Here is a 288,358-nt window from a genome sequence, read left to right as displayed (position 1 = left end):
CACCACATGCATTACAGCCCAAGAAGTGGTGAAATTCATATCTGAGCACATTTGTTGCCGCTTTGGCACACTCTGAAAATAATATCTGATAGAGGGCCAGGTTTTAGAGGCAACTTGGTGGGAGAACTGATGAAAAATCTAGGCATCACACGCAGACATTCCACTCAATACTATCCACAGTGCAATGGTCTAGTGGAAAATGTGTACGGCATGATCTGTAAGATCATCAGAAAGCAGGTGAATAACCACACAAGTGATTGTGATAAACATCTCATGACCGCTCTTTGGGCCTACCGCACGACCTTTAGAACATCACTAGGTTTCACGCCTTTCCATCTGGTATATGGAAAAGATGCCATTCTACCCATTGAGGTACAGATAGCCATCTTGAGAGTCATGTCTAGTCAGCTAGAGTGCCCAATTCCCATCTTCGCAACCACACCTTGGATCTAGAAAGGCTTCAATTATACAGGGAAGATGCGATCACCTACTACACAACGCAAGCAAAACAACACCGAATCACATTCAACCAAGGGCTTAAAGAAAAGGGTCCTAAGAAAGGCATGTTAATATTGAGATACGTCAACATATTCGAAACTAGGATGTTACCATATACATGTGGTAGTGATGTGTGTGAACACACTAGGACCGCGAGGCATTTTTTCCCTCTTTAGGAGGTTTTTTCCCCCGAGCATTGGATATACGCCCATCACTCTAGGGCTATCTATCTTTCCATTGCATGCCTAGTAACACACTCTCTATTGTGAGCCATGAGCTTCCTTTGTCTTCTCCAAGCGTTTCTCTGCACCCCTAATTCCATCAATTGGTATCAGAGTAGGTTGCGTACTCCCGGGCTTAGTCTCCAACTGATCCAGCACACGCCTGCTCACTTTCTCCGATTTCAGTGAGCTTTGGCAAGCGGTCACAGGTCGACAAAAATTTCGGGCTCATTTCGACCTTTGTTTCCACTACAAGCAGTATTGCACATGCTATTTTGCCATTTTGTGCAGAGTTTCAGTTAGTGCCGTTTTTCTGCAGAACATGTGCCTCATAGTCTTCTACAGTTTGTGCTATATAGCACGTGTTGTTCCCACTCCATTTCTCCTATTTTCGGGCAGTTTTCACATCCGGTGTAACATTTACCATGGTTGACAACAACACAGATGTGTTCAAGATTTTGCTGCTGAGGACATGTTGGATGGGGACAACTACCCTATGTGGGCTTATATGATGCAACATGTTCTTGTGTCAAAGGCTATCTGGAACATTGTGCAGGGCATTGATGTATGTCCTGGTTCTGAGGATGTAGGCGATGTTGAGGATGTTGCAGGTCTTGCTGCAAGGATTGCTGAGATTAGAGTTGTTTTGCCTACGACAAAACAAGCTCGTTGCGATGTAAAGGATGCGCAGGCTCATGCATTGATTGCGTTGTCTGTGAAGCACACCATTGTTCCTCACATTCGTTCACCAAAATCTGCAAAATAGGCTTTGGATATTCTAGCAGGTCTTTATGCAAGCCGCAATGAGGCTAAAATTGCTTTGTTGCGTAAAGAGCTGGAGTCGAAGATTATGCATGAGGAAGATGATATGGACACTTTCCTTCTGGTGTCAAGGATATCAATGAGCAACTTATTTCTGCAGGTGAAGTCATTTCAGACAGTTTCCTTGTGCAGACTGTTCATGATGCCTTACCAGATTCCTACCAGACTTTTGCTAGTACTTGGAGACTGATGACCCAAGGAAATCCTGAAGTTGTCAAGTTTGATGCATTATGCACATTGCTCTTGCAAGAGTCACTTTCCAAAAAAAAATGGAACTAGGCAGCGTGCAGTTGAACATGCTTCTATTGCTTCTCAAAGAAAGGGTGGTAATAGCAATGCGGCCACTTCTTATGGTTCTGCTGCGAGTGGCAAAACTTCTGTTCCTAATGCTTCTGCCGGCAGTAATTCGTCTGGATATTCTGGTGATAAGGGAAAAAAGAAGATGCATTGCCATTATTGTAAAGCTAATGATCACTTGATCAAGTCGTGTCCTAAGTTGAAGGCCAAAGAGGCTAAGAAGAAAGAGGGTGGTTCCACTGAAAATGCTGGTTCCACTACAATGCAGCCATTGTTGATTCTTCTGTGAAAGGAGACTATGTTACTGATGTTGATGCAGAATGGGCTTTTAGCGCAGAGTGAACTTACAATCCTGTTGTCCATGATTCATGCTTGTCAGTTTTGCTGCAAATTCACATGTGTGGTATTTTGATACTGGTGCTACAAATTACATTACCTCACATCGTGAATTCTTTACGTCGCTCGAGTCTGTCCCTCATGGGAATTCAGTCACTTGTGCCAACAATGCCTCTTATCCGGTTCAGGGAGTTGGAAAGATTGTACTTACTGCTGCAAATGGCAGTTCCTTCACACTTGTTGATGCACTTTATGTACCTGGGATCAAGAAGAATATCTTGTCTGTATCCGCACTTGCTAGAGTTGGACTTGTAGTCAAATTTGTGGATGACAGATGTATAGTTCATGATCTCAGTTTTGGTGATGAAATTGTTGCATCTGGCTTTTTGTGCTGTGGGCTGTATAAGCTCACTTTGTATGACAAGTGTGGATAAAATTTTGCAAATGCTGTTGCAGATTCAAGGGCTATTTCAGATGCAAAACTTTGGCATGCACAATTTGGTCATCTGAATTTTGCTAGTTTGATGCGTTTGCAGAAATTTGATATGGTTGCTTCTTTACCACCTCTTGAAGCACCTGTCAAACATGTTTGTGAAGGCTGTATTTTGGGTAAGATGCAGCGTTCTAAGTTTCCAAAGGGTGGTTCAGTTCGGGCCACTTGCAGGTTGCAACTTGTGCATAGTGATGTTTCTGGGCCCATGCAAACTCCGTTCTTGGGCAATTACCTTTACTTCGTGACTTTCATTGATGATTACTCCAGGCATGCATGGGTATTTCCGCTAAAAGCGAAGTCCGAAGTTTTTATGTGGCCCAAACAATTTCTAGCTATGGCTAAAAATGTCTCGAAATGTACTATGGGCACCCTCCATTCTGATCGAGGGGGGGAGTATATGTTTCATGAATTTAATGCATTTCTGGCTAGTCGTGGGATAAAACACCAATGTACAGTGCATTATACACCTCAACAAAATGGTGTTGCTGAGAGGAAAAACAGCTCACTGAGGAAAATGGCACGATGTATGGTCAAAATTCAAGCTTTGCCGCATTCTTTTTGGCTTGAGGCCATCATGTGTGCCACTTATGTACTTAACAGGTGTCCTACAGAAGCTTTGCAGTCTGCTACTTCATATGAAGCATGGCATGATAGAAAGCCTTCTATTGAGCACATGCGTGTTTTTGGCTGTTTGGCATATGCTTTGGTGCCACAAACACTTCACAGAAAATTGGATGATAAGGCTGTCAAATGTATTTTTGTTGGTTATAGTGCTGAAATCAAGGCTTAGAGGTTATATCATCCGTAAACAAAGTGTATTCTCGTTTCACGGGATGTAGTGTTTGTGGAAGATTCTATTCAGCCCTTGCTATCATGTCCTGGGGACAATAATGTAAGCTCACACGACATTTATGACACTCTTTGCCTCTTTTTAGTGGTGGAAATACAAATGTAATTTCCAATGAGGAAAATGTATAGCCTATGGGGGTTTTTAAAAATGTTACAGATCAGCCTATTACTGATGCAGATGTACATGATGTACTTGATGGGGAAAGGGCTGAAAATGAGTAGGCTAGAGGTATGCCAAAATGGCTGGTGCACACTTGCGTGAGAATAAATTGGATGCACCTTTGTCTAGTCGTACTTGTTCACGCTCTCCCCATGCATCTTATGCATCCGATTGTTATGCTTTGGCTGTGTCTAGCTTACATGATGTTGGGGAGCCTCTATCTTTTGATGAAGCACAGAATTCAAAAAAATGGATGGCTACCATGAAATCAGAATATGATGCACTTATAGAAAATGACACATGGACTTTATGTGATTTGCCTCCTGGCAAAAAGGCCATTGGTACGAAATGGGTTTACAAGTTGAAACGCAAGCTTGATGGTGAGATCGATCGCCATAAGGCTGGACTTGTTGTAAAGGGTTATGCACAACAAAAAGGCATAGATTATGAAGAGACTTTTTCTCTCACTTGTCGTATGACTACCGTGCGTTTTCTATGTGCATTGGCAACTCATTTTGGTTGCGATATACATCAATCAGACATTGTTACTGCTTTCTTGAATGGTGACATATTTGAGAAAGTTTATGTAACGCAGCCTCGCGGTTTTGAGATGAAAGGACAAGACGACAAAGTGTGCAGATGTAAGAAGGCTTTGTATGGGTTGAAGCAATCTCCTCGTGCTTGATATGAGAAAGCTGACACTCATTTGGTTAAACGAGGCTTTTGTAATAGTCCAACAGAAAGCACATTGTATGTAAAGCGTGAGGTTGATGTACTTCTCATTGTGGTTCTTTATGTCGATGATTTAGTGATCACTGGATCAAATGAGAGACATATTGCTGAATTTAAGGCTGATTTGTATGCTACTTTCAAGATGAAAGATTTGGGGCTGTTGCATCATTACTCGGGTATACAGTTTAAGCAGTGTGATGGTGGTATTGCCTTGTGTCAGAAAAGTTACATAGAGACATTGCTATGTAAGTTTAGACTTGAGGATTGCAAACCTATTTCCACTCCCATGGAAATAGGTTTGAAGTTGAATCTATATGATGCCGGCGATCCTGCTGATGTCACTCTTTACCAGACTGCTGTTGGCTGCCTCATTTATCAACACGAGGCCATATATTCAGTTTGCAGTCTCGCAGGCTAGCAGATTTATGCATAGCCCAGGGTCTAAGCATTGGTAGGCTGTCAAGAGGATTTTCTGCTACCTTAGTGGCACTTTACATCTTGGCTTGTTTTATCCCAAGGGGGGATCATTGCCGCCAGACTTACATGCTTTTTCGGGCTTAGATTAGGCTGGTTGTTTTGACACGCGAGTGTCCACAACTGGTTTTGTTTCATGCTTGGCAGTTCATGTATATCATGGTTGAGCAAGAAGCAACCTACTGTGGCCACTTCGAGTTGTGAAGCTGAGTACAGGGCAGTCTTCACAGCTACAGTTGAGTGTGCATGGCTCAGACGCTGTGAGCGGGATGAAAACACACAGAAAGCCTCTATAACGACCCGACACACACTCTTGTAAAGATACACACACACACACACACTATGGGGCACCACTTGGCTTACACAACACACGTGGCCGAGACAGGGAACACACCTCTGGAGTGAGAGGAGAGAGACTATCCACTTGCCCACTCCACACAGACACACACACACACAGACACACACACACCCAAAAAACTCAGCTCAAAAGAGGAGAATTTCTGATGTTTAGATACAATTGATCTTGGGCCAACACCAATGGGGCAAATACCTCACACAGTATGGGTAAAATAAGCCAGATATAATCACAAACTGGAGCAGAAACTTCGCTCATAGGAGAAACTTACACAGAAAAACAACAGAAAAAGAGTGAGGAATTTGGCAAAATGGACAGCGCCATCGCGTCCGGAACGGCCCAAAACCCCAATCTACAATGTCAAAGTGCTCATATCCGACATCGGATGAGCAGTTTACGGCCAAAACATGCTCTAAAAACCCCAAAAACACACCTGCGGATGTTCCTCCTCTCTTCTCCACGTTTTTTCTGGTCTTCTCTACATTTTTTCAGTTCCCACACTTAGCTTTATTACTTGGTCACCCTTGGTCTTTTAGATGACCCCGAACAGGCCAAAAACTGACCTTGCAGTGCATAGTTGTCACCTTTTTGCATCATCCGCACACCTGGCACTCATCTTTTCCCAATAATGCATCCCACAACCACGTGAAGTGGCCCCAAAAAGTGGTCCTCATGATGATCTTTCTGCATAAGTATCACAAGAAAACACCCACGTCGTGTCTGTACTTCTCCGCGTGCAAGTATTGACTTTATTCGACGTCCTGACGCCACTAGATGCCATCTGACGCACCTGCTTACCTCATGTCGTCGGCCCGCGGATAGCTTCCTCGAGAAGTTTTACGCGCTTCCAACTCCTCATTATTATGAAAAAACACACTGGTATTGGTAACGATGAAAATCGATGCACTATGTACATCCTGTCCTACCTGTACACATGTGGGCCCCACGTAACCACCTAGCTCTGGAAAATGGACAATCCTTTATTTGATGCACCATGCATGTGTATGTACATATGCACAATCCCTTGCTCCAAAAAACTCCTGACAACGCCTTATGGATGATTTGGGTGTTGAACAGGACACTGCCAACACTATCTACACTGACAGTCAGAGCGCATTGGCAGTTTGCAAGGAACCCAATTTTTCATGCTCGCACAAAGCACATTGAGGTGCATTACCACTATGTGAGGGAGAGGCTCTCAGTAGTAGAGATCAGCTTGGCTTATGTACCAACACAGGACAAGCTTGTAGATCTTTTCACAAACGCATTGTCTCGTGAGAAGCTTGAAGGTTTCCGCAAAGCTTTGGGCTTACTCCCCTTTAGGGATTGATCATGTCCTCAGGGCATGGCACTTCCCTTTACTCATGTGCCAGCTCTTGTTCACCGCATCACTCCAAGGGGGATTTGTTACCGTATACATGTGGTAGTGATGTGTGTGAACACACTAGGACCGCCGTGGCATTTTTTCCCTCTTTAGGAGGTTTTTTCCCTCGAGCATTGGATATACGCCCATCACTCTAGGGCTATCTATCTTTCTATTGCATACTGAGTAACACACTCTCTATTGTGTGCCATGAGCTTCATTCGTCTTCTCCAAGCTGTGTGTGTTTCTCTGAAACCCTAATTCCAACATAGGAAAGATAAGAAGTTTCAACCCAGATGGGAAGGGCCATTCATACAAAAGATGATACACCAATGGTAGCTACAAATTGATAGAGGCAGATGATCAAATTCACAAGATGAGAGTCAATGGATGAATGCTAAAAAGTTATTTCTTCAGGTTTGATCCGGAGTTCATGGTAGATATTCTAGAGGAGGGAGAGCCCTCCAACTCCATTGCTAGAGAATCAAAAGCATAGGTAGAGGCATGAATGCCTCTAGCCAGAAGGGGATGGCTAGTGATGGACGGATTCCAAAAGCCTTGGCCGTGGGAATAGACGCCAAGAGGGGAGTTTTTTTTTTTTTTTTTTGTGGGTTGTAGCTACCGCCACCCCCTCCTTGACCTAGCGCCCACAGAGGAGCCCTCCCCTTGGTACCACCCTTTACCTCTCCTCCATTATCAAGCTCACCCTCTCTCTCTCTTCCACAGCTAGCGCTATTCTCCCTCTCTCTCTCCTCCATTATCACCACCGCCCAGCTCTCTCTCTCTCTCTCTCTCTCTCTCTCTCTCTCTCTCTCTCTCTCTCTCTCTCTCTCTCTCTCTCTCTCGTTCCCCCCCCCCCCCCCAACACACACACACACACACACACACACACTCACACTCACACTCTCAGCCTCTCTCTCTCCATCTCTCCCTCTCGTTCAACCCTCTCTCTCTCTCTCTCTCTCTCGCTCTCTCTCTCTCTCTCTCTCTCTCTCTCTCTCTCTTACCATACACACCCACAAACACTTACACACACACACACACACACACACACACACACAGACACTCATACACTCACACAACCCTATCTATCTCTGGCTCTCTCACCATCGCTCTCTCGTTCAGTAAATGAAGTCCCTCTCTCTCTCTCTCTCTCTCTCTCTCTCTCTCTTCCCATACACAACACACACACTCACACTCACGAACACATACAAACACTACACGCATATGTACGTATCAACAACGCACACACACGACATGCAAAAGAAGCAACAAAGATGGATGACGGCGCATCGACAAGCGGATCAAAATCACGCGATGGCGACAACGATTTAAAGAAAGACGCCGAAGGCATGCCCCAGCTGGCACCAAAGTTGAAGAGCGCGCTACACCAACGCACCAACAAAGCTTTGCAATTTGCCAGCATCTTGTCCAAGACGCATCTCCTCAGTAAACATTCGTAGGGTAATCCATTTTTCCATTTTCAAGACAAACCTTGTAAAAATCATTTGTATAGTCCACCTCTCTCTAGATGATGGTCACAAAGGCCCACCTAGGAGAGTATCATTTTCTAATTCCTCCCAAAACAAAGCATCAGTCAACCATTTAAAACCCAGCTGCCTGCTTTGTCTCTCGAGCTTAGGGCCCTAAACCTAATGATTTTATGTTAAACTAATGCAATCTGCACCTATAAAAGAGCACTGAGAGGTCACTATCATGTGGGGAGGGGGGGGGGGGGGGGGGGGGGGGGGGGGGTCACCACTTGAGAGGAATCCAAGCACACACATTGACTCGAAGGGTTGGGATTGGGATCTCTGCACACATGAATTTTCCCTAGAGAGCGCACTATAGGCTGTGTGTGTGTGTGTGTGTGTGTGTGTGTGTGGTCACCACCTTGCCGAAATGAAGGTTTCTGTAAATACCACCTTGCATCAAATTTTCCCTCACATTCCGAGGAGTTTTCATCATCTATGTCTAAGTCTGTGTGTGTGTGTGTGTTGTGTGTTGTGATTAGTGTTATTTGCATCGCTGCTGTCTGCGTCCTAGCCGCTCAAAGCTAGGTGGTGCCCCCTGTTTACTCCTCATGACGAGTTCGGCGTGCACGGTTCTGGCGTAGAGGCTGTTGGGGTCCGTTTTGCACTTGCGATTGTCAACATGGAGGGGGTTTAGTGCACTAATGCTATCTTCAGGAAATGTTCAACTGGTTTGGGTTTAGTGCGCTAATGCTATCTTCAGGAAATGTTCAACTGGTTTTATCATACCACCTTTGGACACAAAGTGTCAATTGAATGTGCAAGGTCATCACGATTGGCAAAAGAAGCCCTTCGACTGGCCCATGTCCATTTCTCAGAGCACTGGAGATCCTCACAATGTCCAACACGGCATGCAATGTGGCGAGCATCAAGGACTACGGTGGGAAAAGTCTGGGCTAGGAGGCAGTAGATGTACTTGGAATCTCATGATAATGGAAAATTCATTGCACTTGGATGCACATGTTATCCCTGTAATATGAGCATTACAACATATCTTTTTGTGCTACAACCCTATTATTTTTTAGATCGAGTGTTTTCATTGTTCAATTGTTTACATAGTTTTTTAAGTAGACGTTACGCTTTTAACGGTTCTTTTTCACCATGCGAACCTACACTTATATGGCCATGTTATATAAAGAGGGAAAAACCCCCATCACAAACACAAAACACTCTCTCCCTCACCGAATATCACAAGCTCTAAGAAGCCCCCCTAACGCACTTTCTAGATGGCAAGGACAAAACAAACTGCAAAGAAGAATCCAAAGACCAATGAGGTGCACAAAAGGCAGACGATGCATGCAAATCGGCAACAAGAAGAGCTAGCTGATCCCGAACTCACAGAGAAGGACACGTGTGATGAGTGTCCGCTGCAGTAAGGGGAGGACATCCCAATGAATCATAGGGTGGGTGGAAAGAATTTTCCCAGAGGGATGGGCACGATGCCATCCGGCCAGGTCGCCAAAATGTGGCCGGCAAGTCACTGCCCAGGGAAATGGGTGCCATGCCTTCTAATCAACCATCAATGATGAGCGAAGCAGTGATGATGAAGATTATGATCCGGATGAAGATGTCCTCAAGCCACATCCCAAGCACCATTGCAAGTCAAAATTCTACAAGAAGCTGCAAAGAGCACGGCCATAAGGAGCTCAAAGGCCCCTACAACGTTGACCTCAAAGAGCATGATGCTTTTATAGAGTGTTTGCTGAAATCCGGCATTACCAGAAGACAATAGACGTGCGTATAAGGAAAGCACCATTTGCATGGACATGTAAGGAGGTGCTACAAAGCTACAACACAGAGCTTCAAATGTTTGATGTTTCTCTCAAATCAATTCAGAAGGTTGCATAGGCTTATTTGGTTAGTCTCTTTGAGGACACGTTCTTATGTGCTATCCATGCCAAGCGTGTAACAATCATGGGGAACAAGGGCAGAAGAATTAATTCAAATGGATGGTGTGGATGAAAGGGGGAGATAGGCGGTGTAGCTATGGAAAGCTTCCATTTGTGCTTCAGCTATGGAAAGCTTAGAGGGAGGGGGAGAAGTGGTTCAATGGAGAGCAAGGGGATAAGAAGTAGTTCAAAGGAATGGTGTGGATGAAAGGGGGGTGACAGGTGGTGCAGCTATGGAAAGCTTCCATATGTGCTGCAGTTACAAAAAGCTTGGGGGGAGAGAGAGAGAGAGAGAGAGAGAGAGAGAGAGAGAGAGAGAGAGAGAGAGAGAGAGAGAGAGAGAGAGAGGAGAAGAGGTAGAATAAAGGGTACTGCTAAGAAATGTAGTTTTTGGTCAAAGAAAATAGTTTTTTGACCATGTATTTGGTTAGGAGAGCTTTTGGGGAGTGAAAAGTGAGATTAGAGATCTTCAAAAAAAATTGAAATTTAAGGGTTACTTTATGGACGCCCATGACAATGAAGGGACCCCCCCCCCCCCCCCCCCCCCCCCCCTTTAACCCTTATCTCTCTTTTTAGGGACAAAGCTATAAAGAGGGGAACAATACAGGCCCCCACGCCTCCCTACTACCCTATCTTTTAGAGGGTATAGCTGTGGCCAACATCCTCTTCCTATTGGTCCATGCTTAATCACCCCTTAAGCTAAAGGGCCCTTTTGGGGTTCATATTTTTCCTAATGAATAGCTTTCTAAGGCTCCAGATCATCACTCAGTGTCGTTGTTGCTGATGCAAAACGCTCAATGCATATTGATTGGGATAGGGTTCATCTTGAGGTTTAGATTCTACTTTGCCTATTCACAACCAATTGCCTTCCTATGCTGATATAACAAAATCAGTTCTACAACACAACTCTCTCAAGCTCTTGTTTTGTGGGGATCAAGAAGATGCCATCCACCTCTTGATGAAGTGTCCAAAGATGAAGCCCCTACAACAAAGCCTCATCAAAGCATGTTCATCACACCATCCTTAGCCTTTCACCTTTTTGGAATTGTTGATTGGTGAATGTAAGTATCTAGATATTCCATTGTGAAATCTTTGGAAGAATTCATACATTTGGTATGCTTAGATCCAAAGATTGGATGCTCTGTACAATAGTTTTGAGTCTAGCTCCTCTTATATTTTCATAGATAAGATAAAATTTTTAGATAAATTCTCCTTTCAGAACATTAAAGATGTACCCTCTGAGCCTCTTTATGCCATTCAAAGATCTGTGCTCAATAACAAATGGAGAACAAAGCTTTTGTCCCTTTACTCCAAGGAAAGGTTTGAAATGGAAGATTCATGTAGCCTACTGTAATCCTTCTTGATGGGACCACATCTTTCCCTACCTTTTAGGCCATGTACTCTCTTTTCTCCTCTCTTTAATACAAAATTTTTGTTTTTTTCAAAAAAAAAAAACCTATACCCTACTTCCATGTGAGCAATGAAGGGGACCCTTGTCATTAAAGGACACCTCACACCTCAGGATCAAAGAACACGGGGTCTTAAACGACCCCCCAATAATGGGATCCACAGAGGAGAAGTCCAGGCACAAAAGAAAAGATGCATGGCGCCGTACAATATGGGAAAAGTAAACTTGGACAAATTTTTAAACTCAAACATCGAGAGAGTAAACTCATACAAGAATAAGTAAATATAGACACACTCACTTTCCGATGAAATACACGCATGTGCCCGATTGCCCGATTGCCTGATTAAGGCAATGGGCTGCCACAATACCCGTCTAAGTTTGAATTTGGGGGGGAGGGGAGGGGAGGGGAGGGGGACTCATTGCTAATTTTTTTAATTTTCATCGGATCTTCTCGAGATTGCCTATCCTATATTGTAATCATTATTTTTGGTACTCAGGTGACCAAAAATAAGTTTGGAAGCACTGCAAGAAGACATCAATCAAAAAGGTACTAATAGAAAACAATGGCCACCCATCAAGCATACATCTTACTTTATACTTACAATTTACTTCTCCCATGGATACTTGACAATGAATTCATAAATATAATATCTTTCTCCAAAAGATTGAAGATAATAAGACTTCAATGTCCTCTACAAAAAATTAACAAAATTAGCTAGGAATATCATAGAATATTTTAAATTGTTAGGATTTAAGATTTACCCTTCAACATAGGGGTATAATATGTAATTGCAGGTCAGCATGTCAAAATATTCAAAAAAAACTTGAAAGTCTTCCTTGCTTGTTAAATAGACACTGTGTCACTAGCGGATCAAGTATCGAAATTTGCGTAGCTATAGCCTCTGTAAGTTCTCTCATAAGACACCTGAAGTCAAAGAAAAAACATACCCCAATGAGGCCCTTGTAGGCACACATGCATTAATTAGCAAAGGGGCAATACATACCTGAGACAGATAAAGAGCACATTATCTGCAAGCTCAATGTTGGGGTTTACAAGCATACTTGTGTCTTGAGAAAATATGTCAAGGTACACCTCATTATCCCCACACATGGAGACATCTACAACCATTTGGCCTGTCACTTTTTCATAAAGGAGAGAGTTGGATGCTCTTAAAATTTTCGCTTGCTCTGTAAGGATTGCATCCTCTGACATCATGTATTGATCCCTCTCAACCTCCTTGCTTGCTTTGATATCCTGGGCCTTTCTTGTCTCATAATGATGTGTAACATCTTCAATGGCAACCCTTGAATTCTTTTGCTGCCTGGAAGGGGGGATATTTAAAATTTGGAAGGCCCTAAGATCCTCACTACGAATAATCTCAAGATCCTTCTCAAACTTGTACCTCAGCTATCATAATAATCAATATCTAATTCTCCTAAATGATTTTCTCATATTAAACTGATCATTTAATGTGGGGAAGTGCCAGGGGAGAAAAAGCTAGAATATTGGTTAGGCTAGTAGACCGGCCACAGTAGGGATCCAAAGGAGGGAAAATAGGGATCCAAAGGGGGGGCCATCTGCAAAAGAGCCATGTGCAACAATGGGCTAAAAAGACCCTAAGGTTCAGCCCATTAAGACTTACAAAATGCTAAGGTTCCAAAATTCAAAGGTTGTGTCCAAAGGGTTAAAGCTTAGGGGGAATTGGATGCTTTGTGTGCTCTCCAAAGTCAACACACATCCCTACACATGAGGGGGTGAGCCCTAAAGGTAGGGGATGAGAGAGAAATCCACACACACACACAAGCCCCCTTTACACAAAGGGAGTGAGGGCCACATGTCAGCTACCTAGGCCAGATACCCACAAGGTATGCCCAATTTCTATTGGATGACCCTTGAAGTGGACCAATGAGAATTAAGCTAGAGTAAATTTAGCCTAATTAATTTTAAAACACTTAATAAAAATAACTAATGAAAATTAATTCTCCTGGATGATTATTGGACAGCCTGAGAAGGGGTCCAATAGGAATTGAGCAGCCCAATGGGCTACTTAATTCCTATTGGTCAGAATGGGGAAAGGTCCAATGGGGATTTAATTCATTTAAATCAATTAAGTTTAATTGATTAAACTCTCACAAAAGGGGAAAGAGGGACACATGTCTGAAGGCTATCACTTATGCTGCTTAATAGCCATTGGCTGAGCTTGGCATTGTCCAATAGGGAGCCTGCAAGAGTAAATAGCAAGGGGGCTCACCCTAGAGAGAGAGGGGGGCTGATTTTTGCAAGGCATTATCCCACACACACTCACACAATCCATGTGTGAAGAAAGAGAAGAATATCTCTTCCCAAGCTTCAATGGAGAGCTCATCACCTACTCCAAGCTTGTGAGATAGAAGCCTACATCGACACCCTCTTGGCTTATGGATGCAAATCCAACCAAAAGCCAAGCTTCAATGCATGCTCATATCCTCTATCAAGGTAATTACTAAGCTAAAGCTATGCTAATATGAGTGATTATGTGAGGAGATGTACATCTTTCTCGTAAGATACTCCTTCTTCCTCTCAATCTACTCTCATACCCTGCTAACTCTCACCATCTTCGAAGGTGTGTGAGGTCTTGGGTCTGAGAACGGGGATAATTAAAGTTGTGTTTACTAAGTGTTTTGCTTAGTGCATGAAGCTTTCATCTTCATTGCACTAGCTAGTCTTGAAGGAACACAAAGAATTGTATTGTACAATGTCTCTCTTGATGGGAGAAACCATAATACAAAGCCTTTTGGAGGGGGGACCCTCAACTGTTGTCAGTAGCTTAATTTCTCTCTCTTTTGAAAGTATTGTTGATGCTATCTAACTAGGTGTTATGCTTTTTGTTGCTCTCTCCACCCAAGCACTCTTGTAATTCTCATTAGGAATCTATGCTAATGAAATGCCCACTATGTTCATGCTAATTTCCGCTACACATAAGTTTTTAGACCATTAAATGTTACATCAGCCTTGACACAAGAACAAAATCTTTGCTCATCAGTGTGACCCTGTGAGCAAATGCAGCTGCAATGTAGCTATCATTCATAAAGTCTATAAGGAAATCCTCAGCAGCCTCTTGAAGGAACATCAAGGCTTGAGATTGCCACCTTACTCAAACAAAGGTTTTGATATTCAACATGCTCACAAGTCTATCTGATATTTCTTTGACAACTCTCATGAAGGGTAGCTTTGGAATAAGAAGACAAGTAGACTTTTGTGCTTTTCTTATCTCCCTTGAAGATTTGACTTGATTTCTCTTCTTTCTTCCCAACCAATTCTTCCTGGTTGTCATCATCATCTTTCTCTGAATCTTTTGGAGCTTGTAAACTTTTCTTGCTATTTGCTTTTTCCTTGCCATTTGATGGTCGGAAAGTGCTTTGTCCTTTGCCACAAAATTAGTCAAAACAAGTCCTGCGGGAAGTTCAAGAGACTCCTAAAATATCCCGAACAATGCGATAAGAGGACCTACCACAGTCTAGAAGAGCACGCTATGAGGTCGTGAAGGAGGCTGAAGAAATATCATAGGACACGATAGGAAATCCTCCCACAGTCTGTAAGTGCCCCCTATCGTGTCGTGAGGAAACAAAGGAAATACCGCAGGAAGCGATAAGCGGTCCTCCCACAATCTGGATATGATCGCAATCGCATCGTGAGGATTCGAACTTGAACAAATACAGCAAGAAGCAATAAGAGCTCCTTCCACAGTCTGGAAGTTCTCGCTATCTCATTGCTTGGGTAGGTTAGGTGAAATATCATGAAAGAGCGTGTGTGGGTTGATGAGGAAAATGCAACATAAGATTAAAGAAGAGATGCGGAGGATGCTAGGTATGCAACGACACGAACATGTTGTTTAGGGGAGATGAAAAATGAGCACGGGACATGAGCTTTTTATACATCCGACCGTATGTATAGTGTCCATTGAAATTTTGCCATGTGGCACGTGTGCATGAGTGACACGTGTCAATAACGATCATTTTTTGACTCCTTATATAAGCTTGATCTTGTCTTTTTTTGGCGTGTTATTTTTGGTTTGTGCTGCACGATGCAAGAATCCTATAAACTTAAGCTTTCAAGCTCTCTAGTTCTCTCACTTCAACTCTATTTTAGAGCTCTCTCCCCTTATCCATCACGTTTGTCCTGCACGACATGAGGGTAGGTGCTTGCAAAGCTTGCCTCAGTGCACTATCGCTCCGTTCCGGTTTTACCTACACGACGCGATAACCGTAGCCACCAGAGTCTGGATTGTGCCTCTATCACTCCGTTTGGGCTTTGCTTCCACGGACTAAGCCACTGCACGAAGTGATAGGAGTTTATAGTAGGATCTTGGTCGTGGCTCTATCGCACCGTTTTGGTCTTGCTTCCTTCCTTCAACTCTTTTCAACCGAATCATGAGTGAAAGTTGTGAAGAGATTTTAGAGGAGAGCCCAAGTGAGAAGCTCTTGGTTGCTGTCATGGATGGTGGTGACATGGAAGGGTACAACAAGGCATATGAAATATTCAATCCTTTGTTTGATCTTGCAGGGATGCTAGACAAATTGAAGGACTTTTTGTTAGAACAATTTAAAGAGTTTGAAGAGGCAATTGAGGGTAAGTGTTTGGTTTTGGATGGTAAGACTTATTGCCATCTAACTGAATTACTACCAACTTAATTGAGAAAGGCAAAGTAACAAGGAGGTTTGGAAGATTTTCTAAGAAGACTTCATTTATTTGTCCACCTACCATTTCTTGTCAATTACATTCAAAGCCTTGCAGCCTTGTTCCAAAAGAAGTTGCCTTTCTTTTGTTCGTTAAAGTTGATATGCAAAGAAAAGGTGATGAAGTGAAAGATACAGACAAAGGGGAACAAATACAAATGTCTCCACATTCTTGCAGCTTGAGCAAAGTGAATTTCTAGAGGAGGAGGAAATTGACGCTGCAGCTGAGGAGCAGGAGAGTTCAAATTTTGATGTGGCTCAATTTAGAGCTAGTACTGTCATTGATGAGCCCATAGAGGAGGTAGAGGTGTCTGAGGCCTCCCTTATTGTTCCAAACCTTCCCTACTTCTATATGAATGGAAAAGAGTACATACCTCTCCATCATATACAATGTCTGCTTAATATGAGGGAGGACTACTATATTGCAACCATTTCTGAAGCTTTTGAGGTGGCCAAAGATTTCATTGACACAGAAGAAGAGTCAAAAGAGGAGTTTTTGGCACTTGATCTTCAAAAATCCAATAAATTATTTCTTCTTGCACCTGATGCACTTGCTCTATTTATGAAAAGAGTGGACGAGGAGAAAACTACTCTCAAAGATGAGGATTTTGAGAAGAGACTTGTTGAGCTTGGCATCCAATCTTTTGGTAGAGACTTTAAGCTAAAGGAAGTTGATAAAGATGTTGACAAAAGAGAGATGACTGGATCATGCAATCTCTTTCAAGAAAAGTAATTGCAGAGGATGAGTTGCAAAAGGTAGATTTAGTTTCACCTTGATGTCCCTTCCTAAAATCTTCCTTTTTTTCAAGTTTGTTTTTATTACTCATTATTTCTTGTTTTGTAGATTGAACTCCTTGACAAAGACAATTTTCTTGAGAGAGCTAAATGCTCAAGAGGGAAAGCAATAGAGGCCACTTCAAAAAGGGATGACTCTTGTCTCATGCACTACATGCCTACATTGGATAGTTCCACCTTTTGTGCTTTTCACATGCAACATTCTGAAGATCCTGAGTTGCCAATATTTTCCCTGAGGATATTGGCACGGTTTATGGGGTACACTCCCCTTTGAATCAATGCAAATAAGATCATGCTACTTGAGAGAGCTGCAACACTTAGAATATTTGGGTATGCTGCAGGATTCAATGCCTTAAGAGTAGGATACTTTCTTTGCTACTCTAGCTATGCATCAGCCAGCTGAGAAGAAAAATGTCAACCTTCTTGGGGGCTATAAAAGAAGAAAGTTTTTGAGATATAAGGGTGACATGCCTAGTGATACCAAAAAAAATAAAAAACTGATGTAAAAGTGACAATATTTTGCGTAAAATTATCTTTTTTGAATTTGGATTTCTTTAGAAAGACTCGGTACAAAGTTTCAAAGTGAGGCATTAATCTCCATTTGTGGTTGAGCAGCATGGTTGTTTGATCTCATTCGTTGTAATTGCCTCCTATAGAAGCAATCGAATAATTCCTTTAGTGCATTGCTCCTTCTTTGTCCCCCTCCCTTTCTCGTACATCTGAAAAATGTAGTCCTCGCTTGATAGTGAGATTTTTCCATTCCCTGAGTATTCCATGTTGCAAGGGCTCCTTGTTTTGCAAAATATGGTCCATGCAGGTACAAAATATGGTAAAAATTTAAGAAAAAAGGGTAGTTGAACTCATAGGATGCAATGTAAAATACTATCCAGAATTTAAAAAGTAATTGAGTACTCACCAAGTAATATGTGATGTCCTTTGCTCCCCAAGCATATGTCATAGCAGCTATTAAAAGCCTTATTGTCTTTTTAAAGTCGTCTGCATAAGTAGCAGAGATAACTTGTTGTCTAAAAACTTTAAAAAATTATCCAGTGTTTGCGGGTCGCCGCGACGGACGTCCATAGCATAGCTCTCATGCATCAACATAAATTATCAATACAAGGGAAGCGACTAGGATGAGGCATTGAAACTCACTAGGGTGTCAATCCTAATGAAGTGAACTTGATGAGATGCAACTACTAACTCTGCAAGAAAATCATACACACTAAAGCCAAGTAATCTACCTATGTCCTTCTACACAGCTCTACAGTCATCACGCCCGTTTACCATGCTAATCATGTCGGATTCGCACGAAACTTAAAAGGGAGCTACAGGGGACTATCAGGAGCATATCCTATCACTGTCACAACATTCTGGTGTTGGATTGTCTCCTTTACTTGAACTCTTGGCTCGATTTGAGTCCATGTTGGCTCAATCTACAAAAACTATCAATTGGCAGATTGTGGTATTGATTAACAGAATTTTTGCTGCCCGTTGTCGTGCTGTGGCACGTATATAGTGGGAACATGGATTAAACGATTTATCTTGTGACTTTTTGATGCATAAGTATACTTCATATAATACTCATATGCATAAATAAAAGCTTCCTACCATACCTTAGTATTTACCTTTGAAGTAATATAAATGTACATTACTATTAGAAAGTACTGCAAGCAAGTATCAATGATTGTACCTCTTTTTGTATGGGGGAAAAGCATTTGTATATTTCTTCTAATATCTCAGCTATACCCTACCATATATGAATTATTTTCTTATTTTCACATTTATCTAATAATATAACCCTTCAATAATGCATACCTTCTTGGATACATACAAGAGGGAAGGGCCTACTAGAAGACTTTATGAAAAGGAAGATCCAAAGCTTCTTGGACCATCCCAATTTGAAAATTCCGACCTAAGGGCGTGGAGAAAAGGCCAAAACCAAGTCAAGCTCTTTTAGTAGGCCAATTTTGCCTTTTGAAGCATGTCAATCCGAGTTACAGGTCAAAAGTTACAGGGAAACCAGTGAAAAACCCTCTCACAACTACACTGCAAGAAGAGATGGTAAACAAGTGAATCAAGTGAAAAGAGGTAATCTTGGTCTTTTTCCATAAAATAAGATATTTGGAGGATAAAAGACATAAGCATGTGAATGTGACATGTCATAATAATCAATATCTAATTCTCCAAATTGATTTTCTCATATTAAACTGATCATTTAATGTGGGGAAGGCCAGGGGAGAAAAAGCTAGAATATTGGTTAAGCTAGCAGACCGGCCATAGTAGGGATCCAAAGGTGGGAAAATAGGGATCCAAAGGGGGGGCCATCTGCAAAAGAGCCATGTGAAACAATGGGCTAAAAAGACCCTAAGGTTTAGCCCATTAAGACTTCCAAAATGCTATGGTTCCAAAATTCAAAGGTTGTGTCCAAAGGTCAACCCTAGGGAAAATTGGATGCTTTGTGTGTGCCCTAAAAGTCTTTGCACATCCCTACATGGGAGGGGGTGAGCCCTAAAGGTAGGGGATGAGAGAGAAAGCCACACACACACACACACACACACACACACACACACACACACACAGGCTCCCTTTACACAAAGGGAATGAGGGACACATGTCAGCTCCCTAGGCCAGATGCCCACAAGGTGTACCCAATTTCTATTGGATGACCCTTGAAGTGGACCAATGAGAATTAAGCTAGAGTAAATCTAGTTTAATTAATTTAAAAACATTTAATAAAAGAAACCAATGAGAATTAAGTCTCCTAGAAGACTATTGGGCAGTCTCCCAAGGGGTCCAATGAGCATTCAGGAGCCCCATGGCTTGCCTGATTCCTATTGGCCAGGAGGCAAAGGGGTCCAATGAGAGTTTAGTTTAATTATTTAATTACCTAAAGCTCTCACAAAAGGGGAAAGGGGGACACATGTCAGAAGGCTATCACTTATGCTGCTTAATTGTAATTGGCTTGACTTGGGGAGGGCCAATGAGGCTTCAGCAAGAGCAATTAGCAAGAGGGCTCGGCCAAGAGAGAGAGGGGGCTGATGTTTGCAAGGCATTATCACACACACACACACTCACACAAGCTCATGTGTGAAGAAAGAGAAGACTATCTCTTCCCAAGATTTAATGGAGAACTCATCACCTACTCCAAGCTTGTGAGATAGAAGCCTACATCAACACTCTCTTGGCATGTGGATGCAAATCCAACCAAGAGCCAAGCTTCAATGCATGCTCATCTCCTCTACCAAGCTAATTACTAAGCTAAGCTATGCTAGATATGAGTGATTATGTGAGGAGATGTACATCTTTCTCGTAAGATACTCCTTCTTCCTCTCAATCTACTCTCATACCCTGCTAGCTCTCACCATCTTCGAAGGTGTGTGAGGTCTTGGGTCTGAAAACGGGGATAATTAAAGTTGTGTTTACTAAGTGTTTTGCTTAGTGCATGAAGCTTTCATCTTCATTGCACTAGCTAGTCTTGAAGGAACACAAAGAATTGTATTGTACAATGACTCTCTTGATGGGAGAAACCATAATACAAAGCCTTTTGGAGGGGGGACTGGCTCCATGCAAATCCGGTCCTCAACTGTTGTCAGTAGCTTAATTTCTCTCTCTTTTGAAAGTATTGTCGATGCTATCTAACTAGGTGTTATGGTTTTTGTTGCTCTCTCCACCCCAACACTCTTGTAATTCTCATTAGGAATCTATTCTAATGAAATGCCCACTATGTTCATGTTAATTTCCGCTACACATAAGTTATTAGGCCATTAAATGTTACATTGGTATGAGAGCTCAAGGTTTCTCTTATCTTTCTCAAGAAGGGAGGTCCTCAAGCTAGCTACAAATGGTTGGTATTATTAATTGCCTGTGAGTAAGTAGAATAGGGATTTTTCAGCCTTGCAGTGCGCCTGCCTTCGTGCAGTTAACGGGGCATCACCGTTGAGAGCTATGGTCTTAATAGTGGAGTCCTACGGGGCTTGCCTACGGCTTAACCACTATTGAGCTATTAGAAGCTTGACAGGAGCCGGTGCTATTTTGGTGTCGAAAGACCCTGTCTTCTATTCCTTGCAATTAATGGTATTCGAGCCGCGGGTACAGTAGCTTGAGTGCTTTTTCTAAAGGGGTAAAGAGGAGTAGCAACTAGGGCTTGAAGTGCCAAAGTACACCTAAAAAGTTTACACCTAAAAGTTGTTAGAATGGCTGACAATAATAAAGAGAGTGAAATTAATGTTGATAACTTTGATTTTGCTCATGAGCAAGCTACTAATGATGCTTCAATGCTTGTTAACTATCTTGTTTCTAGGCTTCAACAAGCCATGGGCAATCCATCTCTCCAAAGTGAAGTGCAACGGCAGCTCCGTGCTCACGGGATTCTCCAAGCTCATCACCATGACGAGAGAACACCTAGGAAGCCTCCTTGTGAGACTACCAAAAGAAGTCTCTCTCCGATTTGGGAAGAAGAAGAGAATCCATATGAAGGGCTCAAGAATTTACTTCTTGATGATGCATCTCCTTCCCAAAGGAGAACTCAAGAGCCTCCACCGAAGGAACGAGAAAGAAGAGAGTCTCCCGCCACCTCGGCGGAGATGGCTCCACGAAGACGGCGGGCTAAACGCTCTCCATCACCACCAAAGCGGAGAAGACCATCACACTCTTCTCCACGCCATAATTCAAAGAGGGATGATAAAAAGCAAGAGAAGAAAAATGCGAGAAAGAGGACACCCTCTTCTCCATCTTCTTCATCCTCTTCCTCTTATGAAAGCTATGGTGAAGACGACAAAGATCAAGACAAGAAAAAGGTGAGAAAGAGGTCACCCTCTTCTCCACCTTCTTCAAATTCTTCACCTTCTGAAGAAAGTGATGGTGCAACCTTTGAACCATAAAAAAGAAGAGGCCATAGAAAATCCTATGCCGCATGGAAGAGGTCGTCCAAGTTGAAGAAATTCAAAGAGGGAGGGAAGAGTATCTCTTTCCTTACCTATGATGGTACCTTTGGTGCTACGGACAAAGTCTTGGCCTTTATCCAACAATTCGATGCGGCGTTTGGAGATGAGGGCTTCACAGAGTCCTGTAAGCTACGCCATGTAGCTATGCACTTTCAAAAGTCCGCCACACAATGGTGGTCTAGCCTATGAGCCAACGGTGAAGCTCCACGAACATGGAAAGCTTTAAGAGCTTCCATTATGAAGCAATTTTTGGCCACCGATGCCAAAGAAAAAGTACTCACCGAATGGCGAAGCTTAAAGCTCTCTCCCAATGAATCTATCCACAAATATGTAGACAAGTTTTGGGACCTACAACTCAAAGCCACTGTCTTCAAAAAGTTGGATTTTGGAGAGCAAAAGCAACAATTTTGTGCGGGCTTAACCGAAGAAATGGTGGAGTATGTCAACTCCCAAAGACCACGTACCATATCGGCGGTAATACACCACACTATGGTTGCCTCTCGAATCAATTTCCAAACGGGGGCAAAAAGAAATAATAAGCCCCCGGAAAACAAGGGTTCCAATGAGCCTAAGGGGAAGGACAATGTCCAAAAGTCTCCTAAGGGCAACTCCAACAAAGCTAAAGAGAAGGGAGTTTACAAAGGTAATAATAAACTCTCTCCTGAAGAGCTTGAGCGTTATCGTAAGGATAACCGGTGTTTCAAGTGCGGCGAACAAGGGCATGCGTACCGCGCTTATCCCCAAAAGAACAACCGCCAAGATCCTCCTAGAGCTTCCTTGGTTGAAATCCAAGAGGAGGAGACTCACCAAACTCACCACAAAGGATCTCCTCTATGCCATGCTTGGGGAAAGGTAAGAGAACATGATGCTTTTATTCTCTTTGACCCTGGTTCTACTCACAATTTTATATCTATAGAGTTGGCCACCAAGCTAGGAATACAATCCTACGAGATGGGAGATGTCCTACCCGCAGACAGTGCCTTCAAGGGGCAAGAAGTTTCAGTCACTCCCTTAATCAGGAAATTGAGGCTTCATGTCCAAGGCTATGTGGACAAAGAGGACTTCTTTATCTCTCCTCTCAAGCATGAGGATGTAACCCTAGGGGCACCATGGTTTGACCGCCTGGCTGTCGATGTTAAATTTCCTGAAAGGAGAATCTCCTTTAAGTTCAGGGAAAAGGACATGTATATAGATGCTAAGGAAATGGGTAACACCATCCCCATTGTATATACACCAGCTTTCAACAAGTCAATAAAGAGCTCTATTTCCGTGTACATGATTTTTGTTAAAGACTCTCAAAATGAACCTAATGCTTTAGCAAAAGAAAATAAAAGCAACCAAAAGGAATTAGAGTTATCCAATTTTCTCAAGGGGTTTCAAGATTTTTTTATTGACGACATCCCTTGTGAGCTACCTCCTAAACGAGGTAATGATGACCATGCAATTGAACTTCTTCCAGGAAGTTCACCGCCTAATAAACCTCCTTATAGATTTTCTGAAGCTCAACAAGAGGAGATTATGCGGCAAGTGCATGAGTTAGTTGAGAAGGGTATGGTTAGGCCAAGCTCATCTCCATTTTGCTCACCTGTGCTATTAGTGCAAAAGAAAGACGACACATATTGTATGTGTTTCGACTATAGAGCACTAAATAGGATCACTATCAAGAATAGGTTTCCCATTCCATGGGTAGAAGACCTATTTGATAAGCTACAAGGATCGACCTACTTCAGTAGGGTTGACCTAAAAAGTGGCTATCATCAAATAAGGATAGTTGATCAAGACATTGTAAAGACCGCATTTCGTACTACATTTGGTCTTTACGAATACATTGTCATGCCTTTTGGCTTGACCAATGCACCAGCCACATTCAACCGCTTGATGGAGAAGCTGTTCAGGCCTCATCGAACCTTCACTGGAGTGTTCTTTGATGATATTATCATCTACTCTAATTAATTGGAGGAACACAAGCAACACCTCCAGGTAATATTTCAAGTTTTAAGAGAGAATAAACTTTATGTTAATCGAAAGAAAAGTGAATTTTTCTTGCAAGAGATTCAGTATTTAGGTCACATTATCTCTCAAGATGGCATCCAAATGGATCCATCCAAGTTAGAGGTAATAAAAGGATGGCCTAAACCAAGGAATCTTCATGAACTGAGAAGCTTCATAGGTATGTGTGCATACTATAGACGCTTCATAGAAAAGTTCTCACAAATTGCGGGACCATTACATCACCTAACAGAGAAAAGCGTTAGGTATACATGGTCTGCTAAGGAGAACAATGCTTTTGAAAAGCTTAAAGAAAATCTTATCTCTCAACCTGTGCTTACACTACTCGATCTCTCAAAACCATTTGAGGTCCAATGCGATGCTTGTGGTGATTGCCTTGGAGTTGTTTTGCTCCAAGAAGGGCACGCCATAGGCTATGAGAGTCGAAGGCTCGACCCTGTTGAGCAAGCTCTAGGCATATACGAAAAGGAACTCCTTGGAGTTATACATGCCTTAGACACATGGAAGCACTATTTATTGGGGACTCCTTTCATTCTGCGAACGGATCACCAAAGTCTTAAGTACTTCATGACGCAGACCAAGCTCTCCGACAAACAAATGAGGTGGGCAAATTTCCTTTCGCAATTTCATTCTCATATTGCTCACATTGTTGTCAAGCATAATCAAGTAGCTGATGCACTCTCAAGACGGCCAAGAGTGAATGTGGTTTCCATAGCAACTCACAATGATCTATCTTCAATGATAGATGAGTATGCTATTGATCCCGATTTTAGAGATGTGATTTCAGCCCTTGCATTAGGGAAGAAAGAAGAACCATTTATTTTACAAGATGGTTATCTTCTCTATGGCAATAGACTATGTGTTACTAACTCACTACGTGAGAAAGTAATGTATGAATCTCATGCTCCACCTTATGCAGGGCATAGAGGGATTCAGTCTACCTTAAAGGGAATTGAAACATATTTCTATTGGCCTACCATGAAAGTGAACATACAAGAGTATGTTTCCAAATTTGTGGTATGCCAAAAGAAAAAATTTCATAGAGGGAAGCAACTTGGATTGCTTCAACCCTTGCCAATCCCTAATTCACCATGGGAGAGCATATCCATGGATTTTATCTTTGGATTGCCTAAGTCTATCCATGGGAATACGGGAATATGGACGATAGTAGACAGGTTTAGTAAAGAAGCTCATTTTATACCTGTCAAAAAGACTATCAAAGCCCATCAAATGGCAACCCTCTTTATTTCACAAATTTTCAAGTACCATGGCTTGCCCATGTCCATCGTGTCGGATAGAGATCCTAGAATGACCAGTAATTTCTGGAAGGGTCTCATTGAGAATTTAGGAACAAGGCTAAACTTCTCTTCGGCCTATCATCCACAAACTGATGGCCAAAGTGAAACAGCTAACCTAACCATTCTCGATCTACTAAAAGCCTATGTAACGGAAGTAGATCAAAGATCCCAATGGGAGAAGTACTTACCCTTAGTGGAGTATTCTTACAATAACACTGTACATACTTCCACGGGAAAAGCACCTTTCAAGGTAATTGAGGGAAGATCAAAAAGTCCCTTGATACTTAAGGTACATGGGAAGATCTTCGCTGCAGATGAGTATAGCTGAGACCTACAAGAATCTTTCCAAAAGATTAAGGATGCTATCTCTATCTCACAGCAAAGGCAAAAGGCTGCTGCTGACAAGCACAGAAGAGCCCAAGCCTTTAAAGAAAACGATTGGGTCTTGTTAAAATTTCCCAAGGCTCGATTAAGGCACACAATGGGCAAGAATCCTACGGGTCACCAAAAGTACTATGCTAAACTAACAAAAAGGTACTATGGTCCCTTTCATATTCTTAGGCCAATCAATGAGATGGCCTATCAACTCAAGTTGCCCAATCATTGGCTCATACACAATGCTTTTCATGTGAGCCTATTAAAGCCTTACAAAGGAGAGCCACCTCAAGAACCAACTATTGAAGACCCAACGGAGATCGAGGACCAAGAAGAGGTGCTGCAGCCCGAGTCCATTCTCCGACATGAAGGCAAGGTACTAAGAGGCGGTAAGACTATCCGACGATATCTTATTAAGTTTAAGAATTATCCTTTTGAAGATGCTAGATGGATGCAAGGCATACAATTAAAGGATAACCTAAACCTTGTCAATGCTTACAATGCTTCCCAAGAGTAAGAAAATGTACAAAATGTTAAAAATGAACAAAATTTTTGTCTTATAAGACTATCTTTTTCTTTATTTGTGCACAAAAATGAAGTAGTATGCATGCTTAGATCAAGTTTGCGGAGACGACGTCTCCCAAACACCAAGTAGAGCTTGTCACTCTACTATGGAAGACTGATACGACTAATGTGCAGACATGCTTGCGGCAGCCTCAGGCTCTCAAGCGCCAAATGGACTAGTCATCCATTGCGGAATGATGTCGTAGGGTAACATAGGGATCCTCTACCCGCTAAGAAAAGGACTCATGAACATGCTTTATCTTCTCTACACCATAGTCAAGGACGACTATGATTTCCAGAGAGAGGTAATGTCATAATAATAGATATCTAATTCTCCTAAATGATTTTCTCATATTAAACTGATCATTTAATGTGGGGAAGGCCAGGGGAGAAAAAGCTAGAATATTGGTTAAGCTAGCAGACCGGCCACAGTAAGGATCCAAAGGAGGGAAAGTAGGGATCCAAAGGGGGGGACATCTGCAAAAGAGCCATGTGCAACAATGGGCTAAAAAGACCCTAAGGTTCAGCCCATTAAGACTTCCAAAATGCTAAGGTTCCAAAATTCAAAGGTTGTGTCCAAAGGTCAACCCTAGGGAAAATTGGATGCTTTGTGTGTGCCCTAAAAGTCTTTGCACATCCCTACATGGGAGGGGGCGAGCCCTAAAGGTAGGGGATGAGAGAGAAAGCCACACACACACACACAAGCTCCCTTTACACAAAGGGAATGAGGGACACATGTCAGCTCCCTAGGCCAGATGCCCACAAGGTGTACCCAATTTCTATTGGATGACCCTTGAAGTGGACCGATGAGAATTAAGCTAGAGTAAATCTAGTTTAATTAATTTAAAAACATTTAATAAAAGAAACCAATGAGAATTAAGTCTCCTAGAAGACTATTGGGCAGTCTCCCAAGGGGTCCAATGAGCATTCAGGAGCCCCATGGCTTGCCTGATTCCTATTGGCCAGGAGGCAAAGGGGTCCAATGAGAGTTTAGTTTAATTATTTAATTACCTAAAGCTCTCACAAAAGGGGAAAGGGGGACACATGTCAGAAGGCTATCACTTATGCTGCTTAATTGTAATTGGCTTGACTTGGGGAGGGCCAATGAGGCTTCAGCAAGAGCAATTAGCAAGAGGGCTCGGCCAAGAGAGAGAGGGGGCTGATGTTTGCAAGGCATTATCACACACACACACACTCACACAAGCTCATGTGTGAAGAAAGAGAAGACTATCTCTTCCCAAGATTTAATGGAGAACTCATCACCTACTCCAAGCTTGTGAGATAGAAGCCTACATCAACACTCTCTTGGCATGTGGATGCAAATCCAACCAAGAGCCAAGCTTCAATGCATGCTCATCTCCTCTACCAAGCTAATTACTAAGCTAAGCTATGCTAGATATGAGTGATTATGTGAGGAGATGTACATCTTTCTCGTAAGATACTCCTTCTTCCTCTCAATCTACTCTCATACCCTGCTAGCTCTCACCATCTTCGAAGGTGTGTGAGGTCTTGGGTCTGAAAACGGGGATAATTAAAGTTGTGTTTACTAAGTGTTTTGCTTAGTGCATGAAGCTTTCATCTTCATTGCACTAGCTAGTCTTGAAGGAACACAAAGAATTGTATTGTACAATGTCTCTCTTGATGGGAGAAACCATAATACAAAGCCTTTTGGAGGGGGGACTGGCTCCATGCAAATCCGGTCCTCAACTGTTGTCAGTAGCTTAATTTCTCTCTCTTTTGAAAGTATTGTTGATGCTATCTAACTAGGTGTTATGCTTTTTGTTGCTCTCTCCACCCAAGCACTCTTGTAATTCTCATTAGGAATCTATTCTAATGAAATGCCCACTATGTTCATGCTAATTTCCGCTACATATAAGTTATTAGGCCATTAAATGTTACATGACACCTCAAAGATGCCTTGAAGGACAAGACACACAAGTTGGGACCCCCTGCTGGAGCCACACAGAAGATGCCTAGGTGGGGCCCATATACATCATGCACCCACATGGAGCCTCAACGACCAAAAATGATGAATTTCATGATATTTTGAGTCCTAATATAGCCCATTTTAAGAAATATCCAAAGAACATTTGATTTGGGCTAACTCTTTAGCCTAATCAAGTGATTATGTAAAACATGGCTCCCTCACCTATAAAAAGGGCAACCTTCTCTTCATTGGGGCAAGTTATGAGTGAGTGAGAATAGCTCAATTCCATAGTGACACACTCATCTTAGTGCCACACTTTCTCTTGAAGAAAGGCTGAAGTCTTGCCTCATTTTCTCTCTCCATTAATGTGGTGGCGATTGCTCTCATGTAAGATATATGTTGCTAGTTTTACTTTCATTTGCATATCTAGTCCAATACTTGTCTCTAACTCTATCTCTATCTCTCATTATCTATATTTAATACCACCACCACACTTAGATCTATCTCTAATTCTATCTTACTTCCACTTTGATCTCTCTTGTTGTGTCCTAGTTGTTTCATTGGAAGGTATTCAAGCAGCAACCTTGTCAATGTAATGAGTACAACCTTCTTGCGGGAAATAATTATGAGCACAAGGTTAGTAACCATATCTTCATCTTCCACAAGCATCTCTCTCTCTTAAGGTTCTCATTCTCTTCCACAAAATCTAGAATCTCCTTGCTACAGGTACTTCTTTCCCCGCAGTATCCTTATTGCCTAAGGGCAACAATAGGGCTTGGGAGAGAAACTCTCTTCTTCTTCTCCTTTCACTTTTTTCACAGCTTTATCTTTGAACATACTAGGTATATCATTGATGAATAACCATAATCCACATAGAGGTAATTTCTTTCAATTCCATTCAGTGCAATCTATTAGGGTCAACATTTGGATTAGTCGAAAGATTCACTTTCAGCAACGCATAGTGGTTCTATTTGGTCCTGAAAGGCTCAACAAAATACTTCTCTCACCAGATCCCATCATACTACCTATTATTGACTATGACTTCTCTTTTGATGTGAATGTGGTTATTTTATTATGAATCAAGAGGATTTGTACTCACAACTAATCCCAATCGCTCGACAAAACATATACATTATAGTAAGCACAAAGCTACAGTTCCAAAGAGCAATCCGCAGCTTATTTGGACAACAAAGATTAAATATCATTAACTCATCCATTAACCCTTTTATCCTACCCATGATACGATATGATCGTAATTTCGATGTTTTCATTTTTGTTTTGTTCTGACTATCTTTCATGAGTTCTCTCCATCACGTGTGTGTTTGTAAGAAAAAGTGAGCGGATTCTTTGGCTACATTTCTTCTTTAGCTCTAGAAGCTATGTTATCTACATCTTAGCTCTTTCTCATAACCCTTGAGCTTCCTCACAAACTCTCACAGCAAGAGGCCCAGTGCCTTCCTGGCAAGACCACCTACTTTTTGACATATTTTTGGTGAACCCGACGCGAACCTGCCAGGGTGAGAATGTGTGGGTAACCATGGGTGATCATGTTGAGCAACAGGGTATGCATTTTGACCCATCAACAATGCAAATGTTTCAAGCATTTGCAATGTTCATGCAACAACAACATGCCACTAAAAGATGGGAGATTTCAGCAACGAAGGCCATATAAGCGGTCGTCAACAGAATGGATCAATTCAATGGCAAAGATGTAACCAAGTACTTACGCGAGTATGTGAAGGAGATGGAGCTGCATCGCGTGTCAGAAGGTGAGATGATTCAAATCTTTGAGCTAGTTGTTGCTCCAGAAATTAGGGAGGATGTTAGGGCAATTAAAGATGGGCATGGGAGAAATTGGGAAGAACTCAAAGTAGCTTTAAAGGAGGAATATTTCATGGAGGACTCAGAGAGAGTGACCAAAAGGACATTCTTAGACTGGGTAGTCAAAAGCAAGGACTATCAATAACAGAGCTACTTAGGGAATTTGAGCGGCGCTATGCACAACTCACAAGGACAGAAAGGGCCACACTAGATGCAGAGAAGACAGATCTTTTCTTACAAGCTGCAGGTAAAGAGTTTCAAGAATATTTGGAGCTTCTTATTGAAGATAAAGATGCTTAGCAAGACTAAAGACCGACTGGAATGAGGTTGAAGGTGATGTCTCACTACTTGCCAAATGACAAAGAAGAAGGGACAAGATGGTAGTAAACACTACAAGTCCTTCCACCTCAACTTCTGACAAAATGGTAAAGCCTACTTTTATTGCTCCTAAGTTTGATGAGTCCATGCTAGATGAGCTTGTGAAGGTAATGCGTGACTTGAAGGTGAAGCTCGCAAAGCTTGAAGAAAAAGGCCAACCATCAGGGCCACTTCCTAGGCAAAGATAGCAGCCCAAAGAAGAGTTTTTTAATAGATGTATTTGGTGTGATAGTACAGACCATGTAAGAAGGGATTGTGATGATTTTAGTGATGCTTTGTCAAAAGATGTTGTCTTTTTTAAGGATGGTAAAATCCACTTAAGAGAGACAGGTCTACCCTTGAGAACTAACTTTGGAAAGGGGGGAATGCAAACCTTAGTTGAAGATATGGCAACTAACCGTGCCAACTCTTCAGTTGAGGCAGCTACTTATGGAGTAAAAATTGAGCACTTTAATGATGAAGAGGCGAGTGACCATCATGGTCAAATTTGGCCAAATGTCATGCAATTAGCTAAAAAGGGAAATCCTACAAAAGATATTCTACATGAAGCAGGTGATTGCATACGTCTAGAAACAGGATGGAATGATCTAGTGGACTCATTGTCAGTGCATGCCTACATTACAAAATGCCAACAAAATGAGGCGATTGTAGAAGAGAAGCGCAGACGTGAGAATGCTAATGAAGGACCATCAAAAAGAGCTTCCAGAAGTGGGGGAAGAAGCGACTCAATGCCTTCCCAAACACCCTCAACACAAGGAGCGTCTCCACCTGAAGTACTCATGGAGGAGTTTACAACAGGAAAGAAGAAAGAGCCAACAAAAGGTAAGACAAAAGGCCCAACTTATAAACTACAATCTGATATTGAGGTTGCTACAGATTTAAAGAAAGTCTTAAGATTGAGTTTACTCTGGGAGAAGTTCTTGGCATTGCAAAGCATGAATTCCATGAGGAGATCATTGACATCATCAAGAGGAAGAGGCAAACCCTTGCTGAAGTTTCTCGTCCACAGGTTGAAGGGGAAACCTAGAAGACACAAGGGATGCAGCTGCAAAATAAGGAGGATGATGGAGCTGTGGTAGGATGCTACCAATCTAGTGGGAGAGTGAAGCAAGTGCATTTCTCAAATGATGATGAAGAAGTTGAAGATATTCCTAGGAGTTAATATTCACGAAGTCATTGGGCAAGGGCTACTACAGAAACTTTGGTCAAGGTAGGTGATCTTGAAGAGCCATTTGTTGCCTTGATTGACCATGGTTCAGAAATAAACATAATGTCAAAGAGTCTCTACAACAAGTGCAAATGGCCGATGGACATAGATCATGGCTGGATGGTAAAAGTGGCAAACAATTCATCCGGTGAATTGTATGCAGCATGTCCAAGTGTGAAGGTAACAATAGGTGATGTAAAGATTGACCAAAACTTCTTTGTACAGGATACATCTTCATATCATCTCATCCTTGGACAACCCTACATTGTGGGAGTTTGAATGGAAACAAAGGTAATGGATGATGGTTCAGCATATGCTAGGATACGTAGCAAAGATGGTAAACGAGCTGTCCAATTTCTCACAGTTTGTGTAAACCATGAAAGAAATCGTGACAACCTCAGAGAACATCCTCTACCAAAGGTGAGCAAAGAGTTTCATGATCATAGAGAAATGATGGGTTTTGGCCAAGTACCATTGTAAAGCGAGATTGTAGTGGTACAGAAAGAAAAAGGGTCTCGCCTGATCCAAAGTTAGGTGAAACTTTTTCAACGGGCTCCTTGGTAACAAGGAATGGATCAGTATGTTTTACAAAACTTGAAGATTTGAAGAGATGTGAGAGGCAATATGTGCATAATGTACAAATAGGCATGAAAAAGAGTGGGTTGCTAGAGCCTACTGAAAATGTTTTGGGTTTGTGTGAACAAGTTTCTTTTGTAGATACTATGGGTGAGCTTGATGCTATAATGGGGTCTAATTTGCATCTTGAAAATGAAGTTGTGGAAGTTTGCTCTATGGAAATGTATCAAGTAATAGAAGCCTTTAAAGAAAGCCAAACAGTTGGCCCAGAAGTCCATGTTGAAACTAAATACAAGAGTGTAGCAAAAAGGGTGAAACCAGTAGCTTCACCCTTACCCCCCAACAACATGGAAAAGATTGAGAAGGCTTCTTTACAACCAAGTTTGAGGAATCATAAAAAGATTGGGCATACCTCACAAAGGAGTCTTTTCAAGAGTTGCAGATTGGTTGCGAGGAGTTTCTAACACAGGAGGAGACAAAGTGCTTCAAAGAAATGCTTTCAAAGCATGGTAATGCTTTTGCATTTCAGCCACATGAGATAGGATGTGTTGATCCTTCTATTGTAGCTCCAATGGTAATTTTCACAATACCTCATGTGCCTTGGAATCTGCGGCCTATTCCGGTTCCAAAGACTCATTTGCCAAAGTTAGTAGAGCTACTGAATGAGAAAATCAAAATGGGAATCTTGGAGCCTTCTTGTGCTCCATACTCAAACAGGTGGTTCACAGTTCCAAAGAAGAATGGTTCTCTACGCTTCATCCAAGATATGCAACCAGTGAACAAGGTGACAATTAGAAATGTAGGTACAGGTCCAATTGTGGATGAGTTTGCAGAGGCGTTTGCAAGGAGGGCAATCTAGTCAATGGGGGATCTCTACTCAGGGTATGATCAATTTCAACTTGCAATCGAAAGCAGATGCTTGACAATCATGAGGACACCTTTGGGTTTGGTAAGGATGGGTACCTTGCCACAGGGAGCAACCAACTCGGTTGCACATATGATGAATGGGATGAATAAGGTCTTACGTGATTTTATTCCTCAAATCACAATGCCTTTCATTGATGATTTTCCTATCAAAGGATGTGAAGAAAGTGACAAAGATGAAGCTTTGGATCTCAAGGGATGTCACAGGTTTGTGGTAAATCACATAAATGATTGTGATAAAATTTTTTCTAGGCTCGAAGAAGTGAATCTTACATTGTCAGGGAAAAAGTTTATGTTTGGTGTCAATGAAGTGCTCATTGTGGGGTACATGTGCAGGCCATATGGTAGGAAACCTTGTCCAACAAAGGTAGATGCCATCCAAAGAATGAAAGAAACATGCACTAGCATCACTGAGGTTAGAAGGTTTCTGGGAGCATGTGTCTTCTATGTTATTTGGATTCCACATTATGCACATGTAGCTGATCCTCTTTATCAGCTGCTTAGAAAGAATCAAAAGTTTAAATGGACAGAAGCATATGTAAAATCCATGAAAAAGCTAAAGGAGTTTCTCCAGTCAGCAACGACTTTGAGAAAGGTAGACTATGAGTGTCAAAGGCCAGTAATTGTGACAGTAGACACCAGTCCTACAGGGATTGGATGGGCAATAGGGCAAGATGACAAAGAAGGACACAGGTATGTGGTAAGATTTGGAGCAAAGGTACTAAGTGCTTGCCAAAGAAACTATCCACAGATAAAAAGAGAGTTATGGGGTATGGTTACAGCCTTGGAAAGTGGGAAAGAGTACCTAATTGGTGCATGTGTGGTTGTAGAAACAGATTGTCTACCACTTCTTGGGATGAATACAAGCTGCTCAATGCCAGACATTGCTATGTTGCGGTGGATTGCCAACGTTAAGTCCTTAAATCCCGAGTTCAAGCACATTGCAGGTAAAGACAATACAGTGGAAGATATTCTATCCAAGGCAAGGTATGAAGATGATTCACAGATGATTGATGAGGGAGATGATGTGGGCACAAAGTTCTATTCCATCTCTCATGTCAAAGGTAACTATGTCTGCATGACTAATACACTTGAATTGTTCTTGAAAGATCTTTATGAAGGTGATTGGCTTCTTATTGGAAGCTATTTGAGTACTCTAGCAAAACAGGATGATTGATCTGAACAAGAATTCAGGAGGATATGCAGGAAAGCATATGGGTACTTTTTGAGAGATGGTTACTTGTGGAAGCATCCTAAACAAATGGGTGCTACACCACAACGGGTTATATGTAAAAAAGAGACTCAAGTAAAGCTCATGCAAGAGTTTCATGAGAGTCTATGGGTTGGACGCAGGGGTGTGTGGGCAACCTTCTCCAAGTTGGAAGAAAAATACTGGTGGAAGGGTATGTATAAAGATGTATCTCAATTTGTAGAGTCATGTGTAACTTGTCAAATGTATTCAAATGTCCGACATCGTGATGGATTGCACCCTACATATCCACTAGCCATGCACTATAAATGGGTTGTGGATCTAGTCACAATGCCTTTAGGACTCTGGCAGATGAGATACTTGGTTCTTGCACGAGAGGACCTAACTAATCAGGTTGAAGGAAGAGCATTAAGAGCTAAAACCACAGAAGCTGTGTGCAAATTCCTTCTTGATGAGGTGATTTGCCGTTATGGTTGTGTGGGAAAGATCATTGCAGATAGAGGTGAGCTGGATACTGAGGAAGCAAGGGAGTTCTTTACCAGATTAGGAATCAAGCTTTCTCTTACCACAGCTTACAACCCTGAAGGCAATGGAAAGAGTGAAAGAGGTCATCCTCCTATCATCAAAGCTTTGGCCAATGCTTGTGAAGGAAGAGTTGGTGAGTGGCCAAAACTATTACCATATGCTTTATGGGTTGATCGTACAACACATAGCTCAGTAACTGGCTACATGCCTGCGGAGCTAATGTATGGTCAAAAGCCAATGATGCCGATTGAAGATACAATTCCCACATGGAATGTACTACCTTGGCAAGAGGGGCTTAGCAGGGAAGATCTCCTTGCACTGCGTATAAGACAACTAGAGAGAAGACCTAGAGACATTGAAGATGCAAAAGAACGACTCAAAAATGCAAGGTTGAAAAACAAGGACTACTTTGATAAGCAACATCGACTCAGGAGCAAAGCAATTGACAAAGGTGACTGGGTTTTAGTGTATGATAGTAGCCTTGATAACCATCACACAGTCATGCGTAAGTTCTAAAAAGGATGGTTTGGACCGTATGTTGTAAAGCATGTGCATGAAAATGCTACTTACAGCTTGTCCGAACTAGATGGTACAGAAGTAAAGATTCCCATTGCAGGAAAAAGGATCAAAATGTTTAAGAGAGAGGAGACAATGATGTAGAAGATGTTGATGAGGAAGAAGAGCAAAACACAGGTGAAGATCAAAGTGAACATGAAGCTCTGGAATCATCCAATGAAGAAGAAAGCAAGGAAGATGGACAAGAGCGCTGATCTTACAAAGAGACAATATGGCACATACCGGAGGATGTGCAGGTTTAGAGGGGGTGGATGCCGTGCTGTGGCACGTATATAGTGGGAACAAGCATTAAACGATTTATCTTGTGACTTTTTGATGCATAATTATACTTCATAGAATACTCATATGCATAAACAAAAGCTTTCTACCATACCTTAGTATTTACCTTTGAAGTAATATAAATGTACATTACTATTAGAAAGTACTGCAAGCAAGTATCAATGATTGTGCCTCTTTTTGTCTGGGGGAAAAGCATTTGTATATTTCTTCTAATATCTCAGCTATACCCTACCATATATAAATTATTTTCTTCTTTTCACATTTATCTAATAATATAACCCTTCAATAATGCATACCTTCTTGGATACATACAAGAGGGAGGGGCCTACTAGAAGACTTTATGAAAAGGAAGATCCAAAGCTTCTTGGACCATCCCAATTTGAAAATTCCAACCTAAGGGTGTGGAGAAAATTCCAAAACCAAGTCAAGCTCTTTTAGTAGGCCAATTTTGCCCCTTGAAGCATGTCAATCCGAGTTATAGTTCAAAAGTTACAGGGAAACCAGTGAAAAACCCTCTCACAACTACATTGCAAGAAGAGATGGTAAACAAGTGAATCAAGTGAAAAGAGGTAATCTTGGTCTTTTTCCATAAAATAATATATTTGGAAGATAAAAGACATAAGCATGTGAATGTGACACCTCAAAGATGCCTTGAAGGACAATACACACGAGTTGGGACCCCCTGCTGGAGCCACACAAAAGATGCCTAGGTGGGGCCCATATACATCATGCACCCACATGGAGCCTCAATGACCAAAAATGCTGAATTTCATGATATTTTGAGTCCTAATATAGCCCATTTTAAGAAATATCCAAAGAACATTTGATTTGGGCTAACTCTTTAGCCTAATCAAGTGATTACGTAAAACATGGCTCCCTCACCTATAAAAAGGGCAACATTCTCTTCATTGGGGCAAGTTATGAGTGAGTGAGAATAGCTCAATTCCATAGTGACACACTCATCTTAGTGCCACACTTTCTCTTGAAGAAAGGCTGAAGTCTTGTCATCTTCTCTCTCCATTAAGGTGGTGGCGATTGCTCTCATGTAAGATATATGTTGCTAGTTTTACTTTCATTTGCATATCTAGTCCAATACTTGTCTCTAACTCTATCTCTATCTCTCATTATCTATCTTTAATACCACCACCACACTTAGATCTATCTCTAATTCTATCTTACTTCCCCTTTGATCTCTCTTGTTGTGTCCTAATTGTTTCATTGGAAGGTATTCAAGCAGCAGCCTTGTCAATGTAATGAGTACAACCTTCTCGCGGGAAACAATTATGAGCACAAGGTTAGTAACCATATCTTCATCTTCCACAAGAATCTCTCTCTCTTAAGGTTCTCATTCTCTTCCAAAAACTCTAGAATATCCTTGCTATAGGTACTTCTCTCCCCGCAGTATCCTTATTGCCTAAGGGCAACAATAGGGCTTGGGAGAGAAACTCTCTTCTTCTTCTCCTTTCACTTCTTTCACACCTTTATCTTTGAACATACTAGGTATATCATTGATGAATAACCATAATCCACATAGAGGTAATTTCTTTCAATTCCATTCAGTGCAATCTATTAGGGTCAACATTTGTATTATTCGAAAGATTCACTTTCAGCAACGCATAGTGTTTCTATTTGGTCCTGAAAGGCTCAACAAAATACTTCTCTCACCAGATCCCATCATACTACCTATTATTGACTATGACTTCTCTTTTGATGTGAATGTGGTTATTTTATTATGAATCAAGAGGATTTGTACTCACAACTAATCCCAATCGCTAGACAAAACATATACATTATAGTAAGCACAAAGCTACAGTTCCAAAGAGCAATCCGCAGATTATTTGGACAACAAAGATTAAATATCATTAACTCATCCATTAACCCTTTTATCCTACCCATGATACGATATGATCGTAATTTCGATGTTTTCATTTTTGTTTTGTTCTGACTATCTTTCATGAGTTCTCTCCATCACGTGTGTGTTTGTAAGGAAAAGTGAGCGGCTTCTTTGGCTACATTTCTTCTTTAGCTCTGGAAGCTATGTTATCTACATCTTAGCTCTTTCTCATAAACCTTGAGCTTCCTCACAAACTCTCATAGCAAGAGGCCCGGTGCCTTCCTGGCAAGACCGCCTACTTTTTGACACCGTACTAGCCTAATCTGCTATCACATGTGAGTAGTGCTCCTATTCTTCTGACGGGAAGCTAATTTGCAGTGTTTGATTTTGATAAATTTCAAAAAGTTTCTTCCGCTCACAACCTTGAGTTGACTGTTTTTCTCGCTTTTTTTTTTTGGCTAATCTTCTGTTGTTTTTTGCTCAGTTTTCTCGGTTTGCGGTGTTTCCTCGGTGTGCGGTACATTTCATAGTTTTGCTTTTTTCTTTTCTGGGTCTTTTTTTTAGCTTGTTCTGGCACTTTCTGTGACTTTCTTTTTATTTTTCCTAATTATTTGTGAAATTTTGAATTTTCTAAAATTTTTGATCTTTTTATTATTTTTAACAATTTTTTTGGAAAAGTTTTGACTTTTTGTAATTTTTCTGGTAATTTTCTAAATTTTTTGTGATTTCCTTGAAGGTTTTATGAATTTTCTAGTTTTTTGGGATTTTTTTCGATCAGTTTTGTATTTTTTAATGATTTTTTTTAGTATTTATAAAATTTTTTCTATTCTAGGGATTTATCTTTGTCGCCTTTTGATTTTTAAATGATTTTTATTTATTTTTTTCTATCTTTTTAGTGAACTTTAAATATTTTTTGTGAATTTTTCATAAGGTTTTTTTAGTTTTTGGTAATTTTTATGTGAGTTTTTCTATTTTTTTGAAAATTTTAAAACCTTTTTGTGATTTATTTGATTTTCTTTTTGTATTTTTTGTACTAATATACAAATAAATGAAATGAAAGTGAGAAAAAAAAGAATATGAAATTGAAATGAAATGTAAAGGAAAAAAATGAAATTGAATTGAAATGAAACTAGTATGCCTTGATTGCCAAGCTTTGGAGGAGGTAGAGCAAGGCTTTAAGTTGGAGAGTGTCGGAATGAGTTCTGATATGTATAGTGTATAAGTTATTGAGAAGCAATAGCAAGGAATACTATTAATTTGTGTTGAAGGCAAGGTGCAGCATTTGTACATGTATAAGTTTGTTGTAAAATATATAAGTTGTTGCTACATGGTTTGTTTCTTATTTGTTGATCATTTTTTATAGAAGTATTAGACATGGAAGTTTATAGAAGGTGAGCTTGAAGAAATGTTGATAAATGGTATTGTGGTAGCGGTAGCTGGTTGCTGGAATGGATTGTCTATGTCTCTTGATGTTATTGCAAGATATCTAGGTAATGTGGACGGACTAGAATCTTGATCAGTCGTTGAGCTGCAGTACATGTTGCGGTTGAACCCTAAAATTTGAAAGCTGAATGATGTTGTAGAAAAAATTACAGAACATAAGTTAAACAGAACATAACATAAAAATTCTCACAGATTAATAGAGAAACATATCTTGAAAATTATCACAGATATTAGAGGAAAAGACTTTTGAGAAGTAGTTTAATACACAAGAGAGATCTGAATGAGAGATATTACCCTAGAACAAAGATTGAATTTCATTGCACGCTATATTTTTCTATGGTGTTTTAAATAATAGTATTTCTTGCAGTTTGGAGGATGTCCTTTCAAATTATTGTATCCTTTGGTGGAAGTTTCATCTTGAGTAATTATCTCTTGTGCTTCTAGTGCAATAACAGTGCTCCTATCGTGTGTATTGTGCAGTACACGAAACTCGAAGTTTTGAGAAAATGGTGGAAAGGACAACACATCATGTTTCATCCGTTTTGGTGGATTTGTCATGTGCGCTCTTTTCCTAGCTTCAAAATTGGATGTCATGCCTATATAAACACGGTTTTTGATTTTGCATCTAATAGAGTATACTATGTAGCTCTCTTCGTCTGTCGTTGTCTTTTAGGAGTTGGAGCGGCATAGGAACAAACTGCTTCTTCTTGTGAAGTTGTTATATTGTTGAGGATCTGATCCTTGCTGGTATCGTTGTCGTTGTCCTACACTGAAGTGGTGTGTTCAATTAGTATTAATCACATAATTATACAAATGGTTACCATATAGCAGTTCAAGCTTTCAAAATGGATCGGTTGTCTCACAAAACCAGCCATCAAAAAGTCTCTATTAAAATGCCATGTCAATTTCTCTCAATTAAGATTGCTCTCTCGTTCCCTTTGAATTTGTTTCCAAACTCTTTGACCATGTTGGAAAGTGTCTGGATTGCTGTATTCTTGTCAAGGACAACCAATTTATCAAGGGCAATTTTGTAACCGTAGTGAAGCATCTAGATTGCGTATGTGGTGATTCCAGCAGTCTTTGTGTTTAGTATTTCTTGTGCTTCTGTGTCTAGCAGTAGTTTGTTTGACTTGTCAAAATCATGCCCAACGATAGCAGTATCTCTTTTTGTAACCCTGCAGAAAAAGATAGATGTTGTAGGAGTAACCAAATTTGTCAATGTTTAGTGTTTGTAATACAAGAATATGAAGAGTTCGAAGTACCTGTTGCCAACTTTAGCTCGCTATTTCTATATTCTTTGTTCCGATTGCTGCATTTATTGATGTATGAGTGGAGGAGCTGAGTCATGCGGAACCCTTCAATGAATGTAAACGGGGCCTTGCCAGCCATATTTGCTAGTGGCATTTGATTTGAATTTGGGTATACGGAAGAACTGTTTTTGGGTTTTGAGGTAGCTGCGATGTTGATGAACCTATCAAATATTTGAATGATAGAGAAAGAGAAATATCATGGTTGAGTCTTCTAAATATTGACTGGCATAAAATGTAGCTACAAAATAGATTAATGCAAGGAATGTTTACCTGGTCGGTGTTCATGAGGAGATGTTGGAGGTTGTTACTTGCTGTGAGGGTAATCTGCATTCAAGAAAACTGTCGTCAAAGAATTGATTGTATAGTCCATGCACTGAATGAAATGAAATACCCAAAGAAGTAGAGGACTTGTTTGTGAAAATGAGGGAGGAAATGTCTAACCATTGGGGGAGTGTTTTGCTGGCTGGCTAGAACATCCTTGGGGTTGGAATGTTCAATATTTTGAGATGGCGCCTTTATGTCACACGAGAGAACATGATGTATGCCAATCATGGGGTGAAATCTTGTTTTATAACGAGGATGGCTTTATTTGATATTGTTGCTCCTTGAGATTTGTGTCCAGTGATTGCGTACACGAGTGAAAAAGGGAATGTGCTTTTGTGGAACCATTTGTAGTTGATTGCCCTTGTAACATGCTTAGTTCTTTGTATTGTCATGGTGGCATCAGTGGAAAGTAACATTACTTCTATAGCAGCAATTTGACCGGTGCAGTCATATGAATAGGAAAGTGTACGACAAGTGGAGCCATTTGCGACACCTATAGCCAAGTTAATGTTCTTTGTAATCATACATCTAGCCCCAATTGCAGTGTTGTCCATCTCATGGAATGCCTTGTCTTGGAGCCATTCCTGTAGTAATGGCTCGTTGAGAGCATTGGTCTTTAGTGGAAGGACTTTTGTAGAGTCAAGTTGTTGTACTTATATACATACTCCCTCACATTGTGAAAGCATTTCTACTATCTGTTGTTCTGTTGGTTGCTTGACACAGATCGTATCCAAGAATTGGACGTAAGCGGGGTCTGCATCGTGGTGAACTGAGAAGGTCATATTGTGGGTAGTGGCTGCAGTGATGTAAGCTGAGTTTTGTATGTTGCAAACATGGCATAATGGCTTCTGGTGATGGCACACTAGAGGAAGTTGCACCAAACCCCCAAAAAGCAAGATGAGCTTCTGACTGAATGGATTGAGAAGTGTTCCATTACTGATGTTAGCTATCTGGTGAACGACCATATTGAAGATTGCATTGATATCTTGTCTATGATAATGACACTGGCACCATGTATGACGACCAATCTTTCATCTGTGGGATGAATTGATTGCATAAAATGTTGTTTGGAACAAGGAATTCTGAATTGATAGTGGAATGTAGTTGCTAGGCTGCTAAGGCAAGCAGCCCCGCTACTCCAGTTGTTGCAGTGAGGATAACGGTCTTATTATTTTTTATGAAGCTTGAGGTGAAGAATTTTATGAGGAATGTTTTTCCACATCCTGGAACGCCTATAATGATATGGAGGCCATTACTTAGGCCTGATATACGATCAAAGATTGCTTGCTGTTGAGAGGTCAGAACTGCATTGTTGGTCTCAACGAACTCCTGTAGTAGCTTTAACATTCTAGCATGACTTTGAGATACTCCTAGTTCAACTGTGTCGTTCATTGTACAAGTGAGTGGATCTTCATGATTGAGGATGAACTTTTGTTTTATGAGGTTTAAAGTGTGTCCTTTATTTTCAAAGACGAGCATATTGTGTTGGGTGTGCTCATTTATATACATATCCAAGTCCTCATCATCAAGAATCATCCCATGGATTTTGCACTCCAAGAAGTAAGAAGAGGGTGTGTTGGTTGGTGATAGTAGCTCCATCTCATTCCTAAACGGAAGTTTTTACAATAAGACGTTGAAGAAGAATCCCTCTGTTTGATGGGCTGGATCATATTCTGTAAATCTGACGAGGTGTTGTTTCTATGTGATGCTGCTGTTGTACGCATCACAAAAACTCACTACAGGAGTGTGCTCGTGTTGCTTTAGGATTTTGTATCTTCTATGGAAGTCATAGAATGTAATATTTTCAAGATGAAGTGGCCTTGCACAAGATAAATCAATCCGGGATGCATGACTATAGTTTGATTGCTACTTTTCCGTAGTGATGGTGGAGAGGAGTCGATGTATTCAACCTGTTCACTCCTGTGATGATTGGTATCTTCAAACAATTGATTGTTGCTTCTGTTGTAGATATTGGCTTTGATAATACAGAGGCTGCAATTAATTGAAACTTTACTTTGTCCAAGCCATGAAGTCCAAGCCTTGCTGCATCATCTTTGGAGAGGTTCACTTTCCCAAGGGGTTCTGGTTTCATTGCATACTTGAGAAGGTAATGGGATATAGATGAATTTGTGACTCTTTGAATATTCATGTGTGCCTTCCATAGGAGCAAGATTGTGGGATGGTATGGGACAACATTTTGATGGTCATACCCAGGACGATAGTAAAGTCATCTAGCGATACAGACATCCATAATTGAAGTTGTGTTGTATTGTGGTTCAAATAGGAAGGCATATTTGCATAGTCTAGCTAATGCCATGACTCTGCAAGAGTCTCTGCACCTGTGTATCTGTTTTGTGATAACAAGGTTCCGCAGCTCGGTGGTGAATACGTCTTGTGATTTTGTTGGTATGTATGCAGTAATCTCGTTTATAACTCGGCACAAATATTTGTTAGAGATCCATAGTATGATATGTGTGTGCAATGAGCCTCAATTTTGCACTTCGTAGCGCACCATGTGATGCTCTACATGGCCAAGTATGTTGCTTCCATTGACGATGTATTTATTCAAGAAAGTTGTGCAAGCGGAGGTGAAATAGTGATGCACACTCAATAGGGAAATCGTTCCACTTGAAGTCTTGGTTGTAGCCTTGAGCAAGTTTTTTGATTGTGATGACTTCTTGCCATCTTTTTTGGGAAACCTCATCAACGGTGAATGTCAAGAACAGATATGGTAGTCTCCATGTGTCCACCATTGTTATGAGGTCTCTCAAGTTTTGTCGATGCCATGATGGAGTACTTGGCATTGTGGCTGGGAGACAATGTGTACATAGAGAAGAAAGTTCCAATTCTCATTCTAGTGTATTCACTAAAGTCAGATTCTCCTTGGTAGTTTCCTTTCCTGTGGGAAAGAGGAAAGGGAATATCCCTGATTCTAATGTGATATCCAACACTTCACATTCATGGGCTGGCCGGAAGTCCATTGTATTGAAAGATGACTGTCCGCTCGCTTAGATATGTGGTATCGGGTATTTGTTTGGAACCAAACTCATGTTTGTCTTTAGTAGTAAATGCAGCTCTCTTTGTTGTGCTGAATAAATTTTGCAATATGCTAATTTCACATTGTGCTTCTGCTTCCTGCATAAGTTCAAATGGATCGTTCTCTGAGTGGTCCCTTACGATATTTTTTATAGCTGATGTTGATAGAATACAAATAAATGTCGTTTTGTTTGGCTGCTCAACGATGCACCGGTACCTCTTGAGAATTGGATTATTCTTTATGTTGTATGCTAGCACTGCTGCAAGTGGCATGTTTGCAAGTAGCAAAGTTGGCCGACACATGTTTTGCTTTGTCGACCCAGCAGATTAGTGGATTGTCGAGTAACAACCTTCTATCAAGCAGGGCTTTTGCAACCGCAGTTACTGTTTTCATGATGTTGACATCGATGACGCTAAGGAGCTGCACACAATTAGTTGATTTTTGTTTAGGATGGCTTGTATGTAGTCAGGTTGCAAGATGACAACACTGCTTGTTCTTGAACTTTTTAGGCAGGCAGGACAGCAAGTCCAATTCACTTTGAGATTATGCATCGCAGTTGTTTGCAATATGGTTGCATTTGCTAGCTTCGTGCGGCTGGTGTTAAGACCATTGTTATGGGTATCTTTTTTTGATAGATTGCAAATGCCACAGCTTCTGCATATAGAAATGTTGTGAGATGTGATATTGCATTCCTCTTGCCAAGCCTCATAAATACATTGCACACTAAACCATGAAGAAGCAACAGGACAGAGAAATACTTTCCGTCTATTCATAGTTTGAAAAGTGGCGTATTCCCGGAGTCTTTTGCGGTTAGCACGTAGCATAGTAGTAATTTCCATTGAGAAGGCCTACACTTAAATTCAAATGTGAATACAACAGATATGAATTAGTGCGATTGAAATTAGAAGGGACTAATATAATGAAATTGGACGACAGGGGATTAATATAATGGAAGTAGGCGACAAATCAATGTTCAAAGAACTATTGCAAACCATAGTGGAATCTTTAGCTAATACTGAAGAAGAGCATGCCAATGTTGGAGACAAGTTGGAAGAAAAGGACAGAATCTCTATAAATAAAAAGAGCTTGGTAGTTGCGATAAATTTTCTAGGCATAGTGGAAGAAAGAAATACACATTTCAGAGATGGGACGCAAGCATTGTTCCTGGTGCATATGTAGATGTTCCAGTTCTTGATCTAAATCAGCGAGCGTCTTTCTTTCAGAGGATTCTCCAGAAGGTAGGCATTGTTGATTATATTCTGTATGGCTTGAACCTTGATAGTAGTCCTTGTTTGCATCAAGTCAAGTTTCTAATAGACACAGAATTGGCTGCAAAAAATACCGAGTTGATTGATGACCCATGCAAGTTCATACACATGAGTTGATTTTCTCCAAGGGCATGTAGATTTGGTATTTAGGAGTTCATTTGCTTGCCAAGGCCTTATGACATGCTCTTTTGGCTTGCGAATATTTGTTGGTCTTCTTTCATACGGTGGTCGAAGGGCAAGACCCTAATTTATAATGCCTACTCTTGGTATTCCCTCTCTAGTGAAGTCAAGCATATGATTGATGATGAGCCTACATTGCTGCAACTCCACTTCAGTTGGTTTTTTGTGTTTTTCATCACCCATGGCAAGTACAATTTCATTGATGCTTTCAGAAGGTGCAGGAACACACTCCATCAAATCGCCAAGGGAAGGTCCATTGAAATAAGAAAATATAAGTACCCATGGTGATTGAATTGTATGTGCAAGAGCACGCACAATACCTCGGTGGTTAAGGTCAACACTGCTCTCGATTGCGAATGATTTGAATTGTTGTTTTGATTGAGCTTTGAATTCCTTACAGCAGTATGCGTTGTTGGATGGAAGGAAAGAAATCCCTTTGATTTTGCATTCTCCATATGACCCAGATCCTAGTTTCCTTCCTCATTTTATAGCCTCAAATGGAATGCCCAAGGTGACAGAGAAAAATGAGTTCAATACAGTTTTTTGAATATGCAAACTAGACATGGATCCTCTGCTATCTTGAAGGGTCTCCTTCCGCAATTTCTTACCGAAGGTGTTCTGTGTGTCAATATTCCTTGCGCGGGTGGATTTTTCCTTTTCAACCTTCCAGCAGTTATACCAATGTTGTAATTTGTTTATTTGTATGTTCTTTGGTAAGTCACCTTGCAGGTCGACAACACATTTTCGCATTCCTTAACAATACTAAAAGAGAAGGTGCTGCACGTCACTAATCTCTGCATGCTCAAACTTCAAGGATGTTGAGCGAACCACTTCAGAGAGCAAGGCTTGCAATCGTCGCTCATCTCGCAAGGTTGTTGTTATCTCGTCCAATGTGAGGGCATCCACTACCCGCACTAATTGTGTGCATAATCTCTTTTTCAACTGCACTGCTTGTTCGGGAAGCATTTTACCTACAAGCACTGAAATGACATTATGATGTATTGTCGAGAGCATTTATCACTTTATAGCTTAAAAGGGGAGCTAGATTTTCATCAGCAATGACAAATACTGTATTGACAAGGAGGAGGGAATGGAAATCAACAAGTTGGTGTACATAAATAAATTTTTTTAATGACATCAAATATTTGATAAAGCAGTGTAGTATGTTTGGTCAAGATCCATGCTCGTAACCTAGTAGTGGCCCTCCACATACAAGGAAGTGCAATTGTTTCACATCGGATGGCATGATAAAGTTACCAACTAATGGGAATTGTGCTCCTACAATGGCGACTAACAAAAAGTGGCTCGGTATAGCACAACGACATGGGGGTCCAAAGTGATAGCCAATGTTGCAGTACGGGTCGCGATCTTTGCAGTCGGTAGTTTACACCATGGAATTGTATAAATAAATTCAACTTTACAGTTTAAAATGGAGGTGTGTACAAAGGAGACAATCACCACAATGTGTCAAAATGGGAGACAACGACATTTGCAATCGAGAGGACGATTGGTGTCAAAGTAATCATGCTTTTGGTGTGTCATACAGGTCTCTATATCTACTCTATAACATAAATACATTCAATTTTATAGTTTAAGATGGGGACGTACACAAATGAGACGATGACCACAGTGTGCTAATGGGAGATGACGACATTTGCAATTGATAAGACAATTGATGTCAAAGTGATCAGGCTTTTGGAGTGTCATACATGTCTCTATATTTACGCTAGAACAGAAATAAATTCAATTTTACAGTTTAAGACGAGGGCGTGTACAAATGAGATAATGACTACAGTGTGTGAATGGGAGACCACGACATTTTCAATCGAGAGGACGATTGATGTCGAAGTGATTATGTTTTTGGAGAGTAATACAGTCCTTCACATCTACCCAACAACATAAGTAAAAGTCAGTTTCTTCTTAATACCCTAAATTGATATGTACACAACAACGACCTCTAATCTTGGAATGACAAATTCACAATATTGAACAATATACTAGCAATCAATTGCTCCTTGGATTTGCAACAACAACATCATACTATTGCATAATAGATGAGCAACCTTGATCACCAAATCACCAAATAATGACAGAGTTTTAACGAAATATGTTTTCTTAATAAAAAAGACAATGCAAAAGTTATGCGTTAATTGACAACATGGAATTATTTGTTGCAGTATACCGTACAATAAAGCAACACGCACGTGCAAAATGCTAGTGTTTTTTGTGCAAACATCGTGCACAAAATGCTGGTGTGTTGTGGGAAAAAAACCAATACATAAGTATGGTGTGGAGTTGGCACAATCCTCCCCATTTTTTATAATACCGTAAGGAATGTGCCTTTCCCCCACCACTTTTATCCCCTCCAGTGTTGAAGGGGGACTTATTCTTTTTCTCTAGTGTTAGAGGGACTAGTCTTTTTTAGTAAAAAATAATTTAAAAAATGATGATAGTTTGTTAGCTTTGCTTTCTTGCATCTGATTCAAGGAACATTGGCAATTGCCATGAGTTCAACGTTTAGATGCTTCACACACGAAGCAAGTACGCAACATAGAAAATTTTGAAGTAGGGTTTCTATTAAAGAACTTTTTTAATTAAAAAACCAAACATTGGCTTAGACAAAGATTGTAATAGTTAAGTTCTCATCATAGGTCAATTTAACTTTTCAAGACGTTTAATCTCACAACTAATTACCAGCTCTCTCTCTCTCTCTCTCTCTCTCTCCCTCCTTCTCTATGAGGTTGTTGAAAACAGCGCGCCCACACACACACATAGATGCAAAATTACAACCTCTCTCTCTCTCTCTCTCTCTCTCTCTCTCCCGCCCTCTATATGAAATCAACTCTCTCTCTCTCTATTTTTCTCTCTTTCACTGGCACTGGCAAAGATACAACCTTTAATATCACAACTCATTACCAGTTCTCTCTCTCTCTCTCTCTCTCTCTCTCTCTCTCTCTCTCTCTCTCTCACTTGCACTGGCAAAGATACAGTCTCTCTCCCTCTCTAAAACAATGATGTCTCTCTCTCTCTCTCTCTCTCTCTCTCTCTCTCTCTCTCTCTCTCTCTCTCTCTCTGGCATATCCCGCACTCAATGCACTCCAAGAGATGACATTCTGGATAGAGGGTCCTCAATAACGTTTTGTGGTTTACAAAGCACACCACATTTGGCATACATATCGACCAAGGCATTGCCAATTACAACAATTTCTTGCAACAGTCTCTCACTAATAATCCGAGCTCTTCAGCAGCCTTAGACTAACAATATCATCGTGAATTTCTTTGTGTCGGCACATGATCCCTTTTTAGCAGTCCCTGTGTGTGTGTGTACGGCCTGCAAAGAGCCTTAGACTGACAATATCATCGTGAAATTTTTACCTTGATTTTTATGTCTATATTAGCATCGCATGCGTTTATGATGCACACATAGGTGATTGTAGATTGCAGCAGTCCCTCTCTGCAGAGCACTCTCCTCTCTCTCTCTCTCTCTCTCTCTCTCTCTCTCTCTCTCTCTCTCTCTCTCTCTCTCTCTCTCTCTCTCTCTCTCTCTCTCTCTCTCTCTCTCTCTCTCTCTCTCCCCCCCCCCCCAGTGAGCCAAAACGCAAAACACAGCTCCTCTCTCTCTCTCTCTCTCTCTCTCTCTCTCTCTCTCTCTCTCTCTCTCTCTCTCTCTCTCTCTCTCTCTCTCTCTCTCTCTCCATCCAGCACCAACATGGAAAAGGAAAGTTTATAAAGCAAACAAATACCTCTGCTCTACGTTGACGTCCTCAATTGCCTCTGCCTCTGCTACGTCAATTGCTTTGCTTGCTCTCTCTCTCTCTCTCTCTCTCTCTCTCTCTCTCTCTCTCTCTCTCTCTCTCTCTCTCTCTCTCTCTCTCTCTCTCTCTCTCTCTCTCTCTCTCTCTCTCTGCGCTAGGCGAAGATTACAACAACGCTATCACGCTGCTATAACACTTACTGGATGCCCACTTTTCGATCTCTTTTTTAAAAAACCATTGCTTTGTTGAATCTCTCTCTTCCTCTCTCTCTCTTTCTCTCTCTCTCTCTCTCTCTCTCTCTCTCTCTCTCTCTACATCCTCATTTACCAAGCCAATCGCATGTGGCCACATGGCATAGCTGGCGTTGCTCCTTTCATTAAATCTCTCTTAGATAACCAAGGTAATGAAATTTAAAAGAAATGAAAAACGAAAGAAAATGAAACTAAAATGAAATTGAAAAGAAATAAAATGAAACGAATAAAATACAAAATTCAATGACAAAAAAAAAATCAAAAGGACAAAAGGTTCCCAGCAGAAACGTTGAGAAGAGATCCCCCTTTTTTTGTGTTCTTGTGTTGTGTGTGTAAGGGTGGGTTCACACGCCATGAAGCACGAGGACGACGACGGAAGCAGAAGAAGAAAGAAGAAGAAGATTATTTTAGCGTCATAGGAAATTATCCAAAGAGACCGTAAAGATCTATCCGACGAGGAAAGTCCATGCGCCGAAAGGCACGCTCGGTAATTAAAAAAAGCTGAATTTATGCCAAAAATTAGCCAAAACGCTAAAAATCACCCGAAAATCCAAAAATTGTCAAAAAAATCAAAACAATTCCAAGAAAATTCTAGAAATCTCAAAAGGTAATCGACAATCGCAATCGAACATTCTTGACACACATAAGCACACCAGAAATAGCAGTTTTTACCAAAAATACCAGATTCGACAAAATTATCAACCCGGTCCTCGAAAATAGTAAAGTGCTCAAAATTTGGTGAATGAAGCCCCAATTGCGTTTGAAATCAAGCCAAAAACACACATTCTAAATAGCTTGTAAAGGTTGCAAAATATTAAATTTTTATGGAATTAAGCGAATATTAATACACAAATTAGCAAAAAATTACCAAACATTTACAAAAATTATCCAAAAAATACCCAAAAATTTCTAAAAATTCTCCACAGATAGGGGAATAGTGCAACTAAATAAAATCACAAAAATCTCATCAATTCAATTGCCAAACAATTTCATCAATAAAATCAAGACTAGGCAATTAAACCGACAAAACTATGTCAAAATTCGACACAATTTGAGTGTGTAAATCCCTATTTTGAGCTAAAAAACACAGCAATTAGCATTACACCCATCAATCATGCAATCAAAATACTAATCAATCATGCAAATTAAACACTTTTTAGGCACACACACACTAGTTATAAAATTAGCAATTTTACCAATCTTTAGGTGCGCACACAAAAGGGTTAAACTTGTCAAATTTGCAATGTGACTTCACAAATCATTAGTTGGGCATGACCAAAACACAAATCAATAATCACAATTGAAAAATCATTAAGCACACATTGATTTTTAGGTGCACAAACATGGGCAGAATAGTGCACACACATCTAAAATTAGGCATACACACACTCAATTAGAATGCACACACACTTGATTTTAGTGCACACACATTTGCAATTGACCATCCAAGCATGCAATTAACTCAATTAGGCACCCAATCAGCAACACACACAACACAATTAGCAATTGAAACTTGTCAAATTCATGTGCCACTAAATCTTAAAAATTTTGGCATTACAACGGCGTGAAAACGAACAATCGTAAAATTTTCAATTCAACATAGCATCACATAGCATTGCATCAACGTTATATTGCATCATGGTGGGATCTTCACACAATTTTATACATTCTTAGATTCTAGGGAGGTTGAGAATACCACCTTGATTACCTTTCCGTTGAAGATCAATTGAATCGTTGAATGCTTCAATCCTTCATAGCAAATTAGTGAGTTAGCAAAAATTAGTCAAATTAGCAAGGGGAAATTAGAGTGTGTAAACACACTATTGGCAAGATACGGTGACAAACTAGGGAATTATGAACACATTGCTTCATGCACACACATTCAAAATCCACAAAAACATAAACATACAAGTGAAGTGGGTGAGGGAATGCATTTGATTATGCCACAATTACACTAGTGTAGGCCATCGTCCCCCGTAGTGGTGCCAAATTTTGGGGGTTCCATCGTTACAATAGCTTCAATGACCAACAAAATTGTCAATATGGAGGGATGAGCTACCCAGCTAGGGCATGGAAACACTCACACGGTTAGTGAGCTAATCGTGGCAACACAAATGGTTAAATCTACGAGGTGAGCTTCTCGGCCTATGGAGGAGCTAAGCCACAATGAAGGGAAATCTCCATATCCACTTCTCTTCACCTCCAATCAACCCAATCACACACACTATGATTGCAACACACACAACACTAATCCTATCATGCAACACACTAATCGCAAGCACACACACATAGATCATCGAGCACCACACTCCAATCAAACCTACATGCACACACAAGAAAAAGAGGGCAATCACACAAGATTAGAGAGGGATTAACCACTAATTAGTGTAGATCTAGCTAATCTAAGCATCATAGGTAATCATAAGAATCATGAGAGAGGCATAGTGAGAGAGAATGAATCATTGATTAGTGTTAATCAAGTCTCATGAGCAAAGAGAAGCTCAAGGACTCCATAGCCACACAGCTTAAGAGCGAGTCACCAAAGAGTGCTCTCAACAAATGAGCTTGAGAACCCTAATTTCTATTACACACTACCTTATGTACCTAGGGTAAAAATATACAATGTCCAGCGCCTAGGCACAATAATTGACCTATTCTTTACAGCTTGGAACTCCCATTGAGCCCATAACACATTAGAAATATTACAATGGCTTGAAATAAATCGGGAATTTACAATACGTGACCATTTTGGAAAAACGTGAAAAATGTGTAACTCCAATCTTTACTGCTTCTTTACATTGATCTTTGATGTCAATTCATACGTCTTAGGTCTTTAGTAGCTCCTATTAACTAACGTTGAGTCAGTTAACACTCCACTAAGGGTAAGTACTTCTCCCATTGAGATCTTTGATCTACTTCCATTACATAGGCTTTTAGTAGATCAAGAATTGTTAGGTTAGCTATTTCACTTTGGCCATCCATTTGCGGGTGATAGGCCGAAGAGAAATTTAGCCTTGTCCATAAATTCTCAAAGAGACCCTTCCAGAAATTATTGGTCATTCTAGGATCTCTATCTGAAACTATGGACAAGCCATGGTGCTTGAAGATTTGTGAAATGAAGAGGGTTGCCATTTGATGGGCTTTGCTAGTCTTTTTGATAGGTATAAAATGACCTTGTTTACTGAACCTGTCTACTATCCTCTATATTCCCATATTCCCATGGATAGACTTAGGCAATCCAAAGATAAAATCCATGAATATGCTCTCCCATGGTGAATTAGGGATTGGCAAAGGTTGAAGCAATCCAGGTTGCTTCCCTCTATCAAACTTTGTCTTTTGGCATACCACACATTTAGAAACATAGTCTTGTATGTTTTCTTTCATGGTAGACCGATAGAAATATGTTTCAATCCCCTTTAGGGTAGACTGAATCCCTCTATGCCCCGCATAGGGAGGAGCATGAGATTCATATATTACGTTCTCATGTAGTGAGTTCGTAACGCATAGTCTATTGCCATAGAAAGATAACCATCTTGTAAAGTAAATGGTTCCTCTTTCTTCCCTAATACAAGGACTGAAATCACATCTCTGAAATTGGGATCAATAGCATACTCATCTATCATAGAAGATAGATCATTGTGAGTTGCTATGGAAACCACATTCACTCTTGGCCATCTTGAGAGTGCAGCAGCTACTTGATTATGCTTTCCAGCAATGTGAGCAATATGAAAATGAAATTGCAAAAGAAATTTTACCACCTCATTTGTTTGTCGGAGAGCTTGGTCTACGTCATGAAGTACTTAAGACTTTGGTGATCCGTTCGCAGAATGAAAAGAGTCCCAATAAATAGTGCTTCCATGCGTCTAAGGTATGTAGAGCTGCAAGGAGTTCCTTTTCATATATTCCTAGAGCTTGCTCAACAAGGTTGAGCCTTCGACTTTCATAGCCTATGGCGTGCCCTTCTTGGAGCAAAACAGCTCCAAGGCAATCACCACAAGCATCACATTGGACCTCAAATGGCTTTGAGAGACCCGGTAGTGTAAGTACAAGTTGAGAGATAAACTTTTCTTTAAGCTTTTCGAAAGCATTGTTCTCCTTGGTAGACCATGTATACCTAACCATTTTCTTTGCTAGGTCATGTAATGGTCCTACTATTAATGAGAACTTTTCTATGAAGCGCATATAGTATGCGCACATACCTATAAAGCTTCTTAGTTCATGAAGATTCCTTGGTTTAGGCCATCCTTTTATTACCTCTAGCTTTGATGGATCCATTTGGATGCCATCTTGAGAGATAATGTGACCTAAATATTGAATCTCTTGTAAGAAAAAATCATTTTTTTCGATTAACATAAAGTTTATTCTCTCTTAGGACTTGAAATATTACATGGAGGTGTTACTTGTGTTCGTCTAATGAATTAGAGTAGATGATGATATCATCAAAGAACACTCCAGTAAAGGTTCGGTGAGGCCTGAATAGCTTCTCCATCAAGCGGTTGAATGTGGCTGGTGCATTGGTCAAGCCAAAAGGCATGACCATATATTCGTAAAAGACCAAATGTAGTTCGAAATGCGGTCTTTACAATATCTTGAACAACTATCCTTATTTGATGATAGCCACTTTTTAGGTCAATCCTACTGAAGTAGGTGGACCCTTGTAGCTTCTCAAATAGGTCTTCTACCTGTGGAACAAGAAACCTATTTTTGATAGTGATCCTATTTAGTGCTCTATAGTCGACACACATACAATATGTGTCGTCTTTCTGTTGCACTAATAGCATAGGTGAGCAAAATGGAGATGAGCTAGGCCTAACCATGCCCTTCTCAACTAACTCATGCACTTGCTGCATAATCTCCTCTTATTGAGCTTGAGAAACTCTATAAGGAGGTTTATTAGGCGGTGAACATCTTGGAAGAAGTTCAATTGCATTGTCATCATTGCCTCGTTTAGGAGGTATTTCACAGGGAGTTCACAAGGGATATCGTCAATAAAGAAATCTTGAAACCCCTTGAGAAAATTGAATAACTCTAATTTCTTTTGATTATGTATATTTTCTCTTGCTAGAACATTAGGTTCATTTTGAGAATCTTTAACAAAAATCATGTACACAGAAATAGAACTCTTTATTGACTTGTTGAAAGCTTGTGTATGTACAATGGGTATGGTGTTACCCATTTTCTTAGCATCTATGTACATATCTTTTTCCTTGAACTTAAAGAAGATTCTCGTTTTAGGGAATTTAACATTGGCAGCCATGCGATCAAACCATGGTGCCCCTAGGATTACATCCTCATGCTTGAGAGGAGAGATAAAGAAGTCCTCTTTGTCCACATAGATTTGGACATGGAGCCTCAATTTCATGATTAAAGAAGTGACTGGAGTTTCTTGCCCCTTGAAAGCACCATCTGCGGGTAGGACATCTCCCATATTATAGGCTTGTATGCCTAGCTTGGTGGCCAACTCAGTGGATATGAAATGGTGAGTAGAACCAGGATCAAAGAGAATAAAAGCATCATGTTCTCTTACCTTTCCCCAAGCATGGCATAGAGGAGATCCTTTGTGGTGAGTTTCCTCCTCTTGGATTTCGACCAAGGTAGCTCTAGGAGGCTCATGGTAGTTGTTCTTTTGGGGACTAGCGTGGTACACATGCCCTTGCTCGCCGCACTTGAAACATCGGTTATCCTTGCGATAACTCTCAAGCTCTTCAGAAGAGAGTTTATTTTTACCTGTGTAAACTCCCTTCTCTTTAGCTTTGTTGGAGTTGCCCTTAGGAGACTTTTGGACATTGTCCTTCCCCTTAGGCTCATTGGAACCCTTGTTTGCCGTGGGCTTAGAATTTCTTTTAGCCCCTGTTTGGAAATTGATTCAAGAGGCCACCATAGTATGGTGTATAACTGCCGATATGGTGCTTGGCCTTTGGGAGTTGACATACTTCGCCAGTTCTTCAGTTAAGCCCACACAAAATTGTTGCTTTTGCTCTCCAAAATCCAACTTTTTAAAGACAGTGTCTTTGAGTTGTAGGTCCCAAAACTTGTCTACATATTTGTGAATGGATTCATAGGGAGAGAGCTTCAAGCTTCACCATTCGGTGAGTACTTTGTCTTTGGCATCGGTGGCCAAAAACTGCTTCATAATGAAAGCTCTTAAAGTTTTCCATGTTTGTGGAGCTTCACAGTTGGCCCGTAGGCTACCGTAGGCTAGACCACCATTTCCTGGCGGACTTTTGAAAGTGCATAGCTACATGGTGTAGCTTAGAGTACTCCATGAAGCCCTCATCTCCAAACACCGCATCAAATTGCTGGATAAAGGCGAAGACTTTGTCCGTAGCACCAAAGGTGCCATCGTAGGTAAGGAAAGAGATGCTCTTCCGTCCCTCTTTGAACTTCTTGAGCTTGGATGACCTCTTTCATGTGGCATAGGATTTTCGATGGCCTCTTCTTTTTGATGGTTCAAAACACTTTCTTCAAAAGATGAAGAATTTGAGGAAGATGGAGAAGAGGGTGACCTCTTTCTCGCCTTTTTCTTGCCTTGATATTATTTGTCTTCACCATCACTTTTATAAGAGGAAGAGGATGAAGAAGAGGGTGTCCTCTTTCTCGCCTTTTTCTTCTCTTGCTTTTTGTCATCCCTCTTTGAATTATGGTGTGGAGAAGTATGTGATGGTCTTCTCCATTTTGGAGGTGATGGAGAGCTTTTACATTAGAAAGAGGATGGGGTCTAGGAGGGCCTCTTTATTTTCCATGAGATTATGGAGGTGATTAACATTTGGACGAATAGATACATGCCATGTGTGCAAGAATGGTGGGTGTGTAAGAGAGGTGTAAGAGTGGTCAAAGGATGCACTTTTCCCCCCTAAAAAGGGGGAGGACAAATTTATGATTTTCGGCCTTCCATAACTCCTATATATGATCTCCGATTTGAGCGAAGATTATAGATCTAGAATCTACACTCCGAGCTCTTTTCATATGTATGTTACATGATATACTTTTACCCGCTAGATTTTAAATTTCATTTTGGGGGGGAAATTTGAATTCAAATAAACTAGCCATTTTACTTGTTTGAATTCAAAAGTTGTCCTTTGATTCCTTTCTTAATACTAAAGGTTTGACTTACTTAAACTGCCAAATAAAGAGGCCCTCCTAGACTCCATTCTCTTCCTAATGGCCCGCTGTCTTCGTGGATTCATCTCCACCAAAATGACGGGAGACTCACTTTTTTCTCGTTCCTTTGGTGGAGGCTCTGGAGTTCTCCTTTGAGAAGGAGATGCATCACCAAGAAGCAAATTTTTGAGTCCTTCGTATGGATCCTCTTCTTCTTTTTCTTGAATCGGAGAGATGCCTTGTTTGGAAGTCTCACAAGGAGGCTTCCTAGGTGCTCTCTCATCATGGTGGGGAGCTTGGAGAATCCCACGAGCACGAAGCTGCCGTTGCACTTCACTTTGGAGGGATGGATTGCCCATGGCTTGTTGAAGGGCAGAAACAAGGTAGTTAACAAGCATAGGGGCATCATTATTAGCCTGCTAATTAGCAAAATCGAAGTTATCAACATTAATTTCACTCTCTTTACTATTGTCAGCCATTCTAACAACTTTTAGGTGTAAACTTTTTAGGTGTACTTTGGCACTTCAAGACCTAGTTGCTACTCCTCTTTACCCCTTTAGAAAGAGGACTCAAGCCTCTGTACCCGTGGCTTGAATACCATTAATTTTGCAAGGAATAGAAGAGAGGGTCGTTCAACACCAAAACAGTACCGGCTCCTGTCAAGCTTCTAATAGCTCAATAGTGGTTAAGCCATAGGCAAGCCTCGTAGGACTCCAATATTAGGACCATAGCTCTTGACGGTGATGCCCCGTTATCTGCATGAAGACAAGGCACAGTGCAAGGCTGAAAAATCTCTATTCTACTTACTCATTTGAAATTAATAATAACATCCATTTATAGCTAGCTTGAGGACCTCCCTTCTTGAGCAAGAAAAGAGAAACCTTGTGCTATAACATTTAATGGCCTAGTAACTTGTGTGTAGCAAAAAATAGCATGAACATAGTGAGCATTTCATTAGAATAGATTCCTAATGAGAATAACAAGAGTGCTTGGGTGGAGAGAGCAACAAAAAGTATAACACCTAGTTAGATAGCACGAACAATACTTCAAAAGAGAGAGAAATTAAGCTATTGACAACAGTTGAGGATCGGATTTACATGGAGCGGGTCCCCCCTCCAAAACGCTTTGTATTATGGTTTCTCCCATCAAGAGAGACATTTTACAATACAATTCTTTGTGTTCCTTCAATACTAGCTAGTGCAATGAAGATGGAAACTTCATGCACTAAGAAAAACACTTATCAAACACAACATCAATTCCCTCATGGTATCAGACCCAAGACCTTACACACCTTTGAAGATGGTGAGAGCTAGCGGGGTATGAGAGTAGATTGAGAGGAAGAAGGAGTATTCTGACGAGAAAGATGTACATCTCCTCACATAATCACTCATATTAGCATAGCTTAGCTTAGTAATTATCGTGGTACAGGATATGAGCATGCATTGAAGCTTGGCTCTTAGTTGGATTTGCATCACAAAGCCAAGAGTTGTTGGTGTAGGCCTCCCTTCTCACAAGGTTGGAGTAGGTGGTAAGCTTTCCATTAAAGCTTGAGAAGGAGAGAGAGAGAGAGAGAGAGTCTTATTGATTTACACATGAGATTTTGTGAGTATGTAATGCAATAATTCCTTGAGAAAATCAGCCACCTCTGTCTCTTGGTCGACCCCTCTTGCTATTTGCTCATACAGAAACCCTATTGGACCTCCCTAGGCTTAGCCAATAGGATTTCAAGAGCATAAATGATAGCCTTATAACATGTGTCCCCCTTTACCCTTTTGTGAGAGCTTTAGGTAATTAATAAATGCAATTAAAATCTCATTGGACCCCTTTGCCTCCTGGCCAATAGGAATCAGGCAAGCCATTGGCTGCTGAATGCTCATTGGACCCCTTGGGAGACTGTCCCAATAGTCTTCTAGAGAGATTAATTCTTATTGGTTATTTTATTAAGTGTTTTTTTATTAATTAAACTAGATTTACTCTAGCCTAATTCTTGTTGGGATTAAATCCCAAGTGGACTCTTCTACAGATATGGCCAGCCGCCCGCCTAACTCACTTATCACTAACTCTTTGTATATACTCACATATACTTTTGTGGATAATAAGGTTTTGGGAGATAACCCTTCAAAACAATTCTCTCCGTACTGTGTAAGCTCTTTGTGTATCTTTGTGTGTGTGTGAGAGTCGATCCACGCTTCGCTCCGCGCCTTCAATTGGTATCAGAGCCAAGTTCAGTGCATATTTGTGTAATCGCATGCGCGCGCACTTTTCAGGCAGCTTCTGGATCCGAAGCTTGAAATTTCACACTCGACGTTCCGGGAGCATTTCTAGCAAGTGTGCTACGGTTTTACCCCCCTTTCTAAGCCGTTTATGCCCTCAGAATTTCGTTCTGAGCACTACAGCAGAAGATAGATTTTAGCCGCAAAGAAACCCGTCTTATGTAGATTGGCTCTATAGACCAGGTACACATATATATCATCATATATATATATATTGCAGTCTGCATTGCTACTTCTTGTGCTTGCCAGGTTCCACGGGAGGTGTGTCCATACGACGGCTTGACACCACTGGCATGTATTGCAGATTGATGTACTGTGATTGTGGGTCTTCTAGTTGTGAGTCACGCTAGCAGATAGACCGCCACAACGATCATAGGACAATGATTGGTCTATTGTGGGATGTATGCTAGTTCTGGGCAGTTTGCTGAGCCATCTGTGAGGATCGTGTGTGAGGTTTTTTGAAGCCGAGCAGTGGGGGTTGGGTTACCCAGTGTGAGGTGGATTAGGTTGCTGGAGTTCCCCTCTACACGCATCCTTTTCGGCGACTTTTACCCCATAAGATGTATAACTTTGTGTAGACACTGGATTGCATCTTATGCGTCACGCCGTTGAGGCATTGTTCAAGGTTCAGTCTCGAGACAGATACAGGTTCTGTGATCACCCAGATAGGAGACAATGTATACTTACAGGACAGCATATCACAGAGATTTTCAGATTTGTCACTGGTCAGCTATTTATGATTGGTTTTTGAGCTATCTTTTGGTTCCCAGAGCTCAGTTTACAAGGGAGACTCTGTCAAAATTTTTCCAAAATACTCACAGTTCCTGAGGAAAGGTGTTCAGCTTGTTGTTTACAGCTTGTTTACTGTGTACAGAGGCAGTTTACAGGGGAAACTCTGCCGGATTCTTCCCAGAAGTAAACAGTTTGGAAGATATGGCATCTTCTCAGAGTGAGACTCTTTACAACATAAAGAAGCTGGATGGCACAAACTTTCCATTCTGTAAGAAGCAGATTTGGCAGGTTTTGGTGCAGAAAAAACAAATGAAGCCACTGAAGCTCAAAGGGGAGAGACCAGAAGGTATGGCTGAAGATGAGTGGGAAGAGCTTGACGAGTTAGCTTGTTCCACAATCATGCTGACACTGGCAGAAAATGTTTACTTCAACGTAGCAGAAGAGACTACAGCGTATGACGTATGGCAAAAGCTATGTGGTATGTACGAGAAACAAAGTGATGCTTCTCAGATTTACTGGCTCAAGAAATTGGTGGCTTTGAAGATGAAGGAAGGGACAGCCATGTCAAATCATCTCAATGAATTTCACACAAGTTTCAACCAGTTAACAACACAGGAGATAGTCTTTCCAGATTCAGTGAAGGCTATGCTTCTCTTAATCACTTTGCCAAACAGTTGGGATACTTTTCGTAGAGCGTTAAGTAATTTTGTCGCGCCAAAAGGTCTTACAAGTGCAAATGTAGAAGGCAACTTGCTCACAGAGGAAGTGAACAGGAAGAACATTGACAAAGGCAAAGGCAATAGTGCTTTGGTCGTTCGAGGGAGACAACAGTCTAATTAGAAGAAGGGTAAGAAGGCACAAAACCGAAGTAAGTCTCGTGTCTCGAAGTCAAAGGATGACATAGAATGCTATCATTGTGGCAAGAAGGGTCACATGAAGAGAGACTGTACGAAGTGGAAACAAGAAAAAGGTAAAACAAAGAGTTCTGAGCAAGATGAAAAGAAGAGTTCAGTGAAGATTGAAGAGGTGAATGTCATAGGGTCTGGTTCAGACAGTGATTCTGGTATAGCAGCTGGTGACATCTTCCTCACAAGCAATCTTGATTCTGTTTTCTTGACTGCAGAGGATGGACATGCAATTAGTGATTGGATTATCGACTCAGGGGCATCTTTACATGTTTCTCCGCACAAAGAGTGGTTTACATCATATGTAGCCACTAAAGATTATGTTAGACTTGGCAATGAGCAGGTTTGTGACATACTTGGAGTGGGAGATGTGCAGTTGAAGTTTCAGAATGGTTCTTCTTTATGGCTCAAGAATGTCAGACATGTTCCAGCAATCCGAAAGAGCTTGGTCAGTACAGGGAAGTTGGATGATGCGGGTTATGTGACAGTTTTTGGGAACAACGCTTGGAAGATCTCCAAAGGTTCGATGACTATAGCACATGGGAGCAAGTCGGGAGCTTTGTACACTTTACATGTTTCAGAGGTTAAAAACCATGTAATTAATGTGATTGAGCAGCCAAGTGTGTCACTGTGGCATCGTAGGCTAGGACATATGTCAAAAAGAGGAATGGAAATACTTTCTCATTATGGTTATTTTCCTGGATTTTCATTTCAAGATTTCGAGTTTTGTGAGCATTGTGTTTATGGTAAGCAAACACAGGAACCGCACATATCAAAGAGGAATCGTAGGGATGAATGATTAGCTCTTGTGCACAGTGATCTATGCGGACCAATGCCTAGTTTGTCACTAGGGGGAGCATCGTACTTTTGTACATTCATAGATGACTATTCTCGCAAAGTATGGGTTTACTTCTTGAAGCACAAGGATGAGGTGTTCAAGGTCTTTAAGACATTCTTGCAGCTTGTGGAGAATCAGAGTGGTCAAAAGCTGAAGTTCTTGAGAACTGACAATGGTGGAGAGTACATTTCCAAATCTTTTCAAGACTTTTGTGAAGCAAAAGGGATTAAGCGGGAACTTCATGCACCATATAATCCTTCACATAATGGGGTTGCAGAACGTATGAATAGGACCATACAAGAGAAGGTCAGAAGCATGTTGTCAAATGCTGAGTTGCCTGATGGATTTTGGGCGAAAGTAGTGGCTACAGCAGTCCATTTGATCAACAGGTCTCCTAGTAGGGTTTTGGATAAGAGTGCAGTGGCCGAGCTATGGACAGGCAAGGCACCTTTGTATAAGAATCTTAGAGTCTTTGGTTGTGAAGCTTATAGCCATATTCCTAAGGAGTTCAGGAATAAGTTAGAACCAAAGAGCAAGAAGTGTATATTTCTTGGCTACGGAGAATCGGGCGAGATGGCTTACCGGCTTTGGGATCCTGAGTCCATAAAACTTATTCGTAGCAATGATGTGCATTTCAATGAAACCAAGTTTCACGCTAAGCCAGAGAAGACAGAGGAGATCAGAAGAGTTGTCTTCAGGGAAGATGGACCTAGTGCTAGCACATCAAGACAGCATGGTCAGGCTCAGGAACAACCTATAGTGGCTAGAGAGGCAGAATCAGTTGTGGTGAGACGTTCTGAGCATGTCTCCAAACCACCTGATCGTTATGTGCCATCTCTAAATTATGTCATGCTCACAGATTGCAGAGAACCATCTTGTTACAAGGAAGCATTACAAGTGGTTGACTCCAAGAAATGGCAGTTGGCCATGCAATCAGAGATGACGGCTCTGCATAAAAACTAGACATGGAAGCTAGTTAAATTACCACAGGGCAAAAAGGCTCTACCTTGTAAATGGGTTTACAGGTATAAGATCACCGCTCATGATAGTCAGCCGAAGTACAAAGCAAGGCTTGTTGCCAAGGGATTTAAGCAAGAACAAGGCATTGACTTTGATGAAGTCTTCTCTCCAGTGGTCAAGATGACTACATTGAGATGCTTTCTTGCATTGGTTGCCATATTGGATTTGGTGTTGCACCAAATGGATGTCAAGACAACGTTCTTGCATGGTGATTTAGATGTGGAAATTTACATGTAGCAGCCAGAAGGGTTTGTTGAGAAAGGCAAGGAAGATTTGGTATGCCAGTTGTTAACACTAGGTTGGTAACCTAACAGGACATAAAAGTGTCCTTTCAGGGTTTTGAAAAAAACCTCCAAAACCATAGTAGATCCACTCATTTTGTGAAATCCTTTCATGAGGTTATAGTTCAAGGCCTACTACACATGGAAAAAATAAGAAACTTGTAAAATTTCTCATCTTTTGGTCACACCAAGCCTCCAAAGTTGATGGACCATTACATTTTCATCAAAACAGTCATTTCTTACGTTTTGTTGCATAAAAATAAGATTAGAGATTTTTGTAGGACTTGAGATAAATTCCCTAGTTAACTTCAATGGGTTGGTGAACAAAACATATGATTGCTTCTCACTCACTATTTTTTGTTTTGCCGAAATAAATAGGTACAAAAAAGTTGAATGTTTACCATTCTGCAAACCTATCATCAAAGTTTCTATAGACACAACCTTTGAATTTTGGAACCTTAGCATTTTGGAAGTCTTAATGGGCTGAACCTTAGGGTTTTTTAAGCTCATTGTTGCACCTTGCTCTTTTGCAGATGCCCCCCCCCCCCATTGGATCCCTACTGTGGCCGGTTTACCAACTTAACCAATATTCTAGCTTTTTCTCCCCTGGCACTTCCCCATATTAAATGATCAGTTTAACATGAGAAAATCATTTAGGAGAATTAATATTAGTTATTATGACAATGAAAGTGTTGTGCTTAGCCGACAACATGTTTGGGCGGTATTCGACAAGATGATGAAGATACTACGACTTTCAAGCACAACCAGTGAGCAACAACAAGAATTTCAAAATTTGGTGGTGGAGTTCACAAAGGCAATCTTCATTGCATGGGGTGAATCGAATATTACACACTATATGGTGAGTGCTTGCTATTCCGACTTGGTTTGTACTATGCTTTAGTTTTGATCATCGATGTGTTGTGGCTTTCTGGGCAGCACATCCTCTATGCCCATGGTGCATACTTTATGAACGTTTATGGTTTGGATCTTTGGAGCACGCAAGGTGTGGAGAAGTCACACTATCATGCCAGGGGTGTCTAATTCAAGAATACAAGACATGGAGGAGGTTTAGTGCTCTCATTCAATTGGTTTTATCGCACCACCTTTGGACGTAAAGTGTCGATTGAACGTGCATGGCTCATCGCACTTGGCAAAAGAAACCCGTTGGCCCATGTTCGTTCCTCAAAACTCTGGAGATCCTCACAAGGTCCAACATGGCATGTAGTGTGGTGAGCATCAAGGACTAGGGTTGGAAAAGTTTGGGTCAGGTGGTAGTAGTTGTATTTAGAATCTCAAGAAAATGAAAAATCTACTACATTTGGATGCTGTCTGTTTTTGGATCAAGCGTTTGCATTGTTTGATTGTTTATGCAATTTTAGAAGTCTACGTTTTGCTCTATGTGTTTGAATAGTTCTCCAATTTCATGTGGTTTTAAAATTCAAAAGATTATTTTCTCGTGACTTTAGCGGCTCTTTTCCACCATGTGAACCCGCCCTTATATGGCCACCCTATATAAAGAGGTAAAACCCCCCCCCATTCTCAAACACATAGCACTCGTTCCGTCACCAAACACCACAAGCTCTACGAAGGCCCCCAATGCACTTTCACGATGGCAAGGACAAAACAAACTGCAAAGAAGAACCCCAAGACCATTGAGGCGCGTAGAAAGCAGAAGATGCGTGAAAATCGACAACCTGAAGAGCTAGCTGACCTAGATCGAACAGAGACGAACACGTCCGATGAACATGCACCATGGGAAGGGGAGGACATCCCGGTGAACCATAGGGTGGGTGGAAAGACATTGCCAGACCAAATGGGCATGAGGCCATCTGGCCCAGGTCGCCCCACTATGGCCGGCAAGTCACTGCCCAGAGGAATGGGTGCCATGACTTCTGATCAACACAACAATGATGAGCATAGCAATGAAGAAGAGGATTATGATCGAGATGAAGATGCCCCCCAGCCACCTCCCAAGTGCCATCAAAAGTCAAAATTATACATGAAGCCGCAAAGAGCAAAGCTACAAGAAGCTCAGAGCCCCCCACAATGCCGACCTCAAAAAACAAGACGGTTTTGTCGAGCGTTTGTTGAGATTCGGCATTACCAGAAGACAACAGACCTTCTTATTAGGAAAGTACCTTTTGCACGGACATGTAAAGAAGTGCTACAAAGCTACAACATAGAGCTTCAGATTTCTGCAGTTTCCCTCGAATAAATTCAGGAGGCTGCAGAGGCTTATTTGGTCAGTCTCTTCGAAGACACATTCTTATGTGCGGTCCATGCCAAGCGTGTACAATCATGGACAAGGAAATGCAACTTGCACGTTGCCTAAGGCAGGACTGATACCTTTGATGTCAAAACCTTTTTTTGTAACTAACTTTTGTATCGAAATCAATTCACTTTGGAACCCTTGTACTGGATTCAAGTTGTCTTGAGAACCCAATGTATTTTCACTTTGCGACAAATACAATCCGTCTCTTTTTGTCCAATTTTATTGTCTATTTGTCTACATTTATTTTGTTAAATGGTTGAAGGTGAGATGCTAATAAGCTGTACAAAAGGCTAATCAACTGTCAACCAAAGCTAAATAATTTTTTTGTTTGGCTTGAAATTGTCCATTAGGTAAATATTTTGCTTTGTATTTGCCAAAAACTTGCAAAGCTTGACAAATTTGTGCTTCCACAAGACAGCGAGTATTGGCCAGATAGCAGTCTTGCAAGGCCAAATCTCGCTGCCTTGTGGACACATTGAAAATTGCATGAAATGTCAGTTTCAGAGGGCACAACTAGTACCAAAAAATCTATTATTGCAATTTTTTGTGGAATTTTTTTTTCCAATGTACAAAATCAACCTTTAAACAATTTGCCTTGTCACTGAAACATAAACAAAACAGTAAATTGAACTTTGCAAAGATCATGGAGAAGAGAGATAAATTTCATTTAAAAGCTTGTACATATGGCTTAATGATCTTTTGACAGGAGGCGCATTGCAACCTCTCTATGGCATTCTATAGCGTTGGGTAGAATGGATGTCAGTACAGAAGCAACTATAGCTTCGGCACTATCAACCCCCAGGGCTTGACAAAGAGCTATGTGTGTCATGACCTTGTCGTGGAAGCCACTGCCAAAAGTGGCAATTGCAAGTGATTTTTTCACAAGAATAATTACATGGGCTGTTTGAAGGATGGTGGCTAAACAAAGGAGTGTACTTGTGGTCTTAAGCACCTTAGGGAGAAATCCTTGTGAATGATTCACACATCTTGCATTGGTAGTTTGCCAATGTAGTGTGCTAGGGCATCTTGAGGCCCAAACACCGTGGGCTCTCCCCCCTTCCGGCTAGCCCAAAGGTCCATGTCCAGAAAATCCTGCATAATTGTAATTAACCAAAAGCAAAGAAGAAAGATTGAATTATCAACGTAGAAGATGCTTAGTATTACCTCTTGTTTCTTATCCTCATCATCCATTGTTGGTGTGGCTTCAAGGTTGATAGAGTATTTGCTCTCATCAACCTTGCGGGGGCTCTGCAAACCAGGTGAATTGGGGCGGATAAGAGTTTGTTTGGAAACAACTTTGGCTTGTGTGGCAACGAACTCCTCGTCCGTGACTTTGCTCTACTCTGTAGTGAGAATATCCACTGTCAGTAGCGCAATTGTGTCAGTAAGAGAGTCCCCCAATGGAAGCACCTTGTCATCTAGAGCTTCTGGTGTAGGATCAAGGGGAAACTCCATCTTGGTGCATATGAGGCTAAGATACTCAGCTAGTCGGACACCAAAAGCCTTTTCAAGATCATGTAAGAATAAATGCTCCCCATCTTCTATAATTATGCTGCTGAGATGGCTAATCTCCACTTCAAGAATTGTAGCAGGGTCACGGCACTCGGCGTCGGGCACCTCGGAGGTTCCAGAAATATGCTCTCTTGCTGTAACTACTTCTTCCAAGCCATGGGGATATTCAGCAGCTTGTGTAGTCTTCACTCACTTTGTACATCTATACGCACGGCCTTGGGATCTTTACGATCCGCCAGCACCCCACCCACTACCAAATGCGGGATCTCCATCTCCTCCAAGGAGGGCTCCTCATTGACGAGGAAGAAGAGAGTGGCAATATTGAACAAGAAAGATTGCCCAATTTTGCGCTTCTTGAAGGAGTCTGCAACTTCCTTTGTCACTCGATGGAAGTGGTTCACCTCTTTTTCAATCGCTTCAAAGTGAGTTAGTCTCTTTGAAAATTTTGTGTCGCCCTTGTGGATGTAGCGAAGCAGATCACATGGCAACCACATCATGGAATTGTCTTCAAAGCTCACAACTTACTTGAGTATATGCGCATGCATATACTCTATGATGTTGTGAAAAGTGTCATTGTGGAGTTGCATGGTTTTTTGTAAGTCCACTGAGAGGGTAAAGAAGCCATGAAGATCACTGTGTCCAACATATTTGGTGTCCTCTAAGAAAAGAAGAAACCGCGAAAGGGGGGTGTGTGTCTCTTTCGACGCTGGTACTGTGTGGGAGGAGGATGCGCTAGCATGTGCTGCCATGGCTGTGTGTGTGTGTGTGTGTGTGTGTCTTCTTTCTGTCTCTCTCAAGTGTTGACAGAAAAGTAAGAAGCCCCTTTTCCTTTATATACCCCCCCCCCGGCAGAAAAAGACACCAACCCAAAGCTCTTTAATATACAAACACACATTTGTGCGCACACAAACACCCAAACAAAATCTAAAAAACTTAATCAACGAAGGTGATACTATAATGACAAAAAAGTTTTGAATTTTCATTAAATAGAAGCCTTTACAACGTGGCATTAGAGCCAGTTACATTGATCTATCGGATCAACTTAAAGACAACGCACTTCCAACCCTCCATTCCTCTTGCACTTTCATGGCTGCCTCCATCCGCCTACCAATCTAAAATAACAAAAATTCTTTTAATAAGACTAACAATTGGCACATGTAGACAACGTATAAACTAAATTGACCTTTTGCCGATTGACACAAAAGTAAGCATCTTTGATTTCTTCGTAGCCCAAGATAATCAAGTGTTCTCGTATGTTGGTGAGTGTCCAGTGTTCACTAACTTGCACAATCTCAGAAACACCATTTGACAAAAAACGGGCATGTCAAATGTCACAAAATTAGCAACACTAGATTGTAAGGATATCCACTTTCCACTCTTACACATCCAACGCTCATACTAAAAACGTAAGTACAAAGTAGTAAGCACTTTCAAATATCGTATCTCTATACCTGAAGCGCCCACCTTACACTTGTATTTATCTCCTTGGTGCACTCCCTCAACCATTCCCCAATTATCTCCAAATACCAGTTTTAGTGCTTCATACATGTGCTACAAAACATAGTAGGTGTGACACAGAATGGCAATGTCTTGAACACATGTACAAAACCATGCACGGGGCAGCACCAACTAAGCCCTACTGATCTGGAAGCCTTCCCAAATTTTAACTAGGAGCAAATATCGGAAAGCATCTTCTCCTTCAGTGAGAAAAGTGACCACGCATCGGGTTGTGGCCATTCCGGACTCAGTAATGAAGGTTTGTCAACAGCAATGATCTTATCATATCCATCCTTCGAGGCCGGCACTATATATGTGTGTGAGTAGAAGAAGATTCTGCATTGCAATAGAATCAAAGGTGGCGAGTTGGGAAGCATCATAACACCAATGTCCGCATGAAGAGCTTTGAAGGTTCCTATGAGACTCTTGATTGGTTGTTCCTCAACAAGTTCGGATGGGAATATATCTATGACAACACCAAAAACTATTAAATAAAAAACAAATAACAAGCATTTACAATCAGAAACTAACAATGTTTTACGACTTACAATGATTGGAAAATCTATTGAGCTTCCATTCCTCAAGCGCATGGAACACCAAGAGTACAAGTGTTGAAAAATGGCCACTGTGCCATTGACTCTATGGTTTTTGAAACAAAGAAATCTCCCCTTTCAATGTTCGTCAAGGTTGCCACGGTTTCGAACTCGATGAGGCTCGATAGCTGCAGGTTGCATGAAGATCCAAGATCCTTTAGAAAACACATACGGCACTGCAGGTTGCATGAAGATCCAAGATCCTTTAGAAAACACATACGGCATTCCCCATCAGAATCCCTAGTGTTATGCAAGAAAATCGCCTCTATCTCAAGTTTGGATTCCTTGAAGTGGAGGGGGTTGACTACTAGGACCAGAAGAAGAAGAGTTGTGGTGTTAGAGAGAGAGGCCTGTTGTTTCAGGAATGAAATGAGAAGGAATGGTTGAATGGAAAACAAAGGGGAGAAGACGTAGTTCAAATGGATGGTGTGGATGAAAGGGAGAGACAGGTCGTACAGCTGTGGAAAGCTTCCATTTGTGATGCAGCTATGGAAAGCTTGGCAGGAGGGGGAGAAGTGGCTAATGGGGAGCAAGGGGAGAAGATGTAGTTTAGAGGAATGGTGTGGATGAAAGGGGGAGACAAGTGGTGCAACTATGGAAACCTTCCTCATGTGCTGCAGCTATGGAAAGCTTGGAGGCAGAAGGAGAAAGAGAAGAGAGAAGAGGTAGAATAGAGGGTATTGCTGAGAAATGCAAATTTTGGTCAAAGAAAATAGTTTTTTGACCATTTATTTGGTTAGGAGAGATTTTGGAGAGTGAAAAGTGAGATTTAGAGACTTTAAAAAAAATAAAAAATTTAGGGTTACTTTATGGGCGCCCATGACTATGGAGGGAACCCCCCCTGTAACATTTAATGGTCTAAAAACTTATGTGTAGCGGAAATTAGCATGAACATAGTGGGCATTTCATTAGAATAGATTCCTAATGAGAATTACAAGAGTGCTTGGGTGGAGAGAGAGTCTTCTTTACTTCACACATGAGATCGTGTGAGTGTGTGTGTGATAATGCCTTGCAAAAATCAGCCCCCTCTCTCTCTTGGGCGAGCCCTCTTGCTATTTGCTCTTGCAGGCTCCCCATTGGACCTCCCCAGGGCTAGCCTATCACAATTAAGCAGCATAAGTGATAGCCTTCTGACATGTGTCCCCCTTTCCCCTTTTGTGAGAGCTTTAGATAATTTAATAATTAAACCAAACTCTCATTGGACCCCTTTGCCTCCTGGCCAATAGGAATCAGGTAAGCCATTGGGCTGCTGAATGCTCATCGGACCCCTTGGGAGACTGTCCAATAGTCATCTAGGAGACTTAATTCTCATTGGTTATTTTATTAAGTGTTTTTAAATTAATTAAACTAGATTTACTCTAGCCTAATTCTCATTGGTCCACCTACAAGGCCATCCAATAGGAATTGGGTACACCTTGTGGGCATCTGGCCTAGGGAGCTGACATGTGTCCCTTCATTCCCTTTGTGTAAAGGGAGCTTGTGTGTGTGTGTGTGGCTTTCTCTCTCATCCCCTGGAAGAAAGGCTCGCCCCCTCCCAAGTAGGGATGTACAAAGACTTTTTTGGTCACACACAAAGCATCCAATTCCCTTAAGGTTGACCTTTGGACACAACCTTTGAATTTTGGAACCTTAGCATTTTGGAAGTCTTAATGGGCTGAACCTTAGGGTCTTTTTAGCCCATTCTTGCACATGGCTCTTTTGAAGATGGCCCCCCCTTTGGATCCCTATTTTCCCTCCTTTGGATCCCTACTGTACATGTGGCCGGTCTGCTAGCTTAACCAATATTCTAGCTTTTTCTCCCCTGGCACTTCCCCATATTAAATGATCAGTTTAACATGAGAAAATAATTTAGGAGAATTAGATATTGATTATTATGATATTACCTCTCTCTTGAAATCATAGTCGTCCTCGACTATGGTGTAGAGAAGATAAAGCATATTCATGAGTCCTTTTCTTAGCGGGTAGAGGATCCCTATGTTACCCTACGACATCATTCCACAATGGATGACTAGTCCATTTGGCGCTTGAGAGCCTGAGGCTGCCGCAAGCATGTCTGCACATTAGTGCTATCAATCTTCCATAGTAGAGTGACAAGCTCTACTTGGTGTTTGGGAGACGTCATCTCCACAGACTTGATCTAAGCATGCATACTACTTCATTTTTGTGCACAATAAGGAAAAAAAGAGTCTTATAAGACAAAAAATTTGTTCATTTTTTAACATTTTGTACATTTTCTTACTCTTGGGAATCATTGTAAGCATTGACAAGGTTTAGGTTATCCCTTAATTGTATGCCTTGCATCCATCTAGCATCTTCAAAAGGATAATTCTTAAACTTAATAAGATATCGTCGGATAGTCTTACCGCCTCTTAGTACCTTGTCTTCATGTCGGAGAATGGACTCGGGCTGCAGCACCTCCTCTTGGTCCTCGATCTCCGGTGGGTCTTCAATAGTTGGTTCTTGAGGTGGCTCTCCTTTGTAAGGCTTTAATAGGCTCACATGGAAAGAATTGTGTATGAGCCAATGATTGGGCAACTTGAGTTGATAGGCCATCTCATTGATTGGCCTAAGAATCTGGAAGGGACCATAGTACCTTTTTGCTAGTTCTTTTTGCTAGTTTAGCATAGTACTTTTGGTGGCCCGTAGGATTCTTGCCTGTCGTGTGCCCTAATCGAGCCTTGGGAAACTTTAACAAGACCCAAACGTTTTCTTTAAAGGCTTGGGCTCTTCTGTGCTTGTCAGCAGCAGCCTTTTGCCTTTGCTGTGAGATAGAGATAGCATCCTTAATCTTTTGAAAATATTCTTGTAGGTCTCGGCTATAATCATCTGCAGTGAAGATCTTCCCATGTACTTTAAGTAGCAAGGGACTTTTTGATCTTCCCTCAATTACCTTGAAAGGTGCTTTTCCCATGGAAGTATGTACAGTGTTATTGTAAGCATACTCCACTAAGGGTAAGTACTTCTCCCATTGGGATCTTTGATCTACTTCCGTTACATAGGCTTTTAGTAGATTGAGAATGGTTAGGTTAGCTATTTCACTTTGACCATCCGTTTGTGGATGATAGACCGAAGAGAAGTTTAGCCTTGTCCCTAAATTCTCAAAGAGACCCTTCCAGAAATTACTGGTCATTCTACGATCTCTATCCGACACTATGTACATTGGCAAGCCATGGTACTTGAAAATTTGTGAAATGAAGAGGGTTGCCATTTGATGGGCTTTGATAGTCTTTTTGACAGGTATAAAATGAGCTTGTTTATTGAACCTGTCTACTATCGTCCATATTCCCGTATTCCCATGGATAGACTTAGGCAATCGAAAGATAAAATCCATGGATATGCTCTCCCATGGTGAATTAGGGATTGGCAAGGTGAAGAAGATGGAGAAGAGGGTGTCCTCTTTCTCGCCTTTTTCTTCTCTTGCTTTTTATCATCCCTCTTTGAATTATGGCGTGGAGAAGAGTGTGATGGTCTTGTCCGCTTTGGTGGTGATGGAGAGCGTTTAGCCCGCCGTCTTCGTGGAGCCATCTCCGTCGAGGTGGCGGGAGACTCACTTCTTTCTCGTTCCTTCGGTGGAGGCTCTTGAGTTCTCCTTTGGGAAGGAGATGCACCATCAAGAAGTAAATTCTTCAGCCCTTCGTACGGATTCTCTTCTTCTTCCCGAATCGGAGAGAGACCTCTTTTGGGAGTCTCACAAGGAGGCTTCCTAAGTGTTCTCTCGTCATGGTGATGAGCTTGGAAAATCTCGTGAGCACGGAGCTGCCGTTGCACTTCACTTTGGAGAGATGGATTGCCCATGGCTTGTTGAAGCCTAGAAACAAGATAGTTAACAAGCATCGGAGCATCATTAGTAGCTTGCTCATTAGTAAAATCAAAGTTATCAACATTAATTTCACTCTCTTTACTATTGTCAGCCATTCTAACAACTTTAAGGTGTAAACTTTTTAGGTGTACTTTGGCACTTCAAGCCCTAGTTGCTACTCCTCTTTACCCCTTTAGAAAAAGCATTGTACCCGCGGCTCGAATACCATTAATTGCAAGGGATAGAAGAGAGGGTCTTTCAACACCAAAACAGCACCGGCTCTTAACAAGCTTCTAATAGCTCAATAGTGGTTAAGCCGTAGGCAAGCCCCGTAGGACTCCACTATTAAGACCATAGCTCTCGACGGTGATGCCCCGTTAACTGCACAAAGGCAGGCGCACTCCAAGGCTGAAAAATCCCTATTCTACTTACTCACAGGCAATTAATAATACCAACCATTTATAGCTAGCTTGAGGACCTCCCTTCTTGAGAAAGAAAAGAGAAACCTTGTGCTCTGATACCAATGTAACATTTAATGGTCTAAAAACTTATGTGTAGCAGAAATTAGCATGAACATAGTGGGCATTTCATTAGAATAGATTCCTAATGATAATTACAAGAGTGCTTGGGTGGAGAGAGAGTCTTCTTTACTTCACACATGAGATCGTGTGAGTGTGTGTGTGATAATGCCTTGCAAAAATCAGCCCCCTCTCTCTCTTGGGCGAGCCCTCTTGCTATTTGCTCTTGCAAGCTCCCCATTGGACCTCCCCAGGGCTAGCCTATCACAATTAAGCAGCATAAGTGATAGCCTTCTGACATGTGTCCCCCTTTTCCCTTTTGTGAGAGCTTTAGGTAATTTAATAATTAAACTAAACTCTCATTGGACCCCTTTGCCTCCTGGCCAATAGGAATCAGGCAAGCCATTGGGCTGCTGAATGCTCATTGGACCCCTTGGGAGATTGTCCAATAGTCATCTAGGAGACTTAATTCTCATTGGTTATTTTATTAAGTGTTTTTAAATTAAGTAAACTAGATTTACTCTAGCCTGATTCTCATTGGTCCACCTACAAGGCCATCCAATAGGAATTGGGTACACCTTGTGGGCATCTGGCCTAGGGAGCTGACATGTGTCCCTTCATTCCCTTTGTGTAAAGGGAGCTTGTGTGTGTGTGTGTGGCTTTCTCTCTCATCCCCTAGAAGAAAGGCTCGCCCCCTCCCAAGTAGGGATGTACAAAGACTTTTTTGGTCACACACAAAGCATCCAATTCCCTTAAGGTTGACCTTTGGACACAACCTTTGAATTTTGGAACCTTAGCATTTTGGAAGTCTTAATGGGCTGAACCTTAGGGTCTTTTTAGCCCATTCTTGCACATGGCTCTTTTGCAGATGGCCCCCCCTTTGGATCCCTACTGTACATGTGGCCGGTATGCTAGCTTAACCAATATTCTAGCTTTTTCTCCCCTGGCACTTCCCCATATTAAATGATCAGTTTAGCATGAGAAAATAACTTAGGAGAATTAGATATTTATTATTATGACACCCCCCCCCCCCCCCCCCCCCACCCCACCTCTCCTTTTCCCCCTTCTCTCTCTTTCTAGGGGAGAAAGCTATAATGAGGGGAACAAATAGGTCCCCATGCCCCCTACTACCCTACCTTTTGAGAGGGTATAGCTATGGCCACCACCCTCTTCTTATTGGTCCATGATTAATCACCCCTTAAGCTAAAGGGACCTTTTGGGGTTCATATTTTTTCTAATGACAACATGTGCATGTGTGTAGTCTATCCGATGTGCCATTGACAATACCGATCTCCATTTATCAGCACTAAGGAATCAACGACCTTTTTGCACCATGAGGGAAAACAATAGAACTCATCACTTGCCACCCCCTTGGGGCGAGTGATGAGGCAAAGAGACAGACAGTCATCGCAGCATTTCTAGAGGATAGGGTACTAGAGGAGGAGGCACTACAAATGGTCGGTCGCACAAGTAGAGGGTTGGAGATTTTGCAATAGAGGTGTAGAGGTTGGAGAGTTTGCAGTCGCAGCTAAGACCCACGCTGAGCAGACTACGGCTCTTGGTAGTCAGCGCACCGTAGAACAGAGAGTAGTGTAGGTACCCCCGTGCTAGGGTGCATCTCGCATCGTGCATAAAGCATGTAGCTTCAGACTCTAATCTAGATTGATTTACTTATATATATTTTTGTGTTTGTTGCATTGCAATTTCTCTGTGGTTGTAGTCACCATGTTCTATTTTATGCAAACCATTTGTACCCTGTCGTTGCACGATGTGTCCTTATGATTGTAGCCGCCATGTTCTAGTTTTTGCAATTCACTTGTACCACACTTTTGTACAATCTGTCCTTACATAAACATAGTTTCTATGATTTACTCTATGTTGTCTATTTGTACCAAAACTTTGGGCTTGCCAAGGGCCTAATGGCCAAACAATTGGCAATTGTGACACCCAAGACCAACGAGACGGGAGTAGACGACCATAAAACTTTGCAGGGATGGGGCAAGCACACTAATCCCCACCCTTGAAAAGTTTCATGGGCATCGCAATCTGTCTCCATGATCTATGGCGGCATAATTGCCAACTTTTTCCCATTGGACCCTTGGGGAGCGCAAAGCCCAAAAATCGGAGATTGTGCCATCTTGAACTGACGAAACGAAAGCGGATGGCCATGAAACTTTGTAGGGGTGGAGAAATCACAAAAATCCTTGCTCGTGCAAGGTTTCATGGGCATGTTAATCCATCTCAATGGTGCACGGTGCGGCGGCACAATCTCCATTTTTTTTGCCCTTTGGGCCTTTGGCGAGCCCAAAGCCAAAAACTTGGAGATTGTGCCATCTGGGGCCGGCAAGACGAGAGTGGATAGCCATAAAACTTTGTAGGGATTGGGGAAGCACACTAATCTCTATCCTTGCAAAGTTTCATGGGCATCACGATTTTTCTCGTCAATCCAAGGCATCAGAATCGCCAATTTTTTGGGCTTTGGCATCGCTAATTAATGGCCCAATGGCCAAAAGATTGGTGATTATGATACCCAGGACCGTCGAGACAGGAGCGGATGGCCATGAACTTTGTAGAGGTGAGGAAAGCACACTAATGTTTTCCCCTTCAATGTTTCATGGGCATCACAATTCTACTTGATGGTCTACAACGACACAATCACCAACTTTTGCCCATTAGGTCCTTGGCGAGTGCAAAGTCAAAAAATTAGCGATTGTGCCACCCTGGACCCACGAGACGAAAGCAGATGGCCATGAAACTTTGCAAGGGTGAGGGAAACAGACTGATCCCTATCCCTGCAAAGTTTCACTGGCATCCCAATCTGTCGCGTTGGTCCAAGGTGGTACAATCACGAATTTTTGCCCATTAGGCCCTTGGCGAGCCCGTAGCCAAAAAATTGGCTATTGTGTTACAGTGGACCGACAAGATGCCAACAGATGGCCATAAACTTTTTGGAGGTAGGGGGATCTTACTAATTTCCACCCCTACAAAGTTTCATGGGTATCGCAATCCGTTTCGATGGTCCACGGTGGAACTATCGTTAATTTTTTTCCCGTTGGCCCTTTGGCAAGCCCAAAGCCAAAAAATTGGCGATTCTGCCACCCTGGACCAATGAGACAGGAGTAGATGGCCATGACACTTTGCGAGGGTAAGAAAAGCATACTAGTCCTCGGCCCTATAAAGTTTCATGGGCATCGCAATCCGTCTCGATAGTCCACGGTGGCACAATCACCATTTTTTTGCCCATTGGGCCTTTGGTGAGCCCAAAGTCAAAACATTGGCAAATGTGCCACCTTGGACCAATGAGACAAGAGCAGATGGCCATGAAACTTTGCAAGGGTGAGTAAATCATACTAATCCCCACCGTTGCAAAGTTTCATGGCCATCCCAATTTGTCTCATCGATCTAGGATGACACAAGCATGATTGCTAAGGGTCCAATGGGAAAACAAATGGTGATTGTGTGCCGCCGTGGACTATCTAGGCGGTTTGCAATGCCCATGAAATTTTGCAGAGGTTGGGGAAGCACACTAATTTTCTACCATGCAAAGTTTCATGGTGATCGCAATCTGACACGATGGTCTACAGGGGCACAATCACCAACTTTTTCCCATTGGACTTTTGGCGAGGGCAAAGCCAAGAAATTGATGATTGTGCCACTCTGGACTGACGAGATGAGAGCCGATGACCATGAAACTTTTCAAGGGTGAGGGAAGCACACTAATCCCGTCCGTGCAAAGTTTCATGGGCATCACAATGTGCCTCGTTGGTTTAGGGCGACACAATCGCCAAATTTTGGGCTTTGGACTTGCGAAGGGTCCAATGGGAAAAAAAATGGCGATTATGCCACTGTGGACTGTTGAGACAGCATGTGATGCCCATGAAACTTTGTAGGGACGGGAGAAGCACACTAATTTCCTACCCTGCAAAGTTTCATGGGCATGGCAATCCGACTCGATGGTCTATCGCAGCATAATCACCAACTTTTGTCCATTGGGCCCTTGGCGAACGCAAAGCCAAAAAAATGCCGATTGTGCCACCTTGGATCGACGTTCCCTATCATATGATAGAGGTGTTGAAGGAAGGTAATGAAATTTGTGAGTGTAAAAGAGAAAAAGGTGAGACAATAGATTTCATGACGCATGGTGTGAAAGCACAAACAAAGGAAGAAAAGCAACCACAAAACTATGTCATCATCGACATACTTGAAGGATCGACAAAAATTGTTTCAAAGAAGTCAACTGCAAAAAACATACAACCTAAAGCAAATGAAAGATGGCCCTTTCCAAATTCCACATGAGATGTTTAATAGGCTGGAGAAAGGGCGCCATTCTATCTCCTGAGACATATAAGTAATTGAGAGTGTTAATTGAGAGTGTTCTTAATATCATTTAAAACGCATGTTATAGAAGATTTCTTGTGCATGAACCCTCGAACATGGGCATGGGCGGTTGGGATGGATGAGCAACTTAGGCCTTCATAATAGAATCAACCTTGTGCGCGCGGACGCGCGCCTAAAACGGACACGTTCATGGACGGTTTGCGAAGGCCTTGCGAATCTGCAACAGGAAGCTGCTTCTGGTGGCCTTATACGATCAGCAGGAGCAGCAAGAGAGAAGATGGCAGCGCCGGCGGCCAATGCGGGCGGCAAGCCACCCAACAACATGCACAATAACAACAAAAAGAGCAGTAGCGGCCGGCCGCTGCCAACGGTACCACTGCCTCCAAAGAGGCGCATCAATCGCCATGGCCAGCAGCAACGCTACTACGGCCGGATGGCCTCCAACGTCACCGACTATCTCAAGAAGGTGGTGCCTTCGCACGCCCTCCATCCGTCGCTGCTGTACCGGCCGACGCCCTCCTACCACCGCAAGGCTAGCTCCATCTCTGACTACATCGAACGTCCGCCGCCGCAGAACCGCCGGCCCTACACCGCCCCCGACGTCTACTTTGGAAGGCGCGCATCCAACGTCACCGACCATTTGCGCTACATTCCGCCTGCCCATCTCGGCCTCCACGCAAACGCCAAGTCGCTCCCTTACTTCGGCCGGCTGGCAACCTCCGTTACAGACCCTTCCAAGTACGAAAGGGCCGGCGATGGAGTTGACCTTATCACCGCCCATTACTCTTGCAGCCGCCCCAGCAGTGCCCGCCTGCCTATCCCCCCCCAGCATGTTAGCAAAGATGTCCTCTTTTCGGCTCTTTCCGCCCGCGGTGACCACACCCATGCTACCGGCCGGCGCTCTACCCATATCGGCTCCCTCCTCAAGCACCAGTTCGCCCACCTCCTCGGCGCGGATGACTATCCTAGCGCTGCTGGCACCCACAGACCCGCCAATAAGCACACCAATAAACCTGCAGCTAAGCGGCCCGACACTGCACCCTCTGCCGCAATCACCAAGCAAGGGAACCCGTCGGCTCAGCTCCAGTATACAAGACATGCTTCCTCTCCTGCAGAACAAAAACAGTATCATCTTATGGTCGCCAGTTCCCCTCGCGCCAGAGATCGTACATCGAAGCTCAGTAAGCATGTAAGCAATGTGAACGCGGCGCAGGTGGAGCCTTCGCCAAGGAGTCGAAGAGCTGCAAAAGGCGTTAATACCGAGGAGGCAAGCACATGCGACAGATCAAATTATGCAGAGGAAGTGGGCAGCAGAAGCAGTAATATGCAGGTAGAGGAAGCCGAGGGCGATATTGGAGGGAGTAGAAGCGCGATGGAGGGAGAGGGAGGAGCTGGTAGTGAGGGGCAGCTAGCAGAGGAGATGGATATGGAGGGTGAACGTGCAGGCGCTGCAGGGAATGAGGAAGGAAGGGGGCAGTCGGCGATGTGTGATGATGGGTCTTCAGAGGCGACAGAGGAGCTGGGACCGGAGAAAATGGAATTTGTGAGCAAGTGGGTACAGGAGGAGCGGCCGCCTCAGAATTGGAGGAGTCCTCAGCAGCCACTCAACAAAGTTGTGGATCATTCCCGGCGTGCCACCTCTGTCACCAAGTACAACATTTGGACTTAGCCGCTGCATGGTCTCCTAATTCTACGGTCAGGTGTGAATTAGCTTCAATAAGAGATGCACTTGAGGCTAATATAATGGTATAATGATTACACCATCAATTAATCTCTTTGATTAGTTGCAATATATTCTAAGAGATTGGACACTCGATCATGTTTGTCTCAAGGTTAACTACAGTTGTTGTTACAAAATAGATCTACCAATGTATTAGATCTCACTTTTCAGTTGAAATCCTATCAATGGTGTCCCTAGGTTATGTTAAGAGATAGCTTTGTACATTTGGGACTATAGCTATACAAGCATATCTAAGATACATACGTCATACACTCTTTTGCATGTACCTCATGATTTATTTATTTTTTAAGAATTCATTCATAAATATGATGGTCATAAAAATTGGTCTATAACAATCATTTTAAAGGAATATATATAGATGAAAATTAATTTTGTGGAGGTTTTGAGGGGTAGCAAGGGGCAACTTGGGGCAAGATTGGGCATTGGATGAAACAAGCAGTAGGGAGTGGAGCGAAGGAAATTAGTGGTGTGGAATTTCGAAGTAAAACAATGTGTTTCAAATTTTTTTAGAGCCATTGGAAGAACCATTTCATGAATATATCATACCACTAGTACTCAAAGGACTTTATATCGCCTTCATTGTGAATACATTGTACCACTAATACTTGAAGGACTTTATATTGTCTTTGTTGTGGCTTCATAAACCATAAACATCTCTCTCTCTCTCTCTCTCTCTCTCTCTCTCTCTCTCTCTCTCTCTCTCTCTATCTATCTTTGTATCAATTATTTTGAGTGTAACTAATTGTTGTTGTTGTTGTGTGTGTGTGTGTGTGAGTGTGTGTGTGTGTGTGTATGTGTGTGTGTGTGTGTGTGTGTGTGTGTGTGTGAGAGAGAGAGAGAGAGAGAGAGAGAGAGAGAGAGAGAGGTGGATTCCACAAACGTATGTGTATCAAATTGTGAGTGGTGTATCCAAACTGGGTCTTTGACTTTGGTATGCTCCTTGAATACTAGCACTTGGTTCAATCTCTTCATCTTCCTTTGGAAACTTTGTTGTGATGGAAACTTTGGTTCATAATAAACTTTTTGTTTGGGTTTACGTTGCATTGCCAATGGTGTGGCTTTTGATGTAGAGGCTACGTAGGAAGTTTGATAGAGGCTCGCTGAAGGTAAATTTGAATTGCAAGATTGATCTGCTTCAGTGTCTGCCTTAGCTTTACCACTTTCTACTATGGTCGGTTGTTTCTTCTCTGCATGAGGTTGAGGTGCTTCTGGGACTATTACTATTGTTGTTGAAGCTTTTGTTGTTTTCAAAGTAAGATGTTCATCCAAATTTTGGTTAGGACCAGACTCTCTTTGATATGATGGGAGTCGATTATGTGGATAGTCTACTTGAATTCCCCATTACCTCAACATACCAAAGCTAGGAATTGTCGTATTAGAACTTGTGTGCACCATTTCTTCTAGCTCCTTGATTGGCCGCCTTCCCATCATTACCCATATGCCATAAGACATTAAATTATTTATAGCATAGGGATCTATCACATATGGACATGTGATTTTGAGTCCTGTTTCTCCACAATCTATCTTTCACCTTATCCTTGTCCTTCTCTTGATCTCTTACAAAACATACATGTGTTTTTTTTTGGGGTCATACTCACAATTGTGATTGGAGATGTTATATTGACTATGCACAAAATGTACAAAGATCCTCAATCGCACCTTCTGCCTTGAGGGGACAACCTTCCCAAAAGAGGGGCTAGTGAGTACAATAACAAGAGAGTTACTAATATTTCTAAATTGGAGCGGTCGATTTGGCCAATCTAATGCAATCCTCTACATTTTTGTTTATTTTTATTGAATAGATATGGCTTATTTTTGGAGGTGCATCTCCTCAACACTAAACACCAGGGGATATTGAATGAATTCCAAGTGGTGGGATTGATGACAATGGAGTGTTTCTCATGAAGCATGGACAACGTCTAATTTGTCCATGTTTACTTTTCTTGTTATAGGTTTACCCCCTCCCCCTTCCCTATCCGAGTTCACTTTATTAGAAAGTGAAGCAGCTTAAGGGAAAAGAAATTTCACGCGGACACATTGCTAGAGCAATGTGCTACCAAGTGGAAGGTGGTGGGGTTCAAAACTCAAACGTGAGAGGGCGATTCAACCCACTAACTTTTTTTTAAACTGCACATCGACCTGAGATTTGCAAGTATAGCCATTCGTCGTTCGATACCATCGCCTTTAGGTCATTAAGGTTTGGTGGTATAATGTTGAGGCGGTCCGGGGCGGGCAACAAGAAGAGCAACCTCTAGACACCCTTCGAGGCTCCCGTGCTGCTCAATGGGGCTGGGGCACAACACAACACAAACCAAAACAACAAACCCACAGCCAAATCCCAACTACACAAGGGGCACCACCTAGTTTAAGAGCGAACTAGGACGCAAAAGAGGAGAATCGTTAGAGCAACCCACAAACAAGCAAGGAATTTACACTAACCCTAACACCAATGGAACACTCTCACACACTAAAACACGAGAGAGAGAGAGAGAGAGAGAGAGAGAGAGAGAGAGAGAGAGAGAGAGAGAGAGAGAGAGAGAGAGAGAGAGAGAGATAGTGCTCGGGCTACTTTGAAACGTATCGGAAATGATCAAGCAAACACAACTATATATTTAAGAAGGAGAGAGAAAGGGGGAGGGGGTGCTTGTTGCATTAATACCTTCTTACAAATCTGTCATGACAAATCAAAGTGAGATTAGTATTTGTTCAACATAGCTTGCGTAAATTTCACCACAACACATCACAAGAAAAGCCACCCCAATCACTGTCTTAAGGCCAGGGGAGTCCTCTCCACCCTGTCGCCCTCTTACAGTATGTGGGATTTATGGCTAGATTGATGACAACACCAGAGACAAGCTATCAAGAACTTAACAAAAAAACACCAAGACACTTACGCATCATTGTTGTCCATTACTTCACGTTGGAAGGGAGACGAAGTATCCAAGCTTAGTCCAAATCCACCCTCCTTGATTCAGCGAATGTTGGGCTTACACTAGTAGGAGAAATGATATATTTCCTACTCTCAATTGAATGATCACTCTCTCTCTTACAATGGCATAGAGTTCTCTTGCTAATCCCCTATTACAACACATGCACATGCATAAGACAATGAGCTTCTACTCAAGAGCTCCTTCTAGAGAGGTTGAGCTTGGCTTCTCAAGCTATAGCATAGTGCTCTTGCTTATGGCTCCCCCTTTTGTGCTAGCTACACCCTCCTTTTATAGCAATTTTGAAGGCTAGGGTTACTCCTCTAACCATGGTTGGGTTAGATTTTGAGCAATTTATCTAATTTCTTTTGCTTGGAATTATCAAGAAGTTGGTGGGGAAAGAGAGAGGAGAGAAATGGAGGTGATAGGACTTTTCATAGTGGGTTAGTGTTAGTAGAGTTAGTATTAATTTACAAATGGAATTGGATATTTACAATGGGAGTATCCATGTAGGATACAAATAAGGAAGAAAAAACTCTTAAGAGGTAAGAAAAGGTGGATTTCTTACAAGGTTGATGCTCCAAGTGTCTTGAGTAGGGCCAATTTTGACGCTTGTTGACGGTCCACTAGCTTTGACGGTACATTTTTTCTCCACTCTTGACCTTCCTTGAGAGACAAGGTAATTGAAGCTGAGTAATCAACCACCATGATGCTGTCTTTTAAAAGAAGAGGCTGAATTTTGTGGTTTTTTTATAGATATGGGTAATTTGAAGGAGGAAAAATGAGACTAGGTGGTCAATTTTGGAATGGAATTGTGTGTGGGAGGTATGAGTTCACCATGGTCTCTCTTATTCTTCAAGGTTGAGGAGAAGGTGAGTAGGGTGCAGAGACGAGTGGTGAGAGAGGTGGGGATGATGAGTGGAGAAGTGTGTGTGAAAGAGGAAAATAATAAAGTGGAAGAGAGAGTGTGGCTGCATAGCATGGGAAAACTGGGGTCCACTAATAAAATCATAGCTCACAGCTCGTAGCTCAAAAAAATATGAAAAAATTTGAGTTAAAAGTTCATCCCAGGAGCTACAACTTTTATTTGTATCACCTTTTCAAATTCGGAGAGCAAGTGAACTTTAAAAATTCAGCAAAACCGACCGTTTTTTTCCACTGCACAAGGTCCTTGTGGGGTCCTTCTTTGGATGATTCTTTTGAATACCTCCAAGAGTGAGCCCTCCATAGTGCATGTATGCATGCCACCTACCCTTGACCTTATTTGGTAGGTCTATAATTGAAAATATTGTTGAGATCATGATATAAGTGAATAGTACAACTAAGAAAATCAAATATTGAGGGGTCTAAAAAATATGTACATGTCAAATATAAATAATATAAGTGGAAAAAATATAAAGGGGTCAAAAGAAATCTCTCTCATTATGAGGCTACCATAAAAAGATAAATATTTTTGGTGTTCTAATTTTTTAGAAAAAAACAAAATAGATGTAGGAAGGGAAAAATCAAAATGGTGAAAAAATATACACATAAATAAAACTAGTTTTTTTGGATTTTTGTTGGGGTGGAGTTACACCAAATATAAGAGAAGCTTACATGAAAATATTTCTATATGGAATAAAGAGTATGAAAAATGGTAAGAAAAAATTGTGGTAATGGTGAGGCAATGTACAGAGCATAAATACACACACCTAGGTAGAAATATTTAAATAAATACCAAAATAATTATGAAAAAATCTTTTATTTAAGCCCTATATATAAAGAAATATTTACATACACATGGGCCATAATATACTTATATATATATATTTTTTATTATTTTTTTTTTTTAAATTATTTTTTTTTGGCTCAACTAGCCCAATGACTAGCTAATTGAGGGTTTTTTAAGAAGATATGGGAAAAGTCCCGTGACTCACGCACGCCTATGTACAGTGAAATGGTAGGGATAGCCACAGTGTTTGGGTGATTTTGGTAGGGTGAGGTAACTCACTGTGGTAATTACAAAGAGCCGAAAAACGGCTATCAATGTCATGGGGTGCAAATATCGCCAACTACACATGGAAGATATTTTAGTGGCTGCTAGTTGAGCTTTACCAATGAATGTACTTTCAACAAGAGTGCTTAGTTACCTACATTCATATCGAAAAGTTACAGCACATAAGTTGCTATTTGTTGAGCTATATATAGTATCTCTATATATAGCACCCTGGTCCCCTCTATATAAACTCATGTCATGTAGTCATTGGACACACTTTTGGGGCTTGTACATGTTGGTGTCGTCTCTCTCTCTCCTCTTGTCTACATGCGCTGTCTCCCTCCGATTGAACATGGTATCAGAGCTAAGTAGTCTTTATCTTTCATGATAATAAGTTTATTTGTAAAGCATTGTCACACAAAATTCAAAAGCTTTTTGGCTTGCTTAAAATTAGTGAGATGGCTTTTAAAGGGTAGCGCTGCGAGGCACTCCTGCTCATGTACCACCGTGAAAGTATAGAGATGAAAGATGGAACCAACAAATTATAGCCTACTGGATTGTGTGCTCTAGGCACAGGTGTAAGCCTCGCTCATGGGTTGTCTGCCTTGCACCTCTCGTAACTCTCATGGTTGGCTGCTGGAAGCAAATCTAGATGATGATCGGAAGCCCAAATAACTCGTGGCATGTATGCCATGTGCGCCTGACTTTTCAACCTTGTTAGTGCATGCTTGCGTAATTGCAGAACTGTTGTATCCGCTGCAGAAGAGGTGTCTTGTTTTTCCATGCAAAAGAGGCAGCTGGTAACACGGTATGTAGATAATATTAGGAGTGATGAAGTATGTTGTACACTACAAGAGGTTGTGTGCTCTTGTGAGGCTGTTAGCGACAGAAATACATTGGGTTTTTATAACCCCCGGCGTCGCTAAAACCGTCGCTAAGAGCGTCGCTACGAGAGCGTCGCTATGAGCGTCGCTATAGACGTCGCTAAATGCGTCTCTATAAGCGCCGCTATATAGAGACGCTCATAGCGACGGTTATAGCGACATTTACACAGAAGACTATAGCGATGCTACAGAGCCATAAATAGCGACGGTTATAGCGACGCCCGAGAGAACTTTTTTTTGGTGACAGGGCATTGAATGCCTTGCCACCCATCAACCATATTGTACTTGATTCACTTTTTAAAAAAAGTGCAAGGGTAGATAATAGACCCAAAATAGTCACCCACAAGACGCATTGTTTGCAAAATTGACAAGCGTAAAATTGACAATTGTACACATCATAAGCAAAATGAATTGATTGGCAAATGTAATAATGACAATTGTACAACATCATAGGCATAAAGAATTGATTGGCAAAATGAACTGCGGTGACAAATGTAATAATATACATGGTTCAAAAAGACGTATAAAATCCGTCTCATGATACATAAGCTATGAGAAACCCTAAACTAATGCTATCTAGCTACGGCTAAACAAACGTCGTCTAGTCAGACGTCTCATCGCGTCCAAGCGGCGTATCTGTCGGATTCTGCAAAAAAAGACAATAAGACAACTTTCAGTAAGTATAAACATATAACGACATTTATAAAACAATACAAAAAATAGAAAAGAGTAAACCCTAATACTAACCATGCCGCCACGAGAATTGAGAATGTCCATCAGGGTGTTTAAGCCCTTCCTGCCTGCGTACTCGCGCTCGTACGGTGTGGGATCACGTCCTGTCATCGACCACTGTCAAAACATACAAAGAATTCATTATGTTAGAATTAAAAAACTCATAAACCCTAAACTATCGAACATAAAGAGCTCTGGCTGCATCCTTTTGTTGCTTCCACTTGGCAGGATTCTCGCGCGCTGCTTTCTTCGCATTCTTCCAATCTTCTTTGGCCAGCCAATCTGGCCTGTTCCGTCCCGGCAGGGGTCTCTAGCGGCGTGTCGATGGGGGTACGGACGTCAGGTGTCTCCACCGGCGTTTGGGCCCCGAAGCGAGGAGTGTCGAGTGGGGTGGCTCCTGGTGGAGTAGGTAGAGGTGTGTAGCTGCTAGGAACAGTCAGCCGTGCAAAACCTGGCGTAGATGGCGATGTTGTGGCTGGTGTGGGGGCGGGCAAAGAAGGGGAGGATAAAGAGCCTCGTCGAACACGAGGCGGTGTGGAGGCATCGGCGGCGGAATTCCCACAAAAACCGCCACCGCCACTACTAGAGCGCCGTTGTCTAGACGAGTGTGAAGACCGTCTCATCGACGCTGAAGCTTCGGAGCGCGCCGAATGCTGTGAAAGAGAGGGAGATGCGGATGGAGTAGGAACGCGCGATGATGCGCCAGAGCGATGACGCTCCACGTACCATTGTCTCTGCTGCGGTGACAAAGAAGAAAGAAACTTCTCATCATCCATACCTGCATTAAACACACGAATATTTAAACTTAATATTGAATGAATAGAGTAGACAATGACGCAAAGACCATTAAATACAATGACGTAATGACGCATATAAATACAATGACGCAATGAATTGAGTGATAGAAGAGGCAAGTCGAAAACTCAGAATTTTCAATCAAAAGATGTGAGCGCGAGTAGAAAAGAGCGTTATACATCATGGAAGGTACTTAGAGAGCCAGAGCTTTTACAACACGGAGCAAAATTGTTCAAATACAATATTTGTGGCTTTAAGAGATCTCTCTCTCATCCTCACATAACTCAGCATAACTTCCTATATCTATATAGAGCTCTCCGTTTAAACACATATCCTCTGTTTCATTTTGTAGCTCCTCTGCATGCACCCCATATAGAGTAGTAGCATCTTGATGCTCGTCTGGCACCACCGCAGCGGCTTCTGATTGAGCATCTTCTCTGATCTCCTCCATTGATGCCGTTGTGATTGGCACATGGTAGCCTTCATACGTCCTTGCACTACGAGGGGCTACCTCTATGACGTACCACCAGTTTGATGTAGACTTTGTAGGATGAAATATTACCTGCCAGAGCCACATAACTTACATGAGAGCTTTCAAGCACATAACTTGTAAAAGGGGGATGTTAACTATTTACATACTTACTTGTTCACAATGCTCTGGTAGTACGAAAGTGTCTCTTAGGTCAGTCCATTTCTTAGTAGAATCCACCTCAAGAAAACCAGACTCTCCTCTACGCACAGTAGCGTTGCGACCCTCCATGATTATCTTGAACCATTGCACGTCGAACAAGTCGACAAAAAATCATCTGTAATCGATCCTCAAAATCTCTTGCAGCGTGCCGAAGTAAGTGAGTTCCGCCACCACAGGATTTGCATCAGAGGAACGTCGTCGACTAGACTGTTCAAATTTTGCCATGATTCCACAATCTTGAGTAAAACGCTTTTTGTCGATCCGTTCCACCCTAAAATGTTGACCTTTACACCATGCTGCTGTGTATGACTTATACTACAACGAACAAAGATTATGAGTGGCCGTTCAAACGTTTAGAAATAAAGTCACTAGCATGTCGTACATTGCAAACTTACCTTGGTCGCGCAACCCTGAGAGTACTCCTACTCTTCCTCAGTCACTTCGTCACCGCATTGTTGTGCGCTTTTCAATTGGTTGTGCAACCATCATAAGCTCATAAAGGTTGGTAGGCTCTCCAGACCCGTCAGATACTGCATCGGTGGTCGTCTTCCCCGTCTCCACTCGATTCGTGCCCTTTGTCGCTCTTGCTTTGCATCCTCATATTGTGAAATCCACTTTTGCATCACTGGATTGTGAAGCATGCAAAATCGGTTGATTTTAGCCTCTAGATCTTCCGTCATCTTCTTCTCAACACCGAGATTGCACATGACAATCCCAGATATGCGCTCATCATCTATGGTTCGCCATAGCGTGTCCCGGGCTTTATCAAATCCGTCTAGCCACTCTCCAATGTACACTAGGGACTCTGATACCAACCAACCTTCTGCCATGCTACCCTCCTGACGTGCCTTTTGACGCACATATCCCTTAAGCGTTTTCATGAAACGTTCTAAGAAGAACATCCATCTGGAATGAACTGTGCCAGCTATTTCCACCTCATCAACTATGTGAACAAGAAGATGCACCTGAATGGTCAGCATGGTAGTAGGAAAATGTTTCTCAAACATGCACACAAGCTCCGCAGCATTTAGTTTGGCGAATGGTATGGAGTCTACGTTGATCTCCTTTTGTGAGATCCATTGCACCAGCTTTGCAAGTTTGTAGATTGTGTTACGGATGTCGAGAGACAAACATCCCTCAATGGCAACCGGTAAAATAAACTGTAAAGTATGTGCAGCAATGATATTAAAGTCCACATTTTATGCAATGATATTAAAGTCCAATATGAACGTACCTGACACATTTTATGCCAATCGTGTGACTTCAAACCGGTAAGCTTTCCGTCTTTAGTAAAACACGTTCGGAGCGAGTGCATTACGCCAGTGGGGGTCCGCAAAGATCGAATGGTCTCTTTTACTTTGCGTTCTTGGGCTCCTGTGAAAATCCATGGTGCTTTAGGGAGTTTTATCGATCCATCAGACGCTGTTTGCGGCCAATATTGCTCCATACGATCCACATTTCTAAGGTCAACTCTGGCTCCCAAAGTATCTTTCTTGCCGGTCGGATGGTCCCATAGTAGATTACCCACATTCTTGAATATGTGCATTGGATCGAGCAAGTGATTGATCATGAGTCGGGGCCAGTATGGTAACTCGTACCATAGAGATAGTCTCTTCATCCCTGGAGGCAATCCGTCATCGCACATCTCCTTCTGCTCTAACCATGCTTGTGCAGACATCCTTGGTGGCTCTCTTCCCAAAAATCCGTCGCGTAACACATGATTCTCTGGAAGATACACTTGATGACCTTCGTAGATTTTCTTCTTCAGTGAGGGCGCCCTACGTGCATTCAGTATAGGTCCACATGTGACACATGCTCTGTATCCGCTTGTTTGAAGCCCTGCATGTATACACATGATAATAGATCAACTATGGGAAAAAACAAGATTTACAGTGTCTGAGTGAGGAGTGTCAATAGATCACCTGAGCATTCTGTTAGCCCGGGATAGTCATGCATGGTCCACATTAGAATGCCTCTGATCAAAGCATTCCGTCGTCCTGTGTGTCGGCTCATATCCACCACCTCTATGCCAATCCACAATTGTTGTAGCTCTTCCAATAGTGGACGAAGATACACATCCATATTCTCCACTTTATATCGCCCTAGCACAATCAAGCTTAGCCATAGGTGCCCCTTCTTCGTAGTCAACCACGGGGGAATGTTGTAGTTGACTATGACAACGGGCCATACACTGTAAGATGTTGATCTTTGACCAAATGAGTTTACGCCATCCATAGCCAGGTCTAAGCGCAAATTTCGAGCTTCCCTGGCAAAATCCGACCATGTTCCATCTATATGTTTCCAGGCTACGCAATCTGCAGGAATTCGTAGCACACCATCCGAAGATTTATTCTCCTCATGCCATGATGCTAGGGCGGCCATGGACTTACATTCGAAGAAATGCTTGATGCGAGGAAGCAGAGGAAAATGTCGCAAAACCTTTTGTGGAATTTTTGTCCCGTGGAGATCTACTCGATATCTTTCAGAATCACATTTCGGACACTTGTCCATGTCTATGTATTCCCCTCTGAAAAGAATGCAGTGATTAGGACAAGCGTGGATAGAATTGTAATCCATCCCCAAGTTTCACAAAATCTTTCTTGCTTCATCTCGGGAATCTGGCATCACATTGTCAGCTGGTAGTATGTGCTCTTTAAGCAATCTACACAACATAAAAATACGATACAGTCGTGTAAAAATCTATTAGATCATTATACATTTAGAGTTTTATTAAAGTAAACTAATTGTAATAGATCACCTGAAAAGCGCTGTGACGCTAGTGTCACTCCATCCAAACTTTGCCTGCATGTTGAGAAGAACCAGGAGTGCTCTCAATCTAGACATACGTGCTCCATTATACAATGGCGTATCGGCTTCACTTTTCATATCATCATAGATAAGCCTTTCTGAATCCATGATCGTCTCGATCATTTCATCAATCTCGGGCTCAAACATTGCCTCGTTGGGAATGTGCTCTGCATGATCATCCCCCGAGCTGTCAGAGGCTACATCTTGTGGCCTCACATATGCTACTTGACCAAAGAGCCTGCGAACACGTCTATTGGGTTGCAAGATTGCTGCTTGTTGGCCAGCGTCAGAGTCCGACGAGTTATAATTGGCAACAACTCGATCTATAATAGATGGATCGAACTCGCCAAATTCCCGAACGTGCTGCAAAGAAACACGTCTTGTCCGTCGCACAGCATGCTTGCATTGATTACAAGGACATAAGACCCTCGTTGAGAGATAGGTGTTTCGGTTGGACGGACCCACATCCTCGTCACTACTCATAATGAGGATAAAAATCTTATAACCTGGACAACAAATTTAATATTCTATTGGCATTCTTCGTCTTATCTCTCTCTCTCTCTCTCTCTCTCTCTCTCTCTCTCTCTCTCTCTCTCTCTCTCTCTCTCTCTCTCTCTCTCTCTCTCTCTTTACCTCACATTCTCTAGTCATGTCCAATCCCCGCACACCTCGGTCTAGAGGTGCACGGAGATCAGAACCACCGGGTTATAATCTCGTATTTATTGGTCAATACCTATATTTGTGGGTACAAGAAATCTACAGACCCACGTCTACATGATACTGCATGTAGTGGACAAAACCCCTTTGCCTCTTCTCTAGCTGTAGCACTTCACAGCATCTTAACATCTTTTCACAGTAGATCTTTTCACTGTTCGTCTAACTCTAAACCCTAAACCGTAAGTAATTCTTGCGTGGACTCGATCTAACGTAAATAAGCGTAAATCTAAATAAACGTAAATCTAACTAAAAATAAACCTAAATCTAATTTAACGTAAGTCTACATCTAACCTAATCTTTAACGTCTTTTGGGATAGTTTCCTACGACGTTAAAACTCGCTTCTTCTTGTGTGTGTGTGTGTGTGTGTGTGTGTGTGTGTGTGTGTGTGTGTGTGTGTGTGTGTGTATGTGGGTAAACCTAAATAAACCTAAGTCTAATCTAATATAACATAAATCTAAATCTAACGTAAATTATGTTATATTAAAAACAAAGAACTAAACTAACAGGGATTATAAGAACCTTAAAACTGATTTAACACATAATTTTTCACATAACTCGGCAAGAGTTGGCATTCTCATCACTAAAGATGTGAGAGTTAACTTCCGGCGGTGACGCTGCCTCATCTCCATCCACATCTGATGACAGCAATTGGCCCTTTAGACCATTCTTGCTGTTGTTACTAACTTTGAAGTTGTTGTTGAATGACTAGAGGTTGTCTAGATGGTCATTGTGTCGGGGATGTAGTGACTCTTGCCGCCCTGAAGATCCACCTTCTTCCCTATCTTCTGAAGACATTTCACCATTACTTTTGGATCGACGAAGCCCACCATGAGTGAAGGCAGCAATACCCTATATTCCATTGAGGGCTTTCTTCACCCGCTTCATGCAGGCATCGCAGTCTATGGAGACCTAAATCTAATCTAATATAACGTAAATCTACATCTAGCGTAAATAAACGTAAATCTAATTAAAAATAAACCTAAATCTAATCTAATTTAACTTTAATAAACCTAAATCTAATTTAACGTAAGTCTACATCTAACCTAATCTTTAACGTCTTTTAGGATAGTTTCCTACGACGTTATAACTCTCTTCTTCTTGTGTGTGTGCACGTGTGTGGATGTGTGTGCCAATAAAAAGAGATAAATGGTATAACCTTTCTATCACCCATGCCAAGTATGATAGATTGGTTATGCCATTTCCCTCTTGAATAATAGGTCTTGAGTTCAACTCCTCGTCGGCTAGATCTTTAGGTCTTCTTATTTTAATTAGTTTCCTACGACGTTAAATTAGTTTCTCTCTCTTTCTCTCTCAATGTGTGTGCGTTTTTTTGGATCGTATGCATGTTTTCTCTCTCTTTTCCTCTCTGAATGTGTGCGTTTTTTGTTTATGCATGTTCTCTCTCTCTTTTCCTCTCTCAATGCGTGCGTTTTTTGTTTATGCATGCTCTCTCTCTCTTTTCCTCTCTCAATGTGTGTGTGCATTTTTTGTTTATGTATGTGTGTGTGCGTTTTTGTTTATGTTTGTACTCTCTCTCTCTCTCTCTCTCTCTCTCTCTCTCTCTCTCTCAAAAACACTATGTGTGTGTGTGTGTATGTGTGTGTGTGAGAGAGAGAGAGAGGGAGAGAGAAAGAGGGGAAGGGAACATGAGAGTGAGGAGAGGGAAGGAGCATACCTGGCCCTCCTTCCTCTCCTCGTGTGTGTGCTTGTGTTTGTGTGTGTGTGTGTGTGTGTGGAGAAGAAAAAGAGAGAGAGAGAGAGAGAGGGAGAGCGTTACCTGCTCCTTGCTTGAGGGCGCCGAAAAACTTGTTGGAATTAGGGTTACAGAGAAACACACACAGCTTGGAGAAGATGAAGGAAGCTCAAGGCACACAATAGAGAGTGTGTTACTTAGTGTGCAATGGAAAGATAGATAGCCCTAGAGTGATGGGCGTATATACAATGCACGGGGGAAAAAACCTCCTAAAGAGGGAAAAAATGCCCCGGCGGTCCTAGTGTGTTCACACACATCACTACCACATGTATATGGTAACAAATCCCCCCTGGAGTGATGCGGTGAACGAGAGCTGGCACATGAGTAAAGGGAAGTGCCATGCCCTGAGGACAGGATCAGTCCACAAAGGGGAGTAATCCCAAAGCTTTGCGGAAACCTTCAAGCTTCTCACGAGACAATGCCTTTGTGAAAAGATCTGCAAGGTTGTCCTGTGTTGGCACATAAGCCAAGCTGATCTCTCCTGCTGAGAGCCTCTCCCTGACATAGTGGTAATGCACCTCAATGTGCTTTGTGCGAGCATAAAAAACTGGGTTCCTCGCAACTGCCAATGCGCTCTGACTGTCAGTGTAGATAGTGTTGGCAGTGTCCTGTCCAACACCCAAGTCATCCATAAGGCGTCTGAGCCATACACACTCAACCGTAGCTGTGCAGACTGCCCTGTACTCAGCCTCACAACTCAAAGTGGCCACAGTAGGTTGCTTCTTGCTCAACCATGATATACATGAACTGCCAAGCATGAAACAAAAACCACTTGTGGACACTCTCGTGTCAAAACAACCAGCCCAATCTGAGTCCGAAAAAGCATGTAAGTCTGGCGGCAATGATCCCCCCTTGGGATAAAACAAGCCAAGATGTAAAGTGCCACTAAGGTAGCGAAAAATCCTCTTGACAGCCTGCCAATGCTTAGACCCTGGGCTATGCATAAATCTGCTGACCTGCGAGACTGCAAACTGAATATCTGGCCTCGTGTTGCATACATAAATGAGGCAGCCAACAGCAGTTTGGTAAAGAGTGACATCAGCAGGATCGCCAGCATCATGTAGACTCAACTTCAAACCTGTTTCCATGGGAGTGGCAATAGGTTTGCAATCCTCAAGTCCAAACTTACATAGCAATGTCTCTATGTAACTTTTCTGACACAAGGCAATACCACCATCACACTGCTTAAACTGTATACCCAAGTAATGATGCAACAGCCCCAAATCTTTCATCTTGAAAGTAGCATTCAAATCAGCCTTAAATTCAGTAATATGTCTCTCATTTGGTCCAGTGATCAGCAAATCATAAACATAAAGAACCACAATGAGAAATACATCATCCTCACGCTTTACATACAATGTGCTTTCTGTTGGACTGTTACGAAAGCCTCGTTTAACCAAATGAGTGTCAGCTTTCTCATACCAAGCACGAGGAGATTGCTTCAACCCATACAAAGCCTTCTTACATTTGCACACTTTGTCCTCTTGTCCTTTTATGACAAAACCGCGAGGCTGCGTTACATAAACTTCCTCAAATATGTCACCATTCAAGAAAGCAGTAACAATGTCTGATTGATGTACATCCCAACCAAAATGAGCTGCCAATGCACTTAGAAAACGCACAGTAGTCATACGACAAGTGGGAGCAAAAGTCTCTTCATAATCTATGCCTTTTTGTTGTGCATAACCCTTTGCAACAAGCCGAGCCTTATGGCGATCGATTTCACCATCCGGCTTGCGTTTCAACTTGTAAACCCACTTCGTACCAATGGCCTTTTTGCCAGGAGGCAAATCATATAAAGTCCATGTGTCATTCTCTATAAGTGCATCATATTCTGATTTCATGGCAGCAATCCAATTTTCTGAATTTTGTGCTTCATCAAAAGACAGAGGCTCCTCAACATCTTGTAAACTAGACATAGCCAAAGCATAACAATCTGATGCATAAGATGCATGGCAAGAGCCTGAACGCGTACGACTAGATAAAGGTGCATCCAACTTACTGTCACGCAAAGTGTGCACCAGCCATTTTGGCATACCTCTAGCCTACTCATTTTCAGCCCTTTCCTCATCAAGTACATCATGTACATCTGCATCATTAATAGGCTGTTCTAAAACATTTTCAGAAACCCCCATAGGCTGTACATTTGCCTCATTGGAACTTACATTTGTATTTCCACCACTGAAAAGAGGCAACAAAGTGTCATAAATGTCCTGTGAGCTTACATTACTGTCTCTAGTACATGACAGCAAGGGCTGAACAGAATCTTCCACAAACATTACATCCCGTGAAACCAGAATACGTTTTGTTTGTGGATGATACAACCTGTAACCTTTGCTTTCAGCACTATAACCAACAAAAATACATTTGACAGCCTTATCATCCAATTTTCTGCGCTGCACTTGTGGCACCAAAGCATATGCCAAACAGCCAAAAACACGCATGTGCTCAATACAAGGTTTTCTATCATGCCATGATTCATATGGAGTAATAGACTGCAAAGCTTTCGTAGGACACCTGTTAAGTACATAAGTGGCACACATGATGGCCTCAAGCCAAAAAGAATGCGGCAAAGCTTGACTTTTGACCATACATCGTGCCATTTCCGTTAGTGACCTGTTTTTCCTCTCAGCAACACCATTTTGCTGAGGTGTATAAGGCACTGTACATTGGTGTTTTATCCCACGACTAGCCAGAAATGCATTAAATTCATGAGACATATACTCCCCCCCTCGATCGGAACGGAGGGTGCCCATAGTACATTTTGAGACATTTTCAGCCATAGCCAAAAATTGTTTGAAGCACATAAAAACTTCGGACTTCGCTTTAAGCGGAAATACCCATGCATGCCTGGAGTAATCATCAATGAAAGTCACGAAGTACAGGTAATTGCCCAAAGACGGAGTTTGCATGGGCCCACAAACATCACTATGCACAAGCTGCAACCTGCATGTGGCCCTAACTGAACCATCCTTTGGAAACTTAGAACGCTGCATTTTACCCAGAATACAGCCTTCACAAACATGTTTGACAGGTGCTTCAAGAGGCGGCAAAGAAGCAACCATATCAGATTTCTGCAAACGCAGCAAACTGGAAAAATTCAGATGACCAAAACGTGCATGCCAAAGTTTTGCATTTGAAATAGCCCTTGAATCTACAACAGCATTTGCAAAATTTTGTCCACACTTGTCATACAAAGTGAGCTTATACAGCCTACGGCACAAAAGCCCAGATGCAACAATTTTATCACCAAAACTGAGATCATGAACTGTACATCTGTCATCCACAAATTTGACTACAAGTCCAAGTCTAGCAAGTGCGGATACAGACAAGAGATTCTTCTTGATCCCAGGTACATAAAGTGCATCAACAAGTGTGAAGGAACTGCCATTAGCAGCAGTGAGCACAATCTTTCCAACTCCCTGAACTGGATAAGAGGCGTTGTTGGCACAAGTGACTGAATTCCCATGAGGGACAGACTCGAGAGAGGTAAACAATTCACGATGTGAGGTAATGTGCTTTGTAGCACCACTGTCGAAATACCACACATGTGAATCTGCAGCAACTGACAAGCATGCATCATGGACAGCAGGATTGTAAGTGCACTCTGCGCTAAAAGCCCATTCTGCATCAACATCAGCATCACAATCTCCTTTCACAGAAGACTCAACAATGGCTGCATTTGTAGTGGAACCAGCATTTGCAGTGGAACCACCCTCTTTCTTCTTAGCCTCTTTGGCCTTCAACTTAGGACACGACTTGATCAAGTGATCATTGGCTTTACAATAATGGCAACGCATCTTCTTTTTGCCCTTATCACCAGAATTGCCAGACGAAGTGCTGCCACCAGAAGCATTAGGAACAGAATTTTTGCCACTCGCAGCAGAACCATAAGAAGTGGCTGCATTACTGTTACCACCCTTTCTTTGAGAAGCAATAAAAGCCTATTCAACTACACGCTGCCTAGTCCTGTTTTTTCTAGAAAGTGACTCTTGCAACAGCAATGTGCATAATGCATCAAACTTGACAACTTCAGGATTTCCTTGGGTCATCAGTCTCCAAGTACTAGCAAAAGTCTGGTAGGAATCTGGTAAGGCATCAAGAACAGTCTGCACAAGGGAACTGTCCGAAATGACTTCACTTGCAGAAATGAGTTGCTCATTGATATCCTTGACACTAGCAAGGAAAGTGTCCATATCATCTTCCTCATGCATAATCTTCGACTCTAGCTCTTTACGCAGCAAAGCAATTTTAGCCTCATTGCGGCTTGCATAAAGACCTGCTAGAATATCCCAAGCCTGTTTTGCAGATTTTGCTGAACGGATGTGAGGAATAATGGTGCGCTTCACAGACAATGCAATCAATGCATGAGCCTGCGCATCCTTAACATCCCAACAAGCTTGTTCTGCCGTAGGCAAAACAACTCTAACAGCTGCAATCCTTGCAGCAAGACTTGCAACATCCTCAACATCGCCTACATCTTCAGAACCAGGACGTACATCAATGCCCTGCACAATGTTCCAGACACCTTTTGACACAAGAACATGTTGCATCATATAAGCCCACATAGGGTAGTTGTCCCCATCCAACCTGTCCTCAGCAGCAAACATCTTGAACACATCTGTGTTGTTGTTGTCAGCCATGGTAAATGCTGCACCTGATGTGAAAACTGCCCGAAAATAGGAGAAATGGAGCGGGAACAACTTGTGCTATATAGCACAAACCGTAGAAGACTATAAGGCACCTGTTATGCAGAAAACGGCACTGACAGAAAATCTGCACAAAATGACGAAATAGCCTGTGCAGTACTGCCCGTAGTGGAAACGGAGGCCGAAATGAGCCCAAATCAAAATTCTGAGCTCATTGAAATCGAAGAAAGTGAGCAGGCGTGTGCTGGAGTAGCTGGCAACTAAGCCCGGGAGGACGTGACCTGCTCTGATACCAATTGTTGGAATTAGGGTTGCAGAGAAACACACACAGCTTGGAGAAGATGAAGGAAGCTCAAGGCACACAATAGAGAGTGTGTTACTTAGTGTGCAATGGAAAGATAGATAGCCCTAGAGTGATGGGCGTATATACAATGCACGGGGGAAAAAACCTCCTAAAGAGGGAAAAAATGCCCCGGCGGTCCTAGTGTGTTCACACACATCACTACCACATGTATATGGTAACAAAACTCAGATCTGAGATCTGAGTTTTTGGGCACGCTCTGTTATTTTTTTAGCCCAGTCGACTTCGCTATGAGCGTCGCAAATTTCTTTGTAAATTTGCGACGCTCATAGCGACGCCGGGAATTTTTTTTTTGAGCGTCGCTGTGTGAGCGTCGCTAATATGAATAGCCTCTTGTAGTGGTAGATTATGGTAACACGGAGCAGCAAGAAGTTGTAGAGCAGCATACAGTCGACATGAAGGAGTTTATTGCAGAGCTTATACATCCTATGAGAGTGTCTGTTCAATAGGCAATTGCAATTAAGCGTCGTGAGCACAACTCAAAGCTTTAAAAATATCAAAATCCCATAACGCTTTTGCTTGCTACCTACCTTTTGCGTTATTTTAGGAACTACCGAGGGTCTGCTAATTAATATAATTAGTGTATTAGTGGGCGATGGCGATGCTTTGCTTTATCTACAAGTGAGCGACACTTGCATTCGCTATTAGAAATCGGCACTCGGCTTTTCCATGTAGTTAGGTGGTGGTTTTGGTATGCGCGCTTGTCACTTCCTGCACATGGCAGCGCAGAGAGACACATAATATTTCTACCTTTAATAGGGTTCAATTGTAGAAGATTACGGTAGTTGCTGCGAGGGCGGCCGCTTTTGTGGTATTTTTTACTCGCTTCCAGTGCTTCTTATGCTGCATTTCACCTGTATGCGCTCGCCAACTTCGTGGCTTGTCTCTCTGCACCCCTATTTCTTCTTGTGGCTGGCTACCTACCGGCCTTGACGCTCTTCTGGGATTTCTTCTTGGGTGCATCTGCCGTTGCATGTGGGTGTGGGTTCCTTTGACTTGGAAGACATGGTTTTCTGTTCAGACTTTCAAATAAAGAGGGACCTAGCGAAAGGACGAGTCCCAAAATCCTTAGTAGAGCAATAGAACTTTGCTTCACCACCTCGTTTTGATCAAAGCTATGCAGGATAATGGTCTGAGACACCATAGATGGAAGTCGAAGCCATGGAGCTCATCTGCACGCAAGCTACTTTATTTAGAATGAGATCTCCCAAAGGCAATTTGTAGAAAGCTACGAGCTTTGCCTGGGTACCAGAGACCTTCAGTGTGTCAGAGTGTTGTGAGCTACGTTGCCTCATGACATCGGTTACAACCGCTGGCCCCAATCGACAACACATCGTGAAAGAGTGGTATTTTTAACTTGCTATTTTATGCTATTTTAAGAAAATATACCGTTTGGTTCTAAATGGCACTTCAGTATTTCTCGGTATAGCATGAGTTGTTTTTTTTTTTGGCTTTGATTACAATAGCACTAGCATGTTGTCTTTATTAAATGGATATTTAGGGATCATTGCCACTACTTCTAGTGTGAGACTCACGAAAGCTAGCAGCATTACTTTAGTTCAAGGAAACTCTATCGCTGTGGTCATTACAGTCCAAAGATAGCTTCATAACAGTCCAAAGATAGCGTCATATTAGTCCAAAGATATTTAGCAATATATCGTTAGCCAACTCGTGTATAGAAGAGCTATTTGTTTCAAATCTTGATTATATGGTTGCAGCATCATCACTGGTGGAGTTTTTCACTTATATTTGGTCAATCGATAATTTTACATCATGATTTTACCAATACTTTCCTTGAGGATGTGATAGATGATGGATGTGATAGAGACTTTGTATGTGTACTTGAGAGCTCGGTGCCTCGTTCTCATCATTGGTATTATGTTTGTGTACTTGAGAGCTGGGTGCCTTGTACCTACCATTGATATTATGTTTTATTCGTCAGAGAGCTCGGTGCCTCGTATTGACCATTGGTATTATGTTTATTTCGTCATATTTCAAGTGCAGATGTTCTCGGCATCAATGGTGAGAAATGTGACAAAGTTTATACGTACTTGGGAGCATGTTATCGTCCTCTTGATTAGTGCTATTGTTGTTATTGTCTTGTTGCACCATCATCATCATTGGTGCTATGGTTGTTATCGTCTTATTGTACCCTCGTCGTCGTCAGGGATTTGGCAGTTGTGATTATACGGCACTAGTGTTTCATACCACTTTTGTATTGTCTTGTGTGTATGTGCGTACATGTCTGCATTCTTGTTATATGTACCCGTTGCATCATTATTTGTTTCTCTGTTGTCTCTAGAGCGGCGTCGCGAACCGTCTCTAAGGACAATGTGATGTGATTATTTCTAACCTTTACATTTCGATATGTTTCTTGAGTTTATGTTGTTTACGGAATTTAAATCACATCAAGCAGTATGTATGGGGGCTCAAGCATATTGAAGTTGCTCTATGAAAGAATTTGCAGTAACTCAATTTTCTATATCTTGGATTATAAGAAGACCCTTGAAAGGGCACATTGTAAAACAGGAGTGCTGTAGCTCCTTTGAACATTGTAAATGTAAATGTAAAATATTTTAATATAACGGTGGGTATATATAGAGCTGTGGGTTTTTCCCTTGATCCCCCAAGGGTTTTTTCATCCACAGTTAGGGACCTTCATTTGAGTGGGGGTGTTGAGCTATATATAGTATCTCTATATATAGCACCCTGGTCCCCTCTATATAAACTCATGTCGTGTAGTCATTGGACACACTTTTGGGGCTTGTACATGTTGGTGTCGTCTCTCTCTCTCTCTCCTCTTGTCTACATGCGCTGTCTCCCTCCGATTCAACACTATTCATGCAATTGTCTTGAGAAGGTCAATTTGAAAAGGTTGTTGATGGGAGTCACTACAAGAGGTTGTGTGCTCTTGTGACGCCGTTAGCGACGAAAATACACTGGGTTTTTATAACCCCTGGCGTCGCTAAAACCGTCGCTAATAGCGTCGCTACGAGGACGTCGCTATATAGAGACGCTCATAGCGACGGTTATAGCGATGTTTACACAGAAGTCTATAGCGACGCTCATAGCGACGCTACAGAGCCATAAATAGCAACGGTTATAGCGACGCCCGAGAGAATTTTTTTTTGATGACAGGGCATTGAATGCCCTGCCACCCATCAACCATATTGTACTTGATTCACTTTTTAAAAAAAGTGCAAGGGTAGATAATAGACCCAAAATAGTCACCCACAAGACGCATTGTTTGGAAAATTGACAATTGTACACATCATAGGCAAAATGAATTGATTGGTAAATGTAATAATGACAATTGTACAACATCATAGGCATAAAGAATTGATTGGCAAAATGAACTGCGGTGACAAATGTAATAATATACATGGTTCAAAAAGACGTATAAAATCCGTCTCATGATACATAAGCTATGAGAAACCCTAAACTAATGCTATCTAGCTACGGCTAAACTGACGTCGTCTAGTCAGACGTCTCATCGCATCCAAGCGGCGTATCTGTCGGATTCTATAAAAAAAGACAATAAGACAGCTTTCAGTAAGTATAAACATATAACGACATTTATAAAACAATACAAAAAATAGAAAAGAGTAAACCCTAATACTAACCATGCCGCCGCGAGATCTGAGAATGTACATCAGGGCGTTTAAGCCCTTCCTGCCTGCGTACTCGCGCTCGTACGGTGTGGGATCACGTCCTGTCATCGACCACTGTCAAAACATACAAAGAATTCATTATGTTAGAATTAAAAAACTCATAAACCCTAAACTATCGAACATAAAGAGCAATGCGAAAACACTTACAAAATCGGCCTCAAATGATGCCCATCCACCGCTCCCCAAGTGGTGCGAGCTCCCTGCCTCTACTCGCGCTCTAGCTGCATCCTTTTGTTGCTTCCACTTGTTGGGATTCTTGCGCTCTGCTTTCTTCGCATTCTTCCAATCTTCTTTGGCCAGCCAATCTGGCCTGTTCCACCCATGCTTGATTGCTTTTTGCACTTCGAAACGCTTGTGTTTGCAGTATTCGCGCATTCGAATCTTCATCCGGTCTTCATTGAAGCGCTGATCCCATGTTGGAACGAGAAACTCATCATGAAGTATGCTGATGACTCTGTTTTTTAAATCACTTGGTACTTCACTCCATTTGTTTAGTATGTAGTGTCTAAACAGCTGAGAGCAAAGACCACGCATGCGCGACATCACCTTCTTGCCGTCATCATCCATGATGATGCCGCCGCTGAAGTCGACGGAGTAAGGCAAGCCCTCTGGCCAGTGACGCGTGAACCTGGGTGTCCCGGTAGGGGTCTCTAGCGGCGTGTCGATGGGGGTACGGACGTCAGGTGTCTTCATCGGCGTTTGGGCCCCGAAGCGAGGAGTGTCGAGTGGGGTGGCTCCTGGCGGAGTAGGTAGAGGTGTGTAGCTTCTAGGAACAGTCAGCCGTGCAAAACCTGGCGTAGATGGCGATGCTGTGGTTGGTGTGGGGGCGGGCAAAGAAGGGGAGGGTAAAGAGCCTCGTCGAACACAAGGCGGTGTGGAGGCATCAGTGGCGGAATCCCCACAACAACCGCCACCGCCACCACTAGAGCGCCGGTGTCTAGACAAGTGTGAAGCTCGTCTCGTCGACGTCGAAGCTTCGGAGCGCGCCGAATGCTCCGAAATAGAGGGAGATGCGGATGGAGTAGGAACGCGCGATGATGCGCTAGAGCGATGACGCTCCACGTACCACTGTCTCTGCTGCGGTGACAAAGAAGAAAGAAACTCTTCATCATCCATACCTGCATTAAACACACAAATATTTAAACTTAATATTGAATGAATAGAATAGACAATGATGCAAAGACCATTAAATACAATGACGTAATGACGCATATAAATACAATGACGCAATGAATTGAGTGATAGAAGAGGCAAGTCGAAAACTCAGAATTTTCAATCAAAAGATGTGAGCGCGAGTAGAAAAGAGCGTTATACACCATGGAAGGTACTTAGAGAGCCAGAGCTTTTATAACATGGAGCAAAATTGTTCAAATACAATATTTGTGGCTTTAAGAGATCTCTCTCTCATCCTCGCATAACTCAGCATAAATTCCTATATCTATATAGAGCTCTCCGTTTAAACACATATCCTCTGTTTCATTTTGTAGCTCCTCTGCATGCACCCCATATAGAGTAGTAGCATCTTGATGCTCGTCTGGCACCACCGTAGCGGCTTCTAATTGGGCATCTTCTCTGATCTCCTCCATTGATGCCGTTGTGATTGGCACATGGTAGCCTTCATACGTCCTTGCACTACGAGGGGCTACCTCTATGACGTACCACCAGTTTGATGTAGACTTTGTAGGATGAAATATTACCTGCCAGAGCCACATAACTTACATGAGAGCTTTCAAGCACATAACTTGTGAAAGGGGGATGTTAACTATTCACATACTTACTTGTTCACAATGCTCGGGTAGAACGAAAGTGTCTCTTAGGTCAATCCATTTCTTAGTAGAATCCACCTCAAGAAAACCAGACTCTCCTCTACGCACAGTAGCGTTGCAACCCTCCATGATCGTCTCGATCATTTCATCAATCTCGGGCTCAAACATTGCCTCGTTGGGAATGTGCTCTGCATGATCATCCCCCGAGCTGTCAGAGGCTACATCTTGTGGCCTCACATATGCTGCTTGACCAAAGCGCCTGCGAACACGTCTATTGGGTTGCAAGATTGCTGCTTGTTGGCCAGCGTCAGAGTCCGACGAGTTATAATTGGCAACAACTCGATCTATAATAGATGGATCGAACTCGCCAAATTTGCGAACGTGCTGCAAAGAAACACGTCTTGTCCATCGCACAGCATGCTTGCATTGATTACAAGGACATAAGACCCTCGTTGAGAGATAGGTGTTTCGGTTGGACGGTCCCATATCCTCGTCACTACTCATAATGAGGATAAAAATCTTATAACCTGGACAAAAAATTTAATATTTTATTGGCATTCTTCCTCTTATCTCTCTCTCTCTCTCTCTCTCTCTCTCTCTCTCTCTCTCTCTCTCTCTCTCTCTCTCTCTCTCTCTCTCTCTCTTTACCTCACATTCTCTAGTCATGTACAATCCCCGCACACCTCGGTCTAGAGGTGCACGGAGATCAGAACCACCGGGTTATAATCTCATATTTATTGGTCAATACCTATATTTGTGGGTACAAGAAATCTACAGACCCACGTCTACATGATACTGCATGTAGTGGACAAAACCCCTTTGCCTCTTCTCTAGCTGTAGCACTTCACAGCATCTTAACATCTTTTCACAGTAGATCTTTTCACTGTTCGTCTAACTCTAAACCCTAAACCGTAAGTAATTCTTGCGTGGACTCGATCTAACGTAAATAAGCGTAAATCTAAATAAACCTAAATCTAATTTAACATAAGTCTACATCTAACCTAATCTTTAACGTCTTTTGGGATAGTTTCCTACGACGTTAAAACTCGCTTCTTCTTGTGTGTGTGTGTGTGTGTGTGTGGGTAAACCTAAATAAACCTAAGTCTAATCTAATATAACATAAATCTAAATCTAACGTAAATTATGTTATATTAAAAACAAAGAACTAAACTAACAGGGATTATAAGAACCTTAAAATTGATTTAACACATAATTTTTCACATAACTCGGCAAGAGTTGGCATTCTCATCACTAAAGATGTGAGAGTTAACTTCCGGCGGTGACGCTGCCTCATCTCCATCCACATCTGACGACAGCAATTGGCCCTTTAGACCGTTCTTGCTCTTGTTACTAACTTTGAAGTTGTTGTTGAATGACTAGAGGTTGTCTAGATGGTCATTGTGTCGGGGATGTAGTGACTCTTGCCGCCCTGAAGATCCACCTTCTTCCCTATCTTCTGAAGACATTTCACCAGTACTTTTGGATCGACGGAGCCCCCCATGAGTGAAGGCAGCAATACCCTATATTCCATTGAGGGCTTTCTTCACCCGCTTCATGCAGGCATCGCAGTCTATGGAGACCTAAATCTAATCTAATATAACGTAAATCTAATTAAAAATAAACGTAAATCTAATCTAATTTAACTTTAATAAACCTAAATCTAATTTAACGTAAGTCTACATCTAACCTAATCTTTAACGCCTTTTAGGATAGTTTCCTACGACGTTTTAACTCTCTTCTTCGTGTGTGTGTGCGCGTGTGTGAATGTGTGTGCCAATAAAAAGAGATAAATGGTATAACCTTTCTATCACCCATGCCAAGTATGATAGATTGGTTATGCCATTTCCCTCTTGAATAATAGGTCTTGAGTTCAACTCCTCGTCGGCTGGATCTTTAGGTCTTTTAATTTTAATTAGTTTCCTACGACGTTAAATTAGTTTCTCTCTCTTTCTCTCTCAATGTGTGTGCGTTTTTTTGTTTATGCATGTTTTCTCTCTCTTTTCCTCTCTCAATGTGTGCGTTTTTTGTTTATGCATGTTCTCTCTCTCTTTTTCTCTCTCAATGTGTGCATTTTTTGTTTATGCATGCTCTCTGTCTCTTTTTCTCTCTCAATGTGTGTGTGCATTCTTTGTTTATGTATGTGTGTGTGCGTTTTTGTTTATGTTTGTACTCTCTCTCTCTCTCTCTCTCTCTCTCTCTCTCTCTCTCTCTCTCAAACACTATGTGTGTGTATGTGTGTGTGAGAGAGAGAGAGAGAGGGAGAGAGAAAGAGGGGAAGGGAACATGAGAGTGAGGAGAGGGGAGCATACCTGGCTCTCCTTCCTCTCCTCGTGTGTGTGTGTGTGTGTGTGTGGAGAAGAAAGAGAGAGAGAGAGAGAGAGAGAGAGAGAGAGAGAGAGAGAGAGAGAGAGAGAGAGAGAGGGAGAGCGTTACCTGCTCCTTGCTTGAGGGCGCCGAAAAACTCAAATCTGAGATCCGAGTTTTTGGGCGCTCTCTGTTATTTTTTTAGCCCAGTCGCTATGAGCGTCGCAAATTTCTTTGTAAATTTGCGACGCTCATAGCGACGCTCATAGAGATGCCGGGAAATTTTTTTTTGAGCGTCGTTGTGTGAGCGTCGCTAATATGAATAGCCTCTTGTAGTGAGTGTTTACAACACTCTAATATCCCAAGCTGATTGGTAATATCCCCTGAACAGACAATGGGGTTTGCAATGGCCGGAAGCAAGATGGGCATCGATAGAATTTTTTTTTGGAATCCACAGTGGCTGCTATCGATAGGGGTGTTCTTGTGGAAAGTGTTGTGGGGACTTTGTCGATAGGCATGAAGATTTTGGCCAGAGGTATTGGACTCAAATAGGTATTTGGGGTGCAAAGAGGCAAGTGAGAATATCCCTTATTTGTTTAAAGAGTGCATGGGCATTAGTGGCCTTGTAGGGAAGCTATGCAAATGGGTTCAAAGAACATGGGAAATAGGGTTCTATAATTAGAAAGAATTCTTTTCTAGAAGGATGGTGATGAAAAGTCAAGTGCTGTTAATTTGTGTATAAAATGTCAGGTTTTGCTACTTTCAGCATGTATGGAAGGCCGAAAACCGTCGTGTGTTTGAAAATGGCCTATCAATAGCTAGCATTACGGAGATTAATCAAGAAACTAGGGAAAATTCTTGCCCTTAGGAAAAGAAGGAACTTAAACAAGTGGAATTGGCCACTTCCTCCGCCACGAGGAGTAAGTAATTATTGGTGTTGGCTAGTTTTGGGCTAGCCCTTTGTAATATTTGGAGTGATCGAGAGACACCTCAAAGCTTAGTACGAGCTTGAGGCTACTTTGTATAGCTCTTGATTTTAATACATTTACCCACTCACCATTGTGAGCTTGGCAAAAAAAAGAAGGTCGTCGATGGGTATTAAACTACAAGTAAAAGACGAGCAGTCAACAAGTTGATCAAACAACACAAAGGCAAACAAAACTTAATAGACGACATTAACTACAAATGGTAGAAGGATGGGTGCACAAGCTTATATAGAAGATCAAGTAGACTTAAAAAAGTGAAGGTAGCAAAGATTTTCAATCAACCAAGAAGAAGAGAGAAGGGTGAAAGCATGTATAGGTGGCTTCGAAAGTAATGTCAAGGACATTGCTTTTTTGCGCTTAAAAGTGGTTGTTTTAAAAGTGCTTCAAATCTCAAAAAGAATATCACTCTCCTAAGTTACGTCAATTAAGTCTCCTAACATACCACAATTAATGAGACTCTTAACGTACCACAATTAATGAGACTAAATGTAATTTACTGCTGAACGCTGGGTTATTGTCCGCCGCTTCTTTCCCGCTACAACCTATTTGAGATTTCTTTGTCTCTGAGATCTCTCTTGGAGTTCTATCTAGCTCCTCTCTGTCTCTCTCTCACAGAGCTCTTGCTGAGATTTTTGTATCACTCAGCCCCCTCTCTCTCTCTCTCTCTTTCTCTCTCTAAGCATGGCTCCTCTTGTGTCTGAGCTCGCGCTCATCTCTCTCTCTCTCTCTCTCTCTCTCTCTCTCTCTTAGCACTCTTTCTCTCTCTCTCACGAACTCCATCTCTATAGGTTCCTCTTCTACTTGATGATTCTTGAGGTATATAAACACTTATTATGCTTTGTTAGTATCTTGCTAATTAGTGCAAGAAGTGCCATGTACTAATTAAAAGTATAGCGTGTAGTTATGATTTGTATTGTATTTCTTGTAGAGCAATCCTTTGAAAGTACTGCAACAATGGAGCACAGTGAAGAACTGTCTATCAGCTCATCGTCATTGAGTAGAGAAGCTCAACTTCAGCGTAGAAAATTAATGAGGGAATATTGGGCTGCTCAGAAACGAAAGCAACGTAAGGCAACGATCAACTTTGTGACGGAAATCAATACAGGGGAGATGGATGAAAGAAAGAAATGAAGGATATGTCAATCTATGGTACAACACTTTGATACATTAACCGTGGGAATGGATGCAAGTGGTAGGAAGGAAATCTTTGATGAACTTCTTCAACATCCTTGCTTCCTTACTATGCAGAGTAAATCCAAAGACTTGGAAGCAATTATGCTGAGAAACATCCGCAACACTTTGAATCATGTGAAGGTCCCAAGATCTTCAGACGAGTTTCTTGTGAAGAAATAAGCAATGATGATGTTGGTGAATGGTGGAAGCAAGGAGAAAAACACTGACATGAGCATACCGCAAGCTGCCAAGCTTATGGGGATCCACAAAAGAAACTTATATTTAGCCAAACATCACTTAATAGTGTCAACTGAATCCGATGGTTATTTCCCTGCATCTGCGTGGCATAGAGATGATGCACAGAGAACTCACATCACTCAAACTGTTAAAGACATAGTCTTTCAATTTTGGACGGATGAGACAAGGGTGTCCCCCAACAAGAAAGATGTTTGCAGTAAGAGACTAGCTAGATGTTCATATGTAAAGCATCCAATCCACATTCTTGAGGAGCCTCAGGTAATTGATATATTTTTTAAGAACTTTTTATTGGTGCTACAACTCATATTCTTGCACAACATTATGTTTCTATACCACTTTTTGTTGGTGCTACAACTCATTACTGCCACAACATTATGTTTCTATACTTCTTGTTATTAGTGCTACAACTTGTTTTGGTGTTTTGCACCACTTTCTAGTGGTGCTGCAACATTAAAAAGTGGTGAAACATTACTATACTGGTCTCTAATTGTATCTGAACCACTTCTAAAATTTGATTAATAGTTCTAAATGTTTTTGAAGCACTTTTACTTGTGTTTCCACACCGCTTTTTAGTGTGTTTGAACCAGTTTTTAATGTTTTGCACCAGCAGGTTTTAATGTTTAAGAAACAACTTTTACTAGAAATGCACCAACGCTTCACTGTAAACCCTACAAAGTGGTGTTCACCCACTAAAAAGTCTTGTTTACCCAATGCTAACAGACGTGTTTTACAAACTTGTAGGGGTGTTACAGGTGCAAACGTTTTTGGTGGTGCAGCTCACTTTTTCCAAGTGATGTAGCAGCTTTTAGTGATGGTGCAATAGTTATAGTAGTGCCATAGACTTTTTACTGCTGCTACATGAATGGTGCCCACCACCTTATGATGGTAACCAAAACCATATTAGTGGAGTTTGAACACATTTTGTTAGTAAACACTTACAAGTGCTGTTACACCACAATGAAGCGGTGCACACAACACTTACACGTATAAAAACCACTTTCACGTGGTGTCTGACCGCATTCAAGTTGTGAGAAGCCACTTTTATGTGCTAAGTCACTACGTCAGTCCATCACTCCATGCAAGTGGTGAGGCACCACTCCCAAGTGGTGTAACACCACTTTCAAGCAGTAACTAAAACCTTATCACTGCAATCAAGCGGAAAGTTCCTGCTTTCAAGTGGCCAGACACCGCATTCAAGTGACAAGAAAACGCGTTAAAGTAGTGACTACCCACTTTGAACTAGTTTCTCACCACTCTCAAGTGGTCATCAAGTGGTGAGACACCGCTTTCATGTGCAAAGTTGTCATAATAATCAATATCTAATTCTCCTAAATGATTTTCTCATATTAAACTGATCATTTAATGTGGGGAAGTGCCAGGGGAGAAAAAGCTAGAATATTGGTTAAGCTAGCAGACCAGCCACTGTAGGGATCCAAAGGAGGGAAAATAGGGATCCAAAAGGGGGGCCATCTGCAAAAGAGTCATGTGCAACTATGGGCTAAAAAGACCCTAAGGTTCAGCCCATTAAGACTTCCAAAATGCTAAGGTTCCAAAATTCAAAGGTTGTGTCCAAAGGTCAACCCTAGGGGAAATTGGATGCTTTGTGTGTGACCAAAAAGTCTTTGCAATCCCTACTGGGGAGGGGGCGAGCCTTTCTTCTAAGGGATGAGAGAGAAAGCCACACACACACACAGGCTCCGTTTACCCAAAGGGAATTAGGGACACATGTCAGCTCCCTAGCCCAGATGCCCACAAGGTGTGCCCAATTCCTATTGGATGGCCTTGGAGGTGGACCAATGAGAATTAGTCTAGAGTAAATCTAGTTTAATTAATTTAAAAACACTTAATAAAAGAACCAATGAGAATTAAGTCCTCTAGAAGACTATTGGATTGTCTCCTAAGGTGTCAAATGAGCATTCAGCAGCCCAATGGCTTGCCTGATTCCTATTGGCTAGGAGGCAAAGGGGTCCAATGAGAGTTTAGTTTAATTATTTAATTACCTAAAGCTCTCACAAAAGGGGAAAGGGGTACACATGTCAGAAGGCTATCACTTATGCTGTGTAATAGCCATTGGCTTGACTTGGGGAGGTCCAATGGGGAGCCTACAAGAGTAAATAGCAAGAGGGCTCACCCAAGAGAGAGAGGGGGCTGATTTTTGGCAAGGCATTAACACACACACACACACACATAGTCTATGTGTGAAGTAAAGAAGACTATCTCTTCCCAAGCTTTAATGGAGAGCTCATCACCTACTCCAAGCTTGTGAGATAGAAGCCTACATCAACACACTCTTGGCATGTGGATGCAAATCCAACCAAGAGCCAAGATTCAATGCATGCTCATCTCCTCTACCAAGCTAATTACTAAGCTAAGCTATGCTAATATGAGTGACTATGTGAGGAGATGTACATCTTTCTCGTAAGATACTCCTTCTTCCTCTCAATCTACTCTCATACCCTGGTAGATCTCACCATCTTCGAAGGTGTGTGAGGTCTTGGGTCTGAGAATGGGGATAATTAAAGTTGTGTTTGCTAAGTGTATTGCTTAGTGCATGAAGCTTTCACATTGCACTAGCTAGTCTTGAGGGAATACAAAGAATTGTATTGTACAATCTCTCGCTTGATGGGAGAAACCATAATACAAAGCCTTTTGGAGGGGGGACCGGCTCCATGAAAATCCGGTCCTCAACTGTTGTCAATAGCTTAATTTCTCTCTCTTTTGAAAGTATTGTTGATGCTATCTAACTAGGTGTTATTGTTTCTCTCTCCACCCAAGCACTCTTGTAATTCTCATTAGGAATCTATTCTAATGAAATGCCCACTATGTTCATGCTAATTTCTGTTACACATAAGTTTTTAGACCATTAAATGTTACATTGGTATCAGAGCACAAGGTTTCTCTTCTCTTGCTCAAGAAGGGAGGTCCTCAAGCTAGCTATAAATGGTTGGTATTATTAATTGCGTGTGAGTAAGTAGAATATGGATTTTTCAGCCTTGCAATGCGCCTGCCTTCGTGCAGTTAACGGGGCATCACCATCGAGAGCTATGGTCTTAATAGTGGAGTCCTACGGGGCTTGCCTACGGCTTAACCACTATTGAGCTATTAGAAGCTTGACAGGAGCCGGTGCTATTTTGGTGTCGAAAGACCCTCTCTTCTATTCCTTGCAATTAATGGTATTCGAGCCACGGGTACAGTAGCTTGAGTGCTTTTACTAAAGGGGTAAAGAGGAGTAGCAACTAGGGCTTGAAGTGCCAAAGTACACCTAAAAAGTTTACACCTAAAAGTTGTTAGAATGGCTGACAATAGTAAAGAGAGTGAAATTAATGTTGATAACTTTGATTTTGCTCATGAGCAAGCTACTAATGATGCTTCAATGCTTGTTAACTATCTTGTTTCTAGGCTTCAACAAGCCATGGGCAATCCATCTCTCCAAAGTGAGGTGCAATGACAGCTCTGTGCTCACGGGATTCTCCAAGCTCATCACCATGACGAGAGAACACCTAGGCAGTCTCCTTGTGAGACTACCAAAAGAGGTCTCTCTCCGATTCGGGAAGAAGAAGAGAATCCGTACGAAGGGCTCAAGAATTTACTTCTTGATGATGCATCTCCTTCCCAAAGGAGAACTCAAGAGCCTCCACCGAAGGAACGAGAAAGAAGTGAGTCTCCCGCCACCTCGGCGGAGATGGCTCCACGAAGACGGCGGGATAAACGCTCTCCATCACCACCAAAGCGGAGAAGACCATCACACTCTTCTCCACGCCATAATTCAAAGAGGGATGATAAAAATCAAGAGAAGAAAAAGGCGAGAAAGAGGACACCCTCTTCTCCATCTTCTTCATCCTCTTCCTCTTATGAAAGTGATGGTGAAGACAACGAAGATCAAGACAAGAAAAAGGCGAGAAAGAGGTCACCCTCTTCTCCACCTTCTGAAGAAAGCGATGGTGCAAGCTTTGAACCATCAAAAAGAAGAGGCCATAGGAAATCCTATGCCGCATGGAAGAGGTCATCCAAGCTGAAGAAGTTCAAAGAGGGAGGGAAGAGCATGTCTTTCCTTATCTATGATGGTACCTTTTGGTGCTACGGACAAATTCTTGGCCTTTATCTAGCAACTCGATGCGGCGTTTGGAGATGAGGGCTTCACGGAGTCCTCTAAGCTACGCCATGTAGCTATGCACTTTCAGAAGTCCGCCAGGCAATGGTGGTCTAGCCTACGAGCCAACGGTGAAGCTCCACAAACATGGAAAGCTTTAAGAGCTTCCATTATGAAGCAGTTTTTGGCCACAGATGCCAAAGACAAAGTACTCACCGAATGGCGAAGCTTAAAGCTCTCTCCCAATGAATCCATTCACAAATATGTAGACAAGTTTTGGGACCTACAACTTAATGCCACTGTCTTCAAAAAGTTGGATTTTGGAGAGAAAAAGCAACAATTTTGTGCGGGCTTAACCGAAGAAATGGCGGAGTATGTCAACTCCCAAAGGCCACGTACCATATCGGCGGTAATACACCATACTATGGTGGCCTCTCGAATCAATTTCTAAATGGGGGCTAAAAGAAATAATAAGCCCACGGAAAACAAGGGTTCCAATGAGCCTAAGGGGAAGGACAATGTCCAAAAGTCTCCTAAGGGCAACTCCAACAAAGCTAAAGAGAAGGGAGTTTACAAAGGTAAAAACAAACTCTCTCCTGAATAGCTTGAGCGTTATCGCAAGGATAACCGGTGTTTCAAGTGTGGCGAACAAGGGCATGCATACCGCACTTGTCCCCAAAAGAACAACCGCTAAGATCCTCCTAGAGCTTCCTTGGTTGAAATCCAAGAGGAGGAGACTCACCAAACTCATCACAAAGGATCCCCTCTATGCCATGCTTGGGGAAAGGTAAGAGAACATAATGCTTTTATTCTCTTTGACCCTGATTCTACTCACAATTTTATATCTATAGAGTTGGCCACCAAGCTAGGAATACAATCCTACGAGATGGGAGATGTCCTACCCGCAGACAGTGCCTTCAAGGGGCAAGAATGTCATGCGAAGGGTAGGACTAGACGGGCATGGCCCGGGCAATGTGCCAGACACTCATGCAGTAAAGGGGTCTATATATAGAAGAGGGTCAGGGGCCTATATATAGGATGGTTGTGAGGTTATTCGCATGTCAGTCTACCCGTTGGTCTCACATTGGTATCAGAGCTCAAGGGAGAAGCAGGGGATCTATGGAGGAGGGATGCACGACGACTCTTCTCACTCTCTTTCTCTCTCTCTCGATCTCTGTCTATGGCCTTAAGGGAGGGAGAAGGCATGGAGGGCTGTATGGAGTCTCTCCCATGGTGGATTTGATGAGTGCGTGAAAGCATGCAAGTGCATGCAAAGTTGAGGAAGATGGAAAAGAAGCCAAACTCAGAGCCGACCGCGGGTAACCGCCCTAAGTCGGGAAGGGGGGACAAGTTGAGCAGAGCTGATTTGCATGCTGTGGTCATCGCTGAGGTCGCCCAGGGAAGCCAGGCACAAATCGACACTACGCGAGGAGCATGTGACCATCACAGGCGGACTGCCTTGTCTTCGCCTCCCTCGCGGCTCTACCCGTCGTCGCCATAGCCAGTAAGTTCACATTTTTTTATTTTTTTGCTTACTTTGGGCACCCTAATTTGGGCACCCTTCCCTCCTAAGGGCACGGCCCCGCGATCATGGAGATCCATGGCTGCCATGGCTCCAAACGGCAATGAGATTCAAGGTACAATCTCGGCGACGACAGGGGAAGATCGACCACAATTTTTTGCATAGTTCTTGTGCAGCAAATTTACAAGTTGCCGGACGAACTTGCAATGGTACATGCAGAGTGTAAGCCATGCTTATACGGAGGCATGGTTTCCCACTACGCCATGGATTGCGCATTTAATGCAAGGCATTATTAGGGGACGCCGATCGCTTTTGCATGACATCCGATGACTCTCGATCAATGGGTATAAGGCACGGCAAGGATGCTCATCACTTGAATCTATTGTTGGCCATGTGGCCGGCAAGGCAAGTCACGTCGATTGAATCCTGAGGTACGCAATATATTTCAATTTTGTTGTTACTTTCTTCGCAAATATGTTGCATTCCGGCACAAGCACGGCTTGTGCCAACGATGTTATTATCACCTTTGCATCCAAGCATGGCTTGTCATAGGCGTAATAACCCAGCAAGGCTGGACTCTGCGAAGGTTTTATTTTACCAACTTTGACTGTCCTACGACCCATGATTGATTTCAAGACAAACATCCAACATGCCTTGACTTTGTTCATCGCTTATGAAGCATCTTCTCCGGATGGAGAAAGTATCACTTCTGCTGCATAGCTCCCACATTCATCCGAGATGCGTGTGTGAAGCACAAGCACGGCTTGTGACAGTTATCATCAACATAAAAAATTTGTTGCATATATTATTGGCGAAGGTCAATGATTCCTTGCAAACCTGTATCAAGCATGGCTTGGATACACAACGACCTCGACAACACGCTTGTCGGAGGAGGTTAATTGGCGTAAGGTCTGGCCAAGGGCCAGACAAGACTACTTAGACCTCGTGAAGATCAGCACGGCTTGTACCTCGACTTGATGAAAGGTACAAAATTGTTCGGCATGGCAGACTCTTTTCCAAACGGACAACACTCTTTTTTTTTATGACTAGGGCAGCCGACAGCGGCTCACATGATCGGCATGGCCAACTCACTGTCATCGTTTCTTAAAATCGATAGTAGGATTTGTCGACAGGAGTACTTTATGAGATCTACACGTAGACAAGGTCTATTGGTTGTGAATGATCGACAAGGTCGACTTTCTTTGATATGACAATTTGTTGCACTTTTCTTGTTTGATTCATTCTCAGTGTGCAGCTGTTAATTGTATGCTCGATCACGGCTCGATCACGGCTCACTTGGTCTTCAACATGTTGTTCTGATCATTGAGCAAGGCTCATTAAGTGCATACACCATTGTGGTGTTGAGTACACCACTCCAGAGTTAACCCTTGCGGCTTTTTATAATGCATGGCATGTATCTACTTACAAGGGCAATGTCCGAAGCAAGGCTTCTCTTTATGCATCTTGCATAGTGACTCACCACGTCTGGCATATACTATGAGCATACAAACTTGGGAAGGCTTTGGCAAACGGTTTACATATTATTTCATTCCGTATACGACGGATGTATATGATACAAGAGGGCGTATATCCATATGCAACAACTCTTTCTCGCACGGTCGGTTTGGCTATAAGCCACCTTTACGCGAGCAACAACTACCAGGTTAGCCAAGTTTAAGTTTTTCTTGTTTTTTCCATGTTTACACTTTGCTTGGCCATTGCATAAATCAAAGTGCTTTGGAAATTTTATATGAAGCAAGGCTTCTCCCTTGTGCCAAGGAACTACCCAATGACTTGTTATCAAGGGCCGTGGCACACAAGTTTGACAAAACTGGCAAAATAAGGAATATCACCTCACAGAATTCCTCCTAGTTTCGATTGTGCAAGGCACTTATGGTTGTGGCTCTCACGTTTGAGGCCATCACTTTTGCCAAGGGCTTAAAATTATGTATGCACGGCATGCTATCTAGGTGGATTTAATTCTACCGCCACAGGAAACACGCTTCCGCTCTCACACCAGACACTTTGTCAAGGACAAGATACATTCTGGATTGTTTTTGGGTTGCTGTCAACATACAACAACACTTATTTCACAGGCAAAGTGCCAATGCTTAGTCATTTTCATACAATCACGACCCCTGTAAGTAAGGTAGGTCAAGATGTGGTTGTGTTTTTCTGTTACCTCCCTCAATGAGCGAGTCATATTGGACAATTGTGGAATGCTTATACGATAAGTTGCAAGTCAGGCATAAGATGTGTATTGGGCACACACTCTAAAAACTTAAGGAAAGTTCCTTAGCTCAGCATGCTCTTCTTCTCTCTTTCTCTCTCTCTTTAATGGAAAAATGAAAAATCTTCTGAGAAGCTTTTGATATGTGTTTTTCTCGTGAGTCAGCTTGAGCCAAGGTGCTCTAACTCTCATCTAACACATGGCTAAGATGCTACTCAAATTCGTCTTCATCGGTTCGTCCGCTGAACACTAATTTTCACAAGGGCTATGAGCCACACCGGCTAAGAGCCATTGTCAGGCCAAGGGTAAGACCCAACTATTGGCATTCTTTGGGTGATTGTTCTCAAGATTGAACAGATCTACCCAGGGGAGTATACATTGACGTTAATGGACAAGCAAGAGTCTTGTCATTACGGATGTTTAATGTGTCATTTTTGCACTACATGTTTTCAGTGCGACACTCAAGTTGAGTTTTTGATAATCTTCAACTCACAGTCACAGCCGCTGATCTCTACAAAGGAGTATAGATGTAGCAATCAGTTCCGACAGCATGGATGTCCATAAGTGCTAAGCAGTTCACTTGGGTGGATTCCCTGCTCTCTCTATAGCACTACGGAGTGTCTATGTACATATTGTTTGGGGTACGACCCGGCGGGTGACTACTAAATCACCCCATAGGCATTGAGGATCACAGTTTGATCTCTCCCAGTTATACTTTCAAGGAAAGAATTCTGCAATCTACCACAAGGTAGCGGACGAATTCAACTTTTTGAGTTGATTCCAATCATTATGTACATGGTTAACTATGTTAGTTATCGTTACCTACTAGTTGAGCAGTTTCTACACAGGGTCTTACCAAGGGGTTTGACTACGTAGATGTTAACCAAAGGGGTGGGATTGCGCAGGCAACACCCACGGTTTCCAGTGCAAGTCGTATAACTTTTCTTGAATGTTTCAAAGCCATGCAAAGGGCATGTTGGAACAGAGTATTTTGGACCGTAGTGTCCACTATACATTACGCTGTTACGAACCTAGTGTAGGGTTTGATTTGGCACATGTTGTCACATGGGATACAACATGGTCTAGGAACTCAAGGAGTTCAATTAGCCAGTGTGGAGCATGATAATGAGGGTCCCTCTCACTCTTGTTGCAGAGTGTGTGCAGTTACCTCCACACACAAGTACCAGCTCGTACTTGATGGATGTCGCTTTTCTTGATATCCTTGTTTGAGACATATTCCACATGTGGAGAATATGAGTCTCTTGGACTAACACTGGTGCAAACTTTTTACCAATGTGTCACGAAGAAGCCCCTAGGTGCTGGTTGCATCCATTGGTTTGACCATTTTAAGCACACAATATCAGGAGAAATTTTAGTGGCCAGAAATTGTCGGGTACTAAGTACAAACTTGTTACGATTTCTACATATAGCTAAGGCTATGTACATGAGAATTTCTCATGGTTGGTACCTAGGTCTGATTGGGTTGTCACATTCTATTATGGTCCAAATTTGTTGCAAGACTTTCACGTACGTACCGTGGAAAGTCTCGTCATGGAATTGCGGTTCGGATATGTTTGTGTTAAATGCATGCACACTAGGTGTTATGGGCCCTAGTGTTTAACACAAATTTATTCAGAGCGGCATGCAACTTCATGGACATTATTGTTTCTGCACTTTTTTACACTGCCAATGCAATCTCTCTTGCAGATTTAGTATGAGTTTACACCCTGCCATACAAGGTGATGACTGCGTATGGGTGTTTGTGATTGGCTGCTTGAAACTCCAATCTGCTTTCAACCTAGTTGGTTGTCTCCATTCCATATCGAGTATATGGCTGGATACTCAATGATTGAGTCATAGTTGTCTTCAGTCGTGGGCGACTGTCTATACGGGGTAGGGGGAAAGCACCTCACTCTTACTGCTGCTATTCATCCCACGTAGGATGGTCAATTTACAAGCATTCTATTTAGTACTAAAGGATTTGCAAAGTGCATACGTTAGTAAACCACGCTAAAGGATATGCTAAGTGCATACGTTAGCAAGAAGTGAAACAACTGGATCGGTTACCTTTCTGGTTTGGAGTTTGCTTCAGATGATGAAAGGCATGTTACGACTAGTTTTAGTCTCTGCCTGTTATTCTCAAGTTAACAACCTTAATCATCAGTTTGGATGAGGTTGACTATTGGCAAGAAAACATAGCAAGTCAAGGACTTGGTTGCTGCTGATGAGTATGTCAGCATAGTACTTTCATGGAAAGATGATCCGAGGTTATATTGCACATTCCAGTACCTTCAGAACGTCTGAAACCTGGGTATGCATTTAGACACCTCTTAGTTGTGATAACTCGTTTAGCATTCTCAAGTGAGTTCTAAATGGAGCCTTCACTCTCTTTTGATTATGGGTCGGTTAACCAAGACGGTTGCACAGGGACAACAATGTGGAAAATCAAGATGTTACTCTTGATTTCATTCAACCTCCCAATGAACCGGGTTCCGATTCAACGAACCGTTGGATCCATGAGGGATGCCACGGTGGAAAACATTAGTGTTCTTCTGAAGATACCACCACTTGTGTTTTCAAGGACGAAAACGCTTCTCCAAGGGGGGAGTAATGTCATGCCAAGGGTAGGACTAGATGGGCACGGCCCAGGAAATGTGCCGGACATACATGAAGTAAAGGGGTCTATATATAGAAGAGGGCCAAGGGCCTATATATAGGATGGTTGGGAGGTTATTCGCATGTCGTTCTACCTGTTGGTCTCACAAAGAAGCTTCAGTCACTCCCTTAATCGGGAAACTGAGGCTTCATGTCCAAGGCTATGTGGACAAAGAGGACTTCTTTATCTCTCCTCTCAAGCATGAGGATGTAATCCTAGGGGCACCATGGTTTGATCGCCTGGCTGCCGATGTTAAGTTTCCTGAAAGGAGAATCTCCTTTAAGTTCAGGGAAAAAGACATGTATATAGATGCTAAGGAAATGGGTAACACTATTCCCATTGTACATACACCAGCTTTCAACAAGTCAATAAAGAGCTCTATTTCTGTGTACATGATTTTTGTTAAAGATTCTCAAAATGAACCTAATGCTTTAGCAAAAGAAAATAAAAGCAACCAAAAGGAATTAGAGTTATCCAATTTTCTCAAGGGGTTTCAAGACGTTTTTCTTGACGACATCCCTTGTGAGCTACCTCCTAGATGAGGTAATGATGACCATGCAATTGAACTTCTTCCAGGAAGTTCACCGCCTAACAAACCTCCTTATAGAGTTTCTCAAGATCAACAATAGGAGATTATGTGGCAAGTGCATGAGTTAGTAGAGAAGGGCATGGTTAGGCCTAGCACATCTCCATTTTGCTCACCGGTGCTATTAGTGCAAAAGAAAGACGGCACATATCGAATGTGTGTCGACTATAGAGCACCAAATAGGATCACTATCAAGAATAGGTTTCCCGTTCCACGGGTAGAAGACCTATTTGATAAGCTACAAGGATCGACCTACTTCAGTAGGATTGACCTAAAAAGTGGCTATCATCAAATAAGGATAGTTGATCAAGACATTGTAAAGACTTAAGGTCTTGCTACTTAAGGTACATGGGAAGATCTTCGCTGCAGATGAGTATAGCCGAGACCTACAAGATCTTTTCAAACGATTAAGGATGCTATCTCTATCTCACAGCAAAGGCAAAAGGCTGCTGCTGACAAGCACAGAAGAGCCCAAGCCTTTAAAGAAAATGATTGGGTCTTGTTAAAGTTTCCCAAGGCTCGATTAAGGCACACGACGGGCAAGAATCCTACAGGCTACCAAAATTACTATGCTAAACTAGCAAAAAGGTACTATGGTCCCTTCCAGATTCTTAGGCCAATCAATGAGATGGCCTATCAACTCAAGTTGCCGAATCATTGCCTCATACACAATGCTTTCCATGTGAGCCTATTAAAGCCTTACAAAGGAGAGCCACCTCAAGAACCAACTATTGAAGACCCACCGGAGATCGAGGACCAAGAGGAGGTGCTGCAGCCCGAGTCCATTCTCCGATATGAAGACAAGTTACTAAGAGGCGGTAAGACTATCCGACGATATCTTATTAAATTTAAGAATTATCCTTTTGAAGATGCTAGATGGATGCAAGGCATACAATTAAAGGATAACCTAAACCTTGTCAATGCTTACAATGCTTCCCAAGAGTAAGCAAATGTACAAAATGTTAAAAATGAACAAAGTTTTTGTCTTATAAGACTCTCTTTTTCTTTATTGTGCACAAAAATGAAGTAGTATGCATGCTTAGATCAAGTTTGTAGAGACGATGTCTCCCAAACACCGAGTAGAGCTTGTCACTCTACTATGGAAGATTGATAGGACTAATGTGTAGACATGCTTGTGGCAGCCTCAGGCTCTCAAGTGCCAAATGGACTAGTCATCCATTGTGGAATGATGTCGTAGGGTAACATAGGGATCCTCTACCCGCTAAGAAAAGGACTAATGAATATGCTATATCTTCTCTACACCATAGTCGAGGACGACTATGATTTCAAGAGAGAGGTAATGTCATAATAATCAATATCTAATTCTCCTAAATGATTTTCTCATATTAACTAATCATTTAATGTGGGGAAGTGCCAGGGGAGAAAAAGCTAGAATATTGGTTAAGCTAACAGACCGGCCACTGTAGGGATCCAAAGGAGGGAAAATAGGGATCCAAAAGGGGGGACATCTGCAAAAGAGCCATGTGCAACAATGGGCTAAAAAGACTCTAAGGTTCAGCCCATTAAGACTTCCAAAATGCTAAGGTTCCAAAATTCAAAGGTTGTGTCCAAAGGTCAACCCTAGGGGAAATTGGATGCTTTGTGTGTGGCCAAAAAGTCTTTGCAATCCCTACTTGGGAGGGGGGCGAGCCTTTCTTCTAGGGGATGAGAGAGAAAGCCACACACACACACAGAGGCTCCGTTTACCCAAAGGGAATTAGGGACACATGTTAGCTCCCTAGCCCAGATGCCCACAAGGTGTGCCCAATTCCTATTGGATGGCCTTGGAGGTGGACCAATGAGAATTAGTCTAGAGTAAATCTAGTTTAATTAATTTAAAAAAACTTAATAAAAGAACCAATGAGAATTAAGTCCTCTAGAAGACTATTGGATTGTCTCCTAAGGGGTCAAATGAGCATTCAGCAGCCCAATGGCTTGCCTGATTCCTATTGGCTAGGAGGCAAAGGGGTCCAATGAGAGTTTCGTTTAATTATTTAATTACCTAAAGCTCTTACAAAAGGGGAAAGGGGGACACATGTCAGAAGGCTATCACTTATGCTGCTTAATTGTCATTGGCTAGCCCTAGGGAGGTACAATGAGAGGACAACAAGAGTAAATAGCAAGAGGGCTTGCCCAAGAGAGAGAGGGAGCTGATTTTTGGCAAGGCATTATCACACACACACACACAAACACAGTCTATGTGTGAAGTAAAGAAGACTATCTCTTCCCAAGCTTCAATGGAGAGCTCATCACCTACTCCAAGCTTGTGAGATAGAAGCCTACATCAACTCACTCTTGGCATGTGGATGCAAATCCAATCAAGAGCTAAGCTTCAATGCATGATCATCTCCTCTCTCAAGTTAATTACTAAGCTAAGCTATGCTAATATGAGTGATTATGTGAGGATATGTACATCTTTCTCGTAAGATACTCCTTCTTCCTCTCAATCTACTCTCATACCCTGCTAGCTCTCACCATCTTCGAAGGTGCGTGAGGTCTTGGGTCTGAGAATGGGGATAATTAAAGTTGTGTTTGCTAAGTGTATTGCTTAGTGCATGAAGGTTTCATCTTCATTGTACTAGCTAGTCTTGAAGGAACACAAAGAATTGTATTGTACAATCTCCCTCTTGATGGGAGAAACCATAATACAAAGCCTTTTGGAGGGGAGACCGGCTCCATGCAAATCCGGTCCTCAACTGTTGTCAATAGCTTAATTTCTCTCTCTTTTGAAAGTATTGTTGATGCTATCTAACTAGGTGTTTTGCTTTTTGTTGCTCTCTCCACCCAAGCACTCTTGTAATTCTCATTAGGAATCTATTCTAATGAAATGCCCACTATGTTCATGCTAATTTCCGCTACACATAAGTTTTTAGACCAGTAAATGTTACAAAGTACTACGTTAGTCATCACTCCATGCAAGTGGTGAGACACCAATCCCAAGTGGTGAGACACCACTTTCAAGTGGCCAAACACTGGATTCCAATGACTTGAATCGGCGTTCAAATGGTGACTGCCCACTTTGAACTAGTTTCTCACCATTCTCAAGTGGTCATCAAGTGGTGAGATACCATTTTCAAGTGATAGCTTAAACCTGGTCACTGCAATCAAGCGGCAAGATCCCACTTTCAAGTGGCCAGACACCGCATTCAAGTGACCAGAATCAGCGTTCAAGTGGTGACTACCCACTTTTAAGTAGTTGCTCACTAATTTCAAGTGGTCATCAAGTGGTGAGACACCACTTTCATGTGCTAAGTAACTACGTCAGTCATCACTCCATGCAAGTGATGAGGCACCACTCCCAAGTATGGGCTATCCCTATCACCTCTCGAGATTCCTTTTTAACTCCTAATTGGTAATTTCCAGGTTCATCCATTTATCAACCTTAATTCTTAATTTCATTTATTATCTACTAGCCAAGTTTATTTAGAAAATACAAGCGAGTTTTTGCCATAGGCATTTGATGGTTAATGTCTCTTCGGAAATGCCAAGTTTTTAAGTTCAATCCCCGTTTTGTCGATTCCCAGGTTTTTACAATCCTTTGCCATCCATGGGGCATCTCCATGGAATCTTGTAGAGTTTTCGGTTCAAACAACACGGATATCAATTCCGTGAAGTTATCCCCTATCTCCCCCATCCCGTATTTGCAAACAAATTTGAAATTGAAAACTTTAGAAATACTCTTTAATACCAAAAATTGAACTACTTCTATCGAGCTTAGACAACTACTCTTTTCTTATGGTACGTAGCTTTCCATTTTAGGAAGCTAGAAGGTCATCCTATAATTTATGAGTTCTCGAGCTTTCCATTAAAGCTTAAACCTAAAATACAAGGTAGTCACTAAAGCTTATACTTAAGTGCAAAGTTACCATTAATGCTTAGCTTAAGAGTGCAAATCTACCTTTGAAGCTTAACTTTATGATACATAGATACTCTTATCACTTGACCCTAATTGCGAGGTTTCCATTAAAGCTTAAAACCTAAAAATGCAAGGTAATCACTAAATCTTATATCTAAAAATGCAAGGTAGTCACTAAAAATGCAAGGTAATCACTAAAGCTTACATCTAAGTGCAAAGTTACCATTAAAGCTTAACTTACGAGTGCAAATATACCTTTGAAGCTCAACTTTATGATGCGTAGATACTCTTATCACTTAACCCTAATTGCAAGGTTTCCATTAAAGCTTAAAACCTAAAAATGCAAGGTAATTACTAAAGCTTACATCTAAGTGAAAAGTTACCATTAAAGCTTAGCTTACGAGTGCAAATCTACCTTTGAAGCTTAAGTTTATGATGCGTAGATACTCTTATCACTTAACCCTAATTGCAAGGTTTTCATTAAAGCTTAAAACCTAAAATCACTAAAGCTTACATCTAAGTACAAAGTTACCATTAAAGCTTAGCTTACGAGTGCAAATCTACCTTTGAAGCTTAACTTTATGATGCGTAGATACTCTTATCACTTAACCCTAATTGCAAGGTTTCCATTAAAGCTTAAAACTAAAATGATGCACATAAACCTTTCTAGTATTAAAACACATGGATTAATTAATCCTACTAGAAATGAAGATTATCTCCTGCAAACAAGAGGGAAGTGGGGTTGAAGTCCTTCTTGAAGAGATGTGAGGCTCAAGGAGGAAGGAAAGGGATTTATGGTGAAGAGGAAGGAGAGAGGAGCTTCTTCACAAAACCTCAAGGGTTTGGCCTTCAAGAGAGGAAGAGGGTTGAGGGTTTGGCCTTCAAGAGAGGGAGAGGGTTGAGGGTTTGGTCTTCAAGAGAGGGAGAGAGCAAGAGCAAGGTTTAATGGAAACCTTGAGTTATTTAAGCATAGTCTTGAGCATGGCAAATATGCAAGTAGCTTAGCAATATGTGTGTGTCCAAAAATACAAAGGAGAGGGGATGCTTATATAGAAAAAAGGTGGGTGTAATTCTCTTCTCAATTCCTATTGGACCCTAATTTCTCTTCTCAATTTTTTTTGGACCCCAAATTCTGTTCTCAAATGCTATTGGACCCTATTTCTCTTCTCAAATGCTATTGGACCCCATTTCTCTTCTCAAATGCTATTGGACCCCAATTTTCTTCTTAGTTCTTATCTCTTAACTTTACCTTTCAATTAAGTTAGTCCCTTCTTCTCCTAGTTCCCGATCTAGATCAGTTCCCACGCGGCTTTTGACGAAGAAGCATAAAAATAGTCTTAATCTTTTTGGGAAAATATAGGGATGACGTAAGTTCTTATCCGAAATATCCTTGTCTTTTTATTCTGGAGTAAAGTCTCATCCGCATGACTTCTTTGTTGATCTTGCTTCTTCTAAATTATTTTCTAGGCTGAAGAAGTTCTAAATGGCTCTAGGGTTTAGGGAGGGACCTTACAAACTCCCCAATAAAAAGAAAGAGCTGTCCTCAGCTCGGGGCATGCTTTAGAGAGTAGACAGACTCAATCTTTAGTCAACTTACGATCGAAGATGGTCAGCAACTTTAGGGTATTTAGATTAAAAGACAGTGAAGCTCGTATGGACCTTGAATAATACACTTCTCTTCCTTTTTTAGCGCTGACTCAAAGGTCTTAATCATAAACAAGTCTTAATGACTCGGGTTTACTTTAATTACTGAGTGTGATCTTACTCAACTAGGTATTTTTTATTTGGTGTGATTAGATTGTGTTTCTCTTGTTAGGTATGAAGATCATTTCTTCACTTCGCTCTCTATATAGCCTTAATACGCTTACCATTCTTACCTAAAATTTAAACCTTTTTCCATTTTGAGCATTGACTCATTTCTCTATTGATATCATCCAACTGATACCATGTTCTTGACAGTTAAAGGATTTCATACTGATCTTTCAATTAAATCTTACAATATCTCCTCCTGTGTGTCAATTTTTTTTTATTTCCATCCTTTCTTTCTCTTTTGTCTATAGATTACTGTCTCATCTTTCACTTGGTAATCAGATATTTCACATATCATAACAATTAGACTTGTAAAACTCCATAGATGATTTGAATCTCAAAAGAATTGACTGACTAGAGATGCTTGAATTCCATAAATATGATGATTGATTACATCTACATAAAAATTACATTCAAAGTGCCATCAATATCTTGAAGAATAATTTTAAGTTGTTCCGAAGAACCAACCAAAAATATGATCAAGGGTCTAGACAAAAAGGGGATATTGAGTTGATTCCAAAAGGTCCACAATCTTTGAATGCAAGGTTATGGAATTTCCCTAGCTTTAAGGAGCTGTGTTTGGGTTTGAATCAGAAAAAAACTTGTTCGACTTCGCTAAAGCTTGTAGCGGATGCAGTGAAGATCAGCATAGCTCTTCTTCCTATCACTTACTCTCTTCAGGTTGTCTCTAATGACTAGAAGTTGATGATCTATCTCTTCCAGGGTAGACTTAGCGATAGGAACATGAAGAGCTAGGTCGGCTAATCGAAGAGGGACTAAACATTCTTGACCATACAAGGCTTTAAAGGGTGACATTTCGAGGCTGCGATGGTGAGAAGAGTTATAAGCAACTCAACTAGGGGAAGAACTTGATCCATTTCTGGGGCTATTGATTGCAGTATGCTCGAAGCATATCTTCCATGACTTGATTCACTAGCTCAATTTGACCATCAGTTCTCCGGATGATATACTGAGCTGAGATTCAGTTGGGTACCTAGAGATTGAAACATGGCTTGCTAAAACTAGAAGTAAAGTTGGCATCCAGATCACTGATGATTCTTGCACGGATTCCATGTAATCTTACTACCTCTTTGACAAATACTTGGGCTATGTCGATAACGGTGGCTGTCTGCTTGACTGGAATTAGATGAGCCACCTTAGTGAGCTTATCTACTACGACAAAAATAGAATCATAGTTTCCAGTTGTCTTTGGAAGACGAGTGACAAAGTCTATACTCAGACAATTCCCACTTCATCTGAGAAATATCTAGGGGCTGAAGCTTTCTAGGTAGTAAAGAAACCATCTGCTAAGGTATAGCCAACAAAATGCTCCCTCGGGTTTTGAGCTTGAATCTCTTGCAGAAGAGGTCTAAAATAGGCGTCTACTTGAATTTCTTGTTGAAATTCCTCGGGTATAGAAGAGCTAAGGAGTGAATTAGTCAGGGTTGATGAGGACAGGACTTCTGGTCAAGAGGTCTTTGAGTCTATTGAAGGCAGCATCTCTCTCTCCCCAACAAAAAAAAGAAAGAGCTATTCTCAACTTGAATAAAATACGTAATTGATGAAGCTTCTTGGATACGTCTTGCGGCTTAACTTCTTGTTAACGCTTTCAACTTGAACTTCTCTCTTACACTTCTTCATTCCAAAAATCTGCTAATATAATATTGGAGTCATGGGAAATCTTTCTTAATAAGCTATCTTCTTGAATAAGTCATCGCCTTTGTGGATTCCTCCATACACTATTTCCTCTTTATAAGCTACTGGTAATCCCTTATTTATCAGCACTTGTTATCCACTTATTTTTGCGATTTTCACTCTCTTGTAACTTAGTCATTTTCTTATTTGATGGCATCTTGGCAAGAAGATTTGGTTCTTCCTGTATGCATCTCTCACTTGCAGAGTGTAGATGAGGCAGTTAAAAGACAGTTCTTAGAGCGATACAAAGATCTCCTCTTCCCTCAGCCAAATTCTTGTGTCGGCCAGACGATATGGAAGACATGGCGACATCTCACAAGACCGACTCTCTGGGGTAGAGACCATTTCCGCAACAATACCCGACTTGCTATGGTTACAGAGGCTCTGGGACTTGGCTCTCGATACTACTGTGTCAAAAGGACACGAGATCCTGGGTTCTCTGCAAGGTTCTTCTTACTTGTGCAGTTTATCCCCCATTCTAAGATTTGCCTTGATACCATTCTTACTTGTGCAGTTTATCCCCCATTCTAAGATTTGCCTTGATACCATCTGAAGTCTTCCTCTTAGAGGTCCTTTTCTCTTCTCAGCTCATACCCGAGATATTGCTCAAGCTGTTTCTCGTAGAACCATTCCAGAGGGTGAGCGTCCTAACATGTGCGGTGCTTGTGATACTTAGTTATGTGACCATATATTAGAGGATCTTCATGAGTTGTAAACTTTCTTGCCTCTCAGTAATTACTTCCTGCCTCCCTTGTAATCCTTTTTGGCTTTAATTGAAGAAATAACCCTTTTTGAAAAAAATTGAGTATTGTCAGTATTTCCTTTTCTTCAAATGTCAGTCTCTCTTCTTCAATTGCCAATGAGTTTTTAATGACTTCTCTTTACTGTGTACTTTTAGTTTCTGCAAATGGTCTTTCGTCTACAATAGTCTTGGGTAAAGATTCCCACTTTAAAGTTCTTGGCTAACTCATAAGTTTGTTTTCTTATTCTTCTCAAGTCTTTGAATGATCCGCAGAATTTGTGAGCTTATCTCTTGCACTTTCCCATCTTTAAGGGATTTCATTTGGTCGGACTTTAAAGAAAAAAAACTTGGTCATCACTTGCACTCTTAAGATTCTTTCTTATGACTTGCAATTTGGCAATCCAATTCTTCATTTAATCAAAAGAATCCTTCTGTCTCAAGATTATCTTGGTACGATTCACAGTAACCTTGAATTCTCATGAAGTCCTAACTATAGAAAACTTGGAAAATCCGCAACTCTTGCGCTCAACAAGACTTCTTCAATTCAGTTGGATAAGTACTCAATTTTTCATTGTATTGATGTAAACAAAAATGCCATCCTAGCCATTCCATGTAATCTTCCAATCTTGATAAATTCCAACCTCCATAAATCTCTCATTTATGAGCTTCCTAAAATGTTCCAGCATAGCGAGCCTTCGCTCTAGCGTTGCAGTTTCCGTCCTCTCGTACATAATCCACTGAATTTATTCTGGCAGATCCCAAGCCATCTTGAAATTTTTTGAATAATTTATTGGAACATCAAGACTTCATTTTGTAATATATTATTGAAATTTGGGTGTAGAATAGACTGAGTGTTTTTTTTTCTCATGCATTAATCCAAAATTCCAAGGTTCTAAATTCCAAGGTCCAAGATTCAAAATTAGGCTCCGATACCACTTGTGAGGGCCATACCCAAACTCGACCCTACTCACCTCCCTCAGTCCTCCAGACCGTTCCAGGGAATGACGTAGATCTATCTGTAGGTATCCCTCCCACTTGGGACTGACACTCAGACAGGACTCTGGTCTATCTCAAATGCCAACCCAATGTGAGGGCCATACCCAGACTTGACCCTACTGAGCTCCGTCAATCCTCCAGACCGTTCCAAGGAATGACGTAGATCTATCTGCAGGTATCCCTCCCACTTGGGACTGACACTCAGACAGGACTCCGGCCTATCTTGATTGCCAACCCAAGGGGGTACATCCCTTCATTCAATGATCCTATCCATTTCTCATAATCAATCTGTCCTTGACAGCTTTCTGCACCCAAAATCGTGGTCCTCAGTCTTGATTTCTCTTGATCTTTTAACTTGAGGATCTGCTCTTGCTTTCTTGTTCTCCCTTGGTTCATGGTGATAACCCCTTTTTCCTGACAAGTAGACACGGTAGTTATCACTTTCCCCTAAGAAGAGGGATCTTACAATCCTACCTGGTCTTGCTCGTCCCCAATTACCCATTTTTATCCCACGTAGTCCTAGCGTTTAACATAAAAATTTTAAATCAACATCCAACCATCTGACCATCCGGATCCGCCCACCCACCGAACCATTTCATGAAAATCCCTTCCCGAGGTAGTACTTAACTGCTACAAAATCAAGAAGACAGTAGTCTATCAGATATCATCAAACAACAAGCAGCATACAATCTGTTGCATACCCTCGTTCAGGGAAATTCATCTGGTTGTTCCCACCAGATCTTTATTTAGAAACTTTTAATTCATTTCCTTTCCTTTATCTGCTATAATTAGCTTGTAACTAGTTTCCTAACTAATCATGCAACACATTTAGTTTCAACCAATTCATCTTATCTCCCCATTCAGGCCAAGATAATCGGTTATAAGCTATCAAAATGGAAACACCTTCACAATATTCCCAAAATTAAGTGTTTGGGAAAGGCTCATCATGTAATTTAATCATTCCTTCTTAAGCATTTTATTTCGAGAGGTATAGCACCATCTGGTGATAGATGCATAGGATAGCCCCTATATTCCTAGCCTTTCCAGTTCCTTTTTAAGCAACCAAGTCGAAAAGATTTCCTTAATTAAATTCACATCATCCTCCCTGAGTATAACCTTCTCATCCAACTATTGGCATCAAGACATACCCGGATTATGGCCGATTTCCAATAAGATACCGCGGGTACTTTACTCGTCCGAGCAAAAATAAAACAAACCCATTCATCCCTTATCCCTCGGGCATGAATGACCTAGGTATAACAACTTGCCGGTTATACTGCCCTAGCCGAAAAGGGCCAATCTCTGACACTTTCTCCAAGAGAATCCTCTCAATGGGCCGGCCTTTCAATCAAATTGACCCCAAGAAGATCCATCTTGGTTCCCGGTCATTTCCAGACAATCTTTAAAACTCCTAGTTTAATCTATGTTTTGCAATGGGCTATCTCTATCACCTCTCGAGATTTCTTTTTAACTCCTAATTGGTAATTTCCAGGTTCATCCATTTATCAACCTTAATTCTTAATTTCATTTATTATCTACTAGCCAAGTTTATTTAGAAAATACAAGCGAGTTTTTGCCATAGGCATTTGATGGTTAATGTCTCTTCGGAAATGCCAAGTTTTTAAGTTCAATCCCCGTTTTGTCGATTCCCAGGTTTTTACAATCCTTTGCCATCCATGGGGCATCTCCATGGAAGCTTGTAGAGTTTTCGGTTCAAACAACACGGATATCAATTCCGCGAAGTTATCCCCTATCTCCCCCATCCCGTATTTGCAAACAAACTTGAAATTGAAAACTTTAGAAATACTCTTCAATACTAAAAATTGAACTACTTCTATAGAGATTAGACAACTACTCTTTTCTTATGGTACCTAGCTTTCCATTTTAGGAAGCTAGAAGGTCATCCTATAATTTATGAGTTTTCGAGCTTTCCATTAAAGCTTAAACCTGAAATACAAGGTAGTCACTAAAGCTTACACTTAAGTGCAAAGTTACCATTAATGCTTAGATTAAAAGTGCAAATCTACCTTTGAAGCTTAACTTTATGATACATAGATGCTCTTATCACTTTGACCCTAATTGCGAGGTTTCCATTAAAGCTTAAAACCTAAAAATGCAAGGTAATCACTAAAGTTTACATCTAAGTGCAAAGTTACCATTAAAGCTTAGCTTACGAGTACAAATATACCTTTGAAGCTCAACTTTATGATGCGTAGATACTCTTATCACTTAACCCTAATTGCAAGGTTTCCATTAAAGCTTAAAACCTAAAAATGCAAGGTAATCACTAAAGCTTACATCTAAGTGCAAAGTCACCATTAAATCTTAGCTTACGAGTGCAAATCTACCTTTGAAGCTTAAGTTTATGATGCGTAGATACTCTTATCACTTAACCCTAATTGCAAGTTTTCCATTAAAGCTTAAAACGAGGGGATGATGACCATCGCATTGAGCTCCGTCTTGGAAGCTCACCACCTAACAAGCCTCCTTATCGAGTCTCACAAGCTCAACAAGAGGAGATCATGAGGCAAGTACAAGAGCTGGTAGACAAAGGGATGGTGAGGCCTAGTTCATCTCCCTTTTATTCTCGAGTCCTTTTAGTGTAAAAGAAAGATGGTACATTCCGTATGTGTGTGGACTATCGAGCACTAAACCATATCACTATCAAAAACAGATTTCCCGTACCTCGGGTAGAAGATCTGTTTGATAAGCTACAAGGCTCGACCTACTTCAGTAGGATTGAACTTAAGAGTGGCTATCATCAAATAAGGATAGTGGATGAAGATATCTTAAAGACCGCGTTTCGCACAACGTTTGGTCTTTATGAATATCTAGTCATGCCTTTTGGCTTGACTAATGCACCAGCTACATTCAATCGTTTGATGGAGAAAATTTTTAGACCATACCGCAAATTCACTGGAGTGTTCTTTGATGATATCATCATCTAATCCAAGTCTTTGGAGGAACATAAGCAACATCTCCAAGTGATTTTTCAAGCATTGAGGGAGAACAAGCTTTTTCTCAACCAAAAGAAAAGCAAATTCTTCCTTCAAGAGATTCAATACCTAGGTCATATTATCTCTAAAGATGGTATCCAAATGGATCCATCAAAGTTAGAGGTAATAAAAGAATGGCCTAACCCAAGAAATCTACATGAGCTAAGAAGCTTTGTTGGTATGTGTGCATACTATAGACGCTTCATAGCAAAATTCTCTCAAGTAGCAGGACCACTACACGACTTAACTAAGAAGAACGTTAAGTTTGTATGGATTGCTAAGAAGCAAAATGCTTTTGAAAAGCTCAAAGAGAAGCTTACTTCCCAACCAGTCCTCGTGCTTCCGGATCTCTCAAAGCCATTTCAGGTCCAATGTGATGCTTGTGGTGATTGCCTTGGAGCAGTTTTGCTTCAAGAAGGGCATGCCATAGCATATGAGATCCGAAGGCTCAATATTGATGAACGAGTCTTGGGCATTTATGAGAAAGAGCTTTTAGCTGTTCTACATGGCCTAGACACATGGAAGCACTACCTATTGGAGATTCCATTTATCCTACGAACTGACCACCAAAGTCTCAAGTATTTCATGACGCAAACCAAGCTTTCCGACAAACAAATGAGGTTGGGAAATTTTCTTTCACTATTTAATTTCCATATTGCTCACATAGCTGGTAAGCACAATCAAGTGGCCGATGCACTTTCACGACGACCCAAAGTTAATGCGGTGTCTATAGCTACTCACAATGATCTATCCTCTATGATAGATGAGTATGCTAATGACCCTGACTTTAGAGACATAATGTCAGCCCTTGCTTTGGGGAAGAAAGAGAAACCATTCACCTTGCAGGATGGTTATCTTCTCCACAGCAATAGGCTATGTGTTACCCATTCCCTTCGTGAGAAAGTTATGTATGAATCCCATGCTCCTCCATATGCGGGGCATAGAGGTATTCAACCTACTCTCCGAGGAGTAGAGACGTACTTCTATTGGCCTACCATGAAAGTGGACATACAAGAGTATGTTTCAAAATGTGTAGTATGCCAAAAGACCAAGTATGATAGAGGGAAGCAACCTGGATTACTCCAGCCATTGCCTATCCCAAATTCACCATGGGAGAGTATATCCATGGATTTCATCTTTGGATTACCCAAGTGTATCCATGGGAATACATGAATATGTACAATAGTTGATAGGTTTAGCAAGCAAGCACATTTTATTCTTGTCAAAAAGACTATTAAGGCACATCAAATGGAAACTCTCTTCATATCTCAGATTTTCAAACACCATGGATTACCCACATCCATCGTGTCAGATAGAGATCCTAGAATGACCAGTAATTTTTGGAAAGGTCTCTTTGAAAATCTAGGAACAAGATTGAATTTCTCTTCGGCCTATCACCCACAAACGGATGGCCAAAGTGAGATAGCCAATCTTACGATACTCGATCTACTGAAGTAGATCAACGCTCACAATGGGAAAAGTACTTACCTCTTGTAGAGTATACCTACAATAATACTATACATACTTCTACGGGAAAATCACCTTTTGAGATCATTGAGGGAAGACCTAAAAGTCCCTTGCTACTCAAGGTACATGGGAAGATCTTCGCCGCCGATGAGTATAGCCGTGATCTACAAGAATCTTTTCAAAAGATTAAGGAGGCTATATCCATCTCTCAACAAAGGCAAAAAGTTGATGCTGATAAGCACAGAAGAGCCTTAATGTTCAAAGAAAATGATTGGGTCTTACTCAAGTTTCCTAAGGCTCGATTAAGGCAAACGACGGGCAAAAATCCTACGGGCCATCAAAAGTATTATGCTAAACTAGCAAAAAGATACTATGGTCCTTTCCAAATCTTGAAGCCCATCAATGAGACGGCTTATCAACTCAAGTTTCCCAACCATTGGCTCATACACAATGCCTTTCATGTAAGCCTACTTAAGACCTACAAAGGAGAGCCACCAACTGAGCCAATTATTGAAGACCCTCCCGAAGTTGAAGACCAAGAAGAGGTGCTACAACCCGAAGTTGTTCTTCGGGATGAAGACAAGATACTATGACATGGTAAGATTATCCGACGGTATCTTATTAAGTTCAAAAATTATCCTTTTAAAGATGTTAGATGGATGCAAGGAATATAGCTTAAGGATAGTATGAACCTTGTCAATGCTTACAATGCTACATTAGAGTAAGCAAATGTAAAAATTTCTTTTAAATGACTCATGTTTTTGTCTTATAAGACTAGTCCTCTTTTTAATTGTGCACAAATTTAACTAGTATACATGCTTAGAATCATGTTTGTGATGACGACGTCTCTCAAACACCAAGTAGAATTTGTCACTCTACTTTGGAAGAATGAAATGGACTAAAGAGCAGACATGCTTGTGGCAGCTATGTCTCCCAAGCACCAAATGGATTAGTCATCCATCTTGGAAAGATGTCGTAGGGTAAAAAGGGATCCTCTACCCGCTAAGTAAAATTGACTAATGACTAAGGCTTTATCTCTTCAACCTCATAGTCGAGGACGACTATGATTTCAAGAGAGAGGTAATGTTATAAAATCTAATATCTAATATCTAACCAACCCAAATGATTTTCTCATATTAAATTGATCACTTAATGTGGTCTACGGGAACAAGTGTTAAGATATAGACATGTGCTTATAGATCTATCTCAACACGGGGCCAATGGTAAAGGGGCCCAAATGAGAGATGGTCTATCAAAGAGCAAGGCTAACAAATGGAGCATAAGACCTTAGGGTTTGCTTCATTGAAGACCTCCAATAATGTGTGTAAAAGGCCTTTGACCTTAGGTTAGCTAGGGTTGAGCTTGAGGCGTGGGAACCCGACCCAGCTCGAGGTGCTTGTCCTGCTTGATGACTAAGGTGCTTGAGGTGCTTGATGATTGAGGTTCTTGACATGCTTGAGATGCTAGGGTTGCACTTGAGGTGAGAACCCAACCCAAGCTTAAAGTGCTTATGAGCCAAGCTTGTGGTGGGAACTGGGCATATGCATGAGGGGCTTGAGGAGTCAAAAAGTCAAAGATTCAATCCCTACAATGAGGGGGCAAGCCCTACATGAGGGGGGATGAGAGAGAACACCCACACACTCACACAAGGCATGCATGGTACAAAGAAAGCAAAAGGGACACTTGTCAAGTTCCTCCTCATGTTGCCCTCATGGTGTGCCTGAAGCCTATTGGTTGGCCACCCAAGGGGTCCAATAATAATTTAGGATATTTAATTAATTTATTTGGCATTTATCTAGTCTCTCTCTCAAAGGGGAAAGGGGGACACTTGTCTCAAGGCTACTCTTGCTGCTTGTAAGGCCTCCTTCTTGTGATTGGCTATGCCTGGAGGGGTCCAATGAGCTTCAAGCATAAGCTACAAGGGGGGGTCGACCCAAGCAAGCTAGGGGGTTGCTTAGGGGGTATACTCACCCACACACACTCACAAACACTCTCATTGTGTGCTATGCAAAGTGCAAGAGCTCCCTCTCCTTCCCCAAGCAAGTAGAGGTTGAGAGCCTACACCAACACTCTTGGATATGGAGTGCAAATCCAACCAAGATCCATGCTTCAATGCTTAAGCTTGCCATCTCCTTCTTCTTCATTACTATGCTATTATGTATGCTAGCAACAAGAGTTATGATAAGTGAGGAACTAATTCTTTCTCCGACGAAATGTTTCTTCTTCCTCTCCCCTACCCTCATTCCCTGCTAGCTCTCTCCACCTTCGAAGGTGTTTGAGGTCTTGGGACTGAGGCTTGGGATAGTTAAATCTTTCTTCAAGTTTATGTTATGTTTGTGATGCATGAAGCTTTTCATCTTCATTGCATCACCTAGGTCACAAGGACCACAAAGATTGTATTGTAACAAGTCTCTCTTAATGGGAGAAATCATAATACAAATGCCTATTGGAGGGGGGACCGGCTCCACATAAATCCGGTCCTCAACTGTTGTCATGTTCTCTAAATTCTCTCTCTTGCAAAAGTATTGTTCATGCCAAGTTAACTAATTTCTATGATTATGTTGCTATCTTCAATTATGTTCACCCGCTATGCTCACAAAGTCATTTCTCAAAAGTACTCTCATTAATTTCCGCTACTCTCGAATTAAATAGTCCAATTTCATTACATACGGCACTATGCACCACCGATGACAATGGAACAACAAATTGCTCGCTTCTGTCAAACGCTTAACAAACTTTTAAGTACACGCTTAAAAGCTATGAGGCCCACATCAATTCAAGATGCCCTTCTCAGAGCTAAACCTCTTGCGGCTAAAGGAAACCCCCCTCCAAGGAACTATCCTAACTACAACAACTTCAGAGGAAGGGCGAGGGAAAACTTCAACCAAGGAAATCAACAAAGGGTAGTAGCAGCTGTAGCAAATATAGAGCAGACTTTTCCAAATATCAAATGCTATGGATGCAATCAAATGGATCACTACAGGAGCAGATGTCCTGAGGAAAAAAACCCCATAGTGGCTGCTAGGACCATTCCTCAGTCTTAGACAAGCGAAGGAAATAATCAAAGAGGAGAAAGAAATAGAGGATGAGGCAAAGGAAGAGGTAGAGGAGCTAGAGCCTATGCTGCAATGGTAGAGCCAACCCTGATGAATGAAGAAGATGAACGAGCTACTCTTTTTGCCACCATTGATAACCCGCAGCTCGACAACAGTATGCAGTCATCCAAACCACTGCAAATAAACAAGGTGAACAATTTGAATTACTAATAGATTGTGGAAGTACACACTCTTTTCTCTCCCCTAAATTCTTAAGGAAGCTCAGGTTAAACCAATACCCGACCAAGAAATTAGTAGTAGAACTAGCAACTGGGAAAGAGGTTCTATCTCAATTTATGGCTTGGGAAGTAGAATTCGAACTAGGAGGAACCCTTACTTCATCTTACTCTCAGACCCTACCAGTAGGAATCTATGACGGTATCCTAGAAAATGGATTGGTTAATAAAAAATCAAGCCCACATTCATTGTGCTCAAGGGAATCTATCCTGCAAAAATCACTAGGTGAATAAACATTAGTACAAGGATCCAATGGGAAGCCTAAGGCTCATTTAGTTAAGGCTAGTTGACTCTTGAAAGGGTTACGCAAGGGACGACAGATCTTTGTAGTAAAACTTAAATAAGACTGATGATTCAAAGGACAACCCACCTCCAGAATGGCTTACAGAATTTTTGGATATATTTCGAGAAGATCCTCTCAAATTTACCTCCCCCAAGGGATATAGATCATGAAATAGAAACCTTTCCAGGTAGTGAACAAGTTTCAAAAAGACCCTACAAAATGTCACTCCCTGAAGCTATTGAATTGAAAGAACAACTTTTTCAACTTATTGAACAAGGATTCATACGACCTAGCATTTCACCCTAGGGAGCCCCTATTCTATTTCAAAATAAGAATGATGGATCTTTACGTCTTTGCATCGATTATAGAGGACTTAACCAGGTATCTGTAAAGAATAAGTATCCTATTCCTCGCATCGATGAATTACTTAATAGATTACATGGAGCCAAGGTATTCACAAAACTTGATCTCAGAACAGGCTACCATCAAATCCGGATTAAATAAGCAGATATTTATAAAACCGCATTCAACACTCGATATGGACATTATGAGTTCATAGTGATGCCTTTTGGTCTTACAAATGCTCCGGGTACTTTTAATCGACTCATACAAGATATATTCAAAGAATATCTGGATGATTTTGTATTGGTATTTTTCGATGATCTATTGGTATACTCCAAAGATGAAAAAGAGCATGAAGGCCATGTATGTAAAGTACTTCGTCTTCTACGCCACATCAGTTGTATGCTAAGATGAGAAAATGTGTGTTCTTTACTCTTGAAGTTAGCTATCTCAGATTTATTGTAAACCCATAAGGAATCTCTGTAGACCCTACAAAGATTAAGGACATAATAGATTGGCCACAACCCAAGTCTGTCAGTGAGATTCGAGGATTCCTGGGCATTATAGGATGATATAGAATCTTTGTCAAAGATTATGCACTCATTGCCGCACCCTTGACTCAGCTACTTAAAAGGAAAGCCAAACTTACTTGGCAAAAATAGCAGGAGGACTGTTTCCTCAAGTTAAAACAACATCTCACATCAGCCCCTGTACTCAGACTCCCTGACTTCACTCAAGATTTTGAAGTAGTAACCGGCGATGCAAATGGCCTTGCTATAGGAGGAGTCTTAAACCAAGAAGGCCGACCAGTAGCCTTCACCTCTCAAAAATTCAAAATTCATGAGCTAAATTATCCAACTCATGATCTGGAACTCTTAGCCGCCATCCATGCTTTCAAGCTTTGGAGGCACTATCTTCTAGGGGGGAAGTTTCAGTTAATGACTGATCATGAAAGTTTGAAGTGGATTTTCTCTCAAGAAACCCTCAACATGAGGCAATGAAGATGGATTGAACTCTTACAAGAGTATGATTTTGAAATAAAGTATAAACCAGGTAAGGAGAATGTGGTTGTTGCTGATGCCCTTAGCTGCAAGGTTTTTCTTGGGGCCATTTCCATTGTCAACAACCCAATTCTAGACAAGGTGAAGGAAGCGTCCCTAGAAGATGAGGTTTATTTAAAATTCCTACAGGTTAACCATCAAAAGGACCTAAAGGAGAAAGAGAAGGACATAATCAAGCATTATTCACTTGAAGATGGGCTTCTCTATTACAAGCCCCGACTTTCCATTCCTAGGAGTTCAACCTTGAAGGATTTAATCCTTTATGAAGGACACAACGCTCCAGCCAGCCGAACATCCCCGAGCTATGAAAAGACCCTTAATTCCATAAGGAAAAGCTATTTTTGGACAGATATGAAAGGAGATATACTTCGCTACATCAAACAATGCCTTTCCTGTCAAAGGATTAGGGCTGAACTCGTAATGATGCCAGGAAAACTTCAACCCCTTGATATTCCTCAAATGAAGTGGGAACTCATTAGCATGGATTTTGTAACAGGCCTTCCTACCATTCAAGGAGGTTACGATTCCATTATGGTAGTAGTGGACATGCTGACCAAGGTATCTCATTTGATGCCTGTGAAAACAACTTATACTGCACCGACATAAACCGTCTTTTTGTGAAAGAGATCTTTAGATTACACGGACTTCCAAAAAGAATAGTCAGTGACAGAGATGCAAAGTTTACTTCAAAATTTTGGAAAGATTAATTTGAAGCCTTAAGTACCTAGCCATGTTTTAGTTCAGCCTATCATCCTCAGACTGACGTCAGACAGAAAGAGTGAATTAGGTTATTGAAGACATCCTTAGAGCTTACTATAGGAGAGAACCCCGGAAATGGATACATCCTTTAGTGGAATTCGCCTATAATTATTCATTCCATAAAAGCATCGGGATTTCTCCTTTTAATGCACTTTATGGGCATGAATGTATATCATCCCTAAACTTTGTTGACCCCACTACAAGAGTAGAAGCTTCAAAACAAATGCTGGAAGAGATGGACGCCCAAACTAGGGCCATCCGATAGGAAATTCAAGCTGCTAAGGATAGCCAAAAACATTATGCTGATCAAAAACGGCTTGACCGGCTTTTCAAATAAGGGGATAAAGTATTCCATTGAGTCCGGCCAAAGAGAAGCAATCTATCTTTGGGAAAATTCAAAAAACTTAGCCCCAGGTATTCTGGACCTTATGAAGTGATAAACAAATTAAAGCTGCCTGAACACCTCAAGGTTCATAATGTATTCCATATCAGTCTTCTAAAGTCTTATATCCCAAACCCCAATCACGCTCTAGACAACGAACAGATTGTGATGCAAAAACAAGGAATTCTTGAACTCCAACCAGATTGTATTCTTGATACTAAGGAAAGAAGTCTACAAAACAGAGTAATCAAAGAGCATCTAGTAAAATGGAAGGACTATCCCACTGAAGGCGCCACATGGGAGGACGAAGTATCACTTCTCCAAGACTTTCCCAATTTCGGTTGAGATGAGGACATCTCAATTCCTTAAGCTGGGGTGATTGTAAGGTTTCCAGTTTCTAAAACCTTAGAAATTGTATAAAGCCTAATCAAATTGATGTGTTTGTTAAGAAAGCAATGTTGAATTGTCCAACCGTGGAAAATATTGGTATTTTTGGAACCGTAATCATGACTTTACTATGGTTAGAAATTTTCAGAACTAAATTTCGATAAAAATTGTCATAGTTATGGCCTCTGGAAGTTTACATTGTGGATTAAATTAATTAAATAAATTGTAAGGTTTTGGTAATCATTACTGTAAAAGAATTTTATAATAAAAGCCCTAGATATTTATATATTTGTAGATATTTTCAAATTTAATCATGGAAAGGGTCAGATAATAGCAAAAATCTATTTGGTGCATTTGGGGGCTGTGTGGAGCAGTCATGAGCCTGCCCAAGTCAGTTTTAGCAGCAGGTGGCACTAGGGGAAGGCTAGGGACTGCCTTGATGTGCAAGTAAATTGCCAGGAGCAGCATGTGAAACCTAAAAATAGGTCCCCCCTCTTCACAAAAAAATGCAGACTCAGAGTTCTAGCACATTTCTCTCACGTATAAGAGAGAACCTCTCACAAATTACTTAGAGAGCAAAAACTCTTTGTAATTAATTGAAGTATTAAGTCTAATTTTGGTTAATTAGAGAAATAGCTTAAGTTTTGATTAATCTCTCTTAATTAGCATTCCCTATTATTACCTACTCTCTAAATTATCATTAGACTGCTAATCACTAATTTCTTAAGCTTAAATAGGAATCTAATTAATTAATTACTACATATTAAGCTAAAAATGATTAATTATGGGTTGATTTATGAAGAAAAATAGCTTTTAATTATGGTATAATTTTTAGAGCTTGGTTATACTGTGTAGTAGTCAGGTAAATTAGATCTTAATTTTTTGAGTAATCTACCTAATTAATTAGACAAAAATTAGCTATTTTTAATCATAAAATAAAGGTAAAATTAGTTAACACACTTAGATAATCACACCGTAATTATCAAAGCTAGAAATCAATGTTACAAGCCATGATAAGTAGGCCATGCACAACAAATTAGTTTATCTAATTAATCAGACCAAACTTGTCTATTTTTTAGCATAAATTGAAGGGGGGAATTAGCTAAATTATTTAGATAAATATACAATAACTAGTAGAGCTAGAAATCAATGTTAGGAGGATATAATAATTAGGCTATACATAGAAAATTAGTTTATCTAATTAATTAGGCCAAGACTGTCTACTTTTGAGCATAAATTGAAGGGACAAATTAGCTAAATTACTTAGATAATTATACAGTAACTATTAGAGCTCGAAATCAATGTTGTGAAGTTGTGATAATTAGGCCATGCATAGAAAATTAATTTATCTAATTAATTAGGCCAAAATTATCTATTTTTGAGCATAAATTGAAGGGAAAATTAGCTAAAATACTTAGACAATCATACAATAATTATTAGAGCTAGAAATCAATGTTAGGAAGCCGTGATAATTAGGTCATGCACAAAAGAATAGTTTATCTAATTAATTAGGTAGAGTCTTTAGGCGCCAGCACAACAACAGATGGATGATGGGTCCTAGGTGGGTTTCCATTTATCAATTAAGTCTTTAGATAAGTTTAAGTTCTTTTATAAGTTAACGTTGCATATGTAAGGAGGGGGGGGAAAAAAAAGGAATAATTGGCCGAAAATGAAAGAAAACTTCCAAGAAACCAACAAGCATTGTTTGTAATTAGGAAAGAATTGTTTGGGCTAAGATTGGTTGACCTAGGAAAGAATGTTTGATCATCCTTAAGATAACTTGTCTCAAGAAACCTGTGATTCCTTGGAATATTTTACTCCAGGTGATAAGTAATGATGGCGAGTCAGCCATGGATGAGTCGGTTACCTCCGTGTACATGGAGTCTTTACCCCGTACATGTCTGTGTTTGTGGATATTACTTAGGATATTGTTTTTATCCTAGAAGAACCACCTGGTTGTATGGGCAATTGGTTGGCGTATGGACACCCGGACTTTGGGTGATATCTTTTCCACCTTGGTTTTATTAATAAGGAATGGATGCCATTTTTCACCCCTGTATAGGTGTTCTTGAGACAAGCCAATACCGGTCAGAGATACTTTAAAATTGACAGTACCTTGTCTTAAGTCTAAAGATGATTGTTTGTAAAAGAATGTCTTCAATACTGCTTTCAAGGGTTGTTTTAATGAATTACTAAAAGGAATCATTATTTGAATTGTGATAAGAACGTGTTAGTAAATTAAATAACAAAGTATCATGTGTGAGTGCAGGGGTGGTAAGTGGGGATTGACTAAGGTTGTTGATCATGGATGGGTGGACCTGATTAGTCAGGTAACTATCCATTCTCGCACATAAAAAAAAATATTTAGTAAACTTCTCCAATTGGAAGAGGAGTTCACCAGCTGTTGTGCCCTCACATTTGTTAGGGGGAAAAAAGCACTGGTTGAGGATACCTCAGCCCAATTTGTGGAAGTTATAGGGCCGAAATAGTTTTTAGACTTTTGATATGTTGTCCCATTTCTGCTGCAAGACACGACTAGGTCTTCTTCCAGGGCTATAAGCCCAAGACATTGTCAGCGGTTCCGTAGATTTTTCTTGTTTAGAGACTCTGATTTTTATTAGGCCTAGAGACCTGTCAAGGATCCCTTCCCGCTTTTTGGTGTCGACGGGTTGGGAACCTTACATCTGTCTTTTTTGTCTTTGTCTATTGTTTACTGTCTTTTATTTCTTATCTATTTTGGTCAAGTGTCAATATATGGTTCTCTAAGAGGGGATATCAAATTTAATCTCTCTCTCTCTCTCTCTCTCTCTCTCTCTCTCTCTCTCTCTCTCTCTATTTCTTTCTCTCCCACTCTCTATTTCTCTCCCTCTCTCATATCTCTCTCTCTCTCTCTCTCTCTCTCTCTCTCTCTCTCTCTCTCTCTCTCTCTCGCCCCCTCCCTCTTTAACCTATTTTTATTTACTTCAACCTATTTCTCTCACAATCCATTTCCTAACAAATCTACCTCTTACATCCATTTGCAAACAAAGCCTACATATTACAACGACGCGCGAGAAGATTGCATCTACTTCACTAAGCAACCTACGTCAAAAAATTGATTAACGATAATGACTATTGCATCAATCGGTCAAATGAATGAGGTATGTGCACTTCTCTTTTCCCTATTTTTTCTATCTTTATACATGTAAGTGTGTATATGTGTGTGCGTGTATGTGTTTGTGTGTCTCTATGTGTGTTTTTATGTGTGTGTATGTGGAGTAGAATACAATAGGGGTGTTTTGTGATTATCTTAAGTTGTAGAAGTGGTTGACCATTAGGTTGAGCATCCTATGAAAATTACAGTAAACCCCATTCAAAGACTCTGTTGCAAACAAACCGAAGCTTGTTTGCAAACGAACCAAAATGTGTGTGTGTGTGTGTGTGTGTGTGTGTGTGTGTGTGTGTGTGTGAGGGAGAAGGTGGAGAGAAATGGACAAGGGAGAGAGAGGTACAGGGTGTGGGAGGTGGAGTAGGGAGGAGGGAGCAGGTGTGATGGTAGAAAAGAAGAGGGCAGAGTATGCCGCAAAAACGCAGCATACTTTTCCCTTCTTCCTTTTTTAAACGCCACTCATCACCGTGACTATTACCACGACTATTACCGCGGCTATTATCACGGTTATTATTGTGTAAAGTCATTTCAAACGGATACAAATGTATCCGAGGTAGCATGGGGGACGGGGGGTACAAACCACCCTCCTCTACCCTTAGATATCAATAATGTTATTTAGCCTTTTGCTTTTTTTATTAGGACTTTTAAATTTGTTTATGAGTACTTATTTTTGTAGTACTTTCAGATGTTTTTAAAGTGTATTTTTTAATCTTACCCTAAATATTTTTGATTAAAAAATTACCCCATTTAGTGAAAGTACCGATTACACTTTATTTTTTAAAAATTGTAGCACTCATTGCACTCTATTCTCTTTGAGTTTTTAGTCATTTTTCTTTTTTATTGAAATATGTAATAACCACTATTTTCTCTAATTAATTGTTTATTTTTTAGGACACATATGACTAAATATTTTTGTTCTGAATTAAAAAATTTCTCTATTTTACACGTGCGCAGGACGTCGACTAGGATGGACGTTGAACGGCTCTGAACGTGATTGGTGGCTCAAGGATCCATTGTCCTTGCGCCAAGTGCAAAAGGGCAATCCTTGGCTTGAGATGCATTGCATTGAAGCACGTGGAGAATGAAGGGATTTGGCATCCTCAAAAAAGTGCTCGGAGAGATGAGAGCGTCACTCACCCCTCGCTTGAGGAGGTGCCCCATTGGTCTGTGTTCAGTGGTGGTGTGCCGACGTGCAAGGAGAATGACAGAGACAAGAGCTATTGAATGAGTTGGGTGCAACATGTCAAATATCGACGTCTACCTCGAGCCCCTGATCGAGGAGTTGGAGGAGTTATGGAGAGGCATTCCTGTTATAGATGTCTCACTTGCAAAGGGGGGAAGAGAAGCCATTGTGAGGGGAATCCTTATGTGGACTATGCACGACTATCCTGGGCTTGGAGAGATTTTTGGTATCTCCCTTCTCCTTCTCTCTCTATTCACTCTCCCTTTAGTTTGAAGCTTCTCTCTGTGATGATATGATATCTATGCAGGGTTGTCCACATCTGGGTCATTATGCATTTCCTACTTGCGAACCATCATTGGTGATAGAGAGGCCGCATGACTTTCACAAGGTAATCTATCCAAACAACCATCATTTCTTACCCCAAGGTCATAGCAAGCACAAGGCTCCAACAAATGGGAAGACGTCTCTAAAGCTCACGATGGTAAATTAGGCCACCATTTGGGAAGAGCACTACAACAACAATTTGGCTTCGAGCCTTCCATATTTTTAAGGCTTCCATATTGGAAGGACTGTAAAATACAACACCTCTTGGATCCCATGCACATATTCAAGAATGTAGCCCAAACCCTGTGGGACCACATTATTGGCAAAAAGGACTCATTGGGTGCGAGGGAGGACTTGAGGGTCTTGAAATGTCTCCCCACCTTTGCTACTCCATGTCGTGCCCCCAATGGGAAGAATGTCCTTCCTAAAGTGCCATGGATGCTATCCAAAGAAGAATATAACAAAGTGAAGAGTACTATTGCATCTATTCGCACACCAACAAGATACATGAGGTCGCCAAAGGGAGATTTCACAAAAGAAAAGAAGGGTGGAAGCATTCAATTGTATAGATTGAAGTCTCATGACTGGCACAAGATGCTTCAAGTAATGTCCCTCTCTCTATTCTATCTATTGTTTGTGTGTATGACTTTCTCTCACTTTCCCTTCCCCTAATTTATATTATAGTTCATTCTATCGGCGAGTATGCATATAGGTCAGGACAAGAGAGTAAGGGATGCTATTTTCAAACGTGGAGAGCTAGTAAGGTACACCACAAGACTCCACTCAACTACACTTTTTTTATGTACACAATAATCTCAACTAGCACTTAGTGTATCTTTGTGTGTCATGTTGCAGATTTGTGAGCTCCATGGAAATTGAAATAGATGCTATCCCTACTGCTAAAACACTTGCATCAAAAATTGTGTGTGCCATTGAGAATGCATTTCCTTGATCGGTCCTTCTTAGTCAAACCCACCTCTTGGTTCACGTGGTGGAGGAGATCGCCATATGTGGAGTAGTGCACTCATGATGGATGTTTTTTAGAGAGAGGTTTTTAAAGACTCTCAAAGATTTTGTGTGGCTACAATCTCAACCAAAGGCATGTATGGCCGAAGGGTGGATTGTGCAAGAGACATTTGTTTACATCTCAGAGATTGCACAAGTTGATCCTTCAATGCCTTGTAAGTGGTCAGACGAGGAACATGCAAGGATGACTTCACACTTGCCAAGTAGAAAGGAAAAATTATTTAACATAGATATGAATCTATCCCGAGTGGTCGATAGCTTTTGTATTCTCAATGCAAAGGTTATTACCAAGTGGGTGGAATTGTGGACATGGCAAAGGCAAGGTGTTTGCAAGAGAGAGAAGCATGGAAACAAGTACATGTAGGAAGGAGGGCACCCCCGGTGCCTAGACACCTTGCATGTTTCCCAGATCTCATTAGTGCGGAGTGGATTCATGAGAGAATGACAAAAGAAAAAGCGCACGGAGAAGACATCATTGACAAAGAATGGGAGTATGCACGAGACTATGTACCAAATGTAGAGTACTCATATACATAAACCATATTGTATAGTTTTTTTAAATTTTATCTTTGTAATTTATAAAAGATATTTTTCTATTTTGTAGCTAGTGCCTTTCCTTTAACTCTATGTGGTCAAAGGGTCGTCACTTTTGTACGCGCCACATTGACGAGCGTAGAACCACCATGGACTATGGCATCATGGGCCACTTTGACACAGATAGTGATGAAGCCAGGTATTGTGGAACTATTGAAAGGGTACTAAATGTTAATTTTAGAACCTTTCATACAGTCATCTTCAAGTGCAAGTGGTTTACAAATGTGTTTAGATGACATGAAAATGGCCTCTACATGGTGGACTCTAGTGTGCATCACACAGGGAGGTATGACAATTTAGTTTTGCCACACAATTGTGAGCAAGTGAGTGACTACCTTTTTTATTCTTATTTGCTTGTAACATTAGTTATACCAATGTTACTCACTTTGAGATTCTCTTATATAGGTCATCTATATCCCAGCAATCCACCAACCAAAACTTTGGTTTGTAGTTCTCGTAACACCTCGGGGGAGAACCATTTTTTCCACTAATGAAGTGGAGACCATCTTCGACCCTCTTCCACCTCCTACTTTGGATGAGGGGGAAATAGAGGGGAGGAAGGTCGATGAATCAAGTCAAGCGGCCACAATTCTTAGCAAGGATGATTGTCATAATGATGATGAGATGGAGGATGACGAATTTGAAGATGACGAAGCCAATGCATCCATAAATGAGAATTATGTTTCTCTCTTTATTGATTTAGGAGCCACGAGCTTAGAACTGGATGATGCTTCTTATAGAGATCTTCTGCAAGATGATTCATAAACATTTTGCATACTTTAAGTTATGAGATTTTTTGGTCGTGTCATCCATTCATCTCTCTCCCCCCCCCCCCCTCTTCCTCTCTCTAATTTTGTGAAACATGCTAAATTATGTTAATCAAGTGATAATGATTAGTTTAATTGCAACCAAGTATAATCCTACATAGCTAGCTATTGTTCCATGTTTTCATATCTCTTTTTTTAAACTTTGAAAATTTCATATAATGTTGTTTAATTTTTACTAAGAGGAGGGAAACACCATTTTTTTTTTGGGGGGGGGGGGGGGGGCGCGGGGGCGGATGTTTTAGCCAGATTTTGAATTTTTAGGTGCTAAATCATGCTCCGAGAATAAACTGGTATTAGTAGCGGTAATATTAGAGGTAAATTTTATGATAATAATCACAAAAATATTCACGATAATATTTAAAATGAACCCCCCCTCTCTCTTCCCTCTCTAGCTAATTTTGGACCTTCTCTCTACAAAACACGATAAAAGACCGTGGTAAACAATTAGAGATTCTCATAGTGCATCCAAGAGGGTGGGAAGCAGTAGAGGCTCTCAAGAATAATCAAGTTCATAGGTCGCCCAACTAATCGACGTTGGGTAGAGCCGATGGTACCTTGGAGCGTAGTCCAAGGCCTCAGCACATAGCCTGGATAAGAGGTCTCTTCCATGGGCAAGACACTCAGTACGTCACCTCGTCAAGCGGTTTGCACAGCTAAGAGACCCTTCTCAAGTAAATTTTTGCAATCTTTACTTACAAATGTTTCATTGGTAGATCAGTAGGTTATGCTTTTTTTTCAATACTAGGCAGTTTTACGTAATCCATCTTTCGATGGGGCTTTCCTGGTAAGAACCGCCGTATACACATCCGACTCATACTGGGAGGCTACACCACTTAATAGCCCACATGGACAAGACCGTACTACAATTGATACTTCCACCATGATATACATAACCTTCCCATAGTTTGCCTTGCTTTTTTTATAAATGTTATTCATTATGATTAGCATTGTTAACTTTTTGTTTTTCAGCAATCAGGGTGCTTTCTCTCCCGAGTAGGTCACCGAATGAAAATGTAACCTATCACGTGTGTTCAAGAGAAGGGTATTTAAAATTCTTGAAACTTACAGAAATATACATACAAAAGGGCATTATTTTATTTTCAAATTTGAAGAAAACTTACAGATTTTAAAAGAAAAGGGTACATTATATTCTTAACAAAATTCATAGATAAGCAGTTTTACAAACATGTCTTGAACGCACCTGACATGGTAGTTTTACACATAGTGAACCCCCCAAGATTTCTCTACACTCCGGAGGAGCCACCTCCATCAACCAGACCTTTGACCCTGTTAATTTCAAAACAAGTTTTGAAAAGTTGGTTTTCTAATTCTGTGTTGTTGTATTTGTTGTAGGCTGACCCCTCTCTGGAGCTCCGCAACCATGTAGAGGAGCTCACGCGAGAGCTGGCCAAAGTGCAACAGAGGGTTGGAGAGCTGGATCAGGCACTTAGAGACACTAGAGAGGCTTTGGGGGACTCCACCATTGAGCATCGCATTGCTTACTTTTGAGAAGAGAACTTCACACAACTGCGCGCTTACCTTAGCCACTCCCCATCACACACAAAATTCAACCCTCGATACCACTATACCCTTACATGCCTGATGTGGGTTTGGACAAGTACAAGCTTTCGATGGGCGTATGCATCACACTGGGTGATCCCCATGCGGAGTGCTACATTTGGCGTGACTTGTTTGACAACAAAGGCTTCTACACTTTGGGCTGTTGGGTTGTGGACACGACTTCCACCTCTACTACCTCATCCACAACATGTGCATGTGTTTAGACTATCCAATGTGCCATCGACAGATACCAATCTCCATTTATCACCTCTAGATAATCAATGACATTTTTGCACCACGAGGGCAAACAATAGACCTCGTCACTTGCCGTCCCCTTGGGGCGAATGATGAGGCAGAGAGACAAACAGTCAAGGAAGCATTGCTAGAGGATAGGGTATTAGAGGAGGAGGCACTACAAATGGTCGGTCGCACATTAGCGACCAGTAGCTAGCACTTTCCAAGATTCACTTCCAACATTGTGATAGAGCTTGGGTAGAGGTTGGAGAGGCTTCAGTATAGCTAAGACCCACGCTGAGCAGACTGCAGCTCTCGGCAGTCAACACACCATAGAACACAGAGTAGTGCAGGCCCCCCATGCTAGGGTGCATCTTGCATCATGCATGTAGCTTCAGACTCCAATTTAGATTGATTTACTTCTATATATTTTTGAGTTTGTTGCGTTGCATTTTCTCTATGGCTGTAGTCCCCATGTTCTATTTTATGCAGTCCATTTGTACCCTGTCGTTGCATGACGTGTCCTTATGATTGTAGTCACCATATTCTAGTTTTTGAAGTTCACTTGTACCACACTTTTGTACAATGTGTCCTTACATGAGCATAGTTTCTATTTCTTACTCTATATTGTCTATTTGTACCAAAACTTTGGGCTTGCCAAGGGCCCAATGGCCAAACAATTGGCAATTGTGAGACCCAAGACCAACGAGACAGGAGCAGATGGCCATAAAACTTTACAAGGATGGGGCAAGCACACTAATCCCCACCCTTGAAAAGTTTTATGGGCATCGCAATCTGTCTACACGATCTACGGCGGCATAATTGCCAACTTTTTCCCATTGGACCCTTGGTGAGCGCAAAGACCAAAAATTGGAGATTGTGCCATCTTGGACCGATGAAACGGGAGCGGATGGCCATGAAACTTTGCAGGGGTGGAGAAAGCACACAAATCCTTGCTTGTGCAAGGTTTCATGGGCATATTAATCCGTCTCGATAGTGCACGGTGCGGTGGCACAATCTCCATTTTTTTTGTCTATTGGGCCTTTGGCAAGCCCAAAGCCAAAAACTTGGCGATTGTGCCACCCGGAACCGGCAAGACAAGAGTGGATAGCCATAGAACTTTGTAGGGATTGGGGAAGCACACTAATCTCCATCCTTGCAAAGTTTCATGGGCATCACAATCTGTCTTGTCAGTCCAGGGCGACACAATTGCCAATTTTTTGGGCTTTGGCATCACTAATGGCCCAGTGGCCAAAAGATTGGTGATTGTGATACCTAGGCCCGGGGGGTTCATTATGTGTAAAACTACCATATCACGTGCATTCAAGACATGTTTGTAAAACCCCTTATCCGTGAATTTTGTTAAGAATATAATGTACTCTTTTCTTTTAAAATCTGTAAGTTTTTTTCAAATTTGAAAAAATAATACCCTTTTGTATATATATTTTTGTAAGTTTCAAAAACTTTAATTATCCTTCTGTTGAATTCACGTGATAGGTTACATTTTTATTAGGTGACCTCCCCGGGTACCCAGGACCATCGAGAGACGGGAGTGGATGGCCATGAAACTTTGTAGAGGTGAGGAAAGCACACTAATGTTTTCCCCTTCAATGTTTCATGGGCATCACAATTCGACTCGATGGTCTACAACGACACAATCACCAACTTTTTCCCATTGGGTCCTTGGCGAGTGCAAAGCCAAAAAAATTAGCGATTGTGCCACCTTGGACGCACAAGATGGGAGAATTTTCAAGGGTGGGAGAAGCACAATAATCCCTACCCTTTAAAAGTTTCATGGGCATAGCAATCGTGTTGGTCCAAGGTAGTACAATCACGAAATTTTGCCCATTATTAGGCCCTTGGCAAGCCTGTATCCAAAAAGTTGGTGATTGTGCCACCTGGACCTACAAGATGCCATGAAATTTTTTGGAGGTAGGGGAAGCTTACTAATCCCCACCCCTACAAAGTTTCATGGGTATCGTAATCCGTCTCTATGGTCCACAGCAGAACTATCATTAATTTTTTGCCATTGGCCCTTTGGCGAGCCCAAAGCCAAAAAATTGGCGATTCTGCCACGCTGGACCAACGAGACATGAGCAGATGGACATGAAACTTTGCAAGGGTAGGGGAATCATACTAGCCCTTGCCCCTGTAAAGTTTCATGGGCATCACAATCCATCTCGATAGTCCACGGTGGCACAATCACCATTTTTTTGCCCATTGGGCCCTTGGCGAGCCCAAAGCCAAAACATTGGCAATTGTGCCACCTTGGACCAATGAGACAAGAGTAGATGGCCATGAAACTTTGCAAGGGTGAGGAAATCATACTAATCCCCACCCTTGCAAAGTTTCATGGGCATCGCAATATGTCTTGTTGGTCTAGGATGGCACAATCGCGATCGCTAAGGGTCCATGGGAAAAAAATGGTAATTGTGTGTCGTCGTGGACTATCTAGGTGGATTGCAATGCGCATGCAACTTTGTAGAGGTTAGCAAAGCATGCTATCTTTCTACCATACAAAGTTTCATGGTGATCGCAATCTGTCGCGATGGTCTACAGAGGCACAATCACCAATTTTTGCCCATTGGACCTTTGGCGAGTGCAAAGCCAAAACACTGGTGATTGTGCTACCCTGGACTGACGAGATGAGAGCGGATGGCCATGAAACTTTTCAAGGGTTAATATGAACCCTCTAGAGGCCCTTTGGGATTAAGGTTAATTAGAGGCTGCCAATGAGAAGAGGGTGGTGGACAGACTCTATGCCCTCAAAAATGTAGGGGGACAAAGTAGTCTTACACTTCTTAATGGCCTCTTACCTAGTGAGAAGGTGGGGGGAAGTTGGCCATATGGAACCTCCAACTTCCCTCCTTTTTTATCCGGTTTTGAAAAAATCCCAAAATTTTGAACTTTTTTAAAATTTTCAAAACTCAAATCTTATCTTCTTAAAACCCCCCTAAACCTATTTTATGATCAAGAAAGCATTTTTTGACCTCAAAAAGTCAAAACGTCCCAAAAATCCTAAAATTTAAATTTTAAAAAAAACTTTTGAAACATCTTTTTTTACTATCCAGAGTCCCCTCAAAATTATCCTTAGGTAAAAAGTGATTTTCTCTCTCTTGAACCCCTTTTCCAACCCTCGGGGAGGTCACCTAATAAAAATGTAACGTGAGTTCAACAGAAGGATATTTAAAGTTCTTGAAACTTATAGAAATATATATATAGAAGGGCATTATTGTTTCAAATTTGAAAAAAACTTACAGATTCTAAAAGAAAAGGGTACATTATATTCTTAAAAAAATTCACAGATAAGGGGTTTTACAAACATGTCTTGAACGCACATGATATGGTAGTTTTACACATAGTGAACCCCCCGAGTTCCAACCCCTCCTTGGTTGCAACCATCACACTCACCTCTACTCCAACAATCTCTCTCTACACCATCTCCATTGCTACGGCAAGGAAGCTCCTCTCTCCTCCCCTACGACCTTCCATTGCCACACCAAGCAAGGGTTATCCACCTTCACCTCCCATTGCCACACCAAGCAAGGGTAACCCCCTTCTCCTATCACTTTATCCCACCTACATTGTAGCAACAAGCAAGGTCCTTATCCTTCTCCTATTTTTCTTTGTTCAACCATGGCCAGCTCTACTTCACAAAGGCGGCCAAAGGACGAGGTCACAACACTTGCATGCCACAACACAAGAGGTATAGATGATGAGTGGGTGCCACAAGAGTTTACCAAAGGTGCTTGGGTATACATGCAACCATTTGCTATTGGCCCTCATCATGTGCAGAATTGTGCAAACTTGGAGCATCCTTGGCTTTAAGAAACCCAAAGACAAGGAGACTGTAGCCATTGTGCAACATGTTTTCTCAATGTCAAGCATCCAATTGCAACAACCTCCTCGATTCCCAACACATGTTTTGAGAATACAAAGCTAGGTGTGAAATCACAGTGTAATGTTATTATGGATTCATACTTAAGATTTGCCATGCCTTTATAGTTATATTCCTGTCCACATTGGTGGAAGTGCAGCCACTACATAGTCTCTCCGACACATTCAATGCTATACATACGGATATTGGGGCAGCAATGTTTGCACATCTTTGCCCAACCAAACTGTTTCAAAGAAGGATTTTCTTCTCTTCCCACTCCTATATTGTGCCTACTTATACACAAGAGTTTGGAACGCTTGAACCCATCAAAGTAACTTCCTTAATTAGTATGGTTTGACCATAGACAGATTTGTGGTCGGTAGCATCTTTCAAGCAAAAGATGGTAATAGATGTCCAAAACTCTTTGAAATACTCTAAAGCTTCTAGGTCTGTAGGCTTGAGTTGGTGTTTTGCTATTCATTGTCTTGTGCACATTTTTAAAGAGTTGGATTTGTAGAGACTACCACAATGCATATAGTTTATCGATCATTGGATGCTTATTGTAATGAATTTCGGTAGATTGGGAAGAGAATGGAAGACAAATTGGATTGGGGCATGGATGGAACTATGCTATCGCTCTTATAGTGTGAGGTCCCCAAATCCGTGACACCAAAAAGCGGGATGGGATCCTTGACAGGTCTCTAGGCCTAATAAAATTTGAGTCCCTAAACAAAAAGAATCCAGGGAATTCACCCTTACCATTAATAATGGTTTACGTTTATAGCCCTAGAAGGAGACCTAGTCCTGTCTTGCAGTGGAAACGGGACAACTTGTTGAATTAAAAAAACACTATTCCGGCCCTATAACTTCCACCATTCGGATTAAAGTTTCCTTAGCCAACACTTTTTCCCCCCTAACATATGTGAGGGCACAGCCATCTACTGGTGGACTCCTCTTCCAAGTGGAGAAGTTTCTAGATGCTTTCAGTGCGCGGGAATGGATAGTTACATGACTAATCAGGTCCACCCGTCCATGATTGACAACCTTAGTCAATCCCCACTTACCACCCTGCACTCACACATGTTGCTTTGTTATTTAATTACTACCACATTCTTGTCACAATTAAAATAATGATTTCTTTTAACTTTCATAACTGAATTTCATTAAAATAGCCCTTGAAAACAGTATTGAAAACATTCTTTTAGGAAACAAACATCTTTAGACTTAAGACAAGGCACTGTCATTCTGGAGTAACTCTGACTAGTACTGGCTTGTCTCAAGACCACCTATACAGGGGTGAAAAAATGACACCCATTTCTTATTTATAAAAACCGGGGTGGAAAAAGCCATCACCCATAGTCCTGGCACCCATACGCCAACCGGTTGCCCATACAATCGGGCGGTTCCTCTAGCATAAACTCGATATCCTAAGTAATAACCACAAGCACAAACACGCAAGGGGTAAAAAATCCACACGCACTGAGGAACCGACTCATCCATGGTGGAGTCGCCATTATTACTCATTACCTGGAGTAAAATATTCCAAGCAATCAGAGGTGTCTTGAGACAAGCTGTCTTAAGAATGATCAAACATATCTTTCCTAGGTCAATCAATCGTAGCCCAATCATTTCTTTCCTATTTACAACCATTGCTCATTGGTTTCTTGGAAGTCGCCTTCCGTTTACGGCCAGTTAATGCTTCCTAGTCCTTACGTATGCAATGTTAATTTATAAATGAACTTTAATCTAATTAAAGACTCAAGTGAACAAAATGGAAATCCACCTATGATGACTGGTCAGCCATTTGCTGCTGCGCTAGTGCCTACAGACCTTCCTCCGTAGGCTTATGACTAAGCCCAACCTCATGGTCATGAGTTGCTCTATGTCTTTTGTTGATTGTATCCTCTTCATCGGAAAGAGGATTTCCTATGGTTCTTTTTGCAGCCATATTGGCAGCCTTTTTAAAAGGACTCAATCGATTAGAGAATTAAATGAATAATCTCTTTTATTCATTTTATCCAAAAATAAGGATTTGCAGAGTAAATAGGTATCCTTGTTAAATATTTGGATGAGATATTTCTCCTATACCTTCCTAGTACTATTAGTATTCTCCCATAATAATCTATAATTATTCGACCTATTTTTTTAAATTTCTCCTTTAATTTATGTTCCAAAATACCCTATTTTGGCCTTAGTAAATTATGAGTTACCTATCTACTAGTGGGATACTTACCCTAGATGGATTTTGAGATGTTATATCACTAATAATTCTCTAGCTAAATCATAAAATTGATTTATAAATTTCCCTTTTAGATTTATGGTCTAATTTAGACAATATTGGGCGACGATAATTTGTTATACTAATTATTTGGGCTAAGGTAATCTTCACAACCTTCAAAACTTATTTCTAATCTCTGGTAATTATCGGGTAATTATATAAATTCATTTACTAATTTCCTTTCCCCAATTTATACACAAAATTGGTTAATATTAGTTCAAATAATTAGATAAACTAACTATTTGTGATTAAGATAATTATCACGGATTCCTTAAGATGTGCTTTATCTCTAATAATTATCTCAAAGTTTTAATTTTCTATTTTTCCCTTTTAATTTTCCCTTACAAATAGTGTTTTTCTACTAAGATAATTAGGTAACTAATTTTTTGAGGTTAAGATAATTTTCACCGATTTCTCAAGATGTGTTTTACCTCTGATAATTATCTCAGCTTTTTGGATTAATTTTCTCTTTTCTCCCTTTTATTTTTCCATAAAAATAATGTTTTTCTGTTGAGATAATTAGTTAAATTAATTATCTGTAGTTAAGCTAATTATCACGAGTTTCTTAAGATATATTTTACCTCTGATAGTTATCTCAAAGCTTTTTGAATAAATTTTCTATTTTCCCTCTCTTATTTTCTCTTAAAAATAGTGTTTTTCTACTGAGATAATTAATTAAACTAACTATCTGTAGTTAAGATAATTATCACGGATTTTTAAAGATATGTTTTACTTCTGATAATTATCTCAAAGCTTTTCTAATTATTTTGCTATCTCCCTCTTTTATTTTTTCCTTAACAATAGTGTTTTTCTACTGAGATAATTAGTTAAACTAACTATCTATAGTTAAGATAATTATCACAGGTTTTTTAAGATAATTTTTATTTTGATAGTTATCTCAAAAAAAATTGGATTATTTTGCTATTTTTTTCTTTTTATTTTCTCTTAAAAATAGTGTTTTTTTGTTGAGATAATTAATTATACTAATTATTTGTAGTTAAGATAAATGTCACGGGTTTCTTAAGCTGAGTTTTATCTTTGATAATTATCTCAAATATTTTTAGATTCATTTGTTTTTCCCTTTACTTTTCTCTTAAAAACAGTGTAATTCTGCTTAAATAATTACAAAAATTATTCAAAAAATCAAAAGATAATTTTTCTAGCATATTGATAGTCTAACACAGCTTTGATAATTATCTTATCTTAATCTAAGTTTAATTAGTATAATTATCATAAATTTATGGTTAAAATGAGTAATTTCAGCCCTAATATAATATAATAATTAATTAGATTAGTATCCCTAAGCTTAATCTCAATAATCAACAAAGAATTAAGAATTAGGAGAGAATTTTAGAGTATAAATAGGTATAATCTTCTTAATTAATTGAATTAATTAAGAAAATGTAAATAGATTAACATAGTTCTGCTAATTAAAAAGGGTTAGTGCTAATTATCATTGATTAACCAAATAGAGCTTTTCTCTCTAGTGATTTTTGAGTAGAGATCCCTCTAGATGAGAGAGAATTTGCCAGGATTCCGAGTCTAATTTTTTGTGAAGAAGGGGGGTCTATTTATAGCTTTTCAGGGTCTAGTGCTACCTGCTGCTAAATTTGTCTTGGACAGGTTCATCACAGCCCTACACAGCCCCCTGAGCTTCCATAATCAATTTCTGCTATTTTTTTGACTTTTAATGATTAAACTTGGAAATATCTGCAATTTCTAGAACTTTAGGATAAAAAGTCTTTAGCAGTAATAATTACTGAAACCTTTCAATTTTACTTAACTAATTAAATTCATAGTGTAACCTTTCAGAGTCCATAACTTTTCCAGATTTTATTGGAATTCTGTTCTAAAAAATTCTAACCGTAGTAAAGCTCTGGTTACGGTTCCAAAAATACCAATATTTGCCATAGTTGGATCATTCTACAGTGTTTTCTTAACAAACCAAGTTAATTTGATCAAGCTTTGTACAATTTCTAAGGTTTCAGAAACTGGAAACCTTACATGTAACAAACCAAGTTAATTTGATCAAGCTTTGTACAATTTCTAAGGTTTCGGAAACTGGAAACCTTACATGTAGCTTTGTGAATCTTGCAGTTTTGAAGACAATCCCCGATGTAATCAACATGATTTGCTTCGGCAAATCATGTTTTTGAATATAATTTTTCACATTGAGATGAGAGATCATTTTTTGGTGAAAGTGCCTTTTTGTTTTGGGAAAAGTGTCTTGAAAAAAGGGACCATTATAAAAGGGGGGTGGCATAACTCATTCAAACTATTCACTTTCGCAACACTTGAGCTCCTCCACTCTTTATCTGCACCCCAGGCTAGACATGGATGCCTCCATAGCCTCTGCATCTGAACCCACATCCACCCCTTTGTCACGCTTCATCCTCTTCCTTGAGGAAACCAAATACAAAGGGAAGTTGGACCTCCACACCTTCTTTACTCGTCTCCCTGACCTTGACGCCACAGTTGCCCTTCACATGGATGCATTTGCCAAGATTTTTGCGTTCATGGGGGAGCACATCATAAAATACTTTGTATATATATCTCCCCACATGCAGGGATATGGGTGCCTTGCGATCTTTTGTGCTACATATACAAAGGTGATTGCCCATTCTCCAAGCGGTTGCAATGGTTCCAAGAAATTTTCGTCAACGTAGGCCATTTCTTGGACGAGCAAGCCCCAGGGGTGTCAATGCTCAAGAAGCGCAAGTTGGGGGTGAAGTATACCTTTCTCGGTTGGCAACATCCATATTTTTGGTGAGCGAGGAACCTAATTTGGAGGAGCTCTACCTACCACACCTTCAGGTGGGGTCTTTCATCAAGGACACCAAGGAGCAGGTGGTTGACCCCATGAACCTTGCAGCAAAAGGACAAACACTTATGCTCAAGTACCCAAGGGGCTCGAGGAGGTGGTAGAGAAATCCATCGTCATGGTTGGCTGTAGTGACACTATAGTTCCACTACCATCGATGGATGAGGCTATCCTAGAGGTGGAAATAAGCCACTTCTCCTCAGTGGTAGTGGATGGGGAAGAGTATGTCTTTTATGCATGATTTGGAAAAAGCATTGGCATGCGCATCGATGAATGCTTGAGTGTGCTATGCAACAACACTAAATTTCCCTTAGACAATACACCAGATGCCCTTGAAAGCAAGCTCTTGCCACTTGGGGACTCTGGCTCTATTGCAGTTGTGTGTGCAGAGGTCTTGGAAGCAGAGCAGTTGCACATGGATGAGGAAGAATTCCAAGCTATGCAAGCCAAGGTTGAGGCTGCTAGGATGCCTATGCCACTACGCAAACCCCCATCTGATGATCCAAAGCTCGTAGGTGCGGTGCAAGGGAGCATTGACTCGAATGGAAAGGGCAACAGGGAGGAGGACGACAAGGAGCAGGAGGTAAACTCTATTCTAATTTTCATGTAATTTTTTTTAATCCTTCATTGTCTTTTTTCTCAACCTTGATTGCGTTATGATAGGACGTCGTGGAGGTTGATGATTTTGTAGCAAGGACAGGTAGCTTGCAGATGGGCTTTGGACCTCAGTCTTCCCTTGCGCATTACCTAGGAAAACTCCCCCTTGGCAATGTTGCCATTGTCCATAATGAATTTACTCCCCAAGGCCATTTTATGACGTGGTTGTTAAAAGCTTTGAGCAAGGTTTTGTGTTTGTGCACCATTGCTCAAACTGCACATCTTGTGTTCCTAGTGCGTAGATTCCTTGTATGCACAGCATTTGGCACTAGATTCTGTGGTAAAGTGGTTGCCTAGATAGGGATACATGCTTCCATTGGCTCAACTGACCCAAAGGCCATAGTGCAGTCCCTCTTGACTGGGGGGTTTCCTTACGCGCAAGAGATGCGCCAAGACCTGGTCAAGAAAATTATGAACTCCTCAGATGTATGATGTAAAATCAGATTTTTGGAAGTAATAAAAATATTTTGAATTGTCTCTCTATCTTGTACATTCTTCTAAATGTGATTTGTCAATCTTGAAATTGTTGTAATTGGTGATATGTTTCAATAAGCTGTGTCTTTTTTGTTTGAAGTAACAACACAGTGGAAGTTGGATGCATATGATGAGTCCTTTTAACTTACCTTAATTCTGGGCACAATATAAAACACATTTGAGTGAAAAGAAGTGGTATCTCTATAGTAATGCTGCAAAAACAATTGCTCATTTAATCTATATTTTTAAAGTATCCTGGGGGGTAGACAAACCTACAAATTGCAAAAGAAAGGGTGGCCGCAAGGGCGCGCAAATGGCCCATCCATTAGTTTTGGATGGCTGTCTTGCGTGCCCTTGTGACCCACCATTTTTTTGGCATATAGAACCTATGTTTGCACTCAAGGACACTAGAAAAGATGAGATCAACTTAGAATTTAAGTTTTCAAGCACACTATCACCTTGTTCAGCTCTACCTAAAAGTTCCCTGCATCAAAAGACCCAATTACATTGGACAATTTAAAAATCTAGTCTAATGTTGCATAAACACCTGGTTTCACTATATGTTAACTTTTTTGGTATTCTTTGGGGTAAAAAAAGCTTAAAAAATGCCAAAAAAAAATGGTGGCCACAAGGGCGCACAGGTCAACCATCCAAAATTGATGGATGGACCATTTGCGTGCCCTTGTGGCCACCATTTATTTTGCACTTTCTAGGCTTGTCTGCCCCATAGGATACCCAAAAATTTGATATTTGACTTATATTTAACTCTTCATGTTCAGAAGCCATAAACTCAAAACACATGGATGATAGACACAGTAGACACAACTGTTAAAGTCATCTCATTACAAAGTAAGGGTGTGCAATACAAAAAGAGGGGTAACTTTGGCTAATGCTCGAAGTCCAGTTGCAATCGACGTGCAAGCTGCGTATCTTTTGGCTTTATTGTCACTCGCTTTGCATGTATAGCGCATAGGTTGGTATCTTCCAACACCGAAAAGATGTAGGCCTCTGTAGCTTCTTGAATAGCCTCTAGCGCTACTTCTTGCATTCTATACTGATTTCCATAGCTTTGAGGCACCTCCTTCTTTGTGCGAGAAAAGGGGACACGTCGAATTAAAAGCTCTGTAGTCTTCTAGTAGTGCCGGATTTCTGCAAATACCCTTCCTATTTTTCAGCGCCGCTGAGGTTGTCTTGGGGGCACTTGCACATTTGTTGGCTGGCGATGTTTAGGATTCTTTAAAAACTTTGACTTGTGCTTGTTTACATGCTTAGGGGTTGGATCTGCAGCCTCTTCTAATTCATCCTCTTCCCTTGGCTCCCAGTCTTGTGTTGTGGGGAGAGCTCCCTGGCCTCGAGGCAGTGTCTTCCCCCCAACGGGCACCCGGTGTGTGTGCGGTATATCAGCTCGTTGCCATGGTGGGTCTGTCTCTGATTTAGTGTCTATATGGACCACCCGAGTTTTAGATGGTCTTGCTTGTGATTTGTGGTGCGGTGGCTCCTCCCTATCGGACTCTGCTGTTGCTGGGCCTCTTCTTCTCTCTAGCGCTGGGCACATTGCTTCATTCTTTGTCTAGGTGTTTGTTCTTATGTATGTAAAGATTCTTCAGTCCTCGATGACTCTTGTGCCCTACTACCATGCCCACTGCTAGAAGAGTGCCTGGAACGACCAGGTGTTTGTGGCCGTTTTCTTGTGCTTTTAAGCCATGCCGGCTTCTCACATCCTTGGAGGGTGTTTTTTATGGCAGGCGGATGCTCTTTTGCGGTTTGTTTGGTGCGCGCCATTTGTATGGTAAGAGCTCACCTGTGCTTAAGAAATGAGTGGTTTATGAGAGCATGCAATATTTATAAGGGCCCATTTGAAAAGGTCCCTGTTCACATTAATTTTGGAAAAAGACTATTATTTTTGAAATGAACATGTTGTTAAGAGTTGGACCCTGCGTTCACATGTAGTCACTTGCGCAAAATCTAGTTTGACCCTTGTCGCACTCTGCATTGGTGCCATGCAGCATGCTTGGCGGGGCCCCCGGATAGATCACCTAAGAAAAATGCAACCTATCACGTGAGTTCAACAAAAGGGTATTTAAAGTTCTTAAAACTTACAGAAATATATATACAGAAGGGATACTATTTTTCAAACTTGAAAAAAACTTACAGATTATAAAAGAAAAGGGTACATTTTATTCCTTAAAAAATTCATAGATAAGGGGTTTTACAAACATGTCTTGAACGCACGTGATATGGTAATTTTACACATAGTGAACCCCCCGAGGCGGGGCCTTGCGACATTTGCCACTTGCTGCTATGCTCTTGACGACTCCATTTTCGCACTTCAATAGCAATCTTGGATTGTTGTGCACGCTCCATTGTGAGCTGACGAGCAAAGGTTGTGCAAAAAAACCAATTGAAAATCTCCTCCAAATAATTGGATTGCACCATTCCACCACCATGTTGAGTATTTTTGAAGTACATCCCCCTTGCTTGATAATGGGACTTCTCCATGCCTTGAGTGCTAAAAATTTCAAGCGATCCATATTTGTGCATAAAAAATGCACTGTGCGCAAACAAGATATGTTGTTCACATGAGTAAATGATCCACATTATCTAATGAAAACAATTCCTTGTAATAAGTTCACCACGTAACATGGCTTACCATTGAAGCGGTTTGGGACGGGCAACAAGAAGAGTCGCCTCCAAGCACTCTTCTATGCTCCCATGCTGCTCAATTGGGTTGGGGTTGGAAAAAACAACAAACACACACACAAACCCGCAACCTAACCCTACACAAATTTGGGGCACCACCTAGTTTTGGATGCGAACTAGGACGCGTAGAGAGAGAGAGAGAGAGAGATAGTGCTCGGGCTGCTTTGAAACGTATCGGCAATGATCAAGCAAACACAACTATATATTTAAGAAAGAGAGAGAAAAGGGGAGGGGGTGCTTGTTGCATTAATACCTTCTTACAAATCTGTCATGACAAATCAAAGTGAGATTAGTATTTGTTCAACATAGCTTGCGTAAATTTCACCACAACACATCACAAGAAAAGCCACCCCAATCACTGTCTTAAGGCCAGGGGAGTCCTCTCCACCCTGTCGCCCTCTTACAGTATGTGGGATTTATGGCTAGATTGATGACAACACCAGAGACAAGCTATCAAGAACTTAACAAAAAACACCAAGACACTTACGCATCATTGTTGTCCATTACTTCACGTTGGAAGGGAGACAAAGTATCCAAGCTTAGTCCAAATCCACCCTCCTTGGTTCAGCAATTGTTGGGCTTACACTAGTAGGAGAAATGATAGATTTCCTACTCTCAATTGAATGATCACTCTCTCTCTTACAATGGCATAGAGTTCCCTTGCTAATCCCCTATTACAACACATGCACATGCATATGACAATGAGCTTCCACTCAAGAGCTCCTTCTAGAGAGGTTGAGCTTGGCTTCTCAATCTATAGCATAGTGCTCTTGCTTATGGCTCCTCCTTTTGTGCTAGATACACCCTCCTTTTATAGCAATTTTGAAGGCTAGGGTTACTCTTCTAACCATGGTTGGGTTAGATTTTCAGCAATTTATCTAATTTCTTTTGCTTGGAATTATCAAGAAGTTGGTGGGGAAAGAGAGAGGAGAGAAATGGAGGTGATAGGACTTTTCATAGTGGGTTAGTGTTAGTAGATTTAGTATTAATTTACAAATGGAATTGGATATTTACAATGGGAGTATCCATGTAGGATATAAATGAGGAAGAAAAACTCTTAAGAGGTAAGAAAAGGTGGATTTCTTACAAGGTTGATACTCCAAGTGTCTTGAGTAGGGCCAATTTTGACGCTTGTTGACGGTCCACTAGCTTTCACAGTACATTTTTTCTCCACTCTTGACCTTCCTTGAGAGACAAGGTAATTGAAGCTGAGTAATCAACCACCATGATGCTGTCTTTTAAGAGAAGAGGCTGAATTTTGTGGTTTTTTTGATAGATATGGGTAATTTGGAGGAGGAAAAATGAGACTAGGTGGTCAATTTTGGAATGGAATTGTGTGTGGGAGGTATGAGTTCACCATGGTTTCTCTTATTCTTCAAGGTTAAGGAGAAGGTGAGTAGGGTGCAGAGAGGAGTGGTGAAAGAGGTGGGGATGATGAGTGGAGAAGTGTGTGTGAAAGAGGAAAATGATAAAGTGGAAGAGAGAGTGTGGTTGCATAGCATGGGAAAACTGGGGTCCACTTATAAAATCATAGCTCACAGCTCGTAGCTCAAAAAAATATGAAAAAATTTGAGACAAAAGTTCAGCCTAGGAGCTACAACTTTTTTTTGTATCACCTTTTCAAATTCAGAGAGCAAGTGAACTTTAAAAATTCAGCGAAACCGACTGTTTTTTTCCACTGCACAAAGTCCTTGTGGGGTCCTTCTTTGGATGATTCTTTTGAATACCTCCAAGAGTGGGCCCTCCATGGTGCATGTATGCATGCCACCTACCATTGACCTTATTTAGTAGGTCTATAATTGAAGATATTGTTGAGATCATGATATAAGTGAATAGTACAACTAAAAAAATCAAATATTGAGGGGTCTAAAAAATATGTACATGTCAAATATAAATAATATAAGTGGAAAAAATATAAAGGTGTCAAAAGAAATCTCTCTCATTATGAGGCTACCATAAAAAGATAAATATTTTTGGTGTTCTAATTTTTTAGAAAAAAAACAAAATAGATGTAGGAAGGGAAAAATCACAATAGTGAAAAAATATACACATAAATAAAACTAGTTTTTTTGGATTTTTGTTGGGGTGGAGTTACACCAAATATAAGAGAAGCTTACATGAAAATATTTCTATATGGAATAAAGAGTATGAAAAATGGTAAGAAAAATTGTGGTAATGGTGAGGCAATGTACAAAGCATAAATAACACACACCTAGGTAGAAATATTTAAATAAATACCAAAATAATTATGAAAAAATCTTTTATTTAGGCCCTATATAGAAAGAAATATTTACATACGCATGGGCCATAATATACTTATATTTTTTTTTTGGCTCAACTAGCCCAATGACTAGCTAATTGAGGGTTTTTTAAGAAGATATGGGAAAAGTCCCGTGACTCACGCACGCCTATGTACAGTGAAATGGTAGGGATAGCCACAGCGTTTGGGTGATTTTGGTAGGGTGAGGTAACTGGCAATTACAAAGAGCCGAAAAACGGCTATCATTAGCCCTCCCCCTGGATGATGGTATATTCATGTACCATCATAGAGCATCTTTTCCAAAGAGAGTGCTTTAGAGTCCTTGACGAGATCTTTATTGTTTGGCCCCTCAGAATTTTGGCTAGAGTTACACTCATGCTTCATGTAACAATACTTACATGAGACAGTGGCCTTTTGACAGATCTTTGGTAGATCCTTTGGTAGAAGGCGACTCAAATAGGGCTTCAAGCGATACCCGTTTACTTTCCTGGAGTTCTCTTTACCATTCAAGTCCATAAGCTGATAGTAACTTGAATTGAAAGCCTTCTTGACTATGTATGGCCCTTGACATCTTGTTTCAAATTTGGCATCAAAACGATTATCGAGTCGATTGTCATACCTTAGCACAAGATCTCCTTCATTGATGCAAAGGTCCTTCAGTTTCTTGTCAAGCTTCTCCTTTGTCTGTGTGGCTTTCCTCTTATAGCACTCGTATGCTGCTTCTCTTTTCCACTCAAGCTCAGCTAAGGTAAGAAGTCGATCCATCCATGCTTCTTGATCATCTTGTGCTGATTTGCCATGAAGTCGCATTGTTGGAATGTTTAGTTCAATTTGCTGTAAAGCCTCTTGACCATAGACCAAGTGAAATGGTGTGAACTCCGTGGCTTCCCTATATGTGGTTCGATACGCCCACAAGGCACCATCCAAGAAGTCATCCCACAACTTTGTCTTGTTTTTCACCATCTTTCTAATGATTCCTGCAATGACACCATTAGCCTTCTCCACCAAACCATTTGAGTGTGGGTAGTATGGTGTGCTATGACGATGCAGAATGTGAAGCTCTTCACAAACTTCTATGAGCAAGCCCTTCCTAAACCCTGGACCATTATCAGAAACAATCTCCAAAGGTGTGCCAAATCTACAACAAATGTGATTGTACACAAACTTGCTAATTGTCCTCTCATTCACTCTTGCCACACTTTGAGCTTCCACCCACCTAGTCATATAGTCTACAGCCACTAGAATGTAGAGTTTACCATTTTTTGTCCTAGGCAGAGGACCCATAGCATCAATGCCCCACTTTTCAAAGGGTCCATTTGCAAGAACTATTTGCCTCGGGCCATGCACCAACCTTCTATTTCCATTTATCTGACAATTGTGACAGCTTTTACACCAATGTTGAACATCCACATGCAAGCTTGGCCAAACATACCCCGCAAGCAAAATCTTCTTCACAGTTGATTCTTGGGCAAAATGACCACCACATGCCTCTTCATGAAAACCTTTTAGAATGGCTGGAATTTCCTTGATAGTTGGTACTCTTCTGCACACTTGATCCTTCCCTCTTTGATAGAGGGAGCCTTCTAGGAAGAGATACATGCTTGCCTTCTTCATGAGTCTCCTCTTCTGAGCTTTTGTGAAGTCTGGTGGAAACTCACCCTCCAAAATGTAGCCAATGATGGGAGACAATGACTCCAATCCCTGGTACCTCGGTTGCTTCACAGCAGCCGCCACCATGATGACCTGCACTTCTTTCTTTACACATGCAATGGCTTGTTGTGCAAGTAAATCAACATCTTCATTTTGTTTCCTAGGAATATGATATAATTGCACCTCCTCAAGTTGATTAAATAGCCTACGGATGGTATGAACTTTGGCCCTTAGTCTTTCATTTTTGCATGCCCAAATGCCTAAAATCTGCTTCACAATGAGAAGTGCATCCCCTTTTACCATGAGACGTTGTATACCATGGCCAATGCATATTTTTAAACCATGAAGTAGTGTGTCATATTTTGCTTCATTGTTGCTAGCTGAACTTGGTAGATTGAACTTCTCTTTCATGACCACCTCTCCACTTGGGTTGAGCAACACTAGCCCTCCCCCTGATTTTCCTGTGGCTCGACGAAAAGCTCCATCAAAAAACAAGGTAAAAGCATTAGGAATACTTTTTGGTGGTGGCAATGGTAGGGTCTTTACTTCAGGCACCTTAATCTCCTTTTCATGCACCCTATAAGTGAGAATCCCTGCCAATTGTGCACGCACACTATCTTCTACCTTGAAAGAGTATTGAAACTCTTGCAACTCCATAATACACTTTGAGATCCTAGTACTAAGATTCATTTGAGATGACACCCAAGGAAACAAATTCTCTGCGGTGAGGATTACAAAAGGTTTTGGTAGCAGGTAGGATCTAAACTTTCTCACTGCAAACATGAGAGAAAGCATCATGAGTTCTGCTTCTGTGTAGTCTCTCCCCAAAGCATTCATGACCCTACTAGCAAAGTAGATGGGTCGCATCCTTGTACTGTGGGGATCTTGTTGTAGCAACACAACACCAATTGTTTCCTTCCCAACACTAGAGCTAACAAAGAATGTGTACTCCCAACATGGAGGCATGAGTGTTGGTAGCTCTGAAAAAATGACTTTAATGTTACAAAAGTACTCTTCAAGCTCATCAGACCATGCAAATTCTACTTGTTGTGTCAACTTTTGCAAAGAATGAAGCAACTCCGAAGCTAAGTGAATAAAGCGTGACATATACTTCACTTTTTGAATGAATGATATGACCTCTTTGAGATTCTTGGGTGAGGGGAGCTCAATAAGAGCCTTTGCCTTTGAAGGATCCACCTCAATGCCTTTATAGGAAACCTTGTGACCAAGAAAGATCACTTCATCCTCAGCTATGTGACACTTGTCAGGGTTGAGTTGACCTCCCATGTCATAGAGCTTCTTTAAACCTTCTTCTACCCTTTGTAGATGCAATGATTTTGAGCTATAAATGCAAAAATCATCAATAAAAACCCTAATGGACTTTCCAAAGAATGCTTGAAACACCATGTTCATGAAGCGTTGGAAAGTTGCAGGAGCATTTGTCAGGCCAAATGGCATGACTCTAAAAGCATAACAACCCCGAGGAGTGATAAAGGTTGTTTTCAATTGATCCTCCAATGCGATACCTATTTGAAAGTAACCCGAGTAGCCATCACACACAGTGTACTTCTCATGACCAGCTACTTCATTTAGTATCTCATCCTGAAATGGGAGGGGAAAGTGATCTCTTTTTGTTGCCTCATTAAGTGGACGATAATCCACACACACACTCCACTTGCCGTTTTTCTTAGGAGTGACAACAACGGGAGAGACCCACTCTGAATTCTCCACTGGATAAATGAAACCTGCTGCTAGAAGCTTTCTTACCTCCTTGAGTAGAGCCTGCTCCTTAATGACTCCTAGCCTTCGTAGATTTTGAGCCTTAGGTGTGGCCTCTGGCTTCAAATCAATCTTGTGTTGAACAACATCTACTCCATGCACGTCGGTGTAGTCTTTAGCAAAAAGCCTAGGAAACTTCCTTAGCACACATTTGAACTCCTCTCTTTCATCCTTTGTAAGTGTTTTTGATAGCATACCTTCTAGCATCCCTTCATCTTGAACACCTTCGTTCTCTTGAGGACCTACCTCCTCCAAGCCTTGACAAGAGGTCTCTTGGTTGCTTGGCTTAAACCTTACCTCCATGACTTCGATGGAAGACTCCTCTTCAGTAATGCTACCGCTACTTTCTTCTTCTGAAGTGCTATCGGTCCAACCTTCTTCCGTCTCACTTTGAGATGATTCTTCATGGAGCTCCTCTTGGCATTGCTCCTTCATGTCAAAGACAACCTTCTTGTGATTGTCATTCCTGCAAATTAGCTTTCCACTCTCCCAATCCTGCAAAGCTCGCATTTTCATTAGCCATGGTCTTCCTAGGATAAATGGGTAACCATTTCCCTTGGTAGACATGACATAGAAATCCATTGCCTTCTTAATGCCAAAGGCCTCCACAAAAACATTTTTACAAATGCCTACGCACCTAGCCTTGCTATTGTTTGCCATTTTCACTTTGATTTCAGGTGTCTCATGGATGTGCATGCCTAGTCTTTGCATGAGCCCTTCTGTCATGATGCAAATTTGTGCACCCCCATCCACTAGACCTTTCCTAACCAATCTTCCTTTTATGTAACAATCTAGCACAGGTGTAATATCCTCGTTCATTTCAGCATGTGCAATTTTTATAACAGGAAAACTCTCTTTTACCTTTCTCCTAGTGCTAACTGCCTTTGTTAAATCCCTCCTAACTTGTGGGCATAATGCAAGAAACTGAGGAAGTCTTGGAGATTGATACGACGTCGAGTCCTCTTAGCTTCGTTGGTCTCCTTTGCCTTCTTGCCTTGTCCATGGTCACTCTGTGATGGGACACCCTCTTTCTCTTTACCTTTTCCTCGGCCACGCTTAATGCCATTTGCTTCCATGTCAACCTCATTTGAGTTTGTCACCTCTACCACATGCACATTTGGATCTGGCAAAGGTGTAACTCCTTCTACCCCTTGTGGAGGTGGTCTTGGTCCATTTGGTCTTCGTAGAAGCGTTGGTTGTTGACCAGTTCCTTCACCTGCATTCATCACTGGGTAATTCAAGTTAGGTCTCCCTGGCTCCCCACGGGGCCAAGGACAATTATACATCCCATGTCCAGACTCTCCGCAATTCCAACATTGCAAGACTCTCCTAGGTCGTGGATCTCGCTCTTCAGACTTCTTTGCTTGTCTCTTTGGACCTACAGCTTGTGCAAGGTGAATTGACAAGCTGCTTAAAGATTCATTTAACTTCTCAATCACTTCAGGTGTTACCTCAGGAAGCTCCCTAGATGTTGATGCTTGTGACTTACCTTTGGGTCTAAGACCTTCTATTGGAACCTCTCCCCTTAAGCACTTGAGTTTCCTATACTTCTCAGCAGTCCTAGTTTTAGTTGCATCAAAAGTAGCAGGTGCACCCGCCTCAACTTTTACCTTAAGGTCAGGAAAGAGTCCGGCTATGAACCTCTCCTTCTTTAAAAATTATGCACCATCACCAGGGTTAGCAACATTTCGTATCCATAGAGCCCAAAGACGTAGAAACTCTTGCTTGTACAAGTAGTAGTCATCTAAGTCTTTTTGCTTATGAGAAACAATGTCTTGCCATAGTTTTTGAGTGTTTTGGGGATCAAAGAAGTATCTCTTAAAACGATTCAAAACTTCTGTGTAACTCCCCTTAACTTCCTCAGGCAAAGAGTCAAACCAAGTACTAGCATCTTTCCTAAGGACCACCTCAAACATTTCTACACGTTCTTGATCGGTTACTATCCTCTTGATACGGCAAGACATCTTGAAATTTGCTAAAAATAATTCTGCATCCTCTCCAGGCTCTCCAAAGAAAAGAGGATATCCAGACATTTGGCGTTGGCTTTCCATTGAATTGATTTCAAAGTGACACCCGTTTTTGTTTTTCTTTCTTAAAAAGATTTACACAATAATGTTTTCTAGCTTGCAATCTATTCTACAACAAAATAAAGATATTCACATCAAACGACCTATGATAATCAATAAGAGGTAGGATGACAGGGTTTGGTGATGCGAGAATTTCTCCTACTCTTTGGGCACCAAACATGAACACCATACGTTGTTGAAAATGGATTTTCCTACTAATTGCAATGTTTATTCTAATGTGTGGAGTGAAATGGAAGGGGAAAACCTCTATTCCTGGGCCATTATCCATGGTCTATGCATGACCTAATGCTTAAAACAAAACAAAATATAGACGTCCAAACTAAGGTCGTACCTAATGAGAGGCAAAATAAAAGGATTTACTGAAGCGTTTATCTCGGCCAACCTAAGAGGACCTAAAATTCTACGAATGACACGTTAAAATTGCAACTTAGTACTAACAATTATGTGTACCTTTTGCCTTGCAATGGGAATGAAGGGATCATACAAATTTTCGTGATTCATTCAAACTACTTGACTATGCTAAAGGTTGATTCTACACAAAAATACACAAGCCGGTCCTCCGTGGGGGCACCAATTTGAAGCGGTCTGGGGCGGGCAACAAGAAGAGTGGCCTCCAAGCACTCTTCTAGGCTCCCATGCCGCTCAATTGGGTTGAGGTTGGAAAAAACAACAAACACACACACAAACCCGCAACCTAACCCTACACAAATTTGGGGCACCACCTAGTTTTGGATGCGAACTAGGGTGCGTAGAGAGAGAGAGAGAGAGAGAGAGAGAGAGAGAGAGAGAGAGAGAGAGAGAGAGAGAGAGAGAGAGATAGTGCTCGGGCTGCTTTGAAACGTATCGGCAATGATCAAGCAAACACAACTATATATTTAAGAAAGAGAGAGAAAGGGGGAGGGGGTGCTTGTTGCATTAATACCTTCTTACAAATCTGTCATGACAAATCAAAGTGAGATTAGTATTTGTTCAACATAGCTTGCGTAAATTTCACCACAATACATCACAAGAAAAGCCACCCCAATCACTGTCTTAAGGCCAGGGGAGTCCTCTCCACCCTGTCGCCCTCTTACAGTATGTGGGATTTATGGCTAGATTGATGACAACACCAAAGACAAGCTATCAAAAACTTAACAAAAAACACCAAGACACTTACACATCATTGTTGTCCATTACTTCACGTTGGAAGGGAGACAAAGTATCCAAGCTTAGTCCAAATCCACCCTCCTTGATTCAGCAATTGTTGGGCTTACACTAGTAGGAGAAATGATAGATTTCCTACTCTCAATTGAATGATCACTCTCTCTCTTACAATGGCATAGAGTTCCCTTGCTAATCTCCTATTACAACACATGCACATGCATATGACAATGAGCTTCCACTCAAGAGCTCCTTCTAGAGAGGTTGAGCTTGGCTTCTCAAGCTATAGCATAGTGCTCTTGCTTATGGCTCCTCCTTTTGTGCTAGCTACACCCTCCTTTTATAGCAATTTTGAAGGCTAGGGTTACTCTTCTAACCATGGTTGGGTTAGATTTTCAGCAATTTATCTAATTTCTTTTGCTTGGAATTATCAAGAAGTTGGTGGGGAAAAAGAGAGGAGAGAAATGGAGGTGATAGGACTTTTCATAGTGGGTTAGTGTTAGTAGAGTTAGTATTAATTTACAAATGGAATTGGATATTTACAATGGGAGTATCCATGTAGGATACAAATAAGGAAGAAAAACTCTTAAGAGGTAAGAAAAGGTGGATTTCTTACAAGGTTGATGCTCCAAGTGTCTTGAGTAGGGCCAATTTTGACGCTTGTTGACGATCCACTAGCTTTGACGGTACATTTTTTCTCCACTCTTGACCTTCCTTGAGAGACAAGGTAATTGAAGCTGAGTAATCAACCACCATGATGCTGTCTTTTAAGAGAAGAGGCTGAATTTTGTGGTTTTTTTTATAGATATGGGTAATTTGGAGGAGGAAAAATGAGACTAGGTGGTCAATTTTGGAATGGAATTGTGTGTGGGAGGTATGAGTTCACCATGGTTTCTCTTATTCTTCAAGGTTGAGGAGAATGTGAGTAGGGTGCAGAGAGGAGTGGTGAGAGAGGTGGGGATGATGAGTGGAGAAGTGTGTGTAAAAGAGGAAAATGATAAAGTGGAAGAGAGAGTGTGGCTTCATAGCATGGGAAAACTAGGGTCGACTAATAAAATCATAGCTCACAGCTCGTAGCTCAAAAAAATATGAAAAAATTTGAGACAAAAGTTCAGCCCACGAGCTACAACTTTTGTTTGTACCACCTTTTCAAATTCAGAGAGCAAGTGAACTTTAAAAATTCAGCAAAACCGACTGTTTTTTTCCACTGCACAAAGTCCTTGTGGGGTCCTTCTTTGGATGATTCTTTTGAATACCTCCAAGAGTGGGCCCTCCATGGTGCATGTATGCATGCCACCTACCCTTGACCTTATTTGGTAGGTCTATAATTGAAGATATTGTTGAGATCATGATATAAGTGAATAGTACAACTAAGAAAATCAAATATTGAGGGGTCTAAAAAATATATACATGTCAAATATAAATAATATAAGTGGAAAAAATATAAAGGGGTCAAAAGAAATCTCTCTCATTATGAGGCTACCATAAAAAGATAAATATTTTTGGTGTTCTAATTTTTTAGAAAAAAAAACAAAATAGATGTAGGAAGGGAAAAATCACAATAGTGAAAAAATATACACATAAATAAAACTAGTTTTTTTGGATTTTTGTTGGGGTGGAGTTACACCAAATATAAGAGAAGCTTACATGAAAATATTTCTATATGGAATAAAGAGTATGAAAAATGGTAAGAAAAATTGTGGTAATGGTGAGGCAATGTATAGAGCATAAATAACACACACCTAGGTAGAAATATTTAAATAAATACCAAAATAATTATGAAAAAATCTTTTATTTAGGCCCTATATACAAAGAAATATTTACATACGCATGGGCCATAATATACTTATATTTTTTTTTTGGCTCAACTAGCCCAATGACTAGCTAATTGAGGGTTTTTTAAGAAGATATGGGAAAAGTCCCGTGACTCACGCACGTCTATGTACAGTGAAATGGTAGGGATAGCCACAGTGTTTGGGTGATTTTGGTAGGGTGAGGTAACTCACTATGGCAATTACAAAGAGCCGAAAAACGGCTATCACCATGTAACGTGTGATGTTATTTTCACTCCAAGAAAGGGTGAAGACCTTGGTAAAATCCGCCAAGGCTTCTTGAAATGATTGGTGTTGTTCTTTTGCTATGATGTTAAGGTCCATAATCTTGACCATTTTATCAAAATGTGCCCAAACTTGCTTGCACTTGTTTTTAAGCTCGCCGTTTAAATCATTGTTAGTAGTAGCTTTGCATAACTCCTTCGAAATCTCCCAAAGGTTACAAGCTTGTTGGTTGGAGCTGTTTTCAGTAGCATATCGACCTGGATTTCCTTGGGAAACTTTCTTCAAAAAGTTTTTAGCTTTTTGTCCACTCATGAAACTTGTTGATCAATTTCATGGGCCTCCCCTGTGTTCTTTGCAGGAACGATAGACACATTTCCACCGTGACAGCCAATGGAATTCAAGAGTGCCTCTACTCTTTCGATCGCTTCCTGGGACTTTTCAAATGGTTTTACTGTGAAAGCATAGTCAATGTGGAGCTTCAATAGACTATCAAAAATGTGCATGAATGCATGTAATGTACAAAAATGTACATTTGATAGAGGAAATGGAAAGATTGGATTTCAAGCGTGGTCCTTTTGAGCATGGTCTGGGGCATTGAGCATGGGACATCTCAGAATAGATGCCTCCCATTCTCTACCTTCATAATCCAACCCTTCTTCTCCATGCCCTTACCATGGAATCATGGAACCGACCTTTGTAGTGCTCTTGTGTGATTTTTGTCCGTTAGGTTTGTACCCTCGAGTGCAAAATGGACAAGGCATGAGAGAAGAAGCCCCTTGTTTGCAGCCAAGCAGACACTTTATGGTCTTCAAGTCCCCACCTAAGTGCCACTCCACATCATAGCTACCAAAAACCCTCAACCTCCAACTTCTCACCTGCAATTTGGGAGTGTATTAATTTTGTGATCCATGGAGTTCTCTCAAAAATCCATGAAAGTACTCCATTGGTCTCTTTGGGCACCTCAATAGCACCCAACCACCAAATGTCTTTCTCTGATTGCACGCTAAAAGACGGGGTGGGAGATGGCTCAACTGAATCCCTTCGCTTGGTTTGCAAAAGGGCCTCATTCATTAGAGTGACACTTAGCCTCTCTAATCTTCGACCTTTCACTATTTGACACTCATCAAGTTTCAGCACAACGGCGACCTTTGTGCCAAGCACTACAAAATAAATAGTGCCAAGACCTTATACTTCAAAGTCTACGATAAGAACACAACCAAAAGAAAAAAGTATAGTGTGTCACCTTCTTCAGGTAAGTCGTAAAATCTAAGCATGGTTATTTGAAGCCTTCTAAGGTCCACAAAAATATTGTTCCACATTGTGTAAGGGAAGCCCTGCTCCGAAGGTCTTATGGAGTGTTTCTTACCTTTTCTGCTTGCCTTTGCTGTGCACAAAGCATAAATGGATGTTGACATTGTGTCCTCAATGTGTAGGTATGTCCCAATGCGGGAGAACAGATTTTCGTTTGTGGCCTTCTTTGAAAGTTTGACCTTGTCTGGAATGGAAAATAGGTTTTCCATAATGCCATGCTCTTTGAGGGCATCCTTTAGGCGTTGGAAAATAGCCTGATAGGCTTTAGTGTTGATTCGAGACTCATCACAAGGTTGTTGCACATCATCATCTCTAACCACATTTCTCAATTTACGCATAAGGTCCTTGGTGACTGCATCCTTAAAGTGCTTACCTCCACGTGATTGTAAGGTAGAAATCACATCCTGGGTATTCAGACAACTAGTGAGAAGGTTGACTCGATCATCTTGGCTTGTTCCACCACATGCCTCCTGGATGAAGTTTCTAGCAACCAATAAGAATAAATGTTAGAAAATAGTATGAAGAAAGAATGCATCATGAAAGTAAATACCAAATCACCTTGTGGCTGTCACTCATCGTTTGCGTGCTCAACCCGAATGTGCAAGAGTTTTGGATGAATATGTGCGTTTGCATTCCCTTGCACCAAGGGGTGTTTCTTTCAAGTATGTGATGGTGTTGGCAAGATTCTTAATGTGGTAATCCTTTTCTTGCATTTGTTATTGAAGAGTTTCAACCACCCTCTCCAAAGAGTCAATACTCTCTTGTAATGCCGTTGTCTTGAGGTGAAGAGCTTGACATTCGTGCATCCACATATCCAAAGAAACACCTGCACCCGTACACAACCGCTTGCAATAGCATAACAAGCCTGCTTCTCCCCTCCCAAGATATTGAAGAAATGTCAAAAGACTATCAAAGGATAGATGGAAGCGGCTTATAGGATCGTAAGGGTACAAATGACCGTCCACCCAAATGTCAACATTCGTCTCACCAGCGGCACAACATTCCTCTGATGACCAAATATGTATGCTTTTGGTGTGCATAGTATGTGGTGGTGGAAGTAAAAAATTTGTGATTTTCGTGAGCACCATGGCAGCTACTGTGTGAGGAAGCAAAGGATGAAAAGATAGAGGGGGAGGGGGAGGGAGAGGGAGGAAGATGGGAGGAGAGAAGGGGGGAGGGGGGAATGGAGAGATTGGGGAGGAGGAGGAAGGTAGAGGCAGGGAGGGAGAGGAGAGGGAGAGAAGAGAGAGGAGGAGGAGAGAACAAAGTTTTTTTTTACTTTTTGGGGGAAAAGTTTTTTTTAAAAATGGACTTTCTAGGCTTGTGGATAGAAAAAATGGTCAAAAAGTGATTTTTGGATATGTATATATGTTGGGAAGGAGTTTTAAGTAAAAAATAAGTACAAATGAGTTTTTTTTATAAAAAAAGTCAAATTTTGACTCTTAGTGACCCACGTTTTTGCTGATGTGATCACACCCCTATACTTACTTCACTTTAAAAATGCTAGAGAGAGAAAGTAATCCCTTAGGTCCACATCTTACCTTTGTCTTAAAAAAAGGCTAGAAAAGACTACTCAAAACTACCTTCTTCAATGCCCTTGTCTCCTTAACCCCACACAACATTATCCTTAATCCCTAAAAATAAAGATTCCTTACAAGGCCCATGCAAGGTCCATATTTCTCCTAATGTGTTGTAGGCTGACCCCTGTCTAGAGCTCCGCAACCGTGTAGAGGAGCTCAGGCAAGAGTTGGCCACATTGCAACAGAGGGTTGGAGCTGGAGCAGGTACTAAGAGACACCAGAGATTATTTGTGGGACTACACCATTGAGCATTGCATTGCTTACTTTTAAGCAGAGAACTTCACATGACTGCACGCTTACCTTAGCCCCTCCCCCATCACACACAGACTTCAACCCTTGATATGACTATACCCTTACATGCATGATGTGGATTTAGGCAAGTACAAGCTTTCGATGGGCGTATGCACCACACTCAGAGATCACCATGCGGCATGCTACATTTTTCTTGACTTGTTTGATAGCAATGGATTCTACACTTTGGGTTGTTGGGTTGTGGCCACCGCTTCCACCTCTACTACCTCGTCCACATTAGGAAAAATATGAACCCCAAAAGGGCCTTGTAAGGATCCCTAATTTTAAGGGATTAAGGCTAAAAATGTGTCTGATTTAGGAGACAAGGCCATTGAATGAGGGTATTCTCATAGGATTTTTTTAAGGCTGTCATAGGCTTTTTGTAGGTTGAAATAGAGGCTAAGGAGGGAGGATAGGTACATTTTCTCTCTACCCAAAAGAGTGGTGGTCCTTATGACAATAACTATCCTCCCTCCCTTTCTTTTTTCACATCATCAAGGGCGTCCATAGCCTCAACCCAAAAAAACACTATTTTCAAAAAAACTCAAAAAAACCTCACTTTTACTCAAAACTTCTCCCCAACCTATATATATACACTCAAAAATCAATTTTCTCTCTCAAAATCTCATAGCTAGGCCTGCAAAATATGAAACTTTCCACCTTCTTTTATTTCTCTCCAAAATCATTCCTCTCTCTCACTCCTCTCTGACTCTTCTCTCTCCTAGTTTTCAGCACACACTCTACCTCCTTCCCTCTCTCACTGCTCTCCCTCCCTCTTCTCTCTCTTACTTTTCAACACACACTTCCTCCTTCCCTCTTTTTGTTGCAGGTCCACTCCATAGCTTTGCTGCAGCTCACCCCCCATGGCTCTCCACTCCATAGCTTCCTCCTTCCCTCTCTTTGTTGCAGATCTGCTCCATAGCTTTATTGCAACTCTCTCCCCCATGGCTCTCCACTCCATAGCTTCCTCCTTCCCTCTCTTTGATGCATCCATAGCATTGCTGCAACTCTCCCCCCCATGGCTCTCCACTCCATGGTCCTCCTCTCCACTTCGTAGCTCTCCTGCAACACTCCACTCTATAGCTCTCCTCTCCACTCCGTAGCTCTCTTGAAGCTCTCCATCCCATAGCTCTTCACTCTAGCTCTCCACTCTTTATTCTCCTTGCCATGGAGCTAGGAGACATTACAAACCTCCCATCCATAGCAAGATTGTCAAGTTCAGAAACAGTTTCTGTACATGTTTAGTTTCCAAAGGACTTTGCACCCTCAAAGCATCATTACCTGCAAACTGCACAACAACTCTGTGCTACAGGTCACACCAATGTGGACCTTTGGGTGCATGGTTGCCTCTATCATAATGATCTATCCATCAATGTGTACCCAACATTCAATAGCCTTGCTTCATTCTTACAATATGTAGGTAGAGAGGAGCAAGGTCTTCTTGGATACTGCAAGCGATTGTCGATTATTGGAGCTGATAGTGCACAATGTTCTTTGCATCAATGTCAACTTCTTTCCCATACCACTAGTGGATTGCGTGAAAGGATCTTTCATGCGGAGGAGAAAGTGGAAACCCTTAAGCTATAGGTGGAAGAGAAGGATGCTAAGATTGGGAATCTTGAAGATAATATCCTGCATCTTAAAAAGACGCCCTTAGGTGCAAGGGAATGTAAGAGGAGCTTCAATGCCATAGAGACTTTAGCCCCCGAAGGTGGTGCTAGAAAAATAAGGGTTACAAGGTACATTTTTCTACGCTCCAATATGTGTTTTTGTGGTAATGTTTTTGTCCATTCTTGTAGGAATTTTGTAATAATGTTTTTGTTCATTCTTGTAGGAATTTTATAATAATTTTTTTGTTCATTCTTGTAGGAATTTTATCCAAGAGCTGTGTGATGGCCACAGCCAGGAGGATCGCATCCGTTTGTTAAGTTTGTGCCTCAAGAAATCGGATGTCGTAGCCCTTTTACGAGCAGCAAATGCAGAACATTTAAACAATGTTGTCACAACGGAGGTGATGTGAAAGTTTTCAAATCTTGTGAGCGATGTTGATGTACAGAAGGCTTGTGATGAAGTTGGAATTAGTACCAAGGGATACATTGCCTTATATGGTCTCCTTAAGGATGATTTAAGGGAAAGAGGAATTATTGAGAATGTTTTTCCTATACCACTTAAGGTCAATCTTGCTAAGAAGGCCTTGAACGAAGACGTGTACTTCCGAATAGGAGGCTATTTGCACATAGAGGAGATAATGCCTTCATCCATCTTTACCAAGCAGTCCAAAGGAGTTAGGAAACATACCAATGCAAGCGTAGGTGCAGACAGGGTGGACAAGGGATTTCCTTAATGTCAAATAATATTTTTGCTGATTTGAGAAGGCTTCAAATGGCAATGATACATTTTTATGGTGTACCACCTAATGGTGAGGCTACAATAATGCAGTCTTTTCTTTTCAATTATGGTTTTCCTTATGTTATTTTGGACATTTTTTAGTGCTAGGCTCAAAGTTGGTGCTTGCGCTCAAGCTAGACGAGTGTCAGAATGTGAAGAAACGAAGATTAGAAAGGATAAGTATTACTCTCATGAACAAGGCATTATTTCATGCAAAACATACAGCTATGAACGAGGATTGTGTATCATCTTTTAGTGTGCAGTTGGAGAAAGAAATTTGGTGGCTTGGTGCTATTGAGGTTCCAAGGAGACCCATGGAGTGCTTGCTTGGATTTTTAAACGCATTTTGTGGATAACAGATGTCATTAAGGCACAACTAGCTAGGAAAAAACTCCAAATAGATGGCATAGGGGAGTTTGAAGTTGACAGGCACTTAGGTGGTGATTTGAAAACAATCAAGTGCATCCTAGGATGCAAACAAGGGGCATGAGCTCTGTATCCTTGTCCATTTTGCATTAAGGGCTATAAGGGGAATGCACGCAAGATCGCAATGGTCGATGAAATAGAGGAAGATGCCAATTCACAAATTACACGTGTGTGGGAGCATTCGGCTCTACGATATCCTATGCTGGAGGAGCCCAATTGTGCCGCAAAAGACAATGAATGGAACCCTATAACTAACTTGCATCTCAAAAATGTGAATTTTTGCACACTTAATTCATGCTTTTATGTGCATCTTTGATCGTTTATTAATTGCAATGAAGCCTGCGGAGAGGTCGTTTGATGCTATGTCAAAAGTCGAAGGGCTCTTAAATTCAATAGGTTTTCATGGGACAACACCTCCATTGTTGCACAAAAGAACAATGCAAGTACTGCTCAGGAAGTGGCCTAGCCAGTGTCCATGAGTGGATTAAAGGCAAGGAATTTTTTGAAGAGGGTTCGATCCAAGAAAAGGGGTGCTTCTGTCGGAACATCAACATCTAAAGGTGGATGGGTGTTGTGGAAGGATCTCTGCAAGTATATAACGGACAATGATAGCAATGCATGTAACATTTAATGGCCTAGTAACTTGTGTGTAGCGAAAAATAGCATGAACATAGTGAGCATTTCATTAGAATAGATTCCTAATGAGAGTGCTTGGGTGGAGAGAGCAACAAAAAGCATAACACCTAGTTAGATAGCATGAACAATACTACAAAAGAGAGAGAAATTAAGCTATTGACAGCAGTTGAGGACCGGATTTACATGGAGCCGGTCCCCCCTCCAAAAGGCTTTGTATTATGGTTTCTCCCATCAAGAGAGACATTTTACAATACAATCCTTTGTGTTCCTCCAATACTAGCTAGTGCAATGAAGATGGAAACTTCATGCACTAAGCAAAACACTTATGAAACACAACATCAATTCCCTCACGGTCTCAGACCCAAGACCACACACACCTTCAGAGATGGTCAGAGCTAGCGGGTATGAAAGTAGATTGAGAGGACGAAGGAGTATTCTGACGAGAAAGATGTACATCTCCTCACATAATCACTCATATTAGCATAGCTTAGCTTAGTAATGAGCATGGTTTCTCCCATCAAGGAGACATTTTACAATACAATCCTTTGTGTTCCTTCAATACTAGCTAGTGAAATGAAGATGGAAACTTCATGCACTAAGCAAAACACTTATCAAACACAACATCAATTCCCTCACGGTCTCAGACCCAAGACCTCACATACCTTCAGAGATGGTGAGAGCTAGCAGGTATGAGAGTAGATTGAGAGGACGAAGGAGTATTCTGACGAGAAAGATGTACATCTCCTCACATAATCACTCATATTAGCATAGCTTAGCTTAGTAATTAGCATGGTAGAGGAGATGAGCATGCATTGAAACTTGGCTCTTGGTTGGATTTTCATCACAAAGCCAAGAGTTGTTGGTGTAGGCCTCCCTTCTCACAAGCTTGGAGTAGGTGGTAAGCTTTCCATTAAAGCTTGAGAAGAAGAGAGAGAGAGTCTTCTTGCTCCACACATGACATTTTGTGAGTGTGTAATGCAATAATGCCTTGAGAAAATCAGCCCCCTCTCTCTCTTGGTCGACCCCTCTTGCTATTTGCTCATGCAAACACCCTATTCGACCTCCTGTTAGCAGCAAGCTAACGAGGACACCATTTTTCGGAGTTCTCATTGTAAAACAATTATTATTTTGATAAATCTGGAATATTGTAACTCCTATTTTCTTGGTAAAATTTGTAATTAATACGTCGGGGCTACAAGATTCTAGATTGTATCAGCCAGTCAATTCCCAGCTTTGGTAGAACTCCAGATTATTAGTTTTGACCACTCAAAAACCTTGGCTAAGGTATAAAAGACAATTTTTGTAAGATTTTTACAAGTTTTTGGATAAGAAATACACAGCGTGAGCGAACGGCGCTCACTTCTCTCCTTCTTGCGCTTCCTACTCCCTCTTCGGTTGTCACATTGCGAATGCGTTTGTTGCATTGTAACCGTAGTTAAGAGCTCTACGCATTGACGTAATCCATTCACAGTATTTTGTAGCTTTTGGCGTCGCTGACCCGCGGTCTAATTTCATCATAACTAGGATTTTACACTACTAAATCAAAAACTAAACATAGGCGGTGTATTGGGGCATCATTGCTAAGCATTTAGATGCATTCTGGGTCGAAAACAACTAGGTCAAAAATCCACAATCACGATTTTGGAACTTGACCTAAAGTAGGGTTTGAGGCCATAGGCATGTGTGCTTAGGTCTTATAAACTTGTCCTAGAAGTTTCGTTACGTTTGGATGTTATTTGATGCTGTAACGGATGTGATTTGTTTGTCGATGAGCGATTGGCTTTTGGTGATTTCAGTCACTTGAGTGTAGCTTGATTTAGATGCGAGTTGTTAGTTGTTTTCTGAGAGATTGATAACTTCTTGTAGCCTCTATGCACTAGTCGAGTCAGCTTCATCCCATGGTTTGACAAATTAATCGTGGTTCTCGCTAATATTGCAATAAGATAGGATGGTGAGGTTAGACATGCGTCCCACATTTGGCGCCGCTGCCGAGGATCAAAGAGACCTAAACTAGGGAAAAACAAGAGCGTCTTGTGTAATTGTCCTTTAACTTCCTCTAGGTTTGCTTAGACTTCAAAAATCTCTTTTAGAAACCGCATAGCTTAAGATTGTCGTCTTTTGCTGTGTAGAGTATCTTGGAAGTAATCGTACTTGTTGAGTATCTTTAGGACTGTAGAATTGTAGATTTAGATTAGGATTTGGAGAATGATTGGTAGACGAGACAAGTCTTACGATCAAGACTCTGGAAAACATAAAAAACACAAGAAAATGAGTGTTTGTGGACACTTTCCACAACCCCATTGCATGAGAAACTAGGAGTAGGGTAAGTAGGATCCGTGGTGGATTTCAGCACATTGCTCTCTCTGAAAGAATCAAGTGTGAGTTTTCATGTAAAGTTGCAGAATTTCAGGTCTACGGCTAGAGATAGCTTGAAAAGACTTGAATTCACTCAATCCGACTGGAGAGTAAGCCTAAGAGTTGTCCGAACCAATGTGGTAAGCTCAAAGACACTTCGAGATAAAAAATTTCAAGAAGTTGACCAAAACTTAGATTATTTACTTTTTCTTGACATATTAGGCCAAATTAAGTTTTGACTTGATTTATAGACTTAAAAAGCATCATAAAAAGACTGTCTTTGAGAAAATTGCAAAAAAGTGCTCATTTCAAGCCTCAAGTTAATAATCACGATTATTAACTTTTTGCTCTAAATTGGCCAAGATTCATACCATTGACTCATTGCATGTGTACAAACAACTTTTGTAAAGGTCCAAAAGATTTGGATCACTAAACTGGCAAAAAACTGGGTAACCAAAGTTTGTACTCACTTTTTGAATCTTGTTTGTTAATTGGGTAAAAATTTATCCAAACTTGTTGAAAATTGATCCATAGGCTTATATTGATGTGATAAACATGTGTACATGCTCATTTGACCAAAAACTTGCAAAATTTTGTCGTGTCTTGCATGCTTGCACACTGTTGCCTAAGCTACAGTTCCCATGATGTGCAACCTAGGCTACCTGTCACGTTCCCTGCTCGTTGCGAGCCATTGCCCCCGATACTTCCCCTCCTCCTCAGCTCAAAAATTTACTTCTTGTTGACCTATCTCCTTCCCAAAGGGAACTCAAGAGCCCCACCAAAAGAACGAGAAAGAAGCAAGTCTCCTGCCACCTCGGTGGAGATGGCTCCACGAAGACAGCGGACAAAACGCTCTCCATCACCTCCTAAATGGAGAAGATCATCGCACACTTCTCCACACCATAATTCAAAGAGGAATGATAGAAAACAAGAGAAGAAAAAGGTAAGAAAGAGGTCACTCTCTTCTCCATCTTCTTCCTCTTATTAAGAAAGTGATGGTGCAGACAAGGAAGACCAAGGAAAGAAAAAGGCAAGAAAGAGGTCACCCTCTTCTCCGTCCTCCTCAAATTCTTCCTCCTCTGAAGAAAATGATGATGTAACTTGAAAATCACCAAAAAGAAGAGGACATAGGAAATCCTATGCCGCATGGAAGAGATCATCCAAGCTCAAGAAGCTCAAAGAGGGAGGAAAAGCATCTCTTTCCTTACCTACGATGACACCTTTGGTGCTACAGACAAAGTCTTGGCCTTCATCCAACAATTCAATGCGTCATTTGGAGATGAGGGCTTCCTAGAGTCCTCTAAGCTACACCATGTAGCTATGCATTTTCAAATGTCCGCCAAGCAATGGTGGTCTAGCCTACGGGCAGACAATGAAGCTCCACGAACATGGAAAGCTTTAAGAGCTTCCATCATGAAGCAATTTTTGGCTATCGATGCCAAAGACAAAGTATTCACTGAATGATGAATCTTGAAGCTCTCTCCCTACAAATCTATTCACAAATATGTAGACAAGTTTTGGGACTTACATCTCAAAGCCACTGTACTATTCAAAAAGATGGATTTTGAGAGCAAAAACAACAATTTTGTGTGGGTCTAGCTGAAGATATGGTAGAGTATGTCAAATCCCAAAGGCCACGCACCATATCTGCGATCATACACCATACCATGATGGCTTCACGAATCCATCTCCAACAAGGGGCTAAGAAAAATCTTAAGCCCATGGAGAATTAGGACTGTAACAATGAGCCTAAGGGGAAGGACAATGTCCAAAAGTCTCCTAAAGGCAATGCCAACAACAACAAAGCTAAGGAGAAGGGAGTTTATAAAGGAAAAAATAAACTCTCCCCTGAAAATCTTGAGCGTTATCGTAAAGATAACCATTGTTTCAAGTGCGAGGAGCAAGGGCATGCCTATCATGCTTGCCCCCACAAGAATACAAGAAACGAGCCTCCTAGAGCTACCTTGGTCAAAATCCAAGAAGAGGAAGCTCACCACAAAAGATCTGCTCTATGCCATGCTTGGGGAAAGGTAAGAGAACATGATGCGTTTATTCTCTTTGACCCTAGTTCTACTCACAATTTTATATCCACAGAGTTGGCCATCAAGCTAGGCATCCAAGCCTATGAGATGGGCGATGTCCTACCCATCGATGGCGCTTTCAAGGGGCAAGAAGCTTCAATCACTCCCTTAATTGGGAAATTAAGGCTCCATGTCCAAAGCTATGTGGACAAAGAGGAATTCTTTATCTCTCCTCTCAAGCACAAGGATGTAATCCTAGGGGCACCATGGTTTGATCACATGGCTGCCAATGTTAAATTCCCTAAAAGGAAAATCTACTTTAGGTTCAGGGAAAAGATATGTACATAGATGCTAAGGAGTTGCGTAACACCATACCCATTTTACATATGCAAGCTTTCAATAAGTCAACAAAGAGCTATTATTCCGTGTACATGATTTTTGTTAAAGATTCTCAAAATGGACCTAATGCTTTAGCAAAAAAAAATATAAACAATAACAAGGAATTAGAGTTGTGCATTTTTCTCAAGGGGTTCCAAGATGTTTTTATTGACAACATCCCTTGTGAACTACCTCCTAAACGAGGCAATGATGACCAAGCACCGCCTAATAAATCTCCTTATAGAGTTTCTCAAGCTCAACAAGAAGAGATTATGCGGCAAGTGCATGAGTTAATTGAGAAGGTCATGGTTAGGCCTAGCTCATCTCCACTTTGCTCACCTGTATTATTAGTGCAAAAGAAAGATGGCACATATTGTATGTGTGTCAGCTATAGAGAACTAAATAGGATCACTATCAAGAATAGTGTTCCCATTCCACGGGTAGAAGACCTATTTGATAAGCTACAAGGGTTGACCTACTTCAGTAGAATTTATCTAAAAAGTGGCTATCTTCAAATAAGGATAGTTGATCAAGAAATTGTAAAGACCGCATTTTGCACTACATTTGGTCTTTATGAATACATTGTCATGCCTTTTGGCTTGACCAATGCACCAGCCACATTCACTTGCTTGATGGAGAAGCTATTCAGGCCTCACCAAACCTGTTCTTTGATGATATTATCATCTACTCTAATTCACTAGAGATGAAGACAAGCAACACCTCCAGGTAATATTTCAAGTTCTATGAGAGAATAAACTTTATATTAATCAAAAGAGAAGTGAATTTTTCTTACAAGAGATTCAATATTTAGGCCACATTATCTCTCAAAATGGCATACAAATGGATCCATCAAAGCTAGAGGTAATAAAAGTATGGCCTAATCCAAGGAATCTTCATGAACTAAGAAGCTCTATAGCCTATAGGTATGTGTGCATACTATAGACGCTTCATAGAAAAATTCTCACAAATCGTGGGACCATTGCATGACCTAACAAAGAAAAACCTTAGGTATACATGGTCTACCAAGGAGAACAATGCTTTCAAAAAGCTTATCTCTCGAGTTGTGCTTACACTGCGGGATCTCTCAAAGCCATTTGAGGTCCAATGTGACGCTTGTGGTGATTGCCTTGGAGCTGTTTTCCTACAAGAAGGGCATGCCATAGCCTATGAAATTCGAAGGCTCGACCCTAAAAATCTCTAGGCATATATGAAAAGGAACTCCTCGCAGTTCTACATGCCTTAGACTTGTGGAAGCACTATTAATTGGGGACTCCTTTCATTCTACGAAGAGATCACAAAAGCCTTAAGTACTTCATGACGCAAACCAACCTCTCCGACAAACAGATGACGTGGGAAAATTTCCTTTTGAATTTTATTTTCATATTGCTCACATTGCTGGCAAGCATAATCAAGTAGCCGATACACTCTCAAGACGGTCGAGAGTGAATGCGATTTCCATAGCAACTCAGAATGATCTATCTTCTGCGATAGAGTATGATATTGTTCTCGATTTTAGAGATTTGATTTCAGCCCTTGCATTAGGGAAGAAAGAGGAACAATTTACTTTATAAGATGGCTAACTTCTCTATGGCAATAGACTGTGTGTTACTAACTCACCACGTGAGAAAGTAATGTATGAATCTTATGCTCCTCCTTATGCTGGGCATAGAGAGATTTAGTCTACCCTAAAAGGGATTGAAACATATTTCTTGTTACCATATACATGTGGTAGTGATGTGTGTGAACACACTAGGACCGTCGGGGCATTTTTTCCCTCTTTAGGAGGTTTTTTCCCCCGTGCATTGTATATACGCCCATCACTCTAGGGCTATCTATCTTTCCATTGTACACTAAGTAACACACTCTCTATTGTGTGTCTTGAGCTTCCTTCGTCTTCTCCAAGCTGTGTGTGTTTCTCTGCAACCCTAATTCCAACAATTGGTATCAGAGCAGGTCACGTCCTCCCGAGCTTAGTCGCCAGGTGCTCCAGCACACGCCTGCTCACTTTCTCCGATTTCAGTGAGCTTTGGCGAGCGTTCGCAGGTCAACAAATTTTTTGGGCGAGCTCAAAGAGCTCGATCTGCTCAGAATTTTGATTTGGGCTCATTTCGGCCTTCGTTTCCACTACAGGCAGTACTGCACAGGCTATTTCGTCGTTTTGTGCAGAATTTTTGTCAGTGATTTTTTCTGCAGAACAGGTGCCTTATAGTCTTCTACGGTTTGTGCTATATAGCACAGGTTGTTCCCACTCCATTTATCCTATTTTCGAGTAGTTTTCACATCAGGTGCAGCATTTACCATGGCTGACAACAACAACACAGACGTGTTCAAGATGTTTGCTTCTGAGGACAGGTTGGATGGGGACAACTACCCTATGTGGGCTTATATGATGCAACATGTTCTTGTGTCAAAGGGTGTCTGGAACATTGTGCAGGGCATTGATGTACGTCCTGGTTCTAAGGATGTAGGCGATGTTGAGGATGTTGCAGGTCTTGCTGCAAGGATTGCAGCTGTTAGAGTTGTTTTGCCTACGGCAGAACAAGCTCGTTGGGATGTTAAGGATGCGTAGGCTCATGCATTGATTGCGTTGTCTGTGAAGCGCACCATTGTTTCTCACATCCGTTCAGCAAAATCTACAAAACAGACTTGGGATATTCTAGCAGGTCTTTATGCAAGCCGTAATGAGGCTAAAATTGCTTTGCTGCGTAAAGAGCTGGAGTCGAAGATTATGCATGAGGAAGATGATATGGACACTTTCCTTGCTAGTGTCAAGGCTATCAATGAGCAACTTATTTCTGTAGGTGAAGTCATTTCAGACAGTTCCCTTGTGCAGACTGTTCTTGATGCCTTACCAGATTCCTACTAGACTTTTGCTAGTACTTGGAGACTTATGACCCAAGGAAATCCTTAAGTTGTCAAGTTTGATGCATTATGCACATTGCTGTTGCAAGATTAACTTTCAGAAAAAATAGGACTAGGCAGCGTGCAGTTGAACAGGCTTTTATTGCTTCTCAAAGAAAGGGTGGTAACAGTAATGCAGCCACTTCTTATGGTTATGCTGCCAGTGGCAAAAATTCTGTTCCTAATGCTTCTGCTGGCAGCACTTCGTCTGGAAATTCTGGTGATAAGGGCAAAAAGAAGATGCGTTGCCATTATTGTAAAGACAATGATCACTTGATCAAGTCGTGTCCTAAGTTGAAGGCCAAAGAGGCTAAGAAGAAAGAGGGTGGTTCCACTGCAAATACTGGTTCCAATACAAATGCAGCCATTGTTGAGTCTTCTGTGAAAGGAGACTGTAATGCTGATGTTGATGCAGAATGGGATTTTAGCGCAGAGTGCACTTACAATCCTGCTGTCCATGATGCATGCTTGTCAGTTGCTGCAGATTCACATGTGTGGTATTTTGACAGTGGTGCTACAAAGCACATTACCTCACATCATGAATTGTTTACCTCTCTCGAGTCAGTCCCTCATGGGAATTCAGTCACTTGTGCCAACAACGCCTCTTATCCAGTTCAAGGAGTTGGAAACATTGTGCTCACTACTGCTAATGGCAGTTCCTTCACACTTGTTGATTCACTTTATGTACATGGGATCAAGAAGAATCTCTTGTCTGTATCCGCACTTGCTAGACTTGGACTTGTAGTCAAATTTGTGGATGACAGATGTACAGTTCATGATCTGAGTTTTGGTGATGAAATTGTTGCATCTAGCCTTTTGTGCCGTGGGCTGTATAAGATCACTTTGTATGACAAGTGTGGACAAAATTTTGCAAATGCTGTTGCAGATTCAAGGGCTATTTTAGATGCAAAACTTTGGCATGCACGTTTTGGTCATCTGAATTTTGCCAGTTTGCTGCGTTTGCAGAAATCTGATATGGTTGCTTCTTTGCCGCCTCTTGAAGCACCTGTCAAACATGTTTGTGAAGGCTGTATTTTGGGTAAGATGCAGCGTTCTAAATTTCCAAAGGATGGTTCAGTTCGGGCCACATGCAGGTTGCAGCTTGTGCATAGTGATGTTTGTGGGCCCATGCAAACTCCGTCCTTGGGCAATTACCTGTACTTTGTGACTTTCATTGATGATTACCCTAGGCATGCATGGGTATTTCCGCTTAAAGCGAAGTCCGAAGTTTTTATGTGCTTCAAACAATTTCTGGCTATCGCTAAAAATGTCTCGAAATGTACTATGGGCACCCTCCGTTCCGATCGAGGGGGGGAGTATATGTCTCATGAATTTAATGCATTTCTGGCTAGTCGTGGGATAAAACACCAATGTACAGTGCCTTATACACCTCAGCAAAATGGTGTTGCTGAGAGAAAAACAGGTGACTGATGGAAATGGCACGATGTATGGTCAAAAGTCAAGCTTTGCCGCATTCTTTTTGGCTTGAGGCCATTATGTGTGCCACTTATGTACTTAACAGGTGTCCTACGAAAGCTTTGCAGTCTATTGCTCCATATGAAGCATGGCATGATAGAAAACCTTCTACATGCGTGTTTTTGGCTGTTTGGCATATGCTTTGGTGCCACTAGTGCAACACAGAAAATTGGATGATAAGGCTGTCAAATGTATTTTTGTTGGTTATAGTGCTGAAAGCAAAGGTTACAGGTTGTATCATCCGCAAACAAAACGTATTCTGGTTTCTCGGGATGTAGTGTTTGTGGAAGATTCTGTTCTGTCATGTACTAGAGACAGTAATGTAAGCTCACGGGACATTTATGACACTTTGTTGCCTCTTTTCAGTGGTGGAAATACGAATGTAAGTTCCAATGAGGCAAATGTACAGCCTATGGGGGTTTCTAAAAATGTTTTAGATCAGCCTATTACGGATGCAGATGTACATGATGTACTTGATGAGGAAAGGCCTGAAAATGAGCAGGCTAGAGGTATGCCAAAATGGTTGGTGCACACTTTGCGTGACAGTAAATGGGATGCACCTTTGTCTAGTCGTACTCGTTCAGGATCTCGCCATGCATCTTATGCATCAGATTGTTATGCTTTGGTTGTGTCTAGTTTACATGATGTTGAGGAGCCTCTATCTTTTGATGAAGCACAGAATTTAGAAAATTGGATGGCTGCCATGCAATCAAAATATGATGCACTTATAGAGAATGACACATGGACTTTATGTGATTTGCCTCCTAGCAAAAAGGCCATTGGTACAAAGTGGGTTTACAAGTTGAAACGCAAGCCGTATGGTGAGATCAATCACCATAAGGCTCGACTTGTTGCAAAGGGTTATGCACAGCAAAAAGGCATAGATTATGAAGAGACTTTTGCTCCCACTTTTCATATGACTACTGTGCGTTTTCTATTTGCATTGGCAGCTCATTTTGGTTGGGATGTACATCAATTAGACATTGTTACTGCTTTCTTGAATGGTGAAATATTTGAGGAAGTTTATGTAACGCAGCCTCGCGGTTTTGTCATAAAAGGACAAGAGGACAAAGTGTGCAAATGTAACAAGGCTTTGTATGGGTTGAAGCAATCTCCTCGTGCTTAGTATGAGAAAGCTGACGCACTCATTTGGTCAAACAAGGCTTTCGTAACTGTCCAACAGAAAGCACATTGTATGTAAAGCGTGAGGGTGATGTAATTCTCATTGTGGTTCTTTACGTTGATGATTTGCTGATCACTGGACCAAATGAGAGACATATTGCTGAATTTAAGGCTGATTTGAATGCTACTTTCAAGATGAAAGATTTGGGGTTGTTGAATCATTATTTGGGTATATAGTTTAAGCAGTGTGATGGTGGTATTGCCTTGTGTCAGAAAAGTTACATAGAGACATTGCTATGTAAGTTTGAACTTGAGGATTGCAAACCTATTGCCACTCCCATGGAAACAGGTTTGAAGTTGAGTCTACATGATGCTGGTGATCCTGCTGATGTCACTCTTTACCAAAATGCTGTTGGCTGCCTCATTTATGTATGCAACACGAGGCTGGATATTCAGTTTGCAGTCTCACAGGTCAGCAGATTTATGCATAGCCCAGGGTCTAGGCATTGGCAGGCTGTCAAGAGGATTTTCCGCTACCTTAGTGGCACTTTATATCTTGGCTTGTTTTATCCCAAGGGGGGATCATTTCCACCAGACTTACATGCTTTTTCGTACTCATATTGGGCTAGTTGTTTTGACACACGAGTGTCCACAAGTGGTTTTTGTTTCATGCTTGGCAGTTCATGTGTATCATGGTTGAGCAAGAAGCAACCTTCTATGGCCACTTCAAGTTGTGAGGCTGAGTACGGGGCAGTCTTCACAGCTACGGTTGAGTGTGTATGGCTCAGACGCCTTATGGCTGATTTGGGTGTTGGACAGGACACTGCCAACACTATCTACACTGACAGTCAGAGCGCATTGGTAGTTGTGAGGAACCCAGTTTTTCATGCTCACACAAAGCACATTGAGGTGCATTACCACTATGTCAGGGAGAGGCTCTCAGTAGGAGAGATCAGCTTGGCTTATGTGCCAACACAGGACAACCTTGCAGATCTTTTCACAAAGGCAGTGTCTCGTGAGAAGTTTGAAGCTTTCCGCAAAGCTTTGGGCTTACTCCCCTTTGTAGACTGGTCCTGTCCTCAAGGCATGGCACTTCCCTTTACTCATGTGCCAGCTCTTGTTCACCGCATCACTCCAGGGGGGATTTGTTACCATATACATGTGGTAGTGATGTGTGTGAACACACTAGGACCGCCGGGGCATTTTTTCCCTCTTTAGGAGGTTTTTTCCCCCGTGCATTGTATATACGCCCATCACTCTAGGGCTATCTATCTTTCCATTGCACACTAAGTAACACACTCTCTATTGTGTGCCTTGAGCTTCCTTCGTCTTCTCCAAGCTATGTGTGTTTCTCTGCAACCCTAATTCCAACATTTCTATTGGCCTACCATGAAAACAAACATACAAGAGTATGTTTCTAAATGTGTGGTATGCCAAAAGATGAAGTTTGATAGAGGAAAGCAACCTGGATTGCTTCAACCTTTGCCAATCCCTAATTCACCATGGGAGAGAATATCCATGGATTTTATTTTTGGATTGCCTAAGTCTATCCATAGGAATATGGGAATATGGACAATAGTAGATAGGTTTAACAATAGTAGATAGGTTCAACAAACAAGCTCATTTTATACCTGTCAAAAAGACTATCAAAGCCCATCAAATGGCAGCCCTCTTCATATCACAAATCTTCCAGTACCATGGCTTACCAATTTCCATAGTGTTGGATACAAATCTTAGAATGACCAGTAATTTTTGGAAGGGTCTCTTTGAGAATTTAGGGACAAGGCTAAACTTCTCTTCGGCCTATCATCCACAAATGGATGGCCAAAGTGAAATAGATAACCTAACAATCCTTGATCTACTAAAAGCCTATGTAACAAAAGTAGGGATCAAAGATCCAATGGGAGAAGTACTTACCCTTAGTGGAGTATGCTTACAATAATATTGTACATACCTCCACGAGAAAAGCACCTTTTGAGGTAATTGAGGGAAGATCTAAAAGTCCCATGCTACTTAAGGTACACGAAAAGATCTTCGTTGCAGATGAGTATAGCCGAGACCTACAAGAATCTTTCCAAAAGATTAAGGATTCTCTCTCTATCTCATGGAAAAGGAAAAAGGTTGCTGCTAATAAGCATAGAAGAGTCTAAGCCTTTAAAGAAAATGATTGGGTCTTGTTTAAATTTCCCAAGTCTCAATTAAGGCACATGACGAGCAAGAATCCTACAGGACACCAAAAGTACTATGCTAATTAGCAAAAAGGTACTATGGTCCCTTCCAGGTTCTTAGACCAATCAATGGAATGCCCTATCAACTCAAGTTTCCTAGTCATTGGCTCATACACAATGCTTTTCATGTGAGCCTACTAAAGCCTTACAAAGGAGAGCCACCTCAAGAACCAATTATTGAAGACCCACCGGAGATCGAGGACCAAGAAAAGGTGCTGGAGCCCGAGCCCATTCTCCAACATGAAGACAAGGTATTGAGAGGTGGTAAGATTATCCAAAGATATCTTATTAAGTTTAAGAGTTACCCTTTTGAAGATGCTAGATGGATGGAAGGCATACAATTAAAGGATAACCTAAACCTTGTCAATGCTTACAATGCTTCCCTAGAGTAAGCAAATGTAAAAATGCTTAAAAATGAACAAAGTTTTTTTCTTATAAGACTCTCTTTTTCTTTATTATGCACAGGTGTTATGCTTAGAATCAGGTTTGTGGAGACGACGTCTCCCAAACACCAAGTAGATCTTGTCACTCTACTATGGAAGATTGATAGGACCAATGTTCAAACATGCTTGCGGCGGCAGCTTAATCTCTCAAGCACCAAATGGATTAGTCATCCATTCTGGAACGATGTCATAGGGTAAGATAGGGATCCTCTACCCGCTATAACAAGGACTAATGAATAGGCTTTATCTTCTCTACCCCATAGTCGAGGACGACTATGATTTCAAGAGAGAGGTAATGTCATAATAACTAATATCTAATCTCCTAAATGATTTTCTCATGTTAAATTGATCATTTAATATGGGGAAGTACAAGGAGATAAAAAGCTAGAATATTGGTTAAGCTGACAGACCGGCCACAATAGAAATCCAAAGGAGGGAAAATAGGGATCCAAAGGGGGGCAATCTGCAAAAGAGCAATGTGCAACAATGGGCTTCAAAGACCCTAAGGTTCAGCCCATTAAGACTTCCGAAATGCTAAGGTTCCAGAAGTCAATGTAAAGTCCAATGGTCAAACCTTAGGGAAATTGGATTCTTTGTAAGTGTAAACAAAGTCTTCCTAGATCCCTACATAGGAGGGGGCAAGCCCTTTTAATAGGGTATGAGAGAGAAACACACACACACACACACACACACACTTGCAAGCCCTTTACACAAAGGGAATAAGGGACACATGTAACCTCCCTAGCCCAGTTGCCCCCAAGGTGCACTCAAATCCTATTGGGTGGCCATAGAGGCGGACCACTGAGAATAAGGCTACATTAAATCTAGTTAATTAATTTAAAAACACTTGATAAAAGAACTAATAATAATTAAGCTCTCTAGAAGACTATTGGACAGTCTCACAAGGGGTCCAATGAGCATTCAACAGCCCAATGGCTTGCCTGATTCTTATTGGCCAGAAGACAAAAGGGTCCAATGAGAGTTTAATTGCATTAATTAGCTACCTAAGGATCTCACAAAAGGGGAAAGGTGGACACATGTCAAAAGGCTATCACGTATGCTTCTCAATTATCATTGGCTAAGCTTTACAGGATCCAATGGGGTGCCAACATGAGTAAAATCCAAGAGGGGTCGACCAAGAGAGAGAGAGAGGGGGGGCTGATTTTGTCAAGGCATTATCACACACACACTCACACAATCTCATGTGTGAAGAAAGAAGACTCTCTCTCCTTCTCAAGCTTTAATGGAAAGCTCATCATCTACTCCAAGCTTGTGAGAAGGGAGGCCTACACCAACAACTCTTGGCTTTATGATGCAAATCCAACCAAGATCCAAGCTTCAAAGAATGATTATCTCCTCTCCCGTGCTAATTACTAAGCTATTCTAAGATTTTATGAGTGATTATGTGAGGAGATATACTTATTTCTTGTAAAAATACTCCTTCTTCCTCTCGATTTATTCTCATACCCCGCTAGCTCTCACCATCTTTGAAGGTGTGTGAGGTCTTGGGTCTAAGACAGTGAGGGAATTGATGTTGTGTTTTAAAGTGTTTTCTTAGTGCGTGAAGCTTCCATCTTCATTGCACTAGCTAGTTATTGAAGGAACTCAAAGAGTTGTACTATAATTAAATGTCTCCCTTGAAGGGGGAAACCTATAATAAAAAACCTTTTGGAGGGGGAAACGGTTCCACGTAAATCTGGTCCTCAACTCGGAAACCTATAATAAAAAACCATTTGGAGGGGAGAACGGTTCCACGTAAATCCGGTCTCTACTGTTGTCATTTTCTTAATTTCTCTCTCTTTTGAAATATAGTTCATGCGTATCTAACTAGCTGTCATGCTTTTTGTTACTCTCTCTATACAAGCACTCTTGCCATGCTCATTAGGAATCTAATCTAATGAAATGCTCACTATGTTTATGCTTTTTTTTGCTACACACAAGTTACTAGGCCATCAAATGTTACACGTTCTGTCTCAAGAAGGAAAACCATTAGCATATGAATCTTGTAATTTACGTATACATGAGTTAAATTATCCTACACATGACTTGGAATTGTTGGCCGTTGTGCATGCTCTTAAAGTATGACGACAGTATCTTCTTGGAAGGAGATTTGAAATACATACCGACCATAAAAGCCTTAAGTGGATCTGCACCCAATCTGACCTTAATATGCGGCGACGAAGATGAATGGAGTTGTTATGCGAATATGATTTTGGAGTTGAATATAAACCTGGGAAGGAAAATCTTGTGGCCGATGGCTTAAGCGAGAAAAGTAGTGTAGCGGCTGTCACAACCTCCACTACTTCTTTAAATTGACCTTATTCAAGAAGGTATGACTCAGGACCCACATTACTTAAAATTTAGTACTTGATGAACTTAAATAATCGCACAGAGAGGCACGAAAGGAAAACCAAAGGCTTTCACGTTGAAGGAGATGCATCACCTTTACTTCGGTAATCGTCTTTGTATTCCAAATCAAGGTGGAATCAAACTTCAGATATTATGTAACATTTAATGGCCTAATAACTTATGTGTAGCGGAAATTAGCGTGAACGTAGTGGGCATTTCATTAGAATAGATTCCTAATGAGAATCACAAGAGTGCTTGGGTGGAGAGAGAGAAACAAAAAGCATAACACCTAGTTAGATAGCATCGACAATACTTTCAAAAGAGAGAGAAATTAAGCTATTGACAACAGTTGAGGACCGGATTTGCATGGAGCCGGTCCCCCCTCCAAAAGGCTTTGTATTATGGTTTCCCATCAAGAGAGACATGTACAATACAATCCTTTGTGTTCCTTCAAGACTAGATAGTGCAATGAAGATGGAAACTTCATGCACTAAGCAAAACACTTAATCAAACACAACTTGAATTATCCCCGTTCTCAACCCAAGACCTCACACACCTTCGAAGATGGTGAAGCTAGCAGGTATGAGAGTAGATTGAGAGAAAGGAGTATCTTACGAGAAAGATGTACATCTCCTCACATAATACTCATATTAAATCAAGCTTAGCTTAGTAATTAGCTTGGTAAGAAGACAGAAGCTTGGCTCTTGGTTGGATTTGCATCCTCATGCCAAGAGTGTTGATGTAGGCTTCTATCTCACAAGCTTGGAGTAGGTGATGAGCTCTCCATTAAAGCTTGGGAGAGATAGAGTATTCTTTCTTCACACATGGTCAAGTGTGAGTGTGGTGTGTCAATGCCAAGAAAAAATCAGCCCCCCCTCTCTCTTGGGCAGCCCTTCCTGCTAATTGGTCTGCTTTTGCCTCATTGGACCTCCCAAGTCAAGCCAATGTGTTAACAGCATAAGTGATAGCCTTCTGACATTGTCCCCCTTTCCCCTTTTGGAGCTTTAGGTAATTAAATAATTAAACTAAACTCTCATTGGACACCTTTGCCTCCTGGCCAATAGGAATCATGCAAGCCTTGTTCCGAATGCTCATTGGACCCCTTGGGAGACTGCCCAATAGTCTTCTAGGAACTTAATTCTCATTGGTTTCTTTTATTAAATGTTTTTAAATTAATTAAACTAGATTTACTCTAGCTTAATTCTCATTGGTCCACTTCAAGGTCTTCCAATAGGAATTGGCACACCTTGTGGGCATCTGCCTAGGGAGCTGACATGTGTCCCTAATTCCCTTTGTGTAAAGGGAGCCTGTGTGTGTGTGTGTGGGCTTTGTCCCTCATCCCCCCTACTAAATGGGCTCGCCCCCTCCTTTGTAGGCTTTGAAGAACTTTTGTACAACACTAAGCATCCAATTTTCCCTAGGTTGACCTTTGGACACAACCTTTGAATTTTGGAACCTTAGCATTTTGAATCTTAAGGGCTATCCTTAGTCTTTTTATCCCATTGTTGCACATGGCTCTTTTGCAGATGTCCCCTCTTTTGATCCCTATTTTCCCTCCTTTGGATCCCTACTGTGCCGTCTAGCTAGCTTAACCATTATTCTAGCTTTTTCTCCCCTGTACCTCCCCACATTAAATGATCAGTTAATATGAATAATCATTTAGGAGAATTAAATATTGATTATTATGACATTACCTCTCTCTTGAAATCATATACTACCCTCGACTATGTGTAGAGAAGATAAAGCATATTCATGAGTCCTTTTCTTAGCGGGTAGAGGATCCCTATACTACCCTACACATCATTCCTAATGGATGACTAGTCCATTTGCGCTTGAGAGCCTGAGGCTGCCGCAAGCATCTGCACATTCAGTCCTATCAGTCTTCCTTATAAGTGACAACTCTACTTGGTGTTTGGGAGACGTCGTCTCCACAAACTTGATCTAACATGCATACTACTTATTTTTGTGCACAAATAAAGAAAAAGAGAGTCTTATAAACAAAAACTTTGTTCATTTTTAACATTTTGTACATTTGCTTACTCTTGAACATTGACAAGGTTAGGTTATCCTTTAATTGTATGCCTTGCATCCATCTAGCATCTTCAAAAGATAATTCTTAAACTTAATAAGATATCGTCGAATAGTCTTACCGCCCTCTTACCTTGCTTCATGTCGGAGAATGGACTCGGGCTGCAGCACCTCCTCTTGGTCCTCGATCTCCGTGGGTCTTCAATAGTTGGTTCTTGAGGTGGCTCTCCTTTAAGGCTTTAATCTCACATAAAGCATTGTGTGAGCCAATGATTGGGCTAAGAATCTGAAAGGACCATAGTACCTTTTTGCTAGTTTAGCATAGTACTTTTGGTGCCCGTAGATTCTTGCCCGTCTGTGCCTCAATCGAGCCTTGGGAAACTTTAACAAGACCCAATCATTTTCTTTAAAGGCTCTCTTCTGTGCTTGTCACAGCAGCCTTTTGCCTTTGCTGTGATAGAGATAGCATCCTTAATCTTTTTGAAAAGATTCTTGTAGTCCTCGCTATACTCATCCAACGAAGATCTTCCCATGTTCTTTAAGTAGCAACTTTTTGATCTTCCCTCAATTAACTCGAAGGTGCTTTTCCTTGGTGAAGTATGTACAGTGTTATTGTAAGCATACTCCACTAAGGTAAGTACTTCTCCCTTGATCTTTGATCTACTTCCGTTACATAGCTTTTAGTAGATCGAGAATGGTTTAGTTAGCTATTTCACTTGGCCATCAGTTTGTATATAGGCCAAGAAAGTTTAAGCCTTGTTCCTAAATTCTCAAAGAACCCTTCCATAAATTACTGTCATTCTAATCTCTATCCGACACTAGGACATTGCAACCATGGTACTTGAAAATTTTGAAATAAAGAGGTTGCCATTTGATGGCTTTGATACTCTTTTGACAGTATAAAATGACTTGTTTACTAAACCTCTACTATCGTCCATATTCCCGTATTCCCATGATAGAGTTAGGCAATCCAAGATAAAATCCATGGATATGCTCTCCATGGTGAATTAGGATTGCAAGGTTGAAGCAATCCAAGTGCTTCCCTCTATGAAATTTTGTCTTTTGCATAACCACACATTTGGAAACATACTGTTTAAAGTTAACTTTCATGGAGCCAATAGAATTATGTTTCAATTCCCTTTAAGTAGACTGAATCCCTCTATTAGCACGCATAGTCTATTGCCATAGAGAAGATAACATCTTGTAAAGTAAAAGGTTCTTTTTTTCCTAATGAAATTGAAAAAATCCAAGTCTAACTCGGGATCCTAGCATACTCATTCACTCTCGGCCGTCTTGAGAATGCATGTTAAAGGCAGTTACGCCGCTAGCGGAAGCTAAATAGCGAGAACTCAACCAACAACAGAATTTGTCAGACGAGGACGGAGCTTGACCCGCAGGCGCATGGAAACAACTAGGTGGGTGTCAAATCACCTACTCGACCTTCTAATGACAATCACTACTAAGGAAATCAAATCTAAGTTCTAAAATACGCAAGTGACTGAAATCCGTACTACGAACGAATGCTATACGAAACAAATCTAGAATCATTGAATCGATCTCAAACTCAAGGGGAAGTCTATACACTAGGTAAGAACAACACCCTAAAGACTTGAACTGCAAAATCAACCTATAACCACTCCGTGCGGTAAACGCGTATGAAGACAGGCCGAAAAATACAGGTGACCGAAACTTGACCCCGATGGTACTAATGTGTAGCTCTACTCGTTGTGGTTCTATAGATATGCTGCACGCTCTATTCCGACACACGAGTTGGAAGAAAACTCACACCGAAGCTCGTAGGAACTTACCACACGTAGAAGCCGATAGCGCGCACTCTTGGTATCTGTGCGTAGCTCTCACCGTTGCTAACACAATGGCGGTGTCGCTTCTCCAATGGCGGCCGTAGCTCGCGTAGCAAGGAGATAAGACTCTCTCTCTCTCTCTCTCAGACACAGTCACGGCGCTCAAAAAAACTCACTTTGATTAATAATTGAATCTGCCTTAGGTTACAAAACTTTGGCTTATATACCTCAGCCTTGGAGGTGAGAACATCTCTAATTATTTACATCAACAGGTGAAATTACTTTGGGATTACAAGCTGGAAACTCAATTGAGTCCCGTTACTTAATGAATGGCTCAAATCAAAATTAATGTCGGAAAGACATTTATTACAATCAATGGTTACAAAATGATGGGTGTGAGCAAAAATGCGGGTGTGATCCTCTGCTGGCTCAACACTGCCCCCCTCCGCGTTCATGTCGTCCCTGACATGACTTTTAGGCTTGGTCAATAGAGTCCTGTCGTCTTGAGCATCTGCAAATGTGATTCGTAGCGTAGGTTGCCGATGGTCAAGGTTGGGCCGAATATTTTGCTTTCGTGAGTGAAAAAGCCGGTGTAGAAAGCTTCTTCGAATGTTTGCATGTGGAAGCTAGGCAAAAACATAATTCTTTGGTATAAGAGATGTAACACCTTTGGTGATGGCTGCAATGAAAGATCATACATCATATCCGTCACTGTGTCGGCCGTCGATAGTAGACTCGAGGTCGTGGCTTTATCTGGCGCGAACACTTCAATGCATGCTAAGAGAGTCCTGCAGATTTTCTTTAGCATCTGACACGAAAGGTCAGGAGAGCCAGTAAAGAGTTTGATGGTGCCCGTTAGGGTTTTCACCATGTAGGCTTTACCTATTCTCTCTCCTGCCTTTGGTCCTGGCATCCTTGGGTAATTAAGCCAATTTGGCTTCTTTTCTGCAATCCTGCCATGCTCTTTCCAGCTTCTGACTCTTGGCACCGGGCAGAAGGTTGCATCCTCCCGAATCTCCTTTGGAGCCTCTACCAAGTAGATGAGGTAGGCTGGGTATTTGTTCAGCCAACCTTTCCTCCATCTAGGTTGAGAATCTACAATCTTCTTTGATTGTTCATCCTTTGTGATGTCGCCTTCATAAAGAGCGACATACTGCTCCTCCTCTATTCTCTTTTTCGTCTTTATCACTTCAAATTTCATCAGAGGGAAAGGCAGGCTGGGTTGCATCCACTCTTCGTGGAGCACTTTTGTGTCTAAACCTTGAAGTCTAATGGAGATGAGGAGTCTCCTTTCCCATTCCATTTCCGCCTTGGCACTTTCCTCTGTTGACTTTTCTATTTGGTCCTGGAGCCTTTGTTCTTCTTCTTCAGAGATTCCTGAAGTCGAGGCCACTTCTTGAACTGGGGCTGGATCTTCAATTGTGGTTGCCTCTCCAGTTTCTGGTAGCTCTATGGCTTCTCCCCCTGCTTCTTCTTGTGGTGGCTCTGTTTCTCTTCTTTGTTGCTCTTGGAGGTCTTGGAGCTCTTTGCGGAGGGCCTCATTTTCTGTCCTTAGTGTTTGGTTTTCTGATGTGAGCCTCTCCTCTGCAGCCAATGATCCCTCCGCCATGTGCAATCTTTGCACTTGCTCTAACCTCAGCTCTCTTTGCAGACTTCTGACCTGATCTTCCAGAGCTGGTACGAGGGCTCCCTCTTGTTCTGTTCCTGCTCTGCTAGCTCTAGGGGTGGTCCTGAGTCTCATGATTGTCCTTTCTTGAAGTTCGACTCTTTCCCTTAGCTCAATGAGCTCATCCTTGGCTGCCTCCAGCTCATCTTCTATTCGCTCCTTTGCTTCCTGTGAACTTGTTACCTCTCTTGAAGCTTCGGCTAGTTGGAGTATCAAGCCGTCTCTCTCGTTTTTTGCATCGTAGAGTGATGCTTTATGACTTTCAGATTCAGTCATAGCATTCTCTAACTGCTTCTGCAACTCTGCTTCCTTTTGTTTTGCTGTCTCAAGTGCTACTTCCTTTGCTCTGGATCTTTCTTTAATCTTGCTGAGCAGTTCATGCACCATGTGCATGTCTTTTTCATCTTCATCTGTCAACTTGACAGCTCTTTCTGCCACCACCTCCAATGGCTTCGGCTCGTCCATTTTCTCTTTACTCTCCATTGTACCCTTCGTCTTTTCCTTCGTCCCTTTCCGATCATCTTGTTTCCGTAGGGATATCCCATAAACTGCCTCCAGGGCCTCTTCTTCACTGTATCCGATTGCTATCAGATCCTCGTAATCATCTTTCTTTTGCTGAACTGGATCTATCTCCTTTTCCTTGGTCCCGGCCTCCGGCTTTTCCATAACTTCTGTTTCTATTTCTATTGTGGTTTCCTCCACAATAATTTCCATCTTCTTCGGGCTTGGTACAACAGTAAAAGAGGGCTGATTGTCCTCAGTCATCTTGGCTTTCCCTTTGTTTGCTTGCCCGTCTTTCTCTTGAGGTTCAGTAGACTCATCTACTTTCTTCTTCCCCTTGTCGTCCTTTTGCAGCTCAGCTTTTAAAAGCTGTACTTCCTCTTCAGTATAAGGCTCGACAGGTTGCTGCTCCAGTATGGCCTCCGACTCCTCATAAGCTCTAATATATTGATCATATTGATCAACATTTGGCCTGGCTGAGCTGGTTCCGACTTTACTGGGGTCTGGCACCCACATTTCTTCAAAGTCCCCCTTTAGAGCTCTTTCCGCTCTAAACTGCTCTACCAGCCTTTCCATTCTTGCGGCTTTTTGACTTTTGGTTTGCTTGGGATCGGCCTTTTTCTTAGCTTTCTTCTTGAGCGGCTCGTCCACAGCCTCTTCAGGTTCTGAAACTATTTCTAGTTTTCGGCGTGCTCTTGTGGACGCCCTCTTGGATACTTCTTGCTGTTCTTCCTCCTCATCGGCTTCTCTAAGCCACTCATTCTGGGAGGGAACCCGTGGCCCTTGATCTCTGGCTCCAATAGCTTCATAAGCTATTCTTGTCAGAACTTCAGCTCCTCCTATATACTTTGGCCTCTGGTTGTGCATGGCGATTACTTGCTCGTGGATGTATTGAGCATAATTCACCTCTTTTGGCACGTTGCTCTTCAGTGCCCATGCGATGGTTGTCGCAATGGCATGGGGTGGTGTAGTATACTTCTGCGGTCTTTTACTGCACACATGGAAAAACTGGTTGTATAATCGGCAAAGGGTTGTCGCTCGTTGATCTGCCATATCTCCGTAGGTTGTATTTTGTTTCTTTGATCCATAGACCTCTATGGCCTCTCTTCTTTCTCTGACAGAACTCCCTTTGTTGTGCAGCTTCAGTGCATCTGCAATGAGCTGTGGAGTGATCTGTACTTCAACTGTTTCTCCATCCATGGCTGTCAACGTGGCTTTCCCATCCTTCTGAATGGATGTTGCCAACTCATAGACTCTTCTTGTGTCTACACCTGATGGTCTCGAGGTGAAGAACCTGTGTAAGTCAGCCTTTTCCAGGTATCTGCTTATGTTCTCTGATCTGCTATAATCCACTAATTCTCGTGGGATCATAGGTACATCGACCGATTGCCCTTGAGGATCTCTGAAAGTCCCCTGGTAGATCTTTATTCCCTCTTTTTCTAGTACTGCTTCCTCCACCCAAGTCTTGGTTGGCTTTAGGGTTTCTGTTGGAATATCAAAAGGTTCTGCTTCTGCAAGAGCGTCCTTGATGGTTGGTCTTTTTCTCTTAGTTGCCGATGACTTAGCGGAATCCATGGATCCTGTAACTCCAATTACAGAAGTTAGCATCTTTTTAGTACTGAAAGCCGAAATGAAGCTTTTAACTATTTAAATGACTTGAAAATTGAAACATGAGCTATTCAGGGCCTAAGGATGCAATGTAGGTGAAAAAATATGCAAACTGGGCTCAAAATCATGCTGGAGACATCATACGCGTATGATGTCTTTTGTGTCAGAATGACTTCATATTGGTTGTGCTTGTAGCTGATAGTGTAAACATGAGTATCATATGCTTGGATTTGAGTTTGGATCCCATTTGGTCAAGTTTTGTCCAGTTTAGTCCAGTTCAGGCTCTTGGCAAAATTTTGAAAGGGAAATGGATTTTATGATCCAAATTGGGTAAAACTTGGTGGATTACCTTCAAATGGCATGTAGAACACTTCTGTTTGGTGGTTGAAACCCTTAGATGCCAAAATCACATAGTGAGACATCATACGCGTATGATGTCTTTTAGTGCATTTTTGGACCAATTTTCTCTATAAGCTTGGTTTTGGCTTTAGATAGGCTTATTCAGTGGATTTATCAAGTTTGGATAGAATTTGGGCTAAAAATGGCTCTGGAGACATCATACGCGTATGATGTCTTTTTCATCAATTTTTCATGGGATTGGTTCTGTGGACTCCCATGTGCTAGTGAAGGACTGTTTATACTCAAATCTTGGTTTGGACTTGAATATGTTGGATTTGGGACAAAATAGGCTTTGTATGAAGGATTTTCTCTTAATTGGGCTAATGGGGTGATCCACTTGACCAAATGGTTCCAAACTTCATATGTAGCATGTATTAGATATATATAATGGATGTATGATGACAAATGAGCATTTTTGGCTCTGTAAGTGCAAATAGACATTATACGCGTATGATGTCTTTTGTGTCAAAATGGTGCTTTTTGGTTCCAGATAGCTTGTAGATGTGTTAATCAACAATCCTACAAAGTTTCAATGAGTTTGGAGTTATTTTGACAAAATTAGGACCAAAAATCAATTTTATGGCCTACTTTGCGTCTTTTTGGTTTTCCTTGGGTTTTCTAACTCCAATTCTCATGATACTTGGTTCATAGGATGTGATTAACATGTGGAATGAGGCTATGCACTCAAATGTTGAAATGGATGTGAAAATCATGCTGTGAGACATCATACGCGTATGATGTCTTTTCTTGAAATGTTGGTCTTTTTGTGCAAAGAATGCTTTGTGCTAGTGCCCTAAGCCCTGCTAACTAGTTTTCAACTTAAAAAGTCATCAGTTTAGCTAAAAAGCCCCCTTATAGGCATTTCAGTCTCCGAATTCGTCTTTTTGCCTTGGAGTTGAATTTCTTCAACTTTTCTTCTTGAGAGTTGCATTTCCAGCTCATTGGATATGTTGTGAAGCCACCTATTCGGTTGAACTTGACTTTGGCTCCCCGTTCTCCATCTTTCTCCATTTGGTTGCCCGAAAGCGTCTTTTTCACCATCGGTAAGTGAATCAGCTTTCTTTTGGGTTTTGCTTGCAAACATAAGTCATCCATGTATATTTGAAGCTGCTTGTGAAGTTTCATGTCATTTGGTCGTCAATTTTAGCCGTTATGCCAAAATGACGCTTTGTGTGTCCGCAGCCGAATCGGTTGTTCCGACCTACTTTTGGTGATCCAAACCCGGAGATACTCCATGGTTGCATTGCCCTCGATGTTGTTAAGCTTCCTGAGAAGTTTTGTGTCGTTCCGACAACTTTTTTCTGTTTGCCTCTTGCAGGCTCTGTTGACCTAGGGTTTTTCCAGTCGTTCTTTCTTGAGCTTTGAGTGCTAGAAACTCATCTCCTATACTAGGGTAACCCACCTCTAAGTTCTTGCAAAGTTTGGTTAGGCGGTTGTGCCCCTACCTAGCGTTCCTCCCCATTCCCCGTCTGCTCTTGTTTCTTGGTTTTGGTGAGTTTTCGCGACAAAAGTTAACGATAAACATCAAAAGCTTATGGCAACGAGTCTACCTCTCATGTCTGGTGTCCTCTGAGCTCTCGTAGCCGTCGTAGAAGGCGGTAGAAGGTCGGATGCTCCTGTGTGCTCTTTGCTCTCTCCAAGAAGGTAATAGTGGAAATGAGCTTGATAGTGAAGTGAAAAATACTTAACTTCGGGCTTCCCGGATCACTTGTTACCAAATTTGACATGTGCTCCTATCTCGTCGTGAAATGCACTTTAGGATTTGAAATTTCTCAATTTGGACTCCATTTGACCTGTTTCTGAGAAATCTGTCCACTTTGCCAAGATTCTATCATTTCGGGCTTTCCGCAACTTTTTCAGAATTGTACCCCATTTTTACCATGGGTTGCCCTTGTCATTAGGATCATTGCCGTCTATTCTTTTCTTTTTTCCGATCTCATTTCACCTGCTTTTTTTATTTTTCTTTTACTTTTATTAAGGAAATCATAAAAAATAAAGGAAAATAGTAAATTGAAGCCAAAAAATACCAAACATACACGATAAATAGCTGGTAACCCTGTGTATATGAATATACACTTCTTCATGATTTCTAGACTTGGATTACCACTTTTTTTCACTTTTTAGCTCCAAAAACACTCTTATTTAGTGATATTTACACATCTAGAGACCCAAATTCATCATTTGATCTCTTCTTGTTGCAAAACAAGGTATATTAGGGCATAAATATTATCAATATCCGCAATCAAACATAAAAAATTGCAAAATCATGTAAGACACTGCCCTTGTAATATAATTTTTGTTTTTCTTTGTTTTTTTCGCTTGTAGCTGCTTTGTAGCTCCTGTATACCTCCCCCCCTCCTAGTCTGAGTCCTCCCGGACGACTATGAAGTGTCTGTGGGTGAAGCATTGTAGTTGTTTTGGTCATAAGTTCCCAATGCAATTGTAGAGCGACGATACAACATTCTTTCCAATAAAGCTGCTCTTTGTTTGATTGAAGGATTGGTGGTCGGGTTTTGGGTTGGTTTTGGCACTTCGGTAGTAGAATCAGTAGATGGGTTCTTCATTACCTTGTTGTCTTTTTTCACAATCCAAATCTGCCTCCGCTTTGCTTGTGCTTGCCACAAACTCTTTGCGACCCAAACTTGCTTTGTTCTGTGTGTTGATTTCCTCGCCTTGAAATACCTAGGAGTTTCCGTTGATTGTATTGAAGGGAGTTCCTGTTTACAAATCTTTGGGATCCAAATTTGCTTACTGTAGCTTTGTGCCGTCATGACCTTCTTTGGAATCCAGATCTGTTTCACTTTCCTTGATTGTCGGGGATCACTCCGTTGTCTGGTATTGAAGACTCTGTTTTCCACCTTTGTGTTCTCTGGCACAGCCTTTTTTGGTCTCCATACCAACTTTGACTTGGTTTTTTTCCTAGGTTGAGCTGTTATATTATTGCTTGTCTTCCTTATCCACTGTCGAGAATTCCTCGTCGAAGAGTAATTCGGTTGTATAGAAACTTTTGGTTGCCATTGCTTCTTCTTTTTCTCTGGTTGTTGTTTATCTTTGTCTTTGGATTCGTCCTTTGGAGTTGGCTCTTCTCCTTTGGTGAACTTAACTGATTGACTTTCACCTTCGTATTTGATAAGCACTGAATTAGAACTCCAATCAATCATTGCATTATATTGCTTCTGCCATGGTTGTCCTAGCAATAATGGATGTTGTGTAGCTTGGTCTTCAACCACGTAAAACGTATGAGGATACACATATTGGTTAATCTGTATATGTAAAACTGTGCATCCGACAGTTTTGATTGAATTCTCAGAGTAACTCTTTAACTCTTGCTTGGCAGTTTGTAGTTTAGTGTCATTTGTCAATTGTCTATACAAACTGAGTGAAAGTAGGTTAGCTTGAGCTCCTGAATCCAATAGTGCTCTGGCTTTGATTTGGTTGGTTCCTACTTTGCATTCAATGATGGGTTCTTCTTTGTCATTATCCATTTCTGTTATACTGACTGCGTTTATTCGTATTGCTCCTTCATTGCGCTGTTTCTGACGCAGTAGTCTTCTTTTCTCCATTCTTTCCTTCGCCTCGGCTTGCGCTTCCTCTACAATCTTTTTCTTTTTCTGGACACGCAGCTTTTCTTGATGTATTTTGAGAAGCATGTCTTGTGTTAGCGGCAACAGATACTTTTTCACTCTGCATCCACTAATCCAATCGGGCATTTCTTCGCCGTCTAATGTAGCAAGCTTGACGGCTCCACTTGGTGATAGATCTTTAATCACCAGAGGTCCCATCCCTCGCTTTTTAAGCTTCTTAGCATGCTGTTTCAGAGTGTAAACTAGGACATAGGCCCCAACTTTAAACTCTTTAGTCCGCACATGCTTATCAAAAAATTCCTTTTGTCGCCTTTTTTGAGCGTAGATGGAAGCTACTGCTTTTAGGCGAAGCTCATCTAGCTTTTCCAGGTCATCTATTCTATCAGAGAGCTCGTGCCCTGTCCACTCTAGATCCTTAGCCACCCTTAATGTTGAAATCAAGAATTCTATTGGTAAGATAGCATTTAGCCCAAAAACCATGTTATATGGGGTCGTTCCTATTGATGTTTTATATGCTACCCTATATGCCCATAATGTTGAATGCAACTTCTGGTCCCAGTCAGTTCTCGACTCAGATACAATCTTCGTAAGGACCGTGCATATGGTTTTGTTTGTTGCTTCAGCTTGTCCGTTTGCTTGTGGATGATACGGGGCTGATTTCCTATGGATTACCATGAATTCATCAAGAAGGATCTCTATCACTTCATTTATGAAATGTGTGCCTCGATCACTCACAATTTCTATTGGCAATCCATATCGTACAAAGACGTCTTCATATAGAAATTGTGCCGTGGTCCTGGCATCTGCTTTTTGAGTTGCCTTTGCTTCGACCCACTTTGTTAGATAGTCTGTAGCCACAATGATGTATTGTGCATGAGTCTTATATGCAGGAGGTGAAATGGGTCCAACATAATCAATCCCCCATTTTGCAAAAGCTCTTGCCCCCATCATTGGTCTAAGCGGCATATCATCTCTTTTAAGTGGTACTTTGGTCCGCTGACAGTCATCACACCGTTTAACATATTCCTCAGCGTCCATATGTAATGTTGGCCACCAGATTCCTGTGGCTAAGACAAGTTTTGTTGTCTTATCACCTGAGAAATGGCCTCCACCTACTCCTCCATGAGCTTGCTCTAGGATTATCACATACTCAGACTCTGATGCGCAAATCCTAAGCTGGTTGTCTTTACCTCTCTTATAGAGTTGATCTCCTATTAAAGCGTAATCTCTAGCTTCTGTCTCTACAGATTTCTGACGAGCTTTTGACGTTCCTCCTGGGAAAGTTCTATTTGTGAGATATTCAACAATATACTGACTCCATTCTGGAGCGATCATTATCTGATATAATGTCGAATACTCGGCTGGCGGTTTTGATGAACATACAATACATACAGTGACATATTCATGTACGCTTTCTTTCATTCCTGGCCAATAGACTCCCAATTGTAACAAATTCCTATATGTGTTCCTTCTTGAACAATGAAATGCACATTCCTGAACATGTGCTTCGCGCAGATATATACTATATTCCTCAGGATTGATGCATAGTCGTAAAACATGATCATTTCCCAATTGATACAACCTTCCTGCAATCAATTGAAGATTCTTGGATTGCTGAATAGCAATATGTTTCAGGTTGTATTCTCTTCTATCGAACTCTCCTCCATAGGTTAATAGGTTAACAACATTTTGAGACCACCTCGGTATCATTTCTATGTTGAACAAGTACGCGTCTGGCATGTCGTCATCTACTCCTATAGGGTCTTCTCCATTCGTCAATCGCGAAAGATGATCAGCTCTAAGATGTGTTTTTCCTTTCTTTACTACTACCGTGAAGTCGAATTCCAGTAAGATAATGAACCATCTCACTATTCTCCCGGTATTGCATGGTTTATTCACTAGGTAGAGCAAGGCTTGGTGATCTGTAAAAAACACAAACTTGTTGGCTAGAAGATAATGCCGAAATTTCTTCACAGCATATATCATTCCTAATCCTTCTCGCTCTGTTGTGGTGTAATTCTTCTCTCCATGGTTGAGCTGTCGACTGGCGTAACAGATAGGAAAATCCATGTTTCCTTCTTCTGGCTGAGCCAGAATGCATCCTATTGCATATGCAGAAGCATCTATATGCACATGGAATATCTTCTCCCAATCTGGTGATTTCAAGACTGGAGCAGTAATGAGTGCCTCTTTCAATTTCTTGAACGATTCCTCACACACCTCTGTCCATTCAAAGTTCACTATTAGCCTGTAAAGTGGTTGGCCTATTATAGCGTACATGTAAATGAATCGTCTATAATATCCACAATGTCTCATAAAGCTCTGTACTTGTTTCGCATTGGTTGGTCTGGGCATATCCACTATAACTTTTATCTTCTCTAAATCCGTGGATATTCCGTTTTGTGAGATAATATGTCCCAGAATTCTGCCCTGTCGGACCATAAACACACATTTCTCAGGATTGAGACAAATGCGATATGTCCTACATTTCTCAAATACTTTTCTTAGGTGTTCTAGATGCTCATCTCTCAGTAGAGAATGTACACATAAGTCATCCATGTATATTTCGAGAAACAGCCTTAAGTATTCTTTGAAAGCATGCGTCATCAGCCTCTGGAAGGTTGCGGGAGCATTGGTTAGACCAAAAGGCATAACTCGATAAGCATAAATTCCCCACTCCATTGCAAAAGCTGTTTTATGTTGATCTTCCAGTGCTATGGCTAGCTGGTTATATCCTGAAAAACCATCAAGAAAGGAGTATGCTGTTTTCCCTGATACACGCTCTAGAACATGATCAGTTATCGGCAGGGGATAATTGTCCCTGATTGTTGCAGCATTCACTTTCTTTAAGTTGACACACACTCGGAGTTTTCCGTTCTTCTTAGGTACTACCACAATCGGAGATACCCAATCAGTGTGTTCAATCTCGTATATGAATTCAGCTTCCATTAGCTTATCTATCTCGTCCTTGATTTGCTTAGCAAAAGTTTCATTATATGTGTATGGTCTCTGTCTGCTAGGCTTTGAGTCTTGTTTCAGTGGGATTGAGTGTTGGCATATCGATGGGTCAACTCCCTTTAAGTCCTTATAAGACCATGCAAACACATCCCTGTACTCTCTGAGAAGACTCAAAAGTCTCTCTTCCTCGCTTGGAGACAAATCTGTGGCTATGTACACCGGTCTAGGCGTCTCCCCTGGAGCTGCTAAATCAATTTTTTTTGCATCCTCCGGTCCGTCGTAAGATTCGTTCTCCTTCCTCTCTCGAATAGGTGGGGTTAATATCACCTTCCTATCCTCTATTGTGAATTTCCTATAGTGAGAGGGAACATCCATGTTTTCCTTGATTTTGACGTTTTCGTCCTCTCCACTCTCAATTTCTGTCGTCCAAAATTCCTTCAGAGTTTTCTTGAGCTCTCTGTACTTGTTTCTACGTTCTAGCTTGGACTCCGTGTGTTCTCTGTTGCGCTTGTTCTTTTCTGATTTTTCTGTTTCAGTTTTCGTTCCATTCTTTTGAACTTGATTTCTTGAGCCTCTTTTGTCTTTTCGTAAGCTCTTTTGATCACTGCCTCTCATTCTTCCAGAAATCTTATCCTTAACACAATCTTCAGCCTTTACTAGCATTAGGAATTTATTTTTTCCTCTTATTCTAGGCATCGGATTGGTTCTAACCCCTTTTGTTTTTTTCTTTGCTCTACAGTGTTTCTGGCGTTGTTTAGTTTGGTTCGGAAAATCATAAAATCGGACATCCGTTATAGTTTCTTCGTTTCCGCTTGAATTGTCCGTTGACTCGTTGTCTGCTTCATTTCCCCACTCTGGATGATTGGGAATGTCGTGAAACACCTCTTCTTCATCTTCCTTTTCCAGTGTATCGTTCTTTTCAGTTTCTTTTCCGAGTACAGTTCGCAACATGAAATACGGAACCACGTCGTACCCGTCCTTATCGCAAAATTGCATTGTGGGACCATCCGGAATTGCACAAACATCTAGGGTTGCTAGAATGTGTGTCCATTCTAATGGTTCAAACGTGTCCTCTGGAAAGGGTTCTCCTACATAATTTTCGTCTTCGATAGCCCTTTCTAAAACACATTCTTCTCGTTTCAGACTTCCACATTTCGAAGCTCCACACATCCATAACTCCTTGGGTTTACCTAACCAAGCTGGAAATTCGGATCCCGCCAAAGTAGCTGAATCAAACTCCTCTACCGGTGTTCGGTTCACATCTTTGTAGCTATGGTCTTTCAGGTTCACACGTGTAGTGGTTTCCATATTTCTCAAGTATATGTGATCGTAGCCCCAATCTTGGACCATTTTCAAATGTCTCATGAATGGTCTTCCCAATATGATATCATAGTTATTCTCCTTGGCAAAATCAACAATAGCAAAAGTATGTTCGTATTCAATGCCGCAAGAAGTCACTACAACTTTCTCTAATAACCCCATAGGTTTCTCCATGTGTCCATCTGCTAATTGGAGTTTCAACTTAGTCTTCCTTATTGCTGGTTTCCCCCATTTTTTCCAGATTTCTTTTGTAGCAATGGCTACCCCTGCTCCGCTGTCTAGTATTGCCATCGTCTTCACTCCTTGGAATTCAACTGGTAAGGTTGTATTCCCCTCTTCACCTTCGCAATACTCTCCGACCTTGTTTAAGGGTACAGGCTTAGCGTTCTTTTGTGGCTTGCTCAGCTCCTCTATGCTCTCTTGCAATCTCGATGTTGGATCTTTTATCCCGAATTTCTCCAAGCATTTTCCTACAGTGGTCCACATATGTGGTCTTAGCCTCAAAAGCTCAGCTAAAGTGATAGTGCATGTCACTGGTGTTGACAAAATCTCTATCAATCCTTGCGAGTCCATGACTTTTTCTGATGAGATTTTTCGTGAGGGAAGTGCTCTAATCTCGGATTTTGCTTCATACTCTCCTAAGTATGAAGGTAAGGTTTTCAGTGAATGAGGTTTTCTCTCCATTGTTCTAACAGAGCCCCCATCTCCCCAGTAAGATTGCAGATCCAAGTCCACTTGAGATCCTGCCTCAAATTCCACTATGGGAGGGTTCCTGATGTCCTTTTCCCAATTTGTCTGATTAGCTTGGCAACTTAGCTCGTTTGCAAAGTTTGCCTCTCTCACTTGTTTCCAAAATTCATTGTAATCCTCATCTTTTCCGTAAATCCTCTGTATGACTGGATGAAAACTCTCTATCTCCTGATCAGTTGTGTTCAATACTATGCGGTCATCCTTTTGTGTATTTTCAGGCTTTTGTGCACTGGGAGTCTTTTCAGCTACCCGTGAAACGATAGTCTCTTGCTGAATTGGGTTTTCCTTCCCACAATTCATTGTTTCTTTTGGTGGTTCTAATAAGGCTTGTGCAGTCTCGATCATTCTCTGGCACATTTCAAGTCTTTGCTTTTCCAATTCCGCGTTTGGGTATGTCATCCACCTCTGTTCCTGTGTTTGGTTGTTCTTTAACCTAGCTTCGTAAGCTCTCATCAGTGCGTCCAATGGTTCGTGTACTTTGTCGACTAGCATTGATCCCCCTGAGCTTAAGCTCGTTGTTTCTTTGATACTCTTTTGTTTCGTTCTTTCCGGGCTCATCTCTCGTTTCCCGTTTTGACTCTCAAGTTTTTCTAATCTAGCTTTAGTTTGCTTTAGTTCCTCAGCTAGAATAGCGTCTTCACGTTCTTTTCTCAACTTCATGCGTGCTTTTCTAGCTTTCCATGTGTTTTTCTGACTCCGCGGTCCTTGACTAACCACTTTAGTCGCTAACTTTCCATTCTCAGGTTCTCTAGTGGTTTTCTTAGCTTGAGCTCTAGTAACAACTTGCGTTGGTATCAGAGTTTCATTTTCAGACCCACTGCTGGTAGGAATAGTTTCTAGCATATTCAATGTCGTCTTTTGCACTTTGTTTGGATTCTTTGAACAATCCTCAATGAAGTGAGTAACCCCACACTCAGTGCAATAAGCGTTAATTCTAATGATTTCCGTATGTGGGCAAACATTCATCAGATGGTCACCTCCACACTTGTAACAGGGTCCTAGTGCTGGTCTTGGTCCCGCTTGATTCGTCCTTTGTGGATATGATGGTCTTTGTCCTGTTAACCCTCCATGAGCTATGAACATCAAGGTTCTTGCGTCCAAATTGTATCTCTCTTCATCAGAAGCACTTGTAATTGTTGGTATTCCAACATTCCCCATCATGCCCCATGGTTCTGGTTGTTTTGGTTCTTCTGGTGAGTAATAAACTGTCGGAGACATGTGTGCACCCGATTCTTCGTAATAGGCTTGAACAGGCACTAAGGCTTGTTCTTCCTGATTCTCTAAGGTTGGTGCATATCTAATGCCCACTGGTCTTGCTCCTGGTAAAGGTGGTTGTTGTCCCAATACCGGTTGCGGTCTTTCTATCCCCATAGGTCCTGGTACATTTCCCGTTGGGTATCGAGGTACTGGATGTACTTGAGGTGGTGCTAATTGAGCAGGAGGTGCGTACTGGCGCTCCCTTACATACCCTTTGTTGTAATAACACTCCTCTGTAGGATGATTTGTCCATTTTTGTTCAATAGCACACCATTTCAGTGTTTTTGGCAATGGTTTTTGGTATGGTGCCATCCTTTTTAGAGCATCTTCTATCATTTGCTCTACATTTGGCATGGTTGTTGTTTGAACATTCTTTTTAGTGGTAGTCTCGCTCGCTACGGAGGAGGAGCTACTGGATGCAAAATCTGTATCCGCTGACACCTCTCCATAAACCGTACAGTTATCCACTAAGTACAATGCCTCTCTCGTTACTTGCTCGAAACTTGTACAAGCTTTCAAGTGCAAGTCCTTCTTGAGAGTGTCGTTCCTCAGTCCCTCAATAAAGAGAACAGATAGTCTGTCATCTTGTGGTCGTTCACGTACTGGACATCTCTCAATGTATTGTTTGAAGCGAAGTGAAGCTTCCTTCACTTTTTCGTGTTCTCTCTGTTTAAAAGCATATATTTATGAAACTGTATTGTGCTTAATCCCTCGTTTTGAGAATTCCTCAGCAAACTCTCTTAGCAAATGGTCAATGTCATGGAATCCCCCTATGTTCATTGGTTGAAACCATGTCAATGCAGTACCTTCTAGATTAAGACCAAATCCCTCGTATTGTGTATGGAAATCTGTTATCTGCTCAGCTCTTAAGACTTGCTTAAAGAGTGACACATGTGCATACGGATCTCCTGAACCACCATACTTCTTTGGCATACACTTCGCGACTTGAGATGGTCTCATACGTCTATGGTCTGCTACCAGTCTCATTGCTCCTGTGTCTCGGCTAAAGCTTTCTCTAGCATCATGGACTTCATGGGTTACCCTTGTCGGTTCCCCTGCCCTGAATCTACTACTGGGAGGTAAATGTGATGGTTCCGCTTCAAACCTTGGACCTGGAGTGGTATAGGTGGGGATTGGAACTGCACTACCTCGATTCGTCTCCATTGACTCTCTGGAATGTAATGATCCCATTGGTCCGAGCTTCGAGTCCCAAGGTTGACTGAAAGAGTCAGCAACCTGAGTTCTTTGTCCTCCTGTTGTCATTGAGTTTTGCACTCCATTTGTTGGTGCTGGTCTATTTGAGCTAGAAGTAACATAATAGTGATGTAGTGGTCCCCCAAAGTATGTATATCCTTCTAATTCTTTCTTGCCCATTGTTGAGTATTGCCTGCCATACTTATCGTAAGCGGCAATTTTCACTTCCGATCCCTCTGTGTAGGTAAAGACATAGAGTCTTTTTTGGTCTGTCAACTCTCCGGTGTAGGGTTCTTCACATCTATAATAGAGATCTTGCTCCCCATTATTATATTTGTACAGCCCCACATAGATGTTATCAGTGTTGATCCTTGTAGTTTCATTCTCTCTTCTTAACCTCGCATTAGGGAAGTTCATTATTGGTGCTTTCTCCTCGAGTTCTTCATCTATTTTGGCTTTGGTGCCCATCAATCCCCACTTGTCCACAATGTTAGGGTTTAGGACTACCAAGTACATGGTACCCTCGTCATCTAGATATCTATCTCCACTATAGCTCACAGGCACTAAGTCCTTGAACTCACTAGGTCTATCTTCTATCTTTACACAATAGCGGTCCATTCCATCTTTGTAGATCTTGGCACCTTGCTCATTGTCATACTGGTATTTTATGAACAATAGCTTCATGGTGGCGGAAGGGTTTGATGATCCTGCTGCCATATTTTCTCTGTTGTTCAGGTTCAAGTGTTCGGTGAAAATCTCGTAAGATCTCTCCGAAGAAGTATCAGAAACACTTCCTTCAAAGATCGGCTCTAATGGTTGCACCCAACTTTGGTTTACACTTCCCTCGGTCGATATGGCACTTGCTGGTTCCCCTTGTTTTGGTTGATTATTCTGGAGATTCCTGCCCGATCTCAAATTCATCATTTCCCCTAAAGGACTGTAACTTTTCCGTCTCGGCAATTTGTTTTCCCCAAGTTTTTGTGGTTAGACTTGATCCAAACTGACTGATACTTGGTCAATTGTTTAATCTTGTCAGTTGGACAACTTCTCTTTCATCAAGTGAGAATTTTGTTACTGTTATGCTGAAAAAGACATTATACACGTATGATGTCTTTTTTCACAGATTTTGACTATTTTGGTTATGCTCACTCTCAGTGACCCCTTTATGCTCTGTTCACTCACAAAATTCAGTTTGAACTCTGTTTGAGCAAGTTATGGCTAATTTAGGCTTTTCTTGGCAATTTTCCGCTTTTGACTTGTTTTTTGGGTCAATTGTGATCCAAATGGGATGAAACTTGAAATATAACCTCTAGACAGCTATTACAATGGATCTGTGTTAGCAAAGTATCAAAATATGTCCAAAATTAGGTCAAAGACATCATACGCGTATGATGTGTTTTTCATCAATTTGGGTCCAAACTTGATATTTATGTTTTCTACAGTGTTTGTAACAATCTTGTCAGGTCAGATTTCAAAAATAAGTAGTGGAAGTGCCGAAAGACATTATACGCGTATGATGTCTTTTGTCCCAGATTTTGACTATTTTTGGTTTTAAGCCTTCTCCAATGTTTATAATTGAGTTTCAAGTGTTTTTGTCAGGTTTGAATGTAAAAACAAGATTTGAATCCAAAATTTCCTATTCTTTACGTTTCTTGGACTCCGACTTGTCTTTTTGGGTTCTTTGAGTGTTAATATTCTTGTTTTAAGTTGATCTCAGGGTAAAACCCCCCTTCTAAACACTCTGGCAATGTCAAATTTTCAATTTTAGTCTCTGTTTAGGTCCTAAGACATCATACGCGTATGATGTCTAAAGCTGCAGATTTCCAGCTTTTCAGCACAGAACTCTTCCAATAGCTCTTCTAAGTGCTCAGCAACAATTAGTTACACAGAAAATTTTTCTGAACTTTGTTTATTGCATATTTCACTACCAAAGCGACTTTTTCAGTGATCTAACATGCAATCAAACACATCAAGCAAATAGAACACCAATTGATAGCTCTAGATCAGGATCAAATCAGGCCCTACCTAAGCTACTTCTAATCATAAAATGGATTTTTTTGCAATTGAAAATATAAAAAGATTTACTACCACACAAGGAGTAGCAAATGCTTTTTATGTCAACAACCACTTAAACACCATAAAAAACAATCTAATCTAAGCTAAACTAAAAATACTGTCAACACGGAAGACCCAGGAATACCCCACTTCCTAGTATCTCTCGAGACCTTTGGAGTCCACCACTCCTAGATCTTTTCTAACTAAAGTATACAAAGTAGTTTATACGACTCACCTCGTAGGATTAGTCTAAGGTCACTTACTTAGGGCTCTCGTCCCCGGCAACGGCGCAAAATGTTAAGGCGGTTACGCCGCTAGCTGAAGCTAAATAGCGAGAACTCAACCAACAACAGAATCTGTCAGACGAGGACGGAGCTTGACCCGCAGGCGCATGGAAACAACTAGGTGGGTGTCAAATCACCTACTCGACCTTCTAATGACAATCACTACTAAGGAAATCAAATCTAAGTTCTAAAACACGCAAGTGACTGAAATCCGTACTACGAACGAATGCTATACGAAACAGAATCTAGAATCATTGAATCGATCTCAAACTCAAGGGGAAGTTTATACACTAGGTAAGAACAACACCCTAAAGACTTGAACTGCGAAATCAACCTATAACCACTCCGTGCGGCAAACGCGTATGAAGACAGGCCGAAAATTACAGGTGACCGAAACTTGACCCCGATGGTACTAATGCGTAGCTCGACTCGTTGTGGTTCTATTGATATGATGCACGCTCTATTCCGACACACGAGTTGGAAGAAAACTCACACCGAAGCTCGTAGGAACTTACCACACGTAGAAGTCGATAGCACGCACTCTTGGTATCTGTGCGTAGCTCTCACCGTTGCTAACACAATGGCGGTGTCGCTTCTCCAATGGCGGCCCCGTAGCTCGCGTAGCAAGGAGATAAGACTCTCTCTCTCTCTCTCTCTCTCTCTCTCTCTCTCTCTCTCTCTCTCTCTCTCAGACACAGTCACGGCGCTCAAAAAAACTCACTTTGATTAATAATTGAACCTGCCTTAGGTTACAAAACTTTGGCTTATATACCTCAGCCTTGGAGGTGAGAACATCTCTAATTATTTACATCAACAGGTGAAATTACTTCGGGATTACAAGCTGGAAACTCAATTGAGTCCCGTTACTTAATGAATGGATCAAATCAAAATTAATGTCGGAAAGACATTTATTACAATCAATGGTTACAAAATGATGGGTGTGAGCAAAAATGCGGGTGTGATCCTCTGCTGGCTCAACAGTGCATCAGCTACTTGATTATGCTTGCCAGCAATGTGAGCAATATGAAAATGAAATTGAGAAAGGAAATTTGCCCACCTCATTTGTTTGTCGGAGAGCTTGGTCTGCGTCATGAAGTACTTAAGACTTTGGTGATCCGTTCGCAGAATGAAAGGAGTCCCCAATAAATAGTGCTTCCATGAGTCTAAGGCATGTAGAACTCCAAGGAGTTCCTTTTCATATATGCCTAAAGCTTGCTCAACAGGGTCGAGCCTTCGACTCTCATAGCCTATGGCGTGCCCTTCTTGGAGCAAAACAGCTCCAAGGCAATCACCACAAGCATCACATTGGACCTCAAATGGTTTTGAGAGATCCGGTAGTGTAAGCACAGGTTGAGAGATAATATTTTCTTTAAGCTTTTCGAAAGCATTGTTCTCCTTAGCAGACCATGTATACCTAACGCTTTTCTTTGTTAGGTCATGTAATGGTCCCGCAATTTGTGAGAACTTTTCTATGAAGTGTCTATAGTATGCACACATACCTATGAAGCTTCTTAGTTCATGAAGATTCCTTGCTTTAGGCCATCCTTTTATTACCTCTAACTTGGATGGATCCATTTGGATGCCATCTTGAGAGATAATGTGACCTAAATACTGAATCTCTTGCAAGAAAAATTCACTTTTCTTTTGATTAACGTAAAGTTTACTCTCTCTTAAAACTTGAAATATTACCTAGAGGTGTTGCTTGTGTTCCTCCAATGAATTAGAGTAGATGATAATATCATCAAAGAACACTCCAGTGAAGGTTCGATGAGGCCTGAACAGCTTCTCCATCAAGCAGTTGAATGTGGCTGGTGCATAGGTCAAGCCAAAAGGCATGACAATGTATTCGTAAAGACCAAATGTAGTACGAGATGCGGTCTTTACAATGTCTTGATCAACTATCCTTATTTGATGATAGCCACTTTTTAGGTCAATCCTACTGAAGTAGGTCGATCCTTGTAGCTTATCAAATAGGTCTTCTACCCGTGGAACGGGAAACCTATTCTTGATAGTGATCCTATTTAGTGCTCTATAGTCGACACACATACGATATGTGCCATCTTTCTTTTGCACTAATAGCATAGGTGAGCAAAATGGAGATGAGCTAGGCCTAACCATGCCCTTCTCAACTAACTCATGCACTTGCCACATAATCTCCTCTTGTTGAGCTTGAGAAACTCTATGAGGAGGTTTGTTAGGCGGTGAACTTCCTGGAAGAAGTTCGAATTGCATGGTCATCATTACCTCGTTTAGGAGGTAGCTCACAAGGGATGTCTTCAATAAAAACATCCTGAAACCCCTTGAGAAAATTGGATAACTTTAATTCCATTTGGTTGCTTTTATTTTCTTTTGCTAAAGCATTAGGTTCATTTTGAGAATCTTTAACAAAAATCATGTACACGGAAATAGAGCTCTTTATTGAATTGTTGAAAGCTGGTGTATGTACAATGGGGATAGTGTTACCCATTTCCTTAGCATCTATATACATGTCTTTTTCCCTAAACTTAAAGGAGATTCTCCTTTCAGGGAATTTAACATTGGCAGCCAGGCGATCAAACCATGGTGCCCCTAGGATTACATCCTCATGCTTGAGAGGAGAGATAAAAAATTCCTCTTTGTCCACATAGCTTTGGACATGAAGCCTCAATTTCCCAATTAAGGGAGTGATTGAAGCTTCTTGCCCCTTGAAAGCATTGTCTGCGGGTAGGACATCTCCCATCTCGTAGGCTTGTATGCCTAGCTTGGTGGCCAACTCTATAGATATAAAATTGTGAGTAGAACTAGGGTCAAAGAGAATAAAAGCATCATGTTCTCTTACCTTTCCCCAAGCATGGCATAGAGGAGATCCTTTGTGATGAGTTTGGTGAATTTCCTCCTCTTGGATTTCAACCAAGGAAGCTCTAGGAGGATCTTGGCGGTTGTTCTTTTGGGGACAAGCACGGTACGCATGCCCTTGTTCGCCGCACTTGAAACATCGGTTATCCTTACGATAACGCTCAAGCTCTTCAGGAGAGATTTTATTCTTACCTTTGTAAACTCCCTTCTCTTTAGCTTTGTTGGAGTTTCCCTTAGGAGACCTTTGGACATTGTCCTTCCCCTTAGGCTCATTGGAACCCTTGTTTTCCGGGGGCTTATTATTTATTTTTGCCCTTGTTTGGAAATTGATTCGAGAGGCCACCATAGTGGGGTGTATTACCGCCGATATGGTACGTGGTCTTTGCGAGTTGACATACTCCGCCATTTCCTCGGTTAAGCCCGCACAAAATTGTTGCTTTTGCTCTCCAAAATCCAAGTTTTTGAAGACAGTGGCTTTGAGTTGTAGGTCCCAAAACTTGTCTACATATTTGTGAATGGATTCATTGGGAGAGAGCTTTAAGCTTCGCCATTCGGTGAGTACTTTGTCTTTGGCATCGGTGGCCAAAAACTGCTTCATAATGGAAGCCCCTAAAGCTTTCCATGTTTGTGGAGCTTCACCGTTGGCTCGTAGGCTAGACCACCATTGTCTGGCGGACTTTTGAAAGTGCATAGCTACATGGCGTAGCTTAGAGGATTCCGTGAAGCCCTCATCTCCAAACGCCGCATCGAATGGCCAAGACTTTTTCCGTGGCACCAAAGGTACCATCATAGGTAAGGAAAGAGATGCTCTTCCCTCCCTCTTTGAATTTCTTCAGCTTGGACGACCTCTTCCATGCGGCATAGGATTTCCTATGGCCTCTTCTTTTTGATGGTTCAAAAGTTGCACCATCACTTTCTTCAGAAGGTGAAGAATTTGAAGAAGGTGGAGAAGAGGGTGACCTCTTTCTCGCCTTTTTCTTGTCCTGATATTTGTCTTCTTCACCATAGCTTTCATAAGAGGAAGAGGATGAAGAAGATGGAGAAGAGGGTGTCCTCTTTCTTGCGTTTTTCTTCTCTTCATTTTTATCATCCCTCTTCGAATTGTGGTGAGGAGAAGAATACGATGGTCTTCTCCGCTTTGGTGGTGATGGAGAGCGTTTAGCCCGCCGTCTTCGTGGAGCCATCTGTGCCGAGGTGGCGGGAGACTTGCTTCTTTCTCGTTCCTTCGGTGGAGGCTCGTGAGTTCTCCTTTGGGAAGGAGATGCATCCTCAAGAAGTAAATTCTTGAGCTCTTCATATGGATTCTCTTCTTCTTCCCGAATCGGAGAGAGACCTCTTTTGGTAGTCTCACAAGGAGGCTTCCTAGGTGTTCTCTCGTCATGGCGATGAGCTTGGAGAATCCCGTGAGCACGAAGCTGCCGTTGCACTTCACTTTGGAGAGATGGATTGCCCATGGCTTGTTGAAGCCTAGTAACAAGATAGTTAACAAGCATTGAAGCATCATTAGTAGCTTGCTCATGAGCAAAATCAAAGTTATCAACATTAATTTCACTCTCTTTACTATTGTCAGCCATTCTAATAACTTTTAGGTGTAAACTTTTTAGGTGTACTTTGGCACTTCAAGCCCTAGTTGCTACTCCTCTTTACCCCTTTAGAAAAAGCACTCAAGCTACTGTACCCGCAGCTCGAATACCATTAATTGCAAGGAATAGAAGAGAGGGTCTTTCGACACCAAAACAGCATCGGCTCCTGTCAAGCTTCTAATAGCTCAATAGTGGTTAAGCCGTAGGAAAGCCCCGTAGGACTCCACTATTAAGACCATAGCTCTCAACGGTGATGCGCCATTAACTGCACAAAGGCAGGCGCACTGCAAGGCTGAAAAATCCCTATTCTACTTACTCACATGCAATTAATAATACCAACCATTTGTAGCTAGCTTGAGGACCTCCCTTCTTGAGCAAGAAAAGAGAAACCTTGAGCTCTGATACCAATGTAACATTTAATGGCCTAATAACTTATGTGTAGCGGAAATTAGCATGAACATAGTGGGCATTTCATTAGAATAGATTCCTAATGAGAATTACAAGAGTGCTTGGGTGGAGAGAGAGCAACAAAAAGCATAACACCTAGTTAGATAGCATCGACAATACTTTCAAAAGAGAGAGAAATTAAGCTATTGACAACAGTTGAGGACCGGATTTTCATGGAGCCGGTCCCCCCTCCAAAAGGCTTTGTATTATGGTTTCTCCCATCAAGAGAGACATTGTACAATACAATTCTTTGTGTTCCTTCGAGACTAGCTAGTGCAATGAAGATGGAAGCTTCATGCACTAAGCAAAACACTTAATCAAACACAAATTGAATTATCCCCGTTCTCAGACCCAAGACCTCACACACCTTCGAAGACGGTGGGAGCTAGCAGGGTATGAGAGTAGATTGAGAGGAAGAAGGAGTATCTTATGAGAAAGATGTACATCTCCTCACATAATCACTCATATTAGCATAGCTTAGCTTAGTAATTAGCTTGGTAGAGAAGATGAGAATGCATTGAAGCTTGGCTCTTGTTTGGATTTGCATCCACATGCCAAGAGAGTGTTGATGTAGGCTTCTATCTCACAAGCTTGGAGTAGGTGATGAGCTCTCCATTAAAGCTTGGGAGGAGATAGACTATTCTTTCTTCACACATGGTCAAGTGTGAGTGTGTGTGTGTGTCAATTCCAAGCAAAAATTAGCCCCCTCTCTCTCTCTTGGGCGAGCCCTTCCTGCTAAATTGGTCTGGCTTTTGCCTCATTGGACCTCCCCAAGTCAAGCCAATGGGTGTTAAGCAGCATAAGTGATAGCCTTCTGACATGTGTCCCCCTTTCCCCTTTTGTGAGAGCTTTAGGTAATTAAATAATTAAACTAAACTCTCATTGGATCCCTTTGACTCCTGGCCAATAGGAATCAGGCAAGCCATTGGGCTCCTGAATGCTCATTGGACCCCTTGGGAGACTGCCCAATAGTCTTCTAGGAGACTTAATTCTCATTGGTTTATTTTATTAAATGTTTTTAAATTAGTTAAACTAGATTTACTCTAGCTTAATTCTCATTGGTCCACTTCAAGGGTCTTCCAATAGGAATTGGGCACACCTTGTGGGCATCTGGCCTAGGGAGCTGACATGTGTCCCTAATTCCCTTTGTGTAAAGGGAGCCTGTGTGTGTGTGTGTGTGGCTTTCTCTCTCATCCCCTACTAAATGGGCTCACCCCCTCCTTTGTAGGCTTTGAAGAAGACTTTTGTACACACACTAAGCATCCAATTTTCCCTAGGGTTGACCTTTGGACACAACCTTTGAATTTTGGAACCTTAGCATTTTGGAAGTCTTAATGGGCTGATCCTTAGGGTCTTTTTAGCCCATTGTTGCACATGGCTCTTTTGTAGATGGACCCCTCTTTTGATCCCTATTTTCCCTCCTTTGGATCCCTACTGTGGCCGGTCTGCTAGCTTAACCAATATTGTAGCTTTTTCTCCCCTGGTACCTCCCCACATTAAATGATCAGTTTAATATGAGAAAATCATTTAGGAGAATTAGATATTGATTATTATGACATATTATAGGAATCTCATGATATACCTATAGCAAGACATCCAAGATACATTAAGACTTACTCTACTGTAAGAAAGAGTTTCTTTTAGCTAGGACTAAAGTGTGATGTGTTGAACTATGTTACAAGATGTTTAACATGTCAACGTATTAAAGCTGAACGAATTCACTACCCTGGTAAGCTTCAACCTGTTGATGCTCCACAAATGAAATGGGAATGCATATCCATGGATTTTATTATAGGACTTTCTACATCTCTGGGATATGACTCTATTTTTGTGGTTGTTGATATGCTTACAAAGATGACCCATTTATTTTCAGTCAAGACAATGTTTACTACTAAGGATATAGCTCAAGTCTTCATAAAAGGTTTTTTCATATATCATGGTTTACCTCGCCGAATAATTTTTTATTGTGATACGAGATTCACCTCAAATTTTTCGAAACCTTTATTCTCAGCTATAGGAACCTAGTTAGCCTTTAGTACTGCTTATCATCCTCAAACTGATGGACAGAAAGAAAGAACAAATCAAATCATTGAAGACACGTTGAGAGCTTATTGTATGCATGAATAGAGTAAATGGACTAGATATATGTATTTGGTTGAATTTGCGTATAATTCCTCATTCCAACGCTCAATTGGAATGTCTCCTTTTCAAGCATTGTATGAATAAGAGTGTCTTACTCCACTCAAATGGACACACCCTCTCATACGACTTCAAGTATCCAAAGAAATGTTGGATGAAATGCAACTACAAACCGATCTTATACGGCAAGATATTAAGACTACTCAAGATAGACAGAAGAGTTATACTGATCCAAAACGATTTGCCATACGTTTTGAAGAAGACGATATGGTGTTTTTGAGGGTGAAACCCAAACGTAGTTCTTTATCAATGGGTAAGTGTAAGAAGCTAATTGCCAAATATTGTGGACCTTTTGTAATCACAGAGCAGATACTTGTCATCAATTATGATTTTCCTAAATCATGTGAAGACTATGTACATCTGATTGGACGAACATGAAAAGATCATGCAAAGGCTATAGCCTATACTTTCTTTACATCAACAAAGCAACAACAAAGACCGCACTGACATCGACAACCAGGTCATGCTAGGGATGACATGAATTTGGAGGGGGGGAGTGTTGACCGATGGGTCAATAGCATGACATAACTCAACAAAGACTTATTTTTTTAGAGTTGTGAAATGTTGTGATTATGGTTATAAATGTCATAAAATCTAATATCTAACCAACCCAAATGATTTTCTCATGTTAAAGTGGTCATATAATGTGGGAGAATAGATGGGAACATGTAACATTTAATGGCCTAAAAACTTGTGTGTAGCGGAAATTAGCATGAACATAGTGGGCATTTCATTAGAATAGACTCCCTAATGAGAATTACAAGAGTGCTTGGGTGGAGAGAGCAACAAAAAGCATAACACCTAGTTACATAACATGAACAATACTTTCAAAAGAGAGAGATATTAAGCTATTGACAACAGTTGAGGACCAAATTTACATGGAGCCGGTCCCCCCTCCAAAAGGATTTGTATTATGGTTTCTCCCATCAAGAGAGAAATTGTACAATACAATTCTTTGTGTTCCTTCAAGACTAGCTAGTGCAATGAAGATGAAAGCTTCATGCACTAAGCAAAACACTTAGCAAACACAACATCAATTATCCTCGGTCTCAGACCCAAGACCTCACACACCTTTGAAGATGGTGAGAGCTAGCAAGGTATGAGAGTAGATTGAGAGAAAGAAGGAGTAGTATTACGAGAAAAATGTACATCTGCTCACATAATCACTCATATTAGCATAGCTTAGCTTAGTAATTAGCATGGTAGAGGAGATGAGCATGCATTGAATCTTGGCTCTTGGTTGGATTTGCATCCATATGCCAAGAGTGTGTCGATGTAGGCTTCTATCTCACAAGCTTGGAGTAGGTGATGAGCTCTCCATTAAATCTTGGGAAGAGATAGTCTTTTTCTTGCTTCTCACATAGACTGTGTGAGAGTGTGTGTGTGATAATGCCTTGCAAAAATCAGCCCCCTCTCTCTCTTGGGCGAGCCCTCTTGCTATTTGCTCTTGTTGTCCTCTCATTGGACCTCCCTAGGGCTAGCCAATGACAATTAAGCAGCATAAGTGATAGCCTTCTGACATGTGTCCCCCTTTCCCCTTTTGTGAGAGCTTTAGGTAATTTAATAATTCAACTAAACTCTCATTGGACCCCTTTGCCTCCTAGCCAATAGGAATCAGGCAAGCCATTGGGCTGTTGAATGCTCATTTGACCCCTTGGGAGACTGTCCAATACTCTTCTAGAGGACTTAACTCTCATTGGTTCTTTTATTAAGTGTTTTTAAATTAATTAAACTAGATTTACTCTAGCCTAATTCTCATTGGTCCACCTCCAAGGCCATCCAATAGGAATTGGGCACGCCTTGTGAGCATCTGGCCTAGGGAGCTGACATGTGTCCCTCATTCCCTTTGTGTAAAGGGAGCTTGTGTGTGTGTGTGTGTGTGGCTTTCTCTCTCATCCCCTACAAGCTAGGCTCGCCCCCTCCTTAGTAGGGATTTGTAAAGACTTTTTTTGACACACACAAAGCATCCAATTCCCCCATGGTTGACCTTTGGACACAACCTTTGAATTTTGGAACGTTAGAATTTTGGAAGTCTTAATGGGCTAAACCTTAGGGTCTTTTTCGCCCATTGTTGCACATGGCTCTTTTGCAGATGACCCCCCCTTTGGATCCCTATTCTCCCTCCTTTGTATCCCTACTGTGGCCGGTCTGCTAGCTTAACCAATATTCTAGCTTTTTCTCCCCTGGCACTTCCCCATATTAAATGATCAGTTTAAAATGAGAAAATCATTTAGGAGAATTAGATATTGATTATTATGACATTACCTCTCTCTTGAAATCATAGTCGTCCTCGACTATGGTGTAGAGAAGATAAAGCATACTCATGAGTCCTTTTCTTAGTGGGTAGAGGATCCCTATGTTACCCTACGACATCATTCCAGAATGGATGACTAGTCCATTTGGTGCTTGAGAGCCTGAGGCTACCGCAAGCATGTCTGCACATTAGTCCTATCAATCTTCCAAAGGAGAGTGACAAGCTCTACTTGGTGTTTGGGAGACGTCGTCTCCGCAAACTTGATCTAAGCATGCATACTACTTCATTTTTGTGCACAATAAAGAAAAAGAGAGTCTTATAAGACAAAAAATTTGTTCATTTTTAACATTTTGTACATTTGCTTACTCTTGGGAAGCATTGTAAGCATTGACAAGGTTTAGGTTATCATTTAATTGTATGCCTTGCATCCATCTAGCATCTTCAAAATGATAATTCTTAAACTTAATAAGATATCATCGGATAGTCTTACCGCCTCTTAGCACCTTAGCTTCATGTCGGAGAATGGACTCGGGCTGCAGCACCTCCTCTTGGTCCTCGATCTTCGGTGGGTCTTCAGTAGTTGTTTCTTGAGGTGGCTCTCCTTTGTAAGGCTTTAATAGGCTCACATGGAAAGCATTATGTATGAGCCAATGATTGGGCAACTTGAGTTGATAGGCCATCTCATTGATTGGCCTAAGAATCTGGAAGGGACTATAGTACCTTTTTGCTAGTTTAGCATAGTACTTTTGGTGTCCCGTAGGATTCTTGCCCGTCGTGTGCCTTAATCGATCCTTGGGAAACTTTAATAAGACCCAATAATTTTCTTTAAAGGTTTGGGCTCTTCTGTGCTTGTCAGCAGTAGCAGCCTTTTGCCTTTGCTGTGAGATAGAGATAGCATCCTTAATCTTTTGAAAAGATTCTTGTAGGTCCTAGCTATACTCATCTACAACGAAGATCTTCCCATGTACCTTAAGAAGCAAGGGACTTTTTGATCTTCCCTCAATTACCTCAAAAGGTGCTTTTCCCGTGGAAGTATGTACACTGTTATTGTAAGCATACTCCACTAAGGGTAAGTACTTCTCCCATTGGGATCTTTGATCTACTTCCGTTACATAGGCTTTTAGTAGATCGAGAATTGTTAGGTTAGCTATTTCACTTTGACCATCCGTTTGTGGATGATAGGCCGAAGAGAAGTTTAGCCTTGTCCCTAAATTCTCAAAGAGACCCTTCCAGAAATTACTGGTCATTCTAGGATCTCTATCCGACACTATGGACATTGGCAAGCCATGGTAATTGAAAATTTGTGAAATGAAGAGGGCTGCCATTTGATGGGCTTTGATAGCCTTTTTGACAGGTATAAAATGAGCTTGTTTGCTGAACCTGTCTACTATCGTCCATATTCCCGTATCCCCATGGATACACTTAGGCAGTACAAAGATAAAATCCATGGATATGCTCTCCCATGGTGCATTAGGGGTTGGCAAGGGTTGAAGCAATCCAAGTTTCTTCCCTCTATCGAATTTTGTCTTTTGGCATACCACACATTTAGAAACATACTCTTGTATGTTCACTTTCATGGTAGGCCAAAAGAAATATGTTTCAATTTCCTTTAAGGTAGACTAAATCCCTCTGTGCCCCGCATAAGGTGGAGCATGCGATTCATACATTACTTTCTCACGTAGTGAGTTAGTAACGCATAGTCTATTGCCATAGAGAAGGTAACCATCTTGTAAAGTAAATGGTTCTTATTTCTTGTCTAATGCAAGGGCTGAAATCACATCTCTAAAATCGGGATCAATAGCATACTCATCTATCATTGAAGATAGATCATTGTAAGTTGCTATGTAAACCGCATTCACTCTCGGCCGTCTTGAGAGTGCATCAGCTACTTGATTATGCTTGCCAGCAATGTGAGCAATATGAAAATGAAATTGTGAAAGGAAATTTTCCCACCTCATTTGTCTGTCGGAGAGCTTGGTCTGCGTCATGAAGTACTTAAGACTTTTGTGATCTGTTCGTAGAATGAAAGGAGTCCCCAATAAATAGTGCTTCCATGAGTCTAAGGCATGTAGAACTGCAAGGAGTTCCTTTTCATATATGCCTAGAGCTTGCTCAATAGGGTCCAGCCTTCAACTTTCATTGCCTATGGCGTGCCCTTCTTGCAGCAAAACAGCTCCAAGGCAATCACCACAAGCATCACATTGGACCTCAAATGGTTTTGAGAGATCAGGTAGTGTACGCACAGGTTGAGAGATAAGCTTTTCGAAAGCATTGTTCTCCTTAGCAGACCATGTATACCTAACAATTTTCTTTGTTAGGTCATGTAATGGTCCTGCAATTTGTGAGAACTTTTCTATGAAGCGTCTATAGTATGCACACATACCTATAAAGCTTCTTAGTTCATGAAGATTCCTTGGTTTAGGCCATCCTTTTATTACCTCTAACTTTGATGGATCCATTTGGATGCCATCTTGAGAGATAATGTGACCTAAATACTGAATCTCTTGCAAGAAAAATTCACTTTTCATTCGATTAACATAAAGTTTATTCTCTCTTAAAACTTGAAATATTACCTAGAGGTGTTTCTTGTGTTCTTCTAATGAATTAGAGTAGATGATAATATCATCAAAGAACACTCCAGTGAAGGTTCGATGAGGCCTAAACAGCTTCCCCATCAAGCAGTTGAATGTGGCTGGTGCATTGGTCAAGCCAAAAGGCATGACAATGTATTCGTAAAGACCAAATGTTGTGCAAAATGCAGTCTTTACAATGTCTTGATCAACTATCCTTATTTGATGATAGCCACTTTTTAGGTCAATCCTACTGAAGTAGGTCGATCCTTGTAGCTTATCAAACAGGTCTTCTACCGGTGGAACGGGAAACCTATTCTTGATAGTGATCCCATTTAGTGCTCTATAGTCGACACACATACGATATGTGCCGTCTTTCTTTTGCACTAATAGCACAGGTGAGCAAAATGGAGATGAGCTAGGCCTAACCATGCCCTTCTCAACTAACTCATGCACTTGCCACATAATCTCCTCTTGTTGAGCTTGAGAAACTCTATGAGGAGGTTTGTTAGGCGGTGAACTTCCTGGAAGAAGTTCGAATTGCATGGTCATCATTACCTCGTTTAGGAGGTAGCTCACAAGGGATGTCGTCAATAAAAACATCATGAAACCCCTTGAGAAAATTGGATAACTTTAATTCCATTTGGTTGCTTTTATTTTCTTTTGCTAAAGCATTAGGTTCATTTTGAGAATCTTTCACAAAAATCATGTACACAGAAATAGAGCTCTTTATTGAATTGTTGAAAGCTGGTGTATGTACAATGGGGATAGTGTTACCCATTTCCTTAGCATCTATATACATGTTTTTTTCCCTAAACTTAAAGGAGATTCTCCTTTCAGGGAATTTAACATTGGCAGTCAGGCGATCAAACCATGGTGCCCCTAGGATTACATCCTCATGCTTGAGAGGAGAGATAAAAAATTCCTCTTTGTCCACATAGCTTTGGACATGAAGCCTCAATTTCCCAATTAAGGGAGTGATTGAAGCTTCTTGCCCCTTGAAAGCATTGTCTGCGGGTAGGACATCTCCCATCTCGTAGGCTTGTATGCCTAGCTTGGTGGCCAACTCTATAGATATAAAATTGTGAGTAGAACCAAGGTCAAAGAGAATAAAATCATCATGTTCTCTTACCTTTCCCCAAGCATGGCATAGAGGAGATCCTTTGTGATGAGTTTGGTGAATTTCCTCCTCTTGGATTTCAACCAAGGAAGCTCTAGGAGGATCTTGGCGGTTGTTCTTTTGGGGACAAGCGCGGTACGCATGCCCTTGTTCGCCGCACTTGAAACATCGGTTATCCTTACGATAACGCTCAAGCTCTTCAGGAGAGATTTTATTCTTACCTTTGTAAACTCCCTTCTCTTTAGCTTTGTTGGAGTTGCCCTTAGGAGACCTTTGGACATTGTCCTTCCCCTTAGGCTCATTGGAACCCTTGTTTTCCGGGGGCTTATTATTTATTTTTGCCCTTGTTTGGAAATTGATTCGAGAGGCCACCATAGTGGGGTGTATTACCGCCGATATGGTACGTGGTCTTTGCAAGTTGACATACTCCGCCATTTCTTCGGTTAAGCCCGCACAAAATTGTTGCTTTTGCTCTCCAAAATCCAACTTTTTGAAGACAGTGGCTTTGAGTTGTAGGTCCCAAAACTTGTCTACATATTTGTGGATAGATTCATTGGGAGAGAGCTTTAAGCTTCGCCATTCGGTGAGTACTTTGTCTTTGGCATCGGTGGCCAAAAACTGCTTCATAATGGAAGCTCTTAAAGCTTTCCATGTTCGTGGAGCTTCACCGTTGGCTCGTAGGCTAGACCACAATTGTGTGGCGGACTTTTGAAAGTGCATAGCTACATGGCGTAGCTTACAGGACTCCGTGAAGCCCTCATCTCCAAACGCCGCATCGAATTGTTGGATAAAGGCCAAGACTTTGTCCGTAGCACCAAAGGTACCATCATAGGTAAGGAAAGAGATACTCTTCCCTCCCTCTTTGAATTTCTTCAACTTGGACGACCTCTTCCATGCGGCATAGGATTTCCTATGGCCTCTTCTTTTTTATGGTTCAAAGGTTGCACCATCACTTTCTTCAGAAGGTGAAGAATTTGAAGAAGGTGGAGAAGAGGGTGACCTCTTTCTCACCTTTTTCTTGTCTTGATCTTTGTCGTCTTCACCATAGCTTTCATAAGAGGAAGAGGATGAAGAAGATGGAGAAGAGGGTGTCCTCTTTCTCGCCTTTTTCTTCTCTTGCTTTTTATCATCCCTCTTTGAATTATGGTGTGGAGAAGAATACGATGGTCTTCTCCGCTTTGGTGGTGATGGAGAGTGTTTAACCCGCCATCTTCATGGAGCCATCTCCGCCCAGGTTGCGGGAGACTCAATTCTTTCTCGTTCCTTAGGTGGAGGCTCTTGAATTCTCCTTTGGGAACAAGATGAATCATCAAGAAGTAAATTCTTGAGCCCTTCGTATGGATTCTCTTCTTCTTCCTGAATTGGAGAGAGACCTCTTTTGCAAGTCTCACAAGGAGGCTTCCTAGGTGTTCTCTCGTCATGGTGGTGAGCTTGGAGAATCCCATGAGCACGGAGCTGCCGTTGCACTTCACTTTGGAGAGATGGATTTCCCATGGCTTGTTGAAGCCTAGAAACAAGATAATTAACAAGCATCAGAGCATCATTAGTAGCTTGCTCATTAGCAAAATCAAAGTTATCAACATTAATTTCACTCTCCTTACTATTGTCAGACATTCTAACAACTTTTAGGTGTAAAATATTTAGGTGTACTTTGGCACTTCAAGCCCTAATTGCTACTCCTCTTAACCCCTTTAGAAAAAGCACTCAAGCTACTGTACCTGTGGCTCAAATACCATTAGTTGCAAGGAATAGAAGAGAGGGTCTTTCAACACCAAAACAGCACCGGCTCCTGTCAAGCTTCTAATAGCTCAATAGTGGTTAAGCCGTAGGCAAGCCCCGTAGGACTCCACTATTAAGACCATAGCTCTCAACGGTGATGCGCCATTAACTGCACAAAGGCAGGCGCACTGCAAGGCTGAAAAATCCCTATTCTACTTACTCACAGGCAATTAATAATACCAACCATTTGTAGCTAGCTTGAGGACCTCCCTTCTTGAGCAAGAAAAGAGAAACCTTGAGCTCTGATACCAATGTAACATTTAATGGCCTAATAACTTATGTGTAGCGGAAATTAGCATGAACATAGTGGGCATTTCATTAGAATAGATTCCTAACGAGAATTACAAGAGTGCTTGGGTGGAGAGACAGCAACAAAAAGCATAACACCTAGTTAGATAGCATCGACAATACTTTCAAAAGAGAGAGAAATTAAGCTATTGACAACAGTTGAGGACCGGATTTGCATGGAGCCGGTCCCCCCTCCAAAAGGCTTTGTATTATGGTTTCTCCCATCAAGAGAGACATTGTACAATACAATTCTTTGTGTTCCTTCAAGACTAGCTAGTGCAATGAAGATGAAAGCTTCATGCACTAAGCAAAACACTTAGCAAACACAACATCAATTATCCCCGGTCTCAGACCCAAGACCTCACACACCATCGAAGTGAGAGCTAGCAGGGTATGAGAGTAGATTGAGAGGAAGGAGTAGTCTTACGAGAAAGATGTACATCTCCTCACATAATCACTCATATTAGCATAGCTTAGCTTAGTAATTAGCATGGTAGAGGAGATGAGGATGCATTGAAGTTTCGATCTTGGTTGGATTTGCATCCACATGTCAAGAGTGTGTGGATGTAGGCTTCTATCTCACAAGCTTGGAGTAGGTGATGAGCTCTCCATTAAAGATTGGGAAGAGATAGTCTTTTTCTTGCTTCTCACATAGACTGTGTGAGAGTGTGTGTGTGATAATGCCTTGCAAAAATCAGCCCCCTCTCTCTCTCTCTTGGGCGAGCCCTCTTGCTATTTCCTCTTGTTGTCCTCTCGTTGGACCTCCCTAGGGCTAGCCAATGACAATTAAACAGCATAAGTGATAGCCTTCTGACATGTGTCCCCCTTTCCCCTTTTGTGAGAGCTTTAGGTAATTTAATAATTCAACTAAACTCTCATTGGACCCCTTTGCCTCCTGGCCAATAGGAATCATGCAAGCCATTGGGCTGCTGAATGCTCATTGGACCCCTTGGGAGACTATCCAATAGTCTTCTAGAGGACTTAATTCTCATTGGTTCTTTTATTAAGTGTTTTTAAATTAATTAAACTAGATTTACTCTAGCCTAATTCTCATGGGTCCACCTGCAAGGCCATCCAATAGGAATTGGGTACACCTTGTGGGCATCTGGCCTAGGGAGCTGACATGTGTCCCTCATTCCCTTTGTGTAAAGGGAGCTTGTGTGTGTGTGTGTGTGTGGCTTTCTCTCTCATCCCCTACAAGCTAGGCTCGCCCCCTCCTTAGTAGGGATTTGTAAAGACTTTTTTTGACACACACAAAGCATCCAATTCCCCCATGGTTGACCTTTGGACACAACCTTTGAATTTTGGAACCTTAGCATTTTGGAAGTCTTAATGGGTTGAACCTTAGGGTCTTTTTAGCCCATTGTTGCACATGGATATTTTGCAGATGGCCCCCCGTTATGATCCCTATTTTCCCTCCTTTAGATCCTTACTGTGGCCGGTCTGCTAGCTTAGCCAATATTCTAGCTTTTTCTCCCCTGGCACTTCCCCATATTAGTTGATCAGTTTAACATGAGAAAATCATTTAGGAGAATTAGATATTGATTATTATGACAGAACAAGGGCTAGAATATAGAAATGTGCTTATGGGTCTATCTGGACACGAGGCCAATGATAAAGGGGTCCAGATGAGAGATGATCTGTCAAAGAGAAAGACTAGCAAATTGAGCTTAAAGACCTTAGGGTTAGCTTCATCGAAGACCTCCAAAGGTTAGTGTAAAAGTGCTTTGACCTTAGGTAAGCAAGGTATGTGCTTGAGGAAAACCCGGCCCAAGCTTGCCGGCCCAAGCTTGAGGTGCTTGTCGTGCGTGATGACAGAGATGCTTGAGGTGCTTGACATGCTTGATGAGTGAGATGCTTGAGGTGCTTGACATGCTTGATGATTGAGATGCTTGAGGTGCTTGTCGTGCTTGAGATGTTAGGGTTGTACTTGAGGTGGAAACACAACCCAAGCTTGAGGGGCTTAAGCTCGGGGGGTTCACCATTCAATACCTCCCTATATAATGTGTGTTCGTGGTGGGGTATTATAAAAACCCCTCTTTTAACATGTCCAAATGAATAAAATGACCCCTTATTTTATGACTTTTTTCCAAAATTGAATATATAAACCCGTTATTCTAATACATTTCTGTTAAATTGCCTAAAAAATTTGTATTTTAAAACCATTCCTTTCGAACTCACGTTATACATTAACATGATTACATAGTGCACCCCCCGAGGGCTTAGGGGCCAAGCTTGTGGTGAGAACTGGGCCCATGGTTGAGGGGCTTGAAGTGTCAACACAAATCCCTACAAGGAGGGGTCAAGCCATGCAGGTAGGGGGGGTGGTGCGGCTTGACCTTCTCTCTCCCAAAGAGCACCCCTTGCTGAAGAGTCAAGTAGCACACATGTGAAGCCCCTAGCAAGGTTACCCTCAAGGAGTGTCCAAACCCTATTGGTTGGCATCCCAAGGGATCCAATGATAATTAAGTAGATTTAATTTATTGTTTTTGCATTTATCAAGTCCTCTCTCTTAAAGTGGAAAAGGGGACACTTGTCCCAAGACTACCCTTGTTGCTTGTAATGCATCATGCATGTGATTGGCCAGTCTTACAAGGTTCCAATGAGCTTCAAGCTTGAGCTACAAAGGGGGATCAACCAAATCAAGAAGGGGGCTAGATTGGGGGGTATACTCTCCCACACACACTCACACTCTCTCTCATTGTGTGAAGTGCAAAGTGCAAGAGCTCCATCTCCTTCTCCAAGGTAGTAGAGAAGTGGAGAGCCTACACCAACACTCTTGGCTAAGGAATGCAAATCCAACCAAGAGCCATGCCTCAATGCTTAATCTTCTACATCTTCATTACTATGCTATTATGTATGCTAGCAAGAAAATTAATGATAAGTGAGGGACTAATTATTTCTCCTATGAAATGTTTCTTCTTCCTCTTCCCTACCCTCATTCCCCGCTAGCTCTCTCCACCTTTGAAAGTGTTTGAGGCCTTGGAACTGAGGCTTGGGATAGTTAATGATTTCTACAAAGTTTATGTTATGCTCGTGATGCATGAAGCTTTCCATCTTCATTGCATCACCTAGGCCACGAAGGAACACAAACATTGTACTGTACCAAGTCTCTCTTGATGGGAGAAACTATGCCTATTGGAGGGGGGGCCGGGTCCACATATAACCGGTCCTCAATTTTTGTCATGTTCTCTAAACTCTCTCTCTCTCTCTCTCTCTCTCTCTCTCTCTCTCTCTCTCTCTCTCTCTCTCTCTCTCTCTCTCTCTCTCTCTCTCTCGCTCTCTCGCAAAAGTATTGCCAACTTAACCAAGTATCATGTTTAGGTTGCTAACATCAATTACGTTCACCCACTATGCTCACAAAGTAATCTCACAAAAGTGATTTATCTAATTTCCTAATTGTGCTACTCTCAAAGTTCATAGGCCATTTTCATTACATTGGTATCGGAGCATTTGGTTTCTCTCTTCTTGCTTAAGAAGAGCCTATAAATGGTTTATTTTGTTAATTATATTAAAGTAAATGGTACTAGGATCTATTATCAATTTTGTTGAGCCCACTATGTAGGATATGGTGCACACCTCAGGAGCTTTGGACTTAATAATGGGTTCTTTTTAGACTTGCCTACGGCTTTAGCATTATTGATCCATAAGAAGCTAGAAAGGAGCTAGCCCTCAGCAATTCTACAATATTAGACCCACTCCACTACTCTCTATAATTAACCACTTCGAGCCGTGGATTTTCAAAGGCTAAGAGGAGGGGCAACTAACATTTTGAATTGCCAAAGCATACAACAAGTAAGTAAGTACACAAATTTTGTTAACATGGCTGACAATAACCAAGAGACTAGAATGAACATTGATAAGTTTGATTTTTCACATGAAGGTGCTAATGATGATGCCCCCATGTTTGTCAATTATCTTATTACTAGATTGCAACAAGCTATATGGGCAACCCTGCTTTGCAAGCCAAAGTTACTCAACAACTTCACACTTATGGGATTACCCTTCCTCTCCAAGAGGAGAGAGAGAGCTTAGGAGGCCTCTTGAAGAGACCCCCATAAGAGACCCCCAAAAGAAGACTCTCTCCCATATGAGAGGAGGAATCCAAAAAGAAAGAAATTAATGAATCTTTAAGTTCCTCTGAAGACGTGGCTCCACAAAGACGGCAGTTTAGACGATCGTCAACTCCTCCCAAGAGGAAACGATCAACTCATAGTCTTTCGCCTTTTCACTCTAAAAAGGAAGAGAAGAAACAAAGGAAGAAAAGGGCAAGAAAGAGGTCACCCTCTTCTCCCTCTCCTTCGCCTTCCTCCTCTTCCGACAAAAGATATGGCTATTCTCCTCGAGAATACAAGAGGGGAGGACATCACAAATCATACCCTACATGGAGAAGGTCACAAAAGCTCAAGAAGCTCAAAGAGGGAGGAAAGAGTATCTCTTTTCTCACCTATGATGGAACCTTTGCTGCTACCAACAAAGTGTTGGCCTTCATCCAGCAATTTGATGCAGTCTTTGGAGAAGAGGGATTCACATAGTCCTCCAAGCTATGCCATGTAGCTATGCACTTCTAGAAATTGGCCCGTCAATGGTGGGCTAGCCTTTGAGGAAATGGTGAAGCCCCAAAGACATGGAAAACTGTACGAGTTTCCATCATGATGCAATTCCTTGCAAGCGATGCAAAGGACAAAGTGCTCACAGAATAGTGTAGTTTGAAGCTTCTCTCCCATGAGTCTATTCACAAATATGTGAACAAGTTTTTAGATTTACATCTCAAGGATACCGTCTTCCAAAAGATAGACTTTGTCGAGAAAAATTAAGCAATAGTTTTTAGCGAGATTACCTGAAGAGATGGCCGAGTATGTCAACTCCCAAGGTTGGGTTCTATCACCAAAGTAATCCACCACACCATGGTTGCTTTGCGCATCAATTTCCAACAAGATTCTATGTCAAGCCCATGGAAAACAAAGACAAAAATGATGCAAAGTGGAAAACCAATGCCCAAAATTCTTCACAATGATCAGTCCAAGGAGAAGGGAGTTTAAAAAGGTAAAAACAAACTCTGTCCTAAAGAGCTTGAAGCTTTTTGTAAGGACCATAAATGTTTTTAAGTGTGAGGAGCAAGGACATGGCTATCGTTCTTGCCCCAAGAGAAATGCTCGCAATGAGACTCCTAGAGCTTCCACTATCAAAGCTTCAAAAGATGATGCTCATTGCAAGGGTTCACCTCTCTCCTATGCTTGGGGAAAGGTAAGGGAGCATGATGCCTTCATTTTGTTTGAATTTGGCTCTACTCATAACTTCATATCAAAGAAATTGGCCACCAAGTTGGGCATTCAAGCTTTCAAGATGGGAGATGTTGTAACGGTCGACACTGCTTTCAAGGTACGGTGAGCCTCCATTACTCCCTTGATTGGGAAATTGAGGATTCATGTCCAAAGCTATGTCAACAAAGAAGACTTTTTCATCTCTCCTCTCCAACATGAGGATGCTATCCTAGGGGCACCATGGTTCAACCGCATGGCTGTCAACATGAAGTTCCCTGAAAGGAGAATCTACTTCACGTAAAGGAAAAAGAACATGTATATAGATGCTAGTGAGTCTGATCATACTATACCACTTGTAAATCCTCCTGCTTTTAAATCAATGAAGAGCTTAGTTTTTGCGTACATGATTTTTGTCAAAGAGTCCCTAAAAGGTCCTATTGTTTCATTAAATGTAAATGATAGGAATCAAGAAGAGTTAGACTTGTCTAATTTTCTAAAAGGATTCCAAGATGTGTTTATCGATGATATCCCTATGGACTTACCTCCAGAACAAGGGGATGATGACCATCACATTGAGCTCCTACTAAGAAGCTCACCGCCTATTAAGCCTCCTTATGTTTCTCAAGCTCAACAAGAGAAGATCATGAGGCAAGTACAAGAATTGGTAGACAAAGGGATGATGAGGACTATTTTCTCTCCCTTTTGTTCTCTAGTCCTTTTAGTGCAAAAGAAAGATGGTACATACCGTATGTGTGTGGACTATCAAGCACTAAACCATATCACTATCAAAAATGGATTTCCCTATCATCGAATAAGGATAGTGGATGAAGATACCCTAAAGATCGCTTTTCGCACAACGTTTGGTCTTTATGAATATCTAGTCATGCCTTTTGGCTTGACTAATGCCCCAGTCATGTTCAATCAATTAGTGGAGAAAATCTTCTAAAGACCCTACCGGAAATTTACTGAGTGTTCTTTGATGATATCATCATCTACTCCAAGTCCTTGGAGGAACACAAGCTACATCTCCAAGTGTTTTTTCAAGCACTAAGGGAGAACAAAATTTTTCTCAATAAAAAAGAAAAGCAAATTTTTCCTTCAAGAGATTCAATACTTAGGTCATATTATCTCCCAAGATGGTATCTAAATGGATCCATCAAAATTGAAGGTAATAAAAGCATGGCCTAATCCAAGAAACTACATGAGTTAAGATGCTTTATTGGTATGTGTGCATATTATAGACGCTTCATAGAAAAATTCTCTCAAATAGCAGGACCATTGTAACATGACCTAGCAAAGAAGAATGTTAAGTATTCATGGACTACTAAGGAGCAAAATTCTTTTGACAAGCTCAAAGAGAATCTTACCTCCCAACCAGTTCTCATGCTTCCGGATCTCTCAAAGCCATTTGAGGTCCAATGTGATGCTTGTGGTGATTGCCTTGGAGCAGCCTTGCTTCAAGAAGGGCATGCCATAGCATATGAAATCCGAACGTGAAATACGGATGAATGGTCTTAGGCATTAAAAAAAAAAGCTTTTAGTTTTTCTACATGCCATAGACACATGGAAGAACTATTTATTGGGGACTTCATTTATTCTACGAACCGGCCACCAAAGTCTCAAGTACTTCATGACACAAACCAAGCTTTCCGACAAACAAATGAGGTTGGATTTTTTTTTTTGCAATTTAATTTTCATATTTCTCACATTGCTGGTAAATCAAGTGGCCGATGCACTTTCACAACAACCAAAAGTTAATGGGGTGTCTATTGCAACTTGCAATCCCGGGGCGGTCACTTATCAAAAGCTTCCTATATCACGTGCGTTCAAGAGGTTATTAATAATACCTCAATATACATACTATATTTACACTACACGCCTATTTAAAAAACCCCCACCCCCCTCTGTATGTATACATTTTGATACATTTTCATCTTTTAATAATCCTCTCCGGGTAACTCACGTGATAGCATACACATTCTAAAAAGTGACCGCCCCAGGCTCACAATGATCAATCTTCTTGATAGATGAGTATGCTACTGACCCTAACTTTAGAGACATAATGTCAGCCCTTGCTTTGGGGAAGAAAGAGGAACCATTCACCTTGCAGGATGGTTGTCTTCTCCATGGAAATAGGCTATGTGTTACCCACTCCCTTCGTAAGAAAGTCATGTATGAATCCCATGCTCCTCTCTATACAGGGCATAGAGGCATTCAACCACTCTCCCGGGAGTAGAAACATACTTCTATTGTCCTACCATGAAAGTGGACATACAAGAGTATGTTTCAAAATGTGTAGTATGCCAAAAGGAGGGAAGAAACTTGGATTACTCCCGCCATTGCCTATCCCAAATTCACCATGGGAGAGTATATCCATGGATTTTATCTTTAGATTACCCAAGTCTATCCATGGGAACATGGGAATATGGACAATAGTCGACAGGTTTAGCAAGCAAGCATATTTTACTCCTATCAAAAAGACAATTAAGGCACACCAAATGGAAACTCTCTTCATATCACAGATTTTCAAACACCATGGATTGCCAACATCCATTGTGTCAAATAGAGATCCTAGAATGACCAGTAATTTCACGAAAGGTCTCTTTGAAAATCTAGGAACAAGATTGAATTTCTCTTCTGCCTATCACCCACAAACGGATGGCCAAAGTGAGATAGCTAATCTTACGATACTCGATTTAAAGTCTTATGCTACCAAAGTAGACAATGCTCACAATGGGAAAAGTACTTACCTCTTGTAGAGTATTCCTACAATAATATTGTACATACTTCTACAGGAAAAGCACCTTTTGAAATAATTGAGGGAAGACCTAAAAGTCCCTTGCTACTCATAGTACATGAGAAGATCTTTGTTGTCGATAAGTATAGTTGTGACCTACAAGAATCTTTTCAAAAGATTAAAGAGGCTATATCCATCTCTCAACAAAGGAAAAAAGCTGCTACTGACAAGCACAAAAGGGCCTTAAAGTTTAAAGAAAATGATTGGGTCTTATTGAATTTTCATAAGGCTCGATTAAGGCAAACAACGGGAAAAAATCCTATGGGCCATCAAAAGTGTTATGCTAAATTAGCAAAAAGATACTATGGTCCTTTTCAATCTTGAAGCCAATCAATGAGATGGCTTATCAACTCAAGTTTCCCAACTATTGGCTCATACACAATGCTTTTCATGTGAGCCTACTTAAGCCCTACAAAGGATACTATGGTCCTTTTCAATCTTGAAGCCAACCAATGAGATGGCTTATCAACTCAAGTTTCCCAACCATTGGCTCATACACAATGATTTTTATGTGAGCCTACTTAAGCCCTACAAAGGAGAGCCACCAAGCGAACCAATTATTGCAGACCCTCCCGAAATCGAAGACCAAGAAGAGGTGCGATAACCCGAAGCTATCCTTTGGCATGAAGACAAAGTACTACGACATGGTAATATTATCGGATGGTATCTTATTAAGTTAAAAAATTATCCTTTTGAAGATGCTGGATGGATGGAAGGAATACAGCTTAAGGATAGTATGAACCTTGTCAATGCTTACAATGCTATAGTAGAGTAAGCAAATGTACAAATTTCTTTTGAATGACCAATGTTTTTGTCTTATAAGACTAGTTCTCATTTTATTGTGCACAAATTTAAATAGTATGCATGCTTAGAATCATGTTTGTGATAACGATGTCTCTCAAAGACCAAGTAGAATTTTTCACTCTACGAGGGAGAATGAAATGGACTAAAGAGAAGACATGCTTGCGGCAGCCATGTCTTCCAAGCACCAAATGGATTAGTCATCCATCTTGGAATGATGTTGTAGGGTAAAAAGGGATCCTCTACCTACTAAGAAAGATTGACTAATGACTAAAGCTTTATCTCTTCTACCTCATAGTCAAGGATGACTATGATTTCAAGAAAGAGGTAATGTCATAAAATCTAATATCTAAACCAACTCAAATGATTTTCTCATATTAAATTGATCATTCAATGTGGGAGAATAGACGAGAACACGGGTTAGAATATAGACATGTGCTTATGGGTCTATCTCGACACGAGGCCAATGGTCAAGGGGTCCAAATGAGAGATGATATGTCAAAGAGAAAGACTAGAAATGGAGCTTAAAGACCTTAGGGTTAGCTTCTTTTAGGACCTCCAAAGGTTAGTGTAAAAGTACTTTGACCTTAGATAAGCAAGGGATGTGCTTGACATGGGAACCCGGCCCAAGCTTGAGGTGCTTGTCGTGCCTGATGACTGAGATGCTTGACATGCTTCATGACTGAGATGCTTGAGGTGCTTGTCATGCTTGAGATGCTAGGGTGTACTTGAGGTGGGAACCAAACCCAAGATTGAGGGGCTTAAGGGCCAACCTTGTAGTGAGAAGTGGGCCCACGGTTGAGGGCCTTGAGGTGTCACAAAAGTCAAAAAAAATTCCTACAAGGAGGGGGCGAGTCATGCACGTAGGGGGGGGGGGGGGGGGGGGGGGGGGGGGGGGGTTCTTTACCTCTCTCTCTCTCACTCTCTCCCAAAGGGCACCCCTTGCTAAAGAGGCAAGTAGGACACATGTCAAGCCCTTGGCAAGGTTACCCTCAAGGAGTGTCCAAAGGCTAGGGTCCAATGATAAATAATTAGAGTAAACTAGTTGTTCGTAAATTTATCAAGTCCTCTCTCTCGAAGGGGAAAGGGGGACACTTGTCCCAAGACTACCCTTGTCTCTTGTAATGCATCTTGCATGTGATTCGCGGTCTTGCAAGGGTCCAATGAGCTTCAAGCTTGATCTACAAGGGGGGTTCGACCAAAGCAAGAAGGGGGCTAGATTGGGGGGTATACTCTCCCACAAACACTCACATACACTCTCATTGTGTGAAGTGCAAAGTGCAAGAGCTCCATCTCCTTCTCCAAGCTAGTAGAGAAGTGGAAAGCCTACACCAACACTATTGGCTATGGAATGCAAATCCAACCAAGAGCGATGCTTCAATGATTAAGCTTTCCATATTCTCCATCTTCATTACTATGTTATTATGTATGCTAGCAAGAAGAGTGATGATAAGTGCGGAACTAATTCTTTCTCCTATGAAATGTTTCTTCTTCCTCTTCCCTACCCTCATTCCCTGCTAGCTCTCTCCACCTTTGAGGTCTTTGAGGCCTTGGGACTGAGGCTTGGGATAGTTAATGCTTTCTACAAAGTTTATGTTATGCTCGTGATGCGTGAAGCTTTCCATCTTCATTGCATCACCTAGGTCACAAGGAACACAAAGACTGTATTGTACCAAGTCTCTCTTGATGGGAAAAACTATAATACAAATGCCTATTGGAGGGAGTATCGGCTCCACATAAATCATTTTCCCAAGTGTTGTTATGTTCTCTAGAACTCTCTCTCTCTCTTGCAAAATTATTGTTCATGCCAAGTTAACTAAGTACCATGTTTATGTTGCTACCATCAATTAGTTCACCTGCTATGCTCACAGAGTAATCTCACAAAAGTGCTTTATTTAATTTCCTAATTCTGCTACTCTCAAAGTTCATAGGCCATTTTCATTACAATAATAATCATTTGTAATAAGGAGCTAGTCTAGTTGCAGAAGTCGGGGTGCAATGGAACTTTCAGATTGTACATACTTGAACTCTATTTTAGGTTTAACATATGGTAGCCTTAGTATATAAGGTACCTAGGTCATTTTGTAAAGAGAACTTTTATCATAATCAAGTTTTAAGCTTTCGACGACTGTGTGTGAGAGAAAAAGAGAGTAAGCATGAGCTTCATCCTGGCGCTACTCCTTGCTCCTTCATCACATTGGACATCCGACTACACTATCGTGCTATCCTCGGCAAGAGCTACGCATCAACGCCAAGCATTCCTCGTGGAACGGAGCGAACGTGCTGATACGAGCTATTGATGGCTATAAGTATATCTAATGATGTCTATTTTTTGCGTGCAAATAGTCGTTAGGATCGAGGCGACATAAGCTACACATAGGTACTCATAGATTTCAGTTTTGGGCACTTTCAAAATCTGGATTTGTCTTCATACATGTTTTTTGCAGATGGGTCTATAGTGAGGGTTTTGAGTGTAGAGGCTTTGGGACATGTATATCCTAGTGAGGGGATGGTGTTCCTTAAGTTTCATACGATTCTGGTTTGGTTTAATGAGTTTCCTTCCCTTTGTGTGTATGTGGGTTGGGTGGTGTAGTTGAGAGCAGTGAGATTCTGGATCGTGGATTAGTTAGCCTTTTAGAGTGTTGTATGCGTGGGATGGTCTCAGCCTCTGACAAGCTAAAGAGATTGCCTCTTATGCGCCTGTCGTGTCATCTGTGTCCTCGATTGACATTATGTTGATCTAGGTTGTGTTGCATGCACTTTATGGGTGATGTGACTCGCTCCCGCAATAAGCACAAAATCAAAATCAAAATCACTCATTGCTCTCTTATTCCATATATTGTATTAATGTTAGATGGGCTAGGTTAGTAGTGGGTGTCTGTCGACTAGTTGGCTCGTTTTAGCTCTGCTTTGCATGATGCATTGTCAAGGCTACCATCAACACTCCCCCTGAGCTTTGGCACCACTTGTGAGATGTGTGGATGCATGCGTGCATGTCTATAGAGGTAAGAGAGATAAGCAGGAATATATGATATGGGTGGAGCATAAATTGAGGACTATATTGTATTAATGAATAAGGTTAGATGGGTTAGGCTGCAGTTCCAAAAGAAAAAAAAAAAGTGGTATAGGTGGTATAAAAACTTGTTGTCAAACCGTGCACCATTTTTCTTTATATGCCAAGGAGTTTCGACGTCTCGGATAGATCTATGATGGTCTCTTGGAATGTTTCTAAGAGCTTAAATATTATCATCTCTCTCTTCTCTCTCTCTCTCTCTCTCTCTCTGGGTTAGATGCAATTTGTCTCATTGTTTGCTTGCACTCGAGTAAGGAAGTCCATGTGTTCTGGGTGAAAGCATGTATAGGTGGACCGCTTTTGCCACTATATAGTATATGGTTTTTGGGGTTGAGAAAATGGGTGGTTTAGGCGTTTGAAATAGTGGGATTAAATTCAAAATTTATGGAAAAAAGGGTTAAAATTTGACATGTACTAAGTGAAAGCGCTTACTCATTAATGATTACCTCAAGGTACGTTCAAGCACTTAATGCAAATATTCTCTCGATTCTCGTCCCTCCCACTCTGTCTCGCTCGTTCCTCCCCCCTCTCTCTGTCTCGCCAGCGCCATTCAGGTTTCTGATTCCCTCTTTCCTCTCTCCTTTGCGTTTCTCTGCTAGCCGAAGCAACAAGCAGCAACATCACAACAACAGCAAGCAAATTTAGGAGGAGTACTTTTTGCTGGGCTGGTCATCAACTTCAGTAAAAATCCCCTGCAGCAGCAACAGGTATGTGTCATCATGTAGCTTGAAGCATTCTATCTCGAATGTTGGTTGAATTTGAATGTGGCTGGTTTTCCTAGGTAGCATTGCCAGGTAGAATTGATCCATGTTTTAACATGCTTCATGTAGATGTAGAAGCGTTGTATGCTTGTCTCTGAATATGTGGCAAGATAACCAAAGGGGGCTTGGCCTAGTGGTTAAAGTGAATGGGTGGGTGCGTAAGGACCCAGGTTCAACCCCTGGCGATATGATCTGCCCTCTGTTGGGTGGCAAGATAATCATGGATTGTAACTATTAATGATGCATGTGTAAGTTTAGAATTTATTTCTGGAATGTATATGCATTGTGCACATCTAATTGATCACCCTTGTGAATGATTTATAAAAATGCATCATGCAGCTTGAAGCATGAATGCAGATTTTATCAACTGTGTGTGCATGCTTATACGAATGCATCATGCAGGTTCAAGCATGAATGTATTTAACTATTGATCTTGTATCTATGTGGCATTTGTGATTTTTTCAGGATGAAGAACCAAGCTACAAAAGGACCTTCAGACTCTGACAAGGGTACACCTAGGAAGGGAAAGATCTCTACCTACGCAGGAGTCGCCTATCAAAACAGGTTAGATGCATCATGCATGCATTTCTAAAATTGGTTTTATGTCTTGTAAAATTTCTGAATTTTTTGCACATGCATGCTACAAAAAGAACTTCCGAGTCCCCCAAGGGTACACCTAAGAAGCAAAATGTTCAGCAGGTTAGATGCAGGTATTTCCCCCATGGATTCAATTAAAGTGTTGCTTTATTAGGAAAAAGTAGTGTGCACACCACTAGTAAATATCAAGTGGGTGAACCCCACTTTTTATGGGTACAGCACCACTAATAGGCTATGTTGAAGTGGTGCACCTGCAGCACCCTTTAAAGTTGGGCAGAAACCATGGTTGCACCACTACATAGTTATGTTGATATGGTGCACCATCTCTTAAAAGTGATACTGGACCACTTTAAAGTGCTAGGCAACACTAAAAAGAGGTAAGGTTCTAGTAAAAACTGGCGATACAATGGGTGCATCACTTTCCAGTGGAAAACCCTAACTATTTTGTGGTGAAGCATCACTTTTAAGTGAAGCATCACGATGGTGCACCACTTTTCAGTGGTTTTACACACTTTTAAGGTACCGAATAACGTTCTAGTTAAGAAGCACTAGAAAGTGGTGCTTCTTAACTAGAACTTTACTCGGTACCTTAAAAGTGTGTAAAACCACTGAAAAGTGGTGCGTTTTAACATGAACGTTATTTGGTTTAAAGTGGTAAACACCAATAAAGTGGTGCTCACCACTTTTTGTGGTTCAAATCACATTTAAGTGGTGTTCATAGTGGTGAACACCACTATAAAGTGGTGAACATCACTATAAAGTGGTGCTTCTTAATTAGAACATTATTCGGTACCTTAAAAGTGTGTAGGACCACTGAAAAGTGGTGCTTCTTAACCTGAACGTTATTTGGTATAAAGTGATAAACACCAATAAAGTGGTGGTCACCACTTTTTGTGGTTCAAATCACATTTAAGTGGTGGTGCATGATGGTCAACCACTTTCAATGCTGTAGAACCACTTTTTAGTGATGCTTTACAGAAGTGCAATAATCGTTAGTTCTGCATCTTTGCTAAAAGTGGTGGTTAAGTGCTTTTAAGTGATGAAGCTTTACAAGGAGATACCACATTCTATTGGTGTACCACCACTTTTTAGGAGTGTAGCACCAGTTTTAAGTTGTGTACAACAATTCACATCGGTGTAGCACAATTGAACAGTGGTTTAGCCCACTTTTATGTGCTGGAGCACCACTTTAAAGTGGTGAAGAAACACCAAAAGGGGATGTATCACTAGAAAATAGTGGTGTACCAGGACTTTTTAGTGTTACCTAACCAGTTTTAAGTGGTTGAGAACCATTTAGTGGTACACCACCACTTAAAAATTTTGCAGTACCACTGAGAATGGTGCAGAAATCATTTCAACCACTTCTTATTGTTGATAAAACAAGTTTAATTATGGCTCATTACATACTAACATGCATTCTTATATGTTTTTACAGGGAGGTGGACAGTACCACGAGTGGCCTTACCCACTCAAACAAAATTTTGCTTCACCAAGGAAGATTTTCATACCGAATATGGGCTATGCTTGGTTGGCCAGGATCCGAACCTCCTATGTGATGATGATTTCTCAGATGAGGAGTGGCTTAGTGTATGGCTTTACAAGCGCCACCAAAAGGAGAAGATGCATTTAAAGGGGCTAAGGCCTGAAATGTATGAAGAATGTCTCCTGCTATACCACAAAGTATATCAGGGAGCTCCCCCAAAAAACGAGGTAGGCGTGCATTTTGCACATGGATTTACTTGGCACAAGTGCAAGGCCGCTGAAGATTCTCAAGGTTTAGTTGCATGGGCTGTGTATGATGAAGGTGTTATCAAAATGTTACTCCAACAGAAAACTTTAAATAGGAAATTGGAGAAATGGAGGTGCACAAACGGTCCATGTCTTGGAAGCGAGTGGAAATTTAATGCAGAAAATATGCCTAATTACACTGAAAGTACTGGCACAGGCTTTGACTGGCAGACATACTCAGGTGGACATCAATTTTCAGGGCAGGCTAAGGAGGAATTTCTAAAGAAGTGGGCCTTTGGCTCAATGGGAACATTTGGAATGTCAAATGTTTCCTCGACTACATTTTCTATGTCAACGGATGATGTAGCAGCTATTTCTAACATGAAGGCTAATGTTGATGAAAAGTTAAAAGAGAAGCAGCAATGTCTCGAAGCAATAAGAATTGATTTAGATCAATCAAAGACAAAGAGAGACGAGCAGGTTGGTTTGATGCGAGGCGCCGCCAAGATTGTAGAGAGACTGAACAAGGATATGGAGGAACTCAAGTTGCATAAGGTTGGGCTTGCACCAAACGAGGAAGCAATGGCAAAGTTTGAGACCTTGATTCAAATCAGAAAGGAATCTCTCAAAGACATGGGACTTGATATTGAAGTGCACAATCTCAATAACCTAGGTGAAGAAGCAGCACAGTTATTACAGGTATGTAAGCTTGATTGATTCACCTAGTAGTAGTTGATATTACTTAAAAGTGGTTAAACTCTAATTAGGAAAAAATGGTTAGAGACCATTTTATATGGTAAAAGACCACTTAAATGTGTTTATATAACACTCTTAAGTGGTACCACATAAAGTGATGAAGACTCTTGAAAGTAATGCACAAACACTTCTATTGTTTTATAAAGTACGCAGTGCTATTTTTTTACAGGGTCGGCATGACACTTTGTTATGGGAAGTAGAAGTGGCGACAAGGCATCTTCGATTTGTGGAAATGATTATTATTTTGTTCAGTCAAGAATGCCTATCCTTCCTGTCAGGCCGCCTGTTCATTTGGGATCGGACAATAGCTGTGTGCAGTTAGGTGATTGTGTTGCTTGTGGGATGTCTATCATGTAGACTGTTGTTACCGGTGTCTACATGCTCCAGTGTCAACATCCGTATCACCCACTTTGTTTTGTAACTGCCTGTAAGTCTGCCGGACAGTGTCTATTTCATGGATGTGAGGAACCTTTAAAAGATGCTTCGAAGCTGTTGGCACCTGGAGAGGCAAACATGGATGAGCATGTTGGTACAAGTAATCGATGTTTTTATACCTTATGATATGAAGCTAATTGTAGATTCATTTCTTGACCATTTTGTTTCTTTTCTCCATGTAATTGCAGAGAAAGATCCAATGGAAGGCATCTTTGGATCTCCTGTTGATGGAATGGTAATATTCTGTGGAACATTCTTCTCTTTGAATGTTCACATAACTTAATATTGAGTATTATTACATTGTCTTTTATGTAGCACACTCCTAAGCTGGGTCATCACGCAAGCCCAATATTGATAGCATGTGTGGTGGGTGCGGGGATAAGAATGCATCCCAGAAACAAGCAGGTGAAGACACTCCGGACCAACAAAAGGCTAGAAAAAGGGCTGAAAAAAGAGCAGATGTAGTGGGAGCTCAAGGTGACGCATCCAAGGAGTCAGCCGAGGTGCCTCTGAAGCTAGAACCTGCAATGAACAAGGACGTAGAGGACATTGAAAAATCATATGAGAAGCCAATTGAAAAGGATACAACAGTGAACTTGTCTGATGAGGACTCAGAACTTCTTATTTCAGAGGTTTGTGCAGAGATTTTGGGGCATAGGAAAAAGAGGAGCAACACTGAAGAGCGCGCCACACCAAAGAAAAAATCTAACATTGCATCCAAGCCTCCAGAGCCTACTCCAGGAGGTAAAAAATCCAAGGAGCCTTCATCTGCCCGGAAAAAGACTAACCTCCAAGCACCCAGCACCCAACCTTAAACCTCCCAAACCAAAGCCCCGCAAGAAACTTATGTAGCCCCTATTAACCTTTTGTGCTTTGTAGCCTCTTTGTAATTTTGTCTTTGTACCCTCATTTTGATGATAATGAAACGACGGCTTTATTTTTCGTTCACTAGTTGTTTATTGCTCATTGATTATCTATTTATTCTACTCATATTGTTCATTGTCTGTCTATTTATTGTACTCGTATTTTTCTTTCCGACATCGTCATGAGCATCTTCAAGTAGAGCTTATTTTTTCTCTCCAGTATCTCCTGCCAAGTGAATTGTTGCCATAGAAGTTCAGGAAATTAATGAAATGGAAATAAATAGCCTAGAAGTTATACTTTTCAAGTGTATTTTGAAAAGGTTAATATGTCAGTCTGATTGAGGTTTTTAAGGCATGGTACTTGTCTATGGCAGAACTTAGCTGAATTGGAGATGTTCAAGAACCAGATGAGAAGGTTGAAGACATAGCAGCTAAGCAGGATGTAGAGCAGGATGCAGATGTCAGATAAAGTAGAGGAAGACCAGGAACCAGCAGTTTGCCCCGAAATTGAGGAGATTTCGCCAAACTGCCGATATCTTGTTTCGAATTTCTGCAAGATCAAAAAGCTCATCATCCTTGATCTCGATGGACTATTCGTGAAACGAGATGTAACCAAACGTGATCCAAAGACTGGATAACTTAAACACCCTCCACGTCTAGCTTTCAACAGAGTTAAACTAAAAAGAGTGGATGAGAAGTTGTGGATCTACTACCGTAGAGATGTTGAGCAATTTGTTTGGGATTTGAGGCAAATATCAGATGCAATGATTTGGAGCACTTGTACTGCTGCTAACATTGAGCATATCATCAGTACATGTTGGCCAGACATATGGGAACATAGGACTTATTACTTTAGGGATCTCTTCTTAAATTGGCAATGTGAAAAGTGGTCGTATTTTGAAGAGATTGCTTGAGCTCCAAGAGACCTTGCAGGTGAACCTGTGTCTTTCAAGCCCCTTTACCATGTTTGGAACAAGTTTCCAGAATACGACTCCTCTCGGACATTGCTGGTAGATGACTCCAGATATAAAAATCTGCGCAATGTCTGGAACAACTGTATAAGTCCACCCACCTTTGATCCTCTTGATGAAGAACAAGGCCCTGATTACCTCACGCGCACACTGTTGCCATGGCTGTGCAGATGGGCACTAACCCCCAATACCCTGGAGTATACAAAGGCAAATCCCATCAGCAATCCCAAAGATGAACTTTCGAGTCTAGTCTTTGAGCACTTTGTTATAAATGGAGATGAATGAGATTGTACATCCGGAAGTGCCAGAAACGTTATATATTGTACATTCTTGGTGGATATGTAGACGTTTCTGGATAATTGTTGTAATATACTTTTTGTAATATACAGAAGTTCTGGCACTTTACTGTCTCTGCACTATACATGTCTCTACACTTCTGAATGTCTCAAAACCACTTTTTAGTTGTGCTAAACCCCTAAAACATGGTTAAATTTTTATTATGTTATTGCAACAGTTTTTCTGGAGCTGCAACACCATTTAGCTGGAGCTCCAGTTTTTCTGGAGCTGCAACACAAAAAGCGCGACAGGTTAACATGCTTTCACCCAAAAACTACTAGCTTGTTATCCCACAGCTCATACAAGTTTGCTTGTAGGGATTTATACCAATGGCCCGTGACCATATAAGTATGCTTCTCTATCTTGTTGCCCCATGCATCAATTTGCTCATTAGTTGTTAGGCCCTTAGCTACTACACACTTCAAAATGTAGAAGTCAACAGCCTCCTCATTATTCTCTTCAGAAGTGACAGCAAAATTGTCTCCAGGTGTGAGAGCATCGCTTAAGGAGTCATAATGACCTGCATAAGTGGCACCATGGAACTCCTTATCGTCTGAGTCTCCGTATGACTGGGAATCATTAGCAAGTGGCTCCAAAGTGTGATATTGCCACGTCTCCACATGTGATCTGTTCATACACTTTCTCCAATGGCCAAGCCTACAAGGAAAACAAAAGCATGACAACCGTTTTGATCGCAATGCACAAGTGTTGTTCTCAGAATACCCATTCACACAGTGCATTGCTCTTGAGCCCTTCAATGGTTTGCAGTCCCATTGATGGGATCGCTGAACATCGCCTAGCTTGACCTCCCAGAACACCCTACTAACCTCCGTCTTTTGCTTGTCATACATAGTAGTTGCTCCAGTACTGAGATGCATTCTAAAAAAAGAGACAACTTCAACTGCACAAGTCAACCGCACTCTATTTTGCTTCAATTGCTCATGAGTTAGAGCCCTTTTAATGTCAGCCCCAACCCCATCATGTTCCCCCTTTCCATGTCCTAAGCAAAAAAAATTCCAATTCATTTCCATGCCAGTAAGGCTCCAATATCTAGCAACAAAGTAAAACGGTTGCTTTGCTTTAAATTGTGAAGCTGCGCGATCTGACCAAACTCAATGTTTTTTAAAGCTTAGCCCTTGATCTCTCAACCATTGAGCATGTAAGAGAAAAGCATGCTGCACAAATAAGGTGTCATGTTGTTTATCATTTGAGACCAAAAAGTGCATGGTCTTCTTTATTGCACCTGATGTGATACGGAAATAAGTAATCAGGACAAAGATAGTGACCTGTTTAGTGTACCAATGCATTGATTGGATCTCATTTTGCTCCTTGAAGGAGTAGTTCTCTGCAAAGTCAACGACGAAGACAACCACATCATTTGGAAACAAAGAAATGCAATCCTTGAACTGTTGTGCTTGCCACCTAAATATAAAATTGTGAGTGACATACTTCTTCAAGTGGTCTTGGTACACTTGCAAAAGTTCTCTAGGTAGCATTTTCTTGTGGACAATGTCTTTCACAGTGCTCTTTCTAGCTTCATTGTTTAATCCAGTAGCACCCACTATATTTTCAAAAAACTTCACAGATACTTGCTTACTCTGCTCAACTTCTTCTCTTGGACAGATTTGAATATTACCTACACTGCATGCATTGCATGTTCCCATTAAGCATTGGTAGCTATGGAAACTATGTTCTGCAACTATAGGGCAGAGTATAGACTCCAACAGTGAAGTGGTACTCATACTTGCATTTTTTTATGCAAGACATCCATGGTTGACAACGTCATCATGATGAAGGCATATAGGGCAGCTGCACATGCAGCAAGAACCATGAAGATCAAAACTTCGAGTCCGCATGTGATTTACTGCCTCTTTAAGGAAAATCATTTGTACACACACAATACAACAGCAGGTGTAGCGATCCCTCAATTTTCGGACAAAGAACAGTTTCATAGACTCGAAGCAACGTTGCGAAATTTGAATATCTACATACTTTGTCTTGAATATTAAATAAAGCTCCACCTGCAATATACATGTATACAAATGTTAAAAATAAACTTAGCATTCAAAACTGGTTAAATTGTTTCAAAACATTAAAAAGTGATTCTATATCACTAAAAATTGGTGTGCACCACTAAAAACTAGTAATGATACATTCAGTAGTATTGTTTTACCTGTGAAAATAATGCACCACAAATACAAATTAGTGTAGAAACTAGTAGCTATACAAAAAGGTAGAATATTAAGAGGTTGTGTGAGGACAACTTAATAGTGGTGAGAAACCGCATTCAGCGTAACTAAAAAGTGGTTTGGCATGACTTAAAAGTGAATTCAAACCACTTGACGGTGATGAACCGCCAATAAAAAATGGTGTGCACTGAAGGAGTACGAGCGGAAGTGCGACGCGAGAGAGAGTGCGAGAAGAAAAGCACGACGATATGGTGAACTCGCTCTACTTTGATGTGTAGAGCATAGTGAGTTCTTATTAGGTTTTTACAAAAGAATATGTGTACACACCTGGCGGCCCGCCCACTTACTTGGGCGACCACATTGGGCTTTATACCCCAACAACCTCCCCCTTAAAGTCCAATGTGGTACTTTAAGTGTGAGAGAAGCTACTATACAAGCTAATATACAAGAGATGTAGAGAAGTGATGTACTATCCTACACCTAATTGCTTGCGAAAATGCGCAAAGCTCTCTGAGGGAAGTCCTTTTGTAAGTAGATCAGCAGGATTTTCTGTGGTGTGAACTTTGACAAGTTGAAGTTGCTTATCCTCGAGCATTTCCCTGATGAAATGATAATTCACATCCACATGCTTTGTCTTTGAGTGATAAACTAGATTGCGAGCCAGTTGTATAGCACTTTGACTATCACAATATAGCACAAGCATCTCTTCTTTGATTCCCAAATCTGTTACTAGTTGATTAAGCCAAATTGATTCTTTGCATGCCTCTAATGCTGCAACATATTCAGCCTCTGTAGTAGACTGAGTAACACAATCTTGTAATCTAGAACGCCATGATACTGCTCCACCAGCCAATGTAAAGACATACCCTGACGTAGACCTTCGGTTGTCTAAGTCACCTGCATAATCTAAGTCTGTAAAACCCTTTACACTTAGCTCCTGACTCCCATAGCATATATGCATACTCTTTGTAGCTTTCAGGTATCTCAATATTCCTTTCACTGCCTCCCAATGTTTCTTGCATGGTTTTGACATGTATCGACTTACTACTCCCACTGCAAATGCAATGTCTGGTCGAGTAGCAATCATTGCATACATCAAACTACCCACTGCAGACGCATATGGAATCTTATCCATTTCAGCATGTTCTTCCTCAAACACAGGACAATCTTGTTTGCTAAGTTTCACATATGGTGGCAATGGAACACTCAGTGCCTTTCCCTTCTCCGTATTGAAACGTTGCAAAACCTTGTCAATATACTCTATTTGAGATAACCAAATCAACTTCTTTGATCTGTCTCTCTCAATGCGCATACCAAGTATATGACTTGCCTCACCCATGTCTTTCATGTCAAACAATTTTTCCATCTTTGACTTCAAAGCTGAAATTTCTTCCAAGTGCTTGCCAGCAATCAACATGTCATCCACATACAAAATAAGGATCAGCCAACTACCATCCTTAGCCTTCTTTGTATATAGACAGTGATCGAACTCACTACGTTTGTAGCCTTGAGAAAGCATAAACTTGTGGAATTTATGGTACCATGCCCTCGGTGATTGTTTTAAGCCATAAAGACTCTTTAACAACTGGCATACCCAATCTTCCTTGCCTTTCTCAACAAACCCTTCTGGCTGCTGCATGTAAATTTCCACATCTAAATCACCATGCAAGAACGCTGTCTTGACATCCATTTGGTGCAACACCAAATCTAATATGGCAACCAATGCAAGAAATTATCTCAATGTAGTCATCTTGAACATCGGAGAGAAGACTTCATCAAAGTCAATGCCTTGTTCTTGCTTAAAGCCCTTGGCAACAAGCCTTGCTTTGTACTTTGGCTGACTATCATGAGCGGTGATCTTATATTTGTAAACCCATTTACAAGGTAGAGCCTTTTTGCCCTGTGGTAATTTAACTAGCTTCCATGTCTTGTTTTTATGCAGAGTTGTCATCTCTGACTGCATGGCCAATTGCCAATTCCCGGAGTCCTTCATTTGCACTGCTTCCTTGTAACATGAAGGCTCATTGCAATCAGTCAACATGACATAGTTCATAGATGGAACAAACCTATCAGGAGGTCGCGTGACACGTCCAGATCTACGCACAATAGGTGGCTCAGGCTCAGCCACAACCTGTGGTTCCACTCTATTCTGTCCTTGCTCCTCTTGAGCTCTGACATTTTGTCTTGCACGTGCAGGTCCATCTTCTTGGAAGACAACTCTTCTAATCTCCTCAACCCTCTCTGGTTTAGAATGATATTTGGATTCATTAAAGTGAACATCATTGTTGCGGACAACCTTTCTGGATTCGGGATCCCAAAGTCTGTACCCCATCTCACCAGAATTACCATAGCCTAGAAAGATGCACTTTCTACTCTTTGGCTCAAGTTTGTTCCTAAATTCCTTTGAAACGTGAGTATATGCCTCACAGCCAAAGACTCTGAGATGCTTGTATGAGGGCATTTTGCCTGACCATACCATCTCTGGCACTGAATCCTTCTGCAAAACCTTGCTAGGAGATCTATTTACAAGATGAACAGTTGTTGATACAACTTCAGCCCAAAACCCATTTGGTAGTTGTGCATTAGACAACATACTTCTGACCTTCTCTTGTATGGTCCAATTCATCCTCTCAGCAACACCATTTTGAGGAGGATTGTAAGGAGTAGTAAGTTCACGTTTTATACCTTTTGACTCACAAAAGTCCTGAAAGGCCTTTGAAACATACTCTCCACCATTGTCAGTGCGTAAGCATTTAAGCTTCTTGCCACCCTGATTCTCCACAAGTGTCACAAACGTTTTGAAAACACTAAACGCTTCATCCTTGTGCTTGAGAAAGTAAACCCATACTTTCCTCGAGTAATCATCTATAAATGTCATAAAGTAAGAAGCTCCCCCTAGAGATAGGTTAGGGATAGGTCCACACAAATCACTATGAACAAGTGCCAACTGTGTATCTCTTCTACTGCTTCTATGCTTATGTGGCTGCTGTGTTTGCTTACCATACAGACAATGTTCACAGAATTCGAAATCATTAAATGAAAAGCCAGGCAAATAACTAGAACGAGACAAGATTTCCATTCCCTTCTTGGACATATGTCCTAACCGGCTATGCCACAAAGAAACGTTCGGCTGCTCGGTTACATTGATTACATTTTTAGAGACATTTGATACATAAATCATGTAAAGTCCTCCAGACTTTACTCCATGTGCTACTGTCATAGAACCCTTGGATATCTTCCACATGTTCTGTCCAAAAGTGGTGACGTAGCCAGCATCATCAAGTAAACCTGTGCTGATCAAGCTCTGATACCAATTGAAGGGGATCGGGGAGCACCACAGACGGAGAGTGAGAGAGAGAGAAGGAGACACACACACGATGTGGGTGGGGAGACTGTGAAGTGGCAGCTCCCCCTATACAGTATACTCACTATAAGTATAGGGTAACAGTGGGCGAGCGCCCATGACCTGGGTGACCGGTCAAGGCACATAGGCCTTAACCCCAACAACCTCCCACTTAAAGGCCAATGTGCCTTTAAGCAAGATCTACTAGTGTACAACCAGTAGAAGGTGAGAGATTCTCTCAACCTATGCCCACTGACTCTCGATGAGCTAGTGCATCTGGCTCTACTGATAGACAAACATCCCACTGCGGAAGCCACACAGAGCTAGGTCCAAGCTCTGCAAAGAGTCTACAAGAGCTCATGCACTCCTACAAGTATCGTTCCAATACCTGCAAACCTCCCCTATGCTCTATGCCGAGATCAGTCATCGAATAACTAATCAACCATGCTGCAAATGCTCCCACTGCAGCTGCTATGTCGGGCCTCGAGATCAGCATCTCGTACATGAGGACACCGAACGTTGATGCAACCCTGGCAACCTCTGCCATCTCCAACTCAGAAATCAACTCATGGCAATCCTGTCCCCTATCATAGAGACCATGGCACTCTGACTCCGAGCTCTGCAGTGACTCCTCGTGTCCACCACATATCACATGTGTACCAAGAGTATCCATCTGTCCTGAATCTGCATCAAGCTCTGGCATAAGCATGTCAAGAAATGACTCCACAATAGCCGACATCTCAGCATCCATGTGAGTCATCTCTGTCATCACCTCTGATGACTCATCCTGTTGTGACTCACTAGAGCTGTCCCGCTCTACCTATACATCCGTAGATGCAACTTGCACAACAAGGTCACTGCTCTGCACTCCATGCAAAGCATCCTGCAACCCACAAGCAAAAGAGACTCGCCTGCTCTCTCGCTCTCTACCTGGCTGCATGATCACAGAGACAAGACCGTCTCTCCCGTGATCCACATGCAATGGGTAACCTGTACCACTCGTGGCACCTCTCGCAATCACTAGCAAACCCAAATGCATCACAAAATCTCGCTCTCGAAGCGAAATCTGACATCCACAATCTCTAAGCTGACCAATCGAGATTAAACTCACTGTCGAATCTGGTACATAGCACACATGTCGTAACAAGTAAGATGCACCACTCGGTAATGACAGTCTCACATCTCCTGCACCTGCTATCGCATGCACCGATCCATCGGTCAAACGTACACTGCTAAGCACCCCGCTAGAATAGCTACAAAACCATTCACGATGTGGCGTGACATGAAACATAGCATCTGCGTCTAGCAACCATTGCGAAGGGAGTGCACTATCCACATGTATAGTATCTCGTGCATAGCTCGAGGTAAAAATGACATCCCTGTCACGAATATACTCCGACACTACATCTGCCTTAATTGTCAAAGCAACTGAGTCCATGGAATCACTACATACATCTCTGAGACTGCCATGTCTCCTACGATGTCGCATACGACGAAAACAGCGCCGTCTAACGTGTCCAGAATGACCACAATACCAACATGTCACCTGTCGGCGTGCTCGTGAATGTACATGTCTCACACAAGTCCGTGATGACTCAGATCTATCATACATATCATATAATCTGCGCCAAAGTGCTCTCGAAGTAGTCTCATACATAACAAGAGTATATACAGATTCTGCAAGGTGCAAAGAGAGTGTAGATAGTGCCATCTCCTCTAGCTCCTGTCGCTGATCGTCAGACATGTTTGAAGGTCTACCTGTATCACCACCCAATGGTCGATGCAACCCTCGCTGTGTCAATGCATCAAGCATACACTCTCTCCATGCTGCAAAGTCTGACCCATCAAACATGCACATTTCGGAGAGATCATAATCTGAGCGATCACCTGTCTCTGCCATGAGCACAATGTAGCAAACTAGAAAGCAAAACCACCTCACCAACAACACCTGGAAACTGTCTACCAATATGGCCAGAAACACAATGTAAAACCTGTGAGACACACTCCAAAATAGAGCTCTCGCAATGTCAATACAAGCCTCGCCTGCTCTAGTATCACACTGCAATCTATGAGCTAATCACCAAGCCCACTCTATGCGGTATCGATGCATACACACGCACAAGTCTCCCACCTGCAGAGAACACCGCATGCAAATGCTGAGTGCAACCCGCAATCTCTACCTAGATCGCATAAATGATACGCATAAAACTCCTGGGAAAATTTCGCCAGAGTTTCGTCAGTAAAACGGCCACAAAACCAGTAACCAAACTGACTGCACGCTCAAAACCATGAGAAACCAAAGCGCATCAAACCTCACTCCAAATGCATGCACCAATCTCCAAACTTTGCATACATCATTGCAAATACCTGCAAATCTAGTACACACATATCTGCTCTACCTGTGACTGCCAAAAAACATGCTCGAGGCATACATTGCCGAGCTCAAAATGCAATCACATTAGTCTCCTTGAGCATCAAACCACATAAGACATACATCGTATCCTCCCACCTGTGAGGAAACTTGTAGCAAATATCACTCTCACATCTAAGAGCAAACCATGTGTGGAATCCTCGACACACAATAAACAACTGCTGCTGCAGAAAATTCAACGTTCAGAATTTTAAAATTCTGATATGACGAGCGCATCCGGAGCATGCCAAAACCCCAAGGTAGACTCCTGGATCACATGTATCCGAGTCCCGGTGTGAAAGCTATGCCAAAAAACGATGTTTTCGGCCCAAAAACGCAACAAAAACTTGTTGCTACTGCAAAAATTTCAGAGGTCAAAATCAGCTCAAATAGACATCACCATTGCGTCCGGAGCGTGCCAAAACCCTAGGTTACACCTTAACCTTGCATAAATCGCATTCCATATGCAAAAGTTATACAAAAAACACTGTTTTTGGAGCCCGAAAAATGACCTGCGAAAATGAAAATATGCATTCTTCCTGCAAGTATGGCTGCAAATAACCATACACACTTGAAATACACTCTTCCCTCAAGCTTGAGAATGCCCCTTAAGCTTCCATGAGCACAGATCTGGTGGTTGCTCACCGATCTCAAGCTTCCACCGAAAGCGAGCTCACCATAGCCGAACGCTCACTTCTCTGTAGCACTCCATCTGTCGCGAAGCCAAAGCTCTGATACCAGTTGAAGGAGTATGAGCGGAAGTGCAACGCGAGAGAGAGTGCGAGAAGAAGAGCACGACGATATGGTGAACTCGCTCTACTGTGATGTGTAGAGCATAGTGAGTTCTTATTAGGTTTTTACAAAAGAATATGTGTACATACCTGGCGGCCCGCCCACTTACCTGGGTGACCACATTGGGCTTTATACCCCAACATGCACTGCTTGAATATGGTGGGCAACGATTAAAAAGTGGTGAGTAAGGACATGAAAGTTCTGGGGAAGTTCAGAACTAGCACTTAAAAAGTAGCTGGGGGGGACAAAATACTAGGCGACAGACCAGCATTAGCACTAGATAGTAGTCCAACAAAACTTGAAAGTGGAGGAGCTCTTGTGAAAATTGTTTGATGACCACTTTAGAGTGGTTAGCGACTAGTTCAAAGTGGCCAGTCACCAATTAAAATCTAGCACTTAAAAAGTAGCTGGGAGGGACAAAATACTAGGCGACAGACCAGCATCAAAACTAGATAGTGGTCCAACACAACTTGGAAGCGGAGGAGCTCTTGTGAAAAGTGCTTCATGACCACTTGAGAGTGGTGAGCAACTACTTCAAAGTGGGAAGTCACCACTTGAACGCGGATTTTGGTCACTTGAATGCGGTTTCTTGCCACTTGAAAGCGGGAACTTGCCGCTTGATTGCAGTGACAAGGTTTTAGCTACCACTTGAAAGTGGTGTCTTGCCACCAAAACATAGATTTAACTAGGAGTTTTGAAGATTGTCTGGAAATGACCGGGAACCAAGATGGATCTTCTTGGGGTCAATTTGATTGAAAGGCCGGCCCATTGAGAGGATTCTCTTGGGGAACTTGTCGGAGATTGGCCCTTTTCGGCTAGGGCGGTGTAACCGGCAAGTTGTTATACCTAGGTCATTCATTCCCGAGGGATAAGGGATGAATGGTTTTGTTTTATTTTTGCCCGGTTAGGTGAAGTACCCGCGGTATCTTATTGGAAATCGGCCATAATCCGGGTATGTCTTGATGCCAATAGTTGGATGAGAAGGTTATACTCAAGGAGGATGATGTGAATTTAATTAAGGAAATCTTTTCGACTTGGTTGCTTAAAAAGGAACTGGAAAGGCTAGGAATATAGGGGCTATCCTGTGCATCTGTCACCAGATGGTGCTATACCTCTCGAAATAAAATGCTTAAGAAGGAATGATTAAATTACATGATTAGCCTTTCCAAACACTTAATTCTGGGAATATTGTGAAGGTGTTTCCATTTTGATGGCTTATAACCGATTATCTTGGCCTGAATGGGGAGGTAAGATCAGTTGGTTGAAACTACATGTGTTGCATGATTAGTTAGAAAACTAGTTACAAGCTAATTATAGCAGATAAAGGAAAGGAAATGAATTAAAAGTTTCTAAATAAAGATCTGGTGGAAATAACCAGATGAATTTCCCTGAACGAGGGTATGCAACAGATTACATGCTGCTTGTTGTTTGATGATGTCTGATAGACTACTGCTTCCTGATTTTGTAGTAGTTAAGTACTACCTCGGGAAGGGATTTTCATGAAATGGTTCGGTGGATGGGCGGATCTGGAGGGTCAGATGGCTGGATGTTGATTTAAAATTTTTATGTTAAACGCTAGGACTACGTGGGATAAAAATGGGTAATCGGGGACGAGCGAGACTAGGTAGGATTGCAAGATCCCTCTTCTTAGGGGAAAGTGATAACTGCCGTGCTTGCTTGTCAGGAAAAAGGGGTTATCGCCATGAACCAAGGGAGAACAAGAAAGCATGAGTAGATCCTCAAGTTAAAAGATCAAGAGAAATCAAGACTAAGGACCACGATTTTGGGTGCAAAAATCTGTCAAGGACAGATTGATTATGAGAAATGGATAGAATCATTGAATGAAGGGATGTACCTCCTTGGGTTGGCAATTGAGATAGGCCGGAGTCCTGTCTGAGTGTCGCTCCCAAGTGGGAGGGATACCTGCAGATAGATCTACTTCATTCCCTGGAACGGTCTGGAGGACTGAGGGAGCTAAGTAGGGTCGAGTCTGGGTATGGCCCTCACATTGGGGTGGCGTTCGAGATAGACCGGAGTCCTGTCTGAGTGTCGGTCCCAAGTGGGAGGGATACCTGCAGATAAATACCTGCAGATAAATCAACATCATTCCCTGGAACGGTCTAGAGGACTGAGGGAGGTGATTAGGGTCGAGTCTAGGTATGGCCCTCACATAATGCAGGTCTCTAGGCCTAATAGAAATCAGACTCTCTAAACAAGAAAAATCCAGGGAATATACCTTTACCATTGACAATGGCTTGGGTTTATAGCCCTAGAAGAAGACCTAGTTCTATCTTGTAACGGAAATAGGACAACATATTAAAAGTCTAAAAACTATTTCGGCCGTATAACTTCCACAAATTGGGCTAAGGTATCCTCAACCAATGCTTTTTTCCCCCTAACAGCTGTGAGGGCATAGCCACTGGTGAACTCCTCTTCCAATTGGAGAAGTTTACTAAATACTTCTTTTTTTTTGTGCACAGGAATGGATAGTTACTTGACTAATCAAGCCCACCCATCCATGATCGACAACCTTAGTCAATCCCCACTTACCACCCTTTGCACTCACACCTGATACTTTGTTGTTTATTTTACTACCATGTTCTTATCACAATTAAAATAATGATTCCTTTTATCTTTCATAACAGTAATTCATTAAAACAACCCTTGAAAGCAGTATTGAAGACATTTTTTTACAAACAAACATCTTTAGACTTAAGACAAGGTACTATCAATTCTAAAGTACCTCTTGTATATTGACTTCTATGTGTACACTAACCAAATTTTGTGATGAGGAAGGATATGATATAATTCCATTCCAAATGACGAGCATCATCTTAAACGCAAAATCAAGATCAAAAGGACCCGACATGGAGGGAGTTACAGATTGCAGATGCATAGTGGATGAGATCTCCATACGAGACCTTAGTGAAACTGATGAAGAAGCATTCCAAGATTCCATGGATAGATCTTTAGAGAACGGTGCAGACAACGAGCTGTGTTCTAGTAGCTCGGATAAGGATATTAAACTGAGGGATTGACAAGATATTTTTTACGATTTTCCCAACCAAAAATCACAAAGACAATGGAGATACCTACAAAGACACATGAACAAACAAAATCAAAGAAAAGAAAAATTTGTACTTCATTAAAAAAACAAAACATAGTATTTGAGACTGGTGGAAGCAATTGATTGTCTTAAAAATGAGATATCAAAGAGGTTTTGAAACCCATCTCAACAGAAAAAGGAAACCCAAAAAAGAAAAGCAAACCAAAATCGCAAACAAAAAATATCTCTGAAAAGTCAACAAAATCATCGAAAACAAAGGGCAAACAGAGAGACAATGAATTGAAACGAAATTTGAAACAAGTTTGGACAATGGAGTTGTAGAGTGACGATGATTCTGACAAGGATAGTTTTGACGCATCTTCCCACTACAAAAGGTACACTATCCAAGACAAAAAAATTGTAGTTCAGAAGCCAAAACGAGACCCAAAGGAACGTGGAACCTCATATGATGGGCCAAAAAAAGCCAAGTGTATAGACCTAGCGGAACCAGGCAAGGAACCTAAGCCAGCATACATTTCCACGGACCTCACGAGAGAAGAAGAGCAGCTATTAATAGAAACACTCCGATGATATAAAGACGTGTTTGCATGGTCATACAAAGATCTAAAGGGAATAGATCCAGAAATCTTTCAACACACAATACCCCTTAAGGGTGATGCCAAACCGTGCAGAAACGTCCTTATATGTACAATGAGACTTTTGCCAAAAAGATTAAGGAAGAGATAAACAAACTCAAGGATGTTGAGTTTATCTATGAGATTGAATACACCGATTGGGTGTCCCCAATTGTGGTAGTGCCCAAAAAGAATGGAAAGTTACAGGTATGTGTGAACCTCAAATAGGTAATTGTTGCTACCATCAGAGACAACTATCCCTTATCAATAACAGATCATGCGATTAAGAGAGTTGTAGGGAAAGAAGTTTATAGTTTCTTAGACGGGTTCTTAGGCTACAACCAGTTGACCATAAAACCAGAAGATCAATATAAGATAGCTTTTGCAATAGAGTGGGGAATATTTGCATACACGGTGATTCCTTTTGTCTTGTCCAATGTCCCTGTCACCTTTCAGAGACTAATGAGTCATGCATTCAAGGAGTATCTCGGGTGAATTTTGAAGATATACATGGATGATCTATGCGTGCATTCTTAGTTGAGGAGTGAACACATAATACACTTGGAGAAAGTATTTGATAAGTGCAGATCCTACCGTATTTGCTTAAACCTTGAGAAATGTGTCTTCATGGTAAGACAAGGTAAAATCGTGAGACACATTCTGTCCAAAAATGGAATTTCCACTAATCAAGATGATCACTGTACTTCCAAGACCAACCAAGGTAAAGGAAGTACAGACATTTATGGGTCATTGTGGGTATTATAGGCGCTTCATATATATGTATGATGTAATAGCTAAGCCTCTGTATGCTCTCATTGCCAAGTTTGAGTGGACAGAAGAATGTGGGAGGGCTTTCCACAAATTGAAGTAAGGATTAATTTTTGCTCCAATTTTGCAAGCCCCTGATTGAAACAAGATCTTCCATGTCCATGTAGATGCATCAACCTATGCCATAGGATGCATATTAGCTCAATTTGGAGAGAGAGAAATGGATTTTTCCATTTGTTACTCTAGTAGGCAGCTAAACAACGTAGAGAAAAATTATACCACTATGGAGAGAGAGGGCCTAGGAATGATATATGCTGTCAAAAACTTTAAACACTACCTTCTTGCGAACAAGTTTGTTTTCTTTGTAGATCACCAAGCACTATTGTATCTGGTAAGCAAACCTTGCAACACTAGAAGGATTGTTCGTTAGTTTATAATATTGCTAAAGTTTGATTTTACTATGGTCGTAAAGAAAGGAACAACACACAAGAGAGACAATCATTTTTCGAGATTGTTCCATGGAGAAGCACCCGAAGGTATTAATGATGACCTTCCAAATTCTTATATGTTTAACTTTGAAATGGTTCCAAGGTGGATCGAAGAGGTCATTCCTCTACTCACCATAGGATCATTACAGGTAGAAAGACAACTATCAATCATTCCTCAGAGCAAAACTATTCATCTTTTAGCTAGACGGCTTTACAAGAAAGTTAATGATGAGATCTTAAGACTATGTGTACAGCCGGACAAAAATAAATACTACCTGAAACTTGCTCGTATACAACACACGGGGTTTCATAATGGCAAACACAAACATACCAAAGACTAATGAGACTTGGGGTCTACTGGGCTAAACATGGAAAAACGTATCCATGATTACATAAAATCATGTGAAGCGTGTAAAAAACAACCGCCAGTGGAACACGTCACACTCTTTAGAGGAATTGGAGAACCGGAATGGAGTACTTACATTATCAAGTACTTAAATGCCAAGACCTTTCTAGAGGGATTGAGTAAGGCACGAATGAGAACCATAGAGGAGGAAGCAAATCACTATGTGCTGATTTCAAACTATCTATACCGACGGGGGAAAGACAATCAATTGAGATTGTGTGCTACTGAAAGCGAATTATTCTCCATTCTAGAACAAGCACACTCAGGCCAGTCAGGTGGACATTTTTCTGCTGACAAAAATGCAAAGCTAATACTTCTTCTCGGAATATGGTGGCCAACCCTATTCACACACACGGAGACATATGTAAAACGCTGTGATGAATTTTAGCGCACTAAAGCACCTCTGCAAAGAGGTAAAATCCATCACACCCAATGATAGGAGTTTGAGCCTTTGCCAAGTGGCACATAGATTTTGTAAGTCCATCATACCTCTTGTATACCGTACACACGCCCAATATATTATAGTAGCAACAGATTATATGACTAAGTGGATGGAAGCAAAGGCAACACAAAAAAAATGATGCACAGACTACGGCACAGTTCCTATTCGAAAACATCTTTACCAGATATGAGATTATGAGTGATCAAGGAACCCACTTTGAGAACACCATCATTGAAAGCATACTCGACAAATTCATGGTGGTTTATCACAAATCAGCCCCCTACCACCCCCAAGCTAACAGGCAAGCAGAGAGTACCAATAAAATCTTATGCACGGTGCTAACCAAAATAGTATGTGACTCAAGGACTGATTGGGACCTAAAGCTACACTCAGTGTTATGGGCTTACAGGAGGGTAGCATTTAAAACTTTCATTAGAACCTCTCCATTTAACCTTGTGTTTAAAATTAATGTTATTCTACCCATGGAATTCTTGATTCCCACACTTCGAGTCGCAAGACAGCTAGGTTGGACGGGACACGAACTATCCAAAAGGCTAGACATCTTGGAGCAACTAGATGAAACTAGATTAAAGGCGGTCACAAGGATATATGCCCAGAAATGACAAATAAAGGCTTTCCATGACCAATACATAATTAGCAAGGAGTTACAAAAAGGTTATTACGTTTTGGTGTATATCCTAAAGCAACACTCCAAAAAGCTCAAAAAGCAAGGGATGGGACCTTTTGTAATCCATGACATATTGCAAAGTGGCGCCATCAAACTTGCAACATTGGCAGGTGAGGAGATGCCTAATTGGATAAGTGGATGCAAGTAAAAAAAGTATCTTCTCCCAATGACACAAGAAGAGCTACAAACAATTCATGCGACAGTAGAGCGAAAGAATCGAGCCCATTGTAAGGTTTCCAGTTTCTGAAACCTTAAAGATTGTATAAAGCTTAATCAAACTGATATGATTATTGAAAACGCAATGTAGAATTGTTCGACCGTGGCAAATATTGGTATTTTTGGAATCTTAAGCATAGCAAACCCTGGGCTAGAAATTTTCAGAACAGAATTCCGATAAAATCTGGAAAAGTTACGGGCTCTGAAAGGTTACACTATGAATTTAATTAGTTAAGTAAAACTGGATGGTTTCAGTAATTATTATTAATAAAAACTTTCTTATCTTAAGGTTCTAAAAATTACTGATATTTCCAATTTTCATCATTAAAAAACACTGAAATTAGTAAAAATCGATTCTGGAAGCTAGGGGGGCTGTGTGGAGCTGTGGGGAACCTGCCCGGGGCTAGATTTAGCAGCAGGGGGCGTTTTTGGAGCTATAGGGCTACTTGAGATGCGAGTTACTGCCATCTCTAGCCTGTGAGTGTCCAGAAATCTATAAATATGACCCTTGCTTCACAATTTTAGATAGACTCAGAGCCTTGGCACATTCAATCTCATCTAGAGAGACCGCTACGCAGAAATCACTAGAGATCAAGCTCTAGTTGGTTAATTAAACGGTAATTAGCTTAATCTTTCTTAATTAGCAAAGCTAGGTTAACCTATTTTCTTAATAAATTGAAGATTAATCCTATGTATACTCAAAAATCCTCTCTTAATTAAATATTCTCTGTTGATTATTGTGATTAAGCTTAGGGATATTAAGTTAATTAATTATTATATCATATTAGGGCTGAAATTATCCATTTTAACCATAAATTATCCATTTTATCCATGATAAATCACATCTTTGAAATCCGTAATAATTATATTAACCACAGATAATTAGTTTACCTAACTATCTTAGCAGAATTACACTGTTTTTAGGATAAATTAAAAGAGGAAAAATAGAAAATTGATTCAAAATTCTTTGAGTTATATATCACACACTAATTACATCTTAGTTAATCCGTGATAATTATGTTAACCTTAGATAATTAGTTTACCTAATTATCTTAGCAGAATTACAATGTTTTTAGAACAAATTAGAAGGGGGAAAATAGCAAAGTGACTCAAAATGCTTTAAGATAATTATCAGAGATTAATTACATCTTAGGTAAAGTGTGATAATTATGTGAACCTCAGATAATTAGTTTACCTATTTATCTTAGCAGAATTACACTTTTTTTAGGACAAACTAAAAGGGGGAAAATAACAAATTGATTCAAAATGCTTTAAGATAATTATCAAAGGTTAATTACATTTTAGAAAACTCATGATAATTATGTTAACCTCAGATAATTAGTTTACCTAATTATCCTAGCAAAATTACACTATTTTTAGGACAAATTAAAAGGGGAAAAATAGCAAATTGATTCAAAATGCTTTAAGATAAATATCAAAGAAAAATCACATTTTAAGAAAATAGTGATAATTATCTTAACCACAGATAATTATCCTATTAGAAAACCACTATTATTGAGGGTAAATTAAAGGGAGAAACTAGTAAATCATGTGCTATGATTACATGCTATTTATCATAACTATATTACAGGATAAAGAGGCTCTGATAATTATGTCAAGGTTAGAAAAGTAGTATAGATATTTATCTAAGTCAAATTACACTAATTATAGCTAAAAACTAAAGAGGAAAATTAGTAAATCATGTTATATGATTACATACTATTTTTTAGAGCTAGATTACATGATGGAAAAGCCGTGATAATTATGTCAAGGTTAGAAACTTAGTATAGATATTTATCTAAGTCAAAATATACAAATTCTGGTTGAAATTTAAAGAGGTAAATTAGTAAATCATGTTATATGATTACATTCTATTTATTAGAGTTAGCTTATATGATAAAGAGGCCGTGATAATTATGTCAAGGTTAGAAAAAGTAGTATAAATATTTATTTAAGTCAAGTTATCCTACTTTTAACTAAAAATTGAAGATGGAAATTATATAATTGAGTTGGAAAATAATAAGATATTTACCAAAGGTCAAAAGTATCTTTATATACTTGTGATAAATATACCATAGTTACTTAGTGAGTTTAGAAAATTGACCAAAAGTCCTATTTTTAGCAAAAGATTAATTAAAATAAATAGACTTTGCAGTCAAAAGTTTTTACGAAAATTATAGTAAGTGTAAACCTATGATATAAAGCTAAGGAAATTAAATCTTTACAAGAAAATAAATAGAAATAATATTAAGCTCAAAATAAGCAGATTCCAAGCTTAACATTTGATGGAAAAATTAGCAAAAAGATATACAAAATTATAAGAAAATTAGGATAGCTTAGAAGACCCTTAGGGAAGCTGTGGAAAAAGTTATCATACCTTTATAGACAAATAAAAAATTACTAGGTCAAGAATTTACCAATTAAGACTATAAATTTAACCTAGATTTGGGTAAAATTGAATACAAAGGTTAAGTCTAGATTTCATCTAAAGATTAAACGTTCTTTTTAAATGGATAAGAAGTTATGGCACAAGTACCAGAGAAAATCCTACATCTGATGATGAGGACGTACCTCCAAAAACGAACTAGAGCGTCGCACGACCACGAAGCCGGGTCTAGTAGTAGGCCTACAGAGGAGAGTCTTCAAGTGCGAGCGCAGCAGCAGATGGCCGATCAATCCCAGGTGGGTTTCCCATTATTCAATTAAGTCTTTAAATAGTTTAAGTTCTTTTATAAGTTAGCATTGCATACGTAAGAAGTGAGTAAGAATCAGGAAAGGAATAATTGACCAAAAAGGAAAGGTAACTTCCAACGTGCATTTGTTTATAATGTGGGAAAGAATTGTTGGTTAAAACTGGTTGAATTAGGAAAGATATGATTGATCATCCTTAAGATAGCTTGTCTCAAGACACCTCCGACTCCTTGGTATGAATTGATTATAATGATGGCTTTCTAGCCACGGATAAGTCGGTTACCCCCATGAACATTGAGTTTCTACTCTGTGTCATGTCTTGATGTTTCTACATAAGTTAGGATACCGTTTTTTATCTTAGGGGAGCCGCCCGGTTGTATAAGCAATTGGTCTGGTGTATGGGCACCCGGAACCTTGGGTGGGGGTTTATCCACTCCGGATTGTGAACAAGGAATGGGTGCCATTTTTCACCCTTAGGTGGTCTTCAGACAAGAAGAGTACTAGTCATGGTTATTATGGACAATGTTTTGATTGAGAGTACCCTGTCTTAAGTTTAAAGATGTCTGTATTCTAAAAGAATGCTTTCAATGCTGTCTTCAAGGAATTACTATGATGGAACGTTAAAAGAAACCATTATTTTAAATGTTAAAACAATGTGATAGTAAGATAAATGAATCATGTGTGAGTGCGGGGTGGTAAGTGGGGATTGACTAAGGTTGTCAATCAAGGATGGGTGGACCTGATTAGTCAAGTAACTATCCATCTCTGCGCACTAAAACGTTTAGAAAACTTCTTCACTTGGAAGAGGAGTCCATCAGCGGCTGTGCCCTCACATCTGTTAGGGAGAAAAAAGCGTTGGTGGAGGATACCTTAGCCCAATTGTGCCAAAATAGTTTTTTTTTGGACTTTTAATACGATTTCCAATTTTCGCTTCTACAAGATAGGACTAGGTCTTCTTCTAAGGCTATAGACCCAAGCCATTGTTAATGGTATAGGCCTATTCCTTGGATTTTCGTGTTTAGAGACTCTGATTTTTATCAGACCTAGAGACCTGTCAAGGATCCCATCCCGATCTTGGTATTGGCAGGTTGGGGACCTCACACCCATGCTATTCAAGAACAGGCTAAAGAGGAAGCCAAAATCAAAATATTAAAGCAAAAAGAACACGCCAACCATATGAAAACTTGACAGCAATGCAAAGGCCTCAATCCTCCTCCAATTGCATCAATTCATACGGAACCTACATAGCTTGGTGGTATGGATGTACGACTTATCCTTCAACTTCCTCATGGTTCCACTGAACAAGCACTAGTAGACACCAGAGCACGAGCCAATGTCATCAAATACTCGGTGTTTTTTAAAATGGCCAACAAAATTCTAACGCTGAACCAAATTGAGCTCAAGGCAGCAAATCAAGGGACGAAGCTTAGCATGGGTCAAGCCAATTTTTCAATCAATGCGGATGGTCAGATCTTCCCTCACCAATTTAATGTAATCAAAGATGCAGATCTTAAGCAGTGATTCTTGGAGTATCATGGATGCGCACATACAAGGCAACACCAAATTGGTGAGATGACACATTAAAATTCCACCTCAATGACACCTCCTTCACTACTCCATTGGTGCAAATGGATCACATTTGGAAAATTCAGCCCCTTTTAGGAGAACCTAAACCTAAACCTTCTCGTTCAGCCAAGACAGTCATAAAATTTTGGGTCAAGAAATCACTGATGTAGTCCAAGCCTAAACAATTATGGATTCCCAAAAGCAATTTTATACATTTTCAAACACAACTAATTGGATCTACTTATTCAAACACAAAGCCTGCTCATTCCAAAGAAAAAAAATGCCCAATCAGACACTTCTCCTTGGATATCAAAGCCACTCCAACAAATCAAAAAGCTACCTATAACATGGCAATAGAGACCAAAACAACATCAGCAACACCATCAAACACAGTCTCTAATATACCAATCACGACAAGTCAAATGGATTCCAAAACAAGTCACACCAACTAACCTAGATATCATGTCAAGGTTACCATTTTCTAGCATCAAAGAACGAGCACGTCTTATCCAAATTCTTGTTGGGATTAAAGCCCAAGTGGCCTCTTATGCGGATATGGCCGCCCGCCCGCCTAACTCACTTACCTCTAACTCTTTGTATATACTAACATATTCTTTGTGAATACTAAAGAATTGGGAGATAACCCTTCTAACATCTCTCTGCGTACTGTACTGTGTAAGCTCACTGTGTGTGTGTGTGAGAGAGAGAGTCGACCCACGCTCCGCTCCGCGACTTCAATTGGTATCAGAGCCTTGGTTCAGTGCGGATTTGCGCAATCGCGCGCGCGCGCACTTTTCCGGCAGATTCTGGATCCGGAGTTCGAAAATTCACACTCGGCGTTCCGGGAGCGTTTCCATCAGGTGACCTGGGGGTTTTACCCCCCTTTCGAAGCCGTTTATGCCCTCAGAATTTCGTTCTGAGCACTACAGCAGAAGATAGATTTCAGCCGCAAAGAAATCCGTCTTGTGTAGATTGGCAAGCAGGAGGTGGTCGACATCAATATCGACATCGACATACATCACTTATTCGTCTTCAGAGCATCATCTATAGACCAGGTACACATATATATCATCAGATATATATATTGCAGTCTGCATTGCTACTTCTTGTGCTTGCCAGGTTCCAAGGGAGGTGTGGCCATACGACGGCTTGACACCACTGGCATGTATTGCAGATTGATGTACTGTGATTGTGGGTCTGCTAGTTGTGAGTCACGCTAGCAGACAGACCGCCGCAGCGGTCATAGGACAGTGATTGGTCTATTATAGGATGTATGCTAGTTCTGGGCAGTTTGCTGAGCCATCTGAGAGGGTCGTGTGTGAGGTTTTTTGAAGCCAAGCACTGGGGGCTGGGTTACCCAGTGTGAGGTGGATTAGGTTGCTGGAGTTCCCCTCTACACGCATCCTCTTCGGCGACTTTTATCCCTTAGGATGTATGACTTTGTGTAGACACTGGATTGCATCTTATGCGTCAGGCCGTTAAGGCATTGTTCAGGGTTCAGTCTTGAGACAGATACAGGTTCTGTCATCGCCCAGAGAGGAGACAGTGTATGCTTACAGGACAGCATATTACAGGGATTTTTTAGATTTGTCATTGGTCAGCTATTTATGATTGTTTCTTGAGCTATCTTTTGGTTCCCAGAGCTCAGTTTACAGGGGAGACTCTGTCAAAAATTTTCAAAATACTGACAGTTCCTGAGGAGAGGTGTTCAGCTTGTTGATTATAGCTTGTTTACTGTGTACAGAGGCCAGTTTACAGGGGAAACTCTGCCGGATTTTTCTCAGGAGTAAACAGTTTGGCAGATATGGCATCTTCTCACAGTGAGACTCTTTACAACATAAAGAAGCTGGATGGCACAAACTTTCCATTCTGGAAGAAGCAGATTTGGCAGGTTTTGGTGCAGAAAAAACAAGTGAAGCCACTGAAGCTCAAAGGGGAGAGACCAGAATTTATGGCTCAAGATGAGTGGGAAGAGCTTGACGAGTTAGCTTGTTCCACAATCATGCTGACACTGGCAGAAAATGTTTACTTCAACGTAGCAGAAGAGACTACAGCGTATGGCGTATGGCAAAAGCTATGTGATATGTACGAGAAACAAAGTGCTGCTTCTCAGATTTACTGGCTCAAGAAATTGGTGGATTTGAAGATGAAGGAAGGGACAGCCCTGTCAAATCATCTGAATGAATTTCACTCAATTTTCAGCCAGTTAACAGCACAAGAGATAGTCTTTCCAGATTCAGTGAAGGCTATGTTTCTCTTAATCACTTTGCCAGACAGTTGGGATACTTTTCGTACAGCGTTAAGTAATTCTGTCGCGCCAGAAGGTCTTACAAGTGCCAATGTAGAAGGCAGCTTGCTCACAGAGGAAGTGAACAGGAAGAACATTGACAAAGGCAAAGGCAATAGTGCTTTGGTCGTTCGAGGGAGACAACAGTTTAAAGAGAAGAAGGGTAAGAAGGCACAAAATCGAAGTAAGTCTCGTGATTCGAAGTCAAAGGATGACATAGAATGCTACCATTGTGGCAAGAAGGGTCACATGAAGCGAGACTGTACGAAGTGGAAACAAGAAAAAGGCACAACAAAGAGTTTTGAGCAAGATGAAAAGAAGAGTTCAGTGAAGATTGAAGAGGTGAATGTCACAGGATCTGGTTCAGACAGTGATTCTGGTATAGCAGCTGGTGACATCTTCCTTACAAGCAATCTTGATTCTGTTTTCTTGACTGCAGAGGATGGACATGCTATGAGTGATTGGATTATCGACTCAGGGGCATCTTTACATGTTTCTCCGCACAAAGAGTGGTTTACATCATATGTGGCTACTAAAGACTATGTCAGACTTGGCAATGAGCAGGTTTGTGACATACTTGGAGTGGGAGATGTGCAGTTGAAGTTTCAGAATGGCTCTTCTTTATGGCTCAAGAATGTCAGACATGTTCCAGCAATCCGAAAGAGCTTGATTAGTACAGGGAAGTTGGATGATGCGGGTTATGTGACAGTTTTTGGGAACAGCGCTTGGAAGATCTCCAAAGGTTCGATGACTGTAGCACATGGCAGCAAGTCAGGAACTCTGTACACTTTACATGTTTCAGAGGTTAAAAACCATGTAATTAATGTGATTGAGCAGCCAAGTGTGTCACTGTGGCATCGTAGGTTGGGACACATGTCAAAAAGAGGAATGGAAATACTTTCTCATTATGGTTATTTGCCTGGCTTTTCATTTCAAGATTTCGAGTTTTGTGAGCATTGTGTTTATGGTAAGCAAACACAGGAACCGCACAGATCAAAGAGGAATCGTAGGGACGAACGGTTAGCTCTTGTACACAGTGACCTATGCGGACCAATGCCTCGTTTGTCACTAGGGGGAGCAGCGTACTTTTGTACATTCATAGATGACTATTCTCGCAAAGTATGGGTTTACTTCTTGAAGCACAAGGATGAGGTGCTCAAGGTCTTTAAGACATTCTTGCAGCTGGTGGAGAATCAGAGTGGTCAGAAGCTGAAGTGCTTGAGAACTGACAATGGTGGAGAGTACGTTTCCAAAGCTTTTCAAGACTTTTGTCAAGAAAAAGGGATTAAGCGGGAACTTACTGCACCATATAATCCTTCACAGAATGGGGTTGCAGAACGTATGAATAGGACCATACAAGAGAAGGTCAGAAGCATGTTGTCAAATGCTGAGTTGCCTGATGGATTTTGGGCGGAAGCAGTGGCTACAGCAGTCCATTTGATCAACAGGTCTCCTAGTAGGGTTCTGGATAAGAGTGCAGTGGCCGAGATGCTATGGACAGGCAAGGCACCTTTGTATAAGCATCTCAGAGTCTTTGGTTGTGAAGCTTATAGCCATATTCCTAAGGAGTTCAGAAATAAGTTAGAACCAAAGAGCAAGAAGTGTATATTTCTTGGCTACGGAGAATCGGGCGAGATGGGTTACCGGCTTTGGGATCCTGAGTCCAGAAAGCTTATTCGTAGCAATGATGTGCATTTCAATGAAGCCAAGTTTCACGCTAAGCCAGAGAAGACAGAGGAGATCAGAAGAGTTGTCTTCAGGGAAGATGGACCTAGTGCTAGCACATCAAGACAGCATGGTCAGGCTCAGGAACAGCCTATAGTGGCTAGAGAGGCAGAATCAGTTGTGGTGAGACGTTTTGAGCATGTCTCCAAACCACCTGATCGTTATGTGCCATCTCTAAATTATGTCATGCTCACAGATTGCGGAGAACCATCTTGTTACAAGGAAGCATTACAAGTGGTTGACTCGAAAAAATGGCAGTTGGCCATGCAGTCAGAGATGACAGCTCTGCATAAAAACCAGACATGGAAGTTGGTTAAATTACCACAGGGCAAAAAGGCTCTACCTTGTAAATGGGTTTACAGGTATAAGATCACCGCTCATGATAGTCAGCCAAAGTACAAAGCAAGGCTTGTTGCCAAGGGCTTTAAGCAAGAACAAGGCATTGACTTTGATGAAGTCTTCTCTCCAGTGGTCAAGATGACTACATTGAGATGCTTTCTTGCATTGGTTGCTATATTGGATTTGGTGTTGTACCAAATGGATGTCAAGACAGCGTTCTTGCATGGTGATTTAGATGTGGAAATTTACATGCAGCAGCCAGAAGGGTTTGTTGAGAAAGGCATGGAACATTTGGTATGCCAGTTGTTAAAGAGTCTTTATGGCTTAAAACAATCACCGAGGGCATGGTACCATAAGTTCCACCAGTTTATGCTTTCTCAAGGCTACAAACGTAGTGAGTTCGATCACTGTCTATATACAAAGAAGGCTAAGGATGGCAGTTGGCTGATCCTTATTTTGTATGTGGATGACATGTTGATTGCTGGCAAACACTTGGAAGAAATTTCAGCTTTGAAGTCAAAGATGGCAAAATCGTTTGACATGAAAGACATGGGTGAGGCAAGTCATATACTTGGTATGCGCATTGAGAGAGACAGATCAAAGAAGTTGATTTGGTTATCTCAAACAGAGTATATTGACAAGGTTTTGCAACGTTTCAATATGGAGAAGGGAAAGGCATTGAGTGTTCCATTGCCACCATATGTGAAACTTAGCAAACAAGATTGTCCTGTGTCTGAGGAAGAAAAGGCTGAAATGGATAAGATTCCATATGCGTCTGCAGTGGGTAGTTTGATGTATGCAATGATTGCTACACGTCCGGATATTGCATTTGCAGTGGGAGTGGTTAGCAGATATATGTCAAATCCCGGCAAGAAACATTGGGAGGCAGTGAAAGGTATCATGAGATACTTAAAACATACAAAGAGTATGCGCATATGCTATGGTAGTCAGGATTTGAGTGTCAGAGGATACACTGACTCAGATTATGCAGGAGACTTGGATAAGAGGAGATCTACATCAGGCTATGTCTTTACATTGGCTGGAGGTGCCATATCATGGCGATCTCGATTACAAGATTGTGTTACGCAGTCTACTACAGAAGTTGAGTATGTTGCAGCAAATGAGGCATGCAAAGAAGCTATTTGGCTTGGTAGATTGGTTGCAGACTTGGGAATCAATGCAGATATGCCAGAGTTATATTGTGATAGTCAAAGTGCTATACAATTGGCAAAGAATCCAGTGTTCCATTCGAAGACTAAGCATATTGATGTCAAATATCACTTCATTAGGGAAGTACTTGAAGACAAGCAGATACAACTGCTGAAGATCCACACCAAGGACAATCCTGCTGATCTACTCACAAAGGGACTTCCAGGAGAGGGCTTTGTGCATTGTCGTGAGTTATTGGGCATTGGATAGATGGCAGCCATGTAAATCTTTGTACATTTATGTTCATAGATTTACAGTTACTTAAAGTGCCACATTGGACTTTAAGTGGGAGGTTGTTGGGATTAAAGCCCAAGTGGCCTCTTATGCGGATATGGCCGCCCGCCCGCCTAACTCACTTACCTCTAACTCTTTGTATATACTAACATATTCTTTGTGAATACTAAAGAATTGGGAGATAACCCTTCTAACATCTCTCTGCGTACTGTACTGTGTAAGCTCACTGTGTGTGTGTGTGAGAGAGAGAGTCGACCCACGCTCCGCTCCGCGACTTCAATTCTTTTATTCGAGCCTATATAATCGATCATAGATCTGACACCACAGTTCACTCGGCCCCATTGCACTATTGTTACACGTGTAAAGCGGATACTGATTTTGGGGAAGATTCTCCTTATATGGATGTACTACCTGGGATGATTGAGTCGGAAAATGTGGATTGGGTCCACCTAGCAGCAACCATAAACACTTGGGGAAACAGGGGGACGACCTAGGTAACACCTAAGGGGAATGAAATGCCACCACTCGTACCCTTAAATATGCTAGAAGCAATGCATATAGCTTCTGACAAGACTCATCCTAATATAACAAAGAAAATATACAAGTGGGTCCCTAAAGATTCTTTAGCGACCATAGCTAGTGCTAAAAGAGAGGAACCTAGTAAGAGACGTCCCACTTGCTCCAAGAAATGTAAGGAAACATGGTGGTGGATTCCTCAACGACTATTGGAAGCCCAAGGCTCGTATCAAGGAAATGATCAAATCTGGGTGCCAAAACGTAGATTGTGTTCTTACCCTGTCACCTAACCCATGTGAGCCCAATACTGTAGCTCCAAAATGAATTAACGATCGCGGAAAGAAAAAAATCACAGAATGCTACACACCCGCTCCAGAGCTATTTTGGGTACCGAAGAAAGAACGATTTGTTCCCCCTAGCTCAGGAAGGGGGGAGTCCCATGAAGCTTCTAGCTCCTCATGTAATGCATCCATAGAGGTAAAACCTTCTCCACAGCCTCCACCTACAATAGTGGACCTCCATGAAAGTACAAAGGAATCCACACCTCCTAGTGTTCAAGAATCACCTGATGAACCACTTCAAGTTCGATCCCTGGGAGAGTACCTTACCACCCTTGCAACTTGACGAGGCACCTAAGGTAATAGAAAACTAATGGAAAAAATCCTCACTTATTACCAACTGGAACATTGGTTTCAAAGGGGGACAAGCACATTTCAAACAATGTGACCTACCCAAGGAAGGGGGAAAGTCTTCATTCACGTCAGCCTATTGAATTATTTCCCTCTTATCCTTCTTTACCTGACCTCTCAATCACCAATCTTAGGGAATGTATATATATAAAGCTTATACTCACAAAAAAGAAAAATAGTAAAGAGCAAGAGCAATTAGCAAACGAGGATGCACAATAAAAGTCAAAACATTGACCGAGACCTACACATTCACATCCGGTACATTGAAACAGAAACCTATGTCATTAAATACCTTTGATTCTCAGCACTCGAGTGATGGAGGGTAGGTAGGATTAGTATGATAGGAGTGTATCTGTTTTAGAGTTTAGTGATTAGCAAAGCTCTTTCTTCCCACTGATGTGCCTCCTAGAGGTATTCTTTGTGTTTCCTCGTGTGTACAGGAACATGTTGCTGTTGTTCAAATTTGGACCGTCATGGGATCTTTCTCTCGTTCACTCTTCAAATCAAGCGCGATTATCAACACAAACAGGTGTTTCTTGTCCATTAGCATTGTCCCTTATCTTTTTTACATCCATGTTTGATTGGTAGCATAATATTCAGCGCATTTTCTTAGCATCAAACATTAAATTCAATGTAATTTTTGTCATAACCACTTGTCTAGGTTTTAAAAATCAAGCAGTCGGACTAAGCTAGTTTGACCAAGCTAGGCATTAGAGATCTTCTCTTAATACCATGGAGAATGCCTTCCTAATAATCAATGGTTATTTAGGTTCTTAATCTGATTCAGGCAGCATTGTGTGAAATGTACTAGGGCTTTCTAGTGGGCTTAGTCCCTATTGACCTTTAGCTTAAGTATGATAAAGGGAGTTTACTAGTGTGATGAGCCTGGGGAGGGTAACAATGTTATATGACCCCCCAAAGTTAAGAAATTAAAATGCTGAAAACGAACAAACAAAAAAATCAAAGTGCCACAGTGTAAAATCTTAAGCTGGAAGAGAAATCTCAGCTTGATTTGGTACTTCACTCACATGTATCACCTATGGTACTAGAGCCCTAGAGGTTCCCAGTGTGGGCGCTTTTCCTTGAAAAGAAAAAAAACCCAAGGCATACAAAATAAGCACACACATCAAAATTGAATCAATGTAAAAAGACTTTGGGGGGTCAAAGAAAAGGAAATAAGTCAGCAATAATTTCATGAGCAATTCCTTTTTTCGTAGCTTAACTACAAGGTTTTCTAGGTATAGCCTCTAGTCAGCCCTCGGTTATGAAATACTTGGATCTCGCGATTAAACAACTTAATTGACTAAAGAAAATTGAGAAGCATGCCCATGGTATTAATAGTTGATCTCTAGTGCCTTTCGATCGTTAAATTAGCGACCCCAGACTTGTTTAAATTTTTTTCTTTACAAAACTGTTTATGCATTTGATTATATTGCAATTTAATGTTTATTGCTGACAATGGTTTAAAATTTTGTTACCAATCAAATCGTCTGCCTACAACTGCATATGCTTTTTAATTCTATATAAGAATGCAATTACTGTACCACTTTTGTTTGATTTTGCAGGGACTGAAGAAGGCTAAGGACACTCATCTCAAAGGCTCTTCCACCTCGATGAACGATCTTCAACTCAATAGCTTTTGAGGACAGAATCTACATCAGGAAGGGGGGCATGTTAACCCTCACGCACATTCCTATCACCTACAATAGACGCTGTATTATTTATTTGGTAGAGTTAGGTACCGGGCTTGTCGGTTCAATAGAAATGGTTAAGAGTAATTGCCGATGAGAGGTGCACTCTAAAACTGGAACCTATAATGTTTGGGTAAGATTGGCTAAGTGTGGGCGCCCAAATGTGAACGGGCAAGCCCATATAAAAGCAATCTAAACCTAGAGAGAGAGAGAGAGAGAGAGAGAGAGAGAGAGAGATTGAGCATTGCGGCAGCATGATGGCGGCGAGGCGGTTGTTTCATATCGATGTGCTCGCCTAGTTACAAGATCCACTCGAATGACAAAATATTGGAACTGCAAGTAGACATGGTTTTTAGACCAGTCATGCACCATTTTTGCTTCCCTTATGAAAGGACGTCCTAAGATCATCTCAAATGCCATAGTGTGCTTGGAGAAATCCATAACAATGAAGGTAATTCTTATTTTATGTCCAAATACCTTGATCTTGAGATCTTCTAACATCCCAATAGGTTTAACAATAGACCCATTGGCCATCTTTACTACTATGGTTGTGGTTGCAAGGTGAGGTCTTCCATAGTTTCCCATCAATTTTTAGTCACAATGCTAACCCCAGCACCACCATCAAGGATTCCCTTCACAGTTAATCCCTTGGTAGTGATTGTTATGGTTGCATTGGATTCATCTCCCTCAAAGTATTGTCCCAACTTGTTAACAGGTATTTCTACAACAAGATTCTCATCTAGGTTGGGTTGTGGATCTAAGTGTTCCTCCTCTATTGGCATCTCCCTAACTCCATCCATCTGTGAAAATTGTGGTAGTCCAATCTTCAGTTCTCCATTGAGGAAGGCTCGAAGAGCTAAGAATAGCACAGGGTCTCCATATAGTTTGGACATGATGGTGGTTCTAACCTCTGAAGCCATGAAGTCCATCAATTTGGCAATATTTAACGGCATCTTTTGGGCTTCAGTCCCTTGACGTGGGGAAGATGGGATCTCTATTTCTTCGATAGGGTCAGGTAGTCCCTCCATAAACATTCTTTTCATCAAGAAGTGATTACATCCACTTTCCCATGACTTTAGGTCACTTTCTTCTTGGATGACACTAGGTATGGCTAAGGGTCTAGACTCTATGGACTTGGTAGGTTGTTGTTGCGTAGGGAACACTGTGTCTGTAATTTGGATTTGCCTAGGTGCTTGCTCTAGATCCCTATGGGTACCTTCTACCAAACTCATTAATTGCTTGACTCGCTCGATCTCCTCTGTATGGTTGGATAAGTTCCTATCTTCTTCTTAGATCCTGGCCATTGTGGCTCATGACGATCTTCCTTGTTGGTTTCTTTCCTAGTGGTCGTTTTGGTCTCCATGGTTTCACCTGAATCAAAATCCTCTTCAGCATCATTCATATATAAGGGGTCATCACTAGTCCCTATGTTGGTCTTTGAACTGGGGTCTGACTTCGCTACTTTTTGCGATCTCTTCCTTCGTGTTTTCTTCTTCTTATGAGATTGGGCAATCGATGCCGTGTCTCTTTCTTCAAGAATATAATTTTGTTTTTGGAGCATCGATCGTGTGAGTACATTTACTAGTACCACAGGTGTACTTTGTGATGGCTCCTTTGTAACCTCTATCAAGTTTAATGGCATGATCTTTGGCACATTTGGATTATTCGGACATTGGGCAATCAAATGATCTATGCCATATCGATTACACATGAGTATCGTCATTGTAGACATGCTCGCTTGATTGGTTTGCATTAGTGTGGCATTCTTTTGTAGCCTAATAGGACACTCAGCCACACGATGTGGACCTCCACACTCACAGCATTGAAGAGGTGGTCTCTTAGCAGTGTAATTGATATTTTGGCCTCTTGCAGCAAGAGCAACTACTTGATAAATAGGTATGACTTGTCCCAATAGTCCTCCATGTAGTATTGTGGACTTTCTTCAAGAGCATCCATCCCATAGGCAATATTAGGGTATATATCCTCCTCACAGCCTTCCAAATAAGCAATAGATGACTCACAACCCACTTGATTCACATAAGCAATAGATGACTCACAATCCATTTGATTCATAGAAGTGGTTCTTGGATGTGGTGGTTGTGGTCCTAGCACTGGAGGTGGTAAGGGTGTTGTTTGAACAACATTTTGTGTCCTAGGGACCATGTGTTGTGACGTTTGTTCAAGAGGTGGGGCCGGCATCAATGCAGGCACTCAAGGTGTGTCTGTTCATGCTAAGGTTGGTCTATTGGCCATCGCACTTAAATACTATGCAATCCTTAGCTTGATGACCATACCTCCCGCAGGCAGTGCAATTCCCATTGAATTTCACTCTAGAAGTAGGTCATTCACTGGTACTATGCGGACCATAGCATACTGAGCACCATTGTTGCTCCCTTCTTGGATACATCCGATTGTTTTGTGGAGCATGATTGTCTCTAAGACTCTCTTGGATGGCCTTGGTGAGATCTGCTAAAGTCATCTCTGATATCTTTGGCTCCTTAGCAATAGGCTTTAGGTTCATTGGTTGATGCCTCGATGCTTGCGAGCTAGTAGATTTAAGCTCAATAGACACTCTTTCTCCTTGAATAATTAAATTATCCTCCAATTGGATCGCATTGGTGGTGACCAATTCCCAAGTGGTGATACCTCTAATGACTAGGCCATTGTAGATATCCTCATGTCGTAATCCCCAAATGAATCTATTCAGCAATTGATTATTATTGAAGCGCTCATTTGGATCACAACAAGAATTCAAATGCTTTAAGTGATTGATAAAGTCTCTCACCGACTCTCCTTCTTCTCGTTGGGCTTTCTGGAGCTGAGAGGCTACACCCCAAAGCACTCCCTTTTGTATGTATTCTTTCAAGAACAGTCTCCTAAGAGTAGGGTAAATCGTTTTCTCTTCCACCCTTAGGGTTCTATACCAATCCCTTGCCTTCCCACTTAAGGTTAGGCTTAAAGCATTGCTCTTATGCAAGTCATTGTGTTCTCCTAGAGAATCGCATATTTGTTCAAACACTTCGATATGCTTTCTCATATCCCCGTCCCCACTAAATTTTTGTGTGAGCTTGGCTATTTTTAGTGCCTTACTTCTAGGCTCTCTATCAGGCGTGTTACGCATATTCTCACCAATAGATTGACCAATAGCTTGAGCAAATGTTGCCAAGTCACCTAAGTGAGCAGGCACCGTGGGTCAAGGCACTCCAGAGACTACATGTGGAGTAGGTATTGGCATTGGGCTTGGTGTATAGGAAGCCCTTGGGTTCCACGTTTGGTACGATGTTGTGCCATGTGGTGGCCCAAAGTTCATATGTGTGGCCCTAGGCATAGCAAACATCGGATGTGACATGTTAATGCTAGCCGGTATGGTCCCATGGAAATAAGACCTTGGGTGTTGTGGTTGTGGAGCATAGGTTGTTGAAACAATGGGAGGGGTAGGAACCACATGAGTACGAGGACCCATGGGTGTATACGATTGGTACACACTTGTAGGTATTGTTGCAGGCATTGAGCTACCATGTAGCGGTGCTTTACTAACAAATGAGGTCCACGGTGTGTTTCTTGGCATGCCCATCATTGGGGTAGGCATGGTAGCCGTGGTGTCATCAAGGTAAAGATGATCTAGACTTGTAAAGTTAAAGCTATCACTTGTGGGCTCATATTGCACTGAGACCCCTGGCGAAACAACATATGGAGGATCCATCGGACTTACCGAGGGAGTCTCCATTTGCGATAAGGTTGGTTGTTTAGCCTTCCCTGTATCCAAGAATCTCATGAGACCCATTGAAGGCATGTTGATCCCCTTGTTCTATCTCTCTAACTCAATAACCCTATGGATGACCTCACAAACTCTCTAACTCAATACCCGTTATGGATTGTAGGACATCTAACCAACCCACGTGATAGGTGTGACCTGTGTATAGGTCGGTTAGAGTTTTGGTTTGTAGTTCGTACTCCTAGTTCTCATTTAGGAATGCTCCATCTAGGATTGAGGTGCTAGAGGTGTCCTTTGAGCTAGATGCAATGTTTCTCTCTAGAGGTTGTCCCTTAGCGGTTGCTAAGTCAGGAGCACTCAATTGCTCTCCTAGCAAGGATATTGACATAGGGGCTTTCACTTTTAACTCTCTTCATTGATCCACCTTACGTAAGCTCTCGATTTCCTTTTCCCTAGCCAAAATAATATATCGCTCAGTCTCTTGAACTTCGGCAAGGCTTCTACCATTAGGTAATATAACCTCGGAGGGGAATAGCTCTGAAGAGTCAGGGGGTGCAGTGAATGGAGTATTCACGTGTATAATTTTCAAGAGCATGGGGTCTACGTTGGTCATGAATGGAGAATTTACTTTCCCACCCCCCTCATTTACATCGTTAACTCCATGTTCGGAGTGAGTGGCTCTACCAAGGTTTCCTTCAAGCGGCTAAGCATGCTCGGCCTGGACCGTGGGCCCATGGCATGCATGTCTTGGCTTGAGCTATCAGGATTACGCATTGGGTAACCCTCCATGATGTCATAGTTAGAGGAAGAGTCCCTAGCCTCTATGTTTGGGTCTTGGTTTGTACTACCTTGGGTCCCCACTGAGGGCACGGAACCTAAGGTAGGTGGATATTGAGAACTCACGTAAGTCGAAATGCTCACTAATTGCTCCGTCTCTAGCACACGACCAAAGCGCACATGCATGTGCCTTGGGCACCCTACAAGCGTCAGTGAATAACCTCTAAGGTTAACCGCTTACTTTTTTAGGCGTCCGTTTTCACTCGTTTTTTGATGTTTTTTTATGTTTTTTGTTGGTTGGTTTCTGGATTAGAGTGTGTGATAGCTTGAAACAAGCGTATCGCTTAGGGGGTCGTGGTGTGCTTTACAGCACAGCATTCGGTTACCCGAAGCTCCATTGGTTTTCACAAAGGTCAATTTTTACCTACGCGTGAGGCTAAAATACGTAATTTTAAAGGGGGACTGAGGCCTGAGCCTGAGCGTGAGCTTGGGCTTGGGTCTGGGCTTGGGTCTAGGGGATATTCCCAATCCCGGTCCTACCTTTTAAATTTTAAACTTTTTTTTTTTTTTTTTTGGGATAAGGTCCTTACGGACGCGCTGTGGCGCAAGCACACACACACCTAACCTACCTACTTACAACTAATACAGCTACTGTTACACACTAACACACTACTATAGAAACTCTAACAGATCTACTTACTATACTTTACACAGAACTAACATTATGGATCTACTACCTTAATTCTAACACTATATCACAAAGAAAACACCTTATGAACATAAAAAACACAGTACCTTTCAATACCTTATTAACAAAACAATACAGAACAGCAAAACAAACTCCTTCTCAACACACACACCTTCCTTCTCTACCTTTCCTACATTTCATAATGCACCACAAAGCATCACAGAGTGCCATTCAAACTTAGTGCAGGGCATTTCCCCGGCAACGGCGCCAAAAATGTGTGCGTCTGTCGCACGTATCAATGCAAGGGACTTGTCGATACACAGTGTGCAAGCCATAGATGGCTCCAAGCATCCAGCTAGCCTAAACTAGTAAGCTCAAAGATGATGATGGTGTATCACTCACCGCTCTACGCTTGCTCTCATGGAGGATTCCTCGCCACGAAGAAGAGCGAGATGCCGCTACGCCACGCTCAACCACCTCACCGTCATCGTGCCTCCGCAATGCTCTCTCTCTCTCTCTCTCTCTCTCTCTCTCTCTCTCTCTCTCTCTCTCTCTCAAGCACACACACACACACATACACACACACACACACACACACTAGTACACAAGGGAGACGGAGAAGGAGATGGAGCAAGAGCACTCTTCTTGCATTGCACAAATGAGAGAATGAGGTATTTTAGGTTTAGATTTACTTTTATATGGGCTTGCCCATTCACATTTGGGTGCCCACACTTAGCCAATCTTACCCAAACATTATAGGTTCCAGTTTTAGAGTGCGCCTCTCATCGGAGATCACTCTTAACCATTCCTATTGAACCGACAAGCCCGGTACCTGACTCTACCAAATAAATAATACGGCGTCTATTGTAGGTGATAGGAACGTGTGTGAGGGTTAACACAAAGGGCTCTAATTCTCCAAGTCTGTCAAATTTTTCAAAATTTGGCCTAAAATCTTAACCAATGATCCAAACTCCAAACTTTTTGGACCAAAGCATCACCTTAATGTGCCCAACCAAGTGGTATGATCAAATCATCAAAATGTGCTCAAACAGGGATCACGATCCATGTACCTCATAGCCAGAATTCATATGTGATCACTTGCCCTTGTGACTATAGTTGTCCTAGATGCACTGGTGAAGTTTGGTCAAATTTGGCGTAGTTTTTATAGTTATTCTCATTTCTCATTTTATGGTCAAGTTTGCATTTTTCTGTTTCTCGATAACTTTTTGATCATTGTCTAACTCTAAAATCAGCTTGAAACTGGTCTCAGGATGCCCCGCAGGAAAGCACAAAAAGAGTGGGAGGTGGCACCTTACAAGATCACTGATATCTCATCAAACGAGAAAGCTCACATCACGGATCAGGAACTAGAAGCAATACCCGCAAACATCTTCATCGAGAAATTCCAAGCGACAGATGGAGTGATAGTCAAGACCACCTTATTTCCAAAGGAATTGTGGACAATACATCAAAAATCCAAAGTGCTAGAAGGGGCCAGATGTCTACAGTTGGTGGACAGCTTCTTGAGATTACCGCTATGGGGAACAGATTTCGAGAGAGCCCATGAACTAGTTAGCTCCATTCAATACAATGGGGAAGCAACACTAATAGACAAAGATGGGGCTACCATGAAAGTATAAATCACCACAGAAATCATCAAAGAGGCTCTTCACTTGCATCACGGAACCCACAATCTATTACACAAGACCAAAGCCATAGATAATGACAAGGCCTTCGTGAAGCAAATAGACACAAATTGACCTATCAAGATTTGATCTACTCTGACACGGAGCTACGTCTGCGGTTAATATCGCAACACTTCAAAGTGCAAAAGCCATCATGATACACGGAACTAATCTTGCATATGGCAGTCAGGGATTTAATATTTACGTAATTACGTCAAAGTTTGTGTGATCACAAGGTCTTATTGACACATTTACATGATCACAGTAAACATGATCACACAGAAACCGGTTTAGGGTGACTTGCAAACCCACAAAATTCCTGCCTGGCTTTTCAGTTTCCCCGGCTAGCCCGCCCGGGTTTATTATTTTCCCTGCGGGCCCGCAGGGGAAACTGAAAAGCCTGGTGGGCTATTAGCGTTTTATATACGCGGGCCCGATCGGGCGCACTGGGTGTATTAGCGCTTTCGTCTTCTAAGAGAGAGAGAGAGAGAGAGAGAGAGAGAGAGAGAGAGAGAGAGAGAGAGAGAGAGAGAGAGAGAGAGAGAGAGAGAGAGAGAGAGAGAGCTTGCGCCACCTTTGCAAGTACGTCGAGAGGAGAGAGGAGAGAGGGAGAGAGGGAGTCGTGTGGGAGTGTGCTCTGCATCGCAGTGTGTGGCAGCAGAGCAGAGTACCTGACCACACGATCCGGGTATGTGTTGTGTGTGTGTGTGTGTGTGTATGCGTTGTGTGGTAGCGTGCCTTTTGTCGTAGTGCGCGATAGTAATAAGGTACCTAATTACCACACAATGGGAGTGTGTGTGTGTGTGTAAGCTGTTCTACAGAACAGTGCTTATCATGGGGGCATCACCTCGGTGACGCGGGGAAGATGGTGTCATTGTGGTAAGTATTGGCTTACTGTCTAGGTACTACGTCGGTAACGCGGCGAATCTAGTATCCTCATGGTAAGTCAACTTCCCTTCCCCTTTCCCAAAAAACATATGGGCATCGATCGGTAACACGACTATATGATGTTCGTATGTAGGCCATTGTTTTTCCTTGGATTCAGGCGGCACTCGATCGGTAACGCGGCTAATAGAGTTTCTTTTGTTAGAAGCATATGTTTTTGCATAAATGTGGCGTGCAGGTCGTTAACCCGGCCGTACGAACGTCATATAATTTGTATATGCATGTGTAGTTAATTTTTTAAGTATTAAGTATATGAAATACTTGGTCGGTAATGCGGCTGTGAAGAGTATTTCATATACAAAATGTATGAATTGTTTGATGTTGTTGTTTTTACCTGTCCATTTGAAATTATATACTAGCTAATCATATTCAAAAGAAGACTTTATTCATCAATCATCTCTATTTTAAATGTTCCATTTATATAGCATACTTTATTCATCAATCATCACTATTTTAAATGTTCCATTTATATAGAATACTTTATTCATCAATCATCGCTATTTTAAATGTTTCATTTATATAGAATACTTTATTTATTCATCATCGCTATTTTAAATGTTCCATTTATATAAATTACATGTAAAAAAATACATTTTTCCTCACCGAAGGAAATAAGGGCAAACTTGAAATTCTACCGGTTTTTTGGCCAAAATTTGAAGCTTTTGTCGGTATTTACATTTAAACTTGTGTAAATTTGTCGGTTTTCTTCAAGGCAAGCTCAAAATCTAACCGCGATTTTATGATTTTAGCCAGTATCCCGGTTTTTTTCTAACACTGGAGCGGGTTGGAAACAACAAAAAACGACGAAACAAGCCCATGCCTTGATTTGGCACAACACGCTATTTTCTTGTGTTTGCTGAGAAAGGAATACTTTTATTAGTTGGCTTTTTGACTTCTTCTTGCAAAGTGAAACACTCCGTGTGAACTGAAAACACTTGGTTGCTGGTTGCACACAAGTGCACAACCTTGAGACTATATGAACCGGCTCATACATGCTTCCATGTGAGCAATGAAGGGGAGCCTAGTCACTAAAAAACACCTCACATTTGTAGGGGATCTATGGTTGATCCACCATTGATATAAGGCCTATGTCACACAAGTCTGAACTGACAAACAAATTACTGAGGTGTTCCAATCGTTGCTGCCACTCTGTAGAGATCCTATCAGACAAGGCAATGGACATAGCGAGGGGGAGTTGATGTGCTCCTCCAGCTCATGGCTACCATAGTTTCACGTATGAGGGGTAAACCGGTCCACTCTTGCCTAAGCAAATTTCCTCAGTGCTGATCATACAAGAGCTCTCAACCTGCGACACAAGTGCCGCCTTGTGTGACAAGCAGGGTAGACATCCTTCGATCTCGCAAAATCTATGTGCACATGCTACATGGAAGCACCACGCTAGTTCACATATGGGCAGCGGTTGTGACAATGGCCTAAATGTAAAACTTGATGTGAATCAAGTGCAAACTTGAAAAATGTGAACTCGATGAGAATTGAGTTGTAAATGAGGTTGTTGGCGGGTCGCCGCGACGGACGTTTACAGCATAGCTATCTGGCACTAACATATGTCAATACTCAGGGAAGCGACTCGGGATGGGACACAGACTCTTTGAGATTGTCAGTCTTAAGAAGTAAACCTATGAAACTACGCGATTAACTACTTTAGAAAATCTATCACTCTCTAGTCCGAAAATTAGTCTATGTTCCACCTCATCGCTCTAGGATTTTCGGCATCCAAATAGTACCGGATTGCAATGCAACTTAAGGAGGAGTATTACAACACTTAAAGGCACAATCCTACCAAGTCATGTGGTCATCCTGGAAGGTACAAAAATCCCGATCCATCCCAAAAAATGTGCAAAAAAATTGCAACAAAACTATTCAAAAAGGTATCTCTATAGTATAGAAACACTCTTCCAAAGGTCAAAACATCAAAATATAACTATTTTAGCTCTCAAATCCACGCATTTAGCTCACAAACCGGATGTTGTGAACCATAGAAAAACTGAGAATGGTTACACTTAGATTAAAGAGCAAGAGGCAAGGAACAATGCACTAAAAAAAATCAAATTCTGAATATCAGTCAAAGAGAAAGATTGATTACAAATTGTAGCAGACTTGGAGCTCACAGTCGATTTCCAAAAATCTTTTTAGATAATGATGTTGTTCCCTTTCAAACTAAGGGTTTTGATTCAAAAACTTGGAACCCTTTCTCACGTCCATTGGTCACTTTACAAGGCTTGTAGGTTCTGAGCGGACAATACACTTCAAGAATCATAACTAGCATAATTACAAGGCTTCTTTTGAAAAAAAGGATTGAATACAACGAAGTGTGATGTGTAGCTAGCTCTTTAGGTGACGGTCTGCTGCATCCCAAACATTCTCCCCTTCCTATTCATTACACGTCCTCGTGCAAGTGCATTTGTGGATGGCCAATGACTGTAGTCTTTAGTAGTCTGTCATTCTTTTTTCTAGCGTCTCTGTGAGTCGCCTGAATTTCTCTGTCCTTGCTTCGATCTTGATCTTTGTTGCTAGCTCTCTGAATGAGTTATTGTTGAGAATGTTGCAATATGCAACATGCCGAGCATGCAATTCCTTGGTCATGGGATTGAATATGAAGGAGTCAACTTCAAAAATTACAGTCATAAATGCCTCCTCAAAGGTTTACATGTAGTGTGAGGGCAAAAACGTGACTCTTGCATATAATCCCATGATGATGTTTATGTTGGGAGCTCCAGTTTTTAGATTCCGGCATAAGCCTCTGGTTTCCTTCCACAAACACCTGCCAGGGGTGCTCTGCTGCTTCAATATCATTAAACACTGTGATGCAGGTGATTAGCATTTTTGTTATTTTCACAAGCATTTGGCATGCAAGATCTGACACCTCCTTTATTATGTTGATGACTCCTTTCAGTGTGTGAATCATATATTTCTCTGAAGGGAAGATATTATTGATTGACTTTGTTATTACGAGGTAGTTGACTATCCGAAGATTGCCTTCTGCTGGATGGGACCATAGGTCGGGTCGATCCGGAGATGTTGTGGAGAATGCTTGTAATACATTTCATTTGTTGGACGCCGCTCGAACTATTTCTTTCACCAGGTGGGTTGATTATCGATGATTGTTTGTATCTGTTCAATAGTTGCAAGAACATCCCTGTAACACCTTTGTGGTCGGCCTTGATGGTAGGTAGCATTTTTCTTTTCCATAAGAGAGCCTCATGTCTCATCAATGGAAGCACAATCATTTCATGCCCCAGATCCTTCACCACTTCATCAGGAGTGATCATGAGAAGGGCAGATGATTCCAACACCTTGAGTTCGCATTGCAGATATTCTTTGTGTGAAGGATCACTTACTTTTGATATCCACTGCTGAATTTCATCTTTGGCAGTATCAGAGATTGGTGTATTGGATGGATCTTCAAAGTCATGCATTACTGTTTCTGTGCTCGTACTTGACACTTATGTGTGTTGAATTTCCGGTGTCACCTGTCCCTGTCCAGTTGTGTAAGAGACTTCTACATGGACGGGCTGGGCTTGCATTGTGTTTATGGTTTGTTCTTTTTGTTGTAATGTCACCCGTTGTGTCGTGCATTGAGAAACCATGTCCTCCTTTGCTTTGGCAAGTTATTTTTGTAGCTTTCAATCTCCTCAACTTTAGCTTTTTGTATAGCTTCATGCCCTGCTGTTAGGATTTATCTGTCGTACTGTTCTTGAGCTAGGACAATTTTTAGATCCTGTATTTCTTGTGTCAACAAAGTTGGTTTAGCTGACGTACTCGTTGAGCTTGGCATCTCTTGCATGGCTAAGAGCTGTGTAAGAGTCTTGCTCACCACTGCATAAGACTCTCCAAGTTTTTTGTTCTGATGCTTCTCTTTGCACACCTCTTCTTCTAGTCACTATTGCTGCTCTACCTGCAAATTTGTATTTATTTCATTGAAGGATTGAACTTCCTTGTCATAATAAACAACATTCTCTTGTTCTCTCTGTAGTTTTGAATGGAGTTGTGTTTGAACTGTTTGTAACTCCTTGATCCTTTGTTGCAGTTCCAGATTGCCTTTGGTTGCTTTAATTGCCTCTTTCTTGGTGTCTTCCAACTCCAATTTGTGCAAGTTGTAGAGTGATCTTTGACATTGAAATTGGAGCTTGATTTGTTCCAAATGTGTATCAATGTCAAAGGACCTCATCAATTGTGCCCCTTCATCTACCACTACCTGCGAATGAGGCGACCTTGGCTTTTGTTGTTCCCCTTGAGGTTGGTCGGAAGTGCCAACCTCTATTGTCGTTATTTCTTTTGTTACCTTTGCTTATTCATGTTGTGCTTCATGATCAGTTGGAGTTTTCGTGATCTTTGGAATTGTGGCCTCTTCCTCTTGAACCGTTTGTGTTGGCAACACTTTGTCCCTTGTTTGTTCAGGTATATCTATGGTGTGCTCTTTTTGTTCCTTTTCAACCTATGGGTCAATTGATTCTCCAGTAGGGGAGGGAACGTTTGCCTTGATTGTTGGTGGCGTTGTGAGCGGGATGGAAACACACACAACGCCTCTATAATGACCCGACACACACTCTTGGAATGATACACACACACACACACACACACACACACACTATGGGACACCACTCGGCTTATACAACCCACCTGGCCGAGACAAGGAACACACCGATGGAGTGAGAGGAGAGAGACTACCCATTTACCCACTCCACACAGAGAGAGA

The 288,358-nt window shown here is 41.3% G+C and overlaps 1 protein-coding gene and 1 pseudogene across 1 annotated transcript; both read left to right on the top strand.

Annotated features, from left to right (window-relative positions):
• The first annotated feature begins 76,497 nt into the window (after positions 1 to 76,497).
• Positions 76,498 to 78,463, top strand: LOC147428399 (uncharacterized). The gene has a single exon (XM_086496706.1). The coding sequence runs from the start codon at positions 76,753 to 76,755 to the stop codon at positions 78,301 to 78,303; it is 1,551 nt and encodes a 516-aa protein (XP_086352832.1). The 5' UTR covers positions 76,498 to 76,752; the 3' UTR covers positions 78,304 to 78,463.
• A 28,174-nt stretch (positions 78,464 to 106,637) lies between these two features.
• Positions 106,638 to 107,225, top strand: LOC147428398 (uncharacterized; annotated as a pseudogene).
• The last annotated feature ends 181,133 nt before the right edge of the window (positions 107,226 to 288,358 follow it).

This window comes from Adiantum capillus-veneris, chromosome 23, assembly GCF_014529385.1.
Source record: "Adiantum capillus-veneris isolate H3 chromosome 23, ASM1452938v2, whole genome shotgun sequence".
In the NCBI taxonomy this organism is placed as follows: Eukaryota; Viridiplantae; Streptophyta; class Polypodiopsida; order Polypodiales; family Pteridaceae; genus Adiantum; species Adiantum capillus-veneris.
This window is presented reverse-complemented; position numbering and strand designations above follow the sequence as displayed.

Coding starts and splice junctions, on each gene's coding strand:
- LOC147428399 (XM_086496706.1), top strand. CDS start 76,753: ATGAGCAACTTAGGCCTTCATAATAGAATCAACCTTGTGCGCGCGGAC.